Genomic DNA, 288358 nt, shown 5'->3' on the forward strand with positions numbered 1-288358 from the left:
AAATTGGGAAAGGAGTATATCAAGGCTGTATATTGTCACCCTGCTTATTTAACTTATATGCAGAGTACATTATGCAAAATGCTGGGCTGGATGAATCACAAGCTGGAATCAAGATTGTTGGGAGAATATCAACAACCTCAGATATGCATATGATACCACTTTAATTGCAGAAAGTGAAGAGAGACTAAAGAGCCTCTTGATGAGGGTGACAAGAGGAGAGTGAAAAAGCTGGCTTAGCAGTCAAAAATCTAAGATCTTGGCATCCAGTCCTATCACTTCATGGCAAAAAGATGAGGAAAAAGTGGAAACAGTGACAGATTTTATTTTCTTGGACTCCAAAATCACTTCAGATGGTGACAGAAACCATGAAATTAGAAGATGCTTGCTCCTTGGAAGAAAAGTTATGACAAACCTAGACAGCATATTAAAAGTCAAAAGACATCATTTTGCCAACAAAGGTCTGTATAGTCAAAGCTATTATTTTTCCAGTAGTCAGGTATGGATGCAAGAGTTGGACCATAAGGAAGGCTGAGCACCGAAGATTTGATGCTGTTTAACTGTGGTGCTGGAGAAGATTCTTGAGAGTCCCTTGGACAGTAAGGAGATCAAAGCAGTCAATCCTAAAGGGAATCAAGCCTGAATACTCATTGGAAGGACTGGTCTGAAGCTGAAGCTCTAATCCTTTGGCCACCTGATTGGAAGATGTGACTCATTGGAAAAGACCCTGATGCTGGGAAAGATTGAGAGCAGGAGGAAAGGAAGATGAGATGATTGGATGGCATCACCCACTCAACAGACATAAGTTTGAGCAAACTCCAGGAGATAGTGAAGGACAGGGAAGCCTTGCGTGCTGCAGTCCATGGGGTTGCAAAGAGTCAGACATGATCTAGTGACTGAACAAGAGAGAGTCCCTGGGGACCTAACCACTTCCAGCTGCCTTGGAACCAAGAACATGGCATTTGTGTTACCATCAATGGACGACAGAGACCCTGTTGTGCTTTTATTCTATTGATTCTGCCCTCACCCTTCAGCTGGAACCAGGGTGGAGGAGGCTTCCCTTAACCCAGAGGATTACATTAGAATTGAACACTATTGTCAATTTTTTCCTTTAAATGAGTGTTTCATTCTTATTAGACATTTATTTTTAACACTTTAGCCTTAAAAATATTTGTATTTTTGAGTTACAGTGTATTTTTTCATTCTGATTTATAGTTCTTTTTACTTTTCACTAATTTTACCTACTTTACCTTTGATATGATTTTATGTCTGAGATTTTGGTTCTTAATTTGGTCTCTTCTTTGCTATTTTAACTTATTTACACTCATTTTCTATGTTTATTCTTATAATTTTATTTCCTTTCTTTGCTTATATTTTAAAAAATTTATTGTCTTTCTTTTTGTTTCAATGTTACTAATGTTTTCTTATCCAGTTTTAAGTTTTATTGTTACTTTAGCTTGTCAATCATTACGTTTCTTGACTCTTGTGGTATCAGTTTGTTCCATTTTTTAAAATTTAAGTTCACCCTTAAACTTTTTTGTTTAACTTTTTCCATATTAACTTGTTTAATAATAAATATGTCATGATTTTCTCCTTTTGATTTTTGGGTTTCTGGTACTATTTCTTAAGTTTAATATTTCTGTTTTTATTATGCTTGCTTTTTGTTTCCTGTTCATAACTTTTGAATTGATTTTTATCCACTGTTCTTTGTCTATTTGTTTTGATGGTAAATAACAAGCGTGGCCACAGATGAGGGTACTTGGACTGGATGCTGGGGGGTGTGGAGGGGGAGGAGTCTACAGTTTCTGTAACAGATAAAAGGAACTGAATGATAAACACGGAGCAGTTTTTTGAAGGATCCATTTTATTCAAAGTTCAGGGATGAAAAAAATCCTAGATCCTTGAAGATCTTTGGAGGAAAATTGTTAATCCATGCACTGGAAATGTGCTGTCAACTTTAAAAAATTCACTCTGCGTTTCAAAAATTGATAGATTCAATATAGCAATATCTCAACTATAAGTCAATGAGAGAAGGAGAAGCCTCCAGATAACATTTTGGTCAATTATGTAAAACCCAAAGGTTGCTTCTTATTCTTTAGCCTTCTTAAATTCCTTCTTTAAAATTAAAAAGCCCCCTCCTTTATTCAGCCTGCCTTTAATATGCCCTTAAGTTTCCTCCTGATTTGCTAATTCTCTATCCAGCCATCACCTTTGTCCCCTGAAGACCTAGCTTCCCCTGCTGGGCCCAACTCAGAGACAAAAGGGGTCACAGAACATTGAACTTTCCTTCGGATTTGTGTCATGCTCAGTGCAGCAAGGGATTGTGTTGTATCCCTGTGTTTCTTAAAGGTGTAGCAGTGTCTGGTGCACTGTAAGTGTTCAGTGAATGCTCAATGAAGGAATAAAGGAATGGATAGATGGACAGATGCTCAGCATTGAAGGTCACCATTGATCTCCTGACTGCCTAATCTCATTACTGCAAATCTTTCTACAATGTAACCTTCTCAACTTTCTACCTTCTACCTCTTATCCCTTCCTCAAATGTATTTTCTCCTTTGGCTCTCAAAATCAAATGCAATTCTGCTATAACCACAACCCCTCCAAACACTTACTTCTATACCCTATACTACTTCGTATTCCTTTTCCTGGAGATAATTGTGGACATCTCAAGACTCAGACACCAGACTCATTTCTTTATTTTCTGCCTAGTTCTAATTCTGAATAACTGTCACAACTTCAACCCTCACCGTCATGCTGATAACCCCCAAATCTGTAGCCCTGACCTCTCACCTGAGCTCTTGCCCCTTATCTTTGTGTGCCTACCACTGGAGACTCCTGCCTAGATTTCTCACTACTAAATATCCCAATCTCCTCAGATTCCTCTCTATGAAGGAAGTGTAAGTGTGTGTGTGTGTGTGTGTGTGTGTGTGTACATATGGTGTGGTATGTATTTTACTTGCTCTGGTACCATTGCAAACAGTGGTGATAATAATAGCTACCATATTTTGATTATCTACTACATGTCAGGCATGTTATATTTGTCAGCTCATCTAATCTTCACAACTACCCTACAAAGTAGAAATTAACTGCCTTTTTAGAGGTGAGGAAACTGAGGCTCAGAGAATTTAAACAATCTGTCCCAAATCACAAAGCTAGTATGTGGGATTCAAAAATCAAGGTTTTATAGTTCTAGAACTCATATTCTTTCTGCTGCTTCACCCAATTAACACATTGAAAATTTATAGCTAGATACATATATATATGTATATATAGCTTGAAAGGTGGGGAACATCAATGATCTCTATGAGTCTTTGGAATTTGGCATGGTTTATTTGCCTCTGTTGACAATGTTTACCCTAGGTGGTGATTAAGCATAGACGCTTTGGACTCAGGCAGATTCAGTTCAATCTTAGTGCCATTATTACATGAAGGGGGAGAGTAGTTGACTTTTCTGAGCCTCAGTTTATTCCTCTGTGAAATGAGGACGTTAATACCTACCTGCCAGGAGAATTGGGAAGAATAAATGAAAGAACGTATGTTAAGAATCAACTGAACTACCCATCAACTAATGAATGGGTAAATAAAATGTCATAAATCCACCCAGTGGAATACTATTTGGCAATAAAAATAATGAAGTTCTCATATTCTCTGCAACATGGATGAACCTTGAAAACATTAGGCTAAGTGAAAGAAGTCAGTCCTAAAACACCACATGTAGTATGAAATGTCCGGAACAGACAAATCTATAGAAAGAGAATGTAGATTAGCGGTTGCCAAGGGCTGGATTTGGGATGGGAGTGAGGGGTGACGGTATAAGGGAAATGTGGAGTGACCACTAACAGGAACAGTGTTTCTTTTGCAAGTGATGTGTATTTTCTAAAATTGATTTTGCTGTTGGTTGTACAACTCTGTGGATACACTGAGTGAGTGAGTGAAGTCGCTCAGTCGTGTCCGACTCTTTGCGACCCCATGGACTGTAGCCTACCAGGATCCTCCATCCATGGAATTTTCCAAGCAAGAGTACTGGAGTGGGTTGCCATTTCCATCTCCAGGGGATCTTCCCAACCCAGGGACCAAACCCGGGTCTCCCGCATTGCAGGCAGATGCTTTACCATCTGAGCCACCAGGGAAGCCCTGTGGATACACTAAAAAAAAAAACCATTAAATCGTACACTTTAAATTGGTGGTGAACTTTATCTCAATAAAGATGTTTTAGGGAATTCCCTGACCATCAGTTTTTAGGACTTAGCGATTTCACTGTGGTGGCGTGGCCTAGGTTCAATTTCTGTTTAGGGAGCTAAGATCCCACAAACCTAGAGGGATGGCCAAAAAAAAAAAAAGATGTTTAAAAAAAAAAATGTATGTTACACACTTAGCACATAATTGGTGCTCAATGAGTTCTCATTGTTCTAACATTCTCCTTGCCTGGTTTGTCTCCAGCAATCAATAGTGAACGTTTGTTCCTATTTGCAGTGCCCTGGCTTAAGTGCATACCTACCCTCCCCCACTCCTTCTTAAACACTTGGTAGACTTTCTTCGTCTCCTTTTTGAGGTCCTTGAGGATTGGGGGGCAGTCTGCCTGCTGCTCCTTATGCTTGACCTCTGTCTTGGCCTGGGCTGTCCTGTGTATGCTCCTCCTTCACTGTGCCTCTCAAAATCACCTTCCTGGGCTACTTTTCAGACCTTTCCCCTCTCCTTCTTATTCAACAAACACGAGGTAGGAAGCCACCCTAAGCAGGGTACTGCTAGGCTAGGCACTGTGGATAATGCAAGGCGGTTAAAGACTTGCAAAGAGCTCTTTGATTATGCTTGAGGAAATGGCATATATATATAAAAACACAACTAAGCTGAGGACACAAGTTTGTTAAGTGTCAATTGTGTAATTCTCACATAGGTGCTATGGGAGTTTAAAGAAGTGAGAGATCATTGGTTAGGGGGCTCTTCAAAAAGCAGCTGGTTTTTGACTGAGGGGTGAGCTTCCTACTGGAAGAGAGAATGGGGCGGGTGTGTAAGCAAAGGCATAGATAGAGGTCTTCCTTCTTCCTTCCTTACACATGTATTAAGCATATACTATATATGCTGGACTCTGGGGTTGTAAAGAAAGAGTGAGGTCCTGCCCACTCAGCTTACAGATGTGGGGAAGCTGGACACACAAAGAAATAAAGAAAAATCCATGAATATAGTGGAGCAAGTTAGAGAGGTGCCTGCGGGAGTCTGCAAAGGCAGGGTAGAGAGCTGACATTTGGGTGTTCAGAGTGAAGAGGTGAGGAAGCAGTGTGTAGCGAAAGCAAAGGCTGGGGAATGACGGCTGGGATCAAAGGCTGGGGCTGTGGCTGTGAAGGTGTGTTGGGGTTTCATCGTAAGGGTTTTGTGTCCTGCGTTAACTAATTTATGTTTCATTCTGAGGTAATCAAAGGTGGTGGGGGGCGGGGAACACTTTCCACTGCTCCCAGGCAAAACTGTCTAATCCCAGTTGTCTTTCTGCTTTCTTCTTGAACTTTACCCCTCTTCCAACGCTTCCTGCAGCTGGCCTCCTTCTTGCTTTCATTAAATGCTGAATGTTGTAGAAGTCATCTTTTCTTGAAGTCTTGCATGTGGGTCCCCAGGAAGACCCTACTTCTCTGTTCCTCTCCCATCTTGCACACATCTTACTGGAGGGTGGGGAGGGAAGCTTGAACAGGAGTTCTCTCCTCGGCCATCAGAGATCAAAATAATGCTGATCCCATGGGTTTTTACCTGTGGTCAAATGCAACATGTAGATTGCCTGACTTCTCACATTTTAGTTGGATTAAAACATTTTATTTTTTAAAAAATATTTATTTATTTATAAATTAAATTTTTTTTCTCTGCCTTGGGTCTTAGTTGTGGCATGCAGGATCTTCATTGGGGGCACTCGGGCTTCCGTCTAGTTGCAGCAGACTGACTTAGTTGCCCCCTTGCATGTGAGATCTTAAATCAAACCCATGTCCCCTAATTGCAAGGCAGATTCTTAACCACTGGAACACCAGGGAAGTCTCTGATTAAAGCGTTTTAAAATGCAGGTCCATACCTTCCAACACATAAGCCCTTATAATGTTCTCAAACTAAATTAATACACTATCCATGGAATTTTTCTACATACTGGAAGATTTCAGTCATCTTTCTAAAAACAAATCCACTTGTAGATCACTGAAGGATTAGTAGAAATACATATAACATATTCAAAGATAGCTAAGTAGTTTTAAGCATAGCACTATACAGAAAACTATTTCTATGATATACAAGTAAGAGGGGATTGTAGTTTCCAAACAAAATAAAAGGGCAAATCTGTTGACTGAATTCATACTCATTTATCATAGTTTCCCGTACTGTATTAATATCTTTAACTGGCCAGTCAATCATAAAAAAATTAAATCCTCAGTAAATCTTATCAGGACCACAAAAATAATGGGATTTCTGTTTACAAGGTGTCGATTGTGTTCAGAGTCTTTGATAATGACTGCAGACAGTCAATAAACACTGAGACATTTACATGGTCTGTAGGAGCCTAACTAAACTATCTAATCTTTCAAAAGACAGTCAACACAATGAACTCTAAACCTAATCCCCTCAAATACTGGAGAGACAGTTTAGTGCTTTAAATACTCCTCAACCCCAAACTCCACACTAAAAAGAACCATTAAAGGCTTTTTCTTAAACTCACAGAAGTGGGACATTCTGATTTTAGTTCCATTCTCTGATGGCAAATCTTTACCTTATAATCGAAGTTCCACCTTTTATAGGATCTGGGATTTGTGAAGGGTGGTAAATATTGTAAGTATTGTAGGACTTGACTTAAAAGGAGAAAAGGAGTAGCATTTGGTGATTAAACTTTTTCAGTGACTTTTAAAAAGTTTCAAGAAAGAAAAACACAATACTTGCTGGTTTTGTTATGATCAGGTAAACTCACATTTACCCAGAATTCCTGTTCCTGGTTCCATATTTAGTCCTGGGAGATTTTTTTAAAGAAATTGAAAAAAAAAAAAAAAAAAAGCTATTGATTAATGATTTCTTCTTTTCCAGGACTGTATTGCTCAGTGAACATAAGGTTTAAAAATTCTAAACTCCTGACAAGAGACTTGTATAAGGGAAGTTGAAGATGCCTAACTATGGAGTCATCAATTTAGATACTAAGAGAAACCTTGGGTTTTCAGTGGCTGTCAGGGAAAGAGAAAGGAGAATTTCAGCAGCACTTTTGTAAATGCTGTTTTGATTCTACAATGTTTTTGTGAAGTTAGTCAATGATATGAAGATGCTTGGGAATACATTTGTCATATATTGGCTGGAAAAAGTGGGTCCTGGCATCCCACTCGGAAAGAATGAATCTCTTGAGAAGTTTGATATGGGGCTTTTTTTTCTTTCATTTCTTGCACAGTCCATGGTTCTTTGTTGCTCTTGTTTAAAGAGCCTGGCTTGAGAGGTACTGATGGATTGTTCCATCCCATACCCAAGGGAAGAGTGGGACTCAAGAAAAAGCAGCCTTGCTGCTTGTGTAACAGTCTTAATGAGATTCCAAACACATGTGGCTTTTAGCCTTAAAAACTGATGAATGCAAGAGACTGCCTACTCTTACAAGGCAACCACAGCAAATGCAGTGGTTGATTTTCAGTGCTCATCTTAATTGAACTACGACTGACATCTTAAACAATCATTCCCTCCTCAAATAAATATCACCATCACAGGGTTTCACGCTACACTCCTCATTTCCCATTTACTTCATTGTTTCTCATTCTCTTTGCCTGATTCTTTCCATTTCCTAGATCACTGAACGTTGGAGTTCTCTTGATCTCCAGTGTTGATCATTCTATGTTGACGTGCCCAGGGATTCTGTCCTAGGATCTCTTCTGTTTTGCATCTACACTTATTGCCTTGATGATCTCATCTAATCTCAGGGCTTTAAATACTCCCTATATATAGGTGGGGGCTTCCCTGGTAGCTCAGATGGTAAAGCGTCTGCCTGCAATGCGGGAGACCCAGGTTTGATCCCTGGGTTGGGAAGATCCCCTGGAGAAGGAAATGGCAACCCACTCCATTATTCTTGCTTGGAAAATCTCATGGACTGAGGATCCTGGTAGGCTACAGTCCATTGGGTCGCAAAGAGTAGGCCAGGACTGAGCGACTACTTTACTTTACTTTTATATTGATTACTTCTATTTATATCTCCAGTATATACTATACTTCCCTGTGCTCCAGGTCATATGCCCAACTTTCAGCTTAACATCTCCACTAGGATGTCTAATAAATATCTGAGCATCTGAGCTCCTTCTGCTGCCATCAGGAAACTGCTCCTCCCAGAGTGTTCCCCTTCTCAGTAAGTGCCAATTCCATTCTCCTAGATGCTTAAATAAAAATAATCTTGGCATCACCCTTGACTCCCTTTTTATCTAATATGTCACATTCTAATCCATTAGCAAATCCCATGTGTTCTACCTTCAGATGTATTCAAAATCTGACACTTCTTCCATCTCCCTACTACTTCGCTGGTTCAAACCAGCTTTTAGTTGATCCTGCTGCTTCTATTGTATCTAGTAAGTAGAAAAGCTGAGATTCAAACCCAACTGTTCTTTCATTTTGAAGACCTTGATCTTTTTGCCTGGGCTCTACTGTCCCTCTGCCTGGTTGCCTTTGGTGGCTGCTAATGTAGGTACTTCCTCTCTCTCCATTCTCATTCTTTCCATTTTTTCTAATGGAATCATAACTACCTTCAAAATGGCACTGTGAGCAAATATCTTTTGTTCTATCTTTCCCAACCTCATGCAGATAAGTGCACACACCAGCCCTGGACTGTCCTAGTCCTCATCTGGACTCATTTACACAAGAGAACAAAGGCCACTTGTAGGCTCTTTTTCTGTGACTTGAAACAACATAATTTCTACCAATTTACCTTGTCATAAATGGCAGCCACATACTTCTTCTGTATCTTTTAGACTCTAGCACAGTGCTAAGCACATAACTGGTCCTCAGTAAATGACAGTGATTGACTGCTTATGATAAAGCAAAATTTCTCCAAGTTTTAACTAACCCATTCCTACCACTATCAGTAATGAGATGACTAAAGCTTTGGAATCGAGTTTGTACCTCTGGCACTAATGAGGGAATTTTTTTTGTGTTGAACTACATATGAAAAGTGAAAGTCACACAGTTGTGTCTGATTCTTTGTGATCTCATGAACTATATAGCCCGCCAGGCTCCTCTATCCATAGAAATCTCCAGGTAAGAGTACTGGAGTGGGTTGCCATTTCCTTCTCCAGGGAACTATATAGCTCGGCCTTAAAATGAGTGAGAATTTTCTAGGTAAGAATACTGGAGTGGGTTGCCATTTCCTTCTCCAGGGAATCTTCCTGACCTAGGGACTGAACCCAAGTCTTCTGCGTCTCCTGCACTGGCAAGTGGATTCTTTACCACTGAGCCACCTAGGAAGCCTAAGTAATATGACAGACTTATACCATACAGTATAGGGCTTAAATTAATAATAAAATTTGCATAAAATACAAGTATGGCTTATGAGACTGAGTCCATGAGTTTTCCCTAACATAAGTTCCATTACTTTAAGATTCTAAATAAAGATTAAAATATTTTTAGCAATAAATAAATAAAATACTGTTACCATTCTCAATGCCTTCCTCTGAAACATCATTTCAAGACAAATTTCTGTATAACACAGACTTTGGGTCTTTAAAAAGATTATGACATTACAAAATCTCCTATAAGAAAAACAGTACGAACCGTCCGTTGTGTTGGAATGTTACTGCTGAGCTGCTGGTTGCTGTTGTTGTCGCTAAGTCGTGTCTGACTCTTTGTGACCCCATGGACTGCAGCATGCCAGGCTTTCCTGTCCTTTGCTATCTCCTGGAGGTTGCTCAAATTCATGTCCTTTGAGTCAGTGATGCTATCTAACCATCTCACCCTCTGCCGCCCTCTGAGATGTTGGTCGGCTTATAAATGCCTTAAAAGAAAACAATTTATAGTCTTGCTCTTTCCTGTTATTGAAAGGTCTTAAACCTCCAAATCACAATCCACCTCCAAGGCCTTTGAGGCCTGAATTCCAGGCCTCGTTAAGCAGAGAAACAGTTGAATATTACTCACAAGTGTGCAAAATCGGTTGGGAAGTGCTTTGTTCTGTGCTGAGTCCATCTTAGGATTCAGGCCATGGGCTGTGGACCGTATTCATTCTAAGGTGAATTTTGATTGGTTGTCTCTAAGATGAATTCTGATTGGTGGAAAGAGCATGCTTCTTCAAGCGCTGTCCTCACTTACAAGTCTGGGCAGGTCGTTTAACCTCTCAGAGTCTACATTTTATTATTATTATTATGTAATCTACAGATGGAAATAGTATCCAAAATAGCTATTCCATAGAGCTGTTGAGATGATAAAATGAAGGAATATTGTGAAAGGGCCTAGTTCATAGTAGTCACTCAATATTTGTTCATTCATCTTGATAATATATTACGTTTTATAAATGCTTTAGAATTTTTGAAATGCTTTCACACACTGTACAGGTTATTGTCAAAATATCAAGCACCGATTAACACTTCCTCTAAGAGCATTTGGATGGCTGTACTTTAATTATTTTAGGATGTGACCAGCTTTTGTGGAGTTGAGTTAGTTGGCTTCATTATTCCCTTGCAACATTTCCTCTGCACTCGTTGATTTCCATGGCTACACGATGATTACTTCCTGAGAAACAAAGGAACACATGTGTTTGGAAGTAAAAAGGAAGCATACAGATCACCTACTGAACCACAACCCTGCAAAACCTGGTATAAATGGAAACTTTTCTTTTTATCATAGTGTGTTTGAAGTGAAGGAATTCACATTAGTCATTCGCTCGGTTTTTACTCCACAATAGATGTCCTTGTAAGGGGCCAGATAGCGTCAGGCCGTATAAACCAAATATACTCCAAAATGTTTTGCGAGGTAGACTGTTTACAACATTAAAATTTCTGAGTGGTGACCAATTCAGAAAAGTGATAGTAGGTAATGGGAAATTTGAAGACAAAGAATTGAGTGTAGGAGGAAATAACTCACTACTTTAAAGCACAATGATTCCTTTTTACTGCATTCATTGATCGATTATTTTAGCAAACATATGTTAAGGATTCTGGGTATGAGGTCCTGTAACTAAGTGCTCTGAGAACTACAAACATGAATAGGACCAAGGGGAATAAGGCCCAGAGATGGTCTTCAAAGAATTTATAGTTTATATTGGACATAAAATCTGTATGTCTCCTGGGTCCAAATTATGTCCCATATGAAGTACAATCCAAGACCTGTGATGGCTTTGAGAATGGGGCTATTTATGTTGAGTCTCAGAGAATACTCATAAAATTTTTCACCACGTAGACAGATGGAAAGGCATTCCAGACAGAAGAAACAGTGTATACAAAGGAACTGAGGTTACCAGGCTCAGAGCTCATGGATCAGAGATAGGCAAAGATTGGAGAGCAAGAGTAGGTTGAAAATATCTGTTTTGAGAATATCACCTGTTATTAGTAGATAGGTGTGTGATGTATGGAGATTGGCTTACAGTGGGAGGAGAGTGCTGTAGACTAAATGTTTGTGTCCTGTCAGAATTCATATGTTGAAACCTAATCCTCAATATGATGGGTTTTGGGAAGAGAGTAGATCATGAAAGTGGAGCCTGTGAGAATTTGATTAGCATCCTTACAAAAGAGACTCCAAAGGGCTCCCTCTCCCTCTCCACCATATGAGGACACGATGAGAAGACAGAGAAGACAACCATAGTGCACCAGGAAGTAAGCTCTTACCAGACCCCAAAGATAGGCTAGCTTTGATCTTGGACTTCTCAGATGTTAAAACTGGGAGAAATGTTTGTTGTATAAGCCACATAATCTGTGGTATTCTGTTATAGCAGTTCAAACAGGCTAAGATAGAGAAGAAGTTTAGTATGCTCAGTTTGGGACAAGCTGAATGTCAAATGCCAGTGAGACACGATATTCTGGTGGAGATGTTATGTAGGTTTTTAGAAATGAAGTTTGGAACTTAGGAGAGATGTGCAATTGCAGATTTCAGATTTAGGACTTGTCAGCATACAAGTGGAAGATGAACTCTTGGAGTCTAGTGTATGAAGAGAATGTAGTTGATGACAGATTCCTGGGAAACAGCTACATTTAAGGGACAGATTGACAAAAAGAAACCTAAGAAGGAGGCTGAGAAGAAGCCAGGGATATATGAAGGAAAACTCTAAGAAAATGGCAGCTTTCCCCTTTCTTTTCAGTGAAGTCCTTCTTTAGTGATCATTAGGGAATGTAAAAGTGGAAAAGGAACCAGTAAAATTGCATTTAATCTAGTCCTTTTTCTTTTGAGATTCTTTCCTGGGATTTGGGGTTCTTTTTCTAATTTTTTTTTGACTGTGCCATGTGGCTCACAGAATCTTAGTTCCCTGACCAGGGATTGAACCTGGATTTTCAGCAGCAGAAGCTCGGAGTCCTAATCACTGGACTGCCCTGAGGCTGGGAATTCTCTTTTTCTAATCTTGATTCCTTTCTTTATCTCTAAAAATAAACTCCAGGAGCCTAGGGTAGACCAAATAGGTGATCAGCTCTGGGGTTGCCCACAGAATGGAAGGTTCTAAGATTCAGGTAAATGGGATGGTCCTGGGTTGTGAAGCTTCAGTGAGCCAGGGAGACGTTATCATATAGTGGTTATGAGCTCTGGAGGTAGACAGTTGTTGTTCAGTCACTAAGTCATGTCCGACACTTTGTGACTCCATGGACTGCAGCACACAAGGCTTCCCTGTGCTTCACCATCTCTTGGAGTTTGCCCAAACTCATGTCCACTGAGTCTGTCATGCCATCCAACCATCTCATCCTTCATGGCCATCCATGGCCAACCAACCATCCAACCATGGCCTCCTTCTCCTCCTGCCCTCAATCTTTCCTAGTATCAGGATTTTTCCAGTGAGTAGCATCAGATAGCCAAAGTATTGGAGCTTCAGCTTTAGCATCAGTCCTCCCAATGAATATTCAGGGTTGATTTCCTTTAGGATGATTGACTGGTTTGATCTTCTTGTTATCCAAGGGACTCTCAAGAGTCTTCTCCAGCACCACAGTTCAAAAGCATCAATTCTTTAGCACTCAGCCTTCTTTATGGTCCAACTCTCACATCTGTACATTATTACTGGAAAGACCATAGCTTTGACTATATGGGCCTTTGTTGGCAAAGTGATGGCTCTGCCTCTAATATGCTTTCTAGGTTTTGTCATAGCTTTTCTTCCAAGGGGCAAGCATCTTTTAATTTCATGCCTGCACTCACTGTCTACAGTAATTTTGGAGCCCAAGAAAATAAAGTCTGTCACTGTTTCCATTTTCCCCTATCTGTTTTTCATGAAGGACCGGATGCCATGATCTTAGTTTTTTTAATGTTGAGTTTTAAACCAGCTTTTTCACTCTCCTCTTTCACCTTCATCAAAAGACTCGTTAGCTACTCTTTGCTTTCTGCCATTAGAGTGGTATCATGTGCATATCTGAGGTTGTTGATATTTCTCCCAGAAATCTTGATTCCAGCTTGTGATTCATCCAGCTCAGCATTTCATATGATATACTCTGCATATAAATTAAACAAGCAGGGTGACAATATACAGCCTTGACGTAGTCCTTTCCCAATTTTGAACCAGTTCATTGTTCCATGTCCAGCTCTAGCTGTTGCTTCTTGATCTGCATAGATTTCTTAGGAAGATAAGGTGGTCTGGTATTCCCATCTCTTTAAGAATTTTCCACAGTTTGTTGTGATCCACACAATGAAGCAGAAGTAGATGTTTTTCTTGAATTCCCTTGCTTTTTCTATGATCCAGTGGATGTTGGCAATTTGACCTCTGGTTTCTCCGCCTATTCTAAATCCAAACTTGTCCATCTGGAAGTTCTTGGTTGACGTACTGCTGAAGCCTAGCTTGAAGGATTTTGAGCATTATCTTGCTACCTTGTGAAAGGAGCACAATTGTATGGTAGTTTGAACATTCTTTGGCATTGCCCTTCTTTGAGATTGGAATGAAAACTGAACTTTTTCAGTCCTGTGGCCACTGCTGAGTTTTCCAAATTTGCTGACATATTGAATGAGGGCAGCACTTTAATAGCATCATTTTTTAGGATTTGAAATAACTCAGCTGGAATTCCGTCACCTCCACTAGCTTTGTTCATAGTGATGCTTCCTACAGCCCACTTGACTTCATAATCCAGGATGTCTGGCTCTAGTTGAGTGTCTAAGAGTGCCTAGGATCTGCATTCAAAGCCTGACACTGAGACCCCAAGGGGAATTCTCCCAGCAGATGTGCATGCCATCCTGGGTGTGGACTGCAGATGTCTCATTCCCAGATCACTACTCTCAGTCTGGTTGGAATAAAGGAGAAATTTCTCTACTCCTTGTGGAGTTCTCAAGGGGTTAGTATAGAGTAGGTTCTTAAATATATAGTTTTCTTTTTAATAATCAGTAAATTAACAGAGAACTTTTCCAATGGCTCTGCAGTAAAAAATTCACCTTCAGTGCAGGAGACACAGGAGATGCAGCTTTGGTCTCTGGGTCAGGAAGATCCCCTGGAGGAGGAAATGGCAACCCACTCCAGTATTCTTGATAGGGAAAATCCCATGGACAGAGGAGCCTGGAGGGCTACAGTCCATGTGTGAGTGTTAAGTTGGTTCAGTCATGTCCAACTCTTTGCAGTCTTATAGACCACAGCCCACCAGGCTCCTCTGTCCATGGGATTATCCAGGCAAGAATACTGGAATGGGTTGCTGTGCCCTCCTCCAGGGGATCTTCCTGACCCAAGGATCCAACCCAGGTCTCTTATGTCTCCTGCATTGTCAGGCAGGTTCTTTACCACTAGCGCCACTTGGGAAGCCTCGACTATAGTCCATAGGGTCTTAAAGAGTGGGTCACGACTGAGCAACTGAGCAAACTAACAGAACATAAAGATCAATACGCAAGAAATAACTTTATTTAGGTATATGAGCATTGTGGGCTTCCCATGTGGCGCTATTGGTAAAGAACCCGTCTGCCAATGCAGGAGATGTAAGATGCGGGTTTGATCCCTGGGTCAGGAAGATCCCCTGGAGTGGGGCATGGCAACCCACTCCAGTATTCTTGCCTGGAGAATCCCATAGACAGGGGAGGCTGGTGGCCTACAGTCCATAGGGTCATAAAAAGTCAGACACAACTCTAAGTCACACGAAGTGACTTAGCAGGCATGAGTATTGTAGTCTGCTAACATCTTTATGGGTCACTGATATTTTCAAAACTCTGACCATTGAGCACCAGAGAAAATCTACCCCTGTCCATTATAAAGGAAATAGGAGAACAATACTACTCACTATAGCAAAATTATAAAACAGTTGACTTAAAAAAACAAATGATCCTCAATGGTTTATAATATGGTTCCTTATTAATAAGCAATGGCATAATACAAATGCTTCCACAATGCTTTTTAAATTTTTTTTACTTTCTTAACACTGTCTTGAAGAACTTATTTGCATTATTTAATTTAATTTTTCCAACAAATCTATCAAATAAGGGCTTGTCTATTATGTATAAAAGGAAACTCCAGACACAGAAGGTTCCCAAGGTCACATAGTTAATAATTAGCAGAGGTAGGATTTGAACCCAGGAAGTCCAGATCTGGAGTCTGGGCATGCAACTGTTAACACTACACAGAAACCTGCTTTGATTCTGCTACTGGAACACTTTGTGAATCACCTAGTATGGGAGGAAATCTACACTGTACATGCGAAGGGAGGCTTTCTCAGCAGAGCTTCTATGTGGGCAGGTAGAGTGGGGGCAGGTTGTGGGAGATATATTTGTGCTAAGTCAGGGCCACAAGCATGATAATTTTTTATACTAACAGAAATCATAGTCATATAATGATCTTATTTTCAATTTCCCCTTGGTGGGCAGACGACCTCAGCCCTTTGTCACAGACTAAGAGAGAGAGGCTCAGAGCTGGTGCAAAGGACCAACAAATATGTCTACTTGGAAGTCTCCGGGGAACTCACTGACCCTGTCTGTCTTCTCTGGTCTTACTGGAGTTTTCTGAAGGGACTTTGTATGAAGGGCCCAATCTTTTAGTTGGCATCCAGGAGCCCACACTGATTGTCCCTTATCTGAGGAGGGTAACTGAGAGAATTCTCAGAGTCTTCAAACCTTTCATGGCCACTGCCTTGAAAAGAATTTGAATCCAAAATGATTATTTGGAATCACTCTAAGGAATGAGCACAGTATATACTATAGCACGTATGCTTAAAAAAAAAAAAAGATTCAGAATAAAATATTTCCTGATACTATGTGAATGAGGATGTTTTATAACTCTTATTTAAATATATTTAATATCACTTACAGAAGAAAAGAATTCCAAACATAAAAATAAATCAGATTAAGCTTTATCTTTTGATTCTTTTTTTTTTTTTTTGGCTGAACAGGAAAATACTTATTAACAAAAGTTTTGAGAACAATGAAGTCACTGCAGGTTATTAATATGAAAATATTGTCAATTGTTCCTCTTGTAGAAATCTTTCTGGACAGCCCACTTCCTGAAAAATGACTCAGCAAAAGCTCCCAAGAAGTGTTGTTCATATTTAATACAATTGTTTAGGCCAGCACCTATTTCTTATCTGTGAAGTCTCCTTGTGATTGATGATTCATGTTTCTTTTCAATTATGGGCTTTGAATGCAAACTATTTCTTAATGTAAACAAATGGCTTCAGTATTTAAAGCAAAACATTTCCGTTTGCTTAGTACTATTTCCTATTTTATGCCTCAAACCGTATTTTTGAGGGAATTGTTTGGTTTCAAAAGAGGGAAAAGAGATGATTGTTTAGAAGAATGTGTGCAAGAAGGGTGTACTTGCCACGGGCTGCCTGCCAGACGTGCGTAGACTCAGATGGGGCACACAGTGATCTATCATCTCACATCACAGCCAAAAAAAGTTGTGTCCTGAATTCTGACGGTAAAGATCCAGGTTTTTCTGAGGGAGAATGGGGGTACCTTTGGCAGCTTGATAACCGACCTTGCTGAATGTCTTCTTAGTTCTGCTGAAAAGGTCTAAGCTAGGAGAATGGAGGATAAATTGCACATAGAACAGATAGAACAGTTTTCAGAAATACCAGGAAAAATAGAGCAAGATATTTAGTGATTTCTGATGACATTTAACAATTGCCAATGCAAGAACTAAAATTAAAACCTAGAAGAGCCTGAGCCAGTTTCAGTGAAATCCATGCCAAAATTTGACCACTAGGTAGCGCCATAATTCAGCTCTGTGACAATGGGACTGCTGATGTTGATTCTCTATTGGCCAGGATGAAAATGTTTAAGATTTACTCCGGAAGAGATCATCAAGGGTGCCCTAAAATTTTGCAATCAGAACACCCTCACATAACAAACATAAGAGGTATAAGGTTCAAGTATTTACTTGGGGAAGCTATTTCTACCATTGCAAGTATGTTTACTGAGAACTCAGAAAAATAGTGGTTGGTAGGAGAGATTTTAGCTTTTCCTTTTCTTAATGAAATCCCAGATTTACATAAAGAAAAGGAAAAGGAATAATCACAGTTAGTTACAACAATTAATCCAGAATTTCCTTGTCAAATTGAAAAACATCAATTTAATTAAGCAGTAAACACCACTCATGTTTATATTCATCATTCCCACTGAAGTCTTCCATTCATACTGGACCATCATACACCTTGCATCATGCTAGATGCTCAGAATATAAGGAATCATAAGGCATATTCCTTGCTTTTGTGTAGCTTATAGTCCAGTAAGGTTGATAAGTGTTTAACAGAAAAATATGTTCAAAAGGCTTATGGGAGACAGTAGCCAATCATTCTACACAACCAGGTGGCATTTGAACAAGGCCTTGAAAAAGTACTAACAGTAACAGCTGATACTGATATTCATGTGCCAAACACTCTCCAGAGTGCTCTCCCTAATAAATGCCCAAAAGTCTATGCTCAAAAGGTCAAAATGCTCAAAAGGTCGTTGTAATCTTTACAACGACCATATGAGGTCGGTGATACTGTTATTATTTCCATGTTCCATACAAGAAAGGGAGGGTATTCTAGATAAAGGAAGCAGCATGTATAAATAAAGGTTCTGAGATGTACAGAACCAGGGCATGTTCCAGGGAGTAGAAGTTCAGATAACAGTAATGATACAGTATTCATGGAAATACCATCTCTTCTATGAGTTTATAAACAGAAAAATGTGATGAGTTACATCAGAAATTTAGAAAAGATTAAAAAAATTTTTTAAATTACTCAGAAATTTTATTCTTGGGAATTCCCTGGAGGGCCTGTGGTTAGGACTCTATGTTCTCATTGCTGAGGGTTGCTGTTCAATCCCTACTTGGGGAACTAAGATCCTGTAAGCTGGCAGCACAGCCAGGATAAAAACTATCCTTTAAAGAACAGTAGCAATACAGTTTATTGAGAAAACACAGATTCATTAAAGGACCAAAATCCCTTTTGTAATGAAATTTTACATCCTGAATTTTGAAGATGGTAGGAAAAAAATATATAGAATGGCTCTCTGGAAACACTATTTTGGATGCCACAGATTTTTCTTAAAAAACTAACTTTCAAATAACAAAACATGTTGCTCAGAGTCTCCTGAAAATAATAGTGCTGAAGTTTTAAAATTAACCGAGTGTTTTTCTGGGCAGAGAAGATACGAGGTAGGGGAAGGGAGGAACAGATAAACACAAGTCACTGTTGTGGAGTTTAGACGCTCACATGTTGAGTTTTATGGGGGAGGAAGTGGAAATTCTTGCGCACAGGTCTTATGCCTAGGCAGTGTTCCTGTATTTCAAGTTACACTGTCAGACGTGTATGGTAAGGCAGCAAGTTAGATGTGAAAGGTCAATTATGTAGGTATTATGACATACGAAGAGCTGCTGCAACTTGTGGCATCACCTCAACCCTAAAAGCTAGCCTATCTACTCACCACACCAAATGAGTTTAAAAAGTCACCTGCAAAAGCTAAAGGTCATCCTAGGTAACCATTCAGGCGTTCCTACCCATCCAGGCTGCTCTAGATTTTCTTGTGCTTTTGCTCATCTTATAGATCCCTAACTCAATCCTAACCTCTGGCTCCACTGGGATTGGAGATCCTCATTCTGCCTTTCTGAAATCTTGGGCCGTGTCATTCCCTAATATTTTAAAATCCTGTTAGAACTTTCAGTTGCAGCCCAATAGACTCTCAAGTCCTAGTTAGCACATCAACTTCCTAGATATTTATTGTATTTATATAATACAACCATGGATTCTGCAAATGTCAGTTTTTCTTCTTTCTTATCAATCTTTATATGTTTAATTTCTTTATCTTGCCTTATCACTAGGACTTCCAGGTCAGTTTCAAATAGAGCTAATGATTGTTGTTTCCCTGAACTGAGGAGTCCAGTGTTTAACATTTTGTCACCAAGTAAGATGTTAACGAGGCTTGTTTGTATTGATGTGTTTTCAGTCACTCAGTTGTGTACCCCATGGGCTGCAGCACGCCAGGCTTCCCTGTCCTTCACCATCTCCTGGAGCTTGCTCAAACTCATGTCCATTGAGTCAATGATGCCATCCAACCATCTCATCTTCTGTCATCCCCTTCTCTTCCTGCCTTCCATCTTTCCCAGCATCAGGAACTTTTCCAATGAGTTGGCTCTTCCCATCACGTGGTCAAAGTATTGGAGCTTTAGCCTCAGCATCAGTCCCTCCAATGATATTCAGGGTCGATTTCCTCTAGGATTGACTGGTTTGATCTCCTTGCAATCCAAGAGACTTGTTTGCTTTAATTTATTTAATTTTTGGCTGTGCTGGGTCCTCATTGCTGCTCCGGTTTTTCTCTAGTTGCTGCAAACTGGGGCTCCTCTCTAGTTTCAGTGCCTGGACTTCTCTTGCCGCAGAGCACAGGCTCTAGGTTCGTGGGCTTCACTAGTTGCGGCTCCTAGGCTCTAGAGCAAAGGCTCAGTAGTTGTGGCACGTGGGCTGAGTTGCTCCACCACATGTGGGATCTTCTCGGACCAGGGATGGAATCTGTGTCCCTTGCATTGCTAGGCAGATTCTTATCCCCTGCCTTGCCCCCAGGCTACCAGGCATTTCCGAGAGACTGCAAATTGCAAAAGGGGCACCTGTGCCAGTGACACCCATGAGCATAATGTTTCCCATTGGTGGTTCCAATGCAGAGTTAGGAGGTTGGGATTCCAGTTTTGGTGAGGGAGGGATGCAAAAAACTGACCGAGATTTTTTTTTTTTTTTAAATAATAAACTTACTTTTTAAAGAAGAGTCCGTTTCTAATTTTAGAGGGTTCCTAGCAGATTAATAAAACAAAGACTCAGTTACAGAGAAGAAAAAAAATACTTACAAAGGGGTCCGGGATCAGGGCATAGCCTGGTGGTGTGTCCCCAAGATACAGCTGGGGCTAGATTTCCCAACCTCAGCACTACTGGCATTTGGGGCTAGATAATTCTTTGTTGTGGGGAACTGTTCTGTGCATTTAACAGAAACTCTAGCCTCTGCTCACTGGATTCCAACCCACCTTCAGCTTGAGACAGTCAAAAATGTCTCCAGTCTGGAAATAGAACTGCCATATGACCCAGCAATCCCACTCCTGGGCATACACACCAAGGAAACTAGATCTGAAAGAGACACGTGTACCCCAATGTTCATTGCAGCACTGTTTATAATAGCCAGGACATGGAAGCAACCTAGATGCCCATCAGCAGACGAATGGATAAGGAGGCTATGGTACATATACACAGTGGAATATTACTCAGCCATTAAAAAGAATTCATTTGAATCAGTTCTAATGAGATGGATGAAACTGGAGCCCATTATACAGAGTGAAGTAAGCCAGAAAGAAAAAGACCAATACAGTATACTAATGCATATATATGGAATTTAAAAAGATGGTAATGATAACCCTATATACAAAACAGAAAAAGAGACACAGATGTACAGAACAGACTTTTGGACACTGTGGGAGAAGGCGAGGGTGTGATGTTCTGAGAGAATAGCATTGAAACAAGTATACTATCAAGGGTGAAACAGATCACCAGCCCAGGCTGGATGCATGAGACAAGTACTCAGGGCTGGTGCACTGGGAAGACCCAGAGGGAGGGAGGCGGGAGTGGGGATCGGGATGGGGAACACATGTAAATCCATGGCTGATTCATGTCAATGTATGGCAAAAACCACTACAATGTTATAAAGTAATTAGCCTCCAATTAATAAAAATAAATTAGAAAATTAAAAAAAAAAAAAAACAATGTCTCCAGGCATTGCCCTATGGCTGGGAGAAGACAGGAGCACCCAGTGAGCGTCACTGGCCTAGAGCTACGTACTTGTCTCCCGTCAGTGATCAGACTTGACTCCAGAGAGCAGTAAAAGAGTCTGAGCTGCAGCTGGGAGGTGAGGCTAAAGGTTGAGACTGGGAACATTCCAGTCATACTCCCCATTCTCTTTTATGGGTATCTTGGAATATGGCTGTTTAATATTTTTCCGTTACCTCCTTTTCTTTTCCTTATTTGGTGAATTTGTTGTCAGCGCTATGGGGTAGGGGAGGTTGTTTTCCTGACTGTTTCTCTTGGGAGGAGATTCTCTTCTGTTCATTCAATCTGTGCTGACTTCCGGCAGGAAATGGCACTCAAGGAAAGTTTTGAATAAAAGGAAGATGCTGGTTTAGTCAGTGGAAACAGGAAGTTGTAGCCTGTGTCTTACAAGGCTTAGAAGAAAGTAAGAGGCAGAGAAAAAATTCACTTAACTGAAGTGGGAGGAGCAGAAGAGAGCCGGGTGGGAGTAGAGGACTTATGGGGAGAGCTGAGGGGTGGATGGAGGCAACCAAGCCAACAGGATGGAAGACTTTGAGTTTCCTGGTGGGGTTGGCTATACAGGAAGAGAATAACGGCGCTATGCAGTAGGAACAGGGTCGGGCAGTAACTATGAGTCAAAGCTATTGTGGTTTGTTAATTATACTACTTTACAGTGTAACACTGTTCTAAAAATACTCTATTTAAATTAACACAATTTTATCACTAGTTGTATTAAAAGCATATGCCTACATTACCGAATCCCCTTAAGTAAACAAAGAGAAAAGGAGAAAGCAAATGTAGCAAAATGTTAACAATGGATGAATCAGATGAAGGTTATCTGACTGTTCATGATATTCTTGTAATTCTTCTGTAAGTTTGAAAATTTTAAAAATAAAAATTTGCGTTATGTGGGGATAAAAGTCAATTTTTAAACTATGTTAGATTTAAGGCTGTATAGGTCATCATGGGTATATACGTTCCTGCGTATGTGGCCTTACCTCTGGGTTTGTTCTCTACAATATAGTAAAGTGATGACCAACACTCTCTTACGACCAGAATGATTTCCCATCATGAATTTATGTATTCTCACAGTCTGATCAATTCTATCTGGAAGTCTCATCTTTTCGCATCATTTGGACCAAACACATCCTCATAAGACAGAAGTAACTCTTAGCCTGTAGTTTTGCTGTCAATCTTTCATTGATTCAGTGAGCATTTCTTGAGCATCTACAGGGCAATGCATTAAGTGTTATGAGAAATACAAATACAAATCAAATAGACATTCTGCTTTTAGATAATCTGATTATTTGGTATAAATTTAAAACCTTGCATATAAATGATTTTAACACAGACAGAAAGTTACTGTTTTGTGTCAGGTCTTGAAGGAGGCCATGATTACTTCCTCTTGGAGGAAATGGTGTATGACATATTCCTGGTGCATTTCTTCCATTCTGCCAAGGAGGAAAACTGGGGTTTAAGCATTGAGCCTGTTGGTGGGGTTGATGTGAAGAATGCTGCAGTGGTTTGCCATTGCTGCATATAATCCATCACTTAGTGGCTGCAAAGAACCATCATTCGTTTTTCTTCCTGTGTCTGTGGGTGTGTGGGGCCCGGCTGATCTGGCCCAGGCTGGGATGAGCAGCTCTGTATCAGATGCTGCAGCTGGATGGGAAAATGTGCTTCTCCCTGCAGTTGTGTGGATCCATGGGGATGATTCTGCTTCATGTATCTCTCCTCCTCCTTGGACCAGCAAGCCAGCCAGGGCATGTATTTCTCAAGCGATGGCAGAGTAGTGTAAGAGGGCAAAGAGAAACATGTTTGCAAAGCCTAGGCTTAGAGCTCAAGTTCTGTCACTTCAGCTCATATATCATTGGCCAGCAGGAGTTGCAGGGCTAAGCCCAGAGTCTTGGAGCATTAAGGGAGGGACACTTGGTGAGGCACTGGCAAGGATATGGATGTAGGGAGAAGTGAAAAACTGATGCAGTTGATAACATATGCTTTGTGATTACATGAACAGTCCATTTTGAGGAGAAAGAATTTCAATTTCTTTTCACAGTATTATTAACACATCTGATAAAAACTTTAAAAAATAGACTCATATGGAAGAATGTCACTACTCATCCCTTTATTTATTTTGGCTGCATGGCATGTGGAATGTGGGATCTTGGTTTCCTGACCAGGGATTGAACCCATGCCACTTGCAATGGAAGTGTGGACTCTTAACTACTGAACTACTAGGGAAGCACCTGTTCATTCCTTTAAATATGCACTTTGTGGTACTGGGCAAGAAATCATGAGGTTAAACTCAGAATTGAAGATGATCTAGCACAAATTGTAATGGGAAATTTGTATCACAGTCAGGCATAAGGAACTGATAAGGATTAAAATACAACCACTTCCAGGAGCATTTGTATTAGAACAGGAAACAAAAAAAGGAATGGCTCCATCATGGTTGAACTTCACCCAGCAGTGAAGAGTGTGGAGAAATGAAGAAGATGGGGGACCAAAGTGCTTGCTCAGTGACCTCAAAATCATATCCGAGAGGACTGTTTTTTTCTTGTTGTTGTTATTTTTTTGAGTTTGTGGGAACAAGGGTAGAGTTGCAGGAATAACTGAGAGTATGACTTTAATCACATACTTAGCATAAACAACATTAAAATATGTGCCCCAACAAGTCAATTGTCTTTCATAACTTTTTACAGTGTAATTGTTCTAATTCCTATCAAAGTTTGCAGTTACTGTATTTGAGAAACAAGTAAATAAATACAGCAGGCATCAGGCAGGAACTCTCTGAACTGTGTCAAGGTTAATAATAAGTAAAATGTTATAAGTAGAGACAAGACAGCAACAGCTGTGCAACATTCTTGGAAGCAAGGATTTTGATAGCATGAAGTCAGACAGAGAGCTCAGTTTTTGCTGCTACTCTGGCTGGACAGAGAGATCCTGTCATAATTATAATACAACTACATTTCTCTTATAAAGTATTGTCTTACATTAAAAAAATATGATGTCCACAGCTGGAAAATCAGGAGCAATGTTGGAAGAAGACCCAGATCAAACCTATGAGAATGTCCTGGCTGAGATTCAGTCTTTTGAGCTGCCCATTGAAGCTACTTTAAGGTAAGGCTCCTTTATATTTTGCTGTTTCTTCTTTGGTGGTGATAAAGTAGTCTTATTCATGTCTTTTTATACTTTTCTCTATAACAATAAAAAATAATTTTTGAGAAATGATTGCAATTCTATATATACCTAATCTCAAATTTTTATCCTTAGAGAAATGACGGTGAATAAATTATCCACATTTTTTGTATTACATTTGTTTCATGATTCATGACCACAAGGTTAAAAAATAGAAATGACTTTCAAGTGATCAAAAAGGACTGCATGCCAGCTCCAAATAGATATTCCACCTTATTTACATCAGGTTTCACTTGTTTTTTCTAAAATACTGCTTAGTGAAAAGTACAGAGAACAATTAGTCATATCATCAAAACTCATTTATATTTGAGTGGATGTGGATGTGAGTTGTAGGAAAAAACACAGAATGCTTATTTGTATTGTTGCTGCTCTTGGGTATATGGGGCACTCTCAAACATGTACTTTTTATTTCTACATGAGATTAAAAATCAGTTTCTTTGGTAAGATGGGGATTAATTTGCATAGTTCAAGGACAGAATTAAAATGAAAGACCATATGTCTCTGTGTTAAGTGTGCAGTTTAAAAAATTTAATTCTTTTTGACTGCCTGCTTATATCTTTCACTTATCAGTATGGGAACAGGATGGCAATTTTTGACTGTGATAGTGACAGTCAATAAATATTTGTTGACTAATATCTGTAGATTAAGAGAAAGGATATTTTTTTTTGATGTTGTCTTTTTAGTCTCAGAAAGATCCAGGAGCAGATATGTTTAAATCTGAATTTAAATTTGATTTTGTATTAAATGTATCCTGAATCTTTCCAAAGGGCCTAAGGTAGGGTTGGGGGTTTTGGAAGCTATTGATATTAATTGGTTGATTCTTGGATTATCAATGTGTAGGTACAGTAGAAAAATAATCACAACTCCATTAAAACTGTTACTTATACCTTCATTTTATCTGAGCATCATGAACATCCATGAATAAGGGCAGGTGCTTTTTATTCTATTCAACAGGTGGAAAAAACCAAAGCTTTTTGCTAATGGGAAACTTGGTAACTTTTTGCAAGTGGAACATACTTTATACTGTACCAACACCTTCTAAAACTTGTGCATCTGCCCGGTGGCTAGGTCAGAAGTCTAAAAGGAAACATGAGAGGGGAACAAAGGGAGCCTGAAAAAGTGAAAGTGTTAGCTGCAACTGACTCTGTGTGACCCCATGGATTGTAGCCCACCAGGCTCCTATGTCCATGGAATTCTCCAGGCAAGAATACTGGAGTAAGTAGCCATTCTTCTTCCAGGGGATCTTCCCGATCCAGGGTTTGAACCTGGGTCTCTTGCATTGCAGGCTGACTCTTTACCATCCGAGCCACCAGGGACACCTGGGCAAGTGTTAATTCCTGTGGCCTTTGCAGCCATTGCTGCTTCAGAGCCCTTAGTCTTCAGCCCCTGACCCCCTCTACATCTCTCCCCTGGTCTCTCAACCCTGGCCAGTATCTACAGGCTTCATCCATCCTTGAACCTATCAGCGAGTCTTGCTCTGGTACTAGACCTGACTTCCTTTTTTGGTTCTTGGCTGTGTCCTACCTTCTGTTCTGAGGGTAAATGTCCTGGGTCTTGTACTAGGTCTCCTAAAGGAAAGAGTCAGTTTCGATCTGGCAGTCACAGCACTCTCCCATCATCACAAGAGCACACACATACTTTCTCCAGGTGCTGCGTGTCACCACCAGCGGACCTGGAATGCCCGCTGTTAGCTTCACAAAGAGCTCTGACTCTATGCAACCTCATGGACTGTAGCCCATCAGGCTTCTCTCCACGGAATTCTCCAGGCAAGAATACTGGAGTGGGTTGCCTTTTCTTCTGCAGGAGAGCTTTCTGACCCAGGGATCGAACCCATGTCTCTTGCACTGCAGGCGGACTTTTACCATCTGAGCCACCTTGCGTACTGGGTCTTAGTTGTGGCATGCGGGATCTTCAATCTCCACTGTGGCATGCAGGATCTTTAGTTGCGGCATGTGGGATCTAGTCCCTGACCAGAGGTCGAACCCGGGCCCCCTGCATTGGGAGCATGGAGCCTTAGCCACTGGACCACAAGGGAAGTCCCCTAACAAACCTTTAATTGAGACAATATTCACCAAAATTACTGTTCCTAAACAATTGCTATAATCATTGATGAGATGAAGACTTCTTAGGCTGGTGTTTGCCTTTCAGCACTTCCCTATGTATGTTATTGATATTCCAGTGTCAACTATTCTGGTCCACTCCTCTTATGGAACATATCAGCTCATGTGGCCAAATATGAGGGTTGGAAAATAAAGACAGGACTTCCATTTTGGCCAAACTAGAGTATTTACTGTTTGATAATATGCCCTGATATTTTCTTCCTTCTGGTTCTTATGGTTCCTTTTCTTTATTAAATTGCACTCTTACTTCTGTCTGCCAAAATCCAGCCCATCTTGCAAAGCACAGCTCAAATATTCTTTCTTCTATGAAGCCTCTCTGATCCATCAACCACCAGTGAGTGCTTCATCCTTTGAAGCCCCAAAGAATCCAGGGCATTTATTCTGACTCATTTGGGTGTGTGTACACTTGCATGTATTTTGTGCTATAACCATTTTCAGGCTAAAGATTCCTGAGGGCACGGACTATTTATTTATATCTTAGTATCCTCTGCAGAAGCCTTTACCATACTTGACACTCAGTAGCTAGATAAATATTTGTTGAACTAATTTGTATGAGCTTCTGAGCTAATGATGGTCTTACAAGACAAAGGAAAAAAGGTAGTCCAGAGAGAAAGTCATCATTTCAGGGAATAAGAAAAGGCAGAAGTATTTGAATAGATTTGAATAGTTACAAGTTCTAAATGCAGAGAGGGTGGAAAAGGAGTTTGGCTGGAGGGAGACTGACCAGGAGGCCTGCACACGACCTCCTGTGAGGCCTTGTGAGGCGACAGTGAAGGGAAGGTCAGGACATTGAGAGGATAGGGCTGGGAATATAGGGGAGAAACCCCGTACGTGGAAACTGAGGGAGAGGAAATACCTGAGAGCCCTCCTAGTCATTCTTCCATGTCACAAAAGAAAGGCATTTTTCCACAGACATTTTCTGCTGTAAAATCCCAAACTGTTAAGTTAGCTTCCTCTCCCTGCCCACCTTGTTTCTGAGGTCAGTGTTCAGATCAGGGTTAGATCAGGGTTTTGTTTCTCTAACAGGGTGAGCTCAGGACTCAAAACCCATAGATGAGTTCTACTAGCGTCATTTAAAAATGGCTCCACAGCCCTCCCTGTCACTCTCTGCCTCACCTTCATCTGAGAGAATGGGTCTCCTCCACTGAGGAGTCGTGAGTGAGTTGCTGAGGTTGGGACTCAAGTCATCCAGCATTGTCAGTGGCCCTCATCTCTTTCACCTGCCCAGGCTTCCTTCCCCCTACCTCCTGGTTTCATACAAGGCTGCTCCAAGAGCAGGCTTCTCCCAGGTGGCCCTTCCTGTCTCCTGCCTGACTTATCCATTGGGCTCTTGGGTCAGCTCCTTTGGTCTTTTTTCTGTTTTGCTGGAAAAGTGGAAAAGGATCAGATGATCCTGAGATCCTGTGTTTGTTTTCATCTATGTGTGAAACGAATACTTCACTGCCTGAAGTATTAAGTTGAAAGGAGAGACAGTTTTAGGTGGAGCTGAGACATTATATTTTTCCGTGGTTTATTTGTATTGCCAATAAAATACCCAATAAAGACATGTCAGGCAGCTCTAATAATTGAATTGCTGGAGAAGTGGAATTTGATGTTAGACATGCAGACAGTGATTGAATTTCAAAGAAAAGACAGAAATGTAAAGAAAGATCTACTGCTAGTGCCCGGTTGTCCTAGCTTGGCTTTGCTTTGGGCATTCAAAATCTCCTGGCTGACAGATTCTTGGTAGGCTGAAACTCATGAGCAGGTGGGGTCTGAAATTAGTTTTGCTATCCTAATCCTTTTTGCCCTGGGCATCACTGTTTTTTTATCATGTTACCGCCATATGGTAATTTCCACTAGATTTTCTCTTTTGGTTTTATGATTTTTACTCCAGTTCCTCCATTTGGCCTAGACATGCCCAGCTCCTTGCCAGCTGCTCCCTCTAGGGGGCGGGCCTGTCCCTGGTAGGCTTAATGGCTGTCTGGAGCCATGCTTTAAGAATCTACAAGACTAGTACTTTGTTGGTAATTAGTATTACCAGCTGCCTTGAACATGCACAGTTAATAGTTTTCAACCAGTATATTAATTCCAGTGCATTGGTAGTTATATGAATCCTCATGTTGAGGGTGGTTCTGGTAAAATAATGCTGGTGGCTATGGTCTTAGAACAGCACAGTAGCAGGACCCTAACATATTTATGCTAGAACTTCCAGCTGCCAAGCCTCCCTCATTAGACCTGCCCCTCATGGATATCCTCTCATACCTGGATATAGCCTGGGCTCATGATGCCTCATGGGGTCCTGCAGGTCTGTTGTTAGCCTCCTAGAACAGGTCCTGAAATGGTAACATGTTTGAACTGATTTGAGTTCAGAAATTTTTTGCCAGAGCTGAGACTGAGATAAAGAGATTGAAGAGAAGTGCAATGTTAGTGGGAGGTAGAAAAAGAGGAGGTATCCAAAGAAAGCCCTGCTGAGGGCTGGGAAAAATAGGAGGAAAAGGGAATTGTACATGATGACGTACCAGAAGAAATTTTTGCAATTGTTTTATGATAACATAATTGTTTTACATTTGTACTCACAGACTCTCTTGGGCTGTTTTCCAAAAGCTGACCGTGGAGTTTTACCAGTTTAAGAGCAAACAGGATATTGTAATTTCTTTGACTTTAATGTTTTTAAGAATGAAGATAACATACTTTTAGGAAAGCAAACTTTAAAGCAACAACAGCAAAACACCAACAACCTAAACTGTAAACACAATAAAATCTTAGGATGACATACTAAAAAATATAACTGGTTATATTCAGCTGTAGAATTCTAGGATGCTCTTGCTGTTTTTATCTTCAGAAATGTAAGATTTCTATCAAATCTTATTTCATTAAGTACATTGATTAAGATCAAAGGTATAACATTTATTAGTTGTTTGATTTTGGCCTTAGTTTCTAAAACTACAAAAGGGGATTATAATAAAACCTATATCAAATAATTAAGGTATATGAAGTGCTTAGCACAATACCAGCCTAGCACATTGTAAATACTTGATAAATGTTATCAATTATTATTATTATGTTTAATTTACACTGGGCTATACATTTCAGCATAATGTAATGTATACTTTAGAGTGTTGAAGTAAATGAGCATTCATGACATTTTGAAATTCTGAGCAGGTGGGATATACCGAATCATGTAAATTTTATTTTGGTTGCAAATATTCAAGGGAGAGAGGTATCCCTTTTTCAAAATCCTATTTACTAAGGCTTATATTTGATGCTAATATAATATCATAACCTCATCTAATGTCTTATGGGAGTGGTGTAGTGTGCCAAATGTTGTAGATATAAAATGGAATCCAAAGAAACTGTTTAGGAATAACTGAGGGCCTAATTATGACTGAGGCCTTCGATGTCTGCAGCACCCCAGGAAAGCTTGGGGTTCCTGATGACAGTGGGCTGTGTAGTTGCCAAATTTTCACTGAATACTGAAATGATTCTGTTAGCTGCTTGATCTTCAGGGAAACACTAGAGAGAAGTTAAATTTTTTTTTTTTTAATTTTGAGAACAAAGTATTCCAAGCAGGGAGACAGTTTCATTTATTTATAGTTAAATGAATGGGCTCTGGAGCCAGTTCAAATTTTGCCTCTATACTTATAGATAGAACTATTAGAAGGTTTACACAAATTAGGCATTCAATGTATTTAATGTAGTGGCTCATATATGAGCCATACAATGCTCATACAATGCTCAGTCCTTTGTTCACTAAATAAATATTTATGGAGCATCTCCAATGTGGCAGAAGTGGTCAAGGATGGTCAGTAGCCTTGTTGATACAGCAAATTCCCTGCTCTCCCAGGGAGCTGACATTTTAGTGAAGAGAGCTAAAAATAAATTAAAAACCAGTAATAAATTCTATGAAGAATAACAAATCAGGGTGAATGATAGTGAGGTCCAGGGATGCTATTTTATAAAAGTGACCAGGGAGTAAATATCAGCTCTTATCATCATTTCAGTACATTAGTTACATTTCTAAATCCTTTTTGCTGAGAGGAGGAAAAAAAATAGGACAAGTGAGAGGAGAAGCAGAAAGGGCAACAGGCAATGAAGGAAAGCTAAATGAGGAAAGAGTGAGGAATGGGGATGTTGCACTGAACAGGATGAGGAATACTAATAATAAAAAAACCACACAACAATGAGGAGGAAAGAGAAGAGAAAATAGGTGGTATTATAAGCCAGTGCTGCGGGTTGTTGGGGAGAGAGGAAAGAGAGAGAGAGTAGAATTCAGAGGAAATACTATTGCTCTTTAATTGCTCAGTGGACTTTAAAATGTTTAGCTTTGGGATGAGCAAGTTAATGGTGCTTTCTGGACATCATTCTGAGGGCAGGACTAGTAACATAATTTACAGGACCAATGCGAAATGAAGATGGAGTCCCCCTTGTCCAAAGGATGGTGATGGCAGAGTATTAACCCAAGAGCAACTTCTTCAGCCCCGCACGGATGAGCCAGCTCTGTCTGAAAGCTTAGCACAGAACCTGGCACACAGCAAGCTTTGAATAAAAGAAGCTGTTGAATGAAGAGAACCTGGGGCTAATTACTTTTGAACTTCTTTGAGGACCAGCCCATATTTCAGAAAAACTGATTTTATTTGGCTTCGATTTCAGGTTTCCTTCTATTGTTCTCCCCTGTGGGATATGGAACAGATTCCTGGACACAGTTTTGCAGCAGGAAGGAATCCTCCCAGACCTGGCAGGGCTTTGTTCCCATTCTCTTGCACTTACAGACTGTGGCCACTTGGGGTCACTGTACCAAGGTAGACGCTGGAGGAACGCAGCTGTCAAGGCATTCTCCAAACAGTGGCTAAAATGGAAGGCTTAACTGATTAGAGCCAATAAAGACTACCCTGTGTTCTGCATTTTGATAAAGTTCCGCAGTTATGTAGCAAAAGCTCTTAAACTCTTTAAGAAACATCTCAATGATAATAACAAATTCCCAAGAGGTTAAAGATCAGGAAGTCTGATATAGGGTTCCTAGGAATGAGGAAGGGACTCTCTGTGGAGATATATCCTACCTCATGAAACATGCTTTTACAACAATAAACTTGACATGAGAAGTATTATTTGCATATGGATCATTCACTTAACAAATAGTAACTGGGCTGGTAGTGAACAATACAGACATTGTCCCTGTGCCTGGAAATGAAGACAGACTCAACGATTTGTTTGCCACCACGATGTGTGTCTCAGAAGATGAGCATCGTCTCCAAGGACAACAAAGAGGCACTTGACGTAGAAGCAAGATCCGGAGGGCTCACTAAAGTGGATCCAGAACCAAGAGTCTAACCTAAAGACAAGGTCCTGGTTCCCTCTCCACAATAAGAACAACTTTCAGGCAGTTTCCACCAATCAAGCATTCAGAGAAAAAATGAGGTTCAGGTTCAGAGAACTCTGATACAAAATTAGGCTATTTTGTTAGTGATTAGAGAAAAAGGAACATTATTGTTTTTTATTTTTATTTTACCAATGAGGAAGCTAAATTCTGGGCTTTTTGGTTGAATAACAAATGTCAGATAATCCTCACCTCCAATGCTCCATGTTGAATGAGCTCTGGACTAAACATTATACATATATTATCTTCTTTAATATAATAGATGGTAAAGGATATATTATATTATGCAATGGTAAAGAATCCGCCTGCCAATGCAGGAGATGCAGGAGATGCAGGAAATATGGGTTTGATCTCTAGGTTGCAAAGCTTCCCTGGAGGAGGAAATGGCAACCTACTCCAATATTCTTGCCAGGAGAATCCCATGGACAGAGAAGCCTGGCAGGCTATAGTCCATGGGGTCACAAGGAATTGGAGGCAACTGAGCGACTAAGCACACAGGAGCACATCTTCTTTAATCCGCACACCACTTGGTAAGCTAGGGACTTTTATTGTTCCTAATTCACACTTGAAGAAACTGAAGCAAAGACAAGTTAAGTCCTTTTACAGAGTGTCCCACATTTAGTGAGATATGAATTGGAATTTGAACCCATTTAAATGCCAGACCAGAGCAGCAACATGCTACAGCCTCCTTCTGAGGGAGGGGCTTTCCCAAGGTTGGTTATTAGTCTGTAGACAAGTGGCTCAAAGTATAAGTTCTTAGTGACTAAGATTTTATTTACAGATTAAACCCTTACTTTGCTGATTAGTTTCCTACTGGACACAGAGTGTGTCTCCTGCTCTGTCAGTCTTCCTGGTATCTTTTCCCTCCCAGGAGTCCTGAAGAGAAATTTTGGTTGGATTTCTGGAAATCAATATCCACTGCTACCCAAACAACTCACCAAACATGTGTAATCTTCTGATGTGCCCTACTATCCTTAGCTTCCTCAGACCAGACAGTCATTTATTCCTTGGGTAAAACACTAGCAGAACAGTCTTCTTATCTGACTTTTTTATTAACAGGAAAAGCAAGAACGGCTTACTAGCTCCATCTTCTCCAACTCACTAGTTGTGTGGCCTTGGACAAGTGACTTAATCTCTCTAAGTCTCAGTTTCTCCAAATTAAATTTGAGATAGCAAGAGTACCACAAAGGCTGAAATTAGATTTTTAGTAAAATTAGTACTAACTTAATTACCAATAAAATGATTAATTAAATTAGTAAGAGTTAAATTAGATAATATAAAAGGCTTAGAAAATCGTGCTCAGTAAATAGCTATTAAGGTTACTTTGGTCTATAGCTGAAATTCTTTATTTTGGAGACTTTTAGAAATGTAGCACTTTATTTTTTAAAATATTTATTTATTTGGCTGCATCAGGTCTTAGTTGTGGTGTGTAGGCTCTTTGTGGCATCAGGCAGGGTCTTTCATTGCATGGACCCTCCAGCTGTGATGTCAGGGCTTAGTAGTTGCCATGTGCAGACTCAGTTGCTCTGTGGCATGTGGACTCTTAGTTCCCCGACCAGGGGTCAAACTCACACCCCCTGCATTGGAAGGCAGATTCTTATCCATTGACTGAACCACCAGAGAAGTCCCTAGATATGTAGCAGTTTAGGCCTTTTTTCACATTAATGTGCATATTATATCTATGTCCATAATTAAAATTTACATAGTGAGCTATTTAGGACATTAAACTTTCAATTCTTACCAAAAAACTTCAAGTACTAATGGATCTGCCAGAAGTCACAGAGGGAACCAGCTAGAGCTGTTTTAGAAGAAGTGGTAAATGGACTTCCTTCCATCTTAACTTGAATTAAGGGGAAGAGACTGCTACTTAATGCTGAGGTAATCCCTATGGGCAGGTGTTGAAACAGGTCAGGAGTGAGGAGAAGTAAGTTGGGTTGGCTTCCCAGGGCAGGGGCATTTAGAACTGGGTTTGGATAGATTGCATCAGGGTTGGAGAAGAGAAGAGGGAAAGGTCTGGATAATGAACACTGAAAAGAAATGACCCACTAGAAGCTGATCGCCAAATAAGAAGCTGGCTTCTGTCATATGTCCTACTCTCCTCACCTTGCTTTACTCCCTAGAACAATGAATTCTGGTCTTGCTCATCATCTGAGCTAAGATAGCCTGCCTTTTCCTGCAGAGAGAACTGGCTCTCTGTTCTCTTTGTAGGACACCATAAAATTTGTCCTCAGATCTTAGGTTTTGGTTTCAGGTTCAGTGTTCAAAAGGTTTATTTTTCCCGCTCAAGAGCTGAACCTGCATCTCGGACATGCTAACACCAGATGCTGGTGCCTCAGCAATTGAGGACTCAGTCTACCAGGAAAAAAAAATTTGTTTCTTTTTTTTTTACTACTCAATAAAAAGCAATTGGGGGAAGGGCCAAAATGCTGGGGTCTGGGTACAGGGATTTGACTTGACCCAAGAGTAAAATTTTAAGTAACCAGAGGAATGGGTGAAGTTTATATATATATAAACTATATGCCCTCTAACAAAAGCCCATAAGTATCATTTCTTGCAGTGAAACTCTGATGGTGAACATCAGGGAATTTGAGGTAGCCTTTTCTGTTTGTGTTGCAGATTTCTATCAAGGCAACTGAATACACTACATTATAAGATGTGATATTTAATGTCAACTATATAAAGTTCAAGTTTGAAGAAACTAACTTTTTACAATTTGATATTGTTCTAATTTCTAATTGTTACCAATAATGGATTAAACAAACTCAGGCCTTATGCTTCGATCTGTTTGGAACCCCTCTCTAAGTCATCCTGAACTCTTTTCAGTGGCTTCAGAACTTCACCATTGTCTGGTTTTAAGACCCCTCCAGCGTTCTCTCAGCCACGTGCAGAACTCTAGGAGGAGCTATAAGAAACTTACATAGACCTTAACATGCTATGAAAGTGCTGGTGGACTTGGGAAGAGATTTTTTTTTTTTTTTTCTGTATGTTTTCACAGCTTGAGGAAGTGAGATTTCCCAGGGAAGATCTGGGTTCTCTTGTGCTATCAAGACAGTGGAAACAGGGACTTCCCTGGTGGTCCAGTGGTTAAGAGACTCTGTCGGGGGTGTTGGTTAGATCTCTGATTAGGGAACTAAGATCCTACATGCCACCCAGTATGGTAAAAAAAAAAAAAGAAAAAAAGACAGTAGAAACAGGCTTGTGATAGGGTTTCTTGGTAGAATAAGCATGTGGATGTAGCAGAGCTTTCTTGGTCTTTCAAGCTAGCCTGCACTGAAATCAGTCATGTGTTTCTGTCCTGTGAGTGTCAACTGTACAAAAACAAACAAAATTCAAATTATAAGAAAGAACTAATCAAAACAAGTGCTCATTATTAAAACAGTTGTTGGTAGAGTGGGTAAATGGGCTAACTTAAACCTAGTCAGTAGAGAAGGTTTTGTGATTCCTTCTTGTTGCAGTTGCTTAGTTGCCGGGGTCCAGCCTCGGCAGGATCCAGGGGATACCCTCAGGATGAATGGCGAGAGAAAGAGAGAGAGAGAGAGAGAGAGAGAGAGAATGACCAGATGGGGGTGTTTGCAGGGTCTGGCAGAGTCTGGCAATGCTTTATTTTTTACCCTGGCTTTTATACCCTAAATTAGTACATTTCTAAGGGGAAGATAGTTTAACATTACATCAGCTTGTTCTTCACGAAACCAGGGTGTTTTCTACATACTTCTTTGTTTATGAGGGTCTTGTACATTATCTTCTGGCCTTGGGGTCTATTAACATCTTATGCAAGTCAGGTGAATGTAAACTTATTTTCTGTTTCTATGGTGACCTTAACTGAAAGGTAGCAGTCTCATAGGGCAACAGTACAGAGTAGAAGTATAACCTTGCTAACATTAAAATTAATCCTTCTGCAGAAGTTGTCAGTTGCATTTATCTAAGAAGTTTACCACAGACTGACTGCGACTTTGGTGAGGCAGCCTCTGCCTAGCACTCCTGGCTGACAATTAACAACCATCTCATTGTTACCACACTAGGGCTAAGCTCTTATTTCTCTAGATCTTTAACTATATTAACAATGGTTTCTATAATACAACCTTAGCACATTAAAAGCAAAAACACAGCAAGCAAAACACAGCAAGCAAATGTTAACCCAATAGCTACTTTTAGAATAATAATTCTTGTGTTTTCTAATAGGGCTTCCTCACCCCCCGAAGGGCTCTATGTCTGTTAGGGCCTTTATATGATCAGGTTCTTTATGTTAGTTTATGATTAGGGTATTATAAGCAATTATGCATATTAGTACCAAGGGCATAAATGCATTTGGCTAACAAACTACCAGCAAAGGAGTTTAAATTAAAACACTCCTTTCACCCTGGATGATCTCATAAAATACCACCACCTGGGAAACTTATTGATTAAAGTTCTAAACTGATTCTTATTTGGGAAGAGATCGGGGAAGGCCTTCTGCCTGTGTCACAGAAATTAGGGAGTAGTCTATTGAGGCAGGCATCAGAAAGGCAGATATCATCTTTAAGGTGAGCGCTGGGGGGCAGCTTTTCGAAACCCCTGAAAACCTGATCTGCCTTGCCTGTCAGGTTTTCTCCCTCATGACCTTGTCATGGGTAGGGTCTTGTGTGTTGGCTCCTGGCACTTAGTAGCTAAGTTGTGTCTGGCTCTTTTGTGACCCCATAACCTGCCAGGCTCCTCTGTCCATGGAATTCTCTAGGCAAGAACACTGGAGTGGGTAGCCATTTCCAATTCCAGGGGATCTTCCTGACCCAGGGATCAAACTCGCATCTCCGGTATTGACAGGTGGATTCTTTACCCCTGAGCCACCTTATTCCTTAGGGAAATCTTTATGAAGGAGATTAAATTTGAGTTGAAATTTCTGAGGACAGAAATTTCAGATTAAAAGGAAGGACATTTTTATATGTTAGTAAAGTTTACTGGGACCTTACTAAGAGGTAGGTAGAATAATGGTTCCCCCTAAATGTCCACAATCTAATCCTTAGAATCTGTAAATATATTACTTTACATGACGGAAGGGATATTGCAGGTATGCCTAATGTTAAGACCTTGAGGTAGAAGATTCTCCAGAATTATAGTTGTGTCAAACCTAATGCCATGGGTCCTTAAAAGCAGAAAATCTTTTCTGGCCTAGGTCAGAGTCAGAGGGAAATACGACTATAGAAAAATGGTCAGATAGATGCAAAATTTCTGACTGGAAAGACTGAGGAAAGGGGCCATAAGCCAAAGAATGTGGGTGGCCCCTGGAAGCTGAAATACATTCTCCCCTAGTGCCTCTGGAAAGAACACTGTTGTGCTGACACCTTATTTTTAGCCCAGTGAGACCTGTATTGGACTTCTAGCCTTCAGAACTACAATAAATTTGAATTGTTTTAAGCTAAGTTTGTGATAATTTGTTACAGCAGTCATAGAAAGCTAACACAACATGGGACAGCAAAATGAGGTAGACACTACCATGGTCATTTTCAGATGGAGAAACTTAACTATAAAGGGACTAGGTTCTGACACAATGTTACCCAGCTGTGGAGTGAAAGACTAGGGGATTAAATTGAGCACACCCACCTTCCGAAGTCATGCTTTTAACTGTTAGGCAGGATTTTTGTGGGAGAAGGATGGAAGTAGTAAAAGCTTCAAGAAAAAGCTCACTGGAGTGAGTTGCACAGCTGTATTACAAAGAGCTTGGTTGACTCAAAGGGACATGCTGGGCCATGGATTAATGGAGACCAGAAAATAGTTGTCTCTTAGGGCTAGGTTATGTACTCTCTTTCTGATTAATCTTCCTCAGTCGCTGATTTGATCATGACAAACTGGTTTACTCAGCAGTCTCATAAACAAGACTCTTCCAAGCACCTGCCTGTCCTTCCCATCTCTCTGAAGCCCACTTCTCTCAAGGGCTTCCCCACCTCATCCCAGCCACAGCAACTTGGGGGCACTTGGGTTCAAGGACTTTGGCAAGAAATCACACACTGCACTGGGTCTCTCTTGTATCTTTGCCATAAAATGTCTTCGTTTTACGTCATTTACTGTTTCTGGCGCTTATAATTTATTTCCAAGTAGACTGGCCTCTGTGAACTTCCCACAGGCAGGAACAGGAATCCACTCAGAGCGGTCGTCCTTTTTCGCCGGCTGGGTTCTTCTTGGTTCATTCCTAAATCTTATTCCCACACATCATTTTGCTTTTCTTGAGTTTTCCTTTCTCTGACTCTCCACCACCCATGCCTCCTCGTTAAACATTCCCGTAGCCTTTATTGTCGACATCCCTCATTACGAAAGAATCCCAAGTGCTAGTACAGGGTCTGCACACAGAATACAGGGTTTAAAGCAGGGTCAATTACTAGACAGCAACTAGGGGCCAGTGCCGGGCGAGAGTTGGAGGTGACAGGTTTCCACTCCGCACAGCGGCCGGCAGCACCTGGGCCTCCCCCAGGTGTGGGGACAGTGACCCGGTCGCGCGCCCGTGCGCGGCCTTCCATGCGCCCCAGTGCCCTCCGCCCCGCCCCTTTCCCCGCTCGTCCCGCCCCTTTCCCCGCCTCCTCGCGCTCGCGGCACAGGTTGCTCGCCCCCGCGGTCCGCGCGGGGCCGCGCCTCGCCGGCTCCTCAGCTTCCAGCCAAGATGGCGGAGAGCGGCGAAGGTCCGGGCACCGTCCCAGAGCACGAGCGGATCTTGCAGGAGATCCAGAGCACAGACACCGCCTGCGTGGGGCCCACCCTCCGGTAAAGCTCTCATCCTCTCGGGATCTCTGGCTGCCCCCTCCGGCCGCTCGTCAGGAAGCGGGCGGGTCTTCTGCCGTCGGCCGCGCGCGAAGCGGCCCGACAGGTGGTGCGCGAGGAGGCGGGCGGCCGGGCGGGGGCCGAGGCGCAGAGGGCCAGGACCTGAGCCGGGACCGGGGCGGGGCGTCACGGGCGACTGCACCTGTCCGCGCGGCCCGCCTCAGCCGCGGGAGCTGTCACTGCGCAGCTGGAGGGTGTGGCTGCCACGGTGCCTGTGACCCCGGGAGTCGAGGCACCGCCCCGTTTTCGACGCCCCGCCCTGCCCCAGTCCGGGCCTGGGGTCTCGAGAACGCGCCTGGGGCTTCCCGGCTCGCGCGACGCTCCGGGGCTGAGGGCGGCTCCGCCTCGGGCGTGCCGGGGACGGAGGTGAAGTGCCGGCAGACGGCGGGACTGAGGTGCCGACTCGCGCGCAGGTGGAAACGCCGGCGCGCTGGGCTGCTGCGGGCGTGGGAGAATTGAAATTGAGCGGGAGTCGCCGGCACCATTCTCTCTACTCCCGCGCCGCCAGAGTGGGCGAGGAGGGAGCGTGGGCGGGAGGGGAAGAGCTGACGTTCAGGAACGCGCTGGTGTGACTGATCGTGACCGTGCGCTCGCCCGGCCAGCCTCTCTGGAGTCTGGGAAGCTTTTATTTATTTACGAAAGTTTAATTTTGCATGCATTTCCCCGTTTATTTTAAAAAGAATCTCCACCGTTTAAAAATAGTATAAGAACAATGAATATTCCAGACTGAGTATCTGTTGCCCTAGTAAATCCAGACACTCTAATGATCCATTAGAATGGTAGCCACTTTCTTCAAGAATGAGTGCCCTTTAAATATAAGGCTTCATTTTTCAGTGTGATAATAATGAAATTATTATTCACTTAGGGAACTTGGAACTCACTGTGCTTTTGTCATTATTATGTGGATCTGTGGTTGTAGTACAAAGTGAAACCAGTTATGGTGTAAATCCACCTTGCCCTTAGAGTAGGTAGACTTGGATTCTTGGTTTACACTAGTCTTACCACTGATGAAGTGTGCGGTCGTGGGCAAAAATCATTTAACTTCTCTGGACCTCGATTCTTTATTTGTAGACAGGGGAGGGGGTACGTGTTTAGACACCTAGAAAGCCCAGGAATTTGAAGACCTTGCCGATTTGTTCACTGCTGTGTGCCTAAGCATGTGGTAGACACCTGATACATTTTTGTCACATGAAGTTCCCCCTATGATATAAGTATGATTAGTGCATTTCCTTAATTTTCCAATACAACACTTTTCATAAAACTGCATTTGCTAATGAAAGTTGAACTAATACATTTAAAGGAAGCTTTGTTTTCCTCACTGCATGGTGAAACTGAAAGAGTATAGTGTGTGGTATAGTTATTACAATAGTCCATTTTTGAAAATAGTATTGATTAGGAAGGAGGTGCTTCTTCTTGAGAAAATGTGCTAGGCAGGATCCTTGAAAGCAGGTGAAATTAATTTAGAATAAAAATTTGAACTACAGTTGACTCTTGAACAATATGGATCTGAACTGTGTGGATTCACTTATACCTATAATATTTTGATAGTAAATACAGTGGTAAAGAATCTGCCTGCCAATGCAGGAGACGCAGGAGACTCAGGTTGAGGAAGATCCTGGGTCTAAATGATTCCCCAGAAGGAAATGGGAGCACACTCCAGGATTCTTGCTTGGGAAATCCATGGACAGAGGAGCCTGGCGGGCTACAGTCTATGGGGTCACAAGAGTCAGACACAACTTAGCGACTAAATAGCAACAACTGTGGGGACTGCTGGGGTAGGAGTTGGGTGCCCAGTTGACCCCAGGTGGGGGGAATTAAGATCCGGAAAGCCTCGTGGCTCGGCCAAAGAGAAAAAATACATACATACCTATTGTGATACTACACGATCCGCAGTTGGTTGCATCTGGAAATGTGGAACTTGGGGTATAGAAGAACCCATTGTATGGACAATAAGTTATATGTGGATTTTTCACTGCATGAAAGGTCCTCGACCCTGATCCCCTCATTGTTTCAGGGTCAACTGTACACTGAGAGATTTTTGTAACACAAATAGAATATATGTGTTGGTGGTGTTATCGTTCTGTTTTGCTGGTGACGTTTGTATCACCTACTCACTTTGTTGAAACCCACACTCTTCTCTAGTGAACTACACTGACTCATACTTACTCTATATATACACTTGTCATCTCTCATTTGCAAGCAGGCCCTGCACACATATGTGGAAGGCACTGCTAGCAGTCCTTTCTCTTGAACAGAGTTTAAGCCAATGCTGTTTTTTTCCTGAGGTTTCACTGAGTGAAATGCTAATACTAAAGTTTAAAAATACTCATTATGGGAAAATTTAAATGTTTTAAGAAGTAAAAAAAAAAAAAAAAGTAAGGAATCCCCTGGTAGTCTGGTGGTTAGGACTGTGTGCTTTCACTGCTGAGCCAGGTTCAGTCCCTGGTCAGGGAACTTAGACCCTGCAAGCCTCTAAGTGCAGCCAAAAATAAAAATAAAAGTGAAAAATAAAGATTAAAAAGACTGACCGTACCACGTGTTGGTGAAGTTGTGAAACAACTCGCATTCTCTGTATACTGCAGTGGGAATTTCATAGATGCTGTTTTTCAGATTGAGGTTATTCCCTTCTAGTTTGTTGAGTGTTTTTACTATGAAGGAGTGTTGAATTTTTTGGATGCTTTTTCTGCATCTGTTGAGATGATCATGTGGATTTTGTCTCTTATCGTATCAAAATGGTGTTTTATATTAATTGATTTTCAGATATAAATCAACCGTGCATTTTTGGAATTAATCCCACTTGATCATAGTGTATAATCATTTTTTATATGTTACCAGATTCCATTTGTTAGTATCTTGTTTAGGGCTTTTGCATGTATATTCATAAAAGCTATCTGTCTTTTATTTTCTGGTGATGTCTTTGGTTTTGGTATGAGAATAATACCTTATTGGTTAGTGTTCCTCAATTGAGATGAATGTGTTTTTATTTCTCCCTTTATTTATGTGGTGTACCATATTTATGTATATATGTATGTAATGTTGAATCACTCTTACATTCTTGGAATAAATCCCATATGGTCATGGAATATAATATTTTTAACATGTTAGTTTCAGCTTGCTAATATTTTATTGAGTGTTTTTACATTTGTGTTCATAGGGGATATTGGTACCTAGTTTTCTTTTTTTGTGATGTCTTCAGCTGGCTTTGGTATCAGAGTAATGCTGGCCTAATAGAATGAGTGAGGAGTGTCCCTACTCTCCTGCTTTTTGAAAGTTTGTGTAGGAATAGTATTAATTTTTCTTTAAATTGATGGTAGAATTTGTCACTAAAACCATCTAGCTTTTCTTTCTTGGAAAGTTTCTGATTATTGATCAGTCTCTTGTTATAACAAGTCTGTTTTGATTTTCTATTCTTACTGCATCAGTTTTGGTAGTTTGTGTCATTTTAGAAATTTGTTCATTTTGTCTAGGTTATTAGGTTGTTAAGTATAAAGCGGTTCATATTCGTGTGTGCTCAGTCTGACTCTTTGGTGACCCCATATTCTCTAGCCCACCAGTCTCCTCTGTCCATGGGATTTCCCAGGCAAGAATACTGAAGTGGGTTGCCATTTCCTTCTCCAGGAGATCTTCCTGACTCAGGGGTCAAATCCACATCTCTTGCTTGGCAGGCAGATTCTTTAACATTGAGCCATCTGGGAATCACAGAATTGTTCATAGCATTCCCTTATAACCTTTCTTATTTCTGTAAGACTGGTGGTACTGACTTTTCCTTTACTCTTTTCTATTTATTTCTTTGGCTGTGAGGGACTTAGTTGTCACATATGGAATCTAGTTCCCTGACCAGGGATTGAACCTGGGCCTCTTGCATTTGGGAATCAGAGTCTTAACCACTGGACCATCAGGAAAGTCCCTCTTTTACTCTTGATTTTAATAATTTGTGTCTCTCCTTTTCTTAGTCAGTCTAGCTAAAAGTTTGTCAATTTTATCAACTTTAGCATCATCTCATAAATTTTGGTATTGTGTGTTTTCATTTTTGTTCATTTCAAAGTATTTTTAAAATTTCCTTTGTGGTTTACTCTTTGAGTCATTGCTTATTTAGAAGTATGTTGTTAAATTTCAACATATTTGTGAATTTATCAAATGCCTTTCTGTTACTAATGCCTAATTTCATTGCATTTGGTCACAGATCATATTTTGTATGATTTCAATCCTTTTAAATTCACTGAGGCTTGTTTTATGGCCTAACATGTGGTCTGTCCTGGGGAATGTTACATGTTCACTTCAGAAGAGTGTGTATACTGATGTTATTGGGTGGAAGATGCTATAGATGTCTGTTAGGTCTCATTAGATTATAGTTGTTCAGGTCTTCTTCTTTCCTCCTTTGGACTGTAACCCACCAGGCTCCTCTGTCCATGGGGATTTTCACACAAGAATATTGGAATAAGTTGCCATTTCCTCCCTCCAGGGGAACTTCCCCACGCAGGGATCGTACCTGCACCTCCTGAGTCTCCTGCATTGCAGGTAGATTCTTTACTGCTGAGGCATTGGGGAAGCCCATAAATGTATATTTCTTGTTGTTCACTTGCTCAGTTGTGTCTGATGCTTTGTGACCCTGTGGACTGCAGCATGCCAGGCTTCCCTGTCCTTCACCATCTCCCTGAGCTTGCTCAAACTTGTATCCATTGAGTCAGTGAGACTATCCAACCATCTTGTCCTCTGTTGCCCCCTTCTCCTCCTGCCTTCAGTCTTTCCCAGCACCAGGGTCTTTTCCAGTGAGTCAGTTCTTCTCATCAGGTGGCCAGAGTATTGGATCTTCAGCTTCAGCATCAGTCCTTCCAATGAATATTCAGGGTTGGTTTCCTTCAGGATTGACTGGTTTGATCTCCTTCCAGTCCAGAGGACTCACAAGGGTCTTCTTCAACACCACGGTTCAAAGGCATCAATTCTTCAGTGCTCGGCCTTCTTTATGGTCCAACTGTCACATCCATACATGACTACTGGAAAAACCATAGCCTTGACTAGACTTTGTTGACAAAGTAATGTCTCTGCTTTTTAATATGCTGTCTAGATTTGTCATAGCTTTTCTTTCAAGGAGCAAGAGTCTTAATTTCGTGGCTGCAGTCACCATTCAGAGTGATTTTGGAGCCCAAGAAAATGAAGTTTGTCACTGTTTCTATTATTTCCCCATCTATTTGCCATGTAGTGATGGGACTGGATGCCATGATCTTAGTTTTTTAATGTTTAGTTTTAAGCCAACTTTTTCACTCTCCTCTTTCATCAAGAGGCTCTTTAGCTCCTGTTTGCTTTCTGCCATAGGGGTGGTGTCATGTGCATATCTGAGGTTACTGATATTTCTCCTGGCAATCTTGATTCAGCTTGTGCTTCATCCAGCCCGGCATTTCACATGATGTATTCTGTATATTAGTTAAATAAGCAGGGTGGCAATATACATTCTTGATGTACTCCTTTCCCAGCTTGGAACCAGTCCATTCATTGTTCCATGTCTGGTTCTAATTGTTACTTCTTGACCTGCATACAGGTTACTCAGGAGACAGGTAAGGTGGTCTAGTATTCCCATCTCTTTAAGAATTTAATACAGTTTGTTGTGATTCACACAGTCAAAGGATTTAGTGTAGTCAATGAAGTAGAAGTAGATGTTTTTCTGGAATTCCCTTGCTTTTTCCATGATCCCGCGGATGTTGGCAATTTGATCTCTGGTTCATCTGCCTTTTCTAAATCCACTGTGAACATCTGGAAGTTCTTTGTTTACCTACTGTTAAAGTCTGGCTTGGAGAATATTGAGCATTACTTTGCTAGCATGTGAAATGAATGCAATTGTGCAGTAGTTTGAACATTCTTTAACATTGCCTTTCTTTGGGATTGGAATGAAAACAGACCTTTTCCAGTTCTGTGGCCACTGTGGAGTTTTCCAAATTTGCTGGCATATTGAGTGCATCATTTTCACAGCATCATCTTTTAGGATTTGAAATAGCTCAATTGGAATTCCATCACCTCCACTAGCTTTGTTCGTAGTGATACTTGTTATATATTTCTGATTGATTGACTGTTTTACATTATAAAATGTTCCTTTTTATCTCTGGACTTATTTATTTTTTAAATTACTTTTTAAAGTCTGTATTGAATTTGTTACAGTGTTGCTTCTGGTTTTTTATGTTTTGGTTTTTTGGCCCTGAGGCATGTGGGTTCTTAGTTACCTGACCAGGGATTGAATCCTCACCCCCTGCATTGGAAGGTGAAGTCTTAACCACTGGACAACCAGGAAAGTCTTCTAGACTTGTTTTTAAGTTTGTTTTGTCTGATATTAGTAAATCTACTCTAGCTTTCTTTTGGTTGCTCTTTGTATGGTATGTCTCTTTTTATCTTTTTACTTTCAACCTATTTTTATCCTTGAATCCAAAGTGTATCTCCTATAGATAGCATATTGTTGTTTATCCAGTTTCATAACCTGACTTTTAAAAAATATAATTTTATTTATTTTATCATTTTTGACTGTGCTGATTCTTTGTTGCTCCATAGGCTTTTCTCTTGTTGTGGTAAGTGAGGGCTCCTCTCTAGTTGTAAGTGTGCAGGTTTTTCATTGTGGTGGCTTCTCTTGATGCAGAGCATAGGCTCTACGGTGTGTGTGGGCTTCAGTAGTTGCAGTTCCTGGGCTCTAGAAGACAGGCTCAGTGGTTGTGGCACATGGGCATAGTCTCTGCACAGCAGGTAGGATCTTCCTGGATTAGGAATTGAACCCATGTCTCCTGCATTGGCAGGTGGATTCTTTATCACTGAATTACCAAGGAAGTCCATAATCTCTTAACTTTTGCCTGTACTGTTTTATCCATTCATGTTGAATGTTAATATTTATATAGTTGGATTTGTATCAGTCGTTTTACTTTTTGTTTTCTGTATGTCTCATTTCTTTTTGCTCCTCTGTTCCTTTTTTTCTATTTTCTGTTAAGTGAATATTTTCTAGTGTAATATTTTAGTTACTTTAATGATTTTTCTAGTATTTAAAAAATTGATTTCTTAGTCATTGCTCTCAGAATCAGTTTCAGATTATTCTAAATTAATTTCAGTGAGATTCAGAAATACTCTATATAGAGGGCCTTCTTCAATGAACAATGAGTAAAAATAGAGGAAAACAATAGAAAGGGAAAGACCAGAGATCTTTCCAGGAAAATTGGAAATACCAAGGGAACATGTCACATAAAGATGGGCACAATAAAGGACAGAAATGGTGGACACCTAGTAGAAACAGAAGAGATCAAGAAGAGATAGAAAGAATACACAGAGGAACTGTATAAAAAAGATCTTAGTGAACCAGATAACTGTGATGGTATGGTCAGTCACCCAGAGCCAGACATTCTGAAGTGTGGAGTCAAGTGGGCCTTAAGAAGCGTTACTGTCAATAAAACTAGTGGATGCAATGGAATTTCAGTGGAGTTATTCAAAACTCTAAAAGATGATGCTATCAAAGTGTTACACTCAATATGTCAGCAAATCTGGAAGACCCAGCAGTGGCCACAGGACTGGAAAAAGTCAATTCTCATCCCACTTCCCAAGAAGGGCATTACTAAAGGATGTTCAAACCATCAGACGGTTGCACTTGTCTCCCATGCTAGTAAGGTCATGCTTAAAATCTTGCATGCTAGGCTTCAGTATTACATGAATCAAGAACTTTGAGATGGCGCATCTGGGTTTAGAAAAGGCAGGGGAACCAGAGATCAAATTCCCAACACTTTCTGGATCACAGAGAAAGCAATGGAATTCCAGAAGAACATCTACCTCTGTTTCGACTATGCTAAAACCTTTGACTGTGTGGATCATAACAAACTATGGAAAGCTCTTAAAGAGATGGGTATATAGACCATCTTACCTGCCTCCTGAGAAATCTGTATGTGGGTCAGGAACCAACAGTTAGAACCCTGTATGGAACAACTGATTGGTTCAGGACTGAGAAAGGAGTATGACAGGGCTGTCTGTTGTCACCCTGTTTATTTAACTTATACACTGAACACATCGTGAGAAATGCCAGACTGGGTGAGTTATAAGCTGGAATCAAGATACGCGGGAGAAACATCAACAACCTCAGATATGCGGATGATACCACTCTCTTGGTGAAAGTGAAGAGGAACTAAAGAACCTCTTGAGAATGAACCTCTGAGAAAGAAGGAGGAAAGTGAGAAAGCCAACTTAAAACTACATATTAAAAAACTAAGATCATGGCATCTGGCCCCATTACTTCATGGCAAATAGAAGGGGAAAAGGTGGAAGCAGTGACAGATCTCCTCTTCTGGGGGTCTAAAATCACTGCAGATGGTGACTATAGCCATGAACTCAGAAGATGATTGCTTCTTGGCAGGAAAGCCGTGACACACCTAGACAGTGTGTTGAAAAGCAGAGACATCACTCTGCTGACAAAGGTCCATATAGTCAAGGCTATGGTCTTCTCAGTAGACATGTACAGGTGTGAGAGCTGGATTGTAAAGATAGTAGAGCACCAAAGAATTGATGCCTTTGCACTATAGTCCTGGAGAAGACTCCTGAGAGTCCCTTGGACAGCAAGAAGATCAAGCCAATCAGTCAGTCTTTAAAAAAATCAACCCTGAATATTCATTGGAAGGACTGATACTGAAGCTCCAGAATTTTGGTCATCTGATGTGGACAGCTGACTCATTGGAAAAGTCCCTGATGCTGGGAAAGATCAAGGGCAGAAGGAGAAGAGGGCGTCAGAGGAAGAGATGTGACTGGATGGCATCACTGATGCAATGGACATGAACTTGGGCAAACTCTGGGAGATGGTGAGGGACAGGGAAGCCTGGCCTGCTGCAATCCATGGAGTCGCAAAAAGTCGGACACAACTGGGTGACTGAACAATAACAACATAGCTCTAGTCCCTCTTTCCCTCTTTTGTGGTATTATTGTTATATCTTATATCTATATATATTACAAATCCAACAATATGTTGTTATAATTCTTACATATAGTTTTTTATCTTCCAAAGAAGCTGAGGGAGGGAGAGCAAGTATATTTATAGAGTTTGTTATGTTAGCCTTATTTACCATTTATGAATCTCTTCATTTGATGCTGAGTTTTTGGTTGTGTTGTTTTCTTATTCCAGTACAGCTTTGCTCCCACATTTGTGCTGTTATTTTCAAATATATTTCTATAGTTAAAATATATATTGTTGTCAGTACAGTTATGTACATGTTGTCTTATGCAGTTGCTTTTTCAGTCAATAAAAGAAGAAAGATGCATTTATACTATCTTAAAGAAAAATCATGTATTTAACTGTGCCAGGTCTTACTTGCCCTGACATGTAAGATCTTTAATTGTGGCATGTAGGATCTAGTTTCCTGACTAGGGTTAGAACCTGGGCCCCCTCCATTGTGAAAAGTGGAGTCTTAGCCACTGGACCACCAGGGAAGTCACTGTAGTGTCCTTTATAGTTACACAGTTATCTTTACTGGTGTTTGTGTTGTGTATGTGTGTTCATAAATGTGTTCATATTGCCATCTGGGAACACTCTTAATTATGAAGGACTTCCATTCATATTTCTTTTAGGACTGATCTGCTGTTACCAATTCTCTCAGCTTTTGTTTATATGCAAGTGTTCTTATTTTACCTTCATTTTTCGAGAGAGAGAGCTTTGTTAGTTATAAGATTCTTGGTTGGCAGTTTTTTCTTTTCGCACTTTGAATATATCATCCCATTGCCTTTTGACCTGCGTTTTTGCTGATGATAAGTCAGCTGTTAATCTCAGTGGGATCCCCTTTTATGTGGTTCCCCCACCCCCACCCCCTTGTTGCTTTCATGATTTTCCTTTTGTCTTTCATTATTTTACTGTGTTGTGTCTGGGAATGAGTTTCTTTATGTTTATTCTTCTTGTAGTTTATTGATTATCTTGGATATTTAAATTAATGTTTTTCATCAAATTAGGGAAATTTTAGCCATTGTTTCTTTCTTCTTTCTCTTTACTTTGGTACTCCCATCACATATATGTTGGTATGCTTAATGGTGTTCACATTTTTCTGAAGCTCTGTACAGTTCCTTCATTCTTTTTTCTCTCTGTTGTTTGGATTACATTTTTCTGTTGGTCTGTGTTTAAGTAGTCTGTCTGTCTTCTGCCAGTTTATATCTGCTGCTGAGATCCTTTAATGAGTTTTTGTTTCTGTTGTTGACTTTTCAACTCCAGAATTCCAACTTGGTCATTTTTATAATTTCTCTCTCTGTGTCACAAATATTTTATTAGACACTGTCATCATACCTTCTTTCACTACTTTAAGCATGATGTTCTTTAGTTCTGTGAACATACTACTTTGAAGACTTGGTTAACTCTACCAGCTAGGCCCTCTCAAAGAGCCTGTTTCTTTTCCTGTGTGTGGGTCAGAGTCTCCTGTTTCTTTGCCTGTCTCATAATTTGTGGTTGAAAACTGGAAAATTCAGACAGTATAGACAGTATATTGTATCAACTTTGGATACTTAAACCCACCACCTGACCACCCTCTGGGGCTTATTTTTGTTTGTGTTTGTTAATTAATGGCTTGGCTGTACTATTTTAATCAAGTGTGTTTATTTTCCTCACAATGTGAAGTCTCTGCTGTGGCTCCTCAGAGGGCACAGTCTTGGCACATAGTCACTCTGAAATGACAGTGTTTTAAGTAAAATTCTCTTTGTCTCTTTCCCTGATCTCTCTGTTAAGTTGTCTTCCTATCTTGGTATCACACTCAGATATTAGATTCCAGTAATTGCTGACTGGTTGCTTTATTGTTTTCAATAGTATCCAGGGGCATAAGTTATTTCACAGTCTAATTTAGTTAAATTTGGTCCCTTTTCCCTTTTACCCCCCTTATGCAAGTGATTTGTTGAGGCAATATGTTCAGATGAAACTTGCAGGAGTGAGGAAAGTAGGATAGGGAAGAGATCAGTGAATCTGTGGGTTCAGCTTAAGTGTAGCTTCAGCCTGATTCCAGGAGAAGCTCTGGAGTTAGAATGATGTCACAGAGTTGTTGCACTTTGAGGCACTGGAGCTGAACTTTTGCTCCCACATCCAGCAATCTTTCATTGGCTACAGGCTGCCCCAAGAGTGTGTGTGCTGGCAGGGGGGACATACCTTCCCAGGCATTATAGGGCAAAGTGCCTCCAGCTTGCAGTTCTCCAGAGAAGAGGGTAGCTATGAGCCCTTAGCTGCTGGGAGGTGAATAGCACCACCAGGGATCTACTATACACCCCAGCAGCTAGAACACATTAGATCACACTTAGTAAATTTGAAGGAATAAATGGACAAAATTTTCATTTATCTTTCTATTTCATGAGCTTCCCTTGTGGCTCAGCTGGTAAAGAATCCACCTGCAATGAGGGAGACCTGGGTTCGATCCCTGGATTGGGAAGATTCCCTGGAGAAGGGAAAGGCTACTCACTTCAGTATTCTGGCCTGGAGAGTTTCTTAATGATTTTTCTAGTGGATTAAATCCCCTGATCTCCCCAGTCTTGACTTTTAAATGTTAATTAAAAATTGTGGTAAAATATATGTAACGTAAAATTTATCTTTTTAAATGTACAATTCATGTCATAAAGTACATTCACATTGCTCTGCAACCTTCACCACCATCCATCTCCAGAACTTTTTCATCTTTCCAAACTGCAACTGTACACGTTTAAATGGTGACTCCCCATTGTCCCTTCCTACCAGCCCCTTGTAACTACCAGCATACTTTCTAGAATATGATTGCTTTAGATGCCTCATATATGTGGAATCATATAATTGTCCTTTTGTGACTGGCTTGTCTCACTTAACATTATGTCATCAAGGTCCATGCATGCATGTTGTAGCTGTGTCAGAATTTCCTTCCTTTTCGAGGCTGGATAGTGTTTCATTGTATGTATATACTACTTTTTGTTGATCCATTATTTGTTTGCTTAGATTGCTTCCAACTTTTGCCTGTTGTGAATGCTGCTGTAAACATGATGTACAAATATGTGTTTGCAGTGTTAGTTTTTCAGGCCAGTCTCTGAGGTTTGTTCTGATCACCGGTGGACTCTTCACATTTTCTGTGGTTCTTCTTGGTAAACTGACTGATTATATAACCTCTCTCTATTTACCAGGGAGAAGGGCACAGTTCTTGAGGTGCTGTGTTCCCCCTTTGCCTGGCAAAGTAATAAAGCCATTCTTTCTTCTGGCTACAAGATGAAAGTGAAAGTTGCTCACTGTGTCTGAATCTCTGTAACCCCGTGGACTGTAGAGTCCATGGAATTCTCCAGGCCATAATACTGCAGTGGGTAGCCTTTCCCTTCTCCACGGGATCTTCCCAACCCAGGGATCGAACCCAGTTCTCCCGCATTGCAGGTGGATTCTTTACTGGCTGAGCCACCAGTGAAGCCCACAAGATGAAATAGAGCTTACCCATAACAAGGCTAGTCCAAAAGGCAGAATCTCAATTAACATTGTGCCACAGGCAGAGCCTGAGGCAATAGGGAAGGATTCCCTGGTTTTGTTCATGTGAGCTCTGTAGTGGTAAAGAACCTGCCTGCCAAGCAAGACTTGGGTTTATCCCTGGGTTGGGAAGATCCCGTGGAGGAGGGCATTGCAACCCATGCCAGTATTCTTGCCTGGAGAATCCCATGGACAGAGGAGCCTGGTGGGCTACAGTCCAGAGGGTCACAGAGAGTTAGAAACAACAGAAGTGACTTACCACAGCTGGTCAAAAGTACTGATACACATACATCAACAAGCAACATTAAACCTTATAGCTCAGTGTCTCTTGCATTTAGAATTGTGTTATTTTTAAGTGCCTGCTTTTCTTTAAGCCAATTAAATAGAGCTATTTTACAAATTAATGTAAATGCCACAGTGTCCAAAGGCAAAGACACATTCTGAGACATACATATATCCAAACAGACACAAGGCTTCCCTGGTGGCTCAGTTTGTAAAGAATCCGCTTGCAGTGCAAGAGATCACCTGCAATGTGGGAGACTTGGGTTTGATCCCTGGGTTGGGAAGATCCCTCTGAGAAGAAAATGGCAACCTACTCCAGTATTCTTGCCTGGAAAATCCCATAGACAGAAGAACCCAGCAGGCTACAGTCCATGGGGTCACAAGAGTTGGACACAACTTAGAGACTAAACTACTATCACCCAAACAGACACATTATGAAATCTCATGGCTTCATTTCCCAGACTTAGTCAAGAGTCAGTAATCACAATATAAAACTCACTAGTTTATAATAACAGTTGGAATAAGTAAAAAATTTTAAAGGCTTCTTTTCCTATTTTTTTCCCCCTCCTCAATTTCAGGAATTAGAGATGGTCTAGATAAGTGACCCTGAGAGCCATGGTCTCGAAGCATAGGGGGAGAAAAGCATTTTCTCTTAGTCAGTTTCCAAAAACTTTCAACTTATTTTCTTTGGAGTCTAAAGAATATTGTGGCCACACAGTCAAAAGTCACTTTTTGTTTTCTTTGGTCATAGTTTTGAAGTAGGAGGGAAGGAGGCAGGATACAGCTTTTGAAAGAGTGACATAGCCCAAGGATATAACATAAACTGATTAGAATCAAACGGGTCCAAGATGGCAGACAGGTCACTTTTGACTAGACCTTGATCCTCAATTAGCAAGCTAAATGACACACCCAGGGGCGCCATGACAGTTCTAAGGCACCATCAAAAGACCAAAAGGTGTGTGGTGGCCCAGCTCCTGCAAATCTCCACCCCTTCCCTAAAGTAGTTTGAATAATCCTCCCATTCAGCGTTGTTGTTGTTCATTCGCCCAGTCATGGATTGCAGCACACCAGGCTTCCCTGTCCACCATCTCCCAGAGGTTGCTCAAACTCATGTCTGTTGAGTCAGTGATACCATCCAACCATCTCATCCTCTGTCATCCCCCTTCTTTTCCTGCCTTCAATTTTCCCTAGCATCAGGGTCTTTTCTTATGAGTTGGCTCTTCGCATCAGGTGGCTGAAGTATTGGAGCTTCAGCATCAGTCCTTCCAATGAATATTCAGGGTTGATTTCCTTTAGGATGGACTGATTGGATATGCTTGCAGTCCAAGGGACTCTCAAGAGTCTTCTCCAGCACCACAGTGCAAAAGTATCAATTCTTTGGCACTCAGCCTTCTTTATGGTCCAACTCTCATATCTGTACGTAACTACTAGAAAAATAGCAGCTTTGACTTGTAGTACAGAACTTTGTTGGCAAAGTGATGTCTCTGCTTTTTAATATATGCTGTCTAGGTTTGTCATGGCCTTCCCTGGGGTCTCAGTGGAAAGACTCCACCTCCCAAGCAAGAGATGTGGGTTTGAGCCTGGGAAATCCCATGGACAGAAGGGCCTAGCAGGCTACAGTCTATGGGAACTTGAAGAGTTGCACATGACTTAGCGACTAAACAAAAACATAGATTTATCATAGCTTTCCTTCCAGGGAGCAAGAGTCTTTTAATTTCATGGCTGCAGTCTCTGTCCGCAGTGATTTTGGAGCCCAAGAAAGTAGTATCTGTCAACGCTTCATACTTTTTCCTCTTCTCTTTGCCATGAATTGATGGGACCCAATGCCATGGTCTGTAGAGAGGAAAATGAGACCAAACTCAGATAAACAGGGAGTCAGTCAAGTTAAATGTATGTTGCCACTTGTGTTTTCCTCCTAGGAGACCTTTAAAAACTAAAGCAGGGGGACTTCCCTGGAGGTCTGGTGGTTATGAATCTGCTTTGCAATGCAGGGGATGCCAGTTCAATGATCCCTTGTGCCATGGGGCAACAAAGAGCCCGAGTTCTGCAACCAAGACCCAGCGCAGCCAAGAGTTGGACATGACTGAGCGACTTCACTTTCACTTTTCACTTTTATGCACTGGAGAAGGAAATAGCAACCCACTCCAGTGTTCTTGCCTGGAGAATCCCAGGGATGGGGTCGCACAGCGTCGGACATGACTGAAGTGACTTAGCAGCAGCAGTAGCAAAAAGAAAAAGGAAGAGTTCCCTGGTGGCCTCAGTTCAGTTCAGTCGCTCAGTTGTGTCCGACTCTTTGCGACCCCATGAATCACGGCACACCAGGCCTCCCTGTCCATCACCAACTCCCGGAGTTTACTCAGACTCATGCCCATCGAGTCGGTGATCCCATCCAGCCATCTCATCCTCTGTCGTCCCCTTCTCCTCCTGCCCCCAATCCCTCCCAGCATCAGGGTCTTTTCCAATGAGTCAACTCTTTGCATGAGGTGGCCAAAGTATTGGAGTTTCAGCTTCAGCCTCAGTCCTTCCAATGAACACCCAGGACTGATCTCCTTTAGGATGGACTGGTTGGATCTCCTTGTAGTCCAAGGGACTCTCAAGAGTCTTCTCCAACACCACAGTTCAAAAGCATCCATTTTTCGGCACTCAGCTTTCTTCACAGTCCAACTCTCACATCCATACATGACCACTGGAAAAACCATAGCCTTGACTAGATGGCCCTTTGTTGACAAAGTAATGTCTCTGCTTTTTAATATGCTGTCTAGGTTGGTCATAACTTTCCTTCCAAGGAGTAAGTGTCTTTTAATTTCATGGCTGCAGTCACCATCTGCAGTGATTTTGGAGCCCAGAAAAATAAAGTCTAACACTGTTTCCACTGTTTCCCCCTCTATTTGCCATGAAGTGATGGGACCGGATCCCATGATCTTCGTTTTCTGAATGTTGAGCTTTAAGCCAAGTCTTTCACTCTCCTCTTTCACTTTCATCAAGAGGCTTTTTAGTTCCTCTTCACTTTCTGCCATAAAGGTGGAGTCATCTGAGGTTATTGCTATTTCTCCCGGCAATCTTGATTCCAGCTTGTGCTTCTTCCAGCCCAGCGTTTCTCATGATGTACTCTGCATATAAGTTAAACAAGCAGGGTGACAATATACAGCCTTGACGTACTCTTTTTCCTATTTGGAACCAGTCTGTTCCATGTCCAGTTCTAATTTTTGCTTCCTGACCTGCATATAGGTTTCTCAAGAGGCAGGTTAGGTGGTCTGGTATTCCCATCTCTTTCAGAATTTTCCACAGTTTATTGTGATCCACACAGTAGAATTCTGCAAAATTCACTTTCACTGCAAAATCGATCCCTGGTTGTGGAACCAAAAAAAAACCAAAAACCCCTCAAGTGGAGGTGAAGATCTCTGGCAATGCAGTTTCCTGTTTCTGCCAGGTGAGTCCACTGGGAATTTTGATGAAACCTCCAAAACTATTAGAAGATAATTTTTAAAAATGATAAAATTATGCCCTGCATGCAGATAGTGAAAGAAAGAAAGTGAAGTCAGTCGTTCAGTCATGTCTGACTCTTTGCGGACCCCATGGACTGTAGCCTACCAGGCTCCTCCATCTATGGGATTTTCCAGGCAAGAATACTGGAGTGGGTTGCCATTTCCTTCTCCAGGAGATCTTCCCAATCCAGGGATTGAACCCGGGTCTCCGGCATTGTAGGCAGACGCTTTACTGGCTGAGCCACCAGGGAAGTCATACAGTAGTAAATTAATGCATTCCAAAGATTTTATTTAACTTATTAAATAATGAGGGAACCAATAATATGTTACAACTGTTTCAAAGGCAATGGCAAAAAAATGATATTGGCCTATGAGAATGCTGAAATAGATATATCAATAGGCATATAATTGGTCAGTATCTGCAGGGCAATAATCAGTTGCATTCCACTGGTAAAAGTGTGTTACGTTTCTATGGGCAAGAGTAACTTGCATCACTATCAGTTTCCAGCAATTTACAGAAATGTAAAATAGTTCAAAGACAATGAAAGCCACAGATAATCTAGAAGGGTGTGCTGGATGGAACATTCAGTGATTGTTTTCTGTTATTCAAAATATTTCAAAATTTTCAAAATTATTCAAAATATTTTGTAATTCTTGCCACTAGTTGGAAATTTTTTAAAAATTTTCTCTTTTACTACGCTGATGTGTTTTTTTTGCCATGCAAAAGTTTTTATGAAAATAAAATTCATCAATCTTTCCTTTTTGCTTGAAACTTTTCCATGCTACTAGGTTATAGGGAAATCCATTCATGTTTTCTTTTGGTAATTGTATGGTTTTATTTTTTACTTTCACATTTCTGATCCTTTTTGAATTTTCCTGGACTATTATGTGCTTTTTTCTTTTTTTTATATGACAAACCAGCTAGCTATCTTAACACTTCTTATTGAAAAGTATATCTTTTTCACATTGATTTCAGATGCTGCTGTTATCATTTACTGAATTTTTATATGTGGTTGGTCTATCTCAGATTTTTTTAATCCTGTTCGTTGTCGACATGTTTATTCATGTGCTGTATACCATTATAACATTAATATGCTTGAATTTATTAAGGCATTTCCTGCTTTTGAAATAGTCCTGTCTTTATAGAATAAATCACATTTGTGTCATAGTGAATTGCTCTTTTAGTGTGCCATTGAATTCTGTTTGTGCATATGCTTTTCAGGATTTTTTTTTTTTTTGGCACTGATATTCATAAGTGAGATGGTCTAGTTTTTTTGGTGTGGTTTTCCTCACATCATTGAATCAATGTTGTGCTCATCTCATTAAATAAAATTAGAAGTTTTCTTTCTTTTTCTGTGCTTTAGAATAGTATAATTATCATTGATTATTATTTAACCTTTAAAGGTTTGTTAGAAATTACCTGATGAAATCAACTGAGTCTGGTGCCTCTTTTTTTTTCTTGTATGAGCATCTTAACTCATTTCTCTGTTTTTTCTGTTACAGTTGGTTTGTGTTACACTTTCTGTTTAGAGAGTCAGTAAGTTGTATTCTTTTGAATTATCCATTTCTTCAAATTTATTTGAATGGAGTTGTGTAATGTAGTCTCATGTTAAAATTTCCTTCAGTTTTTGATGGCTTGTTTTATCCCCCTTGTCAGTTCTGATTTAGAATACAGTATTTGTGATTTCACTCATTTTTTCCTTGATTAGGTTTGTTAGTAGTTGATCTATTTTGACTTTAAAAAAAAAAAGTCTCAGGATTTATTCAATCAGTAGTTTATTTTCTAACTCATTCCTTTCTGCCTTTATATGTAATGATTTATTTCTTCTGGCTTATTTTATTCTTTTTCTAGCTTTTTGTGTTTTGTACTTAATTCATTTATTTTGTTTTATTGAGACAATTATTTGATGCTATTAATTTTTCTCTGGTGACTGATCTAGCTTTATCTTATATATTCTGATATTTTTTCCTCATTGCTATTTTAAAGAAATTCTGTTTTATTTTTATATTTTCAGTTTTATCCAACCGCTTTTTTAATAGTATGTTTTTTAAAAATTTCCAAATGTGAAGTCTTTTTTATTTTAAAAAAATGGCTTTTATTTTTTAATTTTATTTCACTACAGTTAGGTAAATCTATTTTCACTAATCCTATTCTTTGGAATTCATTGAGGTTTTACTATTTGTGGCTTAATACATGGTTAGTTTTCATGAGTGTTTCATGTACTCTTAAAAATAAAGCATATCCTTTTTTATATTTGAGTTCTCAGTTTTACACAGACTCTTTATTAAATAAGTCGGTTATATCTTCTTTCTTTCTTGAACTGAGAGAGATGTGTTACTGTCCCATTTTATTAATTTGTTACTCTCACTTCTTACATCTCTTAGAGGTCCTGTTTTATGAACGTTTGTTGCTAAAGTTTTGAGTATTATGTATTGGGTATAATATATACTATATCTATATCTTGAACTGTAGTTTTTAGCATAGAGTATACAGGTTATAAGTATAAAGCTCAATTTATTTTCTATTTTGTTTTCCATGATGAATGGTAGTTTTTGTTGTTTTGTTTTTGGCTGTTTTGCTGACAAGTCAATCTTAAGCGAATTTCTCCTTAATTATAGATTAAAACTGCTGTAAAGGACTTTGGTAGCACATATAGATGAGAGATCTTAAGTTATTAGGCAAACTGCACTTTAGATCTGCTATAGATGGTTTGATATTTTTGTTGAACTTTCTAAATTTTTCTAGGGAAATAGTCCACCTCTGCATACATTAATCTGCTTAATTGTTTAAACTTTTTGAATTAAAGTTTACTTAGCAATTCAATTTGTTACCCTAGAGGAGAAATTTAATTTATATGTAATATGTGTTTTCCATTTCTCATCTTTAGCTTTTTACCAAGTAGCACAAAAGTCAACAGGAAGAGACATCTTGGTCAGGAGTGTAAAAACAGGAAGGAGGAAGTCTATTGCAAATCTGTGTTAGCTGATTATCAATTCAGATTTCACCATAGAGGATGTCCATTAACGATCATCGTTGTGCTGTGTTGTTAACCAGAATTTCAGTGAGTGTTAATGTCAGTATTACAGATGTCAGTCCTAGTTATAGGAAGTAATGTTAACGAACAGACTGCACTAGGCCCTTTCCTATGCATGGAAACAGGATACTATTAGTGAGAGCAAGTTTGAGAAATTGCACATAGAGGGAAACAAGGCAAGTAAAATATAACATCAAAAATATAGAGAAAATCATCTTTATTTTTTTGCCTGTGCTTGATCTTGATGCTTTGATTGGTTGTATGATCCTTTAAGATATGAGTGTATCCTTTTTTTAAAAAAATTAGGGTATGTCAACTCTGTCATTAAAATATTGTTTGACAGAATACTTTCAACTGAATTAAAGGAAACACCTGGACGTTATTTACTAAAGTGTTCTCTAAGAGCGCATGTAGCAAACTAGATAAAATATTTAATGGGAAAAGAGTGAATATTTTGTGAACAAGAAATCTTTTTTAGCTTTCTTTGGTGAAAGAAGTTGAATTCTTTGCTTATACATGTCTATGTTTATACACTCTTGGAGTTGCTAGTTCTGTTACTCTGTAGCTACAAGATACCTACTTGATTTAGATACCCAACAATATTTTAGGATATTTAACTTATCCTGAGTTCTTTACTTGGCCATGAAATATTGTGGATGTTTTAAAGAAATTAAAAGTGTTGTATAAAAGCTAGATGGCATTATATTATTATTGTTTTTTATTATTACTCTAGAGGCCTGTTTGACATTTTCTTTTCCTCAAACATCTGTTTATTTAAACTGCGCTTTTATTTCTGAATTATTTTGAAATAAATATGCTTCCCAGCATTTTGTATATCATGGCACAAATAGAAAGTTAGAATGAGAGTTGAGATGACTGTTATTGTGGTATGCCTGTAACCTATTCATTTGGGAAGACATGCTCTAATACGTTAGTCAGATAAGGGGGTTTGTCAGCTCCTCGTAATTGTAAGAAGTTGTGTTGTGTAGGTGTGTGCATGCATGTATGTCTTAGTTAAGGACTTTTTGTTTTAGTTTTAAGTACCAAACCAACTTGAATTAACTTAAGAAAAAAAAAATGAAAAGAAAAAAAATAGAAAGTTACTGGGTATCCCACAGAAATACTTCTCCAAAGACTGAAACAGAGAAGTAGAAGACCGTATTTCTTTCTGTTTCTCCATGCTTCATTCTGTCTTCTTTATTCTCTGAGGTCTGGCCTTCTCTGCTTCTCTTTGCCCTTGAGGAGGATGACCACGTACAGCTTCTATATGTCATAAGCTGACTATTTCTGAATTCTGCTTCAAAATTCCTGAAAGAATGTGTCTGAAGCAACTCAGATCAGTTGTTCACTTCTGGTGCAGTGCAGTCTGATGAGAAGAGGTTGTACTGCTCGTCCAGCCTTGTGGATGGTCAGTAGTTTTCAGATATATGCAGTTGTGTTTGTGCACTTTTCTAGGGAGAAGATATGTAACTTTTATTAAAATCATAGAAGAGTCTTGCCACTTCCAGACCCCTGCCTAGATAAAAATTAATAACTACTCTTAAGAGTTAGGATAGAATTCCCACCATGTTCAACAGGTATCCTTTGTATCAGTTAAACTGTTTGTCTTTTTCACAAGGCTGTGTTTTTTTCCTGGCTGTGTCTATCATGATTGAATTCTTTCCTCCTTATTTCTCCACTTACTCAGTCTCCTGCCTATCACTGAATTCCCTTCTTAGGTCATATTTCCTTTATGAAATCTTGGCATCTCAGAGCACTGCATTCTATATGGAGGTATATAATTATATATATACACACACATGTATGTATATTTTCTGTCTGAATTCTTATAACTTGGATTTTTAAAAATGCTACACAGTGTTATTTAGTTGTATGTCTTAATATGTATATTTTATTTCTTTCTTGTATGGCTGTGTTGCACAGCTCTCAGGATCTTAGTTCCCAACCAGGGATTGAATCTGGGCCATCCAGTCAAAAGTACTGAGCCCTAACTGCTGGACCATAGGGAATTCCCTGTATACTTTAAATAAATGTCCTAAATGTAGGCCTGATCTAATAGTCTGTGAGGCCTATTATTGTCGTGCATCCCTGATTAGTTCCAACTCTGTAGTATAGCATAATGCCATGGGTACAATAGACTCTCAGTAAATATTTTTTGAATTAAATTAATGAAAAACAAGAACCTTCATTATAGAAAACTTGACTATATAGAATAGGAGAAAAAAAATCACTTTTTCCCTACGGCTTAAGGATAATCAAAACTCTAGTCATTTTTAATATTAGAAACAACATGCTACTTGTTGAATATTTATTGGTTATGATATTCAACATTTTAAATGTTGAATTTTGTTAAACATTTGATAATGAAGTTTCATCTTGTTTTCTCTGTTTGTTTGATTATCTTCTAATTGTTGCACATTTAGGTGGTTCTTAATTTTTTTGTGAAATAAAATAATTTCTTAGGATCTTTGTTCCTGGAAGTGAAAATAATCAAGTAGTAAATAATAGGTAATAGGGCTTCTCAGATGGCTCAGTGGTAAAGAATCCACCTGCCAGTGAAGGAGATGCAGGGGATGCAGATTTGATCCCTGGGTCAGGAAGATCCCCTGGAGTAGGAAATGGCAACCTGTTCCAATATTCTTGCCTGGAAAACTCGACTGAATGACTGAGCACACCAGTGAATGACTAAGCACACAGACATGCACAAATAATAGGTAACAGCTAACATTTTTGAATATTTACTATATTCCACTCTTTAAAATACTTGTTTCTGTTATTTCATTTAATCTTCATGAGAAGCGAATGAGGTGCCCATTTTGCAGATGAAGAAATTGAGGTAGAGATAGATTAGGTCATTTACCCTAGGTACTCAGTAAGTGGTGAGCTAGATATGGAACATAGGCTATTTGGCTTCTGAGCCTTTGCCTTCTGACTTAGATTATCAAATAATGAAAGCTGCAATATAAAAACAATTAAATTTTAACTAAAAAAGGGGGAAGAAGGTTTACATTAAGATTGGAAACAGTAAGGAATGTGACTAGAACTATACCCAGGGAGGGAGGGTCCTCTATCTTAAACTTGTACTGAGTCAGATATAGATTCCTTATTCCTCTGTGTTCCAAAATATAGGCCTCCAGTAGCTTTAGTAAGATCAGTTTCTGGTTTGTTCTCTCCAGGACTGGAAACTGCTTGATGCAAGAAAGATTACTGACCTTTTTACCTTCGTCAGGCCCTTTTCCAGTTCTGAATGATGAAAAAACAAGACACCGTCTTTCTCTGCCTTCTCTTTTTTCATCATTTCTATCCTCATTCATTCATTCCTGTAGTAAAAAGAACATAAGTCAGGTTTGTTTTTAGCCTTTCTTAGTAGAAGGGCTAGTTCTTTTCAGTTTGGTAGACCAGGCCTAATAGAATCCATGCACAATGGTTTGTTTGTTGTTTTGTTTTCTGTTTTTGCATGCCTGGATGTGAACGCAGGCAACTATTCTTTGTGTGGTTTGTGAAGAGAGTGTGTGTATGTGTTGTTGTTGTTTGAGTATTGCCAACTTCATTTTAAAGGAGCTTAATTTCAAGAGAATTCGTTAATAGAGGCATTGCCATAGTAATAAGAAAGAAAGTCTGGAAATGTGTAATGAATCTGTTACTGACATATTTAAGATAAAGAATTTCATCTACTGAATGGTGATTCTTTTTGCAGTGAGCTCCTTTTACTTCCTCTAACACTCCTTGTGAGTTCAAGACTTGGATTGTATATTTGGCTCTGGCCTTTTATAGGCACGTGCTGTTGAGCAAATCCTTTAGTTTCTCTGAGCCTCATTTCCTTCATCTGTGAGGCAGAGATAAAACCAGTTGCCCTGTCTGCTTCCCTAGGGTCCTTGGGATCAAATGCAATGATGTATGCAAAATTGTTTTGTTGATTGCAAAGCACCAGTACAAATGTAAAAGATTATTTTTAATTTTGTTAATTTATATTCTGCTTTTGAGTGGACACAGAATTGCTCTTCTCAACTTCTTCTCTCCATTTTTTCTTCTAAGCTGTGAAATGACCAGCAGAAGTGGACTTTGTGGTCAGGATAAATAGTAGGGATTAAGATCAGCCTTGTATCAGGAGTTCTCTTTTCTTCCACATTATTTCTCAATTACATTTATTTGGCACAGTGTCTTTTGAAAAATGCATTATAAAAAATATGTATTAATATATTTATTTTAAAAATGCATAATTTTGGAATCCTTTCTTCCAGAGTTAAAATGAAATGCATTTGCATCAGTCTTTCATTTTTAATATTTTCTGCAGCTTGGTAAAGTTCTTTTTTTTACTTCAGGATATACTTACATCTTTTCCAGGACCTCCAAAACTAATTTTTTTAAACACTAACTTTACTTGACATAAAATGCTTATGTTGTATAGTTCAGAGGTAGTTTTAAAAACTCAAATCTGTTAGAAGTTTTAGATTATTTTTCATTCAGTAATTTTAGCATTATCCTCATGTATAAGACACTTAACATGAAAAAAATCATAAAAATTGTATTTTTGTGGATTTTTCCAAATCTGGTGGAGAAGATAAGTGAAATAAATTTTCATTTATATTTGACTGATACTTAGTTTTTTTGGATCTTAACTTATGAATCAGTGCTAAGTTCCCATCAGTTTTCAATATAATATATAAATTCTTACATATTTATTACAAATTCAAACAGTGACTTTAAGGTGACCTTTAATTTCTGTGTGTTCTTTTAATATCCAAATGCCTATGATATATCAGGCACCATGTAATCTATAAGTTTATCCTACATTAGATTGTCCATACTTTCCCATAGGAACCTGGAGTTGCCAGAAAATTTTTATGGTGTTTATGATTCTGTTCTGTTATTTTTAAAATTAAACAGTTTTAAAATTCAAGTATAATTGATTTCCAATATTGTGTTAAGTTTCAGGTATATAGTAAAGTGATTAGTTATATATATATTTTCACATTATTTTCCATTATATGTTATTATCAGATATTGAATATAATTCTCTGTGTTATACAGTAAATCCTTGTTTCCTATCTGTTTTATATATAATAGTATATAATAATATAATATAATATCTTCAATTCCATATTCCTAATTTATCATTCTTCCCCTTCCTTTTCCCTTTTAGTAACCTTAAGTTTCTTTTGTGTATAGATTGATTTGTATTTTTTTTTAGACTCCACATATAAGTGATACATACTATTTGTCTTTCCCTGTCTTCACTTAGCATGATAACCTCTAGGTCCATCCATGGAAATGGCAATATTTCATTATTATGGCTAATATTTCATTGTATATATTATATACACAATGTCTTCTTAAACCAGTGGTCAGCTGGTGGGCACTTGGGTTGTTCCCATGTTTTGGCTATTGTAAATAATGCTGCTGTGACCATTGAGGGGTGTGTATCGTTTGAATTAGTTTTCTGTCTTTTCTGGCTGTATGCCCAGAGTGGGATTGCTAGATCACATGGTAGCTCTATTTTCATTCTTTAAGCAATCTCCATAATATTTTCCATAGTGGTTGTTGCCAATTTACATTCCCATCAACAGTGTAAGAGGGTTCCCTTTTCTTCACACCCTCTCCAGCATTTATTGTTTGTAGACGTTTTGATGACAGACATTCTGACTGGTGATACTTCATTGTGGTTTTGATTTGCATTTCTCTAGTAGTTAGCAGTGTTGTACATTTTTTCATGTTCTTATTGGCCATCTGTATTTCTTCTTTGAAGAAATACCTATTTAGGTCTTTTGCCCATTTTTTGATTGGGTTGTTTTTTTGATATTGAGTTGTTTATTTTGGATATTAGCCCCTTGTCTATTGCATCATTTGGGAATATTTTCTCCCATTTCATAGTTTGTCTTTTCATTTTGCTGATGGTTTCCTTTGCTGTGCAGAAGCTTTTAAGTTTGATTAGGTTCCATTTGTTTATATTTACTTTTATTTCTTTTGCCTTGAAAGGCTGATCCAAGAAAATATTGCTACGTTTTAAATGTGAGAATATTTTCCCTAAGTTTTCTCCTAGGAGATTTATGGTATTGTGTCTTATAGTTAGGTCTTTAAACCATTTTGAGTTTATTTTTATATATGATGTGAGGGAGTGTTTGTTCTAATTTAATTGATTTACATGTGGCTGTCCCGCTTTCCCAACACTATTTGCTAAAGAGACTGTTTTTTCTCCATTGTATATTCTTGCTTCCTTTATCATAGATTAATTGATTGTAGGTGTGTGGGTTTATTTCTTGTTTCTCTGTTCATTTGTCTGTTTTTGTTCTTCTGTTTTTAACCATTATATTAAAGCAGTAGATAACAGGATAAAGTAGATTCAGAAAAGGAGGAAATGTAATTTTTATTTTGATTTCATAGTACTTAGTTGTTAATTAAGTTGAATGTGAGATTCACACCCATATTTTGATGCAACAGTGAAAAGAAATATATTGGATTTCTAGATTACTTTTTGGTGAAGAGTGCCCTCTAGTGAACCTTTTCTCTTTATTAAGATGAAGTTCTTTGCATCCTCACAGCACTTGTGAACTGAGTATAGAAGTGGAAGACACCTTCAGTTCTCAAGGAGTTTAGAAAATAAAACATGCAATAAGTTATTGGAGAATAAATTTGATATATTATACAAATAAATAAAAGTGTATTACAGACTGTATATAATAGCACTGGGAAAATCCTAGGTCATGGAAAGTGAAGTCGCTCCGTCGTGTCTGACTCTTTGCGACCCAGTGGACTGTAACCTACCAGGCTCCTCTGTCCATGGGATTTTCCAGGCAAGAGTACTGGAGTGGGTTGCCTTTTCCTTCTCCAGGGTATCTTCCCACCCACGGATCGAACTCAGGTCTCCTGTATTGCAGGCAGACACTTTACCAATCTGAGCCACCAGGGAAGCAATAGGTCATGGGGTACCAGGGAAGCAATAAATAGGTCATGGGACAGTTATTACTCAGTATTCATGAGAGCATCCCAGAGAAACTACATTGAGGTGAATTTTGAAGGAAGTTTAAGATTGAGGCATATTGTAGGGAGGAGGAGCATCCTGGGTTGGAAAAAGAAGTTAAGGACAGTGCTAAAAAGGATTAGTGCCAAAAGGAAAAAAGAAATAGTGAAAAAAGGAATTATTCTAGAAAATATTCAAATTTAATTCTGTTTTAGATACTTTATACAGATGTTTAAACAAATTGTTCTTGTACTTGAACACTTTTGTAAAAGACTGAAGACAGATTCCTCTACAGTTGTGTCTTGGGGTCTTTCATTTGGCTGCAGTCAGATATTGGTCGCTGGTTGGGCCAAAATCAGCTGAGGCCCAGCTGGACCAGACAGCCATAGTGGCTCACTCATGCCGGCGGTTGGTGTGGCTGTCGTTTGGGAGTGCCCACATGTGGCCCTTCAGCGTGTCATTTTTAGGATTGTTAGATTTCTTACATGATGGATAGTTTTCCCCAGAGTGTATGTGAAAGGTGCACGGCTTCTTTCTAGCTTCTGGAGTCACATATTATTACCTGAGTTATGTTCCATTGGTTGAAGCTGTCATCAGTCAGTTCAGTTCAGTCGCTCAGTCGTGTCTGACTCTTTGTGACCCCATGAATCGCAGCTCGCCAGGCTTCCCTGTCCGTTACCAACTCCCGGAGTTTACCCAAACTCATGTCCATTGAGTCAGTGATGCCATCCAGCCATCTCATCCTCTGTCTACACATTCTCCTCCTGCCCCCAATCCCTCCCAGCATCAGGGTCTTTTCCAATGAGTCAACTCTTCACGTGAGGTGGCCAAAGTACTGGAGTTTCAGCTTCAGCATCAGTCCTTCCAGTGAACACCCAGGACTGATCTCCTTTAGGATGGACTGGTTGGATCTCCTTGCAGTCCAAGGGACTCTCAAGAGTTTTCTCCAACACCGCAGTTCAAAAACATCAATTTTTTGGCGCTCAACTTTCTTCACAGTCCAACTCTCACATCCACACATGACCACTGGGAAAACCACAGCCTTGACCAGACAGACCTTTGTTGGCAAAGTAATGTCTCTGATACAAAGTTATCATAAGCCTGTCCAAATTCAAAGGAAGGGGATATAGACCCTACCTCTCGATGGAAGATGTGTTAGAGAATTTTGGAACCATGTTGTAAAACTACATTTCCTTTTCCTGCCTACTTGAAGAATTAGGCTCAGTGCAGACACATTGTAATGATTTGGCGAGCAGCTGTCCTCTGTGTCAGTGTTACCTGTGCAGTGACTGTCCTCTGCACTTCATTTTCAGCTTCTATTGTCCATGGTTGGCGTTTGATGAATATTGTTAGAATTCTCCTTTATCTTTATCTTGCTGTTAATGTTTTTTTTTGTTTGTTTGTTTTTTGTTTTCTTTTGTTTCTGTTAATGTTTTTTTTAGCTGTTTCACTTCTTAATTCCATCTGGATTACAAAGAATCAGGGCAAGTTATGGGAAAGTTGTTATTCATGTTAGATATATTTGATGAAATGGTTGGAAAAATGTTGAGTGCTAATGTTTAACATGGTACCTTATGTTGACACTTTTCTTTCTTGCTGTTCTAAATTGCTAAGTAACTGTAGTGTAAATTTTTTCCCCCCAAGATAGAGTGGTACTTTGAGCAGTCCTTTTTGTGTTTAAGATAGGGACATGGTGTCTTTGCTATTCGTTGTTTTTTTGAAAAAAGAATTCCAGATCATGTGACTTTATGTAAAAGAGGCTTTTCTCATTGATAACTCACTTGCTATCATGAAATATTTTAGCTCATTGTTTCTCATATGGATATTACTGGAATTTTGGGTACCTTAAATGTTTCTAAAGGCTGTTGAAGAGAGTTATAGTGTTTCAAGTCCCCATTTCTGACTCTGGCTGCAGGTTTTTCAAGTGGGTTATAAACTGGCATTGAAGAGACTGCTCCACTGAAAAATAAGATTACATTTCCAATTTACATAGCCTAGGAATACCAAAACCATGCCCTTAGGGTAAGAGTACTTCAGTGTATCTTTTCCTAGTTTCCAGGATCCATACAGTGGGCAGAGAGAACTGCTGATGAGACAAAGTCAAGTCTCACTGGTGTGTAACTGCCCTTTTATACTCAGGGCTTACATATACCCCATTCTGAAAGAACTTAAACTAGTAATTCATCATGTGCTTCTATAAAAGAAATATTTTCAAATCTTGCCCTGAAATTAATTCCCAGATGATTGGTGTGTTGCATGACCAATTGCTGAATTTACCAAATTTGCTGATATACCAAAAACCTGTTTTTAAAACTGTTTTTGAGATTGATAGCAAGTGACTTGTATTGGATAGGATGGTTTTAATAGCTTTTGAAAATTTCTGGTCAGTTTTTCTGTATTATGTTTACCATTATCTTCATAGCAGCATTTTTAGGAATGCTTAATTTGTCCAAAGCTGATAATCATAAGGTGGTTAATTGTCATAAATATGTTTAATATTAGAAAAGTATTGGTTTGATTGGTACTTAGAACATGAAAAACATTCAATATAAATATGAAATTGCTGAAAAAGTATCATAAATCTCATTAACATGAAATACCAAATCTTGAATACTAATTACTAGAAATGCAAAATTGACTCATATTTTCGAAATTAAACTTGATATGCCATTTGAAACACTGGTGCGAGAACAGAAAAATGCCCGTGGACTGGAAAAATACAGAATGGTCAAAAGGATGCAAAAGCAATTTTTTATTACTAGAAATTTTAAAAAATCATTTCTCAGGAAACAAGTAGATTTCCTTTACAGTTAGTATGATAGAATCTTTTTTTCAGTGAATATACAATGAAAGAAAAAGATGCTGAGAACAGTATTAGAGGTTTTTTTTTTATGCTTTTTGACAAAAAATTCCTAATGTTACTAGTAATTAGAAGAGTTCTTTTTCCACACAGTAGCTTGTGAATGTTGTTTTTCTTCAGAAAGATGTTTTCCTAAAAAAATTGGAATATGATTAGTGAATTGATAATATTAACAGAATGTAACATCTGTCCAAAAAATCAAAGTAGCTTGAATGCCTCTGTTAGGACATTTGATTTGATGATACAAATACTAATTTTCAAAGAACTAGTTTTAACATTTAAATGTCATGTTTTCTTATATTTATTTTATTACCACTAGGTGGAGCCCTATACATAAAATTTAAGAAGGCAGTTCAGAAGTATCATTTATTTACTTGTTTAAATTCTATAAGTTTGATAAATCGGGTGATCAAATACTAAGAGATAACTCATATTTCCACACTTTGGTATAGGTTAGATATAATGAAGATGGAAAGTGTATACCAAAAAATTGTTTTTTAGCTATGTTTTTAAAACATATACATTTTAAAAAGACATATATAGGAATGCTTTTATTCATTCCTAGTTGCTAGTTAAAATATGTAAATAAAACCATAGTGTGTAGCATAGTCTATCTTTGTTTTTCTTCACAAAGTTTTAAAGTCATCTCTTTTAAATTGATTTCTCATCTGCATTTTTGTCTGATTAGCATTACATTTTGTCAGAAGTTAGATTTTATTGTGCTGAGCTTTTGGAAGTGATGACAGGACTCTTACACTTAAGTCATTATCTATATACGGAGCACTAAGTTGCAACCGTAGTGGATGAAGGTAGTGGAAAATTTACTGACTTTCTAATGTTCACTCTTTCTGGTTTTGTCATATCTGTATTTATTTATAGGAACTTGATTACGTTTGCCAAGAGACATTATAAAATCCTGGGGACATTTTGAAAGAAGAAAAGCTTGTTTTCATTAACATTGTATACTGCTTGAAAATTTAGAACAGCAGTATATCTAGGACACTAATTAGATGGATACAACTGCTTAACCAGTTTAGGATTCAGAGAATGAATAGTGCTGAATGGTATTTCCTTCTTACCCTGCAAGTGAAAATTTCAAAGAATGATAACTATCATTCAAAGGCATAAAAAGGAAAAAGAAAAATATATTTTTCAGAGTCCCTTCAGCTGCGGTCAGCCAAGTACCGTACCGGGCCCTCAGTTTTCTCTTCACACTTCGTTCCTCCTCATTTTCTTGCATTTGTAATTTAATACTGCCTAACAATTAGCTATGCCTCACTTCTCATCCCCTCTTTCTGTTCATCGGATGATTTTACCTGATGGGTGCAACAGTGCACATCAGGGATTCCCTACTGAGTCATTCTCAATTGTTGATCTTCAAAGGTGATCTGGTTAGTTGCTATGCTGCTAACTTCTCTGCATTCTCATGGTGCTTATCACCATTTCTGATTGGAGTGGCTGTCTAAAACAATGGTTTAGAGCACTGGCTTTGGAGCCAGGTAGACCTAGGGTTAAATCTTGGTCCCACTACTCTGTGATTTTGGATTTAAAATCTTAATCTTCCCAAACTACATTTGTAAATTGGGATGCTGACAATATCTACAGCATCATTAAGCTGTAGTGAACACTTAATGAGATAGTACATGTAAATCACTTAATAGTGAGTACATGGTTGTGTGTTACTGTCTTTTTTTTGCAATCTTTACCACCTTAAGCCAGAAGCAGCGGAATATGACTCCTCTTTAGTCAATTAAGTCGCTGGGGGGAATTGCTGCTGCTTCTCTCCATATCTGTCTCCTACATCTTCTTTCCAAATTTTCTGTAATTAAGCATAGATTCCTTCAGAGAAAAGAGTGGTAATTCTTGCTGTGTGAAAATTCTTAAAGTAAAAATTGCTCTTCTTTTCTTCCTTTTTCCAGTGTTCTTATACATATCCACCCTTTCTCCCTTCCTGTCTCTATTCACTTAGCTATTTGTTATTTGCTTTATTAGCACATATTTAGAGTAGTTCCCTTGTGGCTCAGATGGTAAAGCGCCTGCCTACAATGCGGGAGACCTGAGTTCAATCCCTGGGTTGGGAAGATCCCCTGGAGAAGGAAATGGCAACCCACTCCAGTACTCTTGCCTGGAAAATCCCATGGATGGAGGAGCCTGGTAGGCTGTCCATGGGGTCACAAAGAATCAGACTGAGCGACTTAACTTTCACTTTTTTACTTTCTGAGTAGTTCTTACTTTACTTTTCATCACAGTGGGTAGAGAGTTAAATCAACTACATGTATTGATTAATGCCTTTGTGAGTACTTGTGTTTGGCTTTTAGATTTCTGCTGCAGCTATTAAATTGAGAAAGACAGAACTATGAACTTTCTAGAGTTCTTTTCAGGATCTGAGAATAGTCTAACTTTTGATGAAGTTTGCATTCTGGCACTTGCTTGATCCTTCAATACTCTCTTTAAATGTAATGTATTTCTGTGATTTAGAACATTTCTTTATCTTGACTTCTCCTTTCTGTGTACTCTGCTCAGAAAGATCTCATTGATGTGGATTGTGGTTGACAAGTGGTTGTATCAGCTTGGGGTGCAGTTTGTACTCAGAAGTGGAATGATAGATAGTTACCAAGGATCAGGAAAGATTAAGACTTATCAGTAGGCAGATCAAGACCTATGCTTCTCATACACAATACTAATTCTTTAATTTTTTTTTTATTTCCTGTATTGGGACTTATAGTTCTGTTTTAATAGCAGAAGGCATGGGATGTGAATAGTGTACCCAATTCAGGCTTTGGTTTTCTGTTAATGGAGGATAGGTATTACATGTGTCCTGATACTGTTTGTCTACATTCTAATAACATCAATAGGAAAAAAAGCATTCACCTGCTATAATAATTACACTGCTATTAAATATATTAATATATATGCTATAATACATGTATTATACCCATCGTTGTTCAGTTGCTCAGTCCTGTCTGACTCTTTGTGACCCCATGGACTGCATCACTCAAGGTTTCTCTGTCCTTCACTCCTGGAGCTTGCTCAAACTCATGTCCATTGAGTCGGTGATGCCATCCAGCCATCTTGTCCTCTGTCGACCCCTTCTCCTCCCAGCATCAGGGTCTTTTCTAATGAGTCAGCTCTTCCCGTCAGGTGCCCAAAGTATTGTAGCTCCGGCTTCAGCATACCCATATATATCCATATATATGTATGTAAATATCATATATCAGCACATATACCCATTTGTGTGTGTGTGTATGTGTGTATCTATGTATATATATAAATAGATGCTATAATAGATGCACAGGTAGTGTCCTGAATTACTATAAAATGAGAGTAGTTTTGTTTTTAGAACTCTAGAGATTAAATTGAAAAGATACACTAAAGGGTACCTTTAAAGAACTTTCTAAAATAAAATAGACTTCTGGGAAATAACCATTGTTTCTCTTCCTTCTATTTATATATTATTGTCATTTTTAAAGAGAGAACAGTATCACCTTTGCACTCACAAAAGGAGTCAAACTTTCCTTTGGAGGGATATTGTAGCAGGGCAGTCCTGAAATGTCTCTTGCTAGTTTTTTGCTACAATGCTATAGCAGTAATTGGGGGGGGGGGGGGGGAAGAGCCAGTTTTTTCTGTATTTTCTGTTTATTATCTGGTATTTTGAGTCAAATAAATATCAAGCTTTTATTAAAATACGTAAAAAATAATCTTAGAAAAGCTTTATATATACATACATATATTACTTAAAGAAATGTAACACCTGTTCACAATTACGAAATAAAAATTTGTTTATAGCATACCAAGGTCAGTTAGGGGCTTCTCAGGTGGCCCTAGTGGTAATGAACCCACCTGCCAATGCAGGAGACGTAAGAGACTTGGGTTTGGATTTGCTTCCTGGGTGGGGAAGATCCCCTGGAGGAGGGCACAGCAGCCCCCTCCAGTATTCTTGCCTGGAGAATCCCATGGACAGAGGAGCCTGGTGAGCTACAGTCCATAGGGTTGCGAAGAGTTGGACAGTACTGAAGCAACTTAGCATGCACGCAGGTCAGCTAATGCGAATTTTTCTTTGGGATAATGTTGTTAGTTTAATTAAGAGTTCTTTTTAGCTATGTTTATTAATTGTAGGAAAAGCATGAGATGGGAGTGACATTGAGCAAGTCATTTAGTATTTCTGGACCTAGTTCCTCATTTGTGAAAAGGAGGCAATGATATTTTCTGTGGTATGGTGTAAGAAACAAATGAAACATTACATGTAAAAATTACAGAAGTCCCTATACAATTGCCAGGTGTTACTGGTAGTCAGCCCCTACAGCATGGATAATTTGAGTGTTAGGTATTTGATATTTGCTATCTGTACTTAATTGTTTGGCAGATGGTTCACTTATTTAACAAGGATTTGTCTGACTCTTACGTGCGCTATGTGATCGTAGCCAGTGTATTTTGAGTACTTGCTGTGTGTCGGTTATTGTGCTAAGAATTTTTCATATGTTTGCTAATTTAATCCTTATAACTCTCTGATGTAGATACTTTTTTAATCCCTGTTTTATTTTTGAGAGAATTTGGATTCAGAGAATTTGTGTGGCTTATCTGAGGTTGAACAGCTACTAAGTGATGTTTTTAATTCCATCTGTCCATTTGTCCATCTGTCTATCTATCAGTTCTTTATTCAGCATCTGCTACATCAGGGACTCTATTCTAGGGCTGGTTGTACAGCAGGGAACAAAACAGACAAAAACTGTCTGCCTTCCTGGAGCTTACATTCCAGTGAGCAAAAACAAAAACTACAAGTGTGAAGTAGAGAGTATATTAAATAGTGGTAAGAGTGATGCAGTAGCAAAGTGAATTCCTTTATTTTAGAAAAAAAAAAATAAAGCAGGAAAGGGAATAGTGTGTGTATGTGTGTGTGTTTATAATTTGGATATTGTGGCCAGAAAGGGCTTCATCAAGGAGACCAGAAAACCTGAAGGAGATGAGGGCGGCAGCCATGTGTGGAAATGTGATCAGAAGAGGAAACAGCACGTGCAAAGCATAGGACAGCAGTGTGCTTGATGCGTTTCAGGAACCACAGGAGGCCAGTGCTGCTGGCATGGAGTGATTATCAGGAAATGAGATCACTGTGGTAACATGGGGCAGGGTTCCATAGGGCTTTATAGGCTGCTGTAAGAAAAAGGGTTTTGAGCAGAAGAAAGATACGGGGTTTGCCTTTAAATTTAGTGGGATTATTTTTTCTACTTTGTTGAGTACAGACTGAAGGGAAATAAGGGTGGAATCAAGGAGACCAGTTAGGAAGCTGTCTGGAATAATGTAGGGAACACACGTTGATGGCTTAGTCCAGGGTGATACCAGTGGGGAAGCTGTGAGATGTGGTTGGATTGTTTTAGTGGGGAGGCGAGAGAAAGAATAGTCAAGAGTGATTTCAAGGTTTTATGCCTCAACAACTAAAAGAATGGAGTTTACTAAGATGAGGGAAGGCCATGGGAGGACCAGGGTTTGGGAAAGAAGATAGGAATTCATTTTGGCCATACTTGAGATGCTTATCATACATCCAGTTGGAGAGATGCATGAGTATGAAGGTCAAAGGAGAGGTCAGGACCAGAAATACAAATTTGGGAGATGTCAGTGTTTATATAGTGTTTGGGCTTCCCTGATAGCTCAGTTGGTAAAGAATATGCCTGCAGTGCAGGAGACCCCAGTTCGATTCCTGGGTTGGGAAGAGCCCCTAGAGAAGGGGTAGGCTACCCACTCCAGTATTCTTGGGCTTCCCTTGTGGCTCAGCTGGTAAAGAATACGCCTGCAATCTGGGAGACCTGGGTTCAATCTCTGGGTTGGGAAGATGCCCTGGAGAAGGGAAAGGCTACCCACTCCAGTATTCTGGTCTGGAGAATTCCATGGGCTGTATAGTCCATGGGGTCGCAAAGAGTCCGACAGGACTGAGCGACTTTCACTTTCACTTCCCATGTTTATAGAATTTAAAGCTCCAAGCCTAGAAGAGATTTAGACTGGTATAGTAGAAAAGAGAAGATATCCAAGACCAGAGCCTAATTCTAGCTCAGTTCTTTATTTGGCATGGGAATAATTGCAAAAGACCTGCTGGAGGAAATGGGACTTGAATTGAACCTCAACAATGGGCAACAGATAGGGGGCACATTTTTGGAAGGTCCCCAAGATTGCTTTCAGGTTCATTAATTTTCTTGGAGGACTCACAGAATTTCGCAAAGCTGTTACACTCACGGTTACTATTTCCTACAACAAAAGGATATAGATTAAAATTAACAACAAGCAAAGGCAGGTAAGTCGGGGTCTAGGAGAGTTCCAGCGCAGAGCTTCCAGTTGTCTTTTCCTCCGGGAGTCATGTGGCCAGCACTTATTTCCCCCAGTGATGATGCATGGTAACACATATGGAGTAGTATTAACCAGAGAAGCTCTCCCAAGCTATGGTGTCCAGGGTTTTTCCTGGGGGTTGATTCCATAGACACAACCGACTGCTTGAGTTGCTGACCTTAGTCTTCAGCCCCTCCAGAACTGATTCCATGTGGCCCCTTGCCCCCATTAACTGTAAATCACATTGTAGGTCATATTGTTGTTGTTCAATTGCTAAACCATTTTCGACTCTTTGCAACCCCATGGACTGAAGCATGCCAGCCTCCTCTGTCCTCCACTGTCTCCTGAAGTTTGCGCAAATTCATGTCCATTGGTTGGTGATACTATCTAATCATCTCATCCTCTGCCACCCCCTTCTCCTTTTGCCTTCGATCTTTCCCAGCACTTAGACCATTTTGCATTGTCCACGTAAACAGAGGCATCTATCAGGCAGGACATTCTGAAGAGTAAACTGCCCAGGAGTTGGGAGAAAGACCCAAATGTTTCTTTGGGCAAGGTTAATCCTTTTCTGCACAGTGGATGGGGAAGTCCCTTGGTGTGAAGACCGCAGGACCTGAGATACAGTAGGAGTGTAAACGTAGTGTTTAGAGAACATTGTGGTGCCTGCAATATGGCCTTGTACTTAAAAGTATGGACTCTGGAGACTTCCCTGGTGGTCCAGTGGTTAAAACACCATACTTCCATGGCAGGGGACACCAGTTTGATCCCTGGTTGGAGAGCTAAGTTCCCACAAGTCATGTGAAAGTCACTCAGTAGTGTCTGACTTTTTGCGACCCCATGGCTAGTCCATGGAATTCTCCAGGTTAGAATACTGAAGTGGGTAGCCTTTCCCTTCTCCAGGGTATCTTTCCAACCCAGGGATTGAACCCAGGTCTCCTGCATTGCAGGCGGATATTTTACCAGCTGAACCACAAGGAAAGCCCAGTGATACTGGAGTGGGTAGCCTATCCCTTCTCCAGGGGACCGTCCCAACACAGGAATCGAACAGAGGTCTGCTGCATTGCAGGCAGATTCTTTACCAACTGAGCTATCAGGGAAGCCCACAAGTCATGAGGCATGGCCAAAAAATAGAAAAAAAAGAATATGAACTCTGGAGCCAGTTTCAAGGATTCAGATCCCATATTCATGCTCATTCCACAACTAGCAACTAGCTGTCACTTGCTAATTGTGGAATTTATGACAGTTTGCATAATCTGTAACTTATCTGTAAGTTAGTGAGGGTAATAACAGTATCTATGTTATAGGCTTGTTGTGAGGATTAAAGATTTAATATATAAAGCACTCAGAATATGTCCTGACACATAATAAATGCTGTAGAAATCAGAAGTTTGTTTATTCATTCCTTAATCATTCAGTTAGTGATTCTTTTTTGAGCACTAGTGTGTTGAAGGCTCATCTCTTAAGTCTCAGACCTTTAATTCCAGATACTTAGTGATGTATCTAGAGGACTTGTGGCTCTTTAAATACTAACATGTTCAAAAGGAATTAAGTATTTTTCATCCAAACTGTTTGTACTGTTATTACTAACAGCCTAGTTTGTTTGTTCAGAGATTTTATTTTAAAATATCAGCTCTAATGATAGCTTTCTTTTTGTGTCTGTACAGGTCTGTGTATGATGACCAACCAAATGCACACAAGAAGTTTATGGAAAAGTTAGATGCTTGTATCCGTAATCATGACAAGGAAATTGAAAAGATGTGTAATTTTCATCACCAGGGTTTTGTAGATGCTATAACAGAACTCCTTAAAGTAAGGACTGATGCAGAGAAACTTAAGGTAAGAAATATGTTAAAATTCTATTTACTTTTGCTGTCAAATCACTTACATATTTATAGTGCATATTTACAAATTACTATTAAATGTACTGTTTTTAAGAAGTAGATTAGTGTACATATTTGGGAATGCTTTATTAATACAGTTGTCATACTGATGACAGGAGTTATTTCTCTCTCTCTCTCTTTTTTTTTTGGTAATGCATTGACTTAACAGGATTTCTTTCCTTGCAAAAAATGAACTAAAAAAATTTGCACAGTGAAAGACCTCATTTGGAGTTTTAGAGTTCTCAAGTGACAATTAGTACAATTTTTTGATAAAAAACTATTTTCTGAAAACTTGTAAAAACTTAGGATAAGTGTGTTTTCAAAATTATTTAATAATAGTGAAACTTTTTTTTCTTTGCTTAATAGCAGTGTGTAATTTTCTTAAAGCAAGTTGGTCTACATTTTCTGCCACACAGCTTAAACTTTACTTGTGAAATAAGACCTGGATTTGTTCTGTCAGAATATAAAATATTTAGTTATAAGAATTGTCCTATTTATCTTTCTTTACATTTAGAGAGCTTAGCAGACAGAATGACCCTGGTTCACCAAAGGTTATGATTAGAAAACCATTATATAAAGGATATTCAGATAACAAGAGACCAAATACGGCATCAATGAGGTCACTGAGCATCTTTGTTCAGAAATTAATGAGATTTTTAATAAACCAGAATGTGCTTCCTTACTATGATGACCTAATGAGTCACTTAATATGTGGGAAAATTTGAGGTTGAGCTTTGCCTGCACCTGCAGCATTAAAATGTTGCTGTGGATTGAGATTTCCGTGTTTGATGTTAATCAACCACCCAGTGTTTGCATTCAGCAAAGTATGAATGTTTAATTACCATAAAATGCAATCACCATTTCCTACAGACAATGAATGGCACATAGACCTCATTGAAGTTATCAAAAAGGGACCAGTGGTCAATTGGGTCAGTGATTTGAATTGTTTGACAGACTTAGAGAAGCAAGTAAAGTTCAAAAATCTAGATTAAATTTGAGAAGTTTGCCACAGAATCTGTTAAAAAGAACTGTCATAAGTAATTGAAGTTAACAAAAGCCCTTTTCAATCAAAAGTTCAAGTTCAAGCTGTAGAGTTAATTTGAATTTGCATTTCTTTGTTCTAAGTTTCTCATGAAGCATGATCTGATTACAAGGGTGAGCAGTTACATCAGGGCAGTTTTATGCATATTTGTCTAACTAAGGTGAAATTATTTTTAAGGTGCAAGTTACTGATACCAACCGAAGATTTCAAGATGCTGGAAAGGAGGTGAGAAAATGATTTATTTTTGTGTGTATTCAATATGTGGATGCAATTTAACTGTTCATTTTAAATATGTGCATTTCTTCTCTTTAAGGTGATAGTCCAAACAGAAGATATTATTCGATGTAGAATTCAGCAGAGGAATATTACTACTGTAGTAGAAAAATTACAGTTATGCCTTCCAGGTGAGTTAAACATCTGTAATGTAACATTCAGCTTGGTGAAACTGTAATTTAATGGTGTTTAATCATTATTCATTATAGGAATTATAGATTACTTGGTGATTGTTCCCCCAATGCCCATGGTTTTCTTTCCTATCTACTTTATTCCCTGAATTTTCATCTTTTTCCTTATTACAAGGCCCCTATTTGATGATCTATCACATCAGTCTCCTAGAACAACCTCTACCTTTCCATTCCCTTTCAGCCTAGTTTGCCCTTTGTCCCTCCCCAACCCCTCCTTTTTCCCCCTAGAATACTTTCCCATGGAGGGTGTCTTTTGATTCCATTTTCTTTCATTTTCCTAATTTGCCTACTTTTTTAAACCTCTAGTTTTCCATTGTTTTCTTTTTGTCACTTAAGCAGTTGGTCTTTGCGTGCAATTTCATTTTGCTATTAAGGTAACATACAGAATTGCCAGATAGTCTCCCTTTTTCAGTCTTGCCTTTCCTCCTGTGTTTTGGGAAGACTGAATTACCAGGTTTATGAGTTTTCTGGTCTCTCTGTTAGGACTGGGACATTTCAAATAAATTCTGAATAAACTACCCAGTATTTTCTTTACCTGGATATACCTTGTTTCAAAAAAAAGGAAACAGGTATATGACTTCTTTTTCTTAATATAGTAAGCTAAATCCATCTCAGTGTCCTATTTTTTAACTTTTTTTTGTAAGGAAGGAACCTGAACCTCCATATCCAGGGAGATAGAATAAGGTGCTTTGTATAATATTCACATATTGTAAATTTAGCTTAGACTACAAGTTACATAATCTGTTAGCATATTGTATTAGCTAAAGAAAAATTATTGGCTGACTTGTAAGAATAAAGTTTTTTTTTTATGGTCACTGAAGTTCGGCTCATCTTAATTTCTGATGGACCAGGGATATGTGCACATTAACTTTGAGTAAATAAAATATCTACTTATTGTGTTAGATTTTAGGGTTGGAAACTTAGTTCTTTATAATAATGCTTAATAATACCTCTTTGACACCATCATATACACTGAAATAGTCATGAACACAGCCTCTTAAGTTTGAGTGCTTTGTCCTTGAACTGTAAGTAGTAAGTCTAAAAAAACTGGGTTCTCATGGAATGAGGAAGAGTAAATTCAGCTTATTCAACTCTAATGAGCTGTTTGAAATAGAGAAATAAAGGGAAGTAGAAGTTAAGAGTTTTTTACTGCTACTGTCTTTGCTCTCAAGGCTGAACAGGAAATCTGAGTTCGTGTAAACATTGTGTTCTTAATAGCCACATCCAGAACCACCTCTTTTCCTCCATCCATCCTTCTATCTAACTATTCACTCATACATACTTTTCTGTGTCAGGCATCATGGTAGATATTAGAAATATAAAGTTGAAAATGATGTAGTCCCAGCTCTGAAGGATCCTACAGTTTAATGTGAATAAAGACAAATAAGCCATTACTGTATAATTGCCTAACTTCCTCCTTAGATTAAGAGGGGTATGAGAGGATATAAGAAGTCACAGGGTAAACAATGAATTTTCCTGGTGGTGTAGTTAGTTATTTTTGAGAAAGTATCATTTTTATGTGAAAACAATATGGAAATAACATAGATGTGAAATTTGCATGAATTGTTGAGATAAAACAGGAGACTTCAAAGCAAGTTTATAGTTGTAGCAGCAGTTTTAGGCTCTTTCCTAAGTTATGTGTTCACTCTAATGCTTTGGATGGAAAATGTGAGATATATTGCATTGCAGTAAAGGGACTTTGATAGAGCTATACATGGGGTCTGCAGAGTTAGGGCTGGTTCATTATAGCTACCACTGCAGTTTTTATGGTTTTTCAGACAATTAAACAATATCTTTTGTGAACTTGAAACCCCCTAGGGAGTAGCCATAAGAGTGTAAAAAATCTGGAAAAAAATGTGTCTGTCTCTCTTGTCGGAAAATGTGAGCCAACTTAATGATCTAACAGTAATTCACCTGCTTTATACTTCGAAATTCTACTAAGGATGAGTGGTAATCTACATAGTTGCATTGAAACCTTTTTGCTGGCAGTGTGTCTTCTTGCTGAAGCTTATAACAATTTTATTGAATAATTACATTTCTGAGCCTTTGATGGAAATGATAAACAAAGATACTTTGTTATGTTTCTTTATGCCTTTATTATAACTTACTCTCTGCTGTAAACTTTTGAGATTTTTCTTTCTCTGTGAATTTGGTGTAAAATTTTGTTTCATGAGCTATAGTACAGTTACCTTATTTATTTAGTATATTGAATCAAAATCAGTTAATCTCACTATTGCTCAACTTTCTTTCTCAAGTTACTAAGACCACACTTCTCCTTCCACTGCAGCAAGAAATATTAATAAGTATTTGATTAGGATAGTTATTGATGTCTCAGTTTTAGGTGTCAGCCTATGCAAGTGTTGCCAGTTTGATATAATGTATTAATTTATGTAATAGAGTGTTCAATATATGCAGATATTAAAATGCTTTCATTTACTTGAAGTATAAAATTTTATTTGAAAATATAAGCCTAAATCAAAGTACAGAGAAAATTACTGAATTTACAGTATGCTCTTCCCTGCTTTATTTTAATCTTTCAAAATTTTTTTATTTAGAAAGCTAAAATAAATTTTCTTTTTTTAATGCAGTGCTAGAAATGTACAGTAAGCTAAAAGAACAGATGAGCACAAAAAGGTGAGTTTCTTTCCTGTTTTTAATAAGAGGTTTTTTCCTATTACAGAAAGCATAAATAAAATTACTGTAAATTATAGTGAGTCATTTGAAGTTTTGCTTTCTATGTTTAACTGTTCTTTGTTAATGCAATTTGCCCATCAGAGTCTTTCAGTACAGCAATCCTTAGCCATTCATTTTTGGATCCTTGCCCTTACGTATCAAAGATTGATAATATTGATGAAAGACAAATAGACAGCTGAACAAGAATGAAAAAATATTGATTAACTTAATATGTTAATGTTGCATACAGTCAAAGGCTAAGTGTGTATTTTGTGAAAGCAAAGTGTGGGTAGTTAGTTACATGTTGACAATCTAGACTGTGTAGTTCATGTTCTGTTTTATAATACACATGAATACATGACAGATGAAAGATAATTTAAAGTAGTTTATGGATCACATAGGAGCATTAGATATAATTATGTTTAAAATATTCTAAAGATGAACAATTTTAAATTGTGTAGAAAAATTAGAATCAGACATGCTTGAAACAGGGAAATAATCACTTCTTCTTATTTGTTAATAGCTACTTAATTATCACAGCACATTATATGCAAATATATACTCAAGAGATTTGTATATGTACTGCTTTGTGTAATGCTTTGCATTGAATTTTATTGGACTTTATCAATTGGTACTAATTAGTAGAATGATTTTATTCCTTCCTAATACATGACCCACAAACTATTCTGAGTCTTTTATTTTATGTATATGTTATTAATATATTGTGTATTATCTATCAAAGTTATATGTCCTCCTATTTTAAATAATAGTTAATAGTTCTGTGTGTTTGTTGCAAAAAAAGAAAGACCAGACATCACCTTCCCTTCTTGCCATTCACTAGTCCTTCTTCCTAGGGTCAAAAACTTTTCCCTTTTTTAAGAAATTATTTTAGTGTTTACATTTATGTCTTTAAATAACTAAATTTACTATTGCTTCACTATTTTCAAGCTTGGGGCATTATGTATTTCTTCAGATATTTTATAATCTAATATTTAATTTCCCCAGTTGTCCCCCAAATGTCTTATATGTATTTTTTGTCCCTGTAATCTAGAACAGTCTTTCCACTTTGCTTTGTTTTTCATGAAAGAGTTCAGATTAGTTTTAGACCAGGGCATTTTGGATTTGTTTATTTTCTCATGTTTAGATTCAGATTAAATGTTTTCAGTAAGAGTACAACATAAATGATATTGTGTATGACAGCAGAAGTCATATGCTATCAGATTATCTCTAGATTATCCTAAATTTGATCATTTGCTTAAGGGGATGGCTTAAGAAAAGGTATGTTTTTCTCTTTGCAGCTAATAAGTAGATGTCTGGTGATTCCCTGGTGAGTGCTCATATTTAGTGCATGGTGTGTGTGAGTACTCAATCATGTCCAACTCTGTGCGATCCTATAGACTGTAGCCTGCCAGGCTTCTGTGTCCATGGGATTTTCTAGGCAAGAATACTTGAGTGGGTTGCCATTTCCTCCTCCAGGGGATCTTCCTGACCCAGGGATCGAACCTGCAACTCCTGAGTCTCCTGCATTGCAGGCAAATTCTTTACAGCTGAGCTTAGTGCAGTGGACATAAAAAACTGATTGGAATCTCTGGGTATATGGGTGGGACTGGTTTATTGTGAGTTTCATTGTAAGGTTATCCAAGTGGGCCCTTTTAGTTGGGGAGTTTGTGATGTTAGAATCTGGAGTTGTTTCTTCTGGGACTGGTTAGATTTTCTAGAGGAGACTTTTCCTGTCTCTTCTCTGGAGGATAGATTTGACTTCTGGTATTCTGAGATGTGAGTTGGAGAAGAGGGCATTTGCTATATATGGGCTCAACTAATCCTTTTCCCAGGTGGCTCAGTGGTAGAGAATCTGCAATGCAGGAGACACAGGTTCAATCCCTGGGTCAAGGCGATCCCCTGGAGAAGGAAATGGTGACCCTCTCCCGTATTCTTGCCTGGGAAATCCAGTGTACAGAGGAACCTGGTGGGCTACAGTCCATGAGGTTGCAAAAGAGTCAGACAAGACTTAAGAGACTAAACAACAACATATTATTGCCTTCAACCTTGAGTAGTGTCCCCCATTTTAGAAATTATTTGGTTTGCTCCGTTTAGCATTTTGCCAAGATGGAAAAAGGCAGTTGTTTAGATGCTTGTCAGGAAGAGAATCTAGGGTCTGCTTCTTAAACACATTTTAACCAGTGTTCCTTTACTTTAGCCCTCCTTTGGGGGTTTTGTAAGGGCTATTCCTTACAATAGCCCTCCTATTGGACACTTCTGCCTCCATAAATAGTGAGATTCCTGTCACTTCCTATACTTTTTGGAGTTTCTGTAGATAAATTATTCTTGGTTGTTCTTGGTTTTCCCCTGTTGAGTTAGAATTCATTTTCTCAAGTCTGCTGAGTTTTTTTTTTTTTACCACTTGTCCATCAACTTTCCAGATTCTAAAATTTCATTATACTCTCTTTTCCTTTTCTCTTCATCTGTGTGGGTTTATGCTTTTTAAAAAAATCCCTTCATTATCTTTTTATTGGTATTTCAAAAAGGAGTAAAGCAGAAAACATGTATTCGGCCTGCCATCTCACTAGATATTTAGTCCCTACTTCTCTTTTTGGGGCTTATGGTGCCCTGCCGTATGTTTTTGTAAGTGTAGGTGTCCACAAGGGATAATGAAATACTGAGTACAGGCTGATGTTATTCCTACTGATCAACTGGAGGTTGCAAATTAAGTGACCTACAGAATTGAGCTAGCACACAGTTGTATTTGGTTTGACTTGCAAGATATAAAAAAGAAAATTGTTTTTTATTAGTTACTGTCACTTCACATTTGTTGAAAAAATATCTGGATTTATATTTGGATGACTCCCAAATTTAATCTCAAATCTTAAGCTCTAGTGTAACATCTCTGATGCTTTTTTTTTTTTTAAGCTTTAATTTTATATTGGGGTATCAGTTCAGTTCAGTTCAGCTGCTCAGTCATCTTTGCAACCCCATGGACTGCAGCTTGCCAGGCTTCCCTGTCCATCATCAACTCCCAGAGCTTGTTCAAACTCATGTCCTTCAAAATCGGTGATGCCATCCAGCCATCTCATCCTCTGTCATCCCCTTCTCCTCCTACCTTCAATCTTTCACAGCATCGGGGTCTTTTCTAATGAGTCAGTTCTTCGCATCACATGGCCAAAGTATTGGAGCTTCAACTTCAGTATCAGTCCTTCCAATGAATATTCAGGATTGATTTTCTTTAGGATTGAATGGTTTGGTCTCCTTGCAATCCAAGGGACTCTCAAGAATCTTCTCCAGCACCACAGTTCAAAAGCATCAATTCTTTGGCACTCAACTTTCTTTCTGGTCCAACTTTCACATCCATACATGACTACTGGAAAAACCATAGCTTTGACTAGACGGACCTTTGTTGGCAGTGTTTCTGCTTTTTAATATGCTGTCTAGGTTTGTCATAGCTTTTCTTCCAAGGAGCAAACGTCTTTTAATTTCATGGCTGCAGTCACCGTCTGCAATGATTTTGGAGCCCAGGAAAATAAAGTCCATCACTGTTTCCCCATCTATTTGCCATATTGGAATCCAGCAGATTAACAGTGGTGTGATAATTTCAGCAAAGGGACTTAACCATATGTACACATGTTTCCATTCTCCCCCAAACTCCCCACCCCCATCCATCCTGCCTTATAAAGGTTGAGCAGAGTTCCCTGTGCTATATATAGTAGCACCTTGTTGCCTATCCATTTTAAATGTAGCAGTGTATACATGTCAATCCCAAACTCCCTAACTATCCCTTCTCCCCTGGCAACTGTAAGTTTGTTATCTAAGTCTGTGGATAATCTGTTCTATTTTGTAAATAAGTTCATTTGTATTCTTTCTTTTTAGATTCCACATATAAGGGATGTCCCTCAATATTTCTCTTCTCTGTCTGACATACTTGACTCAGTGTGACACATTCTGGGTCCATCCATGTTGCTGCAAATGGCATATTTCATCCTTTTAATAGCTGAGTAATATTCCATTATATATATGTACCACACTTTCTTTATCCATTCCTCTGTTGAGTATTTAGGTTGCTTTCACGTCTTGGCTGTTGTGAATAGTGCCACCGTGAACACTGGGGTGCATGTGTCTTTTCAAGTTATGGTTTTCTCTGGATATATGCCCAGGAGTGGGATTGTAGGATCATATGGTAGCTCTCTTTTTAGTTCTTAAGGGACCTCTGTACTGTTCTCCATAGTGCCTGTACCAGTTTACAAACCCACCAACAATGTAGGAAGGTTCCCTTTTATCTATACCCTCTACAGCATTTATTGTTTGTAGAATTGTTGATGATGGTCATTCTGACAGTGTGAGGTGATACCTCTAATTTCCTTAAATGTATTTTACTTTAATTTGATTTAAGTCTGTACTATGTACTTTTTTGATGGTAGGAGATGTGGATGAGAGAGATACCATGAAATCATATATCAAATAACTTAATTAAAAATTTGAACTATTATCCATATATATATTTAATGTATGTATATGATATAATTTAATATGATATGTGTATTATGACTATGATAATGCTTGTGATGTTGTAGATTTAGATGAAATGAAGTAAAGAATTGTTTGTTAGTGAATTTCCTTCCTGCAGCTTTTTCATATGGTTTATAGTTTGTCATTAATATATAGAAGTAAATGTTAATTTTATTTACCTTAGCTATAACAGTATCCTTTTTGATGGAAGTGTTGGAATGATTATTTGGACTTACTTGTAAAATAAATATAATAAGAACTTTTACAGAGTGTTTTTTTTAACTTCTCACAGGTATTATTCAGCTCTAAAAACTATGGAACAATTAGAGAATGTGTATTTTCCCCGGGTTAGTCAGTACCGGTTTTGTCAGCTAATGATAGAAAATCTTCCTAAACTCCGTGAAGATATAAAAGAAATCTCCATGTCTGATCTCAAAGACTTTCTGGAAAGCATTCGAAAACATTCTGACAAAATAGGTGAAACAGCAATGAAACAGGTAAGAATACAGAGGAGAATTTTATTTACTTACTGAAATATAATTGATTTACAATGTTGTGTCAATCTCTGCTGTACAAAAAAGTAACTCAGTTATGGAGATATATACATTTTTTAAAAGGAAAATTTTAATTTAATGGTATTTAATAATCTAGGTTATAGAATATATCCAAAGTTTACTTTTTTTTTACTTACATAAAATGCTTGTTTCAATTTTATCCTTTACTTTGTTTAGTCGCTAAGTCATGTCCAAGCCTCTTATGACCCCATGGACTATAGCTCACCATGCTCCTCTGTCCATGGGATTATCCCAGCACATATACTGGAGTGGCTTGCCACTTCCTTTTCCAAGAGGTCTTCCCAACCCAGGAATCAAACTCAGGTTTCCTGCATTAGCAGGCTAATTCTTTACCAGTGAGCCACCTGGGGGAGTGTGTTATTTTTTACTTCGTATTCCTTATGCTTGTTTAGAATGAATTTCATTGGCATTTCTATTTTGGTTGGTAGTTATTCCTTATTTAAGTAAAGTTGATCTAACTTGACTTACTACCTGATCTCTTAGCAGTCTTCTTCATGTATATAGTATTATGTTAACTTTTATCAGCAGTCAAATTTAGTATAAAATTAGTTAAAAAGTGGTAACCACAGAGGCAAGTGGGAGCCTTTGTATGCTAAGGTTGCAAGTTGCTCTCTTTTTAAAGCTTATTGAAAGTGTTATCTTTAAATTAACTCCTGCAGCTCAACAACAAAATGACAAACAATGGGGAAAGATTTGGCAGTTGTAAAATTAGTGTCCCTACCTTTTTAGTGAACAGTTCTTCTCCAAGGTATTTACTAATGAGAAATGAAAATACATCATCCTCAGGACTCTCATAGCAACTTTGTTCACAACTAGCCAAAAACTGGAAATAACCCAAATGGGTATCAAAAAGAGAATGGGTACCCGAGTTGTGCTGAAATCATGGAGTATTACTTAGCAGTAAGAAGGAGTGAACTTCTGATATATATAACAGCATATACGAATCTCTCAGACACTATGCTGAGCTACAGAAGCTGGACACAGAGCAGCAGACACATATCTGTGTGCGTGTGTGCTAAGTCACTTCAGTTGTGTTAGGTAGACTCTCTGTGACCTCGTGGACTTTAGCCTGCCTGGCTCCTCTGTCCATGAAATTCTCTAGGCAAGAATACTGGAATGGGTTGCCAATGCCTTCCTCCAGGAGATCTTCCTGACCCAGGGATAGAACCCATGTCTCTTGTGTCTCCTGCATTGGCAGGAGGGTTTTTTACCACTAGTGCCACCTGTTTGTGTCCAATTCTAAGACAGGCAAAACTAATTTAAGGTTAAAAAAAGGTCAAAGCAGTGATTGCCTCTGAGTGGGGAGATTGCCTGGGAAGGCACACAAGGGAACTTTCTGGGGAGATGGAAATGTTCTATACCATGAAAAAGTGTATCCACTTGTCAAAATTGTATAGTTAAGATCTATACATTTCAATGTATATAAGTCTTAACTCAAAAGAATTGTAAGCAGTACTTGGAATGTTTGTGGAGTGAATGGGTAAAGGCATAAATGAAAGGATGTATAAATATAAATTGTTGAAGATAGGTGATGTGAACTTAAGAGTTCGTTATATTAATCTGTTTACTTTGTATTTGAAATTTTCAATAGTAAAAAGTTTTAAAATTATTTTAATTGAATTACAATTTCTGTAGCTGTTAAAACCTTCTAATAGTTGTAATGTAATAGAAATAAAATTATGTTCATCTTGCTTTCTAACTCCTGATGTTTTCTTAAGTATTATAGACTGCTTTAGAGAAACTTTTATTTTCTTTTTTTAAAAATTGAAGTGTAGTTGACTTACAGTGTTGTGTTAGTTTCTGGTTTACAGCAAAGTGATTCAGTTATACCTTTATATATTCTTTTGTGTATTTTTTAATGTTTTTTTCTATTATGGAAACTTTCCATAATGGAACTTACAGGATATTGAATATAGTTCCCCTGTGCTAAACAGAAGAATCCTGTTGTTTATCTGTATTATAAATAGTAGTTTGTATCTGCTAATCCCAAACTTTTAATTTATCCCTCGCCTACCACCTTTCCTCTTTGCTAACCCTAAATTTGTTTTCTATGTCTGTGAGTCTATTTCTGTTTTGTAAGTAAATTCATTTGTATCATATTTTAGATTCCACATAGAAATGATGTATGGTATTTCTCTTTCTTACTTCACTTAGTATGATAATTTCTAAGTCCATCATTTTTGCTGCAAATGGCATTATTTCATTCTTTTTATGGCTGAGTAGAATTCCATTTTATATATATATATATATATATATATATATACACCATATCTTCTTTATTCATCCATCTGTTGATGAATATTTAGGTTGCTTCTATGTCTTGGCTGTTGTAAGTAGTGCTGCTGTGAATATTGGGGTGCATGTATCTTTTCAAATTAGAGCTTTCTCTGGGTATGGCACAGCAGTGGGATTTCTGGATTATATGGCAACTCTATTTTTAGTTTTTAAGGAACGTCTACCCTTTTTTCGATGCACTAGTTTACATTCCCACCAAAAGTATAAGAGGGATCTCTTGTCTTTACACCCTCTCCAGCATTTATTGTTTGTAGACTTTTTAATGATGGCCATCCTGACTGGTAAGAGGTGATGCCTCACTGCATTTCATTTTGATTTGCATTTTTCTAATAATTAGTGATGTTGAGCATCTTTTCATGTGCCTATTGATCATCTGATGTCTTTGGAGATATGTGTATTTTGATCTTTTGGCCATTTTATGATGGGGGAGTTTATTTTTCTGATTAAAGAAATATACCTGTATCAGACTATTACCACAGAAGAGGAAATTAAAATTCAGTATTTGAATTTTTTTCCTATTTTAATTTCTGACGGATTGTCTATAAACCAGATAATCTCCATTTCTACCTATTGTTTAAGCTTTGCATAACATAATAGTCTACGTGTAGACCTGGCGTGCTGCAGTCCATGGGGTGGCAAAGAGTCGGACACAACTGAGCGACTGAACTGAATAGATTGTTTTACTTTGAGGATGTTTTGATTTTATTGATTTTGAAAATTCTTTACCAGAATTGATTTACCTTAAGAAAAATGAAAACTGTATAATAATGTAGGACTTATGAGGATATACAATAATTTTTTTTAAAGTTGTTTCATTTTTTAAAAAATCTGTGGTTATCTGTTTTTTATCTGCAGATGGACCATAGCAGATTTTTTTTTTTTTGCTTTTTATTATTTTTTGAGAAAAATCTTATCTCATTTTTTAAAATTATTTTTTGAATTTTCGTTAATTTTTATTGAAGTATAGTTGATATACAAGGTTATATAAGTTACAGTTGTACAATATATTGATTCACAGTTTTTAAAGGTTATGCATGTATGCATGCTCCGTGGTGTCTGACTCTTGGTCACCCCATAAACTGCAGCCCACCAGGCTCCTTTGTCCATGGAATTTTCCAGGTAAAAATACTGGAGTTGGTAGCCATTTCCTTCTCCAGGGGATCTTCCTGACCCAGGAATTGAACCTGTGTCTTCTGCATTGCAGGTGGATTCTTTACCACTGAGCCACCAGGGAAGCCCTTAAAGATTATACTTCATTTAGAGTTATTGTGTAAAGGGATTGGCTTTGTTCCACACTTCTCTTCAGTGATTCCCAGTTACACTTTACTAATTCCAAATTCCTCAGCCGGAAACAAAAGCCTCATCTCTGGATACTCCCTCTTCCTGTGTGCTATAGAGGTACACATATCCTAAATTTTTTAACATACTGGTTTTCTTCTACCTAGAATGCCTCTTTCATTCTTCCCATCTGATGAATTGCTGTTTTTTCTCCCTTAAAACTGACTTAAGTATCACTTTTTTCTGAAAAATGTACTTTCCTCTGTCTCACTACTACTAGCAAGAGATGGTCACTTCCTCCTCAGTGCATGTGTCTACTATACTTTTCACATGACATTAGAACTGCGTACTTTGTGTTTTTAATTAGACAGTGAGTTTTTAAAGTAAGAGGTTGTATCCTATTTATTTTTACCTTCCTGAAACCTACTAATAGCACTCTGCCTAGCATGAGTTGCACAAGAAGTTTTTTTTTTGGTTTGGAATTTAGAGCTGAGTTTTAGCTTCTCTAGGGAGAATTTTTTTTAAAGTAAAAGACAGCCTTTAAAAAAAAGACAGCCTTGCATTTGTAGTTCTGTTGGGAAAGGTGAATCCACTATGAGTAGTTGATATTTAACTAGTCATTAAATACCTAAAATTCATAGTTTGAGTTAACATTTTCATATTGTATTCCCTGGTACACATTTTAATAGTGTTCTTTAGGGGAAAATGGGACTAAATGGTCAAATAAGTTTTGAAAACGTGGGTTAAATAAAGTTAAACATATTTCTTATGAATTGTAAATCCCCTAAAAGGGAGATAAAATGTGTAATATTTATCTAACTTGTTTGAGCATAGAACCCTTTTTTCAAGAAATATTTATTGATAATGTGTGAAATGTTAGTTTTGTGCATAGTAGAGTTTAGAAGTGAAGTGAAGTGAAGTCGCTCAGTCGTGTCCAACTCTTTGCGACCCCATGGACTGTAGCCTACCACGCTCCTTGGTCCATGGGATTTTCCAGGCAAGAATGCTGGAGTGGGTTTCCATTTCCCTCTCCAGGGGATCTTCCCGACCCAGGGACCAAACCCGGGCTTCTGCATTGTAGGCAGACACTTTTACCGTCTGAGCCACCAGAGTTTGGAAGCAATGTTCTAACTAAATAATTTTTTACTACAAAAATTGAATATTATAGACAAAGTAAGTTCAGGCACAGAGGGAGAAAGAGAATTCTGACTTTTTTTTCCCCAGTGATAGGTTAATGATGTTAATGGGTGAGAAGGGACAATGATTTTCTTAAGCACAAGCCTCTAGAGCCAGCATCAAGGTTTAGGTGAGGGTAGAGCTAGATTTCTGTGATGTGCATGGCCTGATTACCTGGGAGTAGAAAGATCTGAATAGCAGTAGTGTAGCTCTTAGAGGAAATTCACCCTAAAGAGGCAGTGGGTAAACTGTCTACATGCTTATGGAACAGAGTAGCTACAATCTGACCTCTCTCAACAGAGGGAATGTTCCACTAAAATGCATCAAGTATCATTTCCTTCCCCAGGGGATCTTCCTGACCGAGGCATCAAACCTGGGTCTCCTGCATTGCAGTTGGATTCTTTATAGTCAGAGCTACCAAAGCATTAATTAGGCATTATATAGTGAGATTAAAATGCTGGAATTAATGATATAGTTTTTTCAATCTCTGATAATGAGGCTCAGATAGTGAAGTATCACTGAAATGCATAAAAGAAAATATAAGGTTTCTCAATCTATATAAATACTCATATTTGTCAATAATTAAGTCAGTGTGGGATAATAGTTTCTGCCTTTCAAGTGTTCATAAACTGTGGACATTTTCTGTGGAGAATAAAATAAGCTTGCAACTTGATATCATAGTTTTCTGTGAGGTTAGTAGACATTTTTTTTCTACAAATAATCCATTGGAGTTAAGGCAGCACATTTTATGTATGTTCCAGTATGGTATCATATCTTTTAAATTTTTCTGGCGTTTTTAAGTTTATGTCTTTGGTATTCCTCTTAAAAAAGAACTAGTGGTAATTCTTTTATAAAATCTTGACAGTGCTGTAAACCAAAGGTCATTAAAATAATTGAATCACTAGTTTATCAGAGGCTTCCTAGGTGGCTCAGTGGTAAAGTATCCACCTGCCAATGCAGGAGATGCAAGAGACCACAGGTTTGATCCCTAGGTTGAGAAGAGCTCCTGGAGTAGGAATTGGCACCCACTCCAGCATTTGTGCATGGAAAATTTCATAGACAGAAGAGCCTGGTGGCTACAATCCATGGGGTTGCAAAGAGTCAGACACAACTGAGCATGCATGCACATAAATGAGTCAAATTCATTGAATCAAAGAGTGGGATGGTGGTTGCCAGAGGGAAATGAGTTACTCATCTACAGACATAAAGTTTCAGAATGAAATGAACAAGGTCTAGGGAATTCCCTGGTGGTCCAGTGGTTAGGACTCTGGGCTTTCAATGCTGTGGGCCCAGCCTCTATCCCTGGTCAGGGAATTGAGATCCCACAAGATGCGTGGTGTGCCTATTAAAAAAAAAAAAGATGAACAAGCTATAGAGGTCTTCTGTAACTATTATACCTATCAGCAATAATATATTAAATTATTGATATACACATTGAATATGTACACTTAAAAATTGAAGAGAGTAGATCTCATGTTAAATGTGCTTACCATAATAAAATAGAATTGAAAAAAAGAAAGTCAAAGGAAATAATCAAGAGAAGAAATCAGTATAATAGAAAACAAAATACAGTAGAGAGGATCAACATAGATGAAAACTGGTTCTTAACCTTTTCAAATAAAATTGATAATCCCCTGCAAGTCTCTTGAAAAAAGGAGGGTACAAATAAATCATGAATAAAAAATGGGACATCATTCCAGAGCCTACACCTCCAGACATTAAAAAGATGAAAAAGTATGAAGAAATTCTTAAACCAGTTTTGACCACAGTATTTTTTCAAATAATCTGAACTTTTCTTTTCCCCAAATAGGCACAGCAGCAGAAAATCTTCACTGTTACTCTGCAGAAGCGAAATAATGTAAAATTTGGAAAGACTATGTATATAAATGATAGAATTCCAGAAGAAAGGAATGAAATTGTATTGAAACATGCATTTGAGGAAGAGGATGAGAATGAAGAGGAGGTGATGGGAATTTGTTTCTTTTTCTATTTTTTGTTTTTATCTGTTCCTTCATTCCTTTCTTTTCTTCCCTTTTTCTTTTCTTTTCTTCCTCCCTCCCTCATCTATTTTTGGGTGGTTTTTTCCGCTTGAGTTGTAATGTCTCTGTGAGTCTTGCCATGTGTAAAGTGAACTTAAGTAGATCACTTTGTAATGAGATTAGAACAAAAGAATCATCTAAAATGTTAGATGGCATAGTGGGCAGATATAGATTATCTATATAAGATATGGATAATAAAATATAGATTATGTCTTATATATAACATAAATAAGATATAGATTATATTTGTAAGCTACAGATAGTTTAACCTAGGTGTTCTGCAATAATTAACAGTAAAAGTATAAATTTAATTTTTTTTGTAGTGATCGCTCATAATTTAATTACTTGTGGCAAACATTTAATTGCATGATGGCTTAACCTTGCCATTTAGACTAATTCTGGATACCCTACCTTTTTTTTCTTTGGCTGGTGCTGAGATAGTACAAAGTAATTTTAGTATGATTAAAGTTAAATTTTTAATTTCTTAAAAAAGTTTTATTAAGTCTAGAAATCTTGAAATTGTCCTTAAATATTTTCTTTATTTTATTCTCTATGTTCAAATTCATTCCTTGTCAAATTCATTCATTCTTTTATTCTTTCTACAAAGTCATCTGTTGAGCCTACTTTTTATCTTTTCTGTTGAATTTCTTTTGAATTAGTTAATACCATAAGAAGTCTAGTATTCCCAATTGTTTATAAGTTTTGCCTTGTCAATGAGATTTTAAATTCTTTTTTTAAGAACACTGTTAGGGTGTAGTAAGAACCTTTAATTGATTGGTTAAAAAGGCACCATATAAATATATGTGTCCATGGCTTCTCTGTGGCTGTGGGAACCACTGAGTGTTCAATGTGTACATTTGCATTATATGCCTTGAGGATGAGTGAATCTGTATGTATTTATGAGTGTGTGTGTATATGTATGTATATGTATGTTAATATTTATATGTATGTATATACATATATTTATATATACAGTGGATGTCTGATATACAGACAAATAAACTGCCTTAAAGGGTTTAATGTCTTTCTAATGTGAAATTAATGTGACCTGAATGGTCCCTTGGAATAAAATAAACCTTTTTAAAATCTGCTTTTTTGTTCCTCTTAATCAATATGCAGAGAATCTCTATCTTTTCTCCCTTGAAATTCAGAATGGTGAAAATGAACCATCTAGTCTTTGTATCTCAATTTTCCTGAATCTGTTTTGTGTATCTTTCAACTGTTGGAAGCACTGCCATCTTCCCCTTCCCCTAAAGCCATACTCTAAGAGAAACTTGGTTGTTTCTCTGTTCTTTCAAATCTATTTAATTATTACTACATTTTATCTTTCATTTTCACTAATAAGTAACTCTATAATAAAAATAATTTAAGTTTACTCAGAGGATTTGTAAGAATAGAAATGTGTTTCTTTAAAAAGAATTTATTTCACAAGTTTGGGAAACTTTATATTACTTTGTTTCTTTCATTGTAAAGTGTACTTTATTTATTTATTTTTAATAATTTTATTTATTTATTTGGCCATTCTGGGTCTTCACCGCTGCATGAGTTTTCCGCTGGTTGCGGAGAGCAGGGGCTACTCTCTGGTTGTGATGCACAGGCTTCTCACTGTGGTGGCTTTTCTTGTTGCAGAGCTCAGGCTTAATTGCTCCGAGGCACGTGGGGCCTTCCCGGCTCAGGGATCGAACCTGTGTCTCCTGCATTGTCAGGCGGATTCTTTACCACTGAGCCACCAGGGAAGCCCTAAAGTGTACTTTAAAAATATTATTAACGTCCCAGAATCAGGATTCATCTTAAAATTGATGATATTATAGTTTCAAGTGGTAGTGTTTTTTTCTTTTTTAGTGTTCCATAAAATAATAGTGATAATATCTTAAATTTGATGAAATAATGATAAGTGATGCATAAAGGAACGAACTTCATCTGTAACTAAGTCGTACATATGTGCACTGTCTTTTTCAGAAGCAGGAATTATATATCTAGTTATCCATAGCAGTTTTCTGATAATCTATTAAGCATGTTAAAGATATACAGTCTCCCCACTTTATTGACTTATAACCTAAAATAATCAATGATGATAAATATATAAAGCATAAGGTATGAACAGGTGCCAAAACATAATAAAAAGGCATTGTGTTTCTATTATATGCTTTTTATAGTTGATAAATGTTATAACATGAAATCTGTGAATCTTCTTATCTAATTTTAACTTTATATTATTCAACAGTAGACTAGTAGTTTGACCTATAATTTTAAAAAATTGTTTTATTTTTTCAGGTCTTAACTGTACAAGATCTTGTTGATTTTTCCCCTGTTTACCAATGTTTGCATATTTATTCCGTTCTGGTAAGTATCTTTTGTATACGTGTATATGTGTATGTATACATATATGTGTGTATGCACATATGGGTGCATATACTTATATTATTAAAAAGACATGTGTGCATTTTAGGCCTGCTTTTCTAAAGGCTGACTACAAGTTCATTGAGCTGTAAATCTACATGCAGTATTTATTTGTGAAGTATCCCCTGCGTGTGAGGCATTTACTTCTTTCTTCAACTTATGATGTACTTTGAAGTATACTTTTCATGTATATTTAAAAGAACTTTCCATTTCTTCCTTCTTGGCTCTGTACTGTTGTATCACAGTTACTTTTAAATATGTTACTTCCATATTTGTTATGCCAGACTACATTGTTTTCATTTTTGGTTGAACAATTATCCTTTTAAAAATAGCACTATTCTGATATAATTCACATACCAAAACATTTACCTTTCTCAGATACATAGTTTAGTGATTTTAGCATATTCACATGGATGTGCAACCATTACAAATAGTTTCTGAACATTTTATTAGTACGAAAAGAAACTTCTTACGTGTTAACAGCCACTCCTTACTCTCCCCTCACCTCAGTCCCTAACAAGTACTAATTTACTTTCTGTCTCTGTGAATTTGCCTATTCTGGGTATTTCATATAAATGGCATCATCATATATGTGGCCTTTTGCGTTCAACTTCTTTCATGTAGGTAGAAGTTTAAGATATTAATTGAAATTACTCTTCTTTTTTAATGAAGACATTTAAAGTTGTAAATTTCCTCCTAACTAGTTCACTGCAGTCTCTGAGTTTTGATGTATTGTGTTTTTATTTCCATTTATCTCAAAGTATTTTCTAATTTCCTGTGATTTTTTTTCTTTAACCCACTAATTATTTAATGGAGTTAAATAACTAATTTAGTTTAAATAACTAAACACCAAGATGGAGTTTAATCTCCATGTTGGTGAAGTTCCGTAAAGTTCTTCTGTTATTGATTCCTAACTTAATCCCATTGATTAAATCAGAGATCATATATTGTATGATTCTAGTCCTTTTAAATTTATTGAGGCTTGTCTTACGGCATCACAAATGCTTTATCCTGGAGAATGTTCCATGTAAACTTAAGAATAATGTATACCTGGCTGTTGCTTGATGCAAACTAATGGTAAACCATGTTAGAAACACTATATATTGTCCTGTGGTGAGATGTGCGTAGTTCTTATACAACATGTTCAGAAGTTGAGGCTTGATAGCTAATTTTCTTACTTAGTTTCCTTCACTGACAGCCATATTTTCTTTGGTCAGTCAAAAATGTATAAAGCCTAAGTGATAAGTTAGGTAACTATCAAATTATTTGAACTTACCTTTAGTTTTCTTAATTGTCATGACTCCATACAAGGTAACTGTCTATGAACTATAATGTGAAAAGCTTGTTCTTGGTAATCAATATGAAATACCATTCCACATTTAATTCTAGTTGTTAGAAGCTGAAAAATGACCCTTATGGGATAAAGAAGTTATCTGTTTAGCAGTGTGTTTGTGTTATGTGTGTTTTTATTACTCTACTGACTTTATTTTAGGGTGATGAGGAAACATTTGAAAATTATTACCGAAAACAAAGAAAGAAACAGGCAAGACTGGTATTGCAACCCCAGTCAAATATGGTAAGTATATAGAAATTTTGAATTGATTATGTTGTCAGTTTTTAACTTGTTTAATTTCTTTAGAGCATACATTCCACTGCAAATATTTATTGCATACCTACCATTGCCAGTAATTGGTTTAGGTGTGAAGGTTATAGTAGTTCAAATGGATGAGTCCCTTCTCTCATGAGCTTACATTCTGTTAGGGAAGACAGACTATAAATAAATAAGACAAATAAATATATGAAATGTCAGGGAGTGGTAACTAGTTTCTGACAGGATGGTAGACTGAGTACCTTAATTAAGTATTCTACTGAAAAAAACAACTAAAGATGCTGGATAAAACATTTTTTAAAATCTTAAATTCTTTTTACATGCACTGAGGATCACATAGGAAAGTATAGTCCTGACAAAGACTAAATAAGTAATCTGAAGGGGCTATGTTTGTGGGATTTTTATCAATCATTCTTAAGAATACATATATTTTTTGGCTATAAAATTGTGACATATTTGCTGTAGAAAAATAAGGAAAAAATGAAATAAAATAATCCATAATGTAAAAAAACTAAGTCAATGTGAAAGTGTTCTATATGTTGGTTATGGTGATACGTATTTGTGAAAGCTTATAGAAGCAGCACATGAAAAAGAGCTTTATTGATGTAACTTATACCTCAGTACACCTAAATATAAGATAAACCAAACAGGAAAACTTAAATGAATTCAAATCCAGACAGGCATAATGAAACACTGTGCGTGGGCCCTAAGTCACTTCAGTCATGTCCTGCTCTTTGCGACCCTAAAGACTGTAGCCTGCCAGGCTCCTCTGTCCATGGGATTCTCCAGGCAATTACTGGAGTGGGTTGTCATGCCCTCCTCCAGGGAATCTTCCAGACCCAGGGATTGAACCTGCATTTCCTGTGGCTCCTGTATTGCAGGTGGATTCTTTACCACTGAACCCTGGGGTAAAGCCCCAGTGAAGCCATAAATGTAGCTTTTTCCCTAAGGGGAATCTGCTAAATGGGAAAGCATGAGTTTTAAGGATGTATAAGTATGTAGAAGTTTTAAGGCCAGAGTCACTCAAAGAGGGTGATGAGAAATTCTCTCCTTTGCAAGGCTGAGACTCCAAAGAATTATAGCTCATTATTGGGATGACCTAGAGAGAAAGCCATCTTGCAAAACCTCTCAGGTCCTTCTGCCAAACATACTAAAGAAAATTGCCTATCCCCAGTCCTGGTGCTGAGTGAACAAAGGAAAAAATCCCTGATAATTCATAAGAAGCAGTTCTTAACATGTGTTTGCAATCCAATTTCATTCTACTTGGAGCATCAAAAAAATCTCAGGCTGAAAATTTAAAGTCGTTCCATTTTGATGTTGTCTCCAGGTGTCTACTAGAAGCAAATGCAGATCTTCTCTGAACCTTCATACCAAGTTAAAAAATATCCACAGTTAAAGTTTCAATAGGAAAATTAACAACTCATACTCAGAACTAATTATTGAACAAGTGAGAACCTTTAGAAATATTGACAACAGGAATAAATTGTAAAAGACTTTCAATATTTGAGTTATTAGGCATAGAATATAAAAGTATTTTATATAAAAATATTTATTATATTTAAAGAAAGAAAAGCTTGCCCTTATCAATAGGGTCCATAAACTATAAAGGAACTACCCCAAAAAATGTGAAAAAAATCAAGTAGAACACCTAGTAAAGATTTATTAGCCAAAATGAAAAATTTTGTGAGCAGCTTTTAACAGTTGATCTTAGTTGACCTGAAGAAATTATCTAGCTCAACATCAGTCATTATCAGAGAAATGCAAATCAAAACCACAATGAGGTACCATTACACGCCAGTCAGAATGGCTGCTATCCAAAAGTCTATAAGCAATAAATGTTGGAGAGGGTGTGGAGAAAAGGGAACCCTCTTACACTGTTGGTGGGAATGCAAACTAGTACAGCCGCTATGGAGAACAGTGTGGAGATTCCTTAAAAAACTGGAAATAGAACTGCCATATGACCCAGCAATCCCACTCCTGGGCATACACACCGAGGAAACCAGAACTGAAAGAGACACGTGTACCCCAATGTTCATCGCAGCACTGTTTATAATAGCCAGGACATGGAAGCAACCTAGATGCCCATCAACAGACGAATGGATAAGGCAGCTGTGGTACATATACACAATGGAATATTACTCAGCCATTAAAAGAATACATTTGAATCAGTTCTAACGAGATGGATGAAACTGGAGCCCATTATACAGAGTGAAGTAAGCCAGAAAGATAAACACCAATACAGTATACTAACGCATGTATATGGAATTTAGAAAGATGGTAATGCTAACCCTATATGCAAGACAGAAAAAGAGACACAGATGTACAGAACAGACTTTTGGACTCTATGGGAGAAGGTGAGGGTGGATGATCTGAGAGAATAGCATTGAAACATGTATATTATCAATTGTGAAACAGATCACCAGTGCAGGTTGGATGCATGAGACAAGTGCTTGGGGCTGGTGCACTGGGAAGACCCAGAGGGATGGGATGGGGAGGGAGGGGGGAGGGGGGTTCAGGATGGGGAACACATGTAAATCCATGGCTGACTCATGTCAATGTATGGCAAAAACCACTGCAATATTGTAAAGTAATTAGCCTCCAACTAATATAAATAAATGGAAAAAAAAAGAAATTATCTAGATGATATCACAGAGAGCAACTTGAACTCTGATACACTTCTGATAGGTATGAATATTGTAACTATTTGGAAAATAGTTAGACAATTTGTTATAATGTTAAGCAAACACTTATCATATGACCCAGAAATCCCATTCCTAAGTTTTTACCCATAAGAATTGAAAATGCATCTACATAGTGGCTTATATATGATATTTATAGTAACTATATTCCTAAATGCTAGAAACTAGAAACATCCCAAATGTCTATGAGGTAGTGAATAGATAAATTGTTGTACTACTGCATAATGGAATGTTATGGACTCAGCAGAAGAAAGGGAACTGATACATGCAATGACATGGATAAATCTTTTTTTTTTTTTTTTGAAACAAGTGAAGTGTTTATTAGGAGGAAAAGGAGTATAGTATGTGTGGATAGATACACAGGTGAGCTCAAAGAGAGGGTCCCTGAGTCGCTGTCTCATGGCAATTGAAATCACTTATATAGGGCATTTCTTCTGGGTTTCCTTTGGCCAGTCATTTTGATTTGCCTGGTTCACAGTCCATATTTGGTATATCTCAGGATCCTCTTGACATGGATAAATCTTAAAAGCATTACTGGAAGTGAAAAAATTCAGATACAACAAAATTACATATAGTGTAATTGGTGTTATATGAAATTTTTGAAAAGGCAAAACTGTAAGATAGAATGGGATCAGTGGTGAAGGGTTAGGGATTGGGCAGAGTGATGCACTACAAGGGGCAGAAGGGGAACTTTGTTATGAGAATTATTCTCTACCTTGATTTTGATGTGGTTTCACTATGTAAAAAAGGTTAACTTTGCTTTATGTAAATTATAACAATAAATTTGACTTTAAAAATAAAGATAAGAGAAGACCTTAAAAATACCCAGAGAGAAGAGGTTATTTTCAAATAAACAAGACAGTGGAGTATTTTCAATGCTGAAGGAAAAGAACTGTCTACCTGGGATTCTCTATTCAGTGGAACAAAGACAAAGATAGGCATTTTCAGACAAAGAGGAGGAGAGTTTGTTACTGAGACGCCCTTAGAAGGAAAGAAAAGACTGTAGTCAAAAAGAAAGTGATGCCAAATGGAATAAATGAGATGCTAAAAGAAATGAATAGCAAAGAAAGTATAAATATGTGGATAAATCGGTGTTGACTATAGAAAATAATACAGTATTATGGATAGAATTTAAAACAAGATAGAATCTTATCTTTAAAACAAGATAGAATAAAAATGCACAATAACAATAGCATAAATATTAGGGTGAATAGCATAAATATTAGGAAGTTATTGAAACCGAACTGTTTTGGAATTATCCAGAAAAGAATAAAATTATTAATTAATTTTAGAGTTTGATTATTTAAGTATGCATAATGTAATTTCTGTAACCATTGGAAGAATAGAAACAGTATATAGTTAAATATAATTTAAAAAGCTAAAGTTATAAAAAATTCATGTCTTAGAGCTGATAAAAAATGCTAATTTGAATCTATAAATACTTGATAACATCGACTCAAAGTATTTAAAGCAAAATTGCTGCAACTAAAAGGGTAAATTAAAAAATCCATAAGCATTGTGGATGCTTCAGTATCTTATAAGCCATTAGACAGAATAGCAGTAAGAATACAGAACATGTTTAATAATAGGCTTATCTAATAGGCTTAAAGCTCAACATTCAGGAAACTAAGATCATGGCATCTGGTCCCATCACTTCGTGGCAAATAGATGGGGAAACAGTGGCTGACTTTATTTTTTGGGGCTCCAAAATCACTGCAGATGGTGATTGCAGCCATGAAATTAAAAGACGCTTACTCCTTGGAAGGAAAATTATGACCAATCTAGATGGCATGTTAAAAAGCAGAGACATTACTTTGCCAACAAAGGTCCATCTAGTCAAGGCTATGGTTTTTCCAGTAGTCATGTATGGATGCGAGAGCTGGGCTGTAAAGAAAGCTGAGCACAGAAGAATTGATGCTTTTGAACTGTGGTGTTGGAGAAGACTCTTGAGAGTCCCTTGGACTACAAGGAGATCCAACTAGTCCATCCTAAAGGAGATCAGTCCTGGGTATTCATTGGAAGGACTGAAGCTGAAACTCCAGTACTTTGGCCACCTGATGTGAAGAGCTGACTCATTGGAAAAGACCCTGATGCTGGGAAAGATCGAGGTCGGGAGGAGAAGGGGACGACAGAGGATGAGATGGTTGGATGGCATCACCGACTCAGTGGACATGAGTTTGGGTAAACTCCAGGAGTTGGTGATGGACAGGGAGGCCTGGTGTGCTGTGGTTCATGGGGTCGCAAAGAGTCGGACATGACTGAGCGACTGAACTGAACTGAATAGACTGGTGGTCCAGTGGTTAAGACTCAGCACTTTCACTGTTGTGGGCCCAGTTTGGTCCCTGATTGAGGAACTAAGATCCCACAAGCCATGCAGCATGGCCAGAAAAAAAGAATTCTGTTTCAACACCTGTAAAAACACTTTTTAAAACTACATATTGAACATTGTAAATGTGACAGCATACTATGTTATGAAGCAGGTATCAAAACATATCAAACTTTTGTGTCATGTAGACTCTATTGTCTGATCATAGTATTTTTAAGCCAAAAGTGTAATAACAGCCTCCTCCCTGAAAAAAATCCCAGATGTTTGAAAATTTTGATCACTTTCATGAAATAAAATACAATATTTGAACTTAATTGAAATATTTCATGTAATAAGCTCATGAAATTCAGATAATCAAATATTTTCTTTTTGTTAAAATTATGAACAATAGGAAATTGTAGACCATTTCAGAGGAATTTGACTTTTATTATGAATCAGATAAAAAATCATTAGAAGGTTTTTAGCAAACGATATATTTATTTGATTATTTTTGAAAAGTATTGTTCTGGCAGCTGTCTGGAGAAGAGACTGAGGAAACAAGCCTGAAAGCTTGGAAGGCTAGGTAGGTGAATGATGTAATAGGCCAAGTGAGAGATGTTAGTGGATTGAATTAGCCTGCTGAGACGAAGGTTCTGACTTTTTAATTTGCTTATTTTGTCTCTTTTCGAATGCAAATTCCATGAGGGGTAAGGACTTTTTGTTATTTACCAGTGTATCCCTGTGCCTTAAAATGTATGCTTCATATTATAGTAGACTATCAATAAATATTTGTTAACAAATGTTGTACTGATTTGGAACTACTCTTATGTTACTGATATCTGTTGTTTTAAATTGATTTTTATTTTTCATTTAAAGCATGAAACAGTTGATGGCTATAGAAGATATTTCACTCAAATTGTAGGGTATGTATCTAATATGGCAACAAATATTATTTTGATATTGTGTTAAATGTCAGAACTAATTATTTTCTATTTAGGTTTGAATTTTGTTTCAACTCGTTATTTTGCAATTGCTGTTTTTAGGTTCTTTGTGGTGGAAGATCACATTTTACATGTGACCCAAGGATTAGTAACCAGGGCATACACTGATGAACTTTGGAACATGGCCCTCTCAAAGATAATTGCTGTCCTTAGAGCTCATTCAGTAAGTTAGATAATTTATGTTACTAAATTTTTAATTCAGTTACTTCAAGAACTTATGAATTGGATAGTGTCAGAAGAAAGTGTACCTTCATTAGGTCTACATTTTTTTGATAATTGTCAGATTTGGAGGTAGTAATGTTAGGCCTTTGTTTGTGTGGTAATATTGAGCTGTGATTTTGCAACTGACTGGGGCTTGCTGAAGACACTTTCAGTCCAGCGTTATAGAAGATGGAGAATTATGCTGTTCTCATTAGTCTCAACTGACCTCTTCATTAGATCACTGAAAAGCACCATGAAGAAAGGGTTTTTAATTATCATTCCACATTCTTTGTTTCCAAAATAAACTCCACCATTAAAACTCAATAGAACTTGTTCTTCAATGTTTATAGCTTATTTGCAGTAGTACACTTATAAATGTCCTAAAAATAATATGCAGTTGTCAAAATTTAAACTCATTTGGAGTAGTGAATCTTTAAGTAATGAAAACTTTTTTATGAAGAAAGGTAAAATGATAAAATATTTTTATAATATGCCTTTTGCAGAAGTAAAAATCATGTTATAAGGACTAGTGAAATTAATAATTTCTTAGTGTGGACTTTTTCTTAGGATAATTTTGGAAGCTTGCCTTCAGTAAAATCTCCCCAAACTTAAAATTTTATAATCTATTATTTAAAATTTTATTATTAAGAATAAAGATTGAAAATATTTTAAAGAAAGATTATTAGTTTAAGTGATACTTAGATTATAAATACATTATATTTTTACTTAGCAGGGACATAGATTCTGGGTACACTATTTGTCCAATGACCTACAACTTTTTCTATCATATATAATAAAGAACAATATATTTTATCATGGTTTATATTTAGATCAGCTATGAATATGTAATATTGTAGTATGCTCTCTATTAATTCCATGACATCATGTATGAAATCATAGTAAATGCAATATATCATATTTAAATCTTACTAAATGCTATTAAAGGAACAAGAGTGAATTTCACTATCCTTTTGAAATTAATTATTTTCCTTTGATGGAGTACTAAGAAAATAAATTGTCACTTAGAAAAATATATTGAGTGTATCTCTTTTATAATAGAATAAATAAATAATTGAAAAGTAGAAATATAAACCATTTTTTCAATTTGAAATAACTAGTTCTTTAAAATCTAAAGACTTTTTTGTAAATATAAGCATCGTTGCTTTGACTAAAGTAAGTGTGCGCAAATTTCAGGAAAATTTCTTTTCATGTAGTACCTAAAGTGGTTTGTCATGATCTTTCCCTAAGAATTTTTTAATGAATAGAAGAAGTCAGCTGTGAATTTGATACTCAAGACTTAAAATTTATTGTAAGTCAAGCAAATTTAAGGAAAAATCTTCAAGTTTTATTTCTTAGTTTTTAACCAAGTGACTCTGGTGTGTGTTTGTTTGTTTGTGTTTCTACCCCCCACTTACCCTTCATTCTCCCAGTCTTATTGCACTGATCCTGATCTTGTTCTGGAGCTGAAGAATCTCATTGTAATATTTGCAGATACTCTACAGGTGGGTGATAATCTGATATTCAGTTAATGGCTATTTGAGCACATAAAACTATTCAAAATATAGTGTAGACCATACTCATTTCTTGTATTGTGGCTTAATGGTAGTAAATTAGTAATAATCAAATGTTTACTTATGTATTGATATTCTCCTATCATGCAGAACTTTTCATACTACCGCCTTCCTGATTATGAAGATTGGACAGAGATCAGGGAATATCACCATCTGTTAAAATATCGGTCATTCTATTGGAGTAGATATAGTACTTTTGCAGTTAAAAAAAAGTACGCAATGTAGTGGAAAAAACCCTGAACTAGAAATTAGAATATTAAAGTTCTGCCTGAGGACAGTGAACATGAGCTGTGGAATCACAAAGACCCGAGTTTATGTTCAGCTTTTGCTGTTGATTAATTGTATGTTTACAAGTTTTCTGAACTTCAGATCCTCATTTGTGAAAGTGGATTTATTAATTACTAGTTTTCAGAATTGTTTGGAGTTTTATATGTGATACTGTATATGAAAATAAATGCTAGTTTGAAAGCTGTATGTACTCATTTCTTTCCTAATTTCAGGTGTGCTATGATTGTAAGCATATCACTTTACTTTGCATTTTGGAGTTTTTTTCTTTTTAAAATAAGATTAAAACTGAATTGTCTGAAAACTCATTGTCTTTGTGGTTATCAGTATCAAAGTTTTGAACTTGTCCCTCATCTTTGATCACAGATAATACAGAATTGATTAAGTTTTCATGCTTAAACTTATGGGATTTTTGATAAATTTGATTGACTAATAGATGTTTGATTGGTTGATAAGTTTTCAACCATGCTTAAATTTATGGGGTTGTTATGTTTGGAATAACTTTTTGTGAAATCTAGACCAGCATTTTCCAAAGTGTGATACTAGTTGTGTGGTCAAAAATGTTTAGAAAATGCTGAGTGAAGTAAAAGAGATTTTCTACTAAGCAAGTTTATAGCATACATTTCCAAAGGTAAGGTGATTATGCAGCATTTTCGCAACATATCTGACTCATAAATCTTTTTTTTCCCTTAGAGCATCTTTTTGATCTAGAGCTTCATAAAAAGGAAATGCTGGGGCTTCCCTTGTGGCTCAGTTGGTAAAGAATCTGCCTGTAATGTGGGAGACCTGGGTTCGATCCCTGGGTTAGGAAGATCACCCTGGAGAAGGGGAAGGCTACCCACGCCAGTATTCTGGCCTGGAGAATTCCATGGACTGTATAGTCCATGGGGTTGCAAAGAGTTGGACACAGCTGAATGACCTTTACTTTTAGGAAATGCTAAACTATTTGTTTTATCCCAGGAGTCCATCCTAGAGTAATAGTTATCTATTTTATTCTTAAACCTAAGGAGAAGATACCACAAGCTCCTTTAGTAAATTATTTTATTGCCTTATATCTTCATTAGTTTGTATGGCTTATATTATAAAACCAGAATAATTTGGGACTTTTTTTCTTTCATAAATTTTGTGACTAATGTACCTGTAATACTGATCTCTCTGCAAGAAAACTTTAGTAAGTTTTATTAAAGACTGCCTTAATACTTGGGGCCTATTTTTAAGTAACTTGGAGTTTTGCTATCCTTAATGACTCAAAGCATTGCTACTCAAAATATGGTCTGGGGACCCCAGGTCAACAAATTGTTTGTTATGGATCCATAGTGAAAAGAAATTTCTGTCATAATGTAGATCAACTGTGTCACTAAAGTACAAAATTTAGCTCAGTTGGTTTTTGTTTTTGGTAACAATAGCAGCATTGATTGACATCAGTAGCAGCATTGATTTATATTCTGGTGTAAACTCTTTCTCTCTCTTTTAAAAACCATACAGACTGTTCTTGAATTGTCATTTTGAGTACAACTGTAGATTCAGTTTTAGATTAAGTATTTGGTATGGTTGCAAGGAACTCTGCAGAGAATCAAAGAGTAGTAGGCAATATTCAGGTTACAGAGGTGTTAAAAAAGCAACATTGATGGATGCATAAACCCTTGTTAATATACCTTTCTAATCTTACTGCTTTGAAATTAAGTTGAGGAAAACAAATCAGTTCTTGCTTATTTAGAAATCATGCAGTATTTTCATTTCACTGAAAACTGACAAGCTGATTATTAGGTAGATCTTACACTGAATTAAATAAATACTGGCTTTTCAAGTTGTACTTAGTAATTGAAAAGTTGAGAGAATTAAAGATGGTCTTTTCTAATTAATCTTTAATTAAAGCATATTGCACAATATTTCATTTTAAAAATTGGCACTTTACCACCCTAAGGGAATTTTTCTTTTTAAAATGTTACTATTTCATCACCTAAAACAAAGCTAACTAAACAATAAAGTGAAAAATCAAAACACAACATAGCATGTTCATAGTTCTGCTTACTGCCTATTAAGCAAATGAAAAGTAAGCACTTATTGATTCATTCATTAACCTTTTTTGAGCACCTGCTGTGTGCTAACAGCTAGATAATATGATATATATAAAAATCAGTACAACAATAGGGACATAAAGATTCTTGGGTTTAAGAAATTGTTTAGTTGTAAACAAATAAGATGTATAATAAGACATACTAATTTAGTAATGTGTTAAAGAACTTTGGGCTCTTGGAAGATATAATGATAACTTTGATTCCAGGAGTTGGGAAGGGTTATACGGAAAGTTGAAATGTGAGCTGGATTTTGAAGGAAATGTGAGTTCAGCAAGTTAGATATGAAGGAAGAGGCATTAATGACAGGTAAATAGCATGTGTCAGTTATAGGTAACTGACTATACTATGTCACCATAGTATAGTATGGTGTACTTTGGCCACCGGATGCAAACAGCTGACTCGTTGGAAAAGACCCTGATGCTGGGAAGGATTGAAGGCAGAAGGAGAAGAGGGCGACAGGGAATGAGATGGTTGGATGACATCACCGATTCAATGGACATGAGCTTGGGCAAACTCCTAGAGATGGTGAAGGACAGGGAAGCCTGGAGTGCTGCAGTCCATAGAGGCACAAAGAGTCGGACATGACTTGGCGACTGAATGACAACAGCAAATAGTATGGTGGGCATGAGACTGGCTGACCAGCTTGGTGGTGTTAGAAATTGTAATGTTTAAATGTAAGCAAAGAAGGGTAGAGAGTGGTAATGAAACTGATTAGGTAGTTTTAGCCAGATTGTGGCATGTCTTATGAGACTTTAGTAAGCCTTCTCTAGGGGAATGGTATGATCAGATTTGCACTTTTAGTTGATAATTTTATGAGTTGGCAATAGAGTGAGTTGAGAGAGACAGATGGTTGGAATTTCAGTTTAGAAAGCTTTTACAGTGATCTAGGCAGGGGATGTTAAGGACCTAAAATAAAACAGTGGTACTGGAAAGATTTCTGAAGAAAGAAAGGTAGTAGATGATGGAGAAAAATGATAGGTTTGAATGAAATTTGTAAAGGAGGCAAAATCAAAAGAATCTGATCAGTGATTAGATGTTTGTTTTGGGGGCATTTAGATGACATTTAGGTTTCTTTCCTGATAAATTGGATTGATGATAGAACTATTAACAGGAACAGGAAGTAGGAAGAACACTTGGTTTAGTAGGAAGATATGAGTTTAATGTGCTTGTTGGTGGACTGGGGATGTCTAATAGCTGTTGGAATTAAATATTTAGAATTTATAGAGATATAGCTAGAGATACAGATTGAGAATAGTCAGTGAATGTAGTGTTTGAAGTCAATTGACTTGAAATTGCCCTAGAGAGCTAGAAGGAAAAATTGAAGGATGGAGATAGAAGAATAAAGAATCCAGAAGGATTACTCATAGATAAAAGGAGAACAAGGAGAGAGAGTAATATTACAGAATTCAAAACAGAGGAAACAGAAGTAAGATAGAATGAGAGATCATGAAATTTTCTATTTAGGATATACTCTGTGATATTATTGACAGCAGTTTCAAAAAAGGAATAGGAGTGGGAGTTAGATTGTAGTAGGTTTGGCTAGGGAAGGACAGAGGAGGCAGCTGCAGGGCACAGAAAATTGTAGGAGGGCTTTTTTGTTTCCTTTAGTTCTCCTTTTAAAGATGGGAGGCAATTTAGCAAGTTTCTTTAGTGAAGAGAAGGGAGGTAGTGGAAGTTAAAAATGCAACAGATTGAGTAGCTAATCCATGGAGCAGTTTCTGAAGGAGGAGATAGGATCAAGACCAAAGACGAAGAGGTGAGCCTTGAAGGGGAAGAGGGACAACTCTGATGTGAGCAGAAATGTTTGGTCCTAATATGGGTATGATTTCAGTGGATTTGGAGTTGCAAAGGAATAAAATTTTTGAGTATCTGTTTGATAACTTTTCCCTGTACTACAAAGTCAGCACTGAATTGAAAGTACAGTGTTTCAGACAGAATGTATTCTCTTTTTTTCCTCTATCTTATTTAGAGACTGCTTCCCAAGACGCAGTTACGTGGATCAGTAATCTTGAACTTTTCCTCCAATTCTGACTTGTAATACTTTTTAAGGTTAACAGTGTAATCCAGACTGAAAAGAGAGAGAAGAAATGGAAAAATAATTCCAGCTTCATAAAACTTTCTAGACTCTTTTTTTAACTGGTGTAACTTAGTAGAAAGTAAAAAAAAAAAAAGAAAGTCAAAAGAATATCGTGTTTTCATACTGTTCAGATGGCATACAATTTGATATAATGATCACTTCAAACAGTTCTCTAGTATTCTGAACTTTTAAAAATGAATATCTTTATTTATTTTACTTGTTTATCTGCTTTTTGTGTGTGTGTTTTAGGGTTATGGTTTTCCAGTGAATCGACTTTTTGACCTTTTATTTGAAATAAGAGATCAATACAATGAAACATTGCTTAAGAAATGGGCTGGAGTTTTCAGGTTAGTCTAAGCCATGGTACCTTAATGTAATTTTAAAAAATTGCCAAATGATGAAGTAATTGTTTTTGCATTTAGCAATAAAATTGCTTATAGTTATATTTTTATTGTGGTAAAATATGTGTAACTTAAAATTTACTATTTTAACCTTTTATGAATGTATAGTTCAGTTACATTAAGTATGTTCACACTGTTTAAACCATCACTACTGTTCATCTCCAGAACTTCCTTATCTTCCTAAACTGAAACTCTGTACCAATTAAACAGTACCTCCCAATTTCTTTTTCTTCTAGTCCGTCCCTGGAAATCACCATTCTACTTTGTCTTTGAATTTGACTACTCTAGTTACTTCATATAAGTGGTTTGTACATTTGTTTGGGTTTTGTGTCTGAATTTGTTTGGTTTTTTTGGTCTGGTTTATTTCACTAAGCATAATGTCTTCAAGGTTCATCCATGTTGTGTCAGAATATCATTCTTTTTTTAAGGCTAAATAATACTCCATTGTGTGTATCATGTTTTATTTATCCATTCATCTCCTTATGGATATTTGGGTTGTTTTCACCTTTTGACAATTATGAATAATGCCGCTATGAACACTGACAAACAGTTATCTGTTTGGGTCCCTGTTTCAGTTCTTTTGGGCATATACCCAGAAGTGGAATTGCTGGATTATATGGTAAATAATTTTGAGGAACCTCTGTTCTGTTTTCCACAAGGGTTGCACCACAGGTTCATGACTTATTTCCAGCCTCTCATTAAGATGCCAGAGCCATTTATCAGTTAGATATTCATTATCTACTGCCCAAACCATATCCTTCTCTTGTGTTCCTTACCTCTGCAAATGTCTGTGATGAGGTGAGATATATATCATTTGTCCATTTTCCTTGTCTAGAAACCACAGATTCATTAGGATTATACTTTGCCTCATAATCATCATTTAGTTTGTAAGTCCCATATATTCTACTTCTTAAAAACTGTTTCTGCCACTCCCTTTCTGCCTCCACAAATACAGCTTTAATTCAAATCCTCATCGCTCTTTATTTGGATCATTCAATCTTTCTACCTGGCTTTTCTCTGTTCATTATTGTCTTTTTCCTTGTTTTTCCTCCACTGTGTGAAATTCATCCTATGATATTTGTCTGCCTAAAACCTCAGATGATATTCCATTGCCTATAGGATAAAATCTGGGTCTCAGTTTGTCCACCTGCCCAGCCTCATTTTAAACCATGTCCCTTGCATATTTTATATTCCAGTAATACTGCATACTTGTGGTTTTATTCAACCCCTCCCCACAGTCATAATTTTTCATCCCGTATATTTTTGCATGTTATGGTCCATCCTTCGGAAATGCTATTCTCCTATAATGTCATTAGAAGTATTTCTTTTTATCTATAAAACCCCTACACAGCCCATCGGTTCTCTGTAAAACTTTTCATGAGATATCTCCCACCTAGTCTGATAAAGTTAGTTGCTTTTTTCCTTTGTCCTATATCTGAAACTTGTACCTCATTTACTGTCTGCATAACATCATTATAAACATAATCTGTTTGCATATCTCTCTCTCCTATTAGGCTTGAGAACAAAGATCTTGCTTTTATCTTCATGGGGGTAGAGAGTTTTCATTATAGTTAGCACAGAGACTAGCACATAATATATGCTCAAGAAATACTAATCAGACTGAATTATTGATCATAAAGAAGTTGATTGGACAGCAGGTATATTAGTATAGGCTGAGTTATGCTACTAACAAAAGTGCACAAAATCTTGTTGGATAAAATAGGCATTTTATTTCTCACTTACACAGAGGTTTATAGTGGATCTAGTAGTCCACGACTCAGGCTTTTGCCATTTGTGATTCTGGGAGACATGGGGGTCTCCCCTATCACCATGGGACAGAGGATCACACAGTTAGCTCATAAATGCTTTAGACTTAAAGCAACACATGTAACTTGTGTTCACGGTCCAGTGGCTGAAACTAGTCATATGACTTGCCTGTTTGCAAGGAAAGCACATGGATATTTGGTGAGTAGTAAATGTGTCTACCTTATTAAGTGTAAAAGCTCCTTTTCTAAGTACAGCATTATGAGAGACAGACAAATGGAAGACATTGTTTTCATCTTCAGGGAGCTTATGATCTAGTTGGAAAGAGAACACAAAAGACATACAATTTGAGAGCTGTTCCTATTAAGAAATATAACTGGGATACTCTTCATCTCATTTTTAGTTGTAATTAGTTCCTTCAGACTATATCATCTTGGGAACTGTTCTAAGGAATTGAAGTCCTGAAGGATGTAAAATAAACAAGTAGAAAGAGGATCACACATTAATTTTGAGAGACACTTACTGGATACTGGACTTTACAATTCTGAGTGATTAGGCACTGTTTTCCTATTTGTACCTTTAACTGACAAACAGAAAATTATTTTGTAATTATTGGGTTTTCTTAAAGTATTGTTCTATAGCACTCTGTTGGTGTGTTTTCTAATATTAAATTTTCAATTCTGTCTTCTTTCTTAACAGGGACATTTTTGAAGAAGATAATTATAGCCCCATCCCTATTGTTAGTGAAGAAGAATATAGAGCAATCATAAGTAAATTTCCCTTTCAAGATCCAGACCTTGAAAAGGTACAACTTCGTTCTTACTTCAAGAATTTTCTTTAAAATAAATTAATCAGTAATACATTATATTAACCTGACATTGTGAGAATCGCTTCTTTTGAGGCTTTTGTTGTTATTGTTGTGTTATTTGAGAAAATTAATTATGTTTTTGTTAACTTTTAAAGATTATGTTACTACTACCACTGTTATTTTGGTGAGGTTAAGAAGGGACTTTCCTGGGGACTATCCACCAATGTTAGGTGGATTCCCAGAGCAGGTGTTACTAATGTTGGGTTGGTTCCAAATTAAACATATTGAGTAGATTATAGGAATAAGAGAATATTATAGGGAAAGAGAAATTTCTTTAAAATTTGTGTTACTGTGAAAGATTTTAATTTTTACTTTTTTTTCCCTAGAAATGTACTTATATAAAAAAAGTTTGTCTTGGTTCAGTAAGAGGTGTATGAAGGTAATAGTCATCTGGATTTTTTCCTGAAGTAAGAATGTATATTTTTGGAATCAGAATGTATGTGAACAAAAGATAGGATAGAGAAAGGAAATTTCTTTTGCTGAAATGCCGAAATACTGAAATTTCTGCCAGCATTAGAATATTCTGTAAATACACCTGATTGCCCGTGTGTGTGCATGCACACAGAAACACACATGCTTGTACCAATCCAGTATCTCTGGGTAGAATTAGATCTTATGAGAAAAGGATATCATATTTCCTGCTAATATCACCTTTTTAGTTCTCTTCATTCTTGATGTTTTCCCTTAATCTTTTTTATTATTTTTCCAACACTTTATAATTCAGTTCTTTTCTATATTTTTATCCCTTCATAATGAACAAGAGTGAATTCTCAGTGAGTTTTGTGAATTGTGACTGTAAATTTTTATGAAAACATAATAAATTTTTATTAAAATTCTACATTATATTCATTTATAAATAGACAAAGCAAATTATGTGTCAGTTCAGTTCAGTTGCTCAGTTGTGTTTGACTCTTTGTGACCCCATGGACTGCAGCACATCAGGCTTCTGTGTCCATCACCAACTCCTGGAACTTGCTCAAACTCATATCACTCGAGTCAGCAATGCCATCCAAGCATCTCATCCTCTGTCATCCCCTTCTCCTCCTGCCTTCAGTCTTTCCCAGCATCAGGGTCTTTTCCAGTGAGTCAGTTCTTTGCATCAGGTGGCCAGAGTATTGGAGCTCCAGCTTCAAAGTATGTGTTCAGTTCAGTTCAGTCACTCAGTTGTGTCTGACTCTTTGCGACCCCATGAAACACAGCACGCCAGGCCTCACTGTCCACCACCAACTCCCAGAGTCCACCCAAACCCATGTCCATCAAGTCGGTGATGCCATCCAACCATTTCATCCTCTGTTGTCCCCTTCTCCTCCCGCCCTCAATCTTTCCCAGCATCAGGGTCTTTTTCCAGTGAGTCAGCTCTTTGCATCCCGTGGCCAAAGTATTGGAGTTTCAGCTTCAGCCTCAGTCCTTCCAATGAGCACCCAGGACTGATCTCCTTTAGGATGGATTGGTTGGATCTCCTTGCAGTCCAAGGGACTCTCAAGAGTCTTCTCCAACACCACAGTTCAAAAGCATCAGTTCTTCTGCACTCAGCATTCTTTATAGTCCAACTCTCACATCCACACATGACCACTGGAAAAACCATAGTCTTGACTAGATGGACCTTTGTTGGCAAGGTAATGTCTCTGCTTTTTAATATGCTATCTAGGTTTGTCATAACTTTCCTTCCAAGGAGTAAGCGTCTTTTAATTTCATGGCTGCAATCACCATCTGCAGTGATTTTGGAGCCCCAAAAAATAAAATCTGACACTGCTTCCACTGTCTCCCCATCTATTTGCCATGAAGTGATGGGACCAGATGCCATGATCTTAGTTTTCTGAATGTTGAGTTTTAAGCCAACTTTTTCACTCTCCTCTTTTACTTTTGTCAAGAGACGCTTTAGTTCTTCTTCACTTTCTGCCATAAGGGTAGTGTCATCTGCATATCTGAGGTTATTGATATTCCTTCCAGCAATCTTGTACTTCCTCCAGCCCAGTGTTTATCATTATATACTCTGCATATTAGTTAAATAAGCAGGGTGACAGTATACAGCCTTGACGTACTCCTTTTCCTATTTGGAACCAGTCTGTTGTTCCTTGTCCAGTTCTAATTGTTACTTCCTGACCTGCATACAGGTTTCTCAAGAGGCAGGTCAGGTGGTCTGATATACCCATCTCCTTCAGAATTTTCCACAGTTTATTGCGATCCACAGTCAAAGGCTTTGGCGTAGTCAATAAAGCAGAAATAGATGTTTTTCTGGAACTCTTGTTTTTTCGATGATCCAGCGGATGTTGGCAATTTGACCTCTGGTTCCTCTGCCTTTTCTAAAACCAGCTTGAACATCTGGAAGTTCATGGTTCACGTATTGCTGAAGCCTGACTTTGGGAATTTTGAGCATTACTTTACTAGCGTGTGAGATGAGTGCAATTGTGCGGTAGTTTGAGCATTCTTTGACACTGCCTTTCTTTGGGATTGGAATGAAAACTGACCTTTTCCAGTCCTGTAGCCACTCCTGAGGTTTCTAAATTTGCTGGCATGTTGGGTGCAGCACTTTCACAGCACTGTCTTTCAGGACTTGAGATAGCTCAACTGGAATTGCATCACCTGCACTAGCCTTGTTTGTAGTGATGCTTCCTAAGTCCCACTTGACTTCACATTCCAGCATGTCTGGCTCTAGGTGAGTGATCACACCATTGTGATTATCTGGGTTGTGAATATCTTTTATGTACAGTTCTTCTGTGTATTCTTGCCACCTCTTCTTAATATCTTCTGCTTCTGTTAGGTCCCTACCATTTCTGTCCTTTATTGGGTCCATCTTTGCATGAAATGTTCCCTTGGTATCTCTCATTTTCTTGAAGAGATCTCTAGGCTTTTCCATTCTATTGTTTTCCTCTATTTCTTTGCATTGATTGCTGAGGAAGGCTTTCTTATCTCTCCTTGCTATTCTTTGGAACTCTGCATTCATATGGGTATATCTTTCCTTTTCTCCTTTGCTTTTCACTTCCCTTCTTTTCACAGCTATTTGTAAGGCCTCCTCAGACAACCATTTTGCTTTTTTGCATTTCTTTTTCTTGGGGATGGTCTTGATTCCTGTCTTCTATACAATGTCACGAACCTCCATCCATAGTTCATCAGGCACTCTGTCTGTCAGATCAAGTCCCTTAAATCTATTTCTCACTTCCACTGTATAGTCATAAGGGATTTGGTTTAGGTCATACCTGAATGGTCTAGTGGTTTTCCCCACTTTCTTCAATTTCAGTCTGAATTTGGCAATAAGGAGTTCATGATCTGAGCCACAGTGAACTCCCGGTCTTGTTTTTGCTGACTATATAGAGCTTCTCCATCTTTGGCTGCAAAGAATATAATCAATCTGATTTCGGTACTGACCATCTGGTGATGTCCATGTGTAGAATCTTCTCTTGTGTTGTTGGAAGAGGGTGTTTGCTATGACCAGTGCATTTTCTTGGCAGAGCTCCATTAGCCTTTTTCCTGCTTCATTCTGTACTCCAAGGCCAAATTTGCCTGTTACTCCAGGTGTTTCTTGACTTCCTGCTTTTGCATTCCAGTCCCCTATAATGAAAAGGACATCTTTTTTGGGTGTTAGTTCTAGAAGGTCTTGTAGGTCTTCATAGAACTGTTCAACTTCAGCTTCTACAGTGTTACTGATCAGGGCATAGACTTGAATTACCGTGATATTGAATGGTTTGCCTTGGAAACGAACAGAGTTCATTCTGTCATTTTTGAGATTGCATCCAAGTACTGCATTTTGGACTCTTTTGTTGACAATGATGGCTACTCCATTTCTTCTAAGGGATTCCTGCCACAGTAGTAGATACAATGGTCATCTGAGTTAAATTCACCCATTCTAGTCCATCTTAGTTCACTGATTCCTAGAATGTCGATGTTCATCTCCTGTTTGACCATTTCCAATTTGCCTTGATTCATGGACCTAACATTCCGGGTTCCTATGCAATATTGCTCTTTACAGCATCGAACCTTGCTTCTATCAGCAGTCCCATTCACAACTGGGTGTTGTTTTTGCTTTGGCTCCATCCCTTCATTCTTTCTGGAGTTATTTCTCCACTGATCTCCAGTAGCATATTGGGCACCTGCCCACCTGGGGACTTCATCTTTCAGTGTCCTTACTTTTTGCCTTTTCATACTGTTCATGCGGTTCTGAAGGCAAGAATTCTGAAATGGTTTTCCATTCCCTTCTTCAGTGTAATAGTCACTAAATATAGGACCAGTTAATTAAATGCATAGCTTTTAGATTATAGCTAATGCTGTCATTGCATATACCTAATTGTATTCTAAATACACACAAAAGACCAGATTAATTATTCTATTTCTGTATTTTTGAAGCCCCAATCAAAGATCCTTGTCAGGAAATATTATAAGAATATTCTGTATCTCATGGCTTGGTTTTGTTTTAGTTATTGGTAATAAATGTGTTCAGGATATAGCATCTGTAAAGAGAGCACTAGGCTTCTCTGGTGGCTCAGTGATAAAGAATCCACCTGCCAATGCAAGAGACACAGGTTTGTTCCCTGGGTTAGGAAGATCCTATGGAGAAGGAAAATGCAATCTACTCCAGGATTCTTGCCTGGGAAATCCAGTGGACAGGGGAGCTTGGCAGGCTGCAGCCGCCAGGTCATAAAAGAGTCGGACATGGCTTAGTGACTAAACAACAGCAAAAATAGCACTGAATTTGGTCTGGATTCATGTGCCGGATCTGTCTGTGGCTTACTATGGGCAAGTGACTTACCCTGTTTGGGCATTTGTGCCTCAGTTGTCTAATGAGAATTTTGAATTAAATAATCTCTAATATCTCTACTAATTACACTAAAGTATTCTAAATGGATTCATAGTTAAAATGATATTTGATTTTGCTTGTAGGTTACATCCCATGGTATTTTAGGATTAAATTTGTTAGGAATTGTATTCATTGGTTTGTGTATTATTTGTCATTAAAAGAACTATCACTAAGGCAGAAGCCACATGGAAAATTTAAATGTGATAACTTAGAAATCCCATATCTTATCTTGTCGTAGTCTCTTGGTTTTTTGTGTATATACTGAATTTTTCCTAACTTAAGTATAATTTTCAATTAAAATGGTTTTAAAAAATATAAAGTTATCTTTCAAATAACTTGAGTTACTATTTTCAGTGGAAATACCAAGTGAGAAAAGTAAGACTGAACTGCAAAAATATGTATTTTTGCAGATAGCTGTGCTAATTTAACTAGTACCCTTTGGCTAAAATAAGAACATGTTCATTTATTCTTTAATGTCATTAAAATAAATTCTTGTTGAAATGTCTTTGAAATAGTTAATATTGTTCATTATTCTGCAAAGCATAAGTCGAAAGTGAGTTATCTCTTCCATGTTTATAAAGTGATTTTAAAGAATGGCAGCTCTTTAGTTGATTTTTGTAGTACTCCTAATTCAGTCCCTACATTTGGAAAGATTGAACCTACCAGTTTTAGAGAGAGACTGCTCTCTGCAAATATCTCTATTACCAACTTTTTATAAGCTTCTTTCTGCTGGAGGTACCTAAGAATACATATGTTCATCATAGATTTATCATTTACCTACTATTTAATGGACAGTGTGCCATGTGCTAGTTTTTCCATCTCTGCTGTCACGGAACTTGTAGCCAAGTGAGGAATAGATAAAGTAAGTGGGAAATGACAATTCACAGAAGTTGACCATGCTAAGGATAGAAGAAGTTGAATGGCAAAAAAGCTGTAAATCTGTAGTATAAAGTATCAGTGGCAAGGTTAATAAAGTCCAAGAGATGAAGATCAAAAATGAAGTAGAAACAGCCAGACTATAAATAGACCTTATATAGAGTGTTAGGAAGTTTAGCCTTTACTCTGACAGCTAGCATATGTCACCACCAGTTTTCAAGTAGTAAATACATAACCAGATTTGTGTTTTAGAAAGATCTCTGTGGCTAATGTTTGGAGAATGGATAGGAGAAGAGTAAGGTGGGGAAACTAGCTTGGGGATTGTTGCGGTAACTTTGGCAAGAGAAATTGGTGAGTGGGGAGTTATAGCTGTGGAATTTGATTTGAGATATTTAGGAGATAAGAATGACAGGAGTTGATTATCATTTGCTTATTTGGGATGATGAGGATAGAGGGGCAAGTATGCTAGCCAGGGTTCTGCCTTGGATGGTGGAAACATTCACTAATACAGGAAATACAAGAGTAGCAGATTTGGAAAGAAGGGATGATCATTTCACTTTGGGATCAGTTGAGAATGTCTCAAATGTTACAGCTAAATGGACATGTTCAGTGGTATCTTACTACACACATTTGAACTTCAGGAGAAAGATTGGGCTGAGATTGTGGATTTGGGAGATATTGGCTCTTGCATGGTGAGAGTAGGTGAGATTATCCAAAGACAGTATGTATGGTAAGAAGAAAAGAAGGTGTAGGATAGAACCATACCTAGAGGAGGAGATCTAGAGAAGGTAGAGAAATAAAAGGAAAACCAGTATAGGTCACAGATACCAAATAAGGAAAGGTCATTTAAGAAGCAGGGGGCCCATTGTGTCAGACTCTTCAGGTAAATCAGGTAACACTAAAAGTTCATTCAGTTCAGTTCAGTTCAGTCGTTCAGTCATGTCCAACTCTTTGCGACCCCATGGACTGCAGCACACTAGGCCTCCCTGTCCATCACCAATTCCCGGAGCTTGCTCAAACTCATGTGCATCGAGTCGGTGATGCCATCCAACCATCTCATCCTGTGTCATCCCCTTCTGCTCTTGCTTTCAATCTTTTCCAGCATCAGGGGCTTTTCCAAGGCCAAAGTATTAGGAGTTTCAGCTTCAGCATCAGTCCTTCCAGTGAATATTCAGGACAGATTTCCTTTAGGATGGACTGGTTGGATCTCCTTGCAGTCCAAGGGACTCGCAAGAGTCTTCTCCAACACCACAGTTCAAAAGCATTGATTCTTCAGTGCTCAGCCTTCTTTATAGTTCAAATCTCACATCCATACATGACTACTGGAAAACCATAGCTTTGACTAGATGGACCTTTGTCGGCAAAGTAATGTCTCTGCTTTTCAGCATGCTGTCTAGGTTGATCATAGCTTTCCCTCCAAGGAGCGTGTTTTATTTTTATTTATTTATTTATTTTTCATTTATTTTTATTAGTTGGAAGCTAATTTCTTTACAATATTGTAGTGGTTTTTGCCATACATTGACATGAATCAACCATGGATTTACATGTGTTCCCCATCCTGATCCCCCCTCCCCCCTCCCTCCCCATCCCATCACTCTGGGTCATCCCAGTGCACCAGCCCCAAGCACTTGTCTCATGCATCAAACCTGGACTGGCAATCTGTTTCACATTTGATAATATACATGTTTCGATGTTGTTCTCTCAGATCATCCCACCCTCGCCTTCTCCCATAGAGTCCAAAAGTCTGTTCTATACATCTGTGTCTATATTTCTGTCTTGCATATAGGGTTAGCATTACCATCTTTCTAAATTCCATGTATATGCATTAGTATACTGTATTGGTGTTTATCTTTCTGGCTTACTTCACTCTGTATAATGGGCTCCAGTTTCATCCATCTCGTTAGAACTGATTCAAATGTATTCTTTTTAATGGCTGAGTAATATTCCATTGTGTATATGTACCACAGCTGCCTTATCCATTCGTCTGTTGATGGGCATCTAGGTTGCTTCCATGTCCTGGCTATTATAAACAGTGCTACAATGAACATTGGGGTGCACGTGTCTCTTTCAGGTCTGGTTTCCGTGTATGCCCAGGAGTGGGATTGCTGGGTCATATGGCAGTTCTATTTCCAGTTTTTTAAGAAATCTCCACACTGTTCTCCATAGTGGCTGTACTAGTTTGCATTCCCACCAACAGTGTAAGAGGGTTCCCTTTTCTCCACACCCTCTCCAACATTTATTGCTTATAGACTTTTGGATAGCAGCGATTCTGACTGGCATGAAATGGTACCTCATTGTGGTTTTGATTTGCATTTCTCTGATAATGAGTGATGTTGAGCATCTTTTCATGTGTTTGTTAGCCATCTGTATGTCTTCTTTGGAGAAATGTCTGTTTAGATCTTCGGCGCATTTTTTGATTGGGTCATTTATTTTTCTGGAATTGAGCTGCAGGAGTTGCTTGTATATTTTTGAGATTAATCCTTTGTCTGTTTCTTCATTTACTATTATTTTCTCCCATTCTGAAGGCTGTCTTTTCACCTTGCTTATAGTTTCCTTTGTTGTGCAAAAGCTTTTAAGTTTAATTAGGTCCCATTTGTTTATTTTTGCTTTTATTTCCAATATTCTGGGAGGTGGGTCATAGAGGATAGCAAGCATCTTTTAATTTCATGGATGTAATTGCCACCTGCAGTGATTTTGGAGCCCCCCAAAATAAAGTCTCTCACTGTTTCCATTGTTTCCCCATCTATTTGCCATGAAGTGATGGAACCAGATGCCATGATCTTAGTTTTCTGAATGTTGAGCTTTAAGCCAACTTTCTCACTGTCCTCTTCCACTTTCATCAAGAGGCTCATTAGTTCTTCTTCACCTTCTGCCGTAAGGGTGGTGTCATCTGCGTATCTGAGGTTATTAATATCTCTCCTGGCAATCTTGATTCCAGCTTGTGCTTCATCCAGCCTGGCATTTCACATGGATTTAACATTTACCAGGTCATTGGTGACCTTGGTGAGAGTACTTTCAATGATGTAAACTAAGTTGCAATGCATGTGAAGATAAAAGTAAAGATTAGATTTCATAAAGTGTAAATAGAGGGCTCTTGGTAAAAATCGTCAAGAGTTTACCTTTTAGAGCTGAGAATTTGCTAGTGGATGTTGGCTGGTAAAGCGTTTTAATCAAGAAGCACACTGTAAACCGTTAGCTGCATTCTGGTGTTTGATGGTATACAGGTCAGAAAGCTCTTGTAAGGTATTCTAAGAGTTACAGAATGAAATGGGTACCTTCTTGAATTGACATCAATTCAAGCAAATGAAGGGAGTCTTAGAATTATTTGATGACACTAAGCCAGGAAGCTCGCCCATAACTTTCACAACAAACTTGACTCTTGTATTATGACTGCAAAGAAACGGGCAGTTATGTATCTTCTGTAGGATACTTAGCATCAGAACACATAGAGGTATTGTTATCTGCTTTCTGTGCTTGTTAGAAGTCTGATAATAAGATTTAAGAAACAGATAAATTGCTATGTTTTTTCCTTCAGAAATATTTTGGTTCTCCTCCTCAAAAATAACGTTGAAATATAACAGTAGACTTTAAAACGCATGTATTAACTATTAATTCAGATGTGAAGTAAATTTAATTTTTACATTTTTGAGGTGTTTAGGATTTCTTTTTCTAAAATTTCAGAAATAATACCAACTCATTTTTCTTTCAACAGCAACCTTTCCCAAAGAAATTGCCCATGTCTCAGTCAGTGCCTCATATTTATATTCAAGTTAAAGAATTTATTTATGCCAGCCTTAAATTTTCAGAGTCACTACACCGGAGGTAAGTTTACTAATGAGAAATGTATCTATCAGAGCTATTTTTGTGAAACATTATTTGGTTTATAGGCCATGACTCTTTATTGGACTGGTACCATGTTGGAAGGCTTATATATTTTAGTAGAAGTGAAAGTTTTAGTTGCTCAGTTGTGTCTGACCTTTTGAGACCCCATGGACTGTAGCCTGCCAGGTTCCTCTGTCCGTGGAATTCTCCAGGCAAGAATACTGGAATGGGCTGCCATTCCCTTCTTCAGGGAATGTTCCCAAGCCAGGGATTGAACCCAGGTCTCCCACATTGCATGCAGATTCTTAATCATCTAAGCCATCAGGCAAGCCTATTTTAGTGGCATTTAGGGTTAGGTTGATATAAATTTGATGTTACATATTTTTTGACATTTCATTATGTAAATCTTCAAATATATATAAAAGTAGAGGTAATAGGAAAAGAAACTCCTGTGTTTTCAGCATTTTGATTTAACCATAATAAATGTTTTTTCCATAATAAGCTGTTATATTTGCTGAATCATTTTAAATCAAACTCCAGAAATAATGGCATTTTATCCCTCACTACTTAAGTGTTTTTAAAAACAATAAGGACATTTCATTGTTTAACACACTTAACAAAATTAACACTATTCCATAGTATCTGTTCTCTAGCCCATATCAGGATTTTATAAATTGTCCCCCAAATGTCTGTTTATGGCTGGTATGTTTGAATCAGGGACTAAATAAAGTTCACACCTTATGTTTGTTGTTAAATCTGTTTTACCAGTATCTCTTCTATTTTTTCTCTAGTTGTTTAGATCTTATTTATTTTAATTTCTCTATTGCTCAGGTTACCAATGGCTAAATAATATTCCTTTATTTCACTGACTTGTCAAAAAGCTAATATTCTTAATAGTTTTTACTTGAGTAGGCTTAAAGTGAAGATTCAGACAAAATCAGTGAGAATTAATAAAGAATGCTATGAAAGTGTTACTCTGCTGCTGCTGCTGCTAAGTCGCGTCAGTCGTGTCCGACTCTGTGCGACCCCATAGACAGCAGCCCACCAGGCCCCGCCATCCCTGGGATTCTCCAGGCAAGAACACTGGAGTGGGTTGCCATTCCGTTCTCTAGAGGATCTTCCTGACCCAGAGATCGAACCTGTTCTCCTGCATTGTAGGTGGATTCTTTACCATCTGAGCCACTATATCTACCTAAAGAATGCAATAGCAAATTGGTATCATGCTCAGTAATGGAGAGCAACAAGCATCTATTGGTTCCTGTAGCCAAATTAGTTTTATAGGAGAGAGAATACCATTTAACTGGTGTGATGAAGGTAATACCCAACATTTATAGATATGGGAAATGTGATATCCTTGTTTTGCACATAAGGAAACTGAAACTCAGAGAGGCTATATCATTCATCTCAGCCAGTATGAGATCTGTCATAAAGGAACAGTTCTTCTGACCCCATATCAGTGAAAGTATCTAGCTACCTAGATGGACCCTGCATTATAGTCATATAATATATTTCTCCCATCCAAGTACTAACCAGGCCCAACTCTGCTTAGTTTCCGATATCAGACGAGATCGGGCGCGTTCAGGGTGGTATGGCCGTAGACGTAGTCATATAATGTATTTCTAATTGGGAATGCTCTGGAGGAGACAGTGGTGATGCACGCTTTCATGTCTTCCTTTTTGAAATCCATTTTTCTGAATTCATATACTTAATAGCAGTAATCATTTTCAGTATGGACCTCTTCTGAATTTTAAGTCATAAAAAGGCATGAAGGCAGTTCAAATAAATAGATATTTTTCAGGCCAAAACAGTGAGGCCACTGACAGATGTTTTTTTCTTGTTGTATGTGTGTCTCTTATGGTAAGCTACCACTATTTTGGATTTAAACAATGTGTAAATAAACAGTAAATGAAATGTGTGTCCTGCCAGAGTAAAAGAGTTACCTGATTTTAGGTCTTATACTGCTTTTTTTGTGTGTGTGCATAGGAATTCTTTAAAAGATTTCTTAATTTTTGTTCTAGATAATATGAGTTAGAGGGACTTCCCTGGTGGTCCAGTGGCTAAGATTCTATGCTCCCAGTGCAGGGGGCCAGGTTTCAATCACTGGTCAGGGAAGTAGGTCCCACATACCACAGCTAAGACTTGAGGCAGTCAAATGAATAAACAATAAATATTTAAAAAAATATATGAGTTAGAGAGCAAAGGAAAGGAAAGGAATACAAATACCTAATATGTAGCATTCTGTAGTGTATGTTTCTCACAAGCCAGTGACTCTCAAAGTGTAGTCCCCAGACCAGCAGCCTTAGCATCACATGGGAAAATGCTGGAAATGCAACCTTAGACCTACTGAATTAGAAACGAGGATGGGACCCTTGACTTTACTCAAGTTCTCTGGGTAACTCTGATGTACTCTAAGAACCACTGCTTCATCATACTCTACTAGCCTCTTATACTGTAGTTTCTAAAGATATATTTTAAAGACATTAGCTTATAACCACAATCATAAAACTAACTAGAAGTAACGTATTCTCTGAACTGAACAGCATAATACACAGTTATCATTCAGCATTGGAAAAACAATGGATACAAATGAGTATTCATTGAAACAGAATGACAAACTTTTACAATGGTAGTTTTCAATAGTGGAGCTCTAATGGTCTGAGAGCTGCCAAAATTTATACCTTTTTTTTTTTTTTTTCTCCATTTAAAAGTTCTGATCTAAAACAGAGGCAGTATAATGCAGTAGTGAAGAACATAAGCTTCAGACTTACACCTTAGTTTGACTCTTGATGCTGACATTCACACTGTAGTAGGACCTTGGGCAATCAAATTGTAGTTTCCTCATCTATAAAATGAGAGAAATAACTCATAGGTTATTTTAAGAATTAAATGAAGTGCTGTATGTGTATAGAGCACTCAGTGTAGCTTGGCACATGGTAGGCACATAAGGCATAAAATAGGATGGATTACTACAGTATTAGATGTGGGACTAGAGCTGGGAGTGTTTATATTTTATTTGCAGCCTTTGGGGAACTGTGGAAGTATTTTAAACTAAAAAATGACATGACTGGAGGAATATTTTAGAAAGTTTACTCTGGCCTCAATGTGGATGGTAGATTGGAGGGGATGAAGAAATAGTCATGTTGAATTGGTAAAGGCAGTGGCTCAAGACAGATGAAGAAAGACTTGAAGTAGTCAGAATCAGTAGTGATGAAAAGGAATGAACATATAAAAAGTGTTTAGGAATATTATTTACAATAGTCAGGACATGGAAGCAACCTAAATGTCCATCAACAGAGGAATGAACAAAGAAGATGTGGTGCATATATATAATGAAATATTACTCAGCCATAAAAGGAAGAAAGCAGGGGCATTTGCAGCAACATGGATGGACCTAGAAATTGTCATACAGAGTGAAGTAAGTCAGAAAAAGAAAGACAAATACCATACAATACTGCTTATATATGGAATCTAGAAAAATAATTCAGATGAGCTTACTTGCAAAACTGAAATAGAGGCACAGATTACAAAACATAGTTATGGTTACCACGGGCAGGAGTAGGGGGTGGGATGAACTGGGAGATTGGGATTGACATACATACCTGCGTGTATGCTCAGTCACTCAGTCGTGTCTGACTCTTGCTACCTACCACATGGACTGTAGCCTGCCAGGCTCCTCTGTCCATGGGATTATCCCAGCAAGAATGCTGGAGTGGGTTGCCATTTCTTTTTCCAGGGGATCTTCCCAATGCAGGGGTCGAACCCACATCTCCTGCAGTTCCTGCATTGGCAGGCGGATTGTTTACCACTGAACCATCTGTCTTATATACACTATATATAAAATATCTAAAAAGAGCAGTAGGTTTCCCTGGTAGCTCAGTGGTGAAGAATCTGCCTGCCAGTGTAGGAGCCGCAGGTTTGATCCCTGAGTCAGGAAGATCCCCTGGAAAAGGAAATGGCAGCCCACTCCAGTATTCTTACCTGGAAAATTCCATGAACAGAGAAGCCTGGTGGGCTACCGTCCATGGCGTCGCAAAGAGGTGGACATGACTTAGTGACTAAAACAATACACTGTTACATTCTCAGGTTTTTCTGTGCTGTCTTTTGAACTTGAAAACCTAAATTATAATAACTAAATCACCTATTAGCTTTACTGTCTGTCATGTGAATTTGTTCCAGAATGAAGACTATAAAAAACTTGCATTTCAACCGCCAATTTACTGTTTGGGGATAGAAGGAACTTCATATAACAAAATGCTAACATAGAGGATATAAAAACAATTAAATGTTTGCATTTACTATTTTAATTCAAAACACAAAGTGTATTACAAAACATATATTTTGATTGCTCAGATCAAACAATTGTTTCATATCTAGTGATTTCCTTGTTTTCTTCATATCATTTGATGATATGTCTTTTTTCCCCCACATCACTTTGTAGTAGAGATTCAGAACGTCGATGAGAAATGTTTCATGCTATAAAAGATAGTTATCTATGCAAATTTCTCTCATTGTCAATATCACAGTCACACATTTTATGAATCAGGATAGTTAACAAGCTATTTTTAGAAATATATAATCAATTTGGTAGTAATTCTGATACCATTGGGCTTCCCTTGTGGCTCAGCTGTTAAAGAATCCGCCTGTAATGCGGGAGACCTGGGTTCAATCCCTGGGTTGGGAAGATCCCCTGGAGAAGGGAAAGGCTACCCATTCCAGTCTTCTGGCCTGGAGAATTCCATGGACTGTATAGTCCATGGGGTCACAAAGAGTCAGACATGACTGAGTGACTTTTCACTTTCATTTTCACTGGTACCATAACAACAGATCATGATTCCAGATTGACTTTAGATGGACTGTTTAGCATTATTTTATATTCATTAACTGAATGCCATCAGCTACATTATTTGATTCAGAGGTTATTTTTATTGCACTCCTGAGTTTGCACCAATTTATAACTGTCTTTTATTCACCTGAATTGTTTCATATGGATAATTTTCCATGTGTAAAGTGAATTTTTATCAATTTAATGTCATGATTTTAGATATTCTTTGGGTTTTTTAATATTCTTTGGTTTTTTTGTTATTTTAATCATGCTCTTGATGGATGGCGCTTTTGTGGTATTTATGATAAATCTGTGCATATCAGATTTGTCTTTATCTTAAATGCATATATGAAATTGTCCATATAAGAATTATCTAGTAAAACTCATTCAATATAATTAATAAAAAGACATTGCACACACACATACACACACACTCAAAAAAGTGTTTAGGAGCCCTAAAATTAGAGTATTTATGAATAATTAGATGAAGAAGTTAAGGGACAAAAAAGAATTTGACTTACACTTGGGTGGACTTAACTTTGTTTATATACACTCAAATTGATTCTGGTTATAGTTACCTTTGAAAACAATGATACATACATTCATGTTTTACTTTGGGGTAAAGTATGCAAGTGAAAAGGAGAAAAAAGAAATATCTCAATGGTCACCCTACAACTTGGCTCAAATGTTATATTGTAGAATTATTCTTGAAGCTGCCATCCTGAATCTGTAAACTGGTCCTCCTCATTTTTCCTTTAAATATAGATTATTTTAACAATGGGTATCATATATAATATGTCTATCCTGAAAAGTATTTTTTATTATCTAATCTAACTGTTGATTCCTGAAATACAGGACTGATACTTAGTTAAGATACTGTTAATTGGTAGGAAGTATAGAAATTTAGCATCTTAGAATTAACTTTTATTTTGTTTTTTTACAGAGGAGAGGCAGTGGATCTCTATTGTTATTTGATTTTTTTACAGCATTTGTAATACCAAAGATAAAAGCCATTAGTCACAATATTATGTGTAATTTTCACAAAAGCTCCCCTACCTCCCCCTCAGTTCTGATTCTTTTTATGTATGAATTCCTAGCATTCTAAAAGGTAAATGTCTATTAATGCTACAGCAGGAAAGATTGTCTAGTTTTTCCTTCTCTTCTTAATAAAAATATTGTCATTTTGTTACTTCAGTATTCAGTTCTCATTAACTGTGATACTGTGTTATTCATCTTGCAAGGCATTTATGCTTACGTTTTTAAAAAATTAGCTTTACTAAGTACATTGCCTATTTTCGTTTTGTTAATGAAGTAATAACTACCTCAGAATACAGAAACAGCATAGTTAGTATGAAAGTATATAAATTTATTCTCGGTTATCAGCTTTCTGACATGTATTTTCACTTAAAAATTTTATATCTGTGATCTAAAATTGAGCTGCTGGAGTTGCTTTTTTTACTTAATTTGTCAGTAAAAGAGTTATGGAAAATAACTTTGTGTGTTTAAAGCTCTTTTATTATGTTTAAACATATTTTGCAGTTAAATTTTTAGAACAAGAAGATGCTTTAGAGCTCTTATAGTAAAAATGTTTGGGTTTTTTTTTTTTAATATGTGAATAAAAGCAGGGCCAGTGAATGAAGACTTCATGAAGAAACTCCAAAGTCTTTGTTATTTGGTTGCAGAGGAAACATCTGGATCTAATATGACCTTTAAGAAATTTTCAGTTTTCATAAAAGGTTAAGCTGTAACATAATTAAGAGATTTATTGTATATTAATATTTAATTACTATGAAATGCTATTTAAAAATTAGGAAGAGTACAAGTTATAATCTCAAAAGACAGAGAGTTAAGGGGAAAAATTGCTCAGTTAGGATAAAAGCCTTGTGGGGGAAATCCTGGTGATTGTTGGGTAAATCTTACCAGTACCAATAGGACATAGGTGCTGATAGGTTTTCTTTCTCTGCTTTTACTTATGGAAGAAAAAAGACGCATTGATTCAGCATTCAGGGAAGTTCAGGGGACTTAAAAGACATTATCTGTCATGGATAACTTTTCATCTGAAAAGGATGCTGTGCAGGGTGTCTTTAAGCATAATTCTGAGTGTGTCAGGAAAGAAACCAGAGGAGTTGGCAACCACCTCCTTTTTATCAGTGTCAGTACGTTGCTTGTTCTAGGGACGCTATTGATAGATTAGAGTTTTCTGTTAGTTTGCTGCTGTGTAACCCTGAAACCCTACTGAAATTATATACATTGCCTGGGCAGTCTTGACTTTAGATGCAAAGAATCAGAGAGACATAGTCACCTCAGGTCTGCCAGAATTAGAGTTGGCACATTTTGAAGAGTACCTGCATTAAAATGGAGAACATTAGGATAGTAGTGAAAATTACCTGTGATTTATCAAATCTTGCTCTATTTGCATATTTAAATATTAATATAAACTAGTAAATATTTGTGCTTCATAGATTTGTAAGAGTAATATCTTAATCAAATAAAAAGTAAAAGGGTGCTAAAATTAACATGTTAGACTGTGTTTGAGGCAGTGAGTCTCAACTGGGGCAGTTTTTCCCCCCAAAGTATATTTGACACCGTCTAGAGACATTTTGCGGAGAAGGCAATGGCACCCCACTCCAGTACTCCTGCCTGGAAAATCCCATGGACAGAGGAGACTGGTAGGCTGCAGTCCATGGGGACGTTAAGAGTTGGACTGAACGACTTCACTTTCACTTTTCACTCTTATGCATTGGAGAAGGAAATGGCAACCCACTCCAGTGTTCTTGCCTGGAGAGTCCCAGGGATGGGGGAGCCTGGTGGGCTGCCGTCTATGGGGTCGCACAGAGTCAGACACGACTGAAGTGACTTAGCAGCAGAGACATTTTGGGTTGTCACGACTAGGGGAAAGAATGCTACTTGCATCAAGCAGATGGAGGCCAGGGATGCTACTACACATCTTTCAATGGTACAAGACAGCCCTACAAAAAAGAACTATCTAGCCTGTATGTATGTCAGTAGTGTTTAGACTGTGAAAACTTGATCTAGGACACAGCTTAATTGTTTTGGTTATGAGGCTGTATACAAAAAATACATATCATTATTTACTTGAAGGCCTACAGGTTAGAAGAAAATAGTCTTTTTAGTCCTATTTTAGCAATGTTTAGGATGCTAAGAAACATAAGGTTAGTTCCTCCCTCTCCCAAATTAAAACTAGTGTAAGGCAGTTAATTTCTTTGAATCTTTTAAAAAAAAAACTCAGTGGAAATGGATAGCTTAGTTATATTAAAATTGAACCTAGCAATTAATTATATCCAGAGGGTTCACATCAATTTGTATTTTAACTATAGTGTATATAAAGTGTCTTTATATACACATATATAAAGTGTCGTTGGCTGTCACACAGTGGAGTCATAATTTAAGGATAGTTTTATTTCCTTATACTAAGTACCCTATGGTTTTACTGTAACAGTTAATTGAATACAGTTAAATTTTTCTATAAATGAACATTTTCATTTATGGCAAGTATCCTTTTTATGAAACTAAATTGAATTGAAATATGTGAGTTAATAAATATGAATGATTGTAATTTATATAACAATATAAAAAAATTGAAGCAAGTTACTTTAGTAAATTGCATTAAATTATTTAGGAATCTAAGTAACTGTAACCCTTGTGAAAAGCTTAATGATATCACCCTTTGTCTTTAGCTCAACAGAAATAGATGATATGCTTAGAAAATCTACAAATCTGCTGCTGACCAGAACTTTGAGTAGCTGTTTACTGAATCTTATTAAAAAACCTCATATAGGTTTGACAGAGGTAGGTTAAAAAGATATTTATAGCTAAATGTTTCATTGTATGAAACAATTATTATAAATTTATTGCTGAACATCATCCTATAAAACTTTTCATTTTAAATTTATTGATAGAAGTGGATTTGTTTTAAAACAAAATTCTCATTGTAAATTCAAGTGATATGAGGGAAAAGGGTTTACATGGAGAATAGTGGATAGGTGAAGATGTTAGAAGATATATGGAGATTTATGTTTGTCAGACTTTACATGAAGTGAAAATATTCTCTTTTAACTTTGTGAATGTATAAAATTTGAAAAAGTATCTTGGAAAGTTATTTTAAATTAATTGATAGACTCTTTTTTTAATGATAGTATTTGTAAGCAGTATTTGTAGCAGGCTTTGATATCAGATTATCAGTTGTATGCTATACTGCTATAATTATGCAGAAATGGTGCAGTTGCTGAAAGTAATAATCCTGTTTTTAAAAATGTAATGACGTTGTATACATTTAACTTTTTATGTATTTTACCGGAGATATTTTCTATTTTCTAGCTAGTGCAAATCATCATAAATACCACGCACCTAGAACAAGCCTGCAAATACCTTGAAGACTTTATAACTAACATTACAAATATTTCTCAAGAAACCGTCCATACCACAAGACTTTATGGGCTTTCTACTTTTAAGGTATGTAAAAGTCTGACCAAAAGTTTTTATTTCAATCACTGTAAGCAAACTTTTAAAGAGTAAAGACAAACAAAATATATATACATGTATATATATTTGTTTGTATACATGTATATATATATAATCATGTTTTATATTTTGTTATATGTATAATTGTTATATACCATTATATTCCTAATAATTGAAAATTAGAGGTAACTATTGTCAACAGTGGGCAAATAAATGTCAGTTCCTTTTGGGCATTTTAAACATCTTGTTAAAAGAAAAAGTATATTGATTTTTTATAGCTATATTACATATTCTTCATGTTTTGAAGACTTAAGAATAGTGCTGAATCTGTCTAACTGAATTTTCTTTCATGTCTCACAGTTTAATAATTAATTGTGTATGTGATATATATGTGTGTGTATATGTTTGGAAGTTTAAAATGTAAGAAGAATTAGATAAGTATAAGATTTGCTTTACATCCTTTATTGAGTCTGATTGGAAGAAAAATAAATATTACTTTATTATATTATTATCCAAATCCTACCCTTTTCTCAATGGAAAGATTTTTGTTTTTGTAATACTGTGGAATATACCAAAAGATTAATTAATGATTGTTTTAAGCAGAGTGGAAGATTAAATTTGTAAATTTGTTTTTTTTTTTTAAATTTTTTTTTTATTATTATTATTATTTTTTTCCAGTGGGTTTTGTCATACATTGATATGAATCAGCCATGGATTTACATGTATTCCCAATCCCGATCCCCCCTCCCACCTCCCTCTCCACCCGATTCCTCCGGGTCTTCCCAGTGCACCAGGCCGGAGCACTTGTCTCATGCATCCCTCCTGGGCTGGTGATCTGTTTCACCATAGATAGTATACATGCTGTTCTTTTGAAATATCCCACCCTCACATTCTCCCACAAAGTTCAAAAGTCTGTTCTGTATTTCTGTGTCTCTTTTTCTGTTCTGCATATAGGGTTATCGTTATCACCTTTCTAAATTCCATATACATGTGTCAGTATGCTGTAATGTTCTTTATCTTTCTGGCTTACTTCACTCTGTATAATGGGCTCCAGCTTCATCCATCTCATTAGGACTGGTTCAAATGAATTCTTTTTAATGGCTGAGTAATATTCCATGGTGTATATGTACCACAGCTTCCTTATCCATTCATCTGCTGATGGGCATCTAGGTTGCTTCCATGTCCTGGCTATTATAAACAGTGCTGCGATGAACATTGGGGTGCACGTGTCTCTTTCAGATCTGGTTTCCTCAGTGTGTATGCCCAGAAGTGGGATTGCTGGGTCATATGGCAGTTCTATGTCCAGTTTTTTAAGGAATCTCCACACTGTTTTCCATAGCGGCTGTACTAGTTTGCATTCCCACCAACAGTGTAAGAGGGTTCCCTTTTCTCCACACCCTCTCCAGCATTTATTGCTTGTAGACTTTTGGATAGCAGCCATCCTGGCTGGCGTGTAATGGTACCTCATTGTGCTTTTGATTTGCATTTCTCTGATAATGAGTGATGTTGAGCATCTTTTCATGTGTTTGTTAGCCATCTGTATGTCTTCTTTGGAGAAGTGTCTGTTTAGTTCTTTGGCCCATTTTTTGATTGGGTCATTTATTTTTCTGGAATTGAGCTGCAGGAGTTGCTTGTATATTTTTGAGATTAATCCTTTGTCTGTTTCTTCATTTGCTGTTATTTTCTCCCAATCTGAGGGCTGTCTTTTCACCTTACTTATAGTTTCCTTTGTAGTGCAAAAGCTTTTAAGTTTCATTAGGTCCCATTTGTTTAGTTTTGCTTTTATTTCCAATATTCTGGGAGGTGGGTCATAGAGGATCTTGCTTTGATTTATGTCGGAGAGTGTTTTGCCTATGTTCTCCTCTAGGAGTTTTATAGTTTCTGGTCTTACATTTAGATCTCTAATCCATTTGGAGTTTATTTTTGTGTATGGTGTTAGAAAGTGTTCTAGTTTCATTCTTTTACAAGTGGTTGACCAGTTTTCCCAGCACCACTTGTTAAAGAGGTTGTCTTTTTTCCATTGTATATCCTTGCCTCCTTTGTCAAAAATAAGGTGTCCATAGGTTCGTGGATTTATCTCTGGGCTTTCTATTCTGTTCCATTGATCTATATTTCTGTCTTTGTGCCAGTACCATACTGTCTTGATGACTGTGGCTTTGTAGTAGAGTCTGAAGTCAGGCAGGTTGATTCCTCCAGTTCCATTCTTCTTTCTCAAGATTACTTTGGCTATTCGAGGTTTTTTGTATTTCCATACAAATTGTGAAATTCTTTGGTCTAGTTCTGTGAAAAATACCGTTGGTAGCTTGATAGGGATTGCATTGAATCTATAGACTGCTTTGGGTAGAATAGCCATTTTGACAATATTAATTCTTCCAATCCATGAACACGGTATGTTTCTCCATCTGTTTGTGTCCTCTTTGATTTCTTTCATCAGTGTTTTATAGTTTTCTATGGTAAATTTGTTTTTTAAGTTATTTTGTTATTTTATTAATTTGGGATCATGTAGATGAGACACTGGCATAGTCTTAACAAAATAAATCCTTTGCATTGAATATTTTGTTAAACTAATATAAACCACTTACTGATTCCTTATCTGTAAACTAGGCTTTCTAGTTTAACCTCATAACCCTTTCTAAGTTTTCTATTAAAAAGAATTCTCATCTCCCTACTCTTACTACTTGATGTTGTGTGTGTGTGCTCAGTTGTGTCCAACTCTTTGCAACCCCATGGACTGTAGGGTAGCCTGCTAGGCTCCTCTGTCTATGGAATTTTCCAGGCAAGAATACTAGAGTGGGTTGCCATTTCCTTCTCCAGGGAATCTTCCAAACCCAGGGATCAAACCCATGTCTTGCATCTCCTTCATTGGCATGTGGATTCTTTACCACTGTGCCACCTGGGACGTCATGATAAATTACCCAGTTTATCCCTTAAGATCATAGTATAATCATTTATATTTTAGAAATTCAGTATATTTGTATTTAGATATAACTAATGTTAACAGTAATCAGACTTTGAAAGTGTGAAGTCAAGAGAAGACCCTTAGTTTCCTAAAATTAGCAGCCTGATCCCCAAATCTGCTCCTCTGATGATTCTTAAGCACATGTAGCCATCCTGATCCGTAAGACACAAATGCAGATGATATCTGAGTGGACAAATTAATAAAATTATATATTACAAGTGAGATAGAAGCTGGACAAAACAGGCATTCATTTATTCAGTTTTGAACTGTGGTGTTGGAGAAGACTCTTGAGAGTCCCTTGGACTGCAAGGAGAGCAAACCAGTCAATCCTAAATATTCATTGGAGAGACTAATGCTGAAGCTGAAGCTCCAATACTTTGGCTACATGATATGAAGAACTGACTCATTGGAAAAGCCCCTGATGCTGGGAAAGGTTGAAGGTAGGAGGAGAAGGGGATGACAGAGGATGAGATGATTGGATGGCGTCACCAACTCAATGGACACGAGTTTGAGCAAGCTCCAGAAGAAGGTGAAGGACAGGGAAGCCTGGCACGCTGCAGTCCATGGGGTCACAAAGAGTTGGACACGACCGAGTGAACAGCAGCAAATAGTACAGTAATTGTGAGCATATACTCTGGAATTAGACTACTATGTGACTTTGCCACATTCTTTCATTTTAATGACTCCTGGGTTTATTATCTATAAAATTAGAGTAGTAATATATTATCTGTGTCATACAGTTATGATGAGGGTTAAAGGGGACACTTAGCGCAGTGCCGTTTGTTGTACATGATCTGTGCTCTGAGCACTCTGTTAGGTGCTGAAAATAGAGAAATAAATCCCTGCCCTCAAGGAGCTCAGGAGGGAAAGCTGTAAAAGTACTCTTGAGGCTGGTCCGAGTGCAGTGGTGTTTACAATTAATTGATCACAGCCAGTTTCAGATTTCTTTCTTCCTTCTCCACTCCCACTGCTTCACTTGACTAGCCTAAAAAAAAAAAAAAAAAAAGTACTCTTGAAAATATGATATAAGAAGTACCATAATATAGAAGTAGATTCCACAAGTTTGTGAACATTTATTTATCCATAGACTGATTGATTCTCTGCTTCAATGTTAGATTTTATACAATCCTTTTTCTTTATTGTTTTCTGTCCTTATGTCCATATGTTACTCATATGCTGTCAAGAAGGGATTTACTGGGGACTGGAATTGTAAGCATATTTAACAATTGGGATTATATTCAATAGGCTAACTCTATACTCTGATTAAAACATGAAATGCATTAATCAAGGGATCGTCAAGCAATTTTTCTTACCAGTTGTAAGTCAACGTGCCACAGATACTGGAACATAATGCTTTAGATTAAGGGATCCCGGAACTACATATACTTTGCAAAATCTTCCTGTTGGGAGGAAACATTTAGAAATGTGAGCTCTGGTTCATACTGCCAATGGTCCTTAAGTTGTATATATTTAGTTGAAAGTACAACTGTCATAAGATATACTCCTTGACTTTTCTTGGAAATCAGGAAATCAAGTTCAGCTTGTACAAATAGTAGAGCATCCTTATTTTTTATTGTTTATTTTTTATTTTCACAAAGAACTTAGGAAACCCTTTCTGTTTGATGATATAAAAACAAGAGCTATTTCAAGCTCAATATGTGAAGATTAAGTGTTCTTCAGTTCTGCCTTTGATCTGTTTCAAGAGGAATTATTTATCTTAAACTGTGATACAAGAAAGCAATTCAACAGGGAGAATTGTTAAATCAATATTAAAGTGAATTCCTGAGGGAGACTGGGGGAATTTCCATTCATAGTGAGTAGTCTGTAGATGATTAAAGTACAGTTTTGATTACAGATATTAGCATGGATTGCTTAGTTAACCTCTTAGCCTAATTTTTTTCAGTCCAATGGCCTGATTAAACATATTCCTATTAAGTTACTTAATGATTATAGAAATAAGCACTTGTATGCATGATCCTTTTACCCATACATCCATTTGCTTCCTTTCCAAACCCCCACATATGCATATACAAAGTGCTTGATTTTATATATTTGTTTACTTTATGAAATACTGTATAGACTGTCTTGTTAGCTTGCCTTTCATTGTACTAAATCTGTGAGTGATAAAGTAGATGGTTCCTGCCCTTCAGCAGTACCGCAGTTTTTTGAAGTGGACCCACACTGAGAGTTACTTGAAGCTAATATAAGATTTCTAACTAGAAAGATTTGCATCAGAATAGAGGGGAAAGCGGGAATAGCATTCCCCTTTTAATCTGTGTAGTAGAGGAATGGCCCAGTTCTTTTTCTTTGGCATCAGAGCTCTTTAACTTTGCTCCATGAAGCATTTCCAACCTGTCACCCTGAAGAGTCCTTTCCTTTTGAGTCCTGGCAGTAATTGCAGGTGTAAGTGCCTAGAAAGCATATACTTGTGATTCTTCGTCAATTTGCCTTTTTTAATCTGTTGATGAGTATGTAGCAAATTTTTTTTTTTATTATGGCTAAAGTGATAGTGGTAAATTATCTTTGATTAAGGACTTGAAATTTTCCTCCTGTGGAGCTGGTACATGGACTCTAAAAAAAACTTAAAAATGTAACATTCATATATAAACATACATAATTTATACAGGCACTAATTATAAATAGATATAGCTCAATTATTATTTAAAAGTGAACACAGACTTCCATTTTTCCAGTCTGGCATGTAAAGAGCTAGGAAGTTGTCACTCTGTCCCAACAAGTAAAAAGCTGAGAAGATTGTGAAAAAATCAACAACTCTTCCTTGATCTTTCAGAGAAGTGATATTATAGACCACACTGCTGCCACCAAAATTGGAGAAATAGACAAATATAGAGAATGACAACTTAGGAAAACCTAAAGTATAATTGAGTGTCCAGAGTCCCTCCATCTTTTAATTTTTAACTCCACTTTATGTAGTTTGGGCCTCGTCTTCAGACTATAATGGCAGCTGTAGGTTTTCTTCTCTGTAGCAAAATGGCTGCGAGGTCAGTTTTAAACCTGACATCCTCATGCTGTCTCCATCTGAAAGCAGACAGCTGCCGTGGAACTCCCTGTGAGTTAGGAGGATGATCGGCTCATCAGGCTCCATCCTTGGCACTAGACAGAGATTCAGTTCTATCCAGACCAAATAGAGCTGTGAATGGGGGCAGAGTGATTTTTCCAAAATGTATTTGCAGACTTTTCCAAGAAGGGAGAAAAGATAGTAGACAATAAATCATAGATGTTTACTAAAATTTTCAGTGATATTACCACTTATCTTTTATTTAAAGCACATTTGCTTATGGTCTATGAGGACTAGCGTGGAGTTTGTGCATGTATCTGTTTAAAATAGTTCTTTGAGTGATTTTGTTGCACATCTGTGGTGAAGAACCGATGATAGTATGATATCACTTAATTTTTGTATGTTGAAATAAAAAAGTTCTTAAGTTACGTGAGATATGTTTCTGCCTCCAGAGGTCACTATTTCTTTAACAAGCAGTGTGTGTGTGAGAGAGAGAGTGTGTATGTGTGTGCATACACACATGTGCATGCGTGTGCTCATTTATATCCAACTCTTTGGGACCCCCACCAGGCTCCTCTGTCCATCAAGTTATGTGAAATATGTTTCTGCCTCCAGAGGGCACTATTTCTTTAACAAGCAGAGTGTGTGTTTGTGTGTGTGTGTATGTGAGAGAGCATATACACATGTGCGTGTGTGTGCTCATTCATGTACAACTCTTAGAGAGAGAGAGCATATATACCTGTGTGTGCATGTGCTCATGGGACCTTTGCCGGGCTCCTCTGTCAGTGAAATTTCCCAGGCAAGAGTACAGGAGTAGGTTGTCATTTCCTACTCCAGGGAATCTTTCTGAGCCAGGGATCATACCTACTCTCTTAACACCTCCTGCATTGGCAGGCAGATTCTTTACTACTGCGCTACCTGGGAAGCCCCTTAAGAAGCAAAGAAGAAATTAGTTGCTTTGTTTATAAGCTGATTCATTTAAAATTTAATTCAGGAGTTAGTTGATGTGTTCTTGACTTTCTAATCAGATCATAAGGACTGAGAGTGTTTGGTTTCAACTGTAGTACTACTCTCTAGGAAGTCCAAACTGATTTTCCTAACAGTCTCATAAGTGATAATTAGTGGTCATTTTTTAAGAAATATCTTACCAAATAATTCAGTGTATTCTAGTGTATAAATACAAAAAAAGATATAATGAAATCTTTTTATGTGCTTCTTTCCTTCTATTCTTTTTTTTTTTTTTTTAAGACTTTACTGAATTTGTAACAATACTGCTGCTGTTTTATGTTTTGGTTTTTTGGCCAGAGGCATGTGGGATCTTAATTCCCCAACCATGTATTGAACCCAGGCCTCTGCTTGGGGAGCTCAGAGTCTTAACCACTGGACCACCAGGGAAGTCCCTCAGCCTGCTTTGTTTTATTCCTCTGATAAAAGTGAAAATGTTTTTTGCTCAGTTGTGTCCAACTCTTCACAACCCCGTGGACTGTATAGCCTGCCAAGCTCCTCTGTGCATGGAGTTCTCCAGGCAAGAATACTGGGGTGGGTAGCCATTCCCTTCTTCAGGGGATCTTCCCAACCCAGGGATTGAACCTCGGTAGCACTAATAATGTTTTGTAATATTGATTCTCGTCCTGAATTGTGAGATCCTTGAGGGTGAAAGATGTCTCAGTGTCTTTATACTGCTTTAATTCATAGGACATGATATAAATGATACATTAGGTTAAGTTGTGTTCAAATGTATGTGATTGATAATAGTGAGTGATACTTAGGTCTTTTCTTAGTCAAGATATGAATTTAAATAAGTATTAGGTTTTTCTGTGTGTGTGTGTGTGTGTGTGTGTGTGTGTGTGTGTTTTGCTTTTTGGCCATGATGCTTGGCTGGTGGGATATTAGTTCCCTGACCAGAAGTTGAACCTGCGTCCTCAGCAGTGAAAGCATGGAGTCCCAACCATTGGACCACCAGGGAATTTCCAATAAGTATTAGTTTTGCCAGAAATATCCATTCCATTGTAGTCAGAGAACATACCTTGTATGAGATCAGTCTTTTAAAGCCCCAGTCCCAGCTTTTTGGCACCGGGGATTGTTTTCATGGAAGACAGCTTTTCCATAGGTGGGGATGGGGTGAAGTGGGAGGTGGATGATTTTTAGGTTCACAGCTGTTCACTTCCTGCTAGATGGCCTGGTTGGGGAACTTTGCTTTAAAGATTTGTTTTATGACCTAACATTTGTTCTGTTCTGGATAGTGTCTCATGTTCATTTGAGACTAATGCATGGTCTGCTAATGTTGAATGTTCAATAGATGTCTGTTAGGCCTAGTTGGTTTATATTGTTGTTCAAATCTTCTTTGTCTTCTGCCTGCTCAGATTTGCTGTTGAACTCCTGTGGTGATTTTTTTTGTTTGTTTCATTTATTATATTTTTCAACTACAGAATTTCTCTTAGGTTCTTTATTTTCAAGTAGTTTTTATCTCTTTATAGTTAATTTTGTCAGGTATTGTTCTCATATGTTCCTTTAGTTCTTTGATTATTTTAAAGAGCTGATTTAAAACCTTTGTCTTATAAGTCCAATGTCTCATACTTTCTTGTTTCTCTGTGCAATTGCAAATTTTATTGAAAACTGGACATTTAAAATAATGTAACATGGATGGATCTAGCGATTGTCATACTGAGTGATGTAAGTCAGACACAGATAAATACCATATGATATCGTTTATATGTGAAACCTTAAAAGTAGGTACAAATGAACTTATTTACAAAACAGAAGTAGAATCACAGGGGTGGAAAACAAACTTACGGTTACCAGGGGCTAAGTGGGGGAGAGAGAAACTGGGAGATTGAGACTGACATATTGATTGAGGTTGACAGATGCACACTACAATAGATAACTAACTGGAACCTGCTCTGTGGCGCAGGGAGCTCTACTCAGTACTCTGTAATGGCCTGTATGGGAAAAGAATCTTAAAAAAGAGGGGCTATGTGTGTATAACTGATTCACTTTGCTGTACATCTGAAACTAACACAACATTATATGCCAGTAAAAATTTAAAATAAAGTTGTATTGTGATGTGACAATTCTGATAATCAGATTCTCCTTTCTCCCCAAGGTTTGTTGTTTCTTCCTGGTAGGTGGTTGGTTGTTTCATGACTTTTCTGAATTAATTCTGTAAAGTCTGTGTTTTTTGTCATCCGTGGCCACTGAAGTCTCTTAGCTTAGTGACCAGCTAATGATTGGACACAGATTTCCATAAAAATCTGGAACCAATCAGTCTCCCAGTCTTTTTGAGGGACTCTCTGTATTTATTGGGGCACGCCTTCAGCCATCAGGCATTTGATACCTCTGCGTTAACCTTCACATCCTTTTTGCACAGAACTTCAGGGTCAGCTGTAAATGAGAGCTTAGAGCTTTCTCAGGTCTTTCCGGAGTATGTTCACAGCCCTACACATGTACATAGTCTTCTAGATTCCCAGGAATATGTCAGAGCTTTTCAAAGCCATCTATGGACATTTCATTCCCCAGTTTTTCCTTTTAAGCTTTTTGGTTCGCTTATTGTGTACCCTAGTTGTTATCTGCCACCTAAAGTGTCTGTGATGTTACACAATTGCCTCTAATTGTTTTTAACAAATGCCCCCAGGAAAAAGACTTTTTGCTCCTGACAATCCTGTTTTTAGGTCATGTAGAGACATCTCTGCAAGTGAGATCTTCCAGGGAATTACCAGCTAGGTCAAATAATGATAATTCTCTGGGAATATGGCTTCAAAGGAGTGCCAACTCATTCTGCCCGCACTGTGTTGGCTGAGAGGCCAACACAGATTTGTACCACAGTTGTGGGATATTGATTTTCAAGGATACTGTGAACCTGGAGCTAGGGAGGAAAAGTGGAAATGGGGCACATTAGAACATCACAGAGCTTGTTTCCATACCAAGGTTCAGCAGTTTTTCATAAGTAGATGCTGCTTGAATTGCTGTAGGTTTTGAATTAATTTCCAGACGTCTGGAAAAATGGATCTTTGACAATTTTTGCTAGTTTTCTTGTTGCTTTAATGGATCAGAAAATGTTTGAGTATTCTTACTCTGCTCTTTTTTGTCACTCCATTTCTTTTATCTTCTTTTGAGAAGTTAACTGTTTTGGGAGCAGTGGTGGGGGGAGCTCTTCTGCTCAAAACACCAATAATGATTTCATTTCTTACGTGATAGTCCAACTTAATTTCCCTCCCTGAGTCAGTGGATAGAAGTCGTTTGCATTCTTGACAACTTTTGTTTTCCGTTTCTGTTTCTCCCAAGGGTCTTAGAGCTGTGAGAACAGTTCAGAATTGATAACTAATAAGTTATCCTACCAAACAAAGACAAAAAAGGTAAAGGTGAGGTTGGGGAAAAGAAGTGATGTCAAATAGAGTATTTTTAACCGGAAATCCTACAGTTTTGTTGGATTTTGAATAAATGTTTAAAATGTTAAACCAAAGAAATATAAAAAATAAAATTTGGAATTTTAAGAAAACTTGTTTTTTTTACCTGATTCTGTAACTTGTTTTTTACTTTTTGTTTTGTTGTATCCGGTCAGGATGCCCGACATGCAGCAGAGGGAGAAATATATACCAAGCTTAATCAAAAAATTGATGAATTTGTTCAGCTTGCTGATTATGACTGGACAATGTCTGAGCCAGATGGAAGAGCTAGTGGTTATTTAATGGATCTTATTAATTTTTTGAGAAGCATCTTTCAAGTGTTTACTCATTTGCCTGTAAGTATAAAAAATGTCAAAAAATTGTTATAATTTTGCTTACTCAAATATATTTAGAATTCAGTTTTAGTTGGAGGCTTACTTGTTTAAACCACTTCCTAGCTTGAATGTTTCCTTTTCTGTAAACCAATTTGTGAAAAATGTTAATTTAGCTATTGTTTTTATTGAGTTAAAATTGGTACATAACATCATATAAATTTCAGGTGTATAACATTATAAATTGGTATTTGTGAACACTACAGTGACCACTATCATAAATCTAGTTACCATCTACTTCACCCTCCCCCAGCTCCTAACCCTCTGGTAACCACTAGTCTGTTCTGTGTATCTATGAGTTTGTTTTTGTTTTGTTTGATTCTACATGAAAGTGAAATCCTATGTTATTTGTCTTTCTCAGTCTGACTTATTTCACTTAGCATAATACCCTCCTGGTCCATCCATGTTGTCGCAAATGGCAAGATTTCCTTCCCTTTTTTATAGCTATATAGCATTCTCTTGTATATACATATATATATATGGCACATTTTCATTATCCATTCATGGACACTTAGGTTGTTCTCATATCTTGGCTATTGTAAATTATGCTTCAGTGATCATAGTGGTGTATATCCTTTCAAATTAGTAATTTTCCTTTTTTTCAAATAAATATACACAGCTGAAACAGCTAGATCATATGGCAGTACTACTCTTAATTTTTTGAGGAATCTCCATATTGTTTTCCATAGTGGTTACACCAGTTTACATTCTCACCAACAGCATATGAGGGTTCCCTTTTCTCCACATTCTCTCCAATACTTATTATTTGTTTTTTTTTTTTTTTTTTAAATAATAGCCATTCTAACAGATGCGAGGTGATACCTCATTGAAGTTTTGATTTGCATTTTCCTCATGGTTAGTGATGTTGAACATCTTTTCATGTGCCTCCTGGCCATCTGTATGGCCAGCAAAATGGCTTTAGAAAAATGGCTCTTCAGATCTTCTGCCCAGTTTTTGAGTTGTTTGGTTTTTTATTGTTGAATTATGTGAGTTCATTATACAGCTTGGATATTAACTGCTATTGTATATGATTTGCAAAAATCTCTTCCTATTTGGTGGGTTGCTTTTTCATTTGTTGATGGTTTCCTTCACCATGCAGAAAATGTTTTTTAGTTTCATGGAGTCCCGTTTGTTTATTTTTGCTTTCGTTTCTCTCACCTTTGGAGTCAGATCTAAAAAAACATGGCTAAGGCCAATGTCAGGGAGGTTACCTCCTATGTTTTCTTATAGGAACTTTATAATTTCAAGTCTTTTTAAAGTTTTTTTATTTATATATTTTTGGTTGTGCTGAGTCTTTGTTGTTGCTCATTGGCTTTCTCTAGCTGCCATGAGTGGGGGCTACTCTTCCTTGTGGTACGCAGGCTTCTCATTGAGGTGGCTTCTTTTGTTGTGGAGCATAGGCTCTAGGCACTCAGGCTTTAGTAGTTGTGACACATGGGCTCAGTAGTTGTGGCTCATGGGATCTAGAGTGTGGGCTCAGTAGTTGTGGTGTACGGGCTGTAGTTGCTCTGTGGCATTTGGAATCTTCCCACTAGAGATCAAACCTGTGTCCCCTGTATTGGCAGACAGACTCCCATCCACTGTACCACTAGGGAAGTCCAGTTTCAAGTTTTTAATCGATTTAATTTTTATGTATAGTATATGATAGTGGTCTGGTTTCATATTTTTGTGTGTGGCTGCCCAGTTTTCCCAACCCTGTTTATTGAAGAGCTTCTCCTTTCCCCATTGTATGTTCTTGGCTTCTTTGCTGTAAATTAGTTGTCCATGTATGTGTGGGTTTATTCCTGGACTCTCTGTTTTGTTCCACTGTTCTGTGTGTCTATTTTTATACCAATGCCATGTTTTTATTAGCATGGCTTTGTCGTATAGTTTGAAATCAGGAATCAAGATACCTCTTTAGTCAATTGGTTGAAACTTTAATTTGTTTTACTTTTTAAGCCAGATAACTTACAACTCACTTCCCACCAAAGCCAAAACAAACCCCCAAAACTGACAACATATTCTTAACTAGAAATAAACTCTGATAGCAGTTTTCATGAAACTACTTCAATATGATCAGTGACTTTTCTTTTAGAAAAGGCCAAGAAATTATTGGATATTTGTAGACCAGAGACTAAAAGTAAAATAGGAGCATTGCTCCATCCTATTATGTAGTCATGAACATTTACATCTGGAATAATCTGTTGATGAAATGTTTCTTAGGAAGATATGACAGGGACATTTGAGTGTGAGTAGGCTGAAACACTGGATTCTTCCTGTGAGGGATGCAAAGGGAATTCCCTGGTAATCCAGTGGTTAAGAGTCCAGGCTTTCGCTGCCGGGGGCCCCAGTTCAATCACTGGTTGAGGAACTAAGATCCCACAAGACTAGTGGCACTACCAAAGGAAGAGAAAGAAAGGCAAGACCAAACAGATGATGGTGGGATGCACATTTTCTCACTAGGTGTACTCTAAACTAACAGAGCTAGTGTTAAAGTGTGAATGGAGTAGTTTTGTACAAAAGAAGTGGGGGGAAATTTTGACGTTTTTAATGTCATAATAAGATATAGGTGGACACAAAAAAGTTAAATCTGAAGCCTACCCAACTGCCTCTAACCATCTCCTTGTTTAAAATGAAAAGAAAAAAAAGATGTTATTCTCCCCATCTCTTTCTCTATCAAAGGGCCAGTTAGAATATTTGAAGGAATTGCTTAAAAATAGAAGAACTTCAAAAAAAAAAAAAAATAGAAGAACTTCTTAAAGAGATTTTTGTAGTGGATCTGTGCCAAAGAGCTTTTAGAAGCTTTTCCAGGGTTGATACTATATTCCTCACTATTGTTCTTGAGTTGAAAAAGGGAACCTGTGTATTATATATATAATTTTAGTACCACCTCCCTAGTAGCTCAGTTGGTAAAGGATCTGCCTGCAATGTGGACCTGGGTTCAATCCCTGAGTCAGGAAGATCCCCTGGGGAAGGGAATGGCATCCCACTCCAGTATTCTTGCCTGGCGAATCCCATGGACAGAGGAGCCTGGTGGGCTATGCAGTATATGAGGTCACAAAAAGTCAGACACGACTGAGCAACTAAACGCGTTACAGCAATTTCAAAAAAGTGTGCATTAAATAATTATTGAATTAATTTGAATTCACCTTGTCAGTATATATCTCTGTCCTTCCAGCCAAATCCAGTTCTCACAAGTAAATACATTGCTCATGTGTGCACATATACACAGATATACATATACACAGATATATATCATGTTTCTGTGTTGCAATGTGTGCTTCACAGGTTGACATGAGATGATGGGTAAGGATTTTGTGCCTAGCTCAGGTAAGGTTAAGAGAGATTATATATTAGAAAGGTTTGGGGTAAATGCCTTACCTCACGTGGCTGACATCTAGAGGGAAATCCTGCTTTTTCATAGGACATATTCTGCTGACATTTAGAATGACAGACTTCTGTCACTCACCTGATCTATTACAATATTTTGTATAGTTTTAGGTGAGTGTGTGCCATTTTGGATTTTTATGTCATCTAACATGGGTTTTTCTGCAAGGAAAGTTCACTTTTATAAAATGTAGACCAACAAATTCAACAACAGCAATATATAGGACATGAGAAAATAAGAAAATTATGTTTTATAGTTAGGAAAAGAAAAAATGGTACTAATAACAGTATATTCTTATTCAAGGGATGAACTGAAAGCATAATTCTGAAGCAAAAATATTAAGTTGTTGACTATGGTAAATTCTAGCAAGATTGATTATTATGGCTGAGTATATTAATTCTCTGAAATGCTGAAATTATATAAGATATTCAGTTTGTGTTCTTTCAAGCAAAGAACAGTGTTATTAAATGCATTATTTTTCTAAGCAATATATGGCGATGTATAAGCTACCATTTTAATTTAAATGGTTTAAGCTAAAAATAATTCCTAATCTTCAGGTTACCTTTGGATCCAGATAGAGAGAGGGCCCAGTTTTGGACTCTTTCAAACTAAAAGAATCTTCAGAAGGTATTTGTTCATCACAATCAGTCAGTCCCAAGTCAACCAGCTTAGGTAGAATTAGTTATCCATGAAAAATTATGTGGGGGAGCTGGCTCTGGCTCCATGATTCTTGATTTTGACAGGGTTAATTAACAGTGCCATGAGTTAGAGTCAATGGGAGCTGTGAAACCAAGGGTCACTCTTTCAAATAGTGCAAGTATTGTCCAGTATTGCAAGTAATTGGACAGACAAGTAGATCCAATAGGTTAAAGATGACTGTCTCGCCCCATCCCTAAAATGTACCTAACACTGTCAGTTTAAAAGCTCCATTCTTAACTTCACTGCATATTTACTTCTTGTCAGTCCCTATGATTGTTGCAAAAGATTATTTTCCCCATCAAAGAGAGTCATGACTTGTAGTTGCTGACCACATTGCCTAGTAAAGGTTTCATTGGTTCTAGAAAAGTTATAATCCACCTGATAGGATTTTTTTCTCTCCTCACAGGGTATGAGAACAATAGAACTTAATGGATGATAATGGTTTTGGTGGAGCCCAGAGAAAGAACTTTATTGTTTTTCTCTTTTCTACTACACTGTGGTTGTGGTAGGAAGCTGCAGAATTTGGAAGGTCACCAATAATGTCTACTTTAAATGCCTCCAGTCTCTATGGTTGAATGGGTGAGAGAACTGGTATATTACTTTCCTCACCTGTTTCTCTTAAGAGTTAGCCAGCAAGCCTATGCAGAGGACAAAAAGTAAAGATTTGCCTTGCTTCCATGTTAGGAAGCATTTCCCTGTGCCGTAGCAGAGAAGCCAGGCTCTCTGCTGGCCACAGGAATTAACAGTAACTTAAAAAGCAGTATTTATAATAATGACAGGTATTTCCCCACACCCAGAATGTTAAACTGCCCTGTCAAATATATTATCTGTCTTCAGGAAACTTACCATTTAATGACTCAGAGTTAAGCCCACTTACATGTTACTATTCTTAGGGACCAGAGTGATGAAGGGAAGAGAGCACAGGGTGGTCTTTAGAATTAGAACGACTTATGTTTAAACCTGAGATTTTTAACTTCCTGGCTGTGGAATCCTGGCAAGTTGCTTAACTTCTCTGAACTCCTTTACTTCTGCAAAATAGACATAATCCATTTTTCCCATAGGACTTCAGTTCAGTTCCGTTCAGTTCAGTCGCTCAGTTGTGTCCGACTCTTTGCGACCCCATGAACCGCAGCATACCAGGCTTCCCTGTCCATTACCAACTCCAGGAGCCCACCCAAACTCATGTCCTTTGAGTTAGTGATACAATCCAACCATGTCATCCTCTGTCGTCCCCTTCTCCTCCTGCCCTCAATCTTTCCCAGCATCAGGGTCTTTTCAAATGAGTCAGCTCTTCGCATCAGGTGGCCAAAGTATTGGAGTTTCAGCTTCAACACAGTCACCCATAGCACTGTCAGAGGATGAAATAAAATCATGTGTAGAATAGTTGGCTGGCAGGGTGCTTGACATAAAGTAGCCCCTATTAATAAATATTTTATCTTTCCTTCTCCTTTCTTCCTCTGTTGTTTTAAGGCCTTTTATAGTATTAGTTTTCAGTATCGTTACACTTTTTTTTTTCTTGTATTTATGCCTATATTTTTGGCTTGTATTATTTAGTTTTGAGTTCTGTGCTTTTGCATTATATAACCATTTTTAAAACTTCTTCATTAATTATTAAAGATACTTACTGTAAAGTATATTTATTTGAATCATTGTTACAGCTTGACTGCAGTGCTTACAGTGGCTGATGGTCAGATGCTGCCTAATGTCAGTGAAGTGTGATTATTGTATGATATAAATATTATTTTATCCTCAAATCAGTGCTCTTGAAATCAGCAATGTTTACTGTTTCAAATGTGTAAGTGAACTTTCTTGTTTCTGATAAATTTTTCCTGACAGTTAAAAACTATTGCTCAGTATAGAGGAAAATTAAAAAAAAGTTATCTTCTGTTATCTTTTAAAAGGAAAATTACTGTTAACATTTTGACATGTGTTCTGCAAGTCATCTTTTTCTAATGCATTTGTAACACTTATTTTTAAGCCTAACTTATAAGCAAGCTTTGTGTTTTTTAAATAAGAATTTATATTAGCTAGAAAATTTGAAAACCATTCAATTTTGAATTTTAAAACCATTCATTGTTAAATTTTTTAAAGCATTCAGCATTCATTCACCACTTATAAGCCTATAAATACAAGATATTGTTGAGCAGCTTGCAGTTATTTAGTAATTCATGACTGCCAAGTGGAACTCAGTAATCTTTTACTGTGAATACAGTACCACCTAAAGACCCATCAGTGATCTACTGGAAACGATAGTTACCATTTCTTTCTTTCATATATGCTAGTGATGTGTTTGTTAAAATAAAAATGTTTTATTGATTTACACCACTAAGGGATATGTGTAAATGATGAGCCTGGTGCCACTAACTTTTTAATTTGCACTTTTAATTTCCACAAATAGTTTAAAAAACATTATGATTTCTGTAAGTGAGAAATAAGGATGTATATCCAGTGAACGAAGGTGCATGATTTAGATAGAAATGGATAGTGTCTAACTTTTAAAACCATACACTTAAGAATTTTTTTCTGGAGATGCGGTACTATATTGAAAATCCTGAGATTCACGGTCTAGGCCTGATTATTCCAATTAACCAACATTATGTAAGTTGACAAATCATTCAGACTCTGAATTAATTTGCTAATTAATATATTTTATTTCATAGAACTAAAAATGAAGGTTGTTTTTTAAAAAATATTTTAAAAATAAAGGTTATTTTTAAAATTTGCTTCAGTTAATATGTATACATGGTAATAAGTCAGGTATCCCAGAAGACTTTGGGATGGAAAATAGCCTTCCCATCTCTCCTAACCCCAGACTACCATTTCACCATGTGTTTTCATTTCTTCTGGTGGTTATCTTAAAAAGAGAATGTCTTGTGAGTCCCTACTATGAAAGATAAGGCGCATGTATTCAATAGCGACTTCTCACTTCATCCTTTTTCTTCAGTTTGATGTTTTATTTATGTTTATCGTTTCTTTATATAAAAGTTATACTCCTATTTTTTGTTCCTTTTTTTTAGTCAGTATCTTAATTCACTTCTATGTAAGATAAAGACAGTAGCCTCCCTACCCTTCACTCTGTCAGTTCTTCATCTGATGTTTTCTGACTGCTGCAGAGGCCTCTGTCTCTGCTTTGTACCAGTTGCTCTCTAGAATTGCTGTATAGCTGTTTACCTGGGACTTTCTTTCTCTGATCCTCCAGAGTTGGAAACTGTTTCATGGATTTCAAGTGTTTTTAGTACTTCACTGGTTGGTTTTGCTAAACTGCCACAGTAGCTTTCTCCTATTGAAGTCCTTGCATATCATGAAATACCTTCCCTGTCCTTGTGTTTGATTGATAGTTTAGTAATTCTAGGTTGAATAGTTTTTCTCTGACAATTTTTGTTGCATTCCTCCATTGTCTTTTGGCATCCAGGTTTTAGGATCTATTTTTTATTCTTTAATATTCTAAATGTCATGATAATGTGTGGAGATGTAAGCTTTTATTTCGTTTACTTAGCTCTTTATTCAATGGCCCCTTCCTGTCAAAGGGGAAGTTCAGCACAGGAAACTTCTCTTTTATTATTTTTTAGATCATTTTTTTCCCTCCACTTTTCTGTTCTCTCTTTCTTGGACTCTCATTAACTAGATGTTAGAGTTCCTAGACTGATCTTCTTTATCTTTTATCTTTTCCTTCATTTCCTATCTCTTTTTTTGTTCTCTGTTTTGGGAGGATTTCTCAATTTTATTTTCAGTCCATCTAGAGAATATTTTACTAGTTATATTTTAATTTTTAAGGAATCACTTTGTTTTAAAAGTGTTCTTTTCTCATAGAATACTGTTCTCTCTTTTTAAAAAATGTATATATTATCTTTCAAATCTCCCTGAGGTGTTAGAGGTTTTTTTTTTTTTTAATTAATTAATTTAATTGGCTGCGCGGCCTCTTTAGTTGCAGCACGTGGGATCTAGTTCCCTGACTAGGGATTGAACCTGGACCCCCTGAATTGGGAACACAGTGCCTTAGCCACTGGACCACCAGGGAAGTCCCTGGAGGGTTTTTTTAAAAGATATTTTCTGTTTCTTGAATTATCTATGTTACTCTTGAATAGGTTTTTTCTTTCTTTGTTTTTCTCATTCTCTTTTAACAAAGAATGCCCGAAATGCTGATTTGCATTTACTCTGCTACTGTATAAATACCCTGTTTTTTGATAGATTTTTTTTTCCCCCTTAGTTAGGAATCTGACTGGAAATTTTTTTAAATTTGGGAGACACTTTGCCTAGGATTCTTAACCTTAGAGTGAGCAGGTATAGAGCTATCCATGAGATTGTGGTTTCCTTTCTTTAGGGCTGACTTCATGGATGTGTAACATGTGCTATGGCACGGGGTCCTGAGTTTAGAAGGGTTCTGCACGTGCTTTGGTGCTTTGCTGGCGTCTTGAAATTCTTAAAGATTTTTGGACAAGGGACCCCACATTTTCATTTTGCACTGAGCTCCACAAATTCTGTAGCCATCACTGCTCTTTCCATTGTCACAACACCCCCCTTCCTCCTTCCTGCTCTTTTTTTTTTTCCTACCTACACCTGGAGTCTCACCTCTCCCTCTAAAGTTTCTCTCACTATGGAAAAATGCTTGTGCTCTGTAGTTAGGGGATCACTGGCACGCTTGTTCTAGAAATCTTTAGTTACTTACCCTGTTTCCCATCGCATTTCTGGTATCTCTCCTCTCTCACATGCACAACTGGACCTCTAATACACAGCTGGCTCCCAACTCCACTGTAGTTCCCCTAGTAGCATGTAATGGGCAGTTGCTTTCTCTTCTCTATTTAATCTGTTTTCTGGTGGTTAAGGTGTTAAGACTCTGCACTTCTAGTGCAGGGGGCACAGGTTTGATCCCTGGTTGGGGAACTAAGATCCCACATGTCTTGTGGCATGGCCAAAATAAATAAATAAATAAACATTTTTAAAAAATTTTGTTTTCTGTCTTCTAGAAGGTATCCCTTAATGAATTCCCCTACATGCCTTCATTTTCTGTGTTGTTAAACATTTTATTCCTGTTTTGTAATTCTGGGCTTCTTGTATCACTTGTATCTCAGGATCAGTGGGAAGCAAATGCATTAACTTAGTCTACCGTCTTGATTTTGAACAACTTCTTTCCTTCTCTTTGAAGTGAAAGGATTGGATGCGATCACCTCGAAGGTCCCCATATATAAAATTTATTATTAAGTGTCACACAGGTGTAAAGTCCTAACTTAAACTTAGATTTGTTCATTCTGGCACCTTATTTTCTTTTTTAGTTTTTCTCTTTTATGTTCTTTGTCCTTTGGTTCATACTTTTTCCCTGAATTAAATATATAGATGTACATGTCCTTTGATTTCACTGGAAACTGTAGAGGAGACTTTTAATAGTCAGGAGTACAATCACAGGCTTTAATTACCCTATCTTTTATGTGATACCAGAAAGAATTATATTAAAAATACAAAAATTATATTTTTTAAATTGTTACATAAGCAGCTTTGAATGCATTTTAGTGATTATCAAATGAAAACATGACCATATATTTATTGTATACATATATGCTGACAAATTACTTTTTTCTTATTTCAATATTAATCCTTAAATATATAATGATAATGAATAATATTGATCTGATGACTTATTGACTGTAACATAAAAATTGTATAATGTGAGCAATGATAGAAGCATCACAAGTCCTGTGACTTACATGGTGTTCATGTTCATATGTTAAATGTTGTTGACTGACTTTTATTGACTACATTACAGAATTTTAGCTAAATTTCATCTTGGCTTTATGACTTTTATATCTCACATACAATTATATACCTTTTACACAATTTGAAAGATTTTGGGAAAAAAATAGTTGAATAAAATAACTGTTGTGATGAGATTTTGCTAATCCAAACAAAATTTTTTTAGAAGTTAAATCTAGAAAGGACCTAGAGGTTACCTAGAGTGTAGTCTTCCAGAAGAATGAATTGTCTGGATAACACAGCTGCCAACCCACTGCTTACTGTGGGTAATTAAAATAATCTACCTGGCTAGTTCAATGTCTTCCTCCATTTCTGCTTGTGGTTTCTCCTTTACTCCTTGTGTGTTTGGTAAAAAGGATAACTTCCCCTATGCAGGGCCGCCTTCAGTTCAGGCTAGATCAGATATTCAGGTGTCACTAATAAGTAGATTTTGAGTTTCAAATTATAACAACAGAGAGTCAGCTGGCTTGTGTATGGTGTAATTTTTTACTGCTTTAACCACCACTTCTGTTGATATCGGAATACATTTTCCTTTTTTATGATTGCCTGTTTGACTTCCTTCTCAGACTAACAGCAGTGATCATGCAGCCATGTCGGTAAGTAGATACAAGCTCAAGCTAGCATGCGAATTAGAAAACAATGAACTTCCTGCAGGCTTATTTTTCTCTGCTTAGGTGCTTATGGAAAATTTTAATTGTTTTGGCAGTGTTCTTTGTAGTTTTTGTGGAAGCCAAAGTTTGAAGATAATAACTAGTTGTTTTGGTGAAGCAATCAAGATTCTCTGAGACTTGATTGTGAAAGTTAATATGCATCTGTGGTGAGCGCAGTGCTTTGGGGATATCTCTCTGTGGTCATCTCAGGCATGACAGGCCATGCTTGAGATATTTTCCTTATCTACAAATGAGTTCAGTAGTTCAATAAGAATATATACTCTAGAGATTTTTGTGAGGGTTAAATGAGGTAGTATGCATGAGATGTTCAGAAAAGTGCCTTGCATAAAATGAACACTCAAAACATATTAGTTGTTATATTTGTTTGTAAGATTATTTGTTCTTTTCCTGAATGCTTTTTCTCTACAACACTTATCCCAGACTCTACTTGTAGAAATCTTAGTGCATAACACAGTATAGCTCATGACCCAATTCAAATGTTTCTTTTTCACCCCAAGCCCAATAGTGTTCATTGCCTTCCTCAGCACCTACTCTTTTTTAGTGGCTTTGTCACATTTTGCTCTTTATTGTATTTGTTCATCCTTTTCACCTCCAGTTACAAGCTCTTGAGAGCCGAAATAAGAACTCAAATGTTGTCTGAGTATAGATATTGAAAAATATTCTTATTTTTGAAAAAATATCATCTAGCATTTGAAATTTAAATGTTCCTAACCTACGTTTTGTCCTTTCTGTTCTTATTTCTATTGTCAAAGTTCAAATTTTGATTATCGTTAATTGTCTCCTAATTCGTCTCTGCCAATAGTCTCTCATTACTTCTGTTCATCCTACATATCAAAGCCAGATAATCCTTTTCAAAGCACATTTTAATTTCATTTTCTTTATTCAAATATTTCAAGATCTCTCACTTATCTACTGAATTAAGTGAAAATTCCATAGGCTAACAAATAAATGACCTTAGTCTCTTTCTGATACATTTCTGACCATGATTTAACCTGGGCATTTAAAGTGCAAAATTCACTCTGCCCTGCATCTAGCTTGAGTTTTCTACCTTGTCTTCATTTATAACTGTAAAAATTTTGAATCTCTTCCAAGAGCCATCTTTAATGCTACCTCTTTCATGAAGCTTTTACTGAGTCTACTTAACCTTATGTTGATACTTTGTCCCACTTTTATGGTACTTATTTATATTTTGTCTTGAACTATGATTGTAGACTTTCCTTCTTTCTACTCGCAGAATTTAATGTCATTATGTCAGGAACTATATCTACTCATCATGGTGTCTTCTATAGTACCTAAACACTGTCTTAGGTAGAGGAAGTGCTTTGTAAGTACTTTTAAAGTTAATATGAGAGGAATAGTGAATAACTAGACTGTTATAAAGATAATTTTCTTGTATGTTGAAAAAGTATGAAAAGTATACTGCAGGGAGTTCCCTGGTGGCCTAGGGGTTAGGATTCCAGGCTTTCACTGCCAGTCCCTGGGTTCAGTCTCTGGTCGGGGAACTGAGAATCCTGCAAGCTGTGTGGTGTGACCAAGAAAAAAAAGTATACTGTAAAAATCGAAGTTTTGAATCAAGAAATTTGTTTGTCAAATATAGAATACTTTCTAGTTTTGAAGAGAAAGTTTACAGTCTTATTTGCAGACAGGAATTTAGAAAATATCTGTGTGAATGTGATATAGTAAAGATGGTATCAGTACCATCAGATGAGTAGAAATATTTGCATGGTTACTCGTTCCTTATACACCTCCTTAAAAGGATAATATAATAACTCAGATCACCACTCTCTAGATACAGCTATAAATGTTGAATAGTGATTAAAATGAACCTATAGTATGAAAATAACTTGCAAATTCCCAACACTAAGGACTAACACTTTGACAAGAGACAGACCCTCAAGCTTTCACTTGACCTTTTTGCTCATTTAATAAATGTTCAGTTCATTTCAATAAATGTAGTAGTTGTTAAGTACCTGTTAAGCGTGCTTACAGATTTCCTGCAGATAGACCATATGCATATTCAGAATACAGAAATGATACTAACCTTGCTATCCAAAAAAAAAAAAGAACCTCAGATTATTTCTTGTCCTGTATTTAAGGACGGATAGATTTGGGGATCAGTTTTAGATAAATGTGAGTGAATAATTTAGAAAGATTTGGCACTTGAATGTCCAGTGTTTTAAAAAAGTTACTTATTTGAAATAGTTCTTTCTATGGTGATAAGCGAGGTATTTCTATGATACATTTTGATACTTATTTCCATAGTTTATAATAAGTTACTTACAAGTACACAAAAATCAACAAGAGCAAACCACTGACAGTATATCAGTGCAATGGAGAAAGTTAGGGAACTTTGAGAGAAAACATAAATGAAAAAGTTGAAAGCAATCAAGGTCCAGTGTTAGTAATAGAATTTCTATTTTTTCTTAAGCTTTTTCATAATGTAATAAAACTGTTAAGTGATTTCCACTGTTGGAAGTTAATTGCAAAAAAATCTTGCTTTTTAGTTGAAAGTGAACATACTTGAATTTTATAACTCTAATCCTTTTGGGTATTAAGTTGATGTCTCTATTAGCTAAATACTGACTAATCTTGGTGAGAAATTTGATTTCATAAGTTTGTAAGCCTTATGTGTGTATGTATCGCACAGCATACTTAAATAGTTCCCTGCTGTCAAAGGTTGTAGAAAACAGTATTTTGAATTGCTTTTAATGAGGGCATAGTTGGAAGAAATAGTGGTATTAATAACAAAGGGCTTTTAGCACGAGAATTTTGATAGGAAATCAGTGGATTAGGGGAGAAGTACAAGACCAACCTGTAAGTAACAGATTAAGGAGACATAAATGAAAATAAAGTGGACTCTATATACACACACAGAGTATTAGTACATACATGTATATGCACACTTACAAATAACCTTTTACTTCACTCTCTAGTGGCTATAGATGAAACAGACTATATAATTGATGCAAGCTTTATGAGCAAAGGATCATTTTTAACAGGAAGATTCAGTATCAAAAACAGATGAAAACATACCATCTAGCAGTTTCACTACCAGATGGCAACAGAATTTGTGTTCGTAAGGGTACTTGAGTTTTTGCAAATAGGGGTAAGTTCTAGGAATGCAAATAGTATCTTTCCTTGTAACCTGTATTACACAATAGAAAGAAAAAAATAGAAGATAGTTCTCTCCACATACCACCCCCCACCAGCGTTAAGTAGGCCAAGGATGGGGGGAGAAAAGAGTCTAAAATATGTGGATAAGAGATTGTTTGAGTTGGAATTATGTTTATTATGAGCAGATAAAGAAAGTGAAAAAGACATCAGATCCCCTGAAGTGAAAGAAAGGAGATGGTAGGGAAAGATGTTGGAGTCAGAAGTTTCCTGTGCAAGCCACGATCTGGTGATGCTCAAGAACCTGTATTTTTTTTTCCCCCTGTATAGAACAGACAGGAATGGATAAGGATGAGGATAAAAGAGATTATACTTTGCAGAGTGAAGTCCCAACAGAAGCGCAAGTTTAGATGAATATTACATATATATGCAACAACTTAATCACTTCCTTTTCTTTCATTCAGGAGACTAGGCATTGTAAGGAAGCTGTTTTAAACTTTCTGCCTCTGATGAAAATTGGTCTGGTAGCTGGTAATAGCATTGAGATTTAAAGCCTTTGTTTGGAAACAAGGAGGCAGTTGACAAAGACCTACTGTAGATGTCTATAAGGACTTATTTTTCACTCTCAGAATATTGTTGAATGTCATTTGCAAAATTGTTTTTAGAAAAAAAGTGCTTAGTAGATGACTTACCTTGTTTGCCCCCTCCTCCCATAATGAATTTTGTTCTGTTTTAATATGTATCCTTCCCTCACAGGGTACATTTCCCTGAATAGTTTAAACTCCTCTTCCAGGTACTCCCTCAACTGAAAGTGACTAATAGTATCTACCCCAACCGCATTCCCACAATCTAGGATTTAGCCCAATGAAATTACCTGTTCAAAAAATCCTTAATATTCTAGATGAGTATATCCTAAACCTTTGAGAATTCCAAAATTTGAGAATATGGCTGTGCCATGTAAGTTCTTTCAGAAAACACTGTAAGATACAGTTGAAAACTGTAGATCTTAACGAGAGTTACTTTATGCATGTCAACTAACAGAAGACAGCTAAGCCAGATTGACTTGGGGAGGTTGGGACTTTGACTGTATTCAGTCTCTGAGTAGTTCCTCCCTGCCCACAACCCATTTCACAGAGTACCTAACTCAAATGTCAGTCTCAGCAAATGAAGCCCTACTTGTACTGAACTCTCAGAGTCATCATTAAAAGGTTGAAATCTAGATATAAATGCCTTGGATGACAAAGGCCTACTCTGTGTTATGTTTACATATGTATGGCTATGTTTATAATATCATTGGGCTTCCCCAAGTGGCTCAGATAGTAAAGAATCTGCCTGCAATGCAGGGGACCTGAGTTTGATCTCTGGTTGGAGAAGATCCCTGGAGAAGGGAATGGCTCCTCACTCCAGTATTTTGCCTGGAGAATTCCATGAACAGAGGAGCCTGGTGGGCTGCAGTCCCTAGGGTCGCAAACAGTCGGACATGATGAGTGACTAACACTTGCTTACTTAGCCTCCAACCTGTATATATTAATAAGAGAGAGTCAGCTTGGGTGACATTTTTCCATTTTACTAATGATCATGTGGAAACAGTCTATACTCTTCTAACTTGTTAGTGATTCTGACAACTTCTTTGCAAATTTTAAGTTGTACTGGGGTTGTAAAATACTAGTTTTTAATGATTATATAGTCCTAATACTCTGAGGTGGGTGCTTATGTAAAAAAAAATGAGGCTCTGACTCTGCTATGACAGAGTTGTTGTTTTAATAACAGTTCTTGGATATTTCAGTTTTTCACGCTTAATTCCTGTGGCTTGACCATAGTATTCAGTCACATGTGGAAGTTTACAGCTTGTCTTAAGCTTCTCTTGCATTTCTTACATTTGCCAAGGGAAAAGGTATTAGGGCCTTGATATTTTATTGCTTCCCTATTTAAACATGTACCTAATTGCCCAATTTGCTGTTATCGAGTGAATTTAGGAGGTAGGAAATATCTCTGTCTGTTCCTACACAGCACAGACTAGCTTCCTCTTCATGCTACCTTGGACAAAAGTATGTTTAATCTAGATTTCTGGTATAATCAGTAGCTTCGAAACCTTGACCTCTTCTAGACGTCACTGCCCTACTTGTCCTTGCATTCTCTTTCTGCTTATTAAAGTTAAGAGAAGTTTGAAGATATCATGGGACTGCCGTGACAGCAGCAGTGATATTTGCAGGAAGCTAAAAATCTGAGTGCTATATGTCATCTAAGACCATGTTCAAAAGATTGTTCTTCTTAAAGGAGGAAAAGGCCACCAAAGTTTGATGAGATCTGTGGTTGGGATGGGGCTCCCCTAGTGGCTCAGTGGTAAAGACCCCACCTGTGAGTGTAGACGACTGAAGAGATGCGCCTTCCATCCCTGGGTCAGGAAGATCCCCTGGGAGAGGGCGTGGCAACCCACTCCAGTATTCTTGCCTGGAAAATCCCTTGGACAGAGGAGCCAAGCAGGCTACAGTCCATAGGGTCGCAAAGCGTTGGACACCACACACACACACACACACACACACACACACACACACACACAGTTGGGATAAGGAAGTTAGGACACACACACACACACACACACACACACACACACACAGTTGGGATAAGGAAGTTAGGATAAGGCATGAAATAGACATGTGCCATATATTATAAGTGTCCTGAAGTTTCCCCAGTTTGGGGAATTTTTTTTCCCAACTTTAAGATATTTCTGTTCTTTTTAATCTGTGTGTGTGTTTGTGAATGTGCATGTTTGTGTGTCCCAAGAGCAATACTTTATGTTATGTCTCATATAGTTATGGTTGAGAATTGTTAAAAGAAGAAAAGCCTGAGAAGAGAAAGGGAATTCATAATTGACTATGGGAATTGTGGTTAACTGATGTGATTACCAGTTCTTTGGGGACTAGAGCTCCTTAAATGCAAACAGGAAGAGTATGAGAGGAATATAGAAATGTAAAGGAGGTATTTTGGAGAATGTTAGGGACATTAGAGTAAGTATATTTTGGTAGACCTATGAATTTTGGGGGCATAATCTCAAAACTGTTTTCAAGATTGTATTAAAGTTATTTTTAAAACTTGCTAAAGAAATTCATCTTAATATTTAAACCTTTAAACATACATTCTATATTATTGGGAATCAGAGACATTTCAGTATTATACCATGTGTTCAGCCAGAAAATAGATTAAAACCTTACTAGATGATGGAATCTTTGTGTATTTGTGAAGTCATCTTGGGGAAATTTTCATGTTTTAGATATGTTTTTTCCAGATTGAATAACATTTTTATGTTTGCGTAGAAGTACATTTAAGTAGTTTCATATAATGAAATTTAAATTAGTGAATCTTATGTAAAATAGAAAGAATTATAATAGATTTCTTAGATTAAGATGTCTATTTTTCAACTTGGCATCATTTTTCTATAAGAATTCATTTCTGGTTTTAGTGTTGGATACTCCATATTTGATGAAAGACCTCACTGTTTTGGACTATGTGTTTTAAAAGGCTAAAAATTGTGGTTCTTTACGAGACTGACCAATTCATCAAAATATTTCCTTTCTTCTTTCGTCTTCCCTCTGAAAAGGCTGTTTTGTATCTCATAACTGAAATTCACATTGCAAATTGAGAGGCAGTAAGTTTGAATACTATAGTAGTATTTTGCTGTTTTTATTTAAATAACTTTAAAAGTCACATAGAATCAGAATTAATAAATTTGTTTATCAATGTTAGATTTAATATTCAAATTGACCATGATTTTATTCAAGTTTTAAAGTTTTTCCTGACAAGAGTTACATAACTTTTCAAAACAAAACCTATCAACTTAAAGAATAATAAATATAGTGCATAATATTTCTGAGTCTATATTTTTCTTGACTTAAATAAAAAGTAGCTTATTGTGCAAAGTTGATCTTTTGTGTGGGTATAAATAAAAGAAAATGGATTCTCCTGGGATCTTTAAGGAAAATAGACCAACACAGAAAGAATGATTGTGATTTCAAGAGCACATTTTTATGTAAAGTGTATTTGAGAGAATGAAAGCAACATTGAAAAATGCTTTCAAATAATTATTGAAATCAAGCCTTCCTATTTTATTAGATCTTTGAAATAAGAGAATGGTGAGAAGAAATGAAAACTTCAAATGAAAATTTAAATGTGTCAAATTAGTTTCTAAGTATTCTACATTTCTCCTACTATTATATTAGAGTAGATCTATCAAAGTGTTACTTTGAAACCAAAACTGTTTTGAGTTATAATCTAATAAAATGTGTTGTATTTTTGTTACCATGTCATTTTATGATGTTTCAAAGGAAACAGAGTATCTTTACCTAATCTATAATAGTAAATTATTCTGGAAATTTGGCTTGACATACAAACAGATGTGTTCTCTTGATTCCTTTTAAACTGAGGGTTGGTGGTTTGTGGTTTATTGTTCCTGTGATTGGCGTTAAAAGCCTTATTTCACAGCTTGCAGTGAGGGACTATTGGGTAAAGTCTGTCTGTGTTCCACAAACTAAATTCAAAAAGTGTCAATCAAGGTCTCACACAGGTTGCTTAGAGAATGAGTTTTCTTACTGATTTCACCAAATGTCGCCTCATGCTGTCTTTGATTGGCACAGCCTGGCAGGGAGGATGGATGAATCTGTCACCGACTGGATAATTGTGTTGCTGGACTCAGTCTGACATCAGGTCTTTGACTCTTAAGTGGCTCAATACAAAACAAATTAGCAGATTGTAGTCATATTTCTCATTCTATATGCTTTGACTTTGTTGAATGCAGTCCATAAATCATATTGACTGACACACAAGTAAATGATGAAAGCTGCTTTTGAGACATGAATCTAGAAAGCAGCAGTGTGAAGGTGCCATGGAAGGATGCATATGGTTGACCCTCTGGGAATTTCCTAGGAGCCAAATGTCTCTTTACCACAATTGTTCTTAGAAGAAAAGCTTTTGGGTAATGCGAAAAGGATCTAATATGTCAGCAGATTCTCTTTTACAAGTTCCTTTGAAATACAAGAAGTTTGTCCAGGGGTTTTCTCTCTGTGCAAGTTGTTTTTCAGCAAAATGTGAGAGCAGGGTAAAGAAGTAGTTACCTTTAAAAGCTTGGCAGGTGTTTTTACTTACTTATTGAAATTCATGTTAAAGAAAAAGAAAATGTTAGCAATAGTTGCAGTTAACTTTTCAGATGAGAGGAGCAGAAATTTCTAGGCGCTTGATACTAAATGTGCTATATTTTCTCAGTCACTTCATTTAATTATTTTGGTTTTGTTTGTTGTATTGTTAAAAACCAGAACATCTATAATGAAAATGGCCAGTTTTTAAAGATAGTTGTAAAAGTACTTAGATTATTTTTGTTCTAGAAGGTGATACAGTATTAAAAGCATCAACAATAATAGCAAAATAGTGTTCGGAAAGGAGTGTTTTGGTTATACAAAAGTGTACCAAAGGCTACAGGCATCAGAAATGTTTGGGGGATGTGCAAGTTTCTGGAATATTAAAATTTTCTGTCTCAAAATAAGTAATAGATACAATTTAAGAATATTTGCTCACATTTTATAGTCAAAGAGTACACATTAAAAAAATTGATCTTATAGACTATAACTTTAAGTGTTTAAAGGATTTGAATCTTTGATATCAATTTTGAGCTATAAAAAGGAATTTTTCATTTCAATATTTTATAAACATTTTAAACTTCTATCTTTGAGAACAATAAGCCTGTATTTAATATGCATAATCAAAGGAAGTTGCATGTGTTACTTAAACAGAAACACGTGTGAGTGTGTGTGTGTGTGTGTGCGCATGCGCATGCATGCTTGTATGTTTTCATTACCCACATCCACCAAGTTTATGAAATAGCCTGTATTTTTGTACTAGTACCATTATTTTGGCTCCAGTACTATTGCTGCATAGTCATATGTAGCATCTGAAACCATGTTAAAATTTTACACAGTGTGTTTGTTTATGAAATGAATGTAGTAGTAACTGTTTTTGGTAGTTTATTAATCTGCTTTTGCAGTTAGTACATTAGAGTGGCAACATAAGTAGGACATGGAACTGATTTGATGAAGTTACATTAAAACTAAAACGTGCTAGTTGTTCCATTAGGTCAAAATGACATTTCCATTAAGTTTTTTCAAGCCTACTACACTGTAATTAAATTACATGCCATTGATTTCTTCTTTTTCTGTCTCTCCCCTCCTGCTTCTCTTTCATATTGATATTATTCTGCTTGGGAAATGGAGCTGCATGTCTCCTAGACTAATTCTTGGTTTGGGGATCTTGAAGCATGCTGGGTTTTGCATTGTTTGTTACATTCCTTTTTGGCAGTTCATCAGTATTTGTCAAACATATTGTTTGCATCAGCTTTTATCTCTAAAGTTTCTGATTTAGATATTGGCATTCCATTTCAGATGCACAGTTTTTTTTACTGTGCATAGTGTCTAAATACTAAAGACTTATCAAAGATTCGTAAGGATTCATAAAAATTGCTTGTTTCCAGTCTGACTTTAAATGTGTAATTGAATGAACAATTGTTCAAGTAAACATCTTAAAAATACATTTGTGTTCCTTGTTTTCTAACAGATCAATCCTATGTAAACATTTTTGTATCAATATATTATAGCATTTATGTTTGGAAGATTTTCATGATTTTGTAGCTTTATTGGCCTTTGTGATAAGTAAGAAAAGCATAATGATCATATATCACTGGGTAAATATTTGTTAATGCTAATAAGGCAAAACATGGCACATCTTCCAAAAGTTCTTATTTCTAACCTTAGTCATAGATCTTTGAATCATATGGGTGTCGGTCCTTCACCAAATCACATAATTGTGGGTTGGAGATAGCCATACTAGCGGTGGTATTTACACTGGAAAGCTTTATCTGAAAGTTTTTGTAATATTTTTTTCAACTGTAGTTAAATAAAAAGCCTGCTTGAAAGAACAATTTATACTAAAGGCAATATTATATTGTGATTCAGCTATATAATCTAGAAGCTAGACATTTTAAATTGTTTTTATCATTTTAAAGAAAATATAGCCTGAATCAAGGCTGACAAAATTCATGTGGAGATTTAGGAGCTTATTTTAGTAGAAAATATAATGATATTATACTAAAAGACAACCACAAGTATTTGTAGCTCACTTTATATTTCTAAATTATCAGATGATTTTAAAACTTAATTTTTAAAACTACATGAACAGATCTGTAGATGACTGTGAAATCATATCAGTATGCAAGCTTTTTTTTTTTCCTCCTAATTGAAGCTATGCTCCAAACTAAGCTTCCTATTAGAAGTAAGAACTTAATGACTCAAAGTATATTTTATAAAGACATTTTACTTATTACATACATATGAAAGTATATGTTATAAAGTATATTAGGTGTAGTTAAATTATAATAAATTACACTAGTAACTTAATTCTTGGCTTGGTTAATTACATAAAGGAAAGTTTAAAGAGCATTATATGAATAAATGTTCCATCAACATGACAGTTATTTTATGTCACAAATGGCATATTTTAATGTTCTTTTTTTAAAAATACTTGAGATATTTAAAGAGGTATGAAATAATCAATAGATTTTAAACACAAACTTTAATTTTTCTACATACAATTATAACTTTAATGATGATTATATCATTAGAATGACAGGTCAACAGAATGTTACTTTCAGTTCCTGTGCTAAAAGACAGCCACTTAGAATACAGAAAGAGAAAGACCACCACTAAAAAAAATGCCATGAAAAATTTTTGTGATACTTTATGATATGATACATTTCTATGTTTGTTTATTTTGTGGTTTGGATATTTGTTTTAAACAGGGGAAAGTTGCCCAGACTGCTTGCATGTCAGCCTGCCAGCATCTGTCAACATCCTTAATGCAGATGTTACTGGACAGTGAGTTAAAACAGATAAGCATGGGAGCCGTTCAGCAGTTTAATCTAGATGTCATACAGTGTGAATGTAAGTACCTTGTTGGTTAAAATGATGCATTTCTAGGAATCTATATTTAAATTATATGGGAAAATGGTATAGAATAGCATAGTTCATTAAAGAGAGAGGAGGCCTGATCCAGTTAAACTTCCGGCAGCCTTAGAAGCAACTTCCTTCCAAGAAGAGAAAAATATTTGTTTCACATTGAGGGCCTTAGAGTGGCACTAAAGTGACAATCCGAATGGATAATTAAAAAGGTGATTTATTTATAATTCCTTTTTTTTTTTTTTCCTTTATTCCTCCTGGTCATGCTTGTCTTCTTGCCAGAACTCTCCTGAGGTTTGTAGTAAATGAATGAAATTATTGTTTGTCATTCTTATTTTCCATTCATAAACTTTCAGATACATGCTAAGAATACTCTTAGGACCCTGCATTCCAAGTGCAGTTTCTTTATAGTCTGACATTTTGATTCTCTCTCCCAAAGAATTTCTCAAGTCTTTACCTTTGCCCTTATTTTTCGCTTTATTTTCTTTAGGTGACAGGGTTAGCAGATTCCACGATCTAATGTTGACATTAGCCAGTCACCTTCAAAGTTGATTGTGCTGTTTAGTTATTAGCCTTGCTATAAATGCTTCTAGCTGTAGGTTTTTTACCTTTATACAAGACATGAGTTTATGGAATAATTTTTAAGCACTCCTTTCAAATGTATGGTATATTGATTAAATGATGAAAATCCCTGGTTGCCAGTTTAGGCAGGCACCACTGTTGATAAATTGAAAAACAGTGGGGCACAAGAAGGATTATAAAAATACTTGTTTGGGGCAGATTTTGCAATCATATATTCTCTGTGAAAGACGTTAGAAAATTAAATGTCAGTGGTTTGCAGCTGAAGCAGGAGTGACAGTTTTTTCAATGAGTAATAAATATTTGTCTGCTTCTATACAAGGCATTCTGCTAGGAAAAACATAATTAACATTAAAAAGAATAAGTATATAGGCTCAATTACTCATTATATTTATCAATCATTTATTACACAAAAAAATAACAGTTTTTAAAGACTCACCAACTTCCTTCAAAAAAAGAGAAATACTAATCTACAAAGTAAAAGAAAGATAGTTTTTCCCTACGAAAGAGAAGAATCCATTTTCTTTTCCTAGAAAGCATTTCTAATTTTCTCAAATTAGAAAGCCTTTATTATATTTGTTTCTCAAAATAAAACTGTCATTTACAAGATGATATTTATTGTATTTCCTAAAATATTTACCAAAAAGCACTTTTTAAAATGTTTCTAGGGACTTTCCTGGTGGTCCAGTGGCCAATATTCTGCACTTCCAATACAGGGGTCACAGGTTTGATCCCTGATCAGGGAACTAGATCCTACATACCACAACTAAAGATCCTACATACAGCAATTAAGAGCTGGCACAGCCAAATAAATAGATATTTAAAAAAAAAAATTGTTTCAGGAACTTCCCTGGTGGTCCAGTGGTTAAGAATTCACCTGCCAGTGCAGGGGCCATGGGTTCGATCCCTGATCTAAGAAGATCCTACATGCTGTGGAGCAACTATGCCTGTGTGCCAAAGCTACTGTAGCCTACATGCTCTAGAGCCAGTGCTCTGCAACAAAAGAAACATCTCAGTGAGAAGCTGGAGCACCACAACTAGAGAGTAGCCCCTGCTCACTGCAACTAGAGAAAGCCCAAGTAGAGCAAGACCCAGCCGAAAATAAGTGCATAAATAAAAAAAATTTTTAAAGTTTCTAACTCAAAGCAATTGTTAATTCATTCTACAAATAGTTTGAAATTGATTTCTTAAAAGTCTTTAAAAGCTATCTTATAGGGGAATTCCCAGGTGGTTCAGTGGTTGGGACTCTGCGTTTTCACTATAGAGGGCTCTGGTTCAATCCCTTGTAAGGACCTAAGGTCCCACAAGCCATGCTGCATGCCAAAAGAAAAAAAAAAGCTGTCTTATGAGATCATTTTGGTATAATACTCATATAAACTTTTTATATAAGTATTGCTTGAGGCATTTCAGAGTATTGATAATTGGGTCATTGAACCCTTTATTGGCATTTGGTTGTATCTTCTCAATTAGATATTTGTTCAAAAATGGAAATTACTGTTTGGTTAGGCAGCTTCAGGTACCTAGATTTTTTCTCTGTTCTCTTATCTCTCCTTGAAAAGCAAACCTGACTCTACTTAGAAAAGGCACATAAACACACAGCTTTGCCTCTTTGTCCCATCACAGGACACTTTCTCCCATTAGTTACTTATTTGGGTAGGGTTACTGAAGACTTCTTTTAAAACACTGATGTTTTCTTAAAAGATTAATCTCTTAGAAGAAATTATACAAAACTGTAAGGTATAACTCAGTTAAAGATGTCCAGGATCAGGTGCAAAAGGGATAAACCCTAATGAGGGCCAAGGTTCTGCTACTACAGATACGGAAAGGGAGAAACCAGGACTTAAAGACAAGTCACAGAGGTTAACTCAGCTTCTTGTAAGATTATGCCTGTAGTTGGCTCTGCTCCTTAATACTTACCACGTATTTGTTGTTGTTCAGTCCCTCATTTGTGTCCAACTCATCGAAACTCCATGGACTGCAGCATGCCAGGCTTTCCTGTCCTTCACCATCTCCTGGAGCTTGCTCAAACTCATGTCCATTGAGTCAGTAATGCCATCCAACCATCTCATCCTCTGTCGTCCCCTTCTCTTCCTGCCTTCTCTTTCCCAGCATCAGGGTCTTTTCCAAAGAGTTGGCTCTTTGCATCAGGTGGCCAAAGTATTGGAGCTTCAGCTTCAGTATCAGTCCTTCCAGTGACTATTTAGGGTTGATTTCCTTTAGGACTGACTGGTTTGATCTCCTTGCTGTCCAAGGAACTCTCAAGAGTCTTCTCCAACACCACAGTTCAAAAGCATCAGTTCTTTGGCACTTAGCTTTCTTTGTGGTCCAACTCTCACATCCATACATGACTACTGGAAAAATCATAGCTTTGACTATATAGACCTTTGTTGGTAAAGTGATGTCTCTGCTTTTTACTGTGCTGTCTAGGTTTGCCATAGTTTTCCTTCCAAGGAACAAGTTTCTTTTAATTTCATGGCTGCATTGGTTTTGGAGCCCAAGAAAATAAAGTCTTTTAACTGTTTCCATTGTTTCCTCATCTATATGCATGAAGTAATGAGACCAGATCCTTACTTAATACAGTATCAGGTATTCAATAATCACTGAACAAATAAAAATTGACATTCCATTTCCCCCCCGCTTTGGCCACCTCATGAGGCTTGTGGGATCTTAGTTCCCCAACCAAGGATCAAACCTGGGCCCCTGGCATTGGAAACTCAGAGTCCTAACCACTGGACCACCAGAGAATTACAACACTCCTGGTACAAAAAGAACTCATGACTTCATGTGATTGATATGTAAATCACTTAAACATGGAACTTAGCTTTCTTCAGTAATACGTTCAGAGAATTTTAGTTTTCATCCCATTATTAACTTATTTATTTGGCTATGCTACGCAGCTTGCAGGCTCTTGGTAGCCTGACCAGGGTTTGAACCAAGACACCTTGGTTTGTAGTAGAAGCTTAGAGTCCTAACCTGTGGATTGCCAGGGAATTCCCTTCATGTTTATTTTAAACAGTGTTTTTGAAAGAAAGCAATTTTTAAAAATGCAGTTTATTTTTAGTTTTGATGCCATGTGTATGCTTTCTACATGTCAGGGCAGGGGAAGGAAAGGAAACGGAAACAGGAAAAAGAATTTGGTTAGGTGAGATGAATGCTAGAATATATGGTAAATTTGTGAAGAGAAGGAATATGGATGCCTTAGGAATCAACTAGGATATGGAGAAAATGGTAGTTCAAATGTAGAATCCTAGAAGTAAATAATGATTGAGTTTTGCCATCTTCCTGGTAATACACATTCACATACTCCCCTACTTTGAAACACTGTGAAATAATGCTGTCAGACTTTCCTGGTGGTCCAGGAGCTAAGACTCCATGCTCCCAGTGCAGAGGGACTGGTTTTGGTCCCTGGTCAGGAACTAGATCCCATATGCCACAACTAAAGACCACGCGCAGCCAAATAAATATTTTTAAAAATACATAAATGCGATAACCCTATATGCAAGACAGAAAAAGAGACACAGATGTATAGAACAGACTTTTGGACTCTATGGGAGAAGGTGAGGGTGGGATGGTCTGAGAGAACAGCATCCAAACATGTATATTATCAAGTGTGAAACAGATCGCCAGTCCAGGTTGGATGCATGAGACAAGTGCTCGGGGCTGGTGCACTGGGATGATCCAGAGGGATGGGATGGGGAGGGAGGTGGGAGGGGGGTTCAGGATGGGGAACACATGTAAATCCAAGGCTGATTCATGTCAATGTATGACAAAAACCACTGCAATATTGTAATTAGCCTCCAACTAATAAAAATAAATGGAAAAATAATAAATGAAAATAACCCTGTCAAGTAGTTGTCTAGCTATTGCTTGAACATTTAATTTGGGAGACAGCTACTCTTCAAAAAATGAGTTTCCATTTACTATATTACTGTATCATTTTCTTTCATTGAGCTGAAATATCATTTTCTCTAAACTTCTCCTAATGAAATCTAGTTTCTACCTTAGGACTAGAGTCACAACTAGTTCATATTGTGCCTTTGTGCAAATTAGAAAAGGTATTCTCACTGAAAGGAAAAAGTCTTCCAGTACTGTCCTCTTTATATGAATGAGAAAAAAGTTTACCCCTTTTCCAGTTGGACTCTCTGAGCAAGGCACACAACTTATCAGTTCAGTTCAGTTCAGTCACTCAGTCGTGTCTGACTCTTAGCGACCCCATGGACTGTAGCATGCCAGGCCTCCCTGTCCATCACCAACTCCCGGAGTTTACCCAAACTCATGTCCATTCAGTCACTGATGCCATCTAACCATCTCATCCTCTGTTATCCCCTTCTCCTCCTGCCCTCAATCTATCCCATCATCAGGGTCTTTTCAAATGAGTCAGCTCTTCGCATCAGGTGGCCAAAGTACTGGAGTTTCAGCTTCAGCATCTGTCCTTCCAAGGAACACCCAGGACTGATCTCCTTTAGGATGGACCGGTTGGATCTCCTTGCAGTCCAAGGAACTCTGAAGAGTCTTCTCCAACACCACGTTCAAAAGCATCAGTTCTTTGGTGCTCCACTTTCTTTATAGTCCCACTCTCACATCCATACATGGCTACTGGAAAAACCCCAGCCTTGACTAGACGGACGTTTGTTGGCAAAGTAATGTCTTATAAACTAAGATTTCAGCCCTCACTCCCTCCCCACTCCTTTCCTCAACTGGACACCTGTGTATAGTGAGCAGTCTGACAGCTATGTGTGGTAGTTCTGCTTAGGGTCATACAGAGAAAAGCAAGTCCTCATCCACAAGCCAAGTATATGAAAACTTCTTTATGTTTTTCTGAATCTTCTGAAAGCCAGACATAAACATTTCTTCTTACTTTTGTCATGTGATAACGATTTTAGAGCCAAAGCTCTTCTTTGAACAACCTGGTTTGACTACCTTCTATTTAATGTCTGATACCCAAAGCTGAATACAGAGATATGCAGGTGTGGGGGAACCAGTATAATACATAGTTGGAATATCAAATGCATTGTTCCATGTTTTGTACTTTATTAGTAAAGTCCAAACTGCTATTACCTTTTTTTGTTACCAGTGTATACTTTTGAGTCATTGAAGCTGTAGTGTTCTCAAATCTCTCTTTTTTTTCAGTGTGATTTGTTTTTCTTGTATGATTAGTTTTTATTTTAGGATTTTAAGATTATCCCTGTTAAATTTTAAGATTTCTCCCACAACTAGCCTATTGAGATCTTTTTATATCAAAATTTAATATCATCTTCAGATTTATAATCATGATTTTACTTAACAAAGTCATTAGTAAAATGTTGAACAAAACCTGATATCTGTATCCTGATATATAGTACATCAGTGATTATCAAAACATGGTTTTCAGATGAGCAGTAACTGTATCATCTGGGAACTTGCTGGTAATGTGAATTCTTGAACCCCACCTGCTGAATTATAAATTCTTGGCACAGTTCAGTTCAGTTAAGTTCAGTCGCTCAGTCGTGTCTGACTCTTAGCGACCCCATGGACTGTAGCACACCAGGCCTCCCTGTCCATCACCAACCTACAGAGTTTACCCGAACTCATGTCCATTGAGTCAGTGATACCATCCAACCATCTCATCCTCTGTCGTCCCCTTCTCCTGCCTTAAATCTTTCCCAGCATCAGGGTCTTTTCAAATGAGTCAGCTCTTTGCATCAGGTGGCCAAAGTATTGCAGTTTCAGCTTCAACATCAGTCCTTCCAATGAACACCCAGGACTGATCTCCTTTAGGATGGACTGGTTGCATCTCCTTGCAGTCCAAGGGACTCTCAAGAGTCTTCTCCAACACCACAGTTCAAAAGCATCAGCTCTTCTGTGCTCAGCTTTCTGTATAGTCCAACTCTCACATCCATACGTGACTAATGAAATAACCATAGCCTTCTCTAGACGTACCTTTATTGACAAAGTAATGTCTCTACTTTTTAATATGCTGTCTAGGTTGGTCATAACTTTCCTTCCAAGGAGTAAGCATCTTAATTTCATGGCTGTGGTCACCATCTGCAGTGATTTCAGAGCCCCAAAAGATAGTCTGCCACTGTTTCCACTGTTTCCCCATCTATTTGCCATGAAGTGATGGGACCAGATGCCATGACCTTTTCTGAAAGTTGAGCTTTAAGCCAACTTTGTCACTCTCCTCTTTCACTTTCATCAAGAGGCTCTTTAGTTCTTCTTCACTTTCTGCCATAAGGGTGGTGTCATCTGCATATCTGAGGTTATTGATATTTCTCCCAGCAATCTTGATTCCAGCTTGTGCTTCATCCAGCCCAGTGTTTCTCATATATCATGAGAAATAAGCAGGGTGACAATATACAGCCCTGATGTACTCCTTTTCCTATTTGGAACCAGTCTGTTGTTCCATGTCCAGTTCTAACTGTTGCCTCCTGACCTGCAAACAGGTTTCTCAAGAGGCAGGTTAGGTGATCTGGTATTCCCATCTCCTTCAGAATTTTCCACAGTTTATTGTGATCCACACAGTCAAAGGCTTTGGCATAGTCAATAAAGCAAAAATAGATGTTTTTCTGGAACTCTCTTGCTTTTTCAATGATCCAGCGGATGTTGGCAGTTTGATCTCTGGTTCTTCTGCCTTTTCTAAAATCAGCTTGAACATCTGGAAGTTCACAATTCACATATTGTTTAAGCCTGGCTTGGAGAATTTTGAGCATTACTTTACTAGTATGTGAGATGAGTGCAATTGTGTGGTAGTTTGAGCATTCTTTAGCATTGCCTTTCTTTGGGATTGGAATGAAAACTGATTGTTTCCAGTCCTGTGGCCAGTCCTGAGGTTTCCAAATTTGCTGGCATATTGAGTGCAGCACTTTCACAGCATCATCTTTTAGGATTTGAAATAGCTCAACTGGAATTCCACCGGTGTAGGGCTACCCAAGACAGACGGGTCATGGTGGAAAGTTCTGACAAAATGTGATCCCCTGGAGAAGGGAATGGCAAACCACTTCAGTATTCTTACCTTGAGAACCCAATAAACAGTATGAAAAGGCAAAATTATAGCACACTGAAAGAAGAACCACCCAGGTCAATAGGTGCCCAGTATGCTACTGGAGATCAGTGGACAAATACCTCCAGAAAGAATGAAGAGATGGAGCCAAAGCAAAAACAACACCCAGTTGTGGATGTGACTGGTGATGGAAGCATGGTCCAATGCTGTAAAGAGCAGTATTGGATAGGAACCTGGAACGTTAGGTCCATGAATCAAGGCAAATTGGAAATGGTCAAACAGGAGATGGCAGGAATCGACATTTTCAGAGTCAGCAAACTAAAATGGACTGGAATGGGTGAATTTAACTCAGATGACCATTATATTGACTACCGTGAGCAAAAATCCCTTGGAAGAAATGGAGTAGCCATCATAGTCAACAAAAGAGTCCAAAATGCAGTACTTGGATGCAATCTCAAAAATGACAGAATGATCTCTATTCCTTTCCAAGGCAAACCATTCAATATCACAGTAATCCAGGTCTGTGCCCCGACCAGTAATGCTGAAGAAGCTGAGGTTGAACAGTTTTATGAAGACCTACAAGACCTTTTAGAACTAACACCCAAAAAAGATGTCCTTTTCATTTTAGGGACTAGAATATAAAAGTAGGAAGTCAAGAAACACCTGGTTCAGTTCAGTTCAGTCGCTCAGTCATGTCCGACTCTGCGACCCCATGAACCGCGGCACACCAGTCCTCCTTGTCCATCACCAACTCCCAGAGTTCACCCAAACCCATGAATACCTGGAGTAACAGGCAAATTTGGCCTTGGAATACAGAATGAAGCAGGCTAGTAGAGTTCTGCCGAGAGGACACACTGGTCATAGCAAACACCCTCTTCCAACAACACAAGAGAAGACTCTACACATGGACATCACCAGATGGTCAGTACCGAAATCAGATTGATTATATTCTTTGCAGCCAAAGATGGAGAAGCTCTATACCGTCAGCGAAAACAAGACCGGGAGCTGACTGTGGCTCAGATCATGAACTCCTTATTGCCAAATTCAGACTGAAATTGAAGAAAGTGGGGAAAACCACTAGACCATTCAGGTATGACCTAAATCAAATCCCTTATGATTATACAGTAGAAGTGAGAAATAGATTTAAGGGATTAGATCTGATAGAGTGCCTGATGAACTATGGACAGAGGTTCATGACATTGTATAGGAGACAGGAATCAAAACCATCCCCAGGAAAAAGAAATGCAAAAAAGCAAAATGGCTGTCTGAGGAGGCCTTACAAATAGCTGTGAAAAAAAGAGAAGCGAAAAGCAAAGGAGAAAAGGAAAGATATACCCATCTGAATGCAGAGTTCCAAAGAATAGCCAGGAGAGATAAGAAAGCCTTCCTCAGTGATCAATGCAAAGAAATAAAGGAAAACAATAGAATAGGAAAGACTATAGAGATCTCTTCAAGAAAATGAGAGATACCAAGGGAACATTTCATGCAAATATGGGCTCAATAAAGGACAGAAATGGTATATACCTGACAGAAGCAGAATATATTAAGAAGAGGTGGCAAGAATGCATAGAAGAACTACAAAAAAGCTCTTCATGACCCAGATAATCACGATGGTATGATCACTCACCTAGAGCCAGACGTCCTGGAATGTGAAGTCAAGTGGGCCTTAGGAAGCATCAGTATGAACAAAGCTAATGGAGGTGATGGAATTCCAGCTGAGTTTCTCAGATCCTAAAAGATGATGCTGCTCCACTCATATTGAGTGAAAGTGCTCCACTCAATATGCTAGCAATTCTTGGCACAGGACATAGCAATTTCTTTTTTACTAAGTCTTTCAAGTGATATTGATGCACAGTAAAGTTTGAGAACCACATTACCTGGATCTCTCTGTTCATTTTGACTTAGATCCATTATTCAGAATCTTGTGAGTGTCTTTAGCCCGTTGTTAATTCCTTTGTTGAATTTAACTCATAGTTTTGAATCTAAGTTGTAAGTCAAAGTTATGAGCCACTTTGCTGGATGCCTTGCTGGTATGTAGGAATAATAATGGCCGTTGAGTTTTCCTCGTCTACCAGTTTTAATTACTTTTTCAAAGAAGAAAATGTTACTGCTTTTATTCTTTGTAAATCCATATTAATTCATAGTAATTACTTTCCCTTCAAAAGGTTCAGAAACTGTTACTTAAAAGTCTGTGACTGGTTTGTGGGATTAACACAAAATCCTACTAGTCTGTTTTATGCTAGTAAGAAATCCAGAGTCCAAGAAAGTCAGATAGCAGAGATCAGGACCTAGGTAAACCACCAAAGATCCTGGGCATCTCAAGAAATTCAGTCAAAGATTTTAAACGATAAGAGGTGAACGTCAAATCTAAGCATCAAGAATGGCCTTTATTTTGAATTAAATGTTCCTTTTATTTATTTTGATTATTTTTCCATCTTTATTACTTTGTAAAAACATTATGCATATATTTCCTAGGCCTTAAAATGTCGCTCTGCAGGTAGAAACAAATAGCACAATCAGCTGAAGTTGGGGAGGTAGAAAGTTAGAAGTACTTCAGTTTTTCATGTCATTCAGCCATTATGCTTTTAGTTGTTGTTTCATTTTTCTAATGGTGAAAGAATTAGTACTCATTCATCCATGTGCTCACTTATTTTTTCAAATATGTTTGTGCCCTTTTCCCTGGTATTTCTTGTGACACAGAGACTTAGGAGGTTTTAAACTGGCTTGAGCTCAAATTTCAGTCTGTAACTGAATTTTTTCCTTGTAGAGTCAACTAGTTTGTAGGAAAGATTCATTTATTCAGATGTTTAATGGGAACCTATTACCTGTTGTTACTGGGAAATAAAAAAGATGAATCAAGTTTCAAAGATCTCACATACTGGATGGGGAGAAAACAGACATGTAAATAGCTATAGTAGAACATAAATTCTTTATAGAAGTAAATATTACTTGAAGAGAGGGAGCAATTAATTATACATGCCATGGGATTGAAAAGATTGACTATCATGGAAGTGAAATTTGAGAGACTTAAAGGATGAGTATGATTTCATCAAAAGCAAGGAAGGGAATTCTGAACAGAGGGAACGGCATAGGCAAAAGCACTGTGCTGGGATTTCCCTGGTGGTACAGTGGATAAGAATCCAGCTGGTAATGCAGGGGACATGGGTTTGATCCCTGGTGCAAGAAGATTCCACATTCTATGGAGAAACTAAAGCCTGTGCGCTCTAGAGTCCATGAGTTGCAACTTCTGAGCCCAAGTGCTATAACCACTGAAGCCCGTGCATGTAGAGCCTGTGCTTTACAACAGGAAAAGCCCCTGCAGCGAGAAGCCCGTGCACAGCAGCAAAGAGTGGCCCTTACTCACAGCAACTAGGGGAAGCCGTGTGCGGCAGCAAGAACCCAGCACAGCCATGAATAAAGAAATAAAAATTAAAGCAGTTTCCTAGGTCTTCCCTGGTGGTCTAGTAGTTAGGAGTCCGCCAGCCAATGCAAGGGACACAGGTTTGATCCCTGGTCCTTGAGGATCCCACATGCCGCAGAGCAACTAACCCCATGTTCCACAACTATGGGGTCAGTGCTCTGGAGCCCAAGAGGTGAGACTACTAAAGCCCATGCAATCTAGGGCCCACGTTCCACATCAAGAGGAGCCACCGCCAGAAGAAGCCCGCACTCTAGAGTAGCCGCGCTGCTCACAGCAACAAGAGAAAGCCCTTGCACAGCAACGAAGACCCATCACAGCCAAAAATAAATAAATCTTAAAAAAAAAACATTTTCTAAAAAGCACTGTGATGAGAGCATGCTTATGGAATCTTCATACAGTCTTTTGTAGCTAGACTATAAGATGCATGATTGAAAGTATTGAAAGATATGGCAGAAAAAACTTAGACTTCTGAACGCTTGGATTTTAGTTAATAAGCAATAGAGATACATTGAAACATTTTAATAAAGACCAGGGCATGGTAAGATTTATATTATAGAAAGTTAACTCTGTATCATGTGGAAATTAAACTGAAATGAGAGAGGTACTGCAAGTAGGAAGACATTTTAAAAGACTATTGAACGTTTTCCTGTGAAGAATAGAAAGAACTTGACTTTGGGCAGTGGGAATGGAGAGAAGAAAATGGATTCCAAATATTTTGAAGGAGGGAATACATAAAGATAGTAAATAAATAAATTTGATATGAATTAGGTGGTTAGAATCACAGACTCTCCTGGTAGAAGACACCTGAGAATGCATCCCATGTTTGGGGTGGGTGGTATGAAGAGGGGAAAAAAAGAAAAGCTGTGGAAGGGTAAGAAGCGAGGGAAAAGAGAAGAGATAGAATCATCTAGGATAGAAGTTAAATTCAGTATAGAATTTATAATTATCAGCACCCTGCAGAATACTGTGCTCACAGAGTGTCTGTTGCATAAATGAACAAATTAACAAATCAAGAAGTCTCTATAGTCTACATTTACTTTTCTAGAGTTCTCCTAACTTTGTTATAAAAAAATTAAGGACAAGGACTTCCCTGGAGATCCAGTGGTTAAGACTCCGTACTTCCACTACAGATGGCACGGGTTTGATCCTTGGTCATGTGGAACCAATATCCTGTATGCCTTTCAGCACAGCCAAAAATAAATAAATGAATAAATGCTGCTTCTTTGGGGAAAAAAGTTAAGCCAGTTGATGCTACTGTACTTGTTTTCAAGACCATTCAACTTCTTGGTATATACATAACTGATCATTTATGAAATTCTTCACATATTTGATGACTGTGTTTAAATGACCATTTAACTTCATCTGTTCTGAACTGAGCAGTCATAATTTCTTTAGTATTTTCTTGTAGAATTATTTACATTTCCTTTTCAGTCATTTATCTTCAGGTCTTTTTCTGTTGTTGTTCTTGAAAATTCCATGGACAGGGGAGCCTGGTGGGCTAGAGTCCATGGGGTCACAAAGAGTCAGACATAACTGAGTGTGCATGTACACACACACACTACACACACACTACACACACACTACACATACACACACACACACACACACAGGTCAGACTGGATAAAATGTCTGAGTTAGGGGTGAAATCATATGAACTTATATAGAACTTTTTTTTTCCTTAGTTCAGTCCAGTCACTCAGTCGTGTCTGACTCTTTGCAACCCCATGAACGGCAGCACACCAGGCCTCCCTGTCAATCACCAACTCCTGGAGTTTACCCAAACTCATGTCCATTCAGTCACTGATGCCATCCAACCATCTCATCCTCTGTCATCCCCTTCTTCTCCCGCCCTCAATCTTTCCCAGCATCAGGGTCTTTTCAAATGAGTCAGCTTTTCACATCAGGTGGCCAAAGTATTGCAGTTTCAGCTTCAGCATCAGTCCTTCCAATGAACACCCGGGACTGATCTCCTTTAGGATGGACTGGTTGGATCTCCTTGCAGTCCAAGGTACTCTCAAGAGTCTTCTCCAACACCACAGTTCAAAAGCATCAATTCTTCGGTGCTCAGCTTTCTTTATAGTCCCAACTCTCACATCCATACTGGATGACCACTGGAAAAACCATAGCCAGGAAAACTGACCTTTTCCAGTGCTGTGGCCAGTGCTGAGTTTTCCAAATTTGCTGGCATATTGAATGCAGCACTTTCACAGCATCATCTTTTAGGATTTGAAATAGCTCAACTGGAATTCTATCACCTCCACTAGCTTTGTTCGTAGTGATGCTTTCTAAGGCCCACTTGACTTCACATTCCAGGTCTGGCTCTAGGTGAGTGATCACACCATTGTCATTATCTCTGTCGTGAAGATCTTTTGTATACAGTTCTTCTGTGTATTCTTGCCACCTCTTCTTAATATATTCTGCTTCTGTCAGGTCTATACCATTTCTGTCCTTTATTGAGCCCATCTTTGCATGAAATGTTCCCTTGTTATTTCTCATTTTCTTGAAGAGATCTCTAGTCTTTCCCATTCTATTGTTTTCCTCTATTTCTTTGCACTGATCTATCTTAAGATGGTTTGAGCAAATGTCAGGAAGTTAAGACCATCATTCTAGTCCTGGCTCTACCTGTATTTGGGCAAGTAGCTTTTGTATTTAACAGTTGAGAAGACTCAGTTTTTCCTGTGAAATAATGGATTTGGAATTCATAATTTCCAAGATACATCCTAGGATTCAGAGGTAGTAAAATTTAAGACAAAGAAGAGTATGAACATCAAAGTCGTATATTAATTAATTTCTTCACATCTACAAAGTGCTTGGCATTTAGAGGAAGTGGTAAACAAAACAGAAAAGGTCCTAACCCTCTTGGCTTTTAGGCTCAGTGGGAAGACATTCATTTTATGATTGCACAAATAAATATGATTACAAGTTTTAGAAAAGTAGATAGCACTGTGAAAGAGTATAAGAAGCAGATCTAATTTAGTTAAAAGGTAGATGGATTGAGAGTATTAGGTAGTGTTTATGCATAAATAAAGTGCATATTTTTTGTTAACCATAACCAATATTATTAGTATAACTATATGGTTGGCGAAGGAAGATGTCAGTTTTCATTCCAGTCCCAAAGAAAGGCAATGCCAAACAATGCTCAAACTACCGCACAATTGCACTCATCTCACACGCTAGTAAAGTAATGCTTAAAATTTTCCAAGCCAGGCTTCAGCAATACGTGAACCATGAACTTCCAGATGTTCAAGCTGGTTTTAGAAAAGGCAGAAGAACCAGAGATCAAATTGCCAACATCTGCTGGATCATTGAAAAAGCAAGAGAGTTCCAGAAAAACATCTATCTTTGCTTTATTGACTATGCCAAAGCCTTTGACTGTGTGGATCACAATAAACTGTGGAAAATTCTGAAGGAGATGGGAATACCAGACCACCTGACCTGCCTCTGGAGAAACCTATATGCAGGTCAGGAGGCAACAGTTAGAACTGGACATGGAACTACAGACTGGTTCCAAATAGGAAAAGGAGTACATCAAGGCTATATATTGTCACCATGCTTATTTAACTTACATGCAGAGTACATCATGAGAAACGCTGGGCTGGATGAAGCACAAGCTGGAATCAAGATTGCTGGGGGAAATATCAATAACCTCAGATATGCAGATGACACCACCCTTATGGCAGAAAGTGAAGAAGAACTAAAGAGCCTCTTGATGAAAGTGAAAGAGGAGAGTGAAAAAGTTGGCTTAAAGCTCAACATTCAGAAAAACTAAGATCATGGCATCCAGTCCCATCACTTCATAGCAAATAGATGGGGAAACAGTGGAAACAGTGGCTGACTTTATTTTTCTGGGCTCCAAAATCACTGCAGATGGTGATTGCAGCCATGAAATTAAAAGATGCTTACTCTTTGGAAGGAAAGTATGACCAACCTAGACAGCATATTAAAAAGCAGAGACATTACTTTGTCAACCAAGGTCGGTCTAGTCAAGGCTCTGGTTTTTCCAGTGGTCATATATGGATGTGAGCGTTGGACTATAAAGAAAGCTGAGCACCAAAGAATTGATGCTTTTGAATTGTGGTGTTGGAGAAGACTCTTGAGAATCCCTTGGACTGCAAGGAGATCCAACCAGTCCATCCTAAAGGAGATCAGTCCTGGGTGTTCATTGGAAGGACTGATGTTGAAGCTGAAACTCCAGTACTTTGGCCACATGATGTGAAGCGCTGACTCATTTGAAAAGACCCTGGGGATTTCCCTAGTGGCCCAGTGGCTTAGATGCTGCACAGGGTCCCCCCATTGCATGGGGCCTGGGTTCAGTCCCTGGTCTGGGAACTAGATCCCACATGTTGCAATTAAAATATCTCTTGAGCAGCCAAATAAGTAAATACTAATATTAAAAAAAAAAAAAAACCAACAACCCTGATTCTGGGAAAGATTGAGTGCAGGAGGAGAAGGGGACGACAGAGGATGAGATGGTTGGATGGCATCACCGACTTGATGGACATGGGTTTGGGTGAACTCTGGGAGTTGGTGATGGACAGGGAGGCTTGCTGTGGTTCATGGGGTCGCAAAGAGTCGGACAGGACTCAACGACTGAACTGAACTGAAAGACTTAGCCCACCTCAAAAAAAAAAACCTATAAAGACTTTTTTGTATGTATGTGGCTATGATCTCAGGGTCTCTCTTCTAGCCTTGAAAAAGGTCTACACCCCAAAATAAAAGGATTCTGGGAAAATTATATTGATGGTATGAGGGGATATTTCAGTATCTTTTTTTAAGTGAGCTGGATGCTATTATATTATTTGCTTACTTGAATTTGTTCCTGGTTTTAATGCCATTTTAGAGTATCAAATTTATCAAATTTGCTCCTTTTCCAAGACAGGGAGAGGAATAGACACTACCTTATATAAGAGTGGGGTGACGAATGTACAGGGGCAGTTGGGTCCAGAGGCTTGACCTCCACCGATACCAGCCACATGTAATGAAATACAGCAGTCCAGAAATCTCACAAGACCTCGGACTCCCAGGCATGAATTCTTCACCATTAGGAAAACCACTAGATGGTGCTCTTCATCACCCCTTCTAATAACACATCTGTTCCACATAGAATACTCGCCTAGCCAAACTTTGGGTTCTAACTAGCTACCTTAAATATTCAGCATAAGAAATGGAATTACGAGAAATCTCAATATGCAGATTGTTTATATTTATATTCAGTCATTTATTTAGTTACAAAATTATTCCATTTTATATGCCCTTGCCTTGTTATCCACTAGCAGTGTCTTGAGACTTTATTTAGCTTAGCCTCTTCATCTTCTTTTTCAGTCTTTTAATCTGTTTACTCTTCTGATGCTGTGGAAATTCTTTTTTCCACTTCCACCCAACCCCTGACAACTTTTTCTACTCTGTGTAGATTATTTCCAAATAATGTACATGTTATGGTAAAAATAACTGTCTGCCTTGGACAAGATTGTTTAAGGATATATATTTTCATGCCAGAGATACATACTTACAGCCTGACTTCTTAGCCATTTTTCCTCCCTCCATACAAACCCTGTACATCTGTGCATAGATCCTAAGGGCAGGAAGGGCATATTTTCCTACTTAAAGTCTTGTTATGTTTACAAATAATTAGTGCTTTTACTTCCCCTACGTGTGTGTATGCTAAGTTGCTTCAGTCATGTCGGACTATTTGCGACCTTATGGACTGTAGTCTGTCAGGCTCCTCTGTCCACGGGATTCTCCAGGCAAGAATCCTAGAATGAGTTGCCATTTCCTTCTCCAGGGGATTTTCCCGACCCAGGGGTGGAACCCGGGTCTCCAGCATTGCGGGCAGATTCTTCACCATGTGAGCTACCAGGAAAGCCCTTTTTTTTTTTTTCCCCTGTAGATACTGTTTATTCTCCTAAAACTTCATAGATTTACAACTTGGAAGTTGTTTTGTTGTTGTTGTTGTTTTGGTGATTATTACCACAACTTCTCTAGGAGATGTTATTTTTTGCTTTCAGTTTCATCTAAATTAATGCAGTCTTATCTTCTTCCCAGTTAGACTAATACAGCTAAGTTTTACCTTCCCAATAAAATGGCACCTCCCTCTCTAATCTTAGGGAATTTTTAAACTCAAAATCATTATTGTGTTGCATGTTATAGCAAAAAAAATAAGAGTAATATATCATGAAGTTATTTTGTTTTTAAGAAGAAATAATCAAATCGTAGGCACTAAGAGAAAAAAAACCCAAAGATTTTTACTTTCTTTAAAAAAAAAGCAACAAAAAACTTTAGAAAGCTGGGAACCTATTTTTAAATACCTTATTGAAAGACCAAAATCAACATGTGTTTTTAAAAAATACTCTTAATGGTCTGACTAAATGACAAAGAAATCGTATTAGGAAGTAAGTATTATTAAATAAAAATAATCAAAAGCTGGCCCAAGAGAGAAGAACAAAGAAAATGACAAAGCATATACAAAATGAGAATCTGGATGAGCCAAGGAGGGATCTGAAGACAAGCTAAAGGGATCCCCAAACAAAATCAGTCATCAGTTATTTAAGAAGTTCATAGCTTGAACTCTTATCTCTAGGATTATTGGGACAACATTTGAATAAATGAATTATTTGTATTATTCATTCATCCAACACATTTACTGAATATCTCTTGTACACTAGGCACAGAGTATGTGAAGGTTAAAAAAAAAACCAGATCTCTTATTTCTGTTAGCTTCTTGTTTGGTGGACGAACTCACGATTTAGTTTTGGCTGAACGTTTCTTACCCACCCTTAATTATTTTGAAATAAATACACTAAATATGCAAAGAATGTTCTAGCTTTACACTGTCCAGTAGTCATATGGTCTGGTGGGAAAACGTAGACAGGTAAACAATTATAGCAAAATAGGTACTATAGTTAGGCTGTGTTAGGAGTTGCAGTGATATTGCAGAAGAGGGACCTAACCCAACCTTCAGGGTAGTGGACGTCTTCCATAGAAGATGTACGGAATGGTAGGTAGGATAAGTAAGAGTTACCCACTGAAGAAGAAGAGTAAGGATGCTCCAGGAAGAAGGAGCAGAGGTACTGTGGAAAGAGGTGACGCAAGGAAGTGCAGGTGGTTTGGAATGGAAGAAGTTTAAGGTGCCCCTACAGAAGTGGTAAGAGATCAGTTTAGAGAGATAGGTTATAAAGGACCTTACTTGTCCTACTTTATTGGGAAGGTGATGGGGAACCAGTGAAAGTTTTCAAACTATGAAGTGTCACAGATCATATTTACATCTGATATAAATCATCCTGGTGAAAGTGGATGGAGAGATAGCACACAAGAAGCAAAGAGACCAAATAGGAGTGTATTTCCATAAGCCAAGCAAGAAATGATGATAGCTTGAATTAAGATAGATACAGATTCAGACTCAAGATATTGTAGAAGGTTAAAAACAACAGGATTGACTGCATCAGAGTTTTAAAGAAGTAAAGAAAAAGATATGAAGCCTATTATCCCTAAGAATCATTTGTGGAAAAGAACTGAGAGCTATAAACTAGTGAATTTCACGTCCATATTGGTTACATAATTAGGAGAGATGGTAAGTAAGATGAGACTGAATACTTAATCAGATTCTGGATCAATGAATTGAATATCAGGAAATCTGAATTAGCTGTGTGATCCTGGACAAATCAATTTAAGTGTTCCTGCCCTTTAAAATTATGAACATGGTGCCTTTAAACTGAGCCTTCAGAGGACTGTTAGAGATATTTCAAAGAGAGTGTCTTTTCTAGCTGCAAGACTTTGTGATCCATCATCTGCATGCCCTGTTTCCTAAGATAAGTTATTACAATGATCAAAGACGATGGTATGTGAGAAAGTGCTTTGTAAGCTATAAAGTGCTATATAAATTTATGGTACTATTATAATTTTAACACTAAGCTCTTTGGTTTAATGCCAAGCATTGGGGCTTATTAAACTATAGTATTTCAGATAGGAATTGAGAGAGAAGAAAACTGACAGATTATTTTCCATGTAGAAAAATTCTGGAAGATTAAGTAGATAATAATCGAAGTATAATTGGAATTGAGCTGATTTTTGTGTCTGATATATAAAGTAAGTCTCTTTGTGTTATAGGAAGTCTGTGTGTGTGTGTGTGTGTATGTATGTATATATGGTGTTGGTAGAAACTGAGCTAACATTTATAGTCTTGGTTAGAGACCACTAGGGATTAGTAGTTAATTGTTACTTGGAAAGAGTAGCCTGAGACTTGCCAAAAAAGCCAACAATATGCTGGATGGTCTTAAGAAAAGAACTTTTTAGATTAAAAAAAAATCTTTACTTTTAAGGTATTAGAATTTTGGTTGTTATTTTCCAGCTAAGATCTCATGTTACTAAAGAGAGGTAACCCAGTTATCTGGGCCATGGTAGGTGGTGATGGGGTTGCACCAGTATGAAACTCTTCTTTTTCTTTTCTGGCTAGGCCAGGTCTTAGTTATGGTACATGGGAAATTTGAGCTTTGTTCCAGCATTCGATTTTTAGTTGCAGCATGCAAACTCTTAATTGTGGCGTGTAGGATCTAGTTCCCTGACCAGGGATAGAACCCAGGCCCCCTGCATTGGGAGCTCAGAGTCTTAGCCAACTAGACCACAAGGGAAGTCCCAAAGTTTTCTACTTTCCATTGTATGAAAAGACAGTGATGTGAGTAAATTATACTAAACAGTGAAAAGTATGGTTAGATTTGCTTAATGAATCTTAGTTTTCCAGAAATAGGGGGCCTGAGAAAGGTGAATATAGTCACCTATCTAATGGGCATTGCTACTTAGTACCTATCAGAGAACCAGGAAGTAGGAAGGAAAACAGTGTAACTCTGAGTAACTAAAAGGTGCATATACTCAAAGGCACATATAAACTCATTCACATTACTTGTGGGAGAGGATCCTGTTCAGGCTATATTTTCTCTTCCTTTAGATACTATTCTAGTACAATTAGCTGACTTACCTGCTCAAGAAGATTATAGGTGACATAATAAGAGATGAGTGAGAGAGGAGGGAGTAAGAATTTATGTTAAAACTGTAAGAGAGAAGGCAGAAAATTATAAAATATGGACATAAGAACTTAACACAGCATTCTGAGCTATTAAATGTAATAGAAAACAACTGTTAATATCATAGCAGCCCTGGGAATTTATTGTGTAGAATAAAAATTGTTCTTAATGGTTATCAATGAGGAGAATTAAGAAAAGTTTAAATAGTATTTAGTATTATTTTTTTAAAAGACATGGAAAGAATTATGATGCAGTTTAAAATTTTAGGAAAAAGTGCTTATTATGAAAAAAAGTTTTGATGCTTAAAGTAAAAATGATCATTAACTTTACAACATGAACAATAAAAACTTAATTTGAATTCTTCATTCTCCAAAAATGCCAAATAAATTAAGCTGTTCTAGACTTTCATATATTTATGGTTTTTAATTGTTGATTTTGAGCTTTTCTAAACTATATTTCACATAGAAAATAAGAATTATTTTTGTTATTCCAAAATGTATATAAAAATTTTTGTGGTTTCTAAAATACTGGCTCAGATAAATTCACAAGTGGAAAATTTGCAGTACTTTCTAAGAAAACTCAGGTATTAGTGGGGAGGGCAAAGGTGGCAGACATTCATATTCTTATCAGAGAAGCATGTGTGTAAAATGATAGGGTCTTTTTAATGAGCCACAAGGCTTTTGTTTTCAGAATAACTAGTATTGAGATTGTCTTCAAATAACAACAAAGCTGTGTTACTAGTATTAACTTTTTGTAAGTACAAAAATTTTTTGAAAGAGATTCCCTGGTGGTCCAGTGGGTAGGACTTAGTACTTTCACTGCAGTGGCCTGGGTTTAATCACTGGTCTGGAAATTATGATCTCTAACTGTGCGGCTTGGCACTTTCAAAATATTTTTTGTCTAAAGATTTTAAGAAATCTATCTCATGAAATCTAATTTTTAAGATATCCCTAGTTTTTAAAGAAGTGGGATTCCTTTATGGAAAAAAATTATTTGAAAGAAAGACATTCCTGCATCATCCTCATTTTGCTAATTTGAACATGTTACCTGTATGTTGCTTTCTTACATGGCTGCCATTGTTGCTGTTAGCTAGAAGTAGGATTTTATAGAGCATATTCCATAACAAAGCAGATGTTTTGAGATATTTTGATAACCATGCCATGGGTATAGTTTCAAAATGCTGCTATAATCATTCACCTAAGGCTAAAAAGAGTCAAAAAACATTTCATGATTGAAGTATATCATTACCCTTGAACTTCTGTGGGATAACCATTTAAAATTTATTGTAATTAATGATTTAGAGTAATTAAATGGCAGATTAGAAGTTTAAAATGATTGAAATATTTGTGGTAATGGGTGTAGAGAACATTCTTAGTGGTGAAATTGAAGGTTATAAATAGTCTTTATTTGAAATGATTACTTGTAAATATTATATTTTTAATGAGTAGAAATTAATTTAGTGCTTAAACCCTTGTATATTTTGTAATTTTGTTTATATATATATGTATATATATATATATATTTTTTTTTTTTTTTAAATAGTGTTTGCCAGCTCTGAGCCGGTGCCAGGATTCCAAGGGGATACCCTGCAACTTGCATTTATTGACCTCAGACAAGTAAGATGTAATAATGTACTTTTCATTTATTGCTTTCTACCTCTTGCCTTTTTCTTTTCTTTTCTTTTTTTTAATGCTACAGGAATGCTTGTTTTTGCCTCGAAACAACTTTTCTTTAGAGAAAAGTTTAGGTGTTTGGTCCTTCTCTCTGAACCTGTATCCATTCAGTGTCTCAACCTCATAGGGCATTCTTGTTGGTGAATATTTAATTTAGTTGTTATTAGCAAAGCACATGACTAAATACTAACTTTATACTTCGGTTTATTGATACTTTAAGTTCTTAATGATTTCATGGTCATATATGAAAATTTGGTAGTATAACATTAGTGTTAGGACCCAAATTAAGTATAAATTATTATAACCTAAAAAGGAATCCCTTGATTAAAATGTTGTCAGTGTAAAGAATGCTATTTTTATAGTTTTTCTGTATGCCTCCATAAAGAAGGATAGAACTAAATTTTGAAGGTAATTAATTATGGTGGTGGTGGTGACGTTTACATAAATCTTTTGCAGTCATATAACTAAATATAATGACAAATGTGATGATTTTTAAATCTATTCATTTTACTACTCTTTAACTTCTCTACTATATTGTCATTTTCTTTATTTTCTCCATATTACCTTGTCCCATCTCCCTCATAATTTTTCTTCTTATGCTCTTCTTCCTCTTTCCCCCTCCTTTTTCTTTCTTAATCCCAGGATTAAGGTGTTTAATCAAGCTGAGATTGCAAGAGTGTAGAGGAGGGATAAATCCAAGTAAGAGGGCTCAGGAGTGTTAGGATTGACAACAGGAGTGACTGCTGCCTTTGGCAAGAAGAACCAGATGAAGATAGAATTAAATATCAGTCTATTAGTGCTCCCATCTTCTTTGAGGGGTGGAGATAACTGGAGATGAGTTTCCACCATTGGTATGAATAAACTCTTCCACAGTGATGTTAAAGAGCTCTGATTTCAATAAATGTTTGAACATAGAGCTGATTTTGCTCATTCCAAGCCAATGTTCAATAAGTATTTATGAACTACTAGATACTAATTATTTGGAGAGGGGAGATGTGGTTAAAATCCACACAAAAGTAATATTAGAGATAGTTCCATCCTTATGGAGCTTAACACTCCTTTAGAGAATCACAGTCTGGCTAGGAATACTTATATGACAGTGAGTCGTGTGGAAATAACTCGTATTTCAAGTCAGGTTTAGAAGGAAATTAGAAAAGCCATTCCTGTTGCCCAATTATAATCTGTAAATTACTGAACATATAAAATATAATCATTTATTTCTGTTTACAGTCAGCACTTGTGTATTATGCCAAACAAGGAATACTGTTATGAGTGACCTAGATCTATAGATGGTTAGCTACCTAGATCTGTAGATGGTTTTAGCTTTACTAAGTTGGGGAAGATAGTAGAAAATGAAGAAAGTGGATTCTGAACTTCCATTTCAGTTTACCAGAAGATATTCTTACTATTGATGGTAGATCTATTTTCTTCACAAGTAGTTACCTTTGTTGCTGTCCTCCTGCTCCTAGTAAGATTATATGGAAAACTGAGTCCTTTGATATTTATTGTTTACCATTTTTTCAGTTTTATATGAATTTTATGCTGTTCTAGTTTATGATCTCATGTAGGATTGTAGATAGGATCACATAATTTTTTAAAAAATTTTCTTGGAGTATAGTTGACTTACAATGTTGTGTGAGTTTCAGGTGTACAGCAAATTGTTTCAGTTATACACGTGCATATATTCATTCTTTTTCAGATTCTTTTCTGATATAGGTTATCACAGAATTTTGAGTAGAGTTCCCTGTGCGGTACTACTATGGGGCTTCCCGGGTGGCTCAGACGGTAAACAAACCATCTGCAAAGCTGGAGACCTGGGTTTGATCCCTGGTTTGGGAAGATCCCCTGGGGGAGGGTATGGCAACCCACTCCAGTATTCTTACCTGGAAAATCTCTGACAGAGGAGCCTGGCGATGGGGTTGCAAAGAGTCAGACACGACTGAGCGACTAAGCACAGTACACAGCATACTACTATACTACTATATAGTAGTGTGAGTGTGTTAATCCCAAACTCCTGATTTATCCATCTTCTCCACACTCCCCCTTTGGTAACCATAATTTAGTTTTCAATCTCTGTAAGTCTGTTTTTGTTTTGTAAGTAAGTTCATTTGTGTCATTTTTTAAAATTAGATTCTACATATGAGTGATTTCACATGGTATTTGTCTTTTTCTGTCTAACGTACTTAGTATGGTAAGTCCATCCATCCCTAGGTCCATCCATGTTGCTGTAGGATCACATAGTTTATAATGCTTTTGGCAAAGATTCTGTTCCTTGATTTGTCCAGACAGGTGGTTGGTTCATAGCAGATTAAAACTGATCCTAGGTACTTTCTTCCTTCAAACAATCATCATTTGACAGCAAAAAAATTCTCTTTACAAGCATATAGCCCACTAGGGAATTGTTATGAAAGCATACTTATAAATATTAATAAACATTTCAACTCTTTTTGGTTGATTTACTTATCAGGTATGTGCACTTAAAGGCACAAGTCCAGATTGACATTTCCTCATCAAGGTAATTTCTTGAAGAAATTGTAAGTGAATAAAAAAAGTCTGTTCTAAAACATTTAGAATTCTGACATTAGAATTCTAAAACATTTAGAGTTACAAGTACATAGAACTGTTAAAAGATTAATATAGAAATAACCAGTTAATATAAAAAACAATTTTAAAGTATGGTAGTTAGTATGCAGTGAAAGTGAGTAGTGGATAGAAAATTTTGATGAGCTAGCTTTTTATGTATTTATTTTTCTAGTCTTAAAAGAGGCTTAAAATTATTTCCCCTGATTATTAATGTTAACATTTATCATACTTTCTTCTTGTACTTATCTGTTCTAAAACAAAGTGCAACTAATTCTTTAAGTACTGGACCATGGTGATATAACATTAATTTTATGATTTCAGAGGCGTGGATTTAATAACAACTTGATAATGATAGTTATTTTTCACCTATATTTGTTTTTCAGATTAACTTACAAATAGTTTACTGGTAAAATTCTAGGTATGGAAATTGGCCAAAAATAAAATTAGTCTTGAAAACTTTAATCTCATATAAAGTGATATAATTTTTTTATCAATGTCAGTAATTATTTAAATAAGGATGCCTTAAAGTTTCAGTAGTGTTATGTTCCTGCCATCATAAAGATATTTCATAGCAGCATATTATTTTAACACTTTTATGTAAAGTAGTATATCACCAAACATAGAGAGGGTGCTAACACTTTTATTTACATTTCAGTTGAATTTCTGCACTTTTCCTTCTTTTTTTCGTGGCCTGTGATCCGTTTCTGTCTTAATAGGGCAGCTGACAGTTCTTTTCAAGTGTACTTAGAAAGGCAAAAGAGCCCTTTTCATAGTACTTATAAGAGGTCATGCTTCTGTCTTTCAGTTTGAATTTGATACTGCTTCATGAATTGTTGGGTATGAAAGATTAGGAAGTAGGTCCAGTGGTCAAATTTTACCTGCCCACCCGGACTTTGCCCTGAGGTCAAACTCCTGATACTTGCTGTTCTGAATAGAGGAGTTGATGACAAGTATGAGCTGATACAAGGGGAAAGTTAGAACCATATCAAAGCTGAAGGCAAGAGAATTGGGACTCAATGAGAGACTGTAGCTAAAAGATGGATCATCAGAATTGGCCTCTTCTAAAGAAAAGGAAATAGCTGACCTGTGAGTGAAAAGACTTTATCATCCTGCCAATCACATGCTTGCTAATGGAAGCCAGTTATCTCAACAACATTTTAAGACCTACTGACCCAGTAGACAGTGTGGAGGATTAGCAGTACTGGTACTGTCTTATGTGAGTATCCTTCCTTACTCAATTTTAAATGTGCTGTTTGAACATGATTTGTCTGTGTATACTTTTTTAGTAAGTAAAGCCTACCATCCTTCTACTCCCAGTTCTGAAATGGAGTCACTAAATGATGACGGACTTTGATACACTTGTGTGTATCTGTTTTCTTTTACAAAGACCGTGTCTTTTGTTAAATATAATCTTTCAAATGGATTACAAAAGAATTTCAAAATATGTAAAATGAAAACCTTAAAAATTTTAAATATTTTTATTATAAGATTTTTTATATAATATATAGTATTTAGTAATACATTTTAAAATAACTCATTCTTAATACATAGCAAAATTTCACTAAATGTCACTGAAAAAAGAGGTGTCCCATATAATTGAATTTCCCAGGAAACTAAATATTAGTGTTTAATCACTAAAACTTTTAAAATGTAGCCAAGTTAGTGGGAAACTTTAAAAATATATCTCTCACCTTCATAGCTTCTTATTGAGCATAATTCTCACAGTAGACTGAGCATTCATGGCTCACTAATAATCCTAATACCAAATCCTCTTTACTTGGTCCTATTTCACTTTGTGATAAATTAGACTGGCAAGATATTATTGCTACATCTGACAATATCTTGATAATCCTTCAGATAATAGGGAGAGGTTGAGGTAGGTTAGATGATAATGCAGTTAGATAGGTTTGAAGCTAATAAAACAATCTCTTCCCCAGAGAATGTTGGCTAATGTATCATTATCACCCTCAATCAATATGTCCTGAAGTGTCTTTCCAGGAACACTGATTTCTCAAGATGAGAAAAGACGTCTTTAAAAAAGAGTCTAAGTCAGCTAAGTTTAGGAAACACTTTATACTCTAATCTCTTCTTAAAAATTTACCATGTGCATTAGAATTGTAAGGACTGAGAAATGGTTTGGTAACCCAACATTACCTAAACTCCTCACAGAATACATCCCTTGCTAATTTGGAGTTGTATTACGTGAACAGACTTTGGGAAATGCTGCTTTAAGTCAAGATTCTGGCAACACCTTCTTGATGTCTGTCTTTGACAGTTTGGGATGAGCATATTTTTAAAATGATGACTTGGATAAATACATAGAAGACAGAATCAAAGTGCTGTCCATAGACTTGAGTGATAAGCCAAAGCCAACAAAGTTACATTTAGCAAGAAAAATATTGAGTGCTCTATTTAACTTTTTTAAAATTAAATTTTTAAAAACACAGAATGTGGTAAATCTGACTTTTATTATGAAAAAGATCTGGTTGTTTTAGTTAACCTCCAAATGAACCAGCAGTATGCTGGGAATTCTTAGACTGCATTAATGAATGTGTGATATTTGGGTTAAACTACTGTGATTTGAGGCTGTTAAGACTGTGCTTTAAGTATTGCATGATTTGAGAACACATAAGAGAGAATTACAAGGGTAGTGAGAGATCGGATACCTTGTCATATGAAGAGCCTTTAAAGATGTGATACTAGGCGACTTCCAGCGGTCCAGTGGCTAAGACTCTGTGCTTCCACTGCAGGGGCCATAGGTTTGATCTCTGATTGGGGAACTAAGATCCCACATGCCGTGTGACTAAAAGAAAAAAAATCTGGGAATATATAGTCTAAACCCTTAGAGAGGTATCTTTTTGTAGTGAAAATCAAATACGTGGTTCTTATTAGCCTATATTTGAGTCATTTTCTATACCATTTTCTGCTGCCTATTATAGTTCAGCTCAGTTCAACTGCTTAGTTGTGTCTGCCTCTTTGGACCCCATGAACTGCAGCACTCCAAGCTTCCCTGTCCATCACCAGCTCCTGGAGCTTACTCAGACTCACATCCATCAAGCTGGTGATGCCATCCAACCATCTCATCCTCTGTCCTCTTCTCCTCCTGTCTTCAATCTTTCCCAGTATCAGGGTCTTTGCCAGTGAGTCAGCTCGTCTCATCAGGTAGCCAAAGTATTAGAGTTTCAGCTTTAGCATCAGTCCTTCCAATGAATATTCAGTACTAATTTCTTTTAGGACTGACTGGTTTGATCTTCTTGCAGTCCAAGGACTCTCAAGAGTCTTCTCCAACACCACAGTTCAAAAGCATCAGTTCTTTGGCACTCAGCTTTCTTTGTGGTCCAACTCTCACATCCATACATGACTATTGGAAAAACTATAACTTCGACTAGACAGACCTTTGTTGGCAAAGTAATGTCTCTGCTTTTTAATATGCTGTCTAGGTTTGTCATAGCTTTTCTTCCAAGGAGCAATAACCCTATGCCATAAAAATTACAATTTTTCTTTTCCTATATAGGATTAGATTCCATTTTCAAGTATTTTATTTCTGGCAAAATAGGGAAAAGAAGAGGGATCATTCCTCTGAACTGTGTGTAGAGAATTTAAGAGAGAATTCTCATTGTGTAAGATATATTTGGAACTCACAGCACTTTTCAGATAAATGTTTTATTGAAATATAACATATATTCAAACAACTCATAGGTGTACTGTTGCCAGTTTTTGACAAAGTGAATACATCTCTTTAACACCCAGATTGAAAAGAACAACTTCACTAGGAAGTACCTCGAAAGAGACCACCACCCTTCACTGCACTTCTCCCTCTCAAAGGATAATAACTATAGTGATTTCTAACACCACAGATAAATTTTGTCTGATTTTGAACTTTGTATACATGGAATCAGGACTTCCCCAGTAGCTCAGTTCGTTAACAATTTGCCTGCAATGCAGGTTCGATCTCTGGGTGGGGAAGATCCCTTGGAGAAGGAAGTGGCAACCCACTCCAGTATTGCCTGAAAAATCCCATGGACAGAGGAGCCTGATGGCCTACAGTCCATGGGGTCGCAAAGGGTCAGGTACAACTGAGTGTCTAAGCATATAGGCATATATATGTGGAATCCTGTACTACTCACTTTTTGGTTCTGTCTTCTTTTGCTCAGTATTATGTTTGTGAAATTTATCCATGCTGTTACATGTAGCTGTGGTTCATTCATTCTCTTTGCTATGTAGTCTGCTGCTGCTGCTGCTGCTGCGAAGTCACTTCAGTCATGTCCGACTCTGTGTGATCCCATAGACGGCAGCCCACCAGGCTCCCCTCTCCCTGGGATTCTCCAGGCAAGAACACTGGAGTGGGTTGCCATTTCCTTCTCCAATGTGTGAAAGTGAGAAGTGAAAGTGAAGTCGCTCAGTCGTGCTGACTCTTAGCGACCCCATGGACCGCAGCCTACCAGGCTCCTCCATCCATGGGATTTTCCAGGCAAGAGTACTGGAGTGGGGTGCCATTGCCTTCTCCGAGTCTACCATTATATAAAAATGCAGTAATTTATACACTGATGGGGATATGAATTGATTCCAGTTTTACTGTTATAAATTGTGCTAACATGACATGCTATTGCATGTCTTTTGATGAATGTGGACATGTTTTTGTTGAGGTATTTTACCTCGGAGTAGAATTGCTGTGTCAGGGGGATAGGTTTATAATCAGTTATAATAGATGCTGTGAAGCAGTTTTCCAAAGCAGGAGTACTAGTTCATACTTCATACTTCAGCCAGCAGTGTAGAAGAGTTATTTTCGCTCTGCATCCTTGCTATCACTTGATATTAGTTGTCTTTTCCTTTTCAGGCTTTCTAGTGGGTATTAAATACTTTTACATTGTGGCTTTAATCTGCATTTCCTTGATAACTTATGAAATTGAACTCCTTTTCATTTTTCTGTTGTCTCAATATCCTCTTTTGTGAATAACCTTTTCAAGTTTTTCCCATTTATTTTTCAATTGGATTGTCTACTTCTTACAGATTTCTAGAAGTTCTTTGTATATTTTGACTATGAGTCCTTTCTCAAGTGTGTGTATTGCAGGTATCTTCTGCTCTGTGAGTTGTCTGTTAACTCTTACTGATGGCTTTTGTTAAATAAAAGCTCATGATTTTAATGAAATCCAATTTATCATTTTTTTCCTTCATGATTAATCAGTTCTTTTCATGGTTCAATTTAAGAAGTCTTTACCTACCCCTGAAATTGTAAATGTTTTTTTCTAAAAGTTTTATTGTTTTACCATTCATATTTAGGTTTACAGTGCATCTGGAATTGATTTTTGTGCATAGTATAGAGTGTAAGGTTCAAGATTCATTATGTTCCATATGTTATCCAGTTGACCCAGGACGATTTAGTGAAAAGAATTGGCTCTCATAGCCAATTAATTTCAAATTAATTTGGCTCTCATAGCCAAATTAATTTCAATGTAAATTAATTATAAAACACAAGACTGAAACATAAATGATATGTATTTCTAATATACAAGTAACATGGGTTCGGTTGTCCCCCAGTTAACTGTATGCTTATACTTCATGATTCATGCCATACCTCATTAGCAAATTAGTTATAGGGCTGAGGTTTTAAAATAGCAGCCTAACTATATCCCTACCACATCAAAGGTATTTTTAAAAATAAAGCAGTTCTGGAGCAAGTATTCATAACAATACAGGTAACATAAAAGAAAAAAGCAAAGCGATAAGCCATGAAGATAAGAATTGTGCCTTTTTGGTTCACTACTGTACATCTATTGCTTAACGCTATTCCTGGCACATAGTAAACAATCAGTAAATGTTGACTAAGGTGAATGCAAATTATTCAGCTATAGTAAAAAATATTTTTGGTGTGTTCAGTTCAGTTCAGTCGCTCAGTCGTGTCCGACTCTTTGCGACTCCATGAATCGCAGCATGCCAGGCCTCCCTGTCCATCACCAACTCCTGGAGTCCACTCAGACTCAGGCCCATCGAGTCGGTGATGCCATCCAGCTGTCTCATCCTCTGTCGTCCCTTTCTCCTCCTGTCCCCAATCCCTCCCAGCATCAGGGTCTTTTCCAATGAGTCAGCTCTTTGCATGAGGTGGCCAAAGTGTTGGAGTTTCAGCTTTAGCATCAGTCCTTTCAGTGAACACCCAGGACTGATCTCCTTCAGGATGGACTGGTTGGATCTCCCTGCAGTCCAAGGGACTCTCAAGATTCTTCTCCAACACCACAGTTCAAAAGCATCAATTTTTTGGTGCTCAGCTTTCTTCACAGTCCAACTCTCACATCCATACATGACCACTGGAAAAACCATAGCCTTGACCAGAGGACCTTTGTTGTCAAAGTAATGTCTCTGCTTTTTAATATGCTATCTAGGTTGGTCATAACTTTCCTTCCAAGGAGTAAGCGTCTTTTAATTTCATGGCTGCAGTCACCATCTGCAGTGATTTTGGAGCCCAAAAAAATAAAGTCTGGCACTGTTTCCACCATCTCCCCATCTATTTCCCATGAGGTGATGGGACCAGAATCCATGATCTTAGTTTTCTGAATGTTGAGCTTTAAGCCAACTCTTTCGCTCTCCTCTTTCACTTTCATCAAGAGACTTTCTAGTTCCTCTTCACTTTCTGCCATAAGGGTGGTGTCATCTGCATATCTGAGGTTATTGATATTTCTCCCAGCAATCTTAATTCCAGCTTGTGCTTAGGTATTACCAAATATTCCTAATTTGGTATTAGGAATTGGGATACTCCATATAAATTAATGTTCCCTATAAAAAAACATACTTTAAAAGAAATAAAATTTTCTTTACTATTTCAGTTATTTTTCATGGGAATAGTTCTAAAAAATACATGACACATTTTTCTGCTTCTCATGTAAAACTGTAAGCATTACAAACACTTCTTGATTTCTCTTGGTCATTTAGGGATACTAAAAGAAATGTTGTCATTGTTCCAAAACCAACTGTTGTTTTATGGAGAAAGAAATATTTTTAGCAGGGGAATTATAGGAATTTAGACAAAGGCAGTATATGCCTTAATTGAGCAATCAACAATGACTAAATATAAACTAGAACTTAAATAAAGCAACATTTCCTAAACTTCTGTTATTTGGAACAGTGAGTCATGAAGAAAGTAGGTTATAGTCAGTTAATTTTAGGAAATCCTAAATATTGTGTTCCTCTCTTGTAAATTCACAATTTTATTAGCACATTGAAGGCTTTGAGAGTCCTATAGTTAAGGTGTATCCCTCCCTCCCACCACCACCACCAGACTTGTTTAAGTACAAAATACTTTAAAAAAAAAAAATCTCTTGGGACTTCCCTGGTGATTCCATGGCTAAGACTCCTCACTCCCAATGCAGAGGACTCAGGTTCGATTGCTGTTCAAGGAACTAGATCCCATGTGCCACAACTAAGAGTTTGCATGCCAAAACTGAAAGATCCTGCATGCCGCAGCTAATACATTGTGCAACCAAATAAATAAATGGAATATTCTTTTTTAAAAAAGAGAAAGAGCAGAGAGTCCAAGTATGAATCCACACAAATATAGTGTTTTTAAAAAAAAATCTCCTACTGTCCTGCAAATCAGTGCTCTATAACACAGTTTGAAAACACTGAATTACCTGGACTGGTGCAATGTGTTAATCTGTGGATTTCTAGAACTATGTTCTGGTTAAAACAGAAGCCTGTGAAAGCAAATAGGTAAGCCTTTTAGTAGATAGATGAAATTTAAATATTAAAACACAGATAATACAAAAATGATGAAAAATAGTAGAAAACTTTCAAAAATAATTTGTTGAACTTCCTTTTTTAAAAAAAACATTCAGATGATTTTATGAAGAATGGTAATTACTAGAGGATTAATGCTGCTTAGCTTTAGTAAACCAGTCAGTCAGTCATACAGAATAACTTGTTTTTTAAGAAGAATGAAACGGTAACACAGGATTGCTTGTGAAGAATGAAGAGATTTAAGAGGGAAATTAAAATACCAGCTCATATGGAGTTCAGATCCTTACAGTTGTCACATTCCTTAGTGAATCATCAAGGCTATTGTTATTGAGCCACTGTATGCATACTTGGAGAGAAATAAAGAATATATTTGCTACTTTTTTTTCCTCCATTACTAATGCACTGTAAATGAGATGAGAAAATTTTGAAAGAGAGGTATTTTGATAAAATAATCAAGTTCTACATTTTGTTTGTTGTGAAGAACATCTCCTGGGTTGCCATTTCCTTCCCCAGGGATTCTTCCCAACCTAGGGATTGAACCCACATTGCCTGTATCTCCTGTATTGACAGGCAGATTCTTTACCACTGTGCCACCTGGGAAGCAAATACATTTGAAGTGACTTTTTTCAAGATAACTGTACCTTTCCTTAAGACAGAAAACCCTAATACCTTCCAAATTAAGAATCTTAACGCCAAAATGTCACAAAGAAAATAGTATTACTACTTAGTGGTACTAAAAATGTAATGAAAACACTTCTGTGAGTCCTTTAAAGGACTTTAAATGTTCTCAGTTTACACATTATGTTTGTGGGTATGTGTCCTTAGTTGTACTCTGCAACCCCATGGACTATAGTCACATTAACTTAACCATAAGCACCTTCAGATACAAAATAGAGGAGTTAGGGAAACAAAAGCTGCTTTATTCAGTTTGTCTCTCTCCCCAATCACCAAGTCCTCCCTGGCAGCCAAGGAGGACGTGTACACCTAAAAAAACTTTTACCATCCATCACTTCTTTGATCTGACTTAATTTAAAGACTATGTTTTTTAAAAGTAATTTTGTGACCCTGCATATGCATCTTTTATTAATGGTACCCAGGGAAGATTCTCTGCCTCCCAGAAGAGTCAATGGACATTCTGAATTCTGAATATAAGCCGATTCCTTTTAGTTTGCTTTTTTTTTTTTTAACATTATCAATTTCTAAAACTTGACTATCCATATCCTGAGCCAGTGTGACTTCATATACTTGGAACAGGAGTATAGTGCATGCCGTTTTTTAAAAAGGTAGCCCATAAAACCCCTCTTCCCTTCGCAGATTTGTTTTCTTACTTACATATGTCATCAACACACATGCCATTTTCTTTCATGATAAACTCCAAATCTGGACTTCTCAATACAATAACCTGCATGAGGTAACTCAACAGCCCATTAGCCCTGACTATTACAGATTTGACTGATTTGACTGTTCTTACATTCTACCACTTTGTAGACAGATCTGTTAGGAATGATTTGAAGCTTTTTATTATTTTTATTGTTTCCTTAAGCATTCAACTCCATGAGCAAGAATTGGTTATAACATAGATTGCATTGCATAAAGGTCCTTACGTGCCTTTAGATCAGGGATTCTAGCCTGGTGATCACAGGTTGGTTTAGATTTATGCAAAATCTTTTCTATATGTGCATATTTCTGAGAACAGGGTCCAGTATTTTCAATAGATTCACAAAGGCATCATATGTGACCTAACAGTAGTTATCTCATCACCACTGCTCCAGGGAAACTGAAAACTGAGCATGCACACACACCTTAAGACACCTTTGGAACAGGAAGTGTATAAGTAAATTAAACATTTGTTAGTGAAATCCTAGAAGTATTTGTAGTAAAAGGCATTATGTATGTATGGATTGTCATTTATTTATTTACTAATTCATTTATTCAACAAGTGTTTGAGTGCCTTCTATAGCCAGCTACTGGGTAAACAATTGAACAGCAGGCAATAAAAGAGCTCCACAACCTGAGAGATGAGTTAGCTAGTATCACAGACAATAAAGTTGAAGATAAAGACTGTTCGATTCAGAAAGGTGTCTTGGCTAATAGGATGGAAATTAAGGAGTGTAGAAAGAAAGCCATTGAAGAATCCAAATGGTGTGCTGAGGAGGACATTATCGTAGAGGAAATCATCTAATGTGATGGATTCCTCCTTCTCTTAATAACTACTGTGTGCCATTGGGAAACTGTTTCCTGAACTATTTGAATGATTTAGTGAAATCTGTGTGGGAAAATGGTGTATAATTTACTTATGGGAGAGATCTTTTTCATGGCATGCTTAATCTTTGTTGCTAAAATTAGTGCATTGTGTGAAACTTGCATTGTAGGGATCATTAGTTGATTGAGTGAGCAGTTACCATCTCTTTGAGTATACTATACTTCATCAGGGTGATGGCAAGACTGGTGTGCCAGCTCTGTATCATGTTAAACTATGAGTGTAGTTCCTTTTAATAATATTGTTTAATAAGGGAAGTACCCTGGGAACCCACCTCTCTGTTCTCATTACCATTCTCACCTAATTTCTTCTATCCTTTTCTATCCTTTTCTACATAGTCTGACAATCTCTGTCTAACGTGCCCTCAAATGGTTATAAAATTTAGGAAAGAAGTTCAAATGTACTTCACCAGAGAAAGATAGGAGAAAACTGATAAATATATACTTGTGTTTGACTCAAATTGAAGCAACTTTGGTTTCTACCTAAAGGGACATGAACGAGCCTTGGAAGTTATGAAGGAATTGTTAGGCCATAATTCTTGCCTTGGAGACTGGGTGTCTGCCAAGACTTTACTTTGAAATTTCTGTCTTCTGTTACTAATCTTGAGGCATCATAACATACAATTCTTTTGCCACTAGTCCAGTTTATTCTTTTATGATGAGGAAGAAGGCACTTTTAAATAACAATTATTTCCACTATAATTAAACAAATCTTCTTTTGTTTGCATTATATTTGTTACTATATTGTATACACATTCTGCTTGCTTAAACATGCCCCTCTGACTACTTCACAGGAACTTTCTTTAGAAGTTTTAAAGTCTTTGACTTCTTAAAGTATTAATGGGATTTGCCAAAGTTGTAGTATCCAAATGCTTGACTAGATATAGTAGCAGGACAACAAGCTTGTTCACACAGCTCCTCCAGCAAGCATTTTTCCCTTAGACAATCCTAAATTCATTTGAAGTGCCAAAGAATTAAAGGAAGACATTTTGGGGGCTTACTTCTGAATATAACAAGATCAGACATCTCGCAAAGTTTACCTGTAAGGTCCAGATATTAGAAAAGTATGCTGCCCTTTGGGAGAGCTTAGATTAGGAAGGATTAGGCTGTACCTGAATAGCTTTTGCCTTTCAGTGTTGTAATACTGGTGCCTTACAGTTTATGCACTTAACTAGGTATGGAGTTTTATGCCCATATCTTCTTCAGTTATTGATACAAATTTTAAGCTAATAGATTTTTGTGATTATATTTAAGGGTAAAGGTTTGGAGCTATTTTGTAGTTTTGGGAAATTGCTCTCTAAGTGATTTTTTGAAAGCAAGGGGAAAAAAATAAATAGCATAGTAATTACAAAAATAATACATGTTCATGGTTCTTTTTGGTTTTTTAAGTAATTACAAATTTATAAGAAGTTACAAATACAGCTGAGAGAGGTCCTATGTATACTTCACCCAGCTTCCCCAATGGTAATTAATGTTTTGTATAGTTATCTGGAATGGGAAGTCAAGTGGGCCTTAGGAAGCATCGCTACAAACAAAGCTAGTAGAGGTGATGGAATTCTAGTTGAATTATTTCAAATCCTAAAAGATGATGCTATGAAAGTGCTGCACTCAATATGTCAGCAAATTTGGAAAACTCAGCAGTGGCCACAGTACTGGAAAGGTCAGTTTTCATTACAGTCCCAAAGAAGGGCAATGCCAAAGAATGTTCAAACTATCGCACAAGTGCACTCATCTCACACACTAGCAAAGTAATGCTCAAAATTCTCCAAGCCAGGCTTCAACAGTACATGAACTGTGAACTTAAGATGTTCACGCTAGATTTAAAAAAGGCAGAAGAACCAGAGGTCAAATTGCCGACATCCGTTGGATCATCGAAAAAGCAAGAGAGTTCCAGAAAAATATCTACTTCTGCTTTATTGATTACACCAAAGGCTTTGACTGTGTAGATCACAACAAACTGTGGAAACATCTTAAAGAGATCGGAATAGCAAACCACCTTACCTGCCTCCTGAGAATTATGTATGCAGATCAAGAAGCAACAGTTAGAACCGGACATGGAACAACAGACTGGTTCCAAATTGGGAAAGGAGTACATCAAGGCTATGTATTGTCACCCTGCTTATTTAACTTATGTGTAGAGTACATCATGCGAAATGCTGGGCTAGATCCAGATTGAAGCACAAGCTGGAATCAAGCTTGCTGAGAGAAATATCAATAACCTCAGATATGCAGATGATACCACCTTTATAGCAGAAAGTGAAGAGGAATTAAAGAGCCTCTTGATGAGAGTGAAAGAGGAGAGTGAAAAAGCTGGCTTAAAACTCAACATTCAGAAAACTAAGATCATGACATCTGGTCCTATCACTTCATGGCAAGTAGATGGGGAAACAATGGAAACAGTGACAGACTTTATTTTCTTGGGCTCCAAAATCACTGCAGTTGGAGACTGCAGCCATGAAATTAAAAGACGCTTGCTCCTTGGAAGAAAAGCTATGACCAACCTAGACAGCATATTAAAAAAGCAGAGACGTTACTTTGCTGACAAAGGTCCGTCTAATCAAAGCTGTGGTTTTTTCAGTAATCATTAATGGATATGAGAGTTGGACCATAAAGAAAACTGAGCACCAAAGAATTGATGCTTTTGAGCTGTGGTGTTGGAAAAGACTCTTGAGAGTCCCTTGGACTGTAAGGAGATCAAACCAGTCAATCCTAAAGGAAATCAGTCCTGAATATTCATTGGAAGGACTGATGCTGAAGCTGAAAGTCAAACACTTTGTCTATCTGATGCGAAGAACTGACTCATTGGAAAAGGCCCTGATCCTGGGAAAGATTGAAGGCAGGAGGAGAAGGGGACGACAGAGGATGAGATGGTTGGATAGCATCACCGACTCAATGGACATGAGTTTGAGCAAGTTCCAGGAGTTGGTGATGAACAGGGAAGCTTTGCGTGCTGCAGTCTATGGGCTTGCAGAGTTGGACACGTCTGAGTGACTGAACTGAACTGATAGTTATTGACTGTTGTAAAAATCAGAAAATTAACATGACATGCTCCCTGTTTAAAACACAAAAAATTCAAACATGTAGAAATTTATAAAAAGAAGGGCCTTATTTTTTTCCTCCTCTTCAGTCTCTCAGAATCATTGTTGTGTTTCCCTGTAGACCTTTTATTTTTTTTTAATTTTTTTATTAGTTGGAGGCTAATTACTTCACAACATTACAGTGGGTTTTGTCATACATTGATATGAATCAGCCATAGATTTACACGTATTCCCCATCCTGATCCCCCCTCCCACCTCCCTTTCCACCCGATTCCTCTGGGTCTTTCCAGTGCACCAGGCCCAAGCACTTGTCTCATGCATCCCACCTGGGCTGGTGATCTATTTCACCATAGATAGTATACATGCTGTTCTTTTGAAACATCCCACCCTCACCTTCTCCCACAGAGTTCAAAAGTCCGTTCTGTACTTCTGTGTCTCTTTTTCTGTTTTGCATGTAGGGTTATCGTTACCATCTTTCTAAATTCCATATATATGTGTTAGTATGCTGTAATGTTCTTTATCTTTCTGGCTTACTTCACTCTGTATAAGGGGCTCCAGTTTCATCCATCTCATTAGGACTGATTCAAATGAATTCTTTTTAACGGCTGAGTAATATTCCATGGTGTATATGTACCACAGCTTCCTTATCCATTCATCTGCTGATGGGCATCTAGGTTGCTTCCATGTCCTGGCTATTATAAACAGTGCTGCGATGAACGTTGGGGTGCACGTGTCTCTTTCAGATCTGGTTTCCTCAGTGTGTATGCCCAGAAGTGGGATTGCTGGGTCATATGGCAGTTCTATTTCCAGTTTTTTAAGAAATCTCCACACTGTTTTCCATAGTGGCTGTACTAGTTTGCATTCCCACCAACAGTGTAAGAGGGTTCCCTTTTCTCCACACCCTCTCCAGCATTTACTCAAAATGGATTAAAGATCTAAATGTAAGACCAGAAACTATAAAACTCCTAGAGGAGAACATAGGCAAAACACTCTCTGACATAAATCACAGCAAGATCCTCTATGACCCACCTCCCAGAATATTGGAAATAAAAGCAAAACTAAACAAATGGGACCTAATGAAACTTAAAAGCTTTTGCACTACAAAGGAAACTATAAGTAAGGTGAAAAGACAGCCCTCAGATTGGGAGAAAATAATAGCAAATGAAGAAACAGACAAAGGATTAATCTCAAAAATATACAAGCAACTCTTGCAGCTCAATTCCAGAAAAATAAATGACCCAATCAAAAAATGGGCCAAAGAACTAAACAGACATTTCTCCAAAGAAGACATACAGATGGCTAACAAACACATGAAAAGATGCTCAACATCACTCATTATTAGAGAAATGCAAATCAAAATCACAATGAGGTACCATTACACGCCAGTCAGGATGGCTGCTATCCAAAAGCCTGTAGACCTTTTAAAATGCACATTTGAACACACACACATGTGCCCACTTTGTGCACACATGTAGAATTCTTTTCTTTGGAGGGGAATGGATCATATGTGCTATAATTTGCATTTTTCATGCAATACTATGTTATTTCATATGGGTAAATATGAATCTGCTTTACTCTTTTTCATTTCTTGTTTGTTTAAGTGTGCATTTGGGCAAATATGGAATATTCCTTATCTGTAAGTATTATAGTATGATTAATTTTGATGTACATTTTCAGTGTGTTACTAAAGAAGTAAGACTTTGTCCCCGTGGATGGGGAATTATAAGCCAGTGCATAATGTAAAGAGAGATAGTCCCAAATTTAAATTCTTAAATCATTGATATTCTTGCTGTTTTTTTCACTGACAGAAATAGGTTAAAATTTTTAGAATAGTCTGCCACCAATAAAAAATAGTGATATTCTGGCTCTTAGTAAATATTGTACATTCAGTAATATTAGATATAAATCAATATTTGATGCTTTCCAAAAGGGAACTTTATCCTTCCTCTCAAAAGTAATTCACACTTTTGTCTAAATTGCAGTTATTCATTTATAAGAAAAATTATTTTCTCTAATAATTTTTTCTTTTATTAAACAGAAATGTTTCTCTTTTTAATTATCAGTTCTTTGAGTTGTGAGGATAATTTATGAGAAGTTTAAATATTTAAATGCCTTGTCAGAAAGAATAATGTACTATTTGTTTCACATACTAATGAATATATCCACTGTTACGGTCTTTTTGCAGCATAAAACAAAATTACCTAGGTTGCCCCTACTGTATTTGCTACATCTAATGTGAAATCTTACAGCAGTGTTCTGAGAAACCTTGCCAAGCATTTTTTATTGAAAGCAGATAGGTTTCAATAAAACCTACAAATATAAGGAAGTCTTGTATAAATTAAACCATCCTAAATAAGTTATTTAAGCCCTTAATTTGTAAATTTAGGAAATTAGATTCTAATCCTACTTTATATAAATTTGAACTAGGCAATCTCTCTGAAACCCAGTTTCTTCTTTTATAAAATATAGAAAAGTCTCCACTTCAGTGGAATAAAATGGTCAAGTGAAAGTTATACACAGATATGATGAATGGTCTGAAATAAAGATAAAAATGAACAGGTGACTAGTAAACTTTGTGTAAAGACTATCAGAATCTTCTAGGTAATCTGTGTGTGAAGGAGTCCGAGAGTCAGGCTGTGTTTGTGCAAATCTTTTTTAGTGGCCTAATTAGACGCTTTTACGTGTGTGTAAATTTCTCTGCTTTTCTTTCGTAGCTATTTTTTTTTCAGAGAAAAAGCACAGTCCTTAAACTTTTGCTTCTCAAAGTGTTCTAGGAAATGTAATTTAGTTCAGTTCAACCAGCTTTTATAGAGTACCCTAAAAGAGAATTAAGAGATACTATGCTGCCCTTGAAGGTCTCGTAATTTGGTTGGAAAGTGAGAACAGACATGACCCCCAGATATGTACAAGTATGTACATATTCCAGACTTTAGGTAGTTCTCAGTTGCCTGTAGAGCCATCCATCCTCAAATTTAGTTGGCTTAGGAAACTCAACACTGCTAACATTAAGCTAGCACTTGGAAGGAATGCATTCCACTCATATATTTATAAAACCATATATTAAAATAAATTTAGGTTAGTGTCTTTTAAGTCAATAGTGACTTAAGAGCCAAATGTATAATACAGTCATGATGAAAATTTTTGCTAGTATATATGGAAAGGATGTGATTTGCTGAAGGGATTAATTGATTTGAGAATTAATCATCATAGCATTTTTGCCTGAACTTCCTTCTTAGGTATACATTACAATGCTTAGTTCTTAAGGTTAAGAGATAGTTTAGTCCCTAAAGTGTTTTACAATTTATAGTTCTTTTTCTTTGACTCTTCTGTTTTCTTAAATGTCAGATCATCTTCCAATTACTTTCAGTCTGTGAGTCAGTGATTTTCATGGTCATGAAATCCTAAGATTTGAGAGTTAAGAGATTTCAGAAAGTCTAACCAAACCTCCTAGAAGTTCTCTCCTTAACCAGGGCTCTTGCTGCTCTTCAGAGTCCTGAGACATCCACATTCAGAGGTCTCTCTGCCCTTTGAAAACCTCATGGCAGCCTTCACTATTTCTTCCTGAGTCTTGGTCATTATAATTTCTGGCACTTCCCAGGCATGCATCTCTCTTTATAGAAGATTAAATATTTGATTACTCAATAAAGTTAAGTACTTTCTTGCTACTCTTTCTGCTTTCTTTATCCACTTCTTCCCACCTCCCAACCTATTTCCTGTCTCATTCCCTGTTGTTTTGTTTACTCTATACCTTCTCGCTTCTTCTAGCCCTTTCTTTATACCTTCATTCCAATGTAAACAGCCCTATAGCTTTTATTCTGGGGCAGAATGTTTTCTCTGCTACCTAATTATGGAATTCTAAGGGGAATGCTAACCCTGTAGTAGTTCACTAGTGGTAGCCACGTATTCTTCCACAAGCTGCACAGTGGAAAGAGAAATTGATGTTCTCCTAGGTCCTCTTTTCTATTTATAGATTCATTGTTCTTCCACTGTTGAGTGAGAGTTCCAGCCTCTTATACCCCCTTCATTCCTCACCGTCACTGTCCATCTCTCCCTGTTGCTTTTGCAGTCACAGTTTATCTGTATTTGCACTCATCTTCCTTTCCTTCCTTTAGAATCAGATGATAGGTAGCCATTTTATTCAAGGCTCTCTTGTCTTTCTTTTTTATGGGACTTTGTTTCATTACTCCTGTACCTTTCCTCTGCTTTATCCTTTTCCGAACTAGACTTCTCTGGTGGGTCAGATGGTAAAGCGTCTACATACAATGCGGGAGACCTGGGTTCAATCCCTGGGTTGGGAAGATCTCCTGGAGAAGGAAATGGCAACCCACTCAAATATTCTTGCCATAGCATAAAAACATGTTCAGATCTTTCCTATCTGAGAGGAGGAAAGAAAGAGAATCTTGTTTGACTTCCCCAGGGGCATGGCTTCCCCTGACTAGGGATCAAACCCATGCCCCCTGCTTTGGGAGCATGGAGTCATAACCACTGGACTGCCAGGGAAATCTGACAGTATCTTCTCTAGTCTCATTCTGGCTATTTCTGATCCCTTTTTTCTCTCCTTTGCAGATTCCTTAAGAGAATGAGTTAGAAGGATTTATATCCTTATTTCCTCATTTCTCATTGATTCTTCAACTCTACCTGCTTTGCTACACTGCTAACTAAAACAGTATTCACCAGGGAAGGCCAGTGGACATTTTTAGCCCTTATCGTACTGATTCTTCCTACTGCATTTGATAATGTTGATCATATCCTCTCAGATTTTCTCTTCTTCAAAGACTATACTCTCTTAACATTGTTTTTCTGTCTCTTTTGTGACTTTCTTTTCAACTACTCCCTGATTGTTGGTGTCTCTGAGGTTTTGTTCTTAGGACACTTCCCAGTATATACTTTACCTGGGTGAACTCATCCATTCTCATCTTATCACTGACAGAAATGTTATATCCAGTTGCTTGGTAGACATTTCCACTGAGATGTGTGTCTTACATCTTGTGTGGCTAAAGCTCTCAAGACATCATCTTCCCTCATTCTGGATCAGATCTTCTTTCCATTTTCTCTATTTTGATTGATGGCACCACTCTGCTGTATCCCATACCTAGTTATTCATCATGCCCTGGGGACATTTCCTCCTAAATATTTCTCAGACCCATCCTCTTCTTTCCATCCTAACTACCTGCCTACTACCTGTCCATCATCTTCTCTCCATCCCATGGGTAAAATCAATGGCTACCCAAAGTTCCTAAACAAGACATGCATGTCTTTTTATGACCTAGCCCTTGTCCCCTTCTCCAGTCTCTTGTGCTACCTACTTCCTTACTTGTATTTCAGTTTAGCAACACTATAAAGTGCATTATATTCCCCATAAGCAAAACTATTTCTTATCTTTGTACCTTTTTTCATGCTTTCCCTTCTATTTGGAAAAACCACCACTCTTCCTTTGATTAACTCCTTTATTAAACCCAGTTTGGGTACCATCTAAGATACTTTCTTGGGTTTGCATCTCACTCTCCTAAGCAAGAGAAGGCTCTAATAATAATAACCTACACATAACTCTATCAGTGTAATTCACATATTCATAATTATGTCTGTATTATCTCTTCCATTACACTTAGGAACTCCTTGAATCCAAACACTGGGTCATCATCTTTTAATTGCTAGTGTCAAATAGAGTACGTGTCATATATAAACACAGTCCCTTCATTTTATGAAAGAGGAAGTTGAGATCCAGAGTTTATTACTACCTTAAATGATTAATTCAAAATGAAAGCTGATTAAAAAAAAACTTAATTGGAAGAGAATTTATTTTTTTTTGTAAGAGAATTTAATAAGGTATAGATATAAATACTCTGTTGGTATCAAAAGAAAAAGCATTAAAAAAAATTTTTTTTGATTATGCTGTGAGACATGGGGGATCTTAGTTTCCCAACTCGGGATTGAATTCCCACACCCCTTGCAGTGGAAGCTCAGCATCTTAACCACTGGACTGCCAGGGAAATCCTAAAACAGCACTTCTTTTTTTTTTTAAACAGCACTTCTTATCCAAGTAAAATATGATCAAATAAACCAAGTCATATCCATAGAGTATTGATTATGTGAGACATTGGAGGAGCTTGAATTTTCCAACCCAAATGGTACCTGATTTCTAACATCCTACAGCACTAAAACCTAATGTCAGATATTTTTTAATTATTGGGGGGGCGGGGAATGCTGATTCTTTTAAGTTGTAGTGTTTGTTGAATCATTCTTTAAAATCATTGACTATTCTCTTAATTAACCCAGCTCTGCTTAAGAATTAAATTCCTTTTTAAAAAGAATACTAACTTATTTTCAACTTCTCTGTAAATACTTAAGAATGCTTCCAACTTTCTTACCTGTTTGTTAACCCTCTGTCCCCTTCTTTGTCTTCCTAATTATCAGCAAACTTTTACCTCCTCAACTTTGTTGAGGGCACTGGGCCAGGCGCCAGTTTTATGTATTACAAAGAAGAGATGCTGTGGCTTGAATTTTTTCCAATGGCCTAGTGTAAAGATGTTTATGCAGAGTGTCAATGGAAACATAATTATCTTAACAGGATGACACAGCCTATTTTGCTTAGAAATGTCCTAATTTCCTGTTTAGGTTATCCAGAGGTCAGGTAGGGATTTCTTTTTGCACTCCCATAGTGCAGATTCACATCCTGCAAGCCTTGTAGGACTTAGATCACAAGGCCTTTAATTCCACTGGCTGCATTTATCTCCCCAAGAAAGTAAGTCCTTCCCCTGTTGTTTTTATTTAGTTTCTTCTTTTGTATTTTACTGCTAAAACCTGTAGTGAAAGTGATGCCAGTAGCTATTTACCAATAGCTGCTTCTTAACTAAGGGGCATCTTAAAGTTTGCATTGTTGCCCCTTTGAAGTTCACATCACAGTGCTGTTACTGTTACCCTGTCCAGAGAGTTACCAGTTACCTAGAGAGTTACCAGAGAGCTGTAACTAACTAAGCACTCAGGCATCGCCAGTCCCAAAGTAAACTATGGAACCTTCTACGTACCTACTACCTTCATGAATTAGCTTCTGCGTGTAGTTTTGTAACTGCCCCCTGCCTTTTTTATATTTAGTTATGCCTTGGGGCTATGGAAAAACCAAATTTATCTGTGAAAACAGACTAAGCAGCAAGTGTTCTGACGCATTTGTTGAGCAAATTATTATACCTGACAAATGGTAATTACATACAGTTAGGTCTGGATAATAGTTTAGTCCCCAAGTCATCTCCCACTCTTTGCAACCCCATGGACTGCAGCATGCCAGGCTTCCCTGTCCTTCACCATCTCCCAGAGTTTGCTCAAACTCATGTCCATTGAGTCAGTGATGCATCTCATCCTTTTGTCACCCCTTTCTCCTGCCCTCAATCTTTTCCAGCATCAGGGTCTTTTCCAGTGAGTCGGCTCTTTGCATCAGGTAGCCAAAGTATTGGAGCTTCAGCTTCAGCATCAGTGCTTCCAGTGAATATTGAGGGTTAATTTCCTTTAGGATTGACTGTTTTAATCTCCTTGCTACCCAAGGGACCCTCAAGAGTCTTGAGCACCACAGTTCAAAAGCATCAATTCTTTGGTACTCAGCCTTCTTTATGGTCCAACTCTCTCATCCGTACAAATCAAACCTGGGTCTCCTACATTGCAGGCAGCTTTTTTTTTTTTTTTTTTTTACTGTCTGAGCCTTCTGGGAAGCCCCTGGATAATTAGAGGTTAATAAATTATTTAACATAAGTAAGTGTCTTAGATTTAGACAAACAAAAAATACATATATTTTTAAGTTGAGTAAAAATTACAAAATCTATTATAAGATTTGAAAGAAAAAAATGAACGAGGATTCACGCTCCATTAAATATTTCATACAAATATTCACCAAGATATTATAGTATTCTTTGTCTTTAATATAGACCACAAAGGTCCTTATTTTCCTTATTTCCTTCATGCTAAGTACAGTAAACTAGCTAACTCTGTATTCATTGGGAATCTAAGGCAAATTGGCAAAGGATCTGTATTTATCAATATATTCTAGGACATAAAACAGAGACCTTTATCTCTAGAAAGCTGAACACATGAGACATGCATCTGAAATTCACTTCCCCACTTCACCAAACATTTCTTGCAAGGACTAGAACTGGGGTATTTGCTTTGTCAGTGCCTGCTAAGTTATTACCATAGAAACTCTCCCCCTTTTCCTCCTGAGACAATTAGGATATAATGGTCATGTTGTGTTTCATTTGCCTCAAATGGCCTGAGTTCCATTTCAAAGAATAGAATGATAATATGTATTGGGGCCTGAAGCATTTAGTTTTAATTTTAGTTTAGCTTTGTTTTTTCAAAAGCCAAAAGTCAGTGTTTATAACTAGTGACAAATTATAAATAATATATATTATTTGACTTGCTAAAATTTTATAGTAAAACATAACGTCACTAATTACATTTAAGACTAAAGTAACCCAGCTATTAGTGCCTCCAAGTTTTCATTTGCATTATTTTAGAACACAACCATGGGGAGGAGAGGAGAGGAGTAGCCACTTAGACTCTTACAAATTTTAAAAATGGTTACCCTCTCCCTTTTGTTCTTCTTAATAAGTGTACTCTACAGGAGTACTTAAAGAAATCCCAGCCCAGTCTAGCTTCTCTCATTTGAGCAACTACTATATCCTGGAGTAAAGACACATTGGCATACAATTCTTGTTCATTGGCTGATCCATATTGTTTTCCTTTGTTGTTTGAGTTCTTCCAAAGTTAGTTCATATTAGCAGATCTTATTTCTTCAGAGTTGCAATGACACAAAATGACTCATCATAGAGAACTAAAAGTTTAGTGAACACCTCACATCATGAGTTTCAAGGTTTGATTTCTTTAGTATTGGAAGTCTGAGCTTCATTGGTAAAGTCATTACATAACTCCCTGTTATATAAGTGTGGCAGATGATGTAGTGAATCCGGATAGAAAATTAAAGGTATGACCGAGGAATGTTTATTTAGCATGTTTGATTGTGGCAACACTGATTACAAAAGGTAATCTCAGGAGCAGAACTTTGGTTATGAAATATTTTACTATATTCTATAGCACAGATTAAATCAAAGAGACTAAGTGTCTGGCTTTCAGAATAATATAAGGCATTACTAAAAATTCAGAGTTGTCTTCATTATAAATAGTAAAGTAAATGATAACATAGCTATCTTATTAGTATATGTGATGTGGGCTCTGCATAGACATAAACTCTGCATCAAAAGGTAACATTTGCTTGGTTCCTGCTATATACCAGGTACTGGGCCAAATGTGAAGATACAGATGTTAAGCAAAACAAGTCACCAGCTTTGAGGCACTTACAAAGTACATTAATAGGAAGAAGAAAAGGCTTCACTACTGGTGTATAAGAAAAAGTCAGGCTGAGTTAGCCATGCATCATCCAGACTACAGAAGGAATTATTGATATTTGATTCTTTAGTGGGTAGATAAACATAGTAACTATGATATCAACATAGTGTGAAAAACAGTGTGAAAGAGATTTTATGAAGGGGGATGTGAGGACACACGAAAGAGAACAGCTAACCTATGGTGGTCTGGGAAAGCTTCCTGAGAAAAGTGAATCCAGACTTAAATTGTATGGAATAAATGAGAGTTCCTGGGTGAAGAAGGAGGAGAAAGGGACTCAGAGAAGAAAATGACAATTTCATGGGGGATCATCATGGTTTTTAAGAGAACTCTGAGTAGTTCCTTGTTTAGGAGCTCAAATTCCAAGGCAGGAGAGGAAGCCAAAAGATCACTTTGCGTGTCATGCTAAGGAACTGGAACTTTATCTTGTAGGAGCCGGGAAGTCATTGAAAGTTTTAGGCAAGTGAATGATGTGATCAGGTATGTATTTTAGCTTCTTCTCTCTGGCAGCAGTGTGGAGGGTGATGGATCCTGGCGAGGAGGCAGAGGGAATAGGCAAGACCAAAGGCCCTAGGGGACAGGATCTGATATCTAAATCTAGGACAGTAGTAATAGCAGTGGTGGAAAGTAGGTAACAAGTGAATTCAAGAAATATCTAGGAAAAAAATATTTAGGACATTAAGTTGATGTAATTTGGGAATAAATAAGGTGCAGGAGTTGTGAGAGAGGAGATTCAAAGCAGAGTGAATCAAGATTTCTGGTTTGGGTCATTAGGTAAGTGCTAGCACTCTGTGTGACTCACCTCACAACACGAGGCAACTGAACAAGGTACAAGAAAAACAGGCCACAGATATATGTGAAGGTAGCATACAAGCCAGAATCACACTCAACCACTTGAGCAAAATATCTGTAATGTTCTTTTCTATTTGGCTAGTTACTAGGTTTTTTGTATTTTAGAAGTAGAAGATAAAAAAGTTATTTGGGGGGAGGGGGCTGTGCCTCATGTCAAGCAAGATCTTAGTTCTCCAACCAGGGATAGAACTCATGCCCCCCGCAGTGGAAGCACAAAGTCTTAACTACTGAACTGCCAGGAAAGTCCCCCCAAATTCTACGTAATAATTTACTAATATCTGTCTGGATTCATAAAGAACTTTTTAGGAAACTTCAGCTAAATACCTTTTGTTATATGAGTTTAAATATATAATATAAATATTTTAAACCCCAATTGCCAAGAGAATTATTTAAAACTCAACTATATAAGGTGCTAATATTCTTACATTACTAAACGGAAAGTCAAAAGATCCTCTTAAAAGTTTCTGCAACCAATTCTACTCCCAGATATATACCCAAGAGTAAAATGCATGTCCACCCGAAAACATGTTCATAGCAGTATTATTCATAATAGCCCCTGGATGGGAATAACCCAAATGTTCAGTAACTGATAAATAGATAAACAAATGTGGTATATCCATATAACAGAATGTTATTTGGCAGTAAAGAGGAATGAATTACTGATACCTGCTACAACATGGATAAACCTTAAAAATATGTTAAGTAAAAGAAACTGGACACACAAAAAACACATGTTATGTGACTGCACTTTGGAGACTGACTGCTAATGAGTATGGGGTGATAAAAGTGATCTCAAATTTATTGAGGTAGTTGGAGAATTCCGTGAATGTACTCAAGACCACTGATTTGTATACTTTAAATGGATAAACTGGACTATATATGAAATACATCTCAAAACTGTTAAAAAAAAGTTTAAGGTGATATAAGAAGAAACAGGAGTCTAATTATATTAAAATTATAAAAGCAAAAATAGAAAAAAATTGTTATAACTATCAAAAATAAGAAGGTAGTATAAATAAGATAAATCCTCATATATGCTAACTGTATGATGATAAATAAAAACAAGAAAAATAAGTATATTTAGAAATATTGAGATAATCACCAATATTAAAACAGGAGTTAACTTGACTGCGTCTGAGAGTGGAAAGTGTAGGATAGTGGACTGTTGATTATTAACCATGTATTACTTGATAAAATTAATCTTAATAAAGAAAGAAACCACATAAAATCAAACATATATATGTATCTTCATGGTCTTTTAGCCATGGTAGTGACCAGGAAATTCAAGAAAAAGTGAATACAGATGTGTATAAATCTAATGATATAAATTTCTTTTGCCTCTTTTTTCCCCAAATTCCAAACCAACCTAGTAGTTATCTAGGACTACTACTTGGCTTATCATCAGAAATACTTTAGGAACATTCTGCTTCTGCTGTGTGCAGTTCACTGGAGTTAAGTGACTTGAAGAGAAGAATGCCTTTAAGCCACAATGTGCTCAGACCTTGCTCCTGATCCTCACATAGTTAGGAGTGGAAAGGCTGGCTGCGAGTGGGTTTGGCAGATGGACTGTTTGAAGAGGGCAGACATGGGTTAGGGGTCAGGTGTATCAGAGAGTCAAAAGGCAGCACCAGAGCAGTGAACACCTAGAGGCAAAAAATGAAGTGGATAGACGCTCAACACTGCTTCTTTAGTTTTTGCCCAAGCCCCCTCTATGTGCTACTGAAAATTCTTTTCTGTGCGGCATGTGGAATTTTCCAAATGTGTTTTCAGATAGCTGGAAAGGGGTAAAAGCCAAGAGCTTTAAAAAGCATATGGAGCTCATCATTTGATTTCAACATCTATTTAGAAAAAGTACTTGTATTCTGCACCCCCCCCCCAATTGTGGTCAATTTAATAAGACCCATTTTTCTTGAATCCCCCAGTGCCTAATTACTCATATTTCTTCCTTAAAGCTACATTCTGGTTTAGGATTTTTGTTGTCATTTAAGTCTCTGAAGCACTCTAGGAGCCCTTGCTTTGGCTTTGTTTTTTTGGAAGCAAAGGAAAAATGATCTCCTGGTTTACTTTTGGAATCTGCAAAGCAACTTTGAGGTCCCAGGTGGGTTTAGTGTTTGGAAAGGGGAATTTGGGGGACTAAGGTTGACCCTGAGCCCCCAGATCACTGTTCACATTTACAAAAGCAAACCTGGTATCCCCAATTGCTTTTCTCTTGAGGTTGGCTTAACTTTATTTATCTTCTGCCTTGGGTCACTGCCCCTGAGGTGCTTCAAAAGCAAAACCCAAAGACCCAAAACAAAGAAAGCTAAACCAGATTCAAGGAAAAAATGACCTAGCACTCTGGGTTCACTTTTACAAAGGCAAAAAGTCACTTCAAGAGTTCCATAGAATGGTTTTAAGTTGGGCTAGATTCATTGTGTTGTTTGCACAAAGTGATCTCAACAGGTCTGAGACCCCAAGTTTCTTGGGTGTAGATTTGGAGTGCAGTTTAGGATGGGAAACCGTCAGCAGGCTAAATGCTTTGACACAGACTAACTCTTCAGTGATTCTCAACTATATTGAGCATATAAATAGACCACCCATGCAACCATTTCTTTTCTTAAGCCGAATCTTTTTGTTTGCTGGACATACGTAGGAATCACTGAGGAAGTGAAACGTACAACTCACTTTAAAAAGTTGGCATAAATCCACCTTATATTATCAGATTAGTTATGAAGGGCGTTTTTGAATCCTTGGTAAAAAAAAAGTTAGGTTACTAATTTTAGGTAATCTTATAAATCATGATGAAATAGAACTGAGGCATGTTATTTTGCTATTCATTTTTGTATGATCCATACTTTGCTTACTTCCCCAAAGGATTTAAGATAGAATTACTTTACTTGACTATTGGGACAAACCCATTTTTAGAACCTAATACCAATTTTTGTTATAATATACCTGACTTTATCCTTTAATAAGTAATTGTAAAACTGCTTGTGGATAATCTAGGGGAGATTTTTGTTTTTGTTCATGTTTGATCTACATCTTTGAATTTCAGTTATATATGTTAACTAATAAATTCACCTGTTGAGACCATGTCTCACAGTTTATTTACAAGACTGAGGGAGATTTTTTGTGATTAATAACAGATGTATTATTTGTGTACTGCCATCTGAAGGAAGTAAAACTTGAAACAGAGAAGTGAAGTTTTCCATAAGGACAGAGTACATCCTGTGAAACCACAATGAATGTGAGAGGCATTCCCAAGGCAGTGGCTGTGTGGAGTGAAGAAGTCGGTGGCACCACTCCAGTTTCCTCATCCCTTCCTGTCACACTGTGGCTCTAGAGCAGTCATGTTTTTAAACCATCCCAGAAACCTGGCCTCCTGCTTCTTGGTCAAAAGAGGCACAGGTAGCTGCTTGTAGAAATAGACTCAGTCCATGAACCTGGCCCGGCATAGTGTTAGGTAGGACCCAAGAATAATGCCCTCGTTTTGTGTTACATCTTTCATCTCAAAAGAACTATATTTTAAAAAGTGAAAAAGGACCTTATAATTGTTATGGATATAGTCCATTTCTGTAGTCCATTCAGAAAAAGGAGTGCTTTTTTCTAGAAGTTCATTTACCTTAATTAACATTAGACCCAATGCCTTCTAATGAGGAAATCTATCCTCTGTATCAAGCCCCTGATGTCAAGAGCCGACTCATTGGAAAAGACCCTGATGCTGGCAAAGATTGAAGGCAGGAGGAGAAGGGGATGACAGAGGATGAGTTGGTTGGTTGGCATCACCAACTCAGTGGACTTGAGTTTGAGCAAGCTCTGGGAGATGGTGGACAGGGAAACCTGCTTACTGCAGTCCATGGGGTCGCAGAGTCAGACACAACTTAGTGACTGAACAACAACAGATGGGCATTTAGGTTAAATTTTGTGGTTCCTGTAATTTCTAAAGAAATTTCTAGCGATAACTTTGCAAATGAGTATCCGACCTTGTGAGAAAAGAGCATGTATTTCTTTATCTAGGAAAGTCTATTTTTTGCTGTGAAAGAACCACTTCTGTACTCACAGTTGGAGTTGGTGTAGGTTTTAAATTCATTAAATGGGCTCCTCCTTTCTCACCTGGGGGTAGATCAACCCTTATTTTAAACCCTTTTCCTCTTCCAAATCCCAAAGGTCATGTTGCTGTTGCCTTTCGGAAAGAAAGGGAATTTGCAGCCAGTACATTAAGTGGTTACTTTCTGCTGACTGTGCGCATGCCCACACACACTTGAGCAAACACAAATGCATACCTGAAAGAGGACTCCTTCAAAATGAGGCTTTTAACAACTGTGTGAGGGGAATTCATTATTGGAATTTATTGGGGGGAAAAAGTATGTATGTAAACCTTATGAAAATAAAGACAATCACAGTTACCCATAATCCCACCCCAAATTACAGCTATTCTTAACATTTTCTCAAATTTTATTCCAGTCTCTTTTGATGGGTTTTTATGTGATTTTATTAGTAGTGTTTATTATAAGCTTCTTCCCAAGTTATTTAAAATTCTGTGTAAGCATTGATTTGAATAAACTCCCTATACATAGATAGATATCTCACTATTTCACCCTTCTGTTAACATTGAGATTTAACCTGTCTTCAGTGTTTTTTTTCCTTCTTCAATTTTTGATAACACAAATAACATTTTTGAGATTAACATATTTATTAATAAAATTTTATCTACCTTTATTATTGTTCACTGAAGTTAGATTCCTAGAAGTAGGATTACAGAGTCAAAGGGAATGGCCATTTTTTCTAAGGTTCTTAAATACATAATGCAAATTCACATTCTAAAGAAGTTATATTAATTTATATTTTCATTGCAGAGTGTAGAAAGTAACTATTCCTCCTTGTGAAAGAAGGGGAAACTGTTGCTTTAGCAAGAGTAAAGAATTACACAGAACTTGGAGTACTTCCCTTTTCTTTTTCATTGTATTCTTTTAACATTGTCTCAGTGCAGTTTCTGTACCAGTGACTTAACTTTTGGTATGGCCTAGAATGTTGTCTGAAAGAAAAAATAGCGTGGCTTTTAATATTAGTAGCAAACATTTTCATTATAGAATTTTCTTCTTTGTATAAGAAAGTCTCTAATTAGTGGAGAGGGGAAGAGTCAAACAAATCCATTGTCTTCCTAAGGAGGAGCTAGTTTCTTGTAACTTTTCTCTAGTTTTTAACCACCCCAGAAGTTTTATGTCTCTCTGAGTCAGTGGATTGGCTCACATGTTCTAAGAGTAAATAAAAATACTTCATTTGAAAGCAAAACCAATACACCCCTTACTTGTAAAGTGGGCTAAAACAAAAAGAAAGAATAATATAAAAACTGGAGGAAGGTAGTAAGTAAAGCATTTAGCTTTCTGAAACAGTTCAGATGGGGATAGGAAGTTGGTCTTAAATGGCTTAAAGGGGATTAGGGTTTTAAAGTTGGATAAGGAGTTTGGTGCTTTGGTTTATGCATGGCATTGCTTTTAAAAGATTACTTCTATATTTGACAACAATTCTAACTGGAGATTATAAAGCAAATAGTCAATTTTAAAACACTATGGAAAACAAGAGGGTTTCCTTTTTGTTGTTGTTTGTTTATACAAAATGATTGCCTAGAGTTAACAAGCTGAGTCCTGAAGGCCTCGTTTCATAACACTACTGAGGATCTATCACCAGGGAGAATCCAGCAGAGGTTGTTTAATGCACTTCATTGAGATTATCTGAGCTTTTCGGTTTAAATTACTTTGGGAAAGTCTAGGTGTAAACGACTTCTTTGAAAGGTAAACATACTTAACCTCTTAAAAAAAAAAAGGTTCAATTTAAATTCTTTAAAATTTTTCAGTTAGCAGCAACCTTTACTAGTTAAATCTGAGTATGAACCAAATAATGTGTAAAGATTAAATCTCTATACATCAGAACAAGTGTTAATGTAATTATATAATAGTGTTTTCATTATTTTACAATTATTTGAAAATGCAATGAAGTACTTTATTAGAAAGGCAAGTCCTGACAATTTTAGTTATTTCAAAAGTGAAAAGATACCATACACTACGTTGGTTCTAAAGTGTAGTTAATGAAGTTTTAAAAATAAGATCGGTTATTCTGTTCCATCTGAGAAACAGGTTATATTCAAATGGATCAAGAGTAGCATATACTTTATGTATTGGCTGTGGATAAATAGTCAAAAATTGCTTTGACATTTTCCCCATCTTCCTCAGCTCCTCGACCTGTTTATGGTTTGGGATTGGTCTACTTATCTAGCTGATTATGGTCAGCCAGCGTCTAAGTACCTTCGGGTGAATCCAAACACAGCCCTTACTCTTTTGGAGAAGTGAGTATATTCTGAAAGCTTCGCATATCATTTTAGCAGCTTGTAATTCAGTGATAATTGAAAAACTGGAAATTTTTAATCAAAAGAGAAATGTCTACATGGAGCTTAAAAGTTCAGTTCATTTTAATGACTAAAATATAAGCCGCCTTCTTTCTTGCCTTCAGTGCTGGTATAGTTTTTTATGAGATTTCTGTTTGAGTTGATATGAACTAAACTTTTTTCCTATTGTGTCCTCAATATCTGACTTAATTAGCTTTAGAAATATGTTTACTGGAGATAAGTGAGATTGGAACTTAAAAAATATATATATATACTGTAACACAGGAAAGAAGGTATTTCCTAAAACGTAGATTGGGACTAGAATCAGTTTGCCATCAGTGCTATCTAAAGCCTACCATGATGGGCTTGGATTCCTTACAGGTAAAGAAGTATGCCTTTTGAAAAAATATTATAAAATCTGAAGTAACAGAACACTTACTGGTGCATCTTGTCCAAAAAACAAGTGTTGGTGTTACTTTTCCTTCTCATTATGCAGCATGTTTTCTTTTCTCTGTATCATATTTCAGATATCACCATTAAAAATTTCAATTTTTGCATTGAAAGTGTGTATTATTTTCCCACATTTCAAAATATCTGGTGTGTTTGATTTGAGAAGGACACAAGGAACTGTTTTAAATAAGTTGTTTTACAGTGCCATGAAACACCACTGAGGCAAAAAAAATTACTGCTTTAAATTTTCTATTGTTATTTTTCCTTTCACCTTGTCTTGGTATGAGTGTGATTTGCAGAGTCTGTAGAGGGTGTGTATTTTAGCATACTTCATGGAATGATATTAGAAAATAGTATCATGTAAGAAAACATGCTTTTAGATTTATATAGTAATGCAAAAACACCATTTCGTATAGAATGCAAAATAAAGCTGCTAATATTTTCTGTGGTTGCTATCTCTAACTCTATTAGTAATACCTATTTTCTTTGAAGTATATTTTTCAAGCATAGATTTAGTGTGAGATAACCCAGAGCATGCCAGAATATTTTAGTTGTTACAGTATAACTTTTAAATTCCTTTTATTAAGCTTCTTCATTCACATATATTCCTAGGATGAAGGATACTAGCAAAAAGAACAATATATTTGCTCAATTCAGGAAGAATGATCGAGACAAACAGAAGTTGATAGAGACAGTTGTGAAACAGCTGAGAAGTTTGGTGAATGGTATGTCCCAGCACACATAGCCGTCACATCACTTGCACTCAGTGATGCCAACTCCGTGACTCAATGTTGATCTCTAACAGGCACTGGTCATGATACAGAAAATTGTTTGCAGAATTAAAAAATACAATAGAGAAAAGACACTTGATGAGAGCTTAGAAACAAGAAAGAATTATAAATATCATTTGTATGGATTTTTAAATAATTGAATACTATTTTATATATGGAAAATGTGACAATTTTTTTCACTTCTAGGGAAAAAAGGCAAAACTGTAATATATAAATCAGGTCAAAAATTGTACATGAAACTGATTGTGTAAATACATTAGAAGAACTTACGCCTCTATAGGGTGTTTTTTCTATTTAGACTTCAATGATTGTTCTGGTTGTTTTTTTTTCTTCCCAGCCTCTGGTTTTGGAATGCAATCATGTATGACATTTTCCTGACATTTTCTGACTTTTAGCTTTAATTTTCACCTCACTAGTACTAAATTGTCTAATTCTGCTGATTTTGAGGGAGGAAATAGACAAATATGTAAAGGAACCTGAAATTGAACTTAACCCAATAAGAATGTGAATTACTTGTTCAACTTGGGTGGTTTAATCTGAATATGAAGAAAAGGTATTTGGATTTTCTGAAGATGCAGTGTTGTTTCTGTTCAGCAGGGTTAATATTTCTAACTATATTGTTTGTAGCTGACCCCATTTATTTGGTTTGGTTTGGTTCAAGTTAGGAGGACAGAAACTAAGTGGGGCTAACCACTTCAGGTGGCACTTGTGCTAGGAGAGACATACTCCTGCACATAGAAGTTACCGCAGGGGTCAGGTTACTTTCTTCAAGGCGCAGACCTTGGTGCTGGATCCTTATTGTGAAAACAAGCCAAACCAAAATGAACTCTGGAAAACCTAAAACGAATGTACCTTTTACTCTGTGTAAATGACTGTGGTCCAAAGGGTAATATCAATCTGATCCTTACTTTGTCTTCTTTGTATTTATGCTGAATAATCCTTTTGAATTTTCAGAATTTATGCCTGTAAGAAACTTATATTTGACTCTGTAAAATAAGTGTAAAGAATCATATGTGCATTTCTTGATTTTGTGATTAAATATTAAAAAGGTTGAGCAAGTTGCTGAAAATTCATTGCTGTTGCATCTGTTTAGAGTTTCCTGATTTAAAACAACTGCTTTCTTCAGAAAGGCTGTTATTTAGTTACTGGAATGGGAGTATCGCCAGAACGAAGAAAACAAGCATTTTTTCTCTCGACGGTCTCTAATCCTGAAGTACTTAACGTTTAAAAAAATATTATATGGAAAACATGGTTACTTCTAGGTACAATACAATACCATCTGGAAGTTACTAAAGACGGCGAGCTGCTAGTTCTCTTTGGGGACTGGAAAGCGGTGGCCCTCGAGTGCCGTAGCCTGCCCTCCAGGGCACTTGGGACGTCTCCCCGGCTTGGGCTGAGGCGTCCCGGATTCAGAGAGACGCCGCCTTTGCACTGTTGGGAGCAGAGCACCGTGCCTTCGCAGCGGCGATGGTCTTGAGGAGTTTACTTTTCTCAGGGATACAAGCACCCGGCAATCCCCACCATCACCCCGCTCCGCAACACACACACCCCTCGGGTTGAGCCGTAGTGACTAGGACGCCAGAGTCCTGGGCATTTAGGGCCCCACAAAAAGCCCGAAAAGCAACTGTGTAGCCTGACGAGATGGAAGGATACAAAGGGGGAGGGATCGGTGAATTTGGTCTTCGAGACCCGAAAGGCGCCCGGGGATATCTGCTCCTCGTGGGGTTGTGGGGGGGTGGGGGGCGGGCTCTCCGTGAAGCTTTGGGCAGCAGTTACACTACCCCCTTTTGAAGGATTCTGGAAGTGGTGGACCAGAGACCTCGGAGGGAGGGGATGTCGAAGAATCGCAACCCGGGCCATCCTTTGTAGGCGCTTGCGATGCCACGGCAGGCATGGAAGACCTCGATTTCCCTGAAATAAAAGCAGAGCAAAGGGGAGAACCCCTGTCCCTTTTAGCCCTGGAGTGCCGTGGGAACCGGCACCTGGAAGTTAGAGTGATCCCCCGTTAGCTCCCTGCGCTAGGTCAGTCCACTCGCCGAGCTCTTGCTTGGAGTCGGGAAGTTCTTGGCGCGAAACCGCAGGCCCCGCCCGAAGAGCTGCGTCGGGCACGGCACCGGCTGAGCGGTAGCGCAGTAGCTGCTGCCACTCCCCACCCCAGCCCCCCGGAGAGCGCGCCGCTGCCCAACGCCTCCAATCGTTACCCTGCGTGGAGCGCCTTAAATATGCAGAGGCGCGTCACGTCGTGTGGATCGGGATCAATCCGCAGGGAGCAATCCAGTATCTATATAAATGTTGCCTGGGTAGGCCGAAAAGGGTTAAAAGGCTGGAGAAGAGAGAGGTGGGCGGGGGTCTACACAACCCGGGTGAGCGCAGCCCTGGTTGGCAAACCGGTGAGTTGCTCCTCTCTTTGCCCTCCCTCGCTGCTTCCATCGAAGGAGTGCTGACCCAGGGAGGTGGGAGGTGCTCGGCGCGAGCGGTCCTGAGGCAGCCCGCACCCCCGCAAGGAGGTGGCATTTTGGCCCGGGAGCCGTCGGACTCCGGAATAAGTCCTGAGCTCGCGGGTCTCTATAAAGGCACGTTCCCTAAGGGCGCGTAGTCACTGCGATCCTCCGCTGCCCCTCTGCTTGTAGAGCGAAACCCCTGGTAAATCTCAGTTTTGGTCCCCAAGCCCCCGGGTCCTTTCCGGACAGAACAGGTGAGCACTGCGCGCCGCAGCTCCGGCGCTTACTGCGCTTGGAGCGGCCTGACCCCCGCAGGCTCGCCATGTTACCCTGGGGGCTGAGCTGCGTGTCCGTGCTGGGGGCGGTGGGCACCGCGCTCCTGGGCGCGGGCCTGCTACTCAGCCTGGCGCAGCACCTCTGGACCCTCCGCTGGACGCTGAGTCGGGACCGAGCCTCTGCCCTGCCCCTGCCCAAAGGCTCCATGGGCTGGCCCTTCTTCGGGGAAACGCTGCACTGGTTAGTTCAGGTGAGCAGTCCGTCGTTTCCGCACCCCGATTTGGCCCGTCTTCTCTGTCCCCCACTGCCTCTCAAGGTCCCCAGGGCTCGTAGCCATTCTCTTCCTGTCGCCCAGGGCTCCAGGGAGCATATACAGCCCTCCCCTCTACCCAGCTTCTCCCTCGAAGGGACCGTGTGTCACTGGCGTTCTCTCCAGCACAGCCTAAGACCCGATGCCACGCAGGGATGAGCAGAGGGGTTCTAGGGCCCTATGTCCTGCCACCATTGAATCGGGAGTCGGGCGCGTCTCAGCCCTCAGCTCTTTGGCACTCGGGTCCCCATTCTAATCCTGTTTCCCCATCTCACCAGTGGGAACGGGAGCATGTACATCCCTGTAGAGTAGTCAGTCGCGAGATACCTTTGAGACCGTTTTGTAAAGAATAAGATGCCAGCCTGGAGCAGGAGGCTTTTATCAAGAGGCAGTTGGGATGCCTGGGCTAGTTTCGCAGCCGAGGCCCAGCGGCCCCATCCCTCTTCGCTCCTGGCTCGCAGGGCTCTCGCTTCCACAGCTCCCGCAGGGAGCGCTACGGGACGGTGTTCAAGACGCACCTGCTGGGCAGGCCAGTGATCCGCGTGAGCGGCGCCGAGAACGTGCGCACAATCCTGCTGGGCGAGCACCGCCTGGTGCGCAGCCAGTGGCCGCAGAGTGCGCACATCCTTCTGGGCTCGCACACACTGCTCGGCGCGGTTGGAGAGCCGCACCGGCAGCGGCGCAAGGTGAGCCCAAAACAGTAGCGGCCGTCGGAACGTCGGACCGGCGGCTTCTGAGCAGCTGCCGTCGGCCAGGCCGGGCGACGTGTTAGGGATCCACTGTGAACCTGACCAGGGCCCCTGACAAGTGGGTGGCATTGGGCTAGTAGTCCCTTATCTTCTCTGGATTCGGCTTATAAGGCCGGGACTGGGACTTAAAGATCCTTTCATCTTCGATCTTCTGCGACTCTTATGCCAGAAGCGATGGAAATTCAAACTCAGTGTTAGGGACGACTTCCTGGAGTAGGTGGCCCCTGGAGCCTGGATGGAGAGGAGGCACGGTGTACATCAGACAAGCACTAGAGGGAGTGGAGAGAGCAAAACCCAACACATTTGGGTCCGGGTCGCTTAGAAGAGGAAGAAGGGGCCGAAATTGGCCTCTTGACTCCGCTGGAGTCGTGGAGCAGAGGAAACCGGACGGCTGCCAGGGCTGACCCTGTGCGTTCCCCTCAGATCCTGGCTCGAGCGTTCAGCCGTGCGGCGCTGGAGCGCTACGTGCCTCGCCTGCAGGGGGCGCTGCGGCGGGAGGTGCGCTCCTGGTGCGCGGCCCGCGGGCCTGTCGCTGTCTATGAAGCCGCTAAAGCGCTCACCTTCCGCATGGCCGCGCGCATCCTGCTGGGGCTACAGCTAGACGAGGCGCAGTGCTCCGAGCTGGCCCGGACCTTCGAGCAGTTCGTGGAGAACCTCTTCTCGCTGCCCCTCGATGTGCCTTTCAGCGGCCTGCGCAAGGTACTGCCGCCCCGCCCGCCCCAGACCTTCTCTTTGGGGCTCCCTTGCTGCGCCATACGCATCACCTCTGCTGGGAGATGGAGGCTTTGCCCAGTGTGGGGAGGCGGCATGGTGGCGGTGGGCCTTGGGGCTGGTCTCTGTCCTGACTCGCTGTGTGAGCCGGGGCGGGCCACACACCCTCTCTGGACCACGCCTGGCGGGCCGAGCTCCAGCCCCAGCAGCCGCGGGCTTCCCGACGTTGGGTCTCGGTGGCGGGAGCCCAGCCAGTCGCCCCGGCCCCTCCCCAGAGCGGCGCCTCTAGGCCCGGCTTGCAGCGCCTCTTTGGAAGCCCCGTGGCTGGGCAACGGATGGGAGCACAAGGGCCGCAGACACGCCCCCGGCCCAGGCCGGCGCCAGCCCGGGTTGGAGAGGGGTGGGTGTCGGCTCACCGCCCGCGGCCCCAGGCCCGCTAGTTTCCGGATTAGAGAACCGTGGCCTCTTCAAACTTCAGAGCAATGGGCCGGACTTAGAGAGCAACTGATCTGGGGCTTCTTACCGTGCCAATGTCCTGGTTTTCATTCAGCCAATTAAAAATAATAGTTATGTGTAAAGGGACCTGGTATATGGACCGATTGCCTTGGGTACATTTCTCTGATTTAATCCTCTCAGTTGCAAAATATTATTCTCGTTTAATTGATGAAGAAACTGAAGCTCCAAGAGGTTAAATGACTTGCCCAAGATCACACAGCTAGTAGGGGCAGAGGCAAGGTTTGACAACCCCCCCTCCCCCCACTCCCCGCCTCATCCTTGTCTCCCCTGACAAGAAGCCAATGTCCTCAAAATGCTTCCCCTGGCAGATGCTTTCTCACTGTGCTTGCTCCCTGAACTCTGGGGGACCATCCCAGCCCTCCTGCCTACCCCTTTACAAAGGCTAATGTTTAGAGCTTCCAGTAGTGTCCTTTAAGCCAGAGCTTTCCTGAGTACATCAAGGTGTCCCTTCCTCTCTGCACTGGTGCCCACTGCCCCTGCATGCAGGGGAAGGGTGGTGGGCTAACTCCCAGGTTCTCTGCCAAGCACAGACACTTGAAGCTGCGTGACCCTGGGCAATTGCTTGACCTCTCTGAGCCTCAGCATCCTTCCCTTAGGAGGACAGTAAACTGCCTTGCTCCAAAGAGGGACTTGTGATCATCAAGAGATAATGGTGTATGAGGGTAATGGACAAATTCCTTTATTGAGTCCCTTCAACAGTGTGGAGCTAAGCTGGGAATGTGTTAATGCTGGCTTTCAGCAGAGCCAGACCAGCACTGGGAAGATGTGGGGGGAAGGTGTCCAGGGCTAGCCCCCTCTGCCTTCCTACCCCAACTCCCTTCTCTCCCCACACACCAGGGCATTCGGGCACGGGACCAGCTGCATCGGCACCTGGAGGATGCCATCGTGCAGAAGCTTCTTGAAGACAAGGCTGCTGTGGAGCCAGGCGATGCCCTCGATGGGATCATCCACAGTACTAGGGAACTGGGCCATGAGCTCTCAGTGCAGGAACTGAAGGTATGTGGCCAGATTTCTCCTCCCCTCTTTTGCATTTATAGCAGGTCTCTACACACAGCCTGAATCCCTGGAACAACGGAGCAACATCCTGTTTGGCCCCACTTGGAGCCACAGACACGCCTCAGGGTGAGGGAAAGAGGAAACCTGGGTCCAGTCATGGCTCAGCTGCACCCCCTACCTCGGTGTCTTTGGGCCAATTGAAAGCCTGAATCCTAGGTCCTCCCTTACAGTTTCTGGCCGCAAACAGCTCTCCTCTTCCCCACTTCTCTGTCACTTCATACTTTTGCTTCTGCTGTCTGCCTGCCTATGACACTGTCTTCACCCCTTTTCTCTACAGACCCTAAGGGTTCAGGGTCAAATTCCAGTTCCTTGAAGTGCCCCCTTTCCTCCCCAAATCTACACGTCCATGAGCCACCTTGGCACCTGGTACCTTGGGTACTGGTCTGTTTTGCCACTGAATTTACTGGAGAATTAGAAACTGCCCCCCCCCGCCCCCCCCCCCACCCCCCGCCCCGCCATGTATACAGAGAACACATGCAGTGGAAGTAAGGAGGGAAGCTTTGGAATGACCCCTGGGCCCACCTTCCTGAGAACCCAAAAAGGAATGGAGAGGTTGGGGGAAGGGGTCAGGGGAGTTAGAAATGGAAAAGCTTCATCCCTTCCATAAGCAACTCCCATCCTTTCTCTGGCACTCAGTTTCCCACTAGCGAGCCACTGAAGGGTGGGGCTCAGCCTGAGTATCTTCTCTGAAAATGGGACTAACAATCTCTTTCCTGACTTCTGGGTGGTTGTGAAGTCTGGAAGAGTCAAGGGGTTGGAGGTAGATGAGCAGGGGGCGCTGGTGAGTCCTGGGGGAGCCGGCGGGTAGGAATAGTTCTAGGCTGGGAAGGGGAGTGGTACGGAAAGAAGTGGACAGTCCCTCTGCCTCAGCAGAGCGGTGGAGAGCATGACAACACAGTCCAGGTTCTCCGGAAGGGACCCACTAGCCAGAAATCTTCAGGTCTGGCTGGTCAGGAAGGACCTTGGAGCCCCGGGGTCTCTGTCCCAGCTCCCCATCTTCTCCAGAGCAGGCAGTTAGCCTTGGATCAGCTCATTCATTCCACAAGCAGACTCTACCTATTCAGTGCCAGGCTCTCTCTATACAATGAGCAAACATAGCCTCTGCTGGAGAGGAGGGGTCCACAGGGTTGTGATCACAGGGTTGTGATCACATCCATCAGTGTGTAAACACACAAGCTGGTGCTGCCAGGAAGGAAGACGCCGTGCCAGGAGTTGGGAGGGCACAGGCAGGCGTTGAGGGCTGGGGCCTGGGTGATGAAGCCTCCAGACAGTGCAGACGGGGAAGAGGTATAGTCACTCACTGGGACCACCACTAGGCGGGAGGAGGACCACAATGCTCGCTCTGGTGCCAGGCTGCGGCTGCAGGTGCCTTGGTCAATTCCACAGCAGTCACGGTCAGGACGGCCAGCTGCACTGTCGGCAACACTGCATGGTTAAGAGCGCTGGACTCCTGGCCCGACTACTGGGCCTGGTGACCGTAGGGACCTTGGGCACCTCTCAGAGCCTCAGTAAAACGGGCAGAAACTGTGCCACACACAATGCGGGTGAGAATCCAATGAATTAATTCACTTAAAGCACTAAGAACATTACACCAAAAAAAGTTCCTGGCATTATCTAGGGGAACCTCCCAAGGCTATCTGTGGTTTCCCCAAATGGCGGACTTGGGATTCAGTCCACTCCTGGACCCGCGCAGGTAGCCATGCCTCCGAGCAGTCTGCGCTCTAGTCTGTGCGCAGTGGCAAATGTGGGGCCCCCTGCACCACAGCCCGAGAACCGGTTAATGGAGACAGCGCCCCTGGGCTGTCTTGCAGGAGTCAGCTGTGGAGCTCCTCTTCGCCGCCTTCTTCACCACGGCCAGTGCCAGCACGTCCCTCGTCCTGCTACTCCTGCAGCATCCCGCAGCCATCGCCAAGATCCAGCAGGAGCTGGCGGCGCAGGGGCTGGGGCGCGCGTGTGGCTGCGCGCTGGCGGCCTCGGGGGGCGGCGCTGGGCCCCCGCCCGACTGCGGTTGCGAGCCCGACCTCAGCCTGGCGGCGCTGGGCCACCTGCGCTACGTCGGCTGCGTGGTCAAGGAGGTGCTGCGCCTCCTGCCGCCGGTGTCCGGGGGCTACCGGACAGCCCTGCGCACCTTCGAGCTCGACGTAAGTGCGCCGCCCGCCCGCCCCGCCTTGCAGCCGGCCGCTGGGAGCGGGGGTAGGGTTAGGACTGCGTTGTCTCCTTTTCCCTTGTCCCGGCCTCCTGGAAAATGGGCTGAATCTTATCACGTTTCCCGGGAACCACTGTTGAGGACTCAAAGCAAGGTTAGGGACCCCGGGCTACGTGCTAAATTGCTTCAGTCGTGTCCGACTCTGCGATCCTATGGACTATAGCCCTCCAGGCTCCTCTGTTCATGGAATTCTCCAGGCAAGAATAGTGGAGTGGGTTGCATTTCCTCTTTCAGGGGATCTTGCCAACCCAAGGATGGCACCCAAGTCTCCTGCATTGGCAGGTGGATTCTTTACCACTAGCGCCACCTGCGAAGATTTTGACTGCCGTCTGGGTAGTTAACTCAGAGGCCAGTTTTAGGATAAAATCATCCTTTTCTCTGCCCAGCACCCCCCTTTCAGCCAGTGAGGTCGGGTAGGGCACAAAGAGCCGCCCACTCTGTCCTGTACCCCATTTCTCTGGCTCTCTCACAATATAAAGGGACCAATCATTGCTACCTGTCCAGGGTTCTGGCTGAGGCCAGGTTCCAGGAAAGCTGGATTATTAAAGTATGGGTAGTGGTCAAGTTGGCGTGAGCTGGGCAGGAAAGTTAAGGTTTAGGCTTCATCTCTGGATGACCTTGGGTAATTCCCTGCTCACTCTGGGCCTCAGTTTGCTCTCTGGAAGGAAGCTGCCTTGGTCCCTCCCAGCTTTAACTCAGGGGAGGGGAAGGCTAACGCTGCCATACTGAGGGTGTTTGCCGCTGCACCCCCCCACCCCCACCCCCAGCCCCATCCCTATCCCTGGGCAGCTCCAGGCAGAGGGGCACCTTCTCCCCTCTGCCTTAAACAGCCAGTGTCCCCATTGCATGCCAGAGTTTGAGAGGATGAGATGACTGGATGGAGTCACGGACTCAAAGGACATGAGTTTGAGCAAACTCCTGGAGATAGTGAAGGACAGGGAGGTCTAGCATGCTGCAGTCCACAAGGTGGCAAAGAGTCGGACACGACTTAGCAACTGAACAAGATAAAGAAATTCTGCCCTTGAGGCGCTGTTGTGGAGAGAAAGGGGGCCAGAGCCAGCAACTTCATCACAAACTGGTGTGAAGAAGAGAGTGACCTCTAGCTGAATGATACCAAAACATTTTGAGACCTGGCATTTGAACTGGAGCAGTGAAAGGTTAAGATGGGGACCACACATCACCAAGAGGGCATGGTCCAGACAAAGGTAGGTGTTTAGTAGTGTCTGGGATGCTGAATTTTGGTGTTCAGACATCACTGAGCAGGCGCTGGGGTGCAAGACTCAGGGAAACCAAGGTAGAAGACCACTGGACCACCAGAGTGAATGGGGGCAGGGGTCTTAGCCATCCTCCAGGTTGCAGACGGGAAAACTGAGGCCTAGAGAGGAGAGGGCACGCCTTGGTGATTCCAAGATTTTCTGTTTGCCTGTTGAGAGCAAGGCTCTCCTGAAGCCTGTTCTAGCGAGGAAGCCCGATAGTTGGGGTTGGAAGACCTCTCAAAAGTGGAATAGTTGAAATAGTTGAAAAAGAGGTGATCTAAGGGAACATGAAAGCTGCCTTCATCATTTTAAGCTTCCTTCCAACAATTTAATCCTCACATGCGCCTTCTCAGAGTGTGGCTACTGGATCTGAAAGTTATGTACAGCTCATGGCTATTGAGTATAGAGAGGCAGTTTTCAGTTGAGTGCAAAGAGCTGAAAAATTGAGATGACCTTAAAGGAGCTGTCGTTTGCATTGCTCTGAGGCAGGCAGCTGGTACATGCAGCACTCGAATTTAGGTCTCCTAATGTGAGAAGAAAACAGACAAAACAGTGAACAAGAACAGCACACTTACTGAGCACTAATACATATGTCAGACCCGTTATCTGAATCCTCACAACAAAGCGGACATTTTTGTTCTCACTTGATCACTTAAGAAACTGAGACTCAGAGATTATGTAGCAACCACAGTCACACAGCTCACCAGAGAAGGAGCTGAAATAGACGGGAATGCAAAGCGGTCTCCTAGCTTCCGGTTAAGACGCACGTCCCTGCCTGTTCGGAAGCCTGTTTGATGAACCGCGGGTGAAGGATCGGTTAGGGCTGGGTTTCCGGGTGCCTGGTCGTCAGGCGGGTCTCCTCACCTCCCCGCAGGGCTACCAGATCCCCAAGGGGTGGAACGTGATGTACAGCATCCGAGACACGCACGAGACGGCCGCAGTGTACCGCAGCCCGCCGGAGGGCTTCGACCCAGAGCGCTTCGGCACTGCGGGCGACGACGCGCGGGGCGCCGCCGGCCGCTTTCACTACATCCCGTTCGGCGGCGGTGCGCGCAGCTGCCTTGGCCAGGAGCTGGCGCAGACCGTGCTCCAGCTGCTCGCGGTGGAGCTGGTGCGCACGGCGCGCTGGGAACTGGCCACGCCTGCCTTCCCCGCCATGCAGACCGTGCCCATCGTGCACCCGGTGGACGGGCTACGGCTCTTTTTCCACCCTCTTGCGTCTCCGGCGGCGCAGGATGGGCAACGCCTCTGACCTGCTGCGCTGTGGAACCTGGCTTGGCCAGCGGCTGTGGCGCGCTTGCGGCGCCGCCCATCTGCCGTTCTCCAGTGCCGGATCCGGCGCGCTCTCATTCACCAAAAGGTTACTGAACGCGGCTCTGTGTCCGACTCTGAGGGAGGAGACTCATGAGCCACCGCCACCGCACTTGGAGAAGCGTCCTGGCTGATGGGACGGTGCGTCCAGCACTTCGCACCCTTAGGGAGGAAAGGTGGTGGGCCAAATCTCTTATGCCCTTCCCAGGATTTCAAAGCAGGGATGGTGGGAACATTTCCCCTAGGATTCAAGCTGAGGAGGAGGCATGGGTCGAGGGGAGGAGGGGGTGGATTGGGCAGTCGAATGAGGGAGGACCTGCAACTGTCGCGAGGAAGCCGGTTCACCAGGAGCGCATCTCTGGCCTGGCTTTGGGCCATAGGAAGACACTGAGAAGGCGCCCAACGGAAGGCCCTCAGGCAGCTGGCCTCCTTTAGGTGCACCCTGGCCACTCTGCCTGTCTCGGCAGAAACCCAGAATTGCGGGCGCTTTCAGGGCTCTAAACAGGATCAACAGCACCGGATTCTACTGGCGATTTCTTAAAAGAAAAATTCCTAGTTCAAGAACGCATATAATCTTTCCATTTATACAGGAGAGAATAGGTACACCAGGAGGATTCTAAGGCTGGATTATTTTCATGGGCGGTTGAGACATAATCAGAGAGGTTTGGGGTATTTGTACCCAAAACAAGAAGGCCAAGAAATCGTTTCCTGGCAGTGGCTGAGTGAGGAGGCTGCAGCTTAGCTGGGCAGCTCTCCTCGGTGGGAAAGTGGGATGGAGGTGGCAGAGACTCAAGAAAGACCTCCTCCCTGGAAGGGCCTGCCCTTCATATACCCAGAGAGGGGCTAGGAACTGGACAGCCTGGGGCCCAGGCTGCTGGAACCTTGCTTGAGCATAGCCCCAGGGAACTGAGCTACAGATTATCTCCAAGATGATAGCTGACTGCAGGGATGCCCTGGTTTACTGCTTCAGCCTCCTTCATTACAAGGAAAGACTGAGGCCAGAGACTGGACCACTCACCCAGTGCTCTCTTCCACCCCATCCCTTACCCCCTGCTCCAGTCTCTGGCCTGTGGCCACCTTGTAGCTCTTGGCTTTTTATCCTTTCATAGTGATCCCTAGTTTGGCCTAAGGACGCTCTGGACCTTTCCAACACAAAAGTTCCCAACAGGGCTTAAATCTAAACCAAGAGCCTCCTTTTTTCCTAACAGCCCACTGTAACCTGCTGGCCACCTTCGGACAGGCTGGGGGCAGTTGAACATGATGGGTGAGCCAGAGAAGTTGCTGCCAAGTCCTGAGCTGACCCCTTAGTGAACCAGAAGGAACCAGAAAGTGCCCTCCTGACCTTAGGCTTAAGGTGGATCCTGGGGCCAGAAGGGAAGGGGAAGCATCAGGCTTAGGCAGGGCCCATAGCTCAAGAGCAGGAGCACAGCGGGCCCTTCTGAGCTCAACTGACACAGTCATAACCCCCATCTGCAACAATTCATCACCCACCGCTGACCACAGGCCCTGGCGCCATGGGATCTGCAGGCAGGCGCCGGAGCCACAGAGCCGGTGAAAGTGGTAGATCTGAGGCCTGCCCTCAGGGCGCTCCTGACACTGCAGAGACATCTCAGCCCAGAAGCTCCACTAGGGTGAGGTGGTGGGAAGACCAGGGCTCAGGGTTGATTCTGATTTGAGGAGAGATAGATGGGGCAGGGCTCTCAGAAGCCTGGACTTCCCAGGTTCCCAGAGACCTGGTTTACGTGCTGTGGAGTCTGTACTAAACTATAAGCCTCTGAAAGGGCAGCTTCAGTTTTATTGTGACTTCCCAGTGATACATCGACTCATCATTTCAAGGAAAATCAGAGCTTTTGCTTCTCCTGATTCTCTGAGGAAGGAGCAGATGCGATTCTTACCCTCTTGGACTTGGTATGCTCTCAAAAGAGACAGTAAATAAACTAACAAATGAGCAAGAATAATTCTGATGATGGTAGAGCTGTTTCGAGAGACAAACAGGCTTGTCATACAGGTGCCTGGCAGCTCTGCTGGGCCAGCTGGGGCCTGGAAAGAGTGGCATTTGACTTTGGAAGGAACCAGCCAGGGGAGTCCGGGGATAGAAGAGCCCCAAGCAGAGAGTACAGCAGGTTTAGAACCGAAGGGGTGGAAATCAGTGCTCAAGACAAGGGAAGAAAGTGTTGATGGGAGAAAAGTGGGGGAGGGGTGCTTCAGCTGACCCCAGTCAGGAGCTCACCTCCCCGCCCAGCAAAGATCTACTCCCCACCCCTGCCAGTCCTTCGCACCAGTCTGTTTTGTAAACATCTTAGAAACATTATTTTGTTTTCCAGCGAACCAAGCCCTCTCCCTACCCACCAGCACCCAAGAAAGCCTGCAAGCTTTCTAGATCAAAGTTCTTACTGGGTTGGTCATTTACTGACCCTTCCCCTCTTGAAGATGCTCTTTAGTGCTCTTCATTATCCCATTTAATCCTTTCCCCCTGTCGCCCACGCGGGGCTGGATGGCAGATAGAGTAAAAGATTTTTCCCCTTTGTGGCGATTTCCAGCGGGCAGGCCCCGCTCATCTTGTGACCCGGGGCGCGCTGAACTTGGCGAGATGGCCCTGCAGAGTTCACTCAGATGTCACGGTCCGGCCCGCAGGGGTCACAGGCGGGTCAGGCCGGAGGACTGGGACTGGGCCCCAGGTCACGCCCCCGCTGGCCTGCTTTGCTCACCGGCCGGAGGCACCGTCCAGAAAGGGGCGGGCCTGGGGTTTCTGAGAATTACCTCCAGCGGGTCTCGCCCCGGTTCCAGCCGGTGCCCCAAGTGGTCTGTCACTGTTTACAGTTAGTTCATTTGAAGAAACGATTGTGGGACAGACTCTTCCCTGGAGCCTCTGAAACACCAATGTAGGGTTATGGTGAGCCGCCGATTCTCCGAAAGACATCCTGCGGCTAACCAGGCGTGGAAAGTTTCTGCGAGCGTGAGGTCCCGGCGACCCCGCAGACACTGCCCAACCCGCCGGGTTGGGGGACTACGGCGGGAAGGTCGCGTATTTAACTAAACAGCTCTCAGGATCAAAGTGTTTTCCATCTCCAAGGGACGCTTTCCAAGGCGTGAGGCTCGCTCCTGTGAGAGCCGGTTTTCGGTTTTAAACAAACTTATACATCATTGTTTCGTTTTCGGAGCGACTGGTGGGTTCAGCGTTGAAGCCGAGGGAGCGAGTGGCCCTGACTGGTCCGAGGCAGTTCGGACCCTGTCCCACTGGCTCGACCGGGTTGGAAACGGGGAGCGCACGTGCGCTTCCCGCAGTGTCCGAGCTCCAGGCTGTGGCTGCAGGAGCAGCCAATCGTATAGGTGGGCAATGGCCAGAAGACCCATTTCCCAGTGACGATTCTCTCAACACTCTTAATCAGCGGCCGGCAGAGGTCTGGGTTTAGGACCCAGCACTCCCTCTCCGCTGGGTGGATTTCTGCACGGTGGGAGCTGGAGAGCCCAGGTCACCCTGGTAAGGTAGACTAGCATGCCTGGGACTGGGGAGAGTATGTGCAACCATAAGCCCCTTTTGGAAACTCACAACTACCCGGACGTGTAGACTGGTCAGGAAAGATCACCTCCACATCAAGGAGGAGGAAACGGGCTCAAGGATGTGCGGTGACTTGCCCAAGATCATTCAAGTAGAGATGGATCCGGGACTCAGAGCCCAAACTCTGAGCTTTCCATCCATCCTCCTGCATCTGAGTGTCTTTATCCTGCCAGGATTAAGGACCCTCTTCCCTTCTGCCTAGCTGGAGCTGCTAACCCCAGGGCCCTCGGAATCTTACTTTGGCCTGATTGCAGAGCGCTGTTTGCCGTTGAGCCGCAGATGAATTGCCCCTGCGGTCCCAGGCTAGGGAGTCAGTCAGGGCTTAGACTTGAGCAGGGTTGCACCAGGAGTCCTGAGGATCTGGGGGCTCTCTTGTACCTTTAAGTAGGACCTTCCAAAATTTCATGAGTGTGAGCCTCGAGGGGTTTGGGGAGCTGAGAATTAGTGGTCAGCTGGTCGTGACTCCCCGCAACTCTCACTTGGGTCCTGGCCCTGGACTCTTCTGTGGGGTCTCTGGAAGAGTCGGGAGGCCTGCGTTTTGCTCTGCGTTCTGGACCTCAGTTTCCCCACCTGCGGGACAAGGCAGCTGAAGATCCCTGAACGCACTCCCTTTACTTCCTCTGCAGGTGGAAGGGGGCCCTGTAAAACAGAAAGCGGGTGCAGGCAGCTCTGGGCTGGGACCGCCCGTCGGACCCGGCGGGAGGGATTCCGAAGAGACCGCCGAGGAGCCCGGGGCGTGGAGTTTCCGCTCGCCGGAGTCCCTGCCGCCGTCCAGGAGCCCCGCACACTTTGAATGGGGGCAGCAGGCTGCTCCTAGCCGGGCGCCCCAGGAGGCGCGCTCCGAGAGAAGCCGCCACTGCGCCGCCTCTGCCTCGGCGCGGAACAAACGGTTAAAGATTTGGGCAGCGCCTCGCGGGGGGAGGAGCCAGGGGCCCAATCCGCAATTAAAGATGAACTTTGGGTGAACTAATTTGTCTAAGGTAACGTGGGCAGCAACCTGGGCCGCCTATAAAGCGGGCGCGCGGCGGGATTCAGAGCGCTGAGGGTGGCGGCAGGTGGCGCGGGAGGTCGCGGCGCGCCATGGGGCTCCCGGCACTGCTGGCCAGCGCGCTCTGCACCTTCGTGCTACCGCTGCTGCTCTTCCTGGCCGCGATCAAGCTCTGGGACTTGTACTGCGTGAGCAGCCGGGACCGCAGCTCTGCCCTCCCTTTGCCTCCCGGAACGATGGGCTTCCCCTTCTTTGGGGAAACACTGCAGATGGTGCTACAGGTAAAGGAGCTTGGGGCGGGATTGGACGATTCTCCCGAGCCCGACTCGGCTCCAGACTTCCACTGAAGCGCCCCCCGGGAGGGAGGTGACTGGGGCTAGGATCAGGACCGGAGGGAGACTCAGCGCTCCCCGGCGCCCCCTCACGCCCGCCTCTCTCCTCCGCTTTCCTCTCGCAGCGAAGGAAGTTCCTGCAGATGAAGCGTAGGAAATACGGCTTCATCTACAAGACGCATCTGTTCGGGCGGCCCACGGTGCGGGTGATGGGAGCGGACAACGTGCGGCGCATTTTGCTCGGAGAGCACCGGCTGGTGTCGGTCCACTGGCCCGCGTCAGTGCGCACCATCCTGGGTTCTGGGTGCCTCTCTAACCTGCACGACTCCTCGCACAAGCAACGCAAGAAGGTGAGGGAGGGGTGGCGGCGCCTGGACAGGAAGTGGGACCCGATTCGAGTAAGGGGTTCGGGCAGATAGGTGCTGGGCGGGAGCCAGCTGCACGAGGCATCGGCTGGGACCCTCTCAAACCCAGTGTAACTTTCCCAGCCAGGAAGTGCTTTGGGTCTGGTGGGGTTGTAGATGTCTGGAAGGAGACCCTGGAAGGCAAGAGGGGCGGGTGGAGCCCGGCTTTAACACTCTTCCCTCCTCGGAGTTCAGGTGATTATGCAGGCCTTCAGCCGCGAGGCGCTTCAGTGCTACGTGCCAGTGATCGCCGAGGAAGTGGGCAACTACTTGGAGCAGTGGCTGAGCTGCGGCGAGCGCGGCCTCCTGGTCTATCCCCAGGTGAAGCGCCTTATGTTCCGCATCGCCATGCGCATCCTGCTGGGCTGCGAGTCCCGAGTGGCGAGCGGCGGGGAAGACGAGCAGCAGCTGGTAGAGGCCTTCGAGGAAATGACCCGCAATCTCTTCTCGTTGCCCATAGACGTGCCCTTCAGCGGACTGTACCGGGTAAGGGCGCCTTGTAGGGTTCGGAGCTAGGGCTCCGGGGTCACGGGATCCGGACTTCTGCTCACCGCGGTGCGCTCTCTGCGCTCAGGGCCTGAAGGCGCGCGACCTCATCCACGCGCGCATCGAGGAGAACATTCGCGCCAAGATCCGCAGGCTGCGGGCGGCGGAGGCGGGCGGGGGCTGCAAAGATGCCCTGCAGCTGTTGATCGAGCACTCGTGGGAGAGAGGAGAGAAGCTGGACATGCAGGTGAGCCGCAGCTTCAGGAGCGGCACGGCGAAGTTTGATCCCCTGGCTTCCCAAAAGCAGGTCCGAGGGTCTCCAAAGTGAGAAGCCCTCCCAGACCCCAGGGACTGGACCCAGAGGTTGAGATACCGGGTCTGCAGAGCTCTGGGGAGAGGCCTTGTCGCCCATCCCTTTCAGATTTTAAAGGGAAAGCTGGAATTTGCAAGATGTGAGTAATGTTGGATGACTTTAATACAGCTGACGCTTTACGAGTTCCAAGGAGAGTGGGAACTTACAGGATTTCCGTGCTCTAGCTAAACTAAAGGGCCTTAGCATTTTGTTTATTTTATTTTATTTTTTTAGCATTTTGTTTAAATGGATTTTCTGTCAGCCGACTTTCAGCCCTTCTCATCTTCCCTCCTGAATCCTCAGTTCTATTCTGAGTGGTTGCTCCGTAAAATTGCATGCAGACTTGTCAAAACGTTGGTCTTAATCCACTTGTAGGCATTAAAGCAATCTTCAACAGAACTCCTCTTTGGAGGGCATGAAACCACAGCCAGTGCAGCTACGTCTCTGATCACTTACTTGGGGCTCTACCCACATGTTCTCCAGAAAGTTCGAGAGGAGCTGAAGAATAAGGTAGGGGATCTGGCGGTGGGGGTGGGGTGTTCGCATGAGTTGGGGAGAGGGTGGTGGTGGCTATTAGCTTAAAAACCTCAGCAGCTCTCTAGCCAAGTTCCCAATAGTTAAGTGTGCTGCCTGCCTTGAGTATCTGGGAAGTACAGGGCCAAGGGTGGGTGGGTTGGATGATGGGAAAGAGAATTAGCTGTGTGAATAAGAAGGAGGGAATCTTGGGCTGTGATCCCACTCCAGCAGGGTTCAACCTTGTGTTTCTTCTCCACTTTTGGTGGATCCTTGGAGATTTTCAGACTTTCTTGGACCTGTGTGTTCAAGGGCATGAATAGGGAACCCCTAGGGGGCTGCGGTGGCAGCCAGCAGCCTTGGTGGGGACTGGGGGAGGGGGAGAAACTTGGCGGTTCTAACTGGTGAGCTGCATTATCTTGGAATTGTAAACAATGGTTTGGGTCCAGGGGTGGAGGCAAATGGTCACTAGCTGCTCCTTGATTCCCCCTCACCCTCTGGGATCACGAAGCTCTTTGGGTCCAGCCGCCACTTAAGCCCTGTTTACGTCTGCTGGACTGATTTTATTGGAGCGCAGAATAACCCTTCACTCTGTGTGACTGTTTTGATAGGGTTTACTTTGCAAAGGCAATCAAGACAACAAGTTGGACGTGGAAATTTTGGAACAGCTTAAGTACATTGGGTGTGTTATTAAAGAGACCCTTCGACTGAACCCCCCAGTTCCAGGAGGGTTTCGGGTTGCCCTTAAGACTTTTGAATTAAATGTAAGTTAAAAGTTCTCTCTCACCTACCTTTTGTGCAGTAGTTTTAAACTTCCCTTTGTTTCCTGTGCTTTGACTTAAATTTCTTTTGATAACATTGCCCTGCCCCTGAATGTCTGTTTTTTTCTCTCTCCACCTCTCTTTCTTCCTTTTCTTTCAACTCATAACTCCTCCAAGGATATATGTGTTAGATTTTTTTCCTTCCCTGTTGACAGCTGAATTTGAGTTTGTCAGCCCTTTGGACATCATAATCTTTTGCAGGGATACCAGATTCCCAAAGGCTGGAATGTAATCTACAGTATCTGCGATACTCATGATGTCGCTGATATCTTCACCAACAAGGAAGAATTCAATCCTGACCGCTTTCTGCTGCCTCACCCAGAGGATGCATCCAGGTTCAGCTTCATTCCATTTGGAGGAGGCCTTAGGAGCTGTGTAGGCAAAGAGTTTGCAAAAATTCTTCTCAAAATATTTACAGTGGAGCTGGCCAGGCATTGTGACTGGCAGCTTCTAAATGGACCTCCTACAATGAAAACGAGTCCCACTGTGTATCCTGTGGACGATCTCCCGGCCAGGTTCACCCGTTTCCAGGGGGAAATCTGATGGGCTGGAAAGCCCAGACCTCAGACTTATTTGAAGTGTACAGAGGCATTTTTACCTAGTGTCATGTTGATTTGATTATATTTAATTTCTAAATGTATATTATAATATTTATGTGTCTCTTCTACAGTACTACAGTCTTTAAATATTAAAATAATGAATTTGGATAGTTTCCAAATAAAATAAAATCTGAAGGTGCTCGTCTTGCATTTAATATTCCTGTGAGAAAAAACTCACTGGTGTTATATTCATATATTTAACTAGATTTCTAATGTCTACAGGCATGACTTTGTCATCTGTGCCTATCTATTTTCAGGGAAGAAGAAACCTTACCTGTTTTTTTCTCTTAATAGTTAATAGAAAATGTATATTATATGTGTGTGTGAGTTAGTCCAAAGGTAATTTAGTAAATTTTTCCATGATAGTTTATATTCTGTATTTGGAAAAGCTATCAAAGTTAATTTAAAAAATGAAAAGGGGTTTGCTTTACTTTAGAGAAAGTTAAATTTGAAAAGAGAACACTTTGAGTTGATCCTCTTCTGATACAACACCTTCAACCATAATCAGTACATTTAATACACATAATAAATATGTGGTATTACATAGTGCCAGAACTGTTTTCTGAAATTAAAGTTTCAGGTAAGACAAAGTTATTGACTAAGACCCCAAATCACTAGCCTGTTTCCTTTACTCTGAAGTTGCATATGAAAACAGTATTGGAAAAGGCCAATCTTTGGTTAGATAAGCGAATCCAGGTTTTCTTTATTGAAAATAAGGCAGGAAGAGTAGATTTAGCAAACTGACAGATAAAGTTTTTATCTATGCCAGGCAATAGGGTGTGAGCCTGACATGACTGATAAAATGGCCCAGTCATGACCCTGTGAACCTTGGCTAACCTCCGCGAAAGCGCAATTTTGTCACATTTCTGACCCTGGCATAGCCATGTTCTGAACTGAAGGCCAGACTCTCAATCCAGAAAGGTTAGCCCGGTGACTTGCTTATGCAAGCACATTTTCAGTTTTGAAATGGCACAATCTGCTTACTGAACCTCTGATGGCTTGTAGGTTTTGGACTTTAAAATTTTCATTACAATTTTAGAATCTGGCAACACTGCAGAAAAACTGGGTGGTCTAAATAGGTGTTTGAAAAGAATTCTGACTACATACAATAAGAGTTACATGTTTTACCTGACTTTAGTTTTTTAGGTGAAACTTGGATTGTAACTTCAGTTGGAATCCTCTGATATTTTAAGGGGTATTTACAGAATAATTTATAATACCTTATAATAACCTTATAATGCCTTTTTGTTTTTTTAATGAGAAGTTACAGTTTTGTTGTTGTTTTTTTTTTTTTCTAGTCAAAGCTTTAGTGTCCCTTGGTGTGCAAAGCTGACCCTTCCCCCCATAACATTCACCCTGGATCATTCCAGTTAGGAACACACTAGCCTGAGGACATTATTTCCGATATCCAAGGTCATTTTTTAAGTGTTTTAATACTTCTCTTTTTGCCAGAGGACAGTCAGTGTTTCAAAACACCGTCTTAGGTGACTGCATGACCGTGTGTCTCTATGAGCATAGTGCAGAAAGAAATTTGAGCCATTTTATCATATAATTTAATTTTTAAAAACTGCCTTTATTTTTTATCCTGAGAGCTTGGAGGAAAGTGCTTCTGGCTTGCATTTCCCAGAGCAATTAGTCTAATTATACTCATCGATTACAGAGTAGTACAGAAAATACGTTAAAAAACGTATTTAACGTATTTATCTCGAAAATACGTTAAAAACACAATCTTTGATAATGCGCTTAGTGCTGAGTAAAGGTGGTTTCCATGTGTGTGAGTGTGAGGCAGGATCAATGTTTGTGGGCTGCCGTATGGCTTTAGATGGGCCTGGGTCATGTGATCTGGGCAGGTGTGTTTTACAGCCCAGGCTCCTATGGATCAGCGTCCATGTGTCACCCAGTGGAGAAGCGTCTCAGGAGGAGGAGGTCACTGTTGTAGACTTGGCCGAAGTTGGGGAGGCGGGGAGACCACTGTAAGAAAGGACTCTTTGGGGCTCCCAGGGGCCTGGCACAGTGCTGTGTCCTCCTGGGCCTTGGGTGAACCTGTCAACTGGCCCTCTGTTTCCCCTTCCTCATGTACCTCCTGCCCTGGCATCCTCCCATTCATTCTTCAGTCAGGGGTATGGTGCTACCAAGGACAGATTACTGTCAGGACTGGCATGTGAAGACTTCCAGTTTAGTCCATAAAGCAGGACATCCATCGGGATTGTAGCCTTCACCAGTGTAGCCCCAGAAGGCCCAGAGAGGCACTGTAACTTGCCCAGGGCCACCCAGGAAGTGGCAGAACCAGGAAGGACCTCCTGCTGCCTTTTCCTTCTTTCTTTTTCTCCCAACATCTAATAACACCTGTCTGATTTCTCTCTTTCTCTTACAGACGGCTAGGTCCAGGAGTGTCCACCTCCTAACTTCCCCTTGTGTCCCCCACCACCACTCTCTGTCCTGGGACAGTCCAGATTCAGGCAACTGGGGAAATGGGAGCAGAGACGGGAAGTGGCTGCTCCTCCCAGAACCCTCATCTTCTTGGAGCTTTCAGGGTGCTTTTTGCATCCTGCCACCCACCAGAGGTCCACAAGGGGGCGGGCTTCTCCCTGCTATGCCAAGCTCAGCACCCAGTGGTTTCCCCACCAGTGTCCATGAAATCCAGGGTCCACAGACTCTGGCCCAGGGCCTGCTTTTACCCCAGACAGCAAGAGGCCACAATCCCCCGTGGCTTAGCCTCAGTCTCAGGTCTGGTCGTGGCTGTCAGGCCCCTCCGGGAGGGTCACCCTGGCTGGGTTGATCTTTGATCCGGACCATCTTTTAGTTTCAGAAGCAGCCACCATCCGCTGTGAATCTGAGGTCAGCCAGCTCTAGTTTCGAGCCTTGTCCATGTACTGCTTATGTTGCTTTCACCATCCCTGAAAAATGGCTCTGTTTTCTGGGAGTGGGGCCTATGCTTTTCAACATATGTAGGCATACTAGTCCGTGTTCAGATGACCCTCACCAGGCCTAGAAGCCACCTCACAAAAGCACTGTGTGAGGAACCAGGAATGTTTATAGAGAGGTTGTGGGGGCCCCACCTTCCTTCCAACGGTGAAAGGACTGCTATAGTAAATGCAGATTCAGACCTGCTCTGAAGGACAGAAGAGGGTAAGCAAGAAGAAAGGAAATGTTAGGACCACATAAGGAAAACCTGAGACAACTAGAGCCTGAGACTTGATTCTGTATCACTTCAATTGCTCAGATTCTTATTTTACTTTGAAATACAGATGAACTCCAATCTAGGGAGATGGGACATCCTGACAGCTTTTTTCAGAGGCATTCAGCAGTCCTTGGTGATCATTCCCCCGAAGCTCTGAGTCAAATGAGGTGGGACCTGTGGAATCTGATGCATGTCCTCAGAGAGACACTGAACCCCTATGCTGATGCTGGAAGACCTCTCTCCTGCCCTAATGACCTGGTGACCTGGTGCTCGCGGCTCCCAAGTGCTGCGTCTACTCTCACACCCCCATACCTCTCACAGCTGTGCCATGCTAACCATCCCCTTGACCTGGCTTCTGGGGTAATGCTCTGAGATGTTCCCCAGTGCTCCCCAGTCTCCACGATGCTGCACGCTGACATTGGACTCTGCCCAACTGTCCTCTCTCTCCGTCTCCTGAAAAGTTATTCACAGGTAGGCACTGTGTATCATCACTTGGAATCTTGTAAATTCAGCCCATTCTTGTATATCTCCCTGCCCTCCTCTGGAACACACTCACGCATGAGAGGTGTTCTTTGGGAGAGAACGTTTCTTGGGGCCAATCAATGCCATTCACCTTATGTCTCTCCAGCTTCATGGTGCCATGTTTTCCTTTGAAAAGTGAAACTTTCGTCTTTGGAAAGTCTCAGCAGCCGCAAGCTTACACGGCTGTGGTTTAACAGCATGTCACATTCCTGAAACTGATGCTTCATGGGTTTTTGGCCAAACAAGCTTTCCTTCTTTTGAAGTAGAGTCAACTTGAGTTAGAACCCTGGGACACGATGAAAATTTAGCCCTGGATTACGTGGTGGGTTTTCTGGGTGAGAGTTATCATGTTGCAATATTCATAACCGTGCACCACAGCACAGAAGCTGACCCATACCTTATAGTTTCTCACCACTACCAAACCCCTCCCTAGACTATCCAGGGGTCAGAAATCCACTCACTCATTTCTGACCATAGAAATATACTCACTCATATCTGACCATAGATGCTTCAAGAATTTTTTTTTTTTGCTTCAAGAATTTTATCTGGGCAACTCACAGACTCATTTAACTCAAACACTTTGTGAAAAGAGGACAAGGTGCTTTGCTTACAACAAATATTTGACAAAACCATGTTGATTCATTAAGTACAGTCATACTGTCCAACATAACAGTGATTTATTTAATAATAGAGTAGGGGATTTTGTATTTTGAAATGGAAAGTTCATTTGTCAATTAGTCACAGGTTTTTTAGGGCTGGAAGGGAGATTATGGATAGATCATCCAGGTCCCTCAATTTGCAGCTGAGAACTCTAAGGCTCACAGAAATGTAAGGTCACAACAGAGAATTAGGATTGACTGTTCAGTGTCTGGTACATTGTAGCATAGTCCTCAATTGAAAAAAAAACTATTGTATTTATATAAGTGTATATGTGTACACACACACACACACACACACACACACACACACACACACACTCACACAGGTGTCAGGAATCAAGGGCAGGTGAGCACATTATTTGAGACTAAATTGCTTACAGGTTCTTCCTTCTACTGTGACTCACATCATGCTGGTTACAGACTGCTGGAATTTCTTGTGGGGCTGGGGGCTGGCGCTGCATATTAGTAGAGCTGGACCCTCAGCATTTTAAGTGCCTTCTTCTGAACAGCTGAAAATGGATTCTGTTATGGGTTAAATTGCATCTCTCTTCCTGGAAGAAAAAAAAAGATGTTACATGTCTAACCCTCAGTACATAGGAATGTGACTTTATTTGGAAATTGGGAAGTAATCAAGTTAAAATGAGGTCTTTGGTGTGGCCCTCATCCAATTTGACTGGAGTCCTTATAAGAAGGGGAAATTGGGACACAGGGAGATGCACACAGAAGGAAGATGAAGTGAAGACATGCATGGAAACGCCGTGTAGAGACGGAGGACTGAAGTGACGAATCTGCAACCTAAGGAATGCCGAAGATTCCTGACAAACCTCCAGAAGCTGCGGAAAGTCTAGGAAAGATTCATCTGCAGCTTTCAGAGGCAGCCCACTTCAGACTCCTAAACAAGAAGTGCCTCAATTTTAAAAAAATATTTATTTGTCTGCGCTGGATCTTAGTTGCAGCACACAGGCTCTTCAATCTTTGTTGTGGCATGCAAATTCTTAGTTATGGCATGTGGGATCTAGTTCTCTGACCAGGGAGCACACCCAGGCCCCCTGCATTGGGAGAGCACAGTCTTAGCCACTGGACCACCAGGGGAGTCTCAAGACAATCAATTTTTGTTGTTCTAAGTCACCAAGTTGCAGTACTTTTTAAAATGGCAGCCCTGGGAAACCCACAGTTTCCAAAGGCAAGAAACCTTATTTGTCAAGACTAGAAACCTTGTCTCTTATTTGGGAAAAACACTAGTTCTCAAAGTTAGCATGCTTTGGAATCCCCTGTAGGGCTTGTTGAAATACAAATTACTGGGCTTCACTCTGGAGTTTCTAGACCGATGCAAGAATCTGCATTACTAGGTGATGCTCATACTACTGGTCCCAGGACCACACTTAGAGAACAACCGACAAAAAGTTTTCTGATCTCTAAGTCAAGGACCACAAAATCAGGAGGGCCAGGAGGTAATTTAACAAGTGATATGAATGAGAGAGAAACAGCTGGGGTTGGTGCGTGTGCTGATACAAGACATACCAATCCCTTTAGAGTGGCAGGAGCTACTCAGTCTGGCCTATCCTTAACCTGTAGGAATGAAAACTCTTCCAATTTTTCAGGAGGTGATGGAAATCCAGATTTGCATGGGAATACTCTGATGACTGAAGTGACTTATGCACTCTGTTTAGATGTTGGCAACTAATTAGCATTAAAACATTGTGCAGGCAAAATAAAGCCTATTTGTGGCCCTGACGGCTGCCAGTTTGCAACATCATAGGTCTTTTTTTTTTTTTTTTTTTCCATTTTGGGTCTTTGATCCTTGAAGTTTTCAGAATGCTTGTTTGAGAATGGCTCAGCTGTGTGGTTCTGTCACAGTCCCTCATAAGGTTGTGGTGAGGATGTTGGCTGTGGCTGCATCACCTGAAGGCTTGGCTGAAGCAGGAAGGTTCACTTCCAAGATGGCTCCCGCACAAGGCAGGAGGTCTCCATATCTTGCATTGAGTCTCTCTTAGGACTGCTTGGGTATCCAAGCAGCAGACCTCCTTCAGAGCAAGTGGTCAAAAAAAGCAGTGAGACAATGCTGAAGTCTCTGTTTTTTCAAGACCTGGCCTTGACAGTCACACTTTATTTCCACAATATCTTATTGGTGACACAGTTTAACCCTATCCATTGTAGAAGAGAGCCACATAAGGATGTGAATACAAGGAGGTGAGAACCACTGGGGGCCATCTTGGCTACCCTACTCAATTTTTGAGTGGGTGGGTAGACTCTTTTCCTGATCTTTCTTAGAAGCATTTTCATCTCTTTTTCTGGAAGTCTTCGATTTCTAACATTTTCGTAGTGACCTATCACCTATGGGAACTTAAAACTGCTACCAGAAAAAAACTCTATTACAGAATTTCTCAGCTGGATGGAGATTGAGGGGTCACGTGTGCCAAGGCTGAAAATTGGAGACTCTTGGGTAGAGCCTACCGGTGGACTATGGTGGTAGACTCTTGTGTTTGCCAGTGCCTCCAACCATATCACTGCATTCACTAATATTACTTTCCAGGCCTCTGTCTCTGCTTTAATCCAACTGTCCTGTTTCCTAGACTCAGGATTTTCCATGCAAAAACTCAATAGTCCTGGGAAAAGTCAGATGGTCGATCACCCTAATCAACCACATTATTTGCAAAATGAGCAAAATTCAGCTCTCACAGCATATATGAACTGATTAGATCCTTGCAACTCAAAGTATAGTCTATGGACCAGCAGTATGTGCATCACCTTGTTGCTTGTTAGACATACAACAACTCAGACCCGACCCTAGACCTGCTGAGTCATTCTGAAGTTTAACTAGAGTCCCAGGTGATTGTTAGGGGCTTCCCTGGTAGCTCACTTCGTAAAGAATCTGCCTGCAATGCAGGAGACCCCAGTTCGATTCCTGGGTCAGGGAGATTTGCTGGAGAAGGGCTAGGCTACCCACTCTAGCATTCTTGGGCTTCCCTGGTGGCTCAGCTGGTAAAGAATCTGCCTGTAATGCGGGAGATCTGGGTTTGATCCCTGGGTTGGGAAGATCCCCTGGAGAAGGGAAAGGCTACCCACTCCAGTATTCTGGCCTGGACAATTCCATGGACTGTATAGTCCATGTGGTCTCAGAGTCGGACACGACTGAGTGACTTTCACAGGTGATTCTTATGCACATGGTGGTCTAGGACTTTCTGAATAGGAGCAAAACCTGAGCTTGGGCTCTCCGAGGATTCAGATTTGCAGTCCATGTGGATGAACTAAATCTAACAATGACCTACTTGTGCTATGGTAATCTGACCTTGACCTGAGCATCTTATTTTTACTTCCTGCCTCCCAGATTCCCCCAAATAAAAGGCAGCTAAAGTTTCATTGTTGGAAGGAACTGAAAGTTCCCAATTCTCACCTGGGTTTGTGTAGTGGTTTTCATAAATCACTTTTCACATTTGAAATTTCCCCCCTCCCCAAACAAAATGCCATTAAAACAGAGTTTAGGGGAGATGTCAGGAAATTTAGGTTATTTCCAGTTTCTGATACTTCAAGCAACTGGCAATCAATAAGTAACCTTGTATATGTAGGCTTATGTACACTCTATTGCTTTATTTCTGTAGGATTGAGTCCTAAAAGTCCTGCTGGGTCAATGAGAATATGCTTTTAAAGTTGTAATGAATAGACAAAAAGGTGTGTGTCCAAAGAGGTGTGTGTCTGAAAAAATAGTGGTGCATTTATGTATAGAAAGTTATCGAGCCATAATAAGGTTGATACATGATAGATGTCCATGGACCTTGAGGGATAACTACCAAGTACTGTTAAATAGGAAGGAAAAGTTGCAGAGGGACTCAGGCAACTGGCAGGGAAAATTGAGGGGGATATTATACAAAGGGATTGATTACACTTTCTGAGTACATTTATGGATGCTTCTTATGGTTGTAAAGAATATGTGTTGATTTTGTAATTAAGAATTTTAGGAGAGAGGAAAAGTGAAGGTGATGTGGTTGAAGTGAACAGATATTCTACAGATCTGCCCTCAGTCTCCCCTGCCCATTTCCAACCTCCCCAGCTCTTTGCTTTCAGAAACTGCATCCCAGGTGGGAGCGTCTGATTGGCTGAGCCCAGGTCACGTGCCCACGCTCTTGCTGCTAATTGTGAAGGGAGGGGTTGTCTGACCTCGTTTGATCCAGCCTGGCGTGCTGCAGTCCATAGGGTCGCAAAGAGTTGGACACGACTGAGCGACTGAACTGAACTGATCCAGCTATCTTCCCTGCCTAGCTATCCAGGTATTGCCCGCAAACAGGAGGTGTGTAGTGATACAGCCTGACCCCCTAAGCAGAAACTGAAGTGGAAAGCCTTAGAGCTTTAGCCTTTTGAAAATCTCGCTGTGATTGGGGAATCAGTTTTGAGTTAATTAACCATATTTTCAGAGAGTGCAAGTAAAAATAACTGACAGGCTTCATTGAGCATTTGCTATATGTGCTAAGTATTTCACATTATCTCACATTCTCACAACATTTCCATGATGCAGGTGCAATTTTTAATACCCCCTTTTACAAATGGAGCCACTGAGGCACAGAATGGTTATGTAACTTGCCCGGAGTCACACAGCTAGTAAGTAATAGAGACAGGATTTGAACCCAGGCTGTCTGAGGAAAAGGTTCTGATTTTTACGTTATACTGCCTCTAGGTTTACAGTTGGAATGGACACTGATTTTTAGTTGGACTAATAGCGATTCCTATTGTCACTGAATGCTTAGTGTATGCTGGATACTGTCCTGTTATACATGAATTAATTTAATCCTCACAACAACCCAAAGGAGAAAACTGAAAGTCAGAGATGTTAGCAGCTCAAACGGGGCCCCTTAGCTTTTAAGTGGCACAGTTAGGGGTCCAACCCAGAGGATCTGTCCCCAGAGCTCAAGCACTGAGCTCCACCCTCCAGAGCCATCTGTTCTTTACTTCTCAACACGTCAACCCACCTTTTCTTCTCTGTTGCTCTGAAAGCAGTTCTCTTGAGAGATATTGAAGTTTGGGCAATTATGGATAATTCAATGGGAGCTTTGGATTTTATTTCAGTTTTCCATTTCATTTTGATACTGAGAATCTGACCCTAAGCTGATGTCAGTGAAAATAATTTAAATTAAATCTGATCACTTTCATTTGTGAGGATTTTTTGGGAAGAAATATAAAAAGACAAAGGAGGTGTGTGTGAATGTGTATGATTGTGCAGTTCTAAAATTTCATCATTAAAGAGATGAGAAAAAATAAGAGAAAAGAGATCAATAGCATTTTTTTTGTTAAACTGTTACACATATAAAGATATGGCTTTTTGTGGGGAATTTTCAAAAGAGGATTTTATTGCTACAGGGAATGTGCTTTTCTAAGTGAAAATATAGTTTGTCCTCAATTTGAATTGCAAATCCTTTCAAAAGCAGAGTGGAAAGGAAGAATAGTGCCTAACAGGAATGAATTCTTTCTACTTTGTTTTATAAAAACTTCCTGAGACAAGCTTTACAAAATCACAATTATTTTTAAAAGTTCAGGTATTTTTTTAAATACCTGATCTGAAAATTTTAGGTAAATAATCAAAATAACCGGATTATTTTATACAACATTAACTTGGTTTAAGATGGGAAAGAAATGACACTCAACACCCTTGCAGCTGGTGACTGGAAGCAGAAAATTGCAGGATGTCTTTGGCAAACTGTGGCTCTCGAAATCCTATTTGCCCCTAGAGGATAAACCACATCATAGAGAAGTGGGGGAAAGGAGAGATACATTAACATTTGTTTGGCACTTACTGAGCATGGTGCTGGGTACCAAAGTTTACATGTTACCAGAGTTCATCCTCACCACAGCTCTTTGCAGTGAGGTCATTATACCCATTTTGCAGAGAGGATAATTGAAGCTCAAGGAAGTAAACTGACTTTTCCCAAGTTCCCCAGCTGGTAATCAGTTGTGAGTTTATCGGAGAAGTTCAGAGGAGAGCAAGCAAGGGCACAGTTGGGTGCGTTAAGGGGGAGACAGAAGCCAGAGACAAGCAGGCAGTGGGGGCTCTGTGATGCTCTAGATCAGGGAATGAGGAACCAGAGAGCCCAAGCTTGAGAGCCAAGGTGACTTGGCCCAGGTGAGGTCCCTGAGAGGGTTGGAGGCCCTGAGAGGGTTGAGAGGAGCAGAAGCTGGTTTAGGGAAGAAATAGGTGAGTCTGTGGACTGGAGACCCACAAAATGCCAGGTGGACGGGTCCCAAGCAGGCCTGCTGCTCAGGAAAGCTTGGCTTGTGGACACAGGTTTGGAGGGGGAGAATGATGTCAGCAGGCATGGTGTGTAGAAAGGGGGATGGGAGGGAAGCCAGGGAGCCAGGATCTTGGAAGCCAAGGGAGGACGGAGAGAGGCTTTTGTGGTTCTGTTTTTTTCAGGTCTCTTCAGGAGGTGATAGCAAAGGGCACAGAGCAAGATGTAAGACTAAGAGAGAGAGAAAACTGTAAAGGGAGCATGAAACATTTTTTAAAAAAGACATAAATATTGGATTTTGAGGAGCCAAGCTTTCACTATTAAATAGGACAAAGATCTGCTTTGTCATCCCTCTATTCCATCTTTGGATCTTTTCTGTCCGTGGAATTTTCCAGACAAGAATACTGGAACAGGTTGCCCTTTCCTATTCCAGGGAATCTTCCTGACCCAGGGATCAAACCCATGCCTCTCGAGTCTCCTGCATTGGAGGACGGATTCTTTTCCACTAGAGCTACCTGGGAAGCCTCCCTGTCTTCCATCTTAATGAATGTTAAGGTCTTCGTACATGAGTGAAAACACAATGGAATGAAAATGGCATTTTGTGAGCTTTAAGGGAGGCCCTGGGTCAACTGAGATGATGGAAGAGGAGTTGGGGGGAGATTCTATATACACCTGGGGTGATTGCAGCCTCGTTGGAGGAAGGGTGCAGGGCCATCCAGTCCCCAGTGCTCCATGGCCTCCCTCCAAACCCCACCCTGCCCGTGTGCACCTTCCACATGTCCCAGCAGGAAATCCTGGGAAATGTGTCAGGAGGGGCCAATTCTCCTTGGCCAGCCAGTCCTGGGCTGTGCCTCCTGTATTCAAGGCTGCTTATTTACCCAGTGGGGCTGCCTCTGCCCATGATGAATCGGCAGGAATGGACCAGGCAGTGGACCAGAGGATGGACACCCAGGAGGGCTGGCAGAATTGTGTCTGCTCCCAGATCCTGGTAGTGGGGTGGCTAGGGGCAAAGGCCAGGGCAGATTTGGGGGCTTGCTAAAGAACCTTCCTGCTCATGCCTCTTGGGAAGCTGGTGCCTGCTGTCTGCAGCAGACTGTTTGCATTCAAGAGGGCTTTCAGGCGGTGCTGCCGGGCAACTTTCACCACAGGAGAGCCTCCTATGCCCAGTTTTGAGGAAAAGGTGACTTCTTAGTCAAATGGACTGTCATAACAAAATACCACAGACTACGTGGCATAAACAAAGGAGATTTATTTTCTCACAGTTCTGGAGGTTGGGAAGTCCAAGATCAAGGTGCCAGCCGATTCAATTCCTTGTAAGAGCTCTCTTCCTGACTTGCAGGTGGCTGCCTTCTTGTTGTGTCCTCACAGGACAGGGAGAGAGAGAGGGGAGAGGGAAAGAGAGAGAGAGAGAAAGAGAAAGAGCGAATTGGTGTCTCTTCCTCTTCTCATAAGCATGCCAGGCCCACAGGGTTAAGGCCTTACCCGTAGTATCTCCTTTAACCTATCACCTCCTCACAGGCCTTATCTCCAAATATAGTCACTTTGGAGGTTAGGATGTCAACATATGAATTTGGGGGTGGGGGACACACTGATATTCAGACAATAACAGGTAGGAACTTTAAATCTGCCTCCTAGCTCCCAACCAGAACTGCTTTTGTCTTCAGGAGCCGTAGTCTGTAGAGTGGCAAGAGGCACTCAGTGGTCTTCTAGATGAAGAAAGGGAGGCCCTAGGAGAAAGTGCTTTGTTTACATCTGGATGAGAATCCTGGATGCCCCAGCCCTTGTGTATTCAGCTTATCCTGGGTTCCCCAGAACCAGCCACAGAGAGAGCTTATACCTGTGGGTGGACTGGATGGTTTCTCACTTCCCAGAAGACGGGGCAGGCGAAGGGGCAGGGAACTCCTGAGTCAGTCTCCCACCTATTCTGTCCGTCTGCCAAGACTGATTAGCCATTTCTGTGTTGCCGTCCAGGCTTCTGGGCGAGAGTTCCATGGGTCCAGCTGGGGTCAGGTGTCCCCACTCGAGCCTGGGAGAAGTGGGGCTTCCGGGGTTTCTAGAGGGAAGATGCTGCTGATGTTACTTCAGAAGTACTTGAGATAGGATTTGATTTTTCTTGTTGGAAATGCTGTTTACCTGTTTGTATCATCATCTGCTGCTGCTGCTAAGTCGCTTCAGTCGTGTCCGACTCTGTGCGACCCCATAGACTGCAGCCCACCAGGCTCCCATCCCTGGGATTCTCCAGGCAAGAATACAGGAGTGGGTTGCCATTTCCTTCTCCACTGTATCATCTGGAAGGGTTCTGTCCGTTTTTTAATTTGTTTGTTTAAAAGTTTTTTTGACTGCGGCATGTGGGATCTTAGTTCTCTGACCAAGGATCGAACCTGTGCCCCCTGAGTGGAAGTGTGGAGTCTTAATCACTGGACCACTAGGGAAATACTGTCTATCCCTTTTCCCCGATTATTCTGAGGAATAGGATCTTTCCTTTAGTGGGATATCATAAATTTAATATACATTTTCACATTAGTTGGAATAGAACTGGCATATTTTGCGATTTTTAAAAATGTATGGTGAAGGCAAATTTTAATTGGCATTCCCATGGATTTTGTTTTTCCTTTTTTCATTTTAACCAAAAAATTGAGCTTAAAATTAGTATAGAGTTAGTATAGAGTTCCTTTGTTTTGGGGTGCCACCCAGAAGGAGTGCAGTACAGTCAGGACCTTCCTATCTATGGGTTTTCCATGTGCAGGTTTAACTGTGAATGTGAAACTTGTGGATACAGAGGGCTGACTGTGCCATGGCCATTTCATATCAGGGACTTGAGCATCCATGAATTTTGATACACACAAATACCAGATACCTGGAGCAACCCCCTGCAGTTACCAAGGGATGACTGTGTTTTTATGTTTTCCTCTCTCTGTTTTTAAGCAGAAATATGACTCTCATGGAATAGGTGTAAACCTATTAAAATGCTTGGGTCACTTATTAATAACAGCAGTTATTGGTGACCTTTGAAGTTCTGAGTGAGTCCTGGAACTGCTGGTGCTGACGGCTTTTTCCTGGGGTCTCTTGGAGTGAGAATCACTGGAGCCCAGGACTTACCTGCAGCTGGTATTCCTGTTCTGCCAGTCCTGTTCCTTCTGTAGAGCCCTTCACAGTCCTGGACCACCTAAGTGGGGAGTATCAAGGCCCCTGCTTAACTTTCTAAGCAGAAAATGGAGTTTTCCTTTTATTTTGTAGAGTGACTGTGGATTTTCCCTCTCCAGGCCCTTTGCACATGCTGTCTTCTCTGTTTGGAATACTCTTTCCCTGGTTGGTTAGTTGGATCTTTGCTTAGATCTCAGTTATTTTACATCAATGCTGTATCCTTCACAGCACTTGCTGCAACCTGTAATTATTTTATTTCTTATTTATATGATTGCTTAGCCATCTTCCCCATGAAATCAGCAGGTTCTTGATTGTCTTGTTTAGAGCTCTCTGTTTAAGGCACCAGCTACACAGTAGGAGTTGAGGAAGTATTAGATGAGTGGAAAAAACCAAGTGCTTAGGAGCGGACAAACTCCATCTGCCTGCAGGACCGGCTGCTACCATGGGCTTTGCCACTTGCTGGCCAGCTAGTTACCAGTCTCACCAGCTTTTTCCTTCCACCTGGCAGGTCTGTGAGCCACAGTCCCAGCTTCCCTTTGCCCTAGTAACCATGTCCCCCAGTCCCCCTTCTGTCTTACTTTTTTCTTACTCTTTTCATGAACTCTCAGCTGGCCTTACGCCCAGGCATTCAACTCGCATCTCTCAAGAAATGCTTACTGAGGGTCAATATTTCAGGGGCCAGAATGACCCCTTAGAAATGCAAGTAGGGTCACGATGCCCCTCTCCTCAAAACCCTGCAAGGGCTCCCTGTGTTGTTCTGAGTAAAAGCCAAAGAAAGCTGTGACGGTGCCAAAGCGGTCCTTTGTGCTCTGGAGCCCCTGCCCTCCTTGCCTCTCTGTCTTGTCTCCTGTTCCTTTCCCTCCTGCTTCATCTGTGTCTGGCCTCCTTGCTGTTTCACACACATGTGCAAGCCACACTACTGTCTCAGGACTTTTGCACTTGCAACTACTTACATACCCAGCTGACCGGCCCCTTAATCACCTTTAAGTCCTAACTAGGTTTACACATCACCTTCTCAGACAACCTTCCCTCCCACCCTATTTAACATTGCTTCTTTCCTCCCTGCCTTCCCTCTCCCTTTTCCTGACTTTGTGTTTCTCCAGAACATACAAGTCACCATCTCACAAGTGAAGTCAAAGTCACTCAGTTGTGTCCGACTCTTTGTGACCCCATGGACTATACAGTCTGTGGAATTTTCCAAGCCAGAATACTGGAGTGGGTAGCCTTTCCCTTCTCCAGGGATCTTCCCAACCCAGGGATCGAACCCAGGTCTCCTGCATTGCAGCAGATTCTTTACCAGCTGAGCCACAAGGGAAGCCCAACAATACTGGAGTGGGTAGCCTATCCCTTCTCCAGCAGATCTTCCTGACCCAGGAATTGAACCAGGGTCTCCTGCATTGCTGGAAGATTCTTTTACCAACTGAGCTATCAGGGAAGCCCCATCTCACATGTCATATAATTTCCTCATCTTGTTTACAGTCTGTGTTCCTTACTATATCAAAAGTCCTTGAAGACAAGAGTTTTTATTTTGACACTGTTGTACCTCCAGCACCTAGAACAAAGTGCCTGGCCCATTACAGGTCTTCCAAAATCACTGTTGAAGGGATGAGGACACATTTCAGTCAGAATATCCCATACAGCGCGGGGGTGGGGGGAACCCATATGTCTGAAGGTGATCGGTCACGCAAGGTTGAGTGAGGAGGCCTTTTCCTCAGATTCAGGCCGGGATGATCATTCCCCTTCTCCCTCAGACAGGAAAGTCTCCTAAGTTACACACCAGAGTCTGAGATGGTCACCTCCATGCTCATGGAGGACTGAGGGGGTCATCACTTCAGGCTGAAAGGCAACTGATTATGGAGGCTGTCTTAGTTTCTCCCTCTGGGAATATTCTTGATGGTGGCTTAGCTCCTGTCCAACTCTCTGGGCCTGTTCTGATACTCAAGAGGAATGTTATCATGGATTAGGATTATTTTATGGACTGGAAAGAGGAGATGGGGTAAATGGGGCTGAGCTCCTTACCTTTCTTCAGACATGGTTCTTCCCTCAGGGAGCTTGTTTCAGAATCACAGGAGCATGGCTGTGGCCCAGTATTGACAAGTGCCGTCCCTCCAGGAGTGAGTCAGGTCATCCCGGTTCAATGTCTGGCTCTGCCATTTGTCCCCAGTCAAACCGCAAGCAGATTTCGCAAGCTTCCTGTGCCTTGGGTTTCTCATCTGTCAAACAAGACCAAGGTAGTACCACAAGCAGACAACCTAGATTTGGGGAGATTCAATGTGGTGACATAAGCTAAGGGCTCGGTGTGTGCCTGATATCTCGTAGGAGCATAATAATTGTTAGTATTTGTTAGTGTCTCCTTCTTGGACTTAGGTGATTGGAGCAGGCAGGAGCCACAGGCCCCCAGCATTGGCCATGCAGGAAACAAGGCTCGTCTTGCTCGGGCTTGTAAGCAGTGCCAGGGCTGGGATGAGAACCCACGAGTTCTGGCCCCCAGGTCTCTGTCCTCACTCTGCTCCAGGCTGCTGCCAGCTGGACTCGGCAGCCAAGGGACTCATGACATTTGACACACTCTTCTCCCTTGTGATCACTGACAGTGACTGTTCTGTGACAATGGTTGAAACAAAGCATTTCTGAGAAATTTAGAATTACTGAGCTGATTCAATCAAGCAGAAATTGGATCTTGCTCTCTGCTCCAGGCTCCTGGGGGGATGGAATTCCCCCTGGAAAAGGTTGGGCTACCCTGAACCCCTAATTAATCTAAATTTTATTATTCATGCAGCAGAATTTGAGCTGCCTCTAATCACTTGAATGAAGAATGCTTTGTAGTCTGGTGTGGATGGGGATGTAGGAAGCACAATTTGGTCCATTATTTTTGGAGGACAGTCTTGGCAATGTGTATCAAAAACCTTCAAATTATACATGTTCTTTGACCCAAGGAGTCTAATTTTAGTTTTTGAGCAAATATTTAACTATAAGGATGCTCATTGGAGAATGTGTTATTCAAAACAACGTGATGTCCTCTGATAGGGGTTTGGGGAAATTATGGTACCTCTAACAATAGACTATTGTGTAGTCATTAAAAATGACCCTGGAGGCTAAGGACTCAGAGACATTTAAGGATATTTAGTTGGTTTTGAAACACTTAAGAGTGAGAGGGCCAGTTCTGGAATCAGATCTCCTGGGTTGAAATCTGAGCCCCACTCTTTCATTGCTGGATGACATCAGACAAGCTACTTAACTTCTTTAAGCTTCAGTTACTCTGTAGGTAGAATAATAATTATATCCTAACTCAGAGTTATTGCAAAAATTGAGACAATCCAGGTGAAATGCTTAGCATAAACTACCTAGGCCAGGTAAGCACTTGCTCAACAATCATCACTATTATTATCATGAACCCACTTTTGCTTTCAAAATCTTATACGTTAAAAACAGAAGGAAAATAAGGAAGAAGTGAAAACAATGGAAATGGTTGTCTCTAGGTGGTGTGATCACATGTAGTTTAATTTTCTTCTGTGTTTCCTGTATTTTCAGAATGCTGTATGATACATAAGAGCCACTCATGTACAAAGGAGAAGGTCATTAAGAACAAAGTGGGGACAAGAGTGCTGTCTTGATTTGTTGAGACCCTCAGATAAGTTGCTCAGCGACTCCTCTGTCTTGGCTTAGAAGCCACTGAGGTTGGGCACAGTGGGGAGAACGGACAGAAGTTGGGCCCTCCAGCCCTCCACACCTGCCCGCTGACCACACTTGCTCTGCCCACGCATCCTGCCTCGCCCAGCCCAGGAGGGTCCCAGAAGCACAGCCTGAGAGCTTAGCTGCTCAGGGAGGTGAAGTGACCTCTCTGAGGAGGTCCAGGATATAGGAGAGGCCCCAGTCATCTCTGGGAATCTTATTAAGCCCAGCAGCCAGGAAGAATTCATTAGAATCTACTCCCACCCCTTCTGCCCCTGTGTCTGTTGTCAGCCAGGCTGTTCATTAGCATGTGTGAAAAACTCCTCCAACAGAAGCTTTCAGCAGAACCAAACTGTTTCACTCTCCTTGGAGTGACAGCAGGGGACTTCCCCAGAAGTGCCTGCCAGTGGGGGCTGTGTTGGGCCTTTGAGGGGAAAGGGGGAGTCCAGGAATTGCTGTCCTCAGTGTAGGAAGGGGAGAGAAGAGCCCGGAGCAGGAGACACTCAGCTGCTTGCTGGGGACAACTGATGAGCTGGGGAGGGTGGTTGGAGCCGCACATGGAGAAGGGTAGAGTGCGTGCCTGTGTGTGCGCGATCATGTCTGACTCTTTGCAACACTTTGGACTGTAGCCCACCGGGTTCCTCTGTTGGTGGAAAGCAGAAGGGCGGGGCACAAGTAGGAATTGGGGCCGATCTTCCTTTCCGATGAAGCTTTGGCAGGCTGTGAGAGAGCTGAAAAAGCTCTGGAGCTGGCATTGGGCATGGGGGATCGGGAAAGACATAGGGGGTGGGGCGACACGGAGAGGGGGAGACATGCGGATGGAGCGGAGCCTGGTGCCTAGCTGACCACAGCCACTCCAGACTCTGTCCCAGTCTCTGTGCAGCAGGGCGGGGAAGTGACCAGGAAAACAGCGGCTGCAGGATTCTGAAGGATTTCAGTGTCCTGAAAATCGTTGTTTCATGTATATTGTCCATTCTTTTGATTGTTTTGCACATGGAGGCAAATTTTGTTTCTGCTTCTCTTTTGATTACTGGGCTTCCCTGGTGGCTCAGACAGTAAAGCGTCTGCCCACAATGCGGGAGACCCGGGTTCGATTCCTGGATTGGGAAGATCCCCTGGAGAAGGAAATGGCAACCCACTCCAGTACTCTTGCCTAGAAAATTCCACGGATGGAGGAGCCTGGTGGGCTACAGTCCATGGGGTCGCAAAGAGTCGGACACAACTGAGCGACTTCACTTTCTTGTGTCCTGAAAATCGTTGTTTCATGTATTTTGTCCATTCTTTTTGGTTGTTTTGGGCATGGTGGCAAATTTGGTTTCTGTTTCTCTTTTAATTGGAAATGGAAGAAACTCCTCTTTTCTATGGACGTAAAATTCAAATAACACAAAATTAACTACTTTTAAATGAACAATTCAGAGACATTTAGCATATTCACAGTGTTGTACAACCCCCACCTCTATTTCATTCCAAAGCATTTCCATCACCCCAATAGGAAAACTATTAAGCAGTTTCCCCCATCTCCCCACTTCCTTCAGTCCCTGACAACCACTATCTGCATTCTATCTCTATGGATTTACCTATTCTGAATATTTCATATAAATGAGATCCTACAATATGTGACTTTTTGTGTCTGGCTTCTTTCACTTAGCATAATGTTTTTGAGGTTCATCATCTTGTAGTATGTATTAGTACTTCATTTCTTTTAATGACCAATAATATCCCATTGTGTGTGTGTGTATGCCATGTTTTGTCTGTTCATCCACTGATGGACATTTGGGCTACTTCCACCTTTCAGCTCTGTGAAAAGTGCAACTATGAACATGCCTGTACATGTGTTTGTTTTAGTATCTCTTTCCAATTCTTTTGGGTATATACCTAGGAGTGGAATTGCTAGGTCATAATGTAACTTTATGCTTAACTTTCTGAGGAACTGTCAAACTGTTTTCCACAGTAGCTGGACCATTTTACATTCTCAGACTCTTTTTTTTAAACAGTCAATCTTTTGGTGGCATAATTTACATGTCTTAAATTGCACACATTTTAATGTGTACAGCTCAACTAGTTTGTCAAGTGGATACATTTGCATAATTACCCTCACAGTCAAGAAATAAAGCATATCCATCACCTTCGAAAGCTTTCTCCTGTCTGTGGCGTCAACATGTCTTCCAGTCAACCACTAATATATTTTCTGTCCCTGTAAATTAGCTTTGCTTATTTTAGAACTTCATACAAATGGAAGCATGCAGTATGTACTCTTCTGGATCTGACTTTTGCTCGGTATAAAGTTTTTCAAGATTCATCCATGTGGATGTGTTTGTCATAGTCTGTCCCTCTGTGTTGTTGTTTTAGCTGCTCAGTTGTGTCCAACTCTCTGCAACCCCATGGACTGTAGCCCGCCAGGCTCCTCTGTCCATGGGATTTGCCAGGCAAGAATACTGGAGTGGGTTGGCATTTCCTTCTCCAGGGGAATCTTCCTGACCCAGGGATTGGACACCTGTCTCTTGCATTGCAGGTGGATTCTTTACCGTGGGGCTACCAGGAAAGCCCTTGTTCTTCTTTATTGCTGAGTAAAAATCTAGTGTATTGATATACCACAATTCATTTATCCATTCATCTGTTGATGTACTTTTGGGTTGGTTCCAATGTGGAGCTGAAAAAAGTATGAATCACTATAAGCATTTGTAAACAAGTCTTTTTGTGATCATATGTTTTTGTTTACCTTGAGTAAATACCTCAGAGTGGACTTGGTGGATCAAAGATTAGAGGTAGCTTTAATTTTTTAAGAAATTGTCAAAATGGTTTCAAAGCGATTATCAAGTTGGTTGATGTTGCTCCTTAATGACTTTTTTTGCTTACTTGTGTCAGATTTTGCGAGAGGAGTATTAAAATATCTAACCACAATTGGAGATTGCCTATTTCCTCCTTGATTTCTTTCATGTTTTCTTCATGAGTTTTGAAACTCTATTCTTAGAGGCCTACAAATTTAGATTTGTTTTACCCTCCTGAAGAATTGCCCCTGGTACCATGATATCTTTAATGATCCTTTTATTTTCAGTGTATTTGTATCTTCATAATTAACATGTATCTCATGTAGATAGCATGTATTTGAGTCTTATTTTTCATCCAGTTGAATCGCCTCTGAGTTTTGATTGAGGTTTTTACTCTTAAAGCAACGACAGATATGGCTGTGTTTAAATCTGTTATTTTGCTGCTTGTTTTCCATTCAGTTTTTGTTTCTCCATTGCACCTTGTCTGCCTTCTTTGGGACTAATAAAATATTTTTTGATATTTCATTTTACTTTCTCTGTTTCTTAGTTATGCATTTAAAGAATATTTTTAAGTAGTTTCTCTAGGACTAACAATATGCATTATTAACTTACTAAAGTCTGTTTAGAGTCGATTTTACCACTTCAGACTTTATATATCACGCTTCACACTTAGACTTCCTACTTCACAAATGCAAAATCTTACAACAGTATGATTCTGGTTGTCCACTCCCATTTACAAGAGACCTCTTATTTCATAGAACAGGTTAAATGATTAAGCCAAGTTGCTTTCCCTCAATAAGCCCAGTACAGGGGAGAAGATGGATATGTAAAGGAAGAAATGTATTGTGGGGAGGTAAAAAGAGAAGGAAGCTTTAAAAAGAGACGTATATCGCCTCAAAGAGAAACTTATCCAATCTGACCAAAGGGATTGGGAATCCAGGAAGATCTCACAGAGGAGATGCTAAAAATGGAGTTGTAAAAATAGGTATGACTTACCAGGAGCAAAAAGGGAATATGGTTCCATGGGCAGAAGGAACGAGAAAGTACAAATAGTTTAGTGTGTCTGGAGCAGGCAATAGGCAGCATGGATATGGTGAATAGACGAGGCTGAAGTCTAGGGCATTATCTCTGCTTCACGGAGAGTGAAAGTTCCAATTCCAGTGCAATTCCAATTCCAGAAATAGGGAGCCACTGTTTCAGGCAGCAAAGGCTGGACTGTGCCCTGGCCCTGGCCTTCTGGGGTTCAGAACTTCTCCTGGACCTCAACATTTCTTACCACAGCTTCCTGTAATCAGGATCAAAGTGTGGGGGATGTGGTAGAAGGGCAGCAGGGTATCAGGTGGTAGGTGTTTTCCCTTTTAGGGCTTGGTAAGGAGCCTGGTAGGCTACAGTCCGTGGGGTCGCTAAGAGTCAGACACGACTGAGCAACTTCACTTTCACTTTTCACTTTCATGCACTGGAGAAGGAAATGGCAACCCACGCCAGTATTCTTGCCTGGAGAATCCCAGGGATGCGAGCCTGGTGGGCTGCTGTCTATGGAATCGCACAGAGTCGGACACGACTGACGTGACTTTGCAGCAGCAGCAGCAAGGGATGAAATTAGCAAGCTCTCCACCCATATGAACTGTAGCAGTGACGCAATGGGAAACATGGGGAGTGGGGAGGGCTCTTGGGATGGAGGAAGAGTCCTCACCTCTTGCCAGGGACTTGGTTTCTTTCTTTATATTTGGCAGTGTTGGGTCTTCATTGCAACATGGGCTTTTCTGTAATTGTGGTGAGTGGGGACCACTCTCTATTTGCAGTACGTGGGCTTCTCATTGTGGCGGCTTCTCTTGTTGCAGACCATGGGCTCTAGGGCACGTGGGCTTCAGTAGTTGTGGCACGTGGGTTCAATAGTTGTGGCTCCCAGGCTCTGGAGCACAGGCTCAATAGTAGGGGTGCATGGGCTTAGTTGCTCTGCAGTATGTGGGATCTTCCTGGATAAGGGATGGAACCTGTGTCTCCTGCATTGGCAGGTGAATTATTTACGATTGAGCCACCAGGGAAGCCTGGGACTTGATTTCCAACTTTGATCTTTTGTAGGATTCTGAAAGAAAACCAATAAAATGCACTTAAGCCATCAAAAAAAAAAAAAAAAAAAAGGCAGGAGAGCAGAGAAAGGAGTTTGCAGGAGAATTTGGTTGTCCCTGTGAGAAACAATGGCTGCCTTAAGGCACCTGGAGAGAAAAGGCGTACCTCTGTAGAGGTACGCACTAGAGGGAGTTGAACCGCAGGACCCTATGATCAACTGGACGTGAGGAATGCCGTTGAAGGAGGTATCTGGGATGACTAGAGGTGGAAGCAACATTCACTAGGGTGGAGAGGGCAGACCGTGATCAGTAACAGGAGACAGGGGAAGAGGAAAAGTTCAGGATGGGATGTGTTAAACGTGGGAGTATTTGGAGATGGCCAAGAGACAGCTGCAAATGTGGTCGGTGTTCAGGGAAGAGAAGAATGGAATTGGGATTCATCAATGGATGGCAGTGGGGGACAGTGTGGCAGCTGTGGTTATGGATGAAACTGACCAGACGGAACATGTAGAGTGAGTATAACAGACAAGAAAGGAGGCTTGGAAAAGGAATAAAGGGAAACCATCCAAGAAGAGAGCAGCTGGCCGAGATTCTATGCTCTGGGGGAGCATTACTGGCTTTATTCACTTGTTAAATAATCCATTTGCCTTTTTGCTTAACCTAAAAGAACACTGCACATTAACTGAGCATGCGTAGTTTTATTCCGTGTTAATGTAGCAGTACCTGCTTCTCAAAGCCCAGGAGGGTGGGTCATGTGACATTTTCAATGGATCCCAACCTCCACTGCTGGGCAAGGTAGGGAAGGATGAAGCGCCCATTGCTAGCTCTCTCTCCCCACTGTCTTGGCTTGTTGGGCACAGCCTTGATGGAGATAAAACAAGGCACCTTTTAATGAGGACCTTATATGCTAAGCACTATAGAGGCCATTTACTATTTGTCCTTCCAACCCCAACAGAGGCGTGTGAGAAAGTGATTAGCTCATTCTATTGGTAGAAAAAACCCCAAAGGCGCAGAATTCTGGAATGTACTAGTGGCTTGAACTCTTTGCCAGGTTAACCTTTTTTCCCTTTCTAGTATTTGTGTCTTCCTCTTTCTCCTCATTCAAACAGAAAGTCCACCTATGCTCCTGAGCTCAAGGTAAATTTGAGACAGAGCTTCCTGGTTTTTTGTTTCTTAAAACTTAAAAATTTTAAGAATAGTATTTGAGAAGGGGAGGATTTTATTCACACATGCACACACACAAAGCTTCCTGGGGTTGGAGGCAGCGGGTAAGGAGGGTGAAGAACCTTCTTCTCCACCAGGGCCACAGGGAATGTAAGTCTCAAGAGAGGGAATAAGGGGCAGCCTCCAGAAGGTCCCTTCTGCAGAGGTGGCACAGAAGGAGGAAGAGGGCGGCATTCTGAAGATACCTTGCCGACCAGAGCAGGAATCTCCTGGGGGTGACCTCAGTGGAGACCTGACGGATCAGCCCACTCCATTATGAGATCTGCCCTTGGCCCTCTTCCCCTCGCAACCTCAATGCAGGTGCTGGGAAAGGAAGGGGACCAGTGGAATCTGGTGAGCTGGCTTTCAAAGAAAAAGAAGGCCCGATGTGTAGCACTTGCGGATTGTGTGGTGTAACTGCTCCACCATGGCTGATTTCAAGCTGCCAGCATGAGGCACTGTATGCAGAGTTGGAGAAAACCATGTGTGGCCTACTCTCCTGAGCTGGTGCAAGCTGCCTCCCCCAGTCTAGAATCATCGTTTCTTATCAGCAAAATAGAAAGGAAGCTGTTCTTTCAAAACATACGAATTGATTTTTCCTGTCTACCTGGTTTCTGAACAGAGATTTTTATCTGTTGCTTAATCTAAACACCGAGGAAGTGGCCGAGCTGGGATATGAATCAGGGCTACCTGACTCCAAGGACTTGCCAACCTTGTGATGGACTCTGTTCTCTAGGCTGAGGCCCTGTGGGGGTGTTTGACTTGTGGTACTGTCTTAGATTCTGCCATCATCCTCAACTCTTGCCCTTCCATGGTCCTATGAGAAGAACATCCTTGGCTGGGACTGAGACAGTGGTCAGGGGTATCATTTAAACCATCCCTCTCCTGTTGTAACCAACAGTTCCCTGGAAATCACTGGGCAGCAGGTCTAAACTTTACTTTCAGATCCTGGACACAACAACCTAATCATGGTAAGTGTCTGCTGGCTGTGGCGGGGGCAGGAAGGGGTCCTGTGGGTCATCATGTGGCTCTGTGGCTCACTTTGCCCGCCCAGCTGTCTATGCTCTTGGAAGTTGGGAGGTTGCGCTCACTTCTCATGCTCACTGTGGTAGGTCACTTGGTCACAAGAGGAAGGTCAAATATGCAGCTTTCAAGCCACCATTTCCCTTTTCTAGGCTTATGGTCCACGTCACCCATTTGTCACAAAGTTTTTTTTTTTCTCTTTCTTCTGAGCCTAGACTAGACTTCATAAGCTTCAATACTGCATTCCAGGAAGCAATTACCAGGTAGCTGAGCCAGGTTGTTATTCAGTCACTCAGTTGCGTCTGACTCTTTGTGACCTCATGGACTGTAGCATGCTAGGCTTCCCTGTCCTTCACTGTCACCTGGAGTTTGCTCAAACTCATGTCCACTGAGTTGATGATGCCATCCAACCACTCATTCTCTGTTGCCTCCTTCCCCTCCTGCCTTCAATCTTTCCCAGCATCAGGGTCTTTTCCAATGAGTTGGCTCTTCCCATGAGGTTGCCAAGGTTGAGCTTCAGCTTCAACATCAGACCTTCTAATGAATATTCAGAGTTGATTTCCTTTAGGATTGACTGGTTTGATCTCCTTGCAGTCCAAGGGACTCTCAAGAGTCTTTCCAGCACCACAGTTCAAAAGCATCGATTTTTTGGTGCTCAACCGTCTTTATGGTCCAGCTCTCACATGCATACATGAGTACTGGAGAAACCATAGCTTTGACTATTCGGATATTTGTTGGTAATGTCTCTGCTTTTTAATATGCTGTCTAGATTTGTTATAGCTTTTCTTCCACGGAGCAAGCGTCTTTTAATTTCGGGACTGCAGTCACCATCCGTTGTGATTTTAGCAGACCCAGATGCGTGTCTCAACTCCACACTCACCCTTCCATACCTGCTTTGGGATGCTGGGGCTGGGACTCTGCCCACCAGGGGGAGCTAGAGGGAAGCTGCCTGGCTGGGGGGCTGGAAGGGATTGACTCCTTGGGGTCTTCTCGTGTTCCCCTGCATATCTCCTGGGCAACACTCCTTCTCTCCAGCAGTGGCAGTTTCTCTTTGCAATAATTCTGAACGCCTTTTGTAGTTTTTCCAACACACCTGTCAGTCCAGCCTCCTCATGCTCCTTTAGAGACATGGGCACCTGCCTGTCCACTGCTGTATCGGGGGTCTGAGTCTTGTCTCTGTGGCACTCTTCTGCAATCTGCAATGTTTCAATAATTTCCTATTGGTCCTGGACATAGGACTGTAGCTGCTTCTGCAGTTGCTACCTCTGTGATACCCTGAAGTTCTCTCTTAACCTTTTGTGTACATAGTTAGCAATTCTTTATATTGAATTCTGCCTATTAAAATACCTGGTCTGAGTTCTGTCCCTTGACTGGACCCTGATCAATACAATGCGAACAAATAAAACCGATTTACTATCCCTGAACTAGGCCACTCAGTTCAGTTCAGTTGCTCAGTCATGTCCGACTCTTTGTGACCCCATGAACCACAGCACGCCAGGCCTCCCTGTCCATCACCAACTCCTGGAGTTTACCCAAACTCATGTCCATTGAGTCGGTGATGCCATCCAACCATCTCATCCTCTGTTGTCCCCTTCTCCTCCTGCCTTCAATCCCTCCCAGCATCAGGGTCTTTTCCAATGAGTCAGCTCTTCACATGAAGTGGCCAAAGTATTGGAGTTTCAGCTTCAACATCAGTCCTTCCAATGAACACCCAGGACTGATCTCCTTTAGGATGGGATGGTTGGATCTCCTTGCAGTCCAAGGGACTCTCAAGAGTCTTCTCCAACACCACAGTTCAGAAACATCAATTCTTCGGCACTTAGCTTTCTTTATAATCCTACTCTCACATCCATACATGACTACTGGAAAAACCATAGCCTTGACTAGACAGACCTTTGTTGGCAAAGTAATGTCTCTGCTTTTTCATATACTGTCTAGGTTGGTCATAACTTTCCTCCCAAGGAGTAAGTGTCTTTTAATTTCATGGCTGCAGTCACCATCTGCAATGATTTTGGAGACCAAAAAAATAAAGTCAGCCACTGTTTCCACAGTTTCCCCATCTATTTGCCATGAAGTGATGGGACTGATCATGGGATGCCATGATCTTAGTTTTTTGAATGTTGAGCTTTAAGCCAACTTTTTCACTCTCCTCTTTCACTTTCATCAAGAGGCTCTTTAGTTCTTCACTTTCTGCCATAAGGGTGGTGTCATCTGCATATCCGAGGTTATTGATATTTCTCCCGGCAATCTTGATTCCAGCTTGTGCTTCATCCAGCCCAGCAATTCTCTTGATGTATAAGTTAAATAAGCAGGGTGACAATATACTAGCCCACTATGGTGGTATTAATGGCAGAAGCTTCTGCTTCATAAAACTTGAGGCTTTTCTATGCTTCTAATAAGTGTAAACCTAGCTCAACAAGCACAATGAGGCAAGATAAAGTAGAAAGGGCCCTCAATGACTTTATTCTATTGGGCTAGATGTCCAGGTGGCAGGCTCTCCTCCCAGTGCATATACTAAAATTCCCACTTTAGAGCTGAGTCGGTGTGAGGGAACCTGAGAAATACGCCTCCTTGTTTTAGAATCAAAGAGATCCAACTAGTCAATCGTAAAGGAAATCAACTCTGAATATTTATTAGAAGGACTGATGCTGAAGCTAAAGCTCCAATACTTTGGCCACCTGATGTGAAGAGCCGATTCATTGGAAAAGATCCTGATGCTGGGAAAGATTGAGGGCAAGAGGAGAAGGGAGTGAAGGAGGATGAGATGGTTGTATGGCATCAGTGACTCAATGGGCATGAATCTGAGCAAACTCCAGGAGATAGTGAAGGACAGGGAAGCCTGGCGTGCTGCAGTTCATGGGGTCGCAAAGAGTCAGACACAACTTGGTGACTGAACAACAATATCTTAGAAGATAAACCCGAGACAATAAAATGGGAAGAAAGTTGACTAAGGTCACACAGAAAGTGAATGATAAGGTGGGATTAGATCCCAGGTCTCCTGAAGCACTGAACTTCCTTGGATCACCGACTGGGTCGTAACTCTCCCCACTCTGTAAATATCTAGGCTTAAGGTAGAGGTTGTGCCAACTTGTTTCTCTACTATGTTGAATAAAATAAACATTTTTTCCCTAAAATTGAATAGAAATGATTAAAATATTTTTTCTTTTTTACAAAATTTATTTGTTATTGATGTGTTATTGTGTTACAATATTGTGTTAATTACTGCTATATAGTAAAGTGACTCAGTTATACATCAATAACAAATAAATTCTTTTTTCATATCCTTCCTTCTCCCACCCCCCTTCCCTTTGGAAACTACCAGTCTATTCTCTATGTCCCTGATTTTGTTTCTGTTTCATAAATAGGTTTATTTGTGTCATATTTTAGATTTCACATATAAGTGATATCACATGGTGTTTGTCTTTCTGACTTAATTCACTTAGTATGCTAACCTCTAGCTGCATCCATGTTGCTCCAAATGGCATTATAAAATACTTGTTCTTTATGCATTTTAAAAAATAACCTGATCACTAAGCATAAAGGCACCACCCTAATGCTATATTTTTAAATGTGGCAAAGTAATGTGAAAGCTTGCCCCCACCTACATCATGCAGCTAGTGGTGAGATTATGGGAGAATTCCTTGACTGCTGTTTCCTGTAAAATGGCAGTTCTAATCATATTTACCTCTCAAGGTCAATACTGGGGCAAAGCATTCCTTTAATAGGTGGGACCTGTTGTTGATGAATGACTCTGATACTTGCTTCTAATGCAATTTTTCCACTTTTTTTTCCCATTGGTCTTTTTGGTTCTGAAACAAACTTTTTTTTTTTCTTCCAGTAGCACTATTCTTGGCATCAGCCTAATCTCAGTAAATGCTGGAGATGATTAAGTTGTCAGTATCAGCATGCGGTGTTTTCCTAAGAGCTCTGTGAAGCAAAATTCCTACCCAGAGAGACAGCCAAGGCCATGTCTTTGGGGGAATTGAGGACGCTTCTCCCTCCACCTCTTCCTAATCCTGTAAAAGGTCCTTTCTGGGGACTGAGCAGGCCGACTGGTCTCACACTCCTGGTGACCCATCTGTGGGGTCACTGAGTACAGGGCCTGCTGGGCTTAGCCTCCAGGATAAGGGGCCCCTGAAGGCCATCACCCAGCCCAGCTGGGTTCACACCCAGTGATTTACCGAGCATGGGGGCCACTGACACCTTTTATGCTCCCTACTTGAGGCCAAAGGAACACGGCGAGGGGAGAGGTGGCCGGGAACCCACGCCTGGGTCACTCCACAGAACTCTCCCATCATTGATTGGTGTCCCTTTGCCCCGGAAAACAAAACCTGGGCCCCTCGACTTTGGGTTACCACACTTTGGCACCACCTCTGAAGCCATGATCTGAATTTACGACATGAGCGTGAAAGACCATTTCAGGCTCTGCCCTCTTTCCCGGCCGCTGAACTTGATGTGGTCCAGAGTAAATCACCCTAATAGCCACCGGGCCGGCATTGTTGCGCGAGGTTTTATGCCCGTGCTGGCGGTTATGTAGGGAGCCAAGCTGCTTTGCCAAGTGTCGAGTTACGGTTACAAAAAACTGTCGCCTTGTGCATAATTAGGAAGAGATACAAGTATCCAAGGTGGGCTCACCGCAGGACTTTCAAAAGCTAGGTTCATGAAGGAGAGGGAGAAAACAAGGCAACTGTTTTCTAGCTCGTGAAAGGGTCTCCTTTTTCTAACACTGTGGACAAAAAAGTCACTTTTTCCTGGGAGAAGAGGTGGCGCAGGTCACCAAGTGGTCACTAGACTTGATGCTGGTGAAAAGAGTGTGTGTTCCAGGCCCCTCAGGTGGCTGGGACGTGGGCCTGCCTGGTTCTGGGTCCTTAGTGTGCAGAGAGGGTGATGGGGAGGAGGTGACGGGTCCCAGAGACACTTGCCAATTGAAGCTGTTGTCGGAATAAAGATCCTTAATCTCTTCTCCACGCACATTTGTACCGAGTGCTCATATTTCTGATGAGTTGTTGCATTGCATGGGGGCAGCTCTTTATACATCTGCAACCCTGGAGGGCCTTGGGAAGCATGCTGCCCTCTTAAGGGACAAAGCCCAGGGACCCAGCCTTCGGAACAACAGGCCCCGAGATGCACGAGTTATGAGTGTGGGAGATTTCTCTCCTGCTGCTTAGATTGATACCTGTACCCCTTGTGGCAGATCGAATCAGTGATGGTCCAATTCCCCTTTCTTTCTTTTTTAAAAAATATTCTTAGGAGGGAGGTTCGAGAGGGAGGGGACCTATGTATAACTATGGCTGATTCATGTTGATGTATGGCAGAAACCAATGCAATATTGTAAAGCAGTTATCCATCAATGAAAAATAAATACATTAAAGAAAGAAAAGCATGTTAAGAAATTTCTTAGTAACTTTATTCATAAGAGCCCCAAATAGGAAACAACCCAAATGTTCAGAATGGACCAAAACAACTTTTCATACAACAGAAGCATGCTCAGTGATGAAAAGGAATAAACTCTTAAAGCACTCAACAACATGGATATATCCCCAAAGAGTATGCTAACTGAAAGAAGTCATACACTGTGTATGTTCATTCCTATTAAGTTCTAGAATAGGCAAAGTGAATCTATAGCAATAAAAATCAGAACACTCTTTGCCTGTTTGCTTACTGGGTGAGAGTTAGCCCGACAGAAGGACGTGTGAGGAGCTTCTCAGGGATGATGGAGGAGATCTACCTCTTGATAGCGGGGCTGGTTAACAGGTATATACTATTGTCAAAGCTTTTCCTTTTCCTGCTGGTGTCAGGTGCGGTGATGTCTCTGCTTGTCCGTCCAGTGATGGAGGATGCAGAAGGGAGAGAGGATGGTGAAGCAGGTGGTGCTAAAAAGGGCCCCGGCACCTCTTAGTGTCTGAGCGGCCCCATCCCCTCACACATTCTCTGAAGGTCTGACCTGGGGTGACTTTTCCTTCTTAAGGCTTCCTGCTCTTGATGCAAGTGCTGTTTAGTAAGTACTTTATTATTACATTGTAACTGAAAAACATACATTCCCACAGTAAAGAACTCACCAAAGAGCATTTAGTGAAAAGAAGCCTCCTTCACTCCCAGACCCCAGGTTCCCTCTCCTTGCCCCCAGAGGAAGCCATCACTACTGGTGCCTGGATTGGAATGTCCATTTTTGGACTTACTTTTACTTATATGAAAATGTCGAGGAGGAAGGGGAGGGAGGAACTGTGATTTGCTGCTGGCCCTTGGCTGCTGAAGGGCAAGGGCAAGGCTGACCAAGTCCACAGTTAGTGCCAAGTCTAAAAGCAGAAGAGCTACTTTTGTGCCAAGGCCTTGGGAGACTGGGGCAGGTCTTTCAGGAGGGAAAAGAGAGAAGAGGGAAACAGTGTAACCATGCATTGTTCTTTCAGAAAACCTGAGGGGTCTGGGGTCCCAGAGTTGAAAGGTAGCACTTATCCTCAATCAAATCTAGCAGGGGGGGATGTGCAGAGAATTCAAATGCAATGCAATGGTGACATGCAGGTGCAATAAAGACAGTGCAGAGGGAGCAAAGAGGAAGGGGAGAGTAACCTGGTTGGGACGAAATGGTGAAGAAAGGCTTCCTGAAAGTAGTCATGTCTGAGCTGGGCTTTGAAGGATCAATAGGAGTTGACTGGGCAGATAGAGGGCTACAGGGGAAACCATGTGTCAAAAGTTTGGTGTTTGGAGAATTGTAGCCAGGTTGACATTGTTGAGCCCAAAATGTGTATGTGTGCACATGTGTGTGATGTGCATGAGCATGCACACAGAGAAGTGCATGGCTGTGTGTGTGTGTGTGTGTGTGTGTGTGTGTGTGTGCAGGGGTGAGGTTGGAGATGGAGCTTGAGAGGCATGCCAGGTCTGGGTCAGGAAGGGAATTGCCTTGACTGATGGTTGGGAGCAAAGTGTGTTTCTTTCACTTGTTACTCATTCCACAAATATTGGGCACCAGCGTGCGCCAGACAGGGTGCCAGATGTCTGGGCGATGATGGAAGACAGGTGTCAGGGTCCTCTTCCTCATGGGTTGACATTTGAGGTGTGTGTGTGAGGGGAAAGTGGATGGACAACAAACAGCAAATGCATACTCATCATCAGTGTTGTGAGGAGAATAACAGGGTGCTTGGGGGAGCCCTCTCTGAGAAGGCAATGTTGAAGCTGAGACCCGAAGGATGGGAAAAATCTGGAAGACATGTCCAAGGAGCAGGACACAGGGCAAGTCAGCTGTGTGAATGAGGAGTGGAGGTGGGAGCCACAGTGTTCCCAGGTGAGCAGAGGTGACCAAGCCAACAGTTTGGAATCCCAGTAATTTTGTGGGGACTGAAGGGGACCCGTTTAAGATGGGACTTGGAGAAGCAGAATTTGGCTGCCAAGTGAGAGTGTGCATTGGGAGTGGAGGTGCTCGAAGACGCTGGTGCAAGTGGTCAGGGCCTGGGGGAGGGGAGGGTAACTACCACCGCCTCCCCTCCCCCGACTCCACCACTAGCCAGTCCATCACCACATCCGGCTCACTGCTCCTCCTCAGTGTCTCACAAGTCCATCCATCCCTTTCTATTCCCAAGTCCCACTGACATCCTGGATCAGGCACCATCCCACCTGGAGCTGGTGTACTTCATTGGTCTCCACATCTCCTTTTTAACCTCATGCAACCCAGTTTGCACTCAGCAGCCAGGGTGATGTTTTCAAATGGAAATATGATCACATCACCACCCTGCTCAAAACCCTTCAGATGTTCCCTGTTGCTTTCAAGCTCCTTAAGATAACCTGGCCTTTGTTGTTGTTGTTCAGTCGCTCAGTTTTATTTGACTCTTTGTGACCCCATGGACTGCAGCACGCCAGGCTTCCCTGTCCTTCACTATCTCCCGGAGCTTGCTCAAACTCATGTCCGTTGAATCAGTGATGCCATCTGACCATCTCATCCTCTGTCATTCCCTTCTCCTCCTACCTTCAGTCTTTTACAGCATCAGGGTCTTTTCCAATGAGTTACCTCTGCATCAGGTGGACAAAGTATTGGAGCTTCAGCTTCATCATCAGTCCTTTTAATGAATATTCAGGGTTGGTTTCCTTTAGGATTCACTGGTTGGATCTCCTTGCTGTCCAAGGTCTCTCGAGAGTCTTCTCTAGCACAATAGTTCAGACGCATCAGTTCTTCAGCATTCAGGCTTCTTTATGGTCCAACTCTCACATCCATACATAACTACTGGAAAAACCATAGCTTGGACTATATGCACCTTTGTTGGCAAAGTGATGTCTCTGTTTTTTAATAACATGTCTAGGTTTGTCACAGTTTTTCTTCTAAGGAGCAAGTGTCTTTTAGTTTATGGCTGCAGTCACCATCTGCAGTGATTTTGGAGCCCAAGAAAATAAAGTCTGTCACTGTTTCCATTTTTTCCCCATCTATTTGCCATGAAGTGATGGGACAGGGTGCCATGATCTTAGTTTTTTGAATGTTGAGTTTTAAGCCAGCTCTTTCACTCTCCTCTTTCACCTTGATCAAGAGGCTCTTCAGTTCCTCTTCCCTTTCTGCCATTAGGATTGTGTCACCTGCGTATCTGAGGTTATTGATATTTCTCCCACAATCTTGATTCCAGCTTGAGCTTCACCCAGCCCAGCATTTTGCATAATGTAATCTGCATATAAGTTAAATAAGCAGGGTGACAATACACAACCTGGATGTACTTTTTTCCCAATTTTGAACCAGTCCGTTGTTCTGTGTCTGGTTCTAACTGTTGCTTCTTGACCTGCATACAGGTTTCTCAGGAGACAAGTAAGGTGATCTGGTATTCCCATCTCTTTAAGAATTTTTCACAGCTTATTGTGATCCACACAGTCAAAGGCTTTAGTATAGTTGCTGGGTTCAATATCATCACCTCTTGGCGCTCCTTGGTCCCCTCTTACCTCCCTCATTTTTTCCTGTCACAGAGGCTTTTATTGCTGCCCTGAAACTGCTCTCTTCTTGCTTGTCTCCAGGCCTGTATGTGGGCTCTTCCCTCTTCCTGTAATCCTCCTCTTCACCTTGTGTCTTCCATGAGCCCTAAATGGTCTCATTTCTGTTTATCTTCTGGGTCTTTTCAGGAAAGACTTTCTGTTTCACCAAGACTGGTTCAGGTGTCCCCACGACAGTGCACTGACCCCCATCCTAGCTCTTACTGTGCTGAGTTGTGACTGCCTTGTTTGTTGTCTGTGTGCTGGACTCGATTCCAAGAGGAGGGCAAACTTGTGTCCTTAGCCCTTAGCATAGTGCCTGGCATGTAGCTGGTACTTGATAGATTTAGAGTCGAAGGACGGAAATCTGAGATGTGAGAAGGAAGAATGGTTAGGGGCTGAGAGTTGAGCTGGGGAAGGAAGAGTTGGAGGTGATGTCATCAGGAACGGCTGGTGGCCATGGGACAGCAGCAGTAATGATGCTAAATATCCCCTGGTCCTTACCGTGTGTGAGGCACCACTCTAGGTGCTTTTTGCTCATTAATCCTCCTGAAAACAATACGAGGAGGATACCATTAGTGTTCCTCTTTTACAGACGAGGAAACTGAGGCACAGAAAGTTTAGGTAATTTATCCAGAGTCATACAACTAGTAAGTGAAAGGGCTGGGATTCAAACAAAGGAGTTCAGTTCCTACAGTCTCTGTACACTATGAAGACACATTTAATCTGGGCATTTCACACTTTGAGTGGCAGTACGTTCTCTCAATAGTTCGCACTAGTTTCATAGAGTGGGGAAGAACTCAGCTAGGCCAAATTGGACAGGCTAAAGTACCTATCTAGATCTCTAGGTGAACCCCTAGGATGATAGGAGAGTTCTAAACTAGCACTGAACTCCAACCCAGTGATAGGGTCCAGTGGAGCAGCAGTCAGCTCTTTCCTGGTGCTGGTGGTACTAATTGAAGTGAGTTTCCTTTTTTTTCTTCAACTTTTTATTTTGTATTGGGGGATAGCTGATTAACAAAGTTGTCATAGTTTCAGGTGAATAGCAAAGGGACTCAGCCATGCATATACATGTATCCATTCTCCCCCAAGCCCTCTCCCATCCAGGTTGCCACATAACATTGAGCAGAGTTTCCTGCGCTATACAGTAGGTCCTTATTGGTTATCCATTTTGAATATAGCAGTGTGTACATGGCCATCCCAAACTCCCTAACTGTCCCTCCCCCCTGGCAACCATAAATTCGTTTTCTAAGTCTGTGAGTCTCTTTCTGTGTAGTACATATATACAGTGGAATATTACTCAGTCATTAAAAAAGAATGAAATAATGCCATTGGCAGCAACATGGATGAACCTAGAGGGGGTTATACTGAGTGAAGTAGGTCAGACAGAGGAGAAGTATTGTATGTATGACATCCCTTATATGTGGAATCTAAAAGGAAAGAATACAAATGAACTTACTTGAAGTGACTTTCTAAACTGAGCAGGTTGTGGATGACAGTGGATTTTGTTGACAAAATAGACTGCCAGTCTGGGGTCTCACTAGAAAGATGGTGGAGAAATTAAGGATGATTTCAGGCCATAGGAGTTGTTTGAAGCATGATGCCTCTTTAATACACTCGAGGTTCTCGGGAAGAAAGTAAGCAGCAGGAAGCAAGATGGTGCCCGCTTGAATGCTCGTTGAGTAGTCCTAACAACTCTTACTCAGATATCAAAGGGGCTATTTCATCATGACCCCAAGGCTAAAAGTGGACCTTTTAGGTCCCTCTGACTTTGCTGGTGGAATTGTAAAGCAGTTCAACCTTTCTGTAGAGATTTTGCAATGTCTACCAAGAGTCTTAAGAAGGGGATTGCATTCCCATCCAGAAATTAATCCTACAGATACATTCAGAATTGAGGACAAAAGATTGATAACTATGATTTTTCAGGGTAGTCTAAATTATGTAAAATTAGAAACTATGAAAAATATGTAAATAATTGTATATTTTCATGACATTCAGTTCAGTTCAGTCGCTCAGTCGTGTCCAACTCTTTGCGACCCCATGAGCCACAGCACGCCAGGCCTCCCTGTCTATCACCAACTCCCAGAGTTTACTCAAACTCATGTCCATTGAGTCAGTGATGCCATCCAGCCATCTCATCCTGTGTCATCCCCTTCTCCTCCTGCCCCCAATCCCTCCTAGCATCAGGGTCTTTTCCAATAAGTCAACTCTTTGCATGAGGTGGACAAAGTATTGGAGTTTCAACTTCAACATCAGTCCTTCCAATGAACACCCGGGACTGATCTCCTTTAGGATGGACTGGTTGGATCTCCTTGCAGTCCAAGGGACTCTCAAGAGTCTTCTCCAACACCACAGTTCAAAAGCATCAATTCTTCGGCGTTCAGCTTTCTTTATAGTCCAACTCTCACATCCATACATGACTACTGGAAAAACCATAGCCTTGACTAGACAAACCTTCGTTGGCAAAGTAATGCCTCTGCTTTTTCATATGCTATCTAGGTTGGTCATAACTTTCCTTCCAAGGTGTAAGTGTCTTTTAAGTTCATGGCTGCAGTCACCATCTGCAGTGATTTTGGAGCCCAAAAAATTCTCTCACTGTTTCCATTGTTTCCCCATCTATTTGCCATGAAGTGATGGGACCAGATGCCATGATCTTAGTTTTCTGAATGTTGAGCTTTAAGCCAACTTTTTCACTCTCCTCTTTCACTTTCATCAAGAGGCTCTTTAGTTCTTCTTCACTTCTGCCATAAGTGTGGTGTCATCTACATATCTGAGGTTATTGGTATTTCTCCCAGAAATCTTGATTCCAGCTTGTGCTTCATCCAGTCCAGCATTTCTCATGATGTACTCTGCATATAAGTTAAATAAGCAGGGTGACAACATACAGCCTTGACATACTCCTTTCCCAAGTTGGAACAAGTCTGTTATTCCTTTACGTTAGGTGAAAAATAAACGTATATTCAAAGGTTAAAATGCCTCTGCTAGTTTCTGACCTGAAGGAGCTATTGAGGCTTGGAAAATAAGCAAGAGAAAGAGTGAATCTCCCTCAGGAAAAGTCGTGCAGGCTCTTTAACCCCACAAATCCTTTTCCATCCCTTCTCTGCTGCTACTTTAAGGCATTCTCTGGCCGTAGTGAGAGTGAGTCTGGTACATGAGGCACCAAGGAGTATTCCCCCTGGTTTGCTGGCAAGCCTGTGCTAGCACAGGTGAAAGAGGAGCTGAAAGCAAGAACTAACAGTTGTCTAGTGCTTGCTCTGCATCAGCCCTGTTGTTTAGTGTGACACACACACTACTGTCTTCTGAACTTATGAATGCATTGCCCTCAGAGTGACCTTGTAACTTTGGTATTGCCACTGCTCCCATTTTGAAGATAGGAACACTGAGGCCCAGAAGAACAGTGTCCCCCGTGTCACACATCTAGTAAGTGGTACTGCCAGAATTTGAATCCAGATTCAAATTCTGATGGTGCTAAGTTGAATTTGAATCCAGATTCAAATTCTGATGGTGCTAAGTTGGGGAGAAAATGGAAATAGTGACAGACTTTATTTTCTTGGGCTCCAAAATCACTGTGGATGGTGACTGAAGCCATGAAATTAAAAGATGCTTGCTCCTTGGAAGAAAAACTATGACAAACCTAGACAGCGTTTTAAATAGCAGAGACATCACTTTGCCAACAAAGGTCCGTCTAGTCAAAGCTATGGTCTTTCTAGTAGTCATGTATGGATGTGAGATTTAGACCATAAAGAAAGCTGAGTGCTGAAGAATTTTGAACTGTGGTTCTGGAGAAGACTCTTGAGAGTCCCATGGACTGCAAAGAGATCAAATCAGTCAATCCCAAATGGAGTCAGTCCTGAATATTCATTAGAAGGACTGATGCTGAAGCTCCACTACTTCGGTCATCTAATGTGAAGGGCCAACTCACTTAAGCTGGGAAAGATTAAAGGCAGGAGGAAAAGGGGACAACAGAGGATAAGATGGTTGGATGGCATCACCAAGTCAATGGACAAGAATTTGAGCAAACTTCAGAAGATAGTGAAGGACAGGGAAGCCTGGCATGCTGCAGTCCATGGGGTCGCAAAGAGTCAGACACAACTTAGCGAGTAAATAACAAAGTTGAGGAGTGGGAAAAACAACAAATTAGGGAGGAAAGGAAGAAGACAAAAGAGATGAGAAATCTAGTTTGGGTACAAGTCGAAGGTCAGTAACTGCAGGGTCCTCTCCACTCTGGAAAGCAACACCAGATTGGGATGCCAAGAGGCAGTTTGGAGTAGGAGAAAGATTGCTACCTTCACATACGTGGACCTTGTTGATTCCAGCACTACCTCTCACAAGGGCTACCCCTGTGACCTGGACCAGGGTTTCTTCAGGAGCAGCAATAGAAAGATTAAAAGAGAAATTGCTTTTGACCAATCATGAGCGTTGGTATTTGAGAAAGTTTTTCTTAAAGGTTAAGAAAGAGGCACACATTTCTGGATTGATTCCGAAGAGAACTTCTGGGCACCTTCAAGGACTTCCCAGGTTGATAGCAATGCTTTTTATTCCAATTTCACTTTTGAACAGATGGCTTTTCTGTTCTGTGCTCCAGATAGAATTGCCCCTACAGCTCCCCTTATGCTCATCAGCTCCTTTTGAGGCTGGTTTTTGGCACCCAGATTGAACACAGATGGAGAGTGTTGGGGGCAGGTAAGAGGAAGTGTTTTCAGAGGTTTCTGAGCAAATGAAGGGAAAGAAAAGAGTTAGAAGCTTCATGTGAGAGACAATGCCAGTGGCTAGTGATAGAAGGAGAAACAGTGACAGAAAAAAAGGGGAAATGCAGTCTGAATATGAGCCCCTTGAGGGAACAAAGAGAGAACCAATTCTTCATACCTGTCGACAGGTGGCAGCCCTGACACAATACAGCTTGGTTTTGTCTCATTTTATCTGAAGAAGTCTCTGCGACTGTGGGGTGGGGAGTGAAGGGAAAGAGCAGTTTGGGGGCTGGCAGAGAAAGTTAATGGCAGCGTGCGTCTGGCTGATATAAAGAATAGCACTCATAACTTGTATTTGGCTTGTATTCATCATCATTGGGCCCATTTTCCAGCAATACACAAGATGAAGTGGTTTAATAGAAATTGGGTCATTTGTAGAGATGTGGATTGACCTGGAGAGTGTCACACAGAGTGAAGAAAGTCAGAAAGAGAAAAACAAATACCATATATTAATGCATGTATGTGGAATCTAGAACAATGATACAAATGAACCCATTTTTAGGGCAGTAATAGAGACACAGATGTAGGAAATGGATGTGTGGACACAGAGGGTATGTGTGGAATGAATTGGGAGATTGGGACTGATGTGTGGGTACTGCTATGTGTAAAATGGATAGCCAGTGGGAAGCTGCTGTAAGCACAGGGAGCTCAGTATGGTACTCTGATGACCTGGATGGGCCAGATGGGAGAGGTTGGAGGGAGGCTCATGAGGGATGGGATATACATATATACACACAGCTGATTCACGTCACTGTATAGCAGAAACTCACTCAGCATCATAAAGTGACTATACTCCAATACCAAAAAAAAAAAAATGATGGTTATGGCACACTTCAAATAGCATGCTGAGTTCTCTCATGAACTTGCCTCATTTCGTTCTCTTGTGGGTTGTTGTTATACCCATTTCACACACAAAAAGAAGCTAACAAAATGTTAGTTACCTCTTCAAGGGCTTAGTACTAGGAGGATGCAAAGCCAAGATCCAACTCTGTATCTGCCTGCTGCCAAAGACTGTTTTGATTTACTTTCCATGTTGATTTCCAAGACCAGCTGGAGGCACTGTGTTTATTGTTTAACCATCCTCATTCTTGATGTTCCAACTTGATTAAGTCGGTCTTCTTTGATCTTATGTGAACTTAAGGATTCCTGAGATATTTGTTAAAATATATCAATTCCTTAAAAAAAAGAAATCAATTCCTGGGCTGTTCTCCTAGAACTACTGATTAGACTGTCTGAGAGGAGCCTGAAAATCTATTTTTGACATGCTCCAAATGTGATTCCCACGTACTCGGCCAGCTTGGTCAACATTGGTAGAGGTAGATTGTCACATTTATGAATATAAATTCAGTTGGCTGTAAATGGTGTATCTTTGCAAGGTTTTATGTGGTTCAGGAAGTAAAATCATTCATGTTATATTTATGTGCTTTCCTCTGATCACTGAGATTTTTTACATTGTGACATTGAAATGGTCAATGAAGATTATGTTTACTTTTGGTGCTAAGGCTGAAATACAGCAATACTTCACTCCCTGTGGTGTCATTTCCCATTTTACTTTGTATATTAGAGCTGAAATATTTATCTGCATGAATTGAATTGAAAGGCATTCTCTGGTTAAGCAGTAGGAGTTTGAATTCTGTTTAACACTGAGTCATGAAAGGTCAAGGTTCATCATTAACTTAAAATTTTTTTCTTTTAATAATTTTATTTGTTTATTTTTGATTGTGCTGGGTCTTCATTGCTGTGCAGACTTTTTTCTTGTTGCAATTCACAGGCTTCTCACTGTGGTGGTTTCCCCTGTTGAGGAGCGTGGGCTATATAGGGTGTGAGGGCTTCAGTAGGCTCAGTAATTGTGGCTCTCAGGCTTTAGAGCACAGACTAAATAGTTGTGGTGCATGAGCTTAGTTGCTCTGAGGCATGTGGGATCTTCCCGGATCAGAGATCGAACCTGGGTCTCCTGCATTGGCAGGGGGATTCTTTACCACCGAGCCACCAGGGAATCCCCTCATCTTTAACTTTTTAATCTTGCTTTTGGTGCTGCTCTTTTAATCTTGCTGCTCTTCCTAACTTTGTCCATCTGAATGGATTTAAGAGGAGGTAGTTTAATCTACATTGATAAAATTAAAGAGAAATGGAGATTTGGGGGAATTATCTATAATTAGGCCCCAAACCACTTTTAGGCTAAAATACCCAAATGTCAATTCTAATAATGCTTTTTGGGAGTCTGAGGTTAAATATGACTTATAGGAAACTTTTACTTTACACAGGATCATCTGAGATCCAGTATTCTAGTCTTAACAATTGGCAGGTACACAGAGAAGAATTCCCTAATAAATCAGTGCCCCTTTGAATACCTTCACACTACCTAATGTCAGCATCTATCCAAGCTAACAACATTTACAAAATATCTTATAAAGATGCAGGATTTCATGAAGCATTCTGATGGGTGATGTTGGAGAATTCCTATGGTTTCAGACAAAGCTGTTAATAAATATGGATTTGGCAGAACTAGTCCAGTTAACAATGGAAGAAGAGAAAATCAACAGGATGCTTCAAAAGAGAATTATTTGAATATGAAATATTAAGAAAGCCTTCATAAAATGGACGAAGTACTCTAATATTTCGGTGAGAATTACTGTTTTTATGATCATGCTAAAAATAAAAATGAGAAGAATAATACTGTTGTGCTATCATGTAATATCAGAAAAACTTCATGAAAGAAACCCTAAGAACATTCATCTGTTGTTTGTTCTAAGTTCTAAGTATTAGAGTGCATTTATTATTATTTCCCATATGTGGTTTAACATAAGATAAACTTAATTTTGCTTAGTTTCATTTTTCAAACAAATTTCCATCCATATTCGTCACTATTATGTCACTATTCACTGCAAACCTTTTAATCTTGTTTTAAGAGAATTCACTTTAAGTGAGGATTAAATGAATTTTTACATGTAAAACATCTAAAAAGTGAAAGAAAGAAAGTGAAAGTCACTCAGTCATGTCCAACTCTTTGTGACCCCGTGGAGAGTCCATGGAATTCTCCAGGCCAGAATATTGGAGTGGGTAGCCTTTCCCTTCTCCAGGGGCTCTTTCCAACCCAGGGCTCAAACCCAGGTCTCCCGCACTGCAAACGGATTCTTTACCAGCTGAGCCACAAATACATAATAAGTAAATATTCTGTAACTTCAGTTATTATTGTTATTAAAGTGTAATTTTTATTAATTAATTTTGTGGCAACACCACGTGGCTTGAGAACCCCAACTCTCAGCAGCAAGAGTGCAGAATCCTGAGCACTGGACCACCAGGGAATCCTAGTGTCATTTTTAAAAACACCAATTACACCTGGATAACAAGGGCAGCATGCTTTATATTTGGTCTTAGTAGCTGTTACTGTTTATTATAATCAATTGATTAGACACACTTTTCATATATGATTTTATTTGATTCTTACAACCCATGCTAGGAGACAGGCACTACTTTTAGTTCCATCACTGTTAAGGAAACTGATGACAAGCAGTATCTTAAGTCTCACAGTGGTAAGTGGAAGAGCCAAGATTTGAATCCAAATTTGACTGAAAAGACTTGGATCTTCCTTCTTTTCCTTTCTTTCTTTCCCTCTCATCTCTTCTTCTAAATTTTGATTATAGAAAACATCAGATATACACAAAAATAGCAACACAGTACCAAGAACCCACCCCCATCCCTCACATAGGCTTTTCCCAGTTTTTGCAATAACCAACTTGAGGCCAATCTTCCTTTATCTCTACCCCAACCTCCACCCCTACCCTCAGATTATTTGCACAAAATTCCAGCCATTGTATCATCTTCACTGTAAATATTTCCAGGTATAGTTCTAAAAGATAGGGACTCTTAGCCAAACACAACCTCAATATCATTGTTACACCCAAATAAAAGAAATAATATTAACCAACATTCACATGGTCTGTGAAATTTTCCTGATTATCCCATAAATTTAACATTTGGCTAGTTGAATCAGATTTGCACATCATATCTGTTTCATATATTCCTCAGAGCTCTCTTCATCTATAGATTTCTTCTCCATTTTTTCCCCTTGAGATTTATGTGTTGAAAAAACTGATGCTTGTCCTGCAGAACTCTCTGCAACCTGGATTTTGATGATTTGATCCTTATGGTGCTGTTTAGAATCTGTAAACTGGTAGCTTTTCTTTTCTTTTTCTACAAAATTTTCTTGAACTCCTACTGTATTTAAGGTGCTGGGTTTCCATCCACCTAGTTCCCGTTCACATGGGGTTTAGGGTCTAGCCCATATCAAACCAGCCTGATATTTTATTTCTATTATTCTTATATAATATATAAATATATATTGCTTATGCTAATAACTCTATTTGATTTACCTAATAGTGTGAAATAGAAGGTTTTGTATTGTACCAAAGAAGACACTGAGACCTCAGAGAATCAGACAGAGTTCAAGTTGTCTCTATTATATCAACTCTGTGTGAACATGTGGTGGTGATGGGGGTGTCAGTGGGAGGGGGGAGGAGGAGTTGGTGAGGAGTTGGATTCTAGATCTGGATTCTAGAGTCTTCATCATTAAAAATTATGGGTTTGGACCAAGAGAGTGTTTCCTTTGTTCTAAGAATTTCTTAGAGCAAAGGAATTATTTTTCTCCTCTACATGAGCTCTCAAGCCAATTCCTGATATACAAAAGAGGTAATAATGGAGCTGAACTGAATGAAACAGGGGGTGGCTGTTGAGCCTGGCTCCATCTCACTCTTTATCTTTTTTTTTACCTTATTCCCCTCCATCCCCTAGGATGGTCACTGACATGTCTTGAGACCTTAGGTCTCCATGGAGAAGTCAGAAAACCACTGGGTTAGGTAAGGTTAGATGTTCTTCTAAGTATTACCAAACCGGTAATACTTAAAATATTAAGTATATCACTTCATGGAAAATAGATGGGGAAACAGTGTCAGACTTTATTTTTGGGGGCTCCAAAATCACTGCAGATGGTGATTGCAGCCATGAAATTAAAAGACGGTTACTCCTTGAAAGGAAAGTTATGACCAACCTAGATAGCATATTAAAAAGCAGAGACATTACTTTGACAACAAAGGTCCGTCTGGTCAAGGCTATGGTTTTTCCAGTGGTCATGTATGGATGTGAGAGTTGGACTGTGAAGAAAGCTGAGTGCCGAAGAATTGATGCTTTTGAACTGTGGTGTTGGAGAAGACTCTTGAGAGTCCCTTGGACTGCAAGGAGATCCAACCAGTCCATCCTAAAGGAGATCAGTTCTGGGTGTTCATTGGAGGGACTGATGCTGAAGCTGAAACTCCAATACTTTGTCCACCTCATGCGAAGAGCTGACTCATTGGAAAAGACCCTGATGCTGGGAGGGATTGGGGGCAGGAGGAGAAGGGGATGACAGAGGATGAGATGGCTGGATGGCATCACCAACTCGATGGACATGAGTTTGAGTAAACTCCGGGAGTTGGTGATGGACAGGGAGGCCTGGCATGCTGTGATTCATGGGGTCGCAAAGAGTCAGACACGACTGAGCGACTGAACTGAACTGAATACTTAAAATATTAAGTAAATACCAAATCCGGAAAGGCCCGGATGAGTAATGCCTCGGTTTCCTCAGTGGGCTTGGAGCTCTGTGCACCCTTATTTAGTGTGTGTGTGCGTGCACACATGTGCATATGGTTGAACATGACATGCCAGAGCTGAAATGCTCTAATCCAACCTCTCCTTCTCAGGGAGCCCATCTTCAGTTGCAAGCAACAGAACCCAAGTCAAACAAGCTTGTGCATAATAGAGAAATCATTGTTACATTTAACTAGATAGAAAGTCCTCACATGGATCTGGCTTCAGGGCGGGGGTTTAAGCCCATATCATCAAGATATGGGCTTCTTAGCTCTTCCACTTCTTAGCTCTTCTATAGTCTGCATGGTTTCCTTCTGTGGCAGGTGTTCCTCATGATGAGGCTGCCAACGCCTCTCAGCTGACAGTCTAGCAACCCAACAACATCCCTGGAAAGAGAGCACCGCCCCCTTATTAGTTTCTATGGAAATCCTTCATGCCCACCCTCATTGGCCGGGTATGGGCCACGTGCTCAGTATTGACCCAATCGCCAGGGCCAGGGGATGCAGACCGCTAATTGGCCAGCTCGGGTTATCGAGCTGGCAGGCGTATTTTACCAATCCTTACGCTGCAAGCCAAGCTGAAATGCTGATATTTGCGGCAGAAAGAGCAGTTATTTGCAAGGCAGCCAAGCAAGAAGGCGGGAGACCAAATCTCAGATACTGCTCCCTGAAGGCAAAGGGCTGGAGTATCTATAAGGTAAAGAATAAAGAAGCAGGGTGGTCTAAAGCACGGGGAGTGTGGAGAAAAGATGCGGTAATTGGCCTTCTTGGCAGACATAACTAGGCTGCAGGCCTCGATGCCTTCTGAGGGTGGAGTTTTCTGTTCTTTGATGCTGAAAGGTGGGTTGGACTCTCATGCATACCCATTTGGGGGGAAGGGGTCTGTGGTCCCATCCAGCCCTAACCGGCTTAGCTCAAACTAGCCAGGCTGACCCCAACAGCTAGGGCAGAACCTCCAAGGCTATCTCCTGCTTGGCGTGCAAGTCTTCAAACAACCTTGATTAATGAAGGCAAGTGAAAAGAATTTAAGCCACAGTTTGAATTCTCCAAACATCAAGGTGCTGCTACTAAAAGAACGGGGAAATATCCCTAAGAGAGGAACACTGAAGTGACTGTATAACTTATGATCCAGACTGAAATACTTTAGAGAGTAAAAGAGGACCCCATTCATAGTTACAGTGGAGCCATAGATATAGACAGTACTGTTCTAGGCACCTCAGATAGTCACACTAGCTGTACCCCTTAGAGAAGCTAAATGACTTCACCAAGGTGGTGAAGTGAGAGAACTGGCTGTAGCTCCCATTCCAGTATTTTCCACCAAAAAGTCATTATCAGCCACCAGGAACTTGTCTAGAGTAGGATTGTCTCAATGGAATAGGGTTTAGTATTCTACTGGTGGCTCATATGGTAAAGAATCTGCCTGTGATGCGGGAGACCTGGGTTCGATCCCTGGGTTGGGAAGATACCCTGGAGAAAGGAATGGCTACCCACTCCAGTATTCTTGCCTGGAGAATCCCATGGACAGAGGAGCCTAGTGGGCTACAGTCCATGGGATCACAAAGAGTTGGACAAGGCTAACAACTAACACTTTCACCTTCAAACTAATAGGACCTCTGATGAAATTAGGCCGAGTCATTTGTGGTGTCTTGTCAGTGACCAGCGGTAACAACTTTCCATCTTTAACATGTTCAGATATCCTGCACTGAATATTTGGGTGCACAGACATAAAACACCCCGGGATGGTATGGCATGTAAGTCGCTCAGTCGTGTCCGACTCTGTGCGGCCCCATGGACTGTAGCCTGCCAGGCTCCTCTGACCATGGGATTCTCCAGGCATGAATACTGGAGTGGGCTGCCATGTCCTTCTCCTGGTATGACATAGTCAGTGGTTAAAGACTGTGAGGTTGGAATCAACTGGGTTTAAGCCCATCTCTACCACTCATTGGTTGTGTGACTGGATAAATTAACCTGAGTCTGAGTCTGTTTCCTTATCTTTTAACAGAAACTAACAATAGCACTTACTGCAGAAATTTATTGTGAGGATAAAGCAAGACATTGTTTATCAAGTGCAGCGATGCAATAGGTGCATGCTCCAGAAATGTGACTATTTTTCTAAATTCTATTATGAGCATGCCTATAGAAACCTGTGCGGTCCCTGGTTTGGCCTCCTACCAGCCACTGTTAAAGTCTGAACTCTGGATGCTTTCTCGTGATACATGTAGGAGGACCCCTGGACAATGTGACAGGCATGATAACCTGCTCTGTCTCTAGCCACACACCTGCCCAGGTGTTCTTTCTCTGTGGTCAGCCCTTCTGTGACCTGATCAGGTATTTGCACCCCCAGCCCTCACCCAGTCAAATGGGGGAGCCGTCAGTGTGTGTGTGCAGCATGGACACTACACTGAGAAGTGTCGATAAGGAAACTCCAAGGATTTTATAGCATCTCTGGGGATTGTTAAACTGCAGGGAGGAAAAACTGCATAAAGGGCAGTCAAAAGTGTATTTAAAAAAATCAAGTTGAGCCATCACCAAGTCCCCGCAGTTCACAGTGTTAAAGCCCGAACCAAAAAGGAAAATCCGAGCCAAATATTTTTAGCGAATGTCTTTAGCTTCTGACACCTGGTTTGGAAACACATCACCACCTGTGCTGCATTAAACCTGCGAAAAACCCAGGAAGGAAATAGAGTGTGTGAGGCCAGAAGAGGGTGGGCTCCTGGATCCCTTAGGTCAAACAGCAGGCTGTAAATGACTCTTTTCAAAACAGACATATTACTTCCCAAGATTGCGGCCTGCCACAAAGGAAGGTACACACAGCAGTTGTTCCCAGCAAGAGTTATACTATATGGCTATTAGGGGGAATGGAAGCAGCTTGATTCTCGCCAATGACAGGAAATAAGGTCAAGTAAAGATAACAGGTCTTTGAATTAAGGAGGCTTTAAACACACATCCTGGCCCTACGGCTTTAGCAGCGAATGAGAATTATGGAAAGAAGCCTCGGATTTTCTCACTCCCTTTAAGCTGGACTTCTGAAACACACCCTTCCACGATTAATGTGAAGGAGACCTGCATGGGGAAGGCCCCAGTTTCCTCATACCTTTGGCTTGTTTACGCTGTTTCTAAATAGACCTCCCTGCCGTGTTGCTCAGGCAGTCTCCGCTGGGGTGGTTTCAGGAGTTGTCTCATCTATAGCGTGTCTAGCGTCTTGCTAGTTAATACCTTCAGATTTAGAGGTCAGGATTGCAGTACTTCTGTCCAGGTATTGGGGAGGGGAGTTCGGAGACCCCAGGTGTAGCCAGGCCAGTGTATTTCTTTCTTTCCTTTTTTGTTAAAATTTGTTGCCATTATTATTATTATTATTTTAATCAGAGGATAACTGCTTTGCAGTGTTGTGTTGGTTTCTCCTGTACAGTAAGGGAAGTCAGTTATAAAGGCCAGTGTATTTCTATGTTGCTGTGTTTTTCACAATATTCAAACAGGCTTCACTTAATTCAGTGCGACAGAGAAACCATCAGTTTGGGGTGGGGTGGGGGGGAATCACAAAAAACAAAGCCAACATTAAAAGGTTGTTTCAAATGTAGAGAAATACAGGTTTTAGCCTAGATTCCCTGCCCTGTTGTGCAGAGTATATGGGTTATATACCCACCTTGATTTTCTTCCTCCTTGATTGGGAGGGCGGGGACAGGAATAGAGTAGAAGAGGGGAACTTAAGTTGAGCAATCAATTATAACAAATTAAAACAAATCCTGTTAAGTCAGTTAGCTGACTGGCTTGTCTACAGATACCCAGCTGGTTGGTGAAACTCAGTCTTTTCTTTTGATGCTTGTTGGCATTGGTTCTGTTGCACAGGGCTATGGACCTGGGCTAGCTTTTTTCCTCCAGTAACTGAAGAAAGTACACAGATTCTTTGTGCTATTAGCATTTTTTATCTTCTGATAATTAAAATAGAAAAAGAAGATCTTGATTTTGATAGTTAAGTGAGGACCCTGGCCTAATATGACCAAAGAGACATTGTTGGCAACATCCATAGGGTGTGGTACCTGAAAAAAATCAAATGAAAGGATTTGCATCTGTGCAGACAGAGGTCAGGGTCATCTGTTTGTTAGCTGTGTGTCCGTAGGCAAATCCCCTTACATCTTCAAGTTTCAGTTTGCTCACCCAAAAGCTGGGAATCATGATTGATAGTATCACTTCTTAGGGTTGTTGAAAGATTGAATGAGATGATGCAGTGCTTAGCCTGATTCCTGGCACAGCATAAGGAAGAATTCTGGAAGTGATAACTAACAGTTCACTGTGTCATCACTGAGATCTTTGTAGCTCACACGTACTTCATTGGCTTCAAAGGAGAGTCTATAAATCTGTAAGTTTCAGTTTCTGTCATGTAGAGAATGGTTGGAAGCATTGCTGACTAGTCTTGGTTTGGTTTTAAATGGATCTTTGGTTCCTTGGTTTTTCACCTGAGTTAAAAGCACAATGTTCTGTTATGCTTAAAGATTTTTAATACATATGGCTGCACTTTTTTTTTTTTTTTTACAAAATCAGTCATACTCACTGATTTTTAAGAACTGAATGATTTATTTTTTAAAAGTGAATGAGTATCATGAAAAAGAAGAAAATAATTGATAATTCTACCATTCAGAGATTACCACTGTCCACATTTGGGTAGACTATTATTGCACATGTTTTGCAAATTTTCACCTCGTTGTATATCAGTTGTCTTTCACATCACTAATAGTCTTCAACGTCATGTTTAATGGCAACAGAGAATTTTATCCATGAGGCACCTCATTTATTTTAGCAGTCCTTTTATGGACATTCAGACCCTTCCTAATTTTTCCACTATCAAATGACACCATTGTTAAACGCCCAAGTCACCAAATCCTGTGATGTGGTTTCCAGTTTTGGGCCTTCATGCCCCTTCATAAACTTCTAGTTTTTTCTGAAAGTTAGAAATCTGCAACATCTAAAACTAGCCCCAAGGATACCCTTTCAAAAGCTTGAGAAGGGAAATCCTTCCTTCCCAAGTGAGAAGAGGCAAATTTGGGGTCATTTTCATGATAGCCGTTACTGTGGGTGAGGTGATCCAAAGAGGCATTCCCATTCTTTCCTGTTTCCCTTTAACTGTAGGCAATTTCCTCACTGCAGCAGCAGCCCCACCTTTCACGGGCAGGGTCAAAATACATCACCCAAATAGATGGTGCCTAAGACTAGGGGAGAGTTCACACGCATGTGTTCTGTGCAATGCTCTAGTGCCTTCAGACAATGTTTCACCTCTCATTCCAGGGTGGAATTGACTGGTGAAGCCTTTTCCTGTAACTGGAATTCGGACTCTTTTGAAGGATATACATGACTGCATTTGCAGCTAAAGACAGATTGTTCAGTCCAGGAGTGGGGATGTGGAAGGGATTTGGGAGTACGAGGTGAACTGCTCAGTAAAGAGACATGGCTTAGGGGAGCGGGAGGGAGTTTTGTGGACAGTTTTGGTTGACTGCTCAGCCCTAGTTAAGCCCTAGGCTAGTCCTGGGAAACGCTGTCAAGTGAGGGCTGTCTTCCAGGCCTCCCCAGCCTTTTCACTGTCCCCATGCACCCCAGAGCATCATGAACTTGGTAGGGACCTCTGGCTCCCACTGGGTCAGCTGCTCAGGCCACCTTTTAGGGAAGCCCCTCACTGAAGGCTAGAAGAGGCCCAACCTTGTCCTAGAGATGCTGTGTGTGCTAAGTTGCTCAGTCGTGTCTGCAACCCCATGGACTGTAGCCTGCCAGGCTCCTCTGTCTATGGGGATTTTCCAGGCAAGAATACTGGAGTGGTTGCCATGCCCTCCTCCAGGGGATCTTCCCAATCCAGGGACTGAACCAACGTCACCTGCATCTCCTGCATTGGCAGGTGATTTTTTTTTTTTTTTTTTACCTCTGAGCCACCAGGGAACCCCAAACTTTCCTTAACTATAGTTAAGGAAATATATATATTAAGTAAACAAAAGTTCAGTTCAGTCATGTCTGACTCTTTGTGACCCCATGGACTGCAGTATGCCAGGCTTCCCTGTCCCTCATCAACTCCCCAAACAAAAGTTATAAACACTCAAAACTTAATCACTCCCTTGTTATTTTACTATGTTTTACCATTACTGAAACTTTTGAGGTAATTTGTGTCTATTGTATGTATATGGTGGAAATAGTGGGAAATGATGGGCTACTGCATGCCTCCTAGAAATCAGCCATAGTGGGAGTGTTTACATCGTGGAAATTGGCAAATGATACAAATTAGGGCCATGTTTTACTCTTGTTGTATGTTTAGAGAAATGAAATAGTGAAGTTGCTAATGTCAGAATTGTAAGTGGAATCCATTTCTCCTGACTCCATCAATGCTTCTGAACCATGTTTTGAAAAGTTGTTTTCTCAGTCCTTACCTTATTGGTCTACTCTAGTGTCTCTAAACAATCTTTACTCCAAAGCATGAAAGTGTTTATATACAGGCTATTGAAAAAGTCATAGAACTATATGTTCAACAGACATTTATTGAGTACATGCTGGACTTCCTAGGTGGCACTAGTGGTAAAGAACCTACCTGGCAATGTAGGAGATGAAAGAGATGCAAGTTCAGTCCCTGAGTTGGGAAGATCCTCTGGAGGAGGAAATGGCAACCCACTCCAGTATTCTTTCCTAAAGAATCCCATGGACAGAGGAGCCTGGCAGGCTATGATCCAAAGGGTCACAAAGAGTTGGACACGACTGAAGCGACTTAGTATGAAGTGAAGTGAAAGTCGCTCAGTTGTGTCTGACTCTTTGTGACCCCATAGACAGGCTTGTCTGTCTATGGAATTCCCCAGGCAAGAATATTGGAATGGGTAGCTGTTCCCTTCTCCAGGGGATCTTCCCAACCCAGGGATCGAACCTGGGTCTCCCACATTGCAGGCTGATTCTTCACCTTCTGAGCCACTGGGGGAGACCAAGAATACTGGAATGGGTAACCTGTTCCTTCTCCAGCAGATCTTCCCAACCCAAGAATTGAACTGGGGTTTCCTGCCTTGCAGGCAGATTCTTTACTGTCTGAGCCACCAGGAATATAAATGAAGTGTATACACACACATTGCTTCACTATCATGTGGTGGTCCACACATTAAAAACTGTAAATAGGGTCCTATAGTAGAATTGAGGGAGACAAAAACGTGTAGTGATTAAGAGCATGAGCTTTGGGACTTCCCTGGTGGTCCAGTGGTTAAGACTCAGTGCTGTCAATGCAGAGTGCCTGTGTTCGATCCCTGGTCAGGCAGGTAGATCCCACATGCTGGAACTAAGTAAGACCTGGTGGAGCCAAAAAAAAAATTAAAAACAGCAAAAAAAAAAAGGAGCATGAACTTTGAAGTCAGACTAACTTGGGTTCAAGTACTGACTGATTCCCTGCTAGCTCCACGACCTTTGGCAGATTACTCAACTGTTCCAAGTTCTAGTTTCCTTGTGCGAATAAAAATGGTAATCCCCTCATAAGGGTTATTTGAAGATTACACAATAATGTATGTGAAGCACTCTATGACTGGTGTGGAGTCAGCATTCAATACACATGAGCTTGAAACAAACCTTGAAGAAATAAATCTTAAGAGAGAAGGATACTAATTCTTTGGAATTACAAGCAATTCATGTATTTCTGAAGTTTGAATTTCTGTTAAATGAGTTTCATTTACTCTGGGCTTAGAATGGAGGCTGATTTGAGGTCTTTGCAGACACACAAGGCCCCCTTTGACCTCTGTGTTTGTCTATGTGCGCTCATCCTCTGGTGAACTGACCGCATGTCAGAGCTCACTCACTGCTGACCTCTGCCTTGCTCCTTACCCCAGTTTCACTTCCAACCAACCACAATCCACGAAAAGTGCTCTTACTTAGGGCACCAGAGGAGTTCTGGCTGAACTTTTTACGGCATTTGATATTCTGATGACGCCTTGTGTCTTTAAGTAAGATCTGGCCAATTTAGCTTTTAACTGTACCCAAAGGTGGAGAAAGTGAAGGCAAGGAGGCTTGAGGAAAGAAGTTGGGAGAAACAAGAATATCTGTGAAAGCTGTGTTTCTCTTGAGTGAATATAATTTCCTAAGAGTTCTCATCACAAGAAACACCTTTTTCTCCCCTGTTTTTTCAGTGTTGTATCTGTGTGAGATGAT

General features: G+C 39.7%; 3 protein-coding genes across 8 annotated transcripts; all 3 read left to right on the forward strand.

Moving 5' to 3' along the window:
* The first annotated feature begins 38557 nt into the window (after nucleotides 1–38557).
* On the forward strand, nucleotides 38558–218637 carry EXOC6 (exocyst complex component 6). Of its 6 annotated transcripts, none has more exons than XM_061162191.1 (23): nucleotides 38558–38714; nucleotides 75804–75975; nucleotides 77239–77286; nucleotides 77375–77465; nucleotides 80114–80159; nucleotides 84988–85192; nucleotides 91830–91982; nucleotides 94333–94401; nucleotides 95951–96034; nucleotides 101948–101994; nucleotides 102115–102235; nucleotides 103704–103775; nucleotides 108534–108631; nucleotides 111149–111254; nucleotides 120698–120807; nucleotides 129328–129439; nucleotides 129968–130102; nucleotides 140648–140827; nucleotides 151241–151270; nucleotides 162294–162435; nucleotides 183986–184059; nucleotides 216173–216285; nucleotides 217387–218637. In XM_061162191.1, the coding sequence occupies exons 1-23, from the start codon at nucleotides 38614–38616 to the stop codon at nucleotides 217517–217519; spliced, it is 2442 nt and encodes an 813-aa protein (XP_061018174.1). In that variant the 5' UTR covers nucleotides 38558–38613; the 3' UTR covers nucleotides 217520–218637. The 6 variants fall into 6 exon arrangements, with proteins under 6 accessions (XP_061018174.1, XP_061018178.1, XP_061018175.1 ...); XM_061162194.1 differs by lacking the exon at nucleotides 38558–38714 and adding an exon at nucleotides 58167–58185; XM_061162195.1 differs by lacking the exon at nucleotides 216173–216285.
* Nucleotides 218638–220328: 1691 nt separating this feature from the next.
* LOC133069885 (cytochrome P450 26C1) lies at nucleotides 220329–228338 on the forward strand. Its single transcript, XM_061161339.1, has 6 exons — nucleotides 220329–220532; nucleotides 221054–221278; nucleotides 221765–222040; nucleotides 223406–223564; nucleotides 225436–225765; nucleotides 227961–228338. Exons 1-6 carry the CDS (start codon nucleotides 220329–220331, stop codon nucleotides 228336–228338), a joined length of 1572 nt encoding a protein of 523 aa, XP_061017322.1.
* A 4528-nt stretch (nucleotides 228339–232866) lies between these two features.
* Nucleotides 232867–236524, forward strand: LOC133070712 (cytochrome P450 26A1). The gene is made up of 7 exons (XM_061163102.1): nucleotides 232867–233225; nucleotides 233402–233626; nucleotides 233876–234166; nucleotides 234255–234413; nucleotides 234894–235028; nucleotides 235643–235795; nucleotides 236054–236524. The coding sequence occupies exons 1-7, from the start codon at nucleotides 233037–233039 to the stop codon at nucleotides 236393–236395; spliced, it is 1494 nt and encodes a 497-aa protein (XP_061019085.1). The 5' UTR covers nucleotides 232867–233036; the 3' UTR covers nucleotides 236396–236524.
* Nucleotides 236525–288358: the final 51834 nt, after the last annotated feature.

The sequence above is a fragment of the Dama dama genome, chromosome 15 (genome assembly GCF_033118175.1).
Source record: "Dama dama isolate Ldn47 chromosome 15, ASM3311817v1, whole genome shotgun sequence".
NCBI lineage: Eukaryota > Metazoa > Chordata > Mammalia > Artiodactyla > Cervidae > Dama > Dama dama.

Excerpts from the sequence above, each read along its gene's own strand:
- LOC133070712 (XM_061163102.1), top strand. The coding sequence starts at position 233,037 with ATGGGGCTCCCGGCACTGCTGGCCAGCGCGCTCTGCACCTTCGTGCTA. Across the intron at positions 233,627-233,875 it reads CGCACAAGCAACGCAAGAAG|GTGATTATGCAGGCCTTCAG; the intron begins GTGAGGGAGGGG and ends CTCGGAGTTCAG. Across the intron at positions 235,029-235,642 it reads GAGAGGAGCTGAAGAATAAG|GGTTTACTTTGCAAAGGCAA; the intron begins GTAGGGGATCTG and ends CTGTTTTGATAG.
- LOC133069885 (XM_061161339.1), top strand. The coding sequence starts at position 220,329 with ATGTTACCCTGGGGGCTGAGCTGCGTGTCCGTGCTGGGGGCGGTGGGC. Across the intron at positions 222,041-223,405 it reads CTTTCAGCGGCCTGCGCAAG|GGCATTCGGGCACGGGACCA; the intron begins GTACTGCCGCCC and ends CCCACACACCAG. Across the intron at positions 225,766-227,960 it reads TGCGCACCTTCGAGCTCGAC|GGCTACCAGATCCCCAAGGG; the intron begins GTAAGTGCGCCG and ends ACCTCCCCGCAG.
- EXOC6 (XM_061162191.1), top strand. The coding sequence starts at position 38,614 with ATGGCGGAGAGCGGCGAAGGTCCGGGCACCGTCCCAGAGCACGAGCGG. Across the intron at positions 85,193-91,829 it reads GTGAAACAGCAATGAAACAG|GCACAGCAGCAGAAAATCTT; the intron begins GTAAGAATACAG and ends TTCCCCAAATAG. Across the intron at positions 103,776-108,533 it reads TATTTGCAGATACTCTACAG|GGTTATGGTTTTCCAGTGAA; the intron begins GTGGGTGATAAT and ends TGTGTGTTTTAG.